The sequence below is a fragment of the Ictidomys tridecemlineatus genome, chromosome 2, assembly GCF_052094955.1.
Source record: "Ictidomys tridecemlineatus isolate mIctTri1 chromosome 2, mIctTri1.hap1, whole genome shotgun sequence".
In the NCBI taxonomy this organism is placed as follows: domain Eukaryota; kingdom Metazoa; phylum Chordata; class Mammalia; order Rodentia; family Sciuridae; genus Ictidomys; species Ictidomys tridecemlineatus.
The window spans coordinates 131,763,865-132,052,222 of NC_135478.1; the positions used below are offsets into that span (position 1 = coordinate 131,763,865).

General features: G+C 43.4%; 7 protein-coding genes, 1 long non-coding RNA gene and 3 other non-coding genes across 37 annotated transcripts in view; 9 read left to right on the top strand and 2 right to left on the bottom strand.

Annotated features, from left to right (window-relative positions):
* Positions 1-30,821: 30,821 nt before the first annotated feature.
* Ramp3 (receptor activity modifying protein 3) lies at positions 30,822-57,766 on the bottom strand. The gene is made up of 3 exons (XM_005319256.5): positions 57,611-57,766; positions 37,130-37,262; positions 30,822-35,038 (listed from the first exon to the last, which is right to left on the bottom strand). The coding sequence occupies exons 1-3, from the start codon at positions 57,663-57,665 to the stop codon at positions 34,783-34,785; spliced, it is 444 nt and encodes a 147-aa protein (XP_005319313.1). The 5' UTR covers positions 57,666-57,766; the 3' UTR covers positions 30,822-34,782.
* Positions 57,767-110,296: 52,530 nt separating this feature from the next.
* LOC101964071 (whey acidic protein) lies at positions 110,297-112,490 on the top strand. Of its 2 annotated transcripts, none has more exons than XM_013355959.4 (4): positions 110,297-110,506; positions 111,047-111,184; positions 111,584-111,739; positions 112,339-112,490. In XM_013355959.4, exons 1-4 carry the CDS (start codon positions 110,425-110,427, stop codon positions 112,353-112,355), a joined length of 393 nt encoding a protein of 130 aa, XP_013211413.3. In that variant the 5' UTR covers positions 110,297-110,424; the 3' UTR covers positions 112,356-112,490. The 2 variants fall into 2 exon arrangements, with proteins under 2 accessions (XP_013211413.3, XP_005319312.3); XM_005319255.5 differs by having other exon boundaries at positions 110,301-110,506; positions 112,315-112,490.
* Positions 112,491-115,501: 3,011 nt separating this feature from the next.
* On the top strand, positions 115,502-125,121 carry Tbrg4 (transforming growth factor beta regulator 4). 4 transcript variants are annotated; one of them, XR_005736606.2, is made up of 11 exons: positions 115,502-115,601; positions 117,422-117,886; positions 119,942-120,265; positions 120,944-121,115; positions 121,369-121,526; positions 122,127-122,237; positions 122,831-122,975; positions 123,271-123,452; positions 123,723-123,834; positions 123,957-124,071; positions 124,835-124,923. XR_005736606.2 is itself a non-coding variant. In XM_005319254.4 (11 exons), exons 2-11 carry the CDS (start codon positions 117,473-117,475, stop codon positions 124,934-124,936), a joined length of 1,899 nt encoding a protein of 632 aa, XP_005319311.2. In that variant the 5' UTR covers positions 115,502-115,601; positions 117,422-117,472; the 3' UTR covers positions 124,937-125,121. The 4 variants fall into 4 exon arrangements, 3 of the variants coding, with proteins under 3 accessions (XP_005319311.2, XP_013211437.2, XP_021578008.2); XM_005319254.4 differs by having other exon boundaries at positions 123,271-123,516; positions 124,835-125,121; XM_013355983.4 differs by having other exon boundaries at positions 115,531-115,622; positions 123,271-123,516; positions 124,835-125,121.
* On the top strand, positions 120,625-120,760 carry LOC120892104 (small nucleolar RNA SNORA5). Its single transcript, XR_005736764.1, has one exon. It is a non-coding gene; the product is annotated as a small nucleolar RNA SNORA5 (small nucleolar RNA).
* LOC120892103 (small nucleolar RNA SNORA5) lies at positions 121,150-121,283 on the top strand. The gene has a single exon (XR_005736763.1). It is a non-coding gene; the product is annotated as a small nucleolar RNA SNORA5 (small nucleolar RNA).
* Positions 125,122-137,355: 12,234 nt separating the features above from the next.
* Positions 137,356-147,292, top strand: Nacad (NAC alpha domain containing). The gene is made up of 8 exons (XM_078039780.1): positions 137,356-137,881; positions 140,581-145,638; positions 145,831-145,943; positions 146,026-146,097; positions 146,449-146,595; positions 146,704-146,853; positions 146,971-147,093; positions 147,203-147,292. Exons 1-8 carry the CDS (start codon positions 137,815-137,817, stop codon positions 147,215-147,217), a joined length of 5,745 nt encoding a protein of 1,914 aa, XP_077895906.1. The 5' UTR covers positions 137,356-137,814; the 3' UTR covers positions 147,218-147,292.
* Positions 147,293-148,925: 1,633 nt separating this feature from the next.
* Ccm2 (CCM2 scaffold protein) lies at positions 148,926-222,492 on the bottom strand. 17 transcript variants are annotated; one of them, XM_040291903.2, is made up of 13 exons: positions 210,391-210,451; positions 209,369-209,425; positions 209,037-209,174; positions 207,763-207,844; positions 183,392-183,565; positions 163,258-163,341; positions 162,713-162,896; positions 157,383-157,519; positions 156,302-156,437; positions 152,974-153,031; positions 152,103-152,241; positions 151,111-151,249; positions 148,926-149,591 (listed from the first exon to the last, which is right to left on the bottom strand). In XM_040291903.2, exons 1-13 carry the CDS (start codon positions 210,435-210,437, stop codon positions 149,311-149,313), a joined length of 1,656 nt encoding a protein of 551 aa, XP_040147837.2. In that variant the 5' UTR covers positions 210,438-210,451; the 3' UTR covers positions 148,926-149,310. The 17 variants fall into 17 exon arrangements, with proteins under 17 accessions (XP_040147837.2, XP_077895907.1, XP_040147844.1 ...); XM_078039781.1 differs by lacking the exons at positions 209,369-209,425; positions 210,391-210,451 and adding an exon at positions 211,294-211,599 and having other exon boundaries at positions 209,037-209,095; XM_040291910.2 differs by lacking the exons at positions 209,369-209,425; positions 210,391-210,451 and adding an exon at positions 211,050-211,201 and having other exon boundaries at positions 209,037-209,095.
* Positions 222,493-222,614: 122 nt separating this feature from the next.
* On the top strand, positions 222,615-225,137 carry LOC101963011 (uncharacterized). The gene is made up of 4 exons (XR_257682.5): positions 222,615-222,823; positions 222,912-222,993; positions 224,178-224,370; positions 224,802-225,137. It is a non-coding gene; the product is annotated as an uncharacterized LOC101963011 (long non-coding RNA).
* On the top strand, positions 223,468-223,599 carry LOC120892110 (small nucleolar RNA SNORA9). The gene has a single exon (XR_005736770.1). It is a non-coding gene; the product is annotated as a small nucleolar RNA SNORA9 (small nucleolar RNA).
* A 3,437-nt stretch (positions 225,138-228,574) lies between the features above and the next one.
* Positions 228,575-243,106, top strand: Myo1g (myosin IG). 7 transcript variants are annotated; one of them, XM_078039786.1, is made up of 22 exons: positions 228,575-228,787; positions 231,104-231,312; positions 231,461-231,554; positions 232,492-232,657; positions 232,859-232,912; positions 233,399-233,509; positions 233,822-233,938; positions 234,461-234,685; positions 234,780-234,925; positions 235,329-235,443; positions 235,587-235,757; positions 235,976-236,046; positions 237,088-237,162; positions 237,365-237,497; positions 238,123-238,289; positions 238,681-238,888; positions 239,705-239,928; positions 240,455-240,599; positions 241,253-241,357; positions 241,582-241,695; positions 242,576-242,730; positions 242,822-243,106. In XM_078039786.1, the coding sequence occupies exons 1-22, from the start codon at positions 228,693-228,695 to the stop codon at positions 242,976-242,978; spliced, it is 3,057 nt and encodes a 1,018-aa protein (XP_077895912.1). In that variant the 5' UTR covers positions 228,575-228,692; the 3' UTR covers positions 242,979-243,106. The 7 variants fall into 7 exon arrangements, with proteins under 7 accessions (XP_077895912.1, XP_040147832.2, XP_077895914.1 ...); XM_040291898.2 differs by having other exon boundaries at positions 233,399-233,494; XM_078039788.1 differs by lacking the exons at positions 228,575-228,787; positions 231,104-231,312 and having other exon boundaries at positions 232,864-232,912.
* A 40,651-nt stretch (positions 243,107-283,757) lies between these two features.
* Positions 283,758-288,358, top strand: part of Purb (purine rich element binding protein B) — an 8,512-nt gene continuing 3,911 nt past the window's right edge. The window contains exon 1 of the mRNA XM_040290900.2: positions 283,758-288,358. This exon is cut by the window's right edge and continues 3,911 nt beyond it. Within this exon, the coding sequence (XP_040146834.2) occupies positions 283,878-284,813 (936 nt within the window). The 5' untranslated portion in view covers positions 283,758-283,877 and the 3' untranslated portion in view covers positions 284,814-288,358.

Consider the following 288,358-nt stretch of genomic DNA (forward strand, 5'->3'; position numbering starts at 1 on the left):
CTGAGTAAGGGTCAAAGCTCTGGGCACTAGAACTAAAACTTAGGCTTGCATCTGAGAGAAAACCCAATCTGGGGGTTGAGCTGTGGACATCTACATCAAAACATAGAGGCAACTCCACTGGGCCAGTCATGACTGACCTCAGTGATGGGAGGGTCAATTCTCTTCCACTGCTACTCCCAAAACAATTCAGACTAGAAAAGAGAGTCAGCATTCCAGAAAAAAATTTGCCTCATGTTCACCCAACTTTCAATAGAAGACTCTCAAGCAAAAAAAAAAAAAAAAAGACTATAGGCTTACTACAGTTTTGATCCGGAATGTCCCCCAAAGGCCCATGTGTTACAGGCTTGGTCCCCAGCCCCATGGCACTATTGGGAAGCAGTGGAAAGAGGGCATATTCTCATCCCCTTTCTTCTTCACACCTGAGCCATGAGGTGAACAGACTTTACCACATGTGCCCACCATGACGGACCTGCCCATCGTGGGCCCAAAACATTCATAGTATGTATATGCACACATACATAGTACACTCACTCTCACTGTCACATGAGCACACACCCACCACACATGGGTGTAAACACATATATGTACACTCTCCACACATAATGACACACTGCCCCTGAAGACAAAGTTCCCCTGCAGAGGAAAAGGGATGACTGCATAGGTTGATGTCAAGGGGAAACTCAGAAGACAGAGACATAGAGGGAGGATAGCCTTACTCCTGCCCAAGGAGTGAATCTACCCCCATGGGTAAGGCCTGGACTGCAGGATACTGTAACCAGGATACTCCCACCAGGGAGCACAAACAGGCATGGACCCACAAGGCCTCTGCTGCCAGCTGACCTCTTTATCCAGTTCAGGGTTGACTAACCAGACTGAAACCTCCAAAACTCTAGGTAAAAATGAACCTTTTCTCTTTATATGCTGAGTATCTTAGATGTTTGTTATGGTAATGGAATACTAAAATCTTCAAGCAAGAAATAAAACCCTCTTGGACAGTATATTGGTTTCCCATTCCCAAAACATTACGTACAAGAGAGTGTCTATTGGAACTTCAAAACAAACACAAAACCTGAATAATAAAGCACATTTCAGAAAGAGGTCTGGATCCTTTATCTCAAGCTCAGATAAGCATGCCTGGTTTGCTCCACAAAGTCTCTGGGTGCTCTGCTGGGAGTAAACCCACAGAATGAGTAGGCTGAGGCTCAGAAGCACTTTCACACTGGGATGGAAGGAAATGATCATTCCCTGGTCCTGACGGGTTAAAGAGGACTTGCAGGTGACCTGATCTGGAATGTAAATCAGCACACTGCTCTCTTCACCAAAGAAAATCTTCCAGAAGGCATGCCAGCTGAGGTACAGGGTGCACTGAGCACTTGGTTGTTCCCACAGTGGGCAAGCTCTCTAGAGCACAGGCCTCCCTCCCTTCCTGCTCCAGTTCTATACCATTTCCCCATCCACCACAGAATCCATATCAGAACAAACATGATGAATGGAAAATTCCATAAACATGGAGTGGTTCTTATTATGCCAATATTTCAGCTTTTAAATTTTGGAAATTGACGAGACTCATTATTGGTAAATAGCATGAAAACAATATGAATTATGTATCACTAATGCACTAATAAAAACATTTTTAAATAATAAAACAAGTGCAGCTTTTGTATCTTCTTAAAGGTAGTTCTCAGTAAACCTTAACATCTTAAGTCAGAATCTGGCACAAGTCTTATAGGCATAAAAACAATATCTTCTTTTGCTCTATTAATTGATGTGGTTGGTTCTGATCACTCCTATTACCCAGGACTTGTCCTCCCCTAAGGGTTTCTACCTCACTGACCCACAAAAACACAGAGCACACTGAAGACAGTTCTAGGCTTCTTGTTTTCTAGCTTTGAGAAAAACAAGCCTTTGGGTAGCAAACCTAGAATTTTCTTTCTAAATGTCAAAAATCAAGGATTTGCAACACTCAGTCTTTCCTGCTCCCTGGGCCTATGGCAGCCAGGGAAGCTGAGAGCAGTGGCCTCATCTCCCTCCAGTGGAGCCAAAGAATGTACAACTTTTAGCCTCAAATGCAGATGAGACCTGACAGCACAATGTGTCCCATCAGGGCTGAGCCAGGCATCAGGTGAGAGAGGACACAGGATGGGAAGCAGCCTCCACAGTCTAGGGCAGGTAAGGACAAGGAATCTCCATCCATGCTGCATGGTGGGAGGCAAGCTCAGGAAGGACACCTGTACTCACACCATACACCCACACCACATGTACACACCACATGCACACACATAGCTTTCTTGTACACATGCATGTACACACACTCACACGGATGCACTCTCACAAACTCACGTGTGCACTTACACACATTCACTTATACACCATGTATGTGCACACACACAGTACACTCACTCTCACACATGAGCACACATGGTGTAAACACACATATGCACAATCTCCACACACAATGACACCCTGCTCCTGAACACAAAGGTCCCCCTGGGCAGAAGATAAAGGACATCAGCATAGGTTGATGTCAAGGGAGAAACTCAGAAGACATAGATGTGGAGAATAGTCTTATTCTTGCACAAGGGGTAAATCCACCCCTACATGTGAGGCCTGGCGTGTAGGACAGTGTGACCAGCTCTCCTGTCCCACTCTGCAGCATTAACCCACTAACAAAGCATGGACCTCCAAGGCCTCTGCTGCCAACTGGCCTCTTTCCCCAGCTATTTTCCTCTTGTACCTTTTCCAAGACGCCCCTTTCTCCTCAGATACCCTCCCTACCCCCTCCATCTTCCTGCCACAATCTCAAGAGGACTCCTGTCCTCTCAGCTCCTCTGTCCCCAGAAAGGCAGGGCATCCTCTACTACCATGTGCACATCTGTCCCTCTAGAGTGACACAGTAGGGTGGGGCCACTCAGTGCTCCCACTAATTCTGCCACTGGCAGGAGTGAAGATGGACACCATGAGACAGGGGTGTCAAAGAGGTAGAGAGGTGCTGCAAAAGCAGGCGACCGTGAGCAGCTGCTGGGTCGACCCTGAGCATTGACGAGGCCATATCCATGTGAAGCTGAGGCTCCCCATAGAGATGGGAGACTGGGGAGCTGAGGAGGCAGGGAGGAGACAGGCATTCCACTTAGGACGTTATTTTAGGGGACATTTGGGGGCCATGTCTAGGAGCAGTGGGCCCAGGATTGCAATGCTCAGGGTGGTGTCCAGCACTGAGCTTTGAGTTCATCTGGGCTTCTCCCTTCACCCCAAAGCCTGGCCTGATTGAATCCAAGGAACAGGACCCTGCCCTCTGGGGGGAAAGAGTTCTTCTGTGAGCACCTAGACACTCCTAAAAGCTGGGGAGAGCTTCAAGGTGGAGGAGGCAGGGCCCTTGGGGAGCCAGAGGTCACAACTGCCTGGGTAGGCTGAGCCCTGAGCAGAGGGAGAGCTGGGGTCAGGTGGACAACTCTTGGGAGACAGAAGCTCCCCAGACTCCTGTAGTAACAGGCTTAACCGATGGAGAAAGTGAGGCTCAGAAATGCTATGTGGCAAAGAAGGCCCACTGCTCCTCCATGATGTGGCAGCTCACACTTGCCTCCTCTCCAGCAATTTGGGAAGTGTCCTATTGCCCTGGGTCAGCAGCCGAGAAGGGCTGCACTCTGTGAGCCCCAAACTTTGATAAGTGAATCCAAAGCTTGAATGTGCAATGAGGCCCCCTCAGTATAGGAAAGCAGGACAGCCTGGGGTGAGATCTCTGTAAGAGTTGGGGGGCTTCTGGAGCCTTCCATCTCAAACAGTACTACAAAGACTGGCTGGACACAAAGCATCAGCTAGAGGAAAAGGATGCTCATCTCCTTGGTCTCCCAGACAGCCTGAGTGCTTGGCCATCTCTGCCTGGACTCTAGAGATGCCAAGCTATAACTTACTGGGGCAGGGGAAGCAGGAGAGTGCCTTGTGTGTGCCAATGTCCTTCCAGTTCCGGCTCCAGAGTCCACAACTCACACTCCCTGACTGGCCTGCACTGTGGGAGGCTCACTGTGGTCAGAAGGAGGATTCTCCTTCTGGACAGTCCCCAGGTGAGCTCAGACGTGCTGTCATCAAACTCCTCAAGTGGGGCAGGAGGTAGGGCTTTCTAGGGGACGAAGGGCTTACTGGAGCAAGATGAACGTGACCCATTTTTATCAGATTCATTTGCTCTTTGGGCCCTTTGGCTTCTCAGCAAATCAAGCAGGAAGCACACTCCCCAGCAGACACCTCCCCTGTGTGGTCCCTGCTGTGTGCCAGCTAGTGTGTGAGGCCATGCTGCAGCAGAGCATCATTCATTATTCAGCAAATTTAATGAGCACCAACCAGGAACCAGGCCCCATCCCAGGCTCTAGGATTATGTGGAAAACAGACGAATTCTCTGCCCTCCCAGAGATGACTTTCTAATGTACATTAAAATGTCTTTAAACATACAAGTAGGAATAGATGGCATGCTTTGGGTGTTAAGTGCTCTGAGAGAAAAAAAGGACAGAATTGTCAGAAAGTCCAGGAGTGGGAACAGATGCTATAAGAGACTCACCCAGGAGAGGCCTCACCTGTGTGTATGCCATACGAACAGAGACCAGAAGCTATTCAGGCAGAAGCCCACCAGGTCTCTGGAGCAAGAAACCGCAGCACATGCAAAGTCCCTGAGGCTGAAGCAGACCTGGCTTAATGATCAGCAGGCAAGCTGATGTGGCCAGAGCAAAGTGGGCCCAGGGAGAGCAGGTGAGGTCAGGGAGAGAACATGGGCTGAAGGCTTTTATTCAGAATGATTTGGGCCACCCCTGAAGAACGATGGAGACAGGGGTAAAGGACAGGTGGTCAGCATAGATAGTAAATGATCAGGTAGAAGAGTTCAGGGCTGATTGGCTGATTTAGAAAATGGTTTGCTAACACTTCAGAGGGAATCGCTCCTCCCAACACAAGGAATTGCTAACAATTCTCCCCCGAGCTGCTTTTCCTGCTCTCAGGCACGCAGGTAGGTGGGGAGGGAGAGGAAATCTGGAATCTATAAAAAGGCAAGACACATCCACTCCTGGGATACACAGCTCTGGGTCCCCTTCTCTCCAGAGAAGTCTCTCTCTGTCTCTCTCTTAAATAAAACTTGCTTTCCATGCCTGCCTCGGCGTTTCTCGGATGTTTACTCTTCAACACCAGGGGAGCGAGGACCTGACCCTGATTTCCAAGACTGTCACCATCAGACAGAACCAAGCAAGGCAGCCTGAGTCAGAGAGGTGGCTATGGAGGTGATAAGCTGCATTGGATTCTGGACACGTTTCAAAGGTAGAACCAACAGCCTTTGGTGAAAAAGGTGATACTCAGAAGAGGAAGACATCAAAGATGACTCCAAGACTCATGGCCAGAGCAACAGTAAGTACCTGCATCCCCTCACCCACCAGAGTTTGAGCTGAGCAAGGAGGCCTGGGGAGGAGCGCCCTGGAAATGAGGGACTCAGTTTGGGATGTGAGCTCCCCAAAAAGAAGCAAGAAGGCAGAAGGATAAAGGCCTGGAGCTGAGCAGCCAGGCTCCCTGGGTTCTCATCTCATCCCTCCTGCGAAGCTCAGGGCACAGGTTCACTGTTTTGCTCGTGAGTTAAAGAAAACTTTGACAACGACTCAGCCTAGGAACATGTTGTTTGGGAGCCTTAGAGATTCCACCGTGGATGGTGGCCCTGGCTCAGGCAGGTACAGACCCACAAGGAGGATCAGGGCTCCTGGCCCAGGAGGAGCCGGTTGCTGGGTTTGTAAAAGGAATCCCAGGGACTAGGGAGATGGACCCTCTCACTCCCAAAAGAAGGATCAATGCACCCACTTACAAATTTACCAGGCATCAACCACCCACCCAGGAGCAATGTACCCCGGGCCGAGGACCTCTCTGTGTTTTTTCATAGCAGGGGCTATTTGTGGAAGTCTCTGCATCCTGATTTCTTCACCGATCTGTGTGTTTTATGTGAGGAATCTTTTTTTTTTTTTCCCAAGAGACAACAGTGGGTGAAAATTGTCACCCTTTGAATCTGGGCCCTTAGCTGTCAGCCAGTCACAGAGACATACAAGAAGATTCAATTCAGAAAGATGGTCCACAACCCTTCGAGGGTCAATATGTCTCTCCATTTTTAAAGGCTCATCTGTTTTTATTGATTAGTAGATCCAATCTAAGAATGCTAAAAAGTGGGGGAAGCTTCCTAACGCTTTACATTTAAATATGCCTACTCTTTAAGAGCAATTCCAGCGCTCTCCATGGGAGGGATTCCATCTCAGACAGGAGCAAACGCAATTGGAACCACCACCGGCCAACCGTGAATTTAGAGGTTGTTGCTAAGCTACAGGAAAAGAAGTCAGGCGATGCGATTTCACACAGTCAGGAGTTAAAAGAAAAAGGCTCCAAGAAGCCCAAATATTAAAATCTTTAAACAAGACTTAAACATTGCTAATGGTACTCTAAAACCACAGGAGAATTTTACAAGGATTATAAAAATTAATTTGTCTTATATTATATATCACAGTTTATCCTTTGACAAATTTAACTGAATGAATGATTTTGACATAAAAAAATTATCCATCTTTTCCTTTAGTGTATCACAGTATGAAATAGGATACCCACAAAGTAAGCTTGTGGGGAATGTTCTCTTCATAAATCTAATTAATTTGAATTTCTTAAACTTCCTATTCTGAGTCACTTCAATTCTCACTAAATGTTTAGAATATAACCATGTTTTGAACTAGACTGAATTATGATAACTAATTTCTTTATCTTGTTTTAACTGGTTCTTGCAGCTGTCACACAGTGCACCATCACCCCTGCCCCTGAAGATGGTAATTCTGGAATGACTGTTATTGTCTGGGTTTCTTTTCTTCTCAACCCCCTTTCCATTTCCTCTGTCTGCTCTGTGGTTCTAGGTGAAAAGCATGTTAGGGGTTATATATGAGATGTCCCCCAAAAGCTCATATGAGACCATGCAAGAAAGTTTAGAAATGAAATGATTGGGCTGTAAGAGCTTTAACCTAATCAGTGCATTAATCCGCCGATTGGGATTGACAGGGCCGTAGCTGTAGGCAGGTGGGAAGTGGCTGGAAGAGATAGGTCACTGGGAAATGCCTTTGGGGTTTATATTTTATCCCAGTGAGTGAGATTCTCTTTGCTTCCTTATTGCCATGACCTGAGATGCTTTCCTCCTCCACTCCCTTCTGCCATAATGTTCTGCCCCATCTTGAGCCCAGAGCAATGGAGTAGGCTCTCCATGGACTGAGACCTCTGAAATCATGAGACCCGAAAGACTTTTCACAGTGATGAAAAAACTAACTAGACACTCCTTGAAACTTGGCTGATCCTGAGCCAAATGTGAATATTTAAAAAGAAAACATTAAAACATTGATTAAAGACTCCAAAGGAGAGGGCAAGACCTTGGTGCTGATATGACTCATGTAACGACAAGCAGATCCCCACACCCTCCCTGGAGAACCCAGGGGCTTTGTCCTCCAAGTTGGTCAATTTCTCCAGTCTCTGCCTGGAGGGGACAGAACATTCTAGAAGCTGTGTCTGGTAAGAAACCAGTCCTCACACTCCCACAAGACTCTCACTTCCACCCTTGGCAGGTCTTCTATAGCATCCAGGCCAGGGTCTCTGGGAGGGCAGAAAGTCTCACTGCTTACCCAATAGCCCACCTCATCTGTGTCCTCTTTCCTCTAGTTCCTGAGCCTCTCTGGGATCCTTGGGACCCCATACTTGTTTCCCATTGACCCACCCAGAATTGTGGGTCTCACTTTCCTCTGGTGAAGTCTACTTACTTTTCATCTACCTCCCAAAAAATTTCTGACCTCTCTCCTTGATTTTCATTCTCTTTGTTTTTTATGATACTTCTCTATAAGTCTGGTGCTTAGTAAATTAATGTTCCTCCACCATATTTAATTAAAAGTCATGTTCCCAAGTTTCTACCACCACCTGCAGGTTCTCTCCCAACTGGGAGGAAGGAAGAGAAGAACAAGAGCAAACGGGGCAATCCTGTAGGAACAAGCTTTGCTTAAGCCTTCTGTTGACATGTCCCCTCCCAAATATCATGCCCCCTGTCCTCATACCTCCAGCTGTCCGATGAAATGGGAGGTGTGGGCTTTAGACACCCCTGACCTCTCACCCTGAAGCCTGGCTTCCTGGACCCTTGCCTCACTAGAAACTCAAAGCCAAGCAATAGCTTTCTCATTCTACCCATTATCTGGCCACAGGACAATGTAATTTAGCAAGAAACAGAAATGCATTTGTTGCAATATTCTGATGAGCCACCATTCACCTTTCATGCCACAGCGGTCACATGCAAAAGGGGTCTCTGATCCTTTCAGGTTTTCTGGGGAGCTGGGGATTGCAGAGCTAAAGAACAGGAAGGGGTTAATTAGGCCAGGAATGAAAGGATAGGGAACAGAAGGTGCAGGTGGCACAGGACAGGTTGTCCTTCAACATCCCTGCTATACCACAGACCAGTCCTCAAGTCGAATGTGTCAAATATTGGGGCTTCTACTCAATCAGAATACAGAGAGTGACTGTCTCAGGGAGCAACAACAGGTATCCAGGACACACTTGCAAGACTTGATGTTTGAAGTTTGTGCTCAAAGTGGCTGCACCTCAGCTTCTAGGTACTACCACCCTTCAGGCCCTCAGCAGGGCAGGCTCCCTTCCTATGTCCAGGCCAGGAATCATGGGGTCATCATGCACAAAGGCACCAAGTCAGACCGTCATCTTTTCCCTCCAACCTGGTGCCCTTGCACTGACCTCAGCAGAGACCACACTGTAGTTGTATCATCAGTAGACATTCTTCTCAAACAGAAGGTCTCAAGGACACCTCAGAAGACAATAGAGGGAAACACATTCCCCAAGTGACCTTCCTCCACCATGTCCTACACAGTGACAGGCATGAGAGGGGCTTTCTGAATGATATCCTTTAGTCTTAGGGGAAAGCACATTCAGTGTGGTCCCATGGTCAGGCAAAGGAAATCCTGCTGGCTAATGTCTTGGTGTGTTTTTTTATTTCCTGTAGGTTTTTGGAAGTCCGATGTCAAATTGTAAGCTTAGAAGCAGCTGCACCTGACAATCACATTCTGTTCCAGAAACAGCAGGTTCCGACCCTCGGTCCTAGATAAAAATCCTATCATTTCTGATAGCCACTTTTCAACTCCGGTGCTTGAGAATGCAGCCACAAAATGCACCCAATGACCTCCAATCTGGATCTCTGGTCTAAATCTCTCTCCTGAGATCCATATTCCGATATGTACCTTTGGCATCCCAAACCTAACGTGGTTAGAGCTGCACTTATACCAGAAGGGGTTAAAGAGACTTCACAGATGAGAAAGTCTTTCGACTGGGGCCTTGGAGGAGAATAAGAGACAGAAATAGGAAAAAGGATGTAGAGAAAGTGGGAATACATATGAAATAAACTAAATGGTAGAGTCAGTAAGCCCTGAAGATGGGTTGAATATAGCAGTGGGGGGGGCGGATAATACAGGAAAATTCAAAAGGATCCAGACACATATTTAAAGTACTAACTATTTTTTGAATAAGTAATACACATAAGTATTCAAACCTCATGGTTCATTGAGTAAAATACTCATAAGAGTCTAACCTCAGTGGTGGCAGACAATTGGCCTTAGACTACTCTGGTCCAGCCTAGCAAACCTTAAAAGTAGAAATTCTTTTTGCTTCCTTATTTGCTTCAGTCCCATGAAGATAACCACAACCAAGAATAAGACTCAAGATTACTTATATGAATCCAAAAATATCCAGAACCAGAAAAATAACACTCACAATGCCTGGCATTTAGTCAAAAACACCAGGCATAGAAAGAGTATGGCTCATGAAGAAGAACAAGTCAACCAAAACTAACCCAGAACTGTCACAGATATTAAAATTAGTGACAGAAACATAAAGGCCTATAAACAGTTACTATAACTACGTTCAAAAACCAGAAGAAAAATTTAACACAAAAACAGAAGTAGAAACACAGAGTCATTTTTAAAAGGACCATGGAGAAAAAAAAACTTCTAGTGATGAAAACTATAATATCTGAGAGGAAAAATGGGTCACATGAGATTAACAAAAGGTTAGACACCAAAGTAGAAAAGAGAAAAGAATTTGAAGACATAGCAATAGAAAATACTCAAAATAAAATGCAGAAAATACTCAAAAAGTGAACAACACCATGAACCGGGAACAACTTCCAGTGACCTAAAAGATATCTGAGGCCCCAAATCAAGAGGATATTGAGATGTAGTGGCACCCCTCTTCCCCCAAAAAAATCTTAACTGGGCTTCTGCAGAAATCTTCACCATGGCTGATTTTAGGACTGTCATCAAAAGAATCTCTACAAAAGAGTTCAATGTAGATAAACTTCCTATTTTCATGTTGCCCTATTTTACTTAGCTGCTATCCTGCAAGAAATTGGGACTCCAGGTGCTGGACACCCCTTACTAGTTTTTCACAAACATTTATCCAGTATGGTTGTTTGTAGAAATATGCAAACAAGACCTCTGGCCTTGAATTGGATTTCACAGAGATGTCTACATTTCTAAGATAAGAGAAGTTACCAAATGGGCTCCATGGTAATAACTCACAGGGGGAGGAAAGAGAGAGGAGGAGAAGCTCTCCTTCTCAGGTGTTGTCCTTGAAGGGTTAACTTGCCCAGAACAGTGAAAGAATAAGCTGCTTTTATGTGAACTTCTGCAACTTCTGAGCCCCTCCCTTTACATGCTGGGCATAAAATTCCAAAACTACTTGAACTCGGGGTTCAGGGGATTGATTGACTACAGCAAAAGCTGTGCCCTCTGAACCTGGCTGCAGCCAAATAAAACTGTTTCCTGCTGTCCTGGGTAAGCCTTGCCTCATCTGCCCTACAACAGAAGGGGGTAGACAGAAAAAAAATGTTTGAAAAAACAATGACCAACTTTTTTCCAAAATTTAATAAGAACTATAAGCTCACAGATTCAAGAAACTCAACAACTTCCAAAAAACATTAATACACACAGGAATATTATAATCATAATTTTCACAACTAGAAAATCTTAAATATAGCCAGAGGAAAATGATATGAAACACAGAAAGAACACTCTCTGAACTTTGGAAAAAAGCTCAGAGGGACATAATCCCTATTCTGGGTAGTACAGGAAGATGATGAGTCTCCTTTTTCCCCCACTTCCCATCTAGGGCTACATTATTCCTTGCAAGGAACAGGTTATTGATATTTCTCATTCTCCTCACCCTAAATCTGTGTTAAAGAAGCTCTAACGCATGCAAATGTGGTTAAGTTCTCTAGGGATCTCTTATTCCACCACTCCCTGTTCATAGGGTAGAAGCTCTACCCAAGTGCAGCTGGCTGAGAATAGTGGACCCAGTTGTCCTCAACCCAGTTTGCTCTAGGACAGAAGTTCAATACCAGGAGAAGCAAACCAAGATGACCAGAGACTACTAATAGCCTAATGCCCATCACTCTAAACACAGAGAGAAATATTACTCAAAGAGCAATGAGCCAGTGTCCTGACTCTGGCATCAGAGCACTGGCACAGAGCTTCTTTTCAAAGACAGAGAAATAAGTAACAAAAACGGAGCTCTATAGTTCTCCCCAGTATAACCAACTTCATTGAGAATGTAGCATGGGAAAGTTTGAGCCTAAAGGCACTGTCAAAGACAGATTTGAGACAATTGAGATTCATGGAGAGTAATTAAGAGGAGGTTAAAAGCCATAGCATAATACCTTTATCAATATAGTAGACTATATTATCTATATTAATAGATTTGCTATAATATATTACCTAAAATGTCCAATATTTCACAAAAGAAGTAAAGAAACCGGAAATTGTGGTACACACCAGGGAGAGAATGAGCAAGCAAAAAAAACTACTCTTCCTTTGAGGGGTCCCAGATGTCAAAGTTAGCAAAGATATCAAAGAAACTATTGTAGATACATTGAAAAACCAAAGGAACCATATTTAAAGAATTAAAAGAAAATACCATCACAGTGACTTACTAAATACAGAATATTAATGAAGAGACAGATATTATAAATAATTGTTTAAGATAAAGAATCCAATGGACAATTATCAAGAATACAAGTAACAATAAATGGTGGTGAACATGTGTGGAAAATATACACTCGTAGATTGCTGGAGAGACTGCAAATTGGTGCAATCAGTCTGAAAAGCAGTATAAAGATTCCTCAGAAAACTTGGAATGGAACCACCATTTGACCCAGGTATATCACTACTCAGTAATTCCCAAAGGACTTAAAATCAGCATACTACAATGACGCAGCCACATCAATGTTTACTAGCAGCTCAATTTACAAGAGATAAGCTATGGAACCAACTTAGGTGCCCTTCAAAAGATGAATGGGTAAAGAAATGTGGTACTATATAGACAATGGAATATTACTCAGTCATAAAAAGAATGACTTTATGACTTCTGCCAGTAAATGGATGAAACTGGAGACTATCCAGTTTCCAGATTATCCAGACTATCCAGAAATAAGCCAATCCCAAAAAACTAAAGGCCAAATATACTCTCTGATATGCAGATGCTAACACACAATAAGGAGAGAAGAAGAAAAATTCAACGGATTAGACAAAAGGGAATGAAGGGAAGGGAGGGGAAATAGGAATAAGAAAGACAGTAGGATGAATGGGACATCACTTTCCTATGTTCATATGTGAATACATGAGCAGTGAAACTCCACATCATGTACAATCACAAGGATGAGATCCTAATTGGAATAAGTTATACTCCATGTATGTATAATGTCAATATATGCTCTACTGTCATGTATATCTAAATACAACAAATTTTTAAAAATAACGCAGTGGAAACTCTGGAATTGAAAATTACCATAACTAATGTTAGACACGTCACCCCAATTGGAGTAGGGGCAGAGCAGAGCCGCCTTCCGCGCCCAGAACAGGCCCAGCGACCCGCCGGCGTGGTAGACACATCACCCCAATTGGAGTAAGGGCAGAGCAGAGCCTCCGCCCACGCCTGCAAGGTAAGCAGACCTGCAACCGAACGGCAGAACAGGCCCAGGGGTCCGCGGGCGTGGTAGACACGTCACACCAATTGGAGGAGGGGCACAGCAGAGCTGCCACCCGCGCCTGCAAGGTAGGCAGACCTGCGACTGACCGGCAGAACAGACCCAGCGGCCCGTCAGCATGGTAGACAAATCACCCCAATTGGAGGAGGAGCAGCCGCCACCAGCCCCTGCAAGGGAGACTCTTCAACTATATAAGAGCAATATAAATATAAAGGGGGAAAATTTCAAAAACACAAGAGTTTCACCAAGCAGCAGTATGAAAAGACAAGGAAAGAAAGAACCACAAGCAACGCAGGTCAACTCAACATTAGAAGAGGTAATATCTGCAGCAGATGGAATGTCAGATAAAGAATTCAGGATATACATGCTTCAGATGATCTGGAGTCTCAAGGAAGATATTAGACAGCAAAATCAGACAATGAAAGATTACTTTGACAATGAATTACATAAACAAATCCAAGAAGCAAAAGATCAACTATACAGGGAGATAGAGGTTATAAAAAACAAACAAACAGAAATCCTAGAAATGCAGGAAGCAATAAACCAACTTAAAAACTCAATTGAGAATACCACCAGCAGAGTAGATCACTTAGAAGATAGAACATCAGACAATGAAGACAAAGTATTTCAACTTGAAAAGAACATAGATAGCTAAGCAAGACTGTTAAGAAACCATGAGCAGAACATCCAAAAAATATGGAATAACATAAAGAGACCAAACTTAAGAGTCATTGGGAGGGCTGGGGATGTAGCTCAAGTGGTAGCGCGCTCGCCTGGCATGCGTGCGGCCCGGGTTCGATCCTCAGCACCACATACAAACAAAGATGTTGTGCCCGCTGCTAACTAAAAAATAAATATTAAAGTTCTCTCTCTCTCTCTCTCTCTCTCTCTCTCTCTCTCTCTCTCTCCCTCGCTACCTCTCTCTTAAAAAAAAAAAAGAGTCATTGGGATACAGGAAGGTATAGAGGCCCAAACCAAAGGAATGAGCAATCTATTCAATGAAATAATAAGAGAAAACTTCCCATACTTGAAGAATGAGACAGAATCCCAAATCCCAGAAGCCTACAGGACAATGAATATGCAAAATCATAAGAGATCCACACCTAGACACATTATAATGAAGATTCCCAACAGAGAATAAGGAGAGAATTTTAAAAGCTACAAGAGAAAGGAAGCAGATTACATTTAGGGATAAACCAATCAGGAATAACAGCTGATCTTTCAACACAGACTCTGAAAGCTAGAAGATCCTGGAATAACATATTTCAAACACTGAAAGAAAATGGGTTCCAACCAAGAATTGTGTATCCAGCGAAATTAAGCTTCAGGATGGAAGATGAAATTAAAACCTTCCACGATAAACAAAAGTTAAAAGAATTTGCAGCTAGAAAACCATCTCTTCAAAACATCCTCGGCAAAACATGACAGGAAGAGGAAATGGAAAATAACAATGAAAACCAACAGTGGGAGGTAGTACAGTAAAGGGGGAAAAATAATCAAAGAGGAAAACAAACCATGTTTAGTAACATAAATAAACAAATATGGCTAGAAGAACAAAACATATCTCAATAATAACCCTAAATGTTAATGGCTTAAACTCACCAATTAAGAGACACAGGCTAGTAGAATGGATCACAAAACAAGACCCAACAATATGCTGCCTATAGGAGACTCATTTGATAGGAAAAGACATACATAGACTGAAGGTGAAAGGTTGGGAAAAATCATATCACTCATATGGACTTCGGAAACAAGCAGGAGTGTCCATACTCATATCAAATAAAACAGATTTCAAGCCAAAGTTAATCAAAAGGGATAAAGAGGGACACTACATACTGTTCAAGGGAACCATACACCAACAAGACATAACAATCATAAATATATATGCCCCAAACAATGGTGCAGCTATGTTCATCAAGCAAACTCTTCTCAAGTTCAAGAGTCTCATAGACCACCATACAATAATCATGGGAGACTTCAACACACCTCTCTCACCACTGGACAGATCTTCCAAACAAAAGTTGAATAAGGAAACTATAGAACTCAATAACACAATTAATAACCTAGACTTAATTGACATATATAGAATATACCACCCAACATCAAGCAGTTACACTTTTTTCTCAGCAGCACATGGATCCTTCTCAAAAATTGATCATATATTATGTCACAGGGCAACTCTTAGACAATATAAAGGAGTAGAGATAATAACATGCATCTTATCTGATCATAATGGAATGAAACTGAAAATCAACGATAAAAGAAGAAAGGAAAAATCATGCATCACTTGGAGAATGAACAATATGTTACTGAATGATCAATGGGTTATAGAAGACATCAAGGAGGAAATTAAAAAATTCTTAGAGATAAATGAAAACACAGACACAACATATCGGAATCTATGGGACACACTGAAAGCAGTTTTAATTCATTGCTTGGAGTTCATTCCTTAAAAAAAGAAAAAAACAACAAATAAATGATCTCATACTTCATCTCAAAATCCTAGAAAAAGAAGAGCAAAACAACAGCAAAAGAAGTAGAAGGCAAGAAATAATTAAAATCAGAGCTGAAATTAATGAAATCAAAACAAAAGAAACAATTGAAAAATTTGACAAAACTAAAAGTTGGTTCTTTGAAAAATTAATAAAATCGACAGACCCTTAGCCATGCTAACAAAGAGAAGAAGAGAGAACTCAAATTACTAGCATACGGGATGAAAAATGCAATATCACAACAGACACTTCAGAAATACAGAAGATAATCAGAAATTATTTTGAATCCTTATACTTCAATAAAATAGAAGATAGTGAAGGCATCGATAAATTTCTTAAGTCATATGATCTGCCCAGATTGAGTCAGGAGGATATAGACAACCTAAACAGACCAATATCAATTGAGGAAATAGAAGAAACCATCAAAAGACTACCAACTAAGCATAATCTGCTCTAGTGCCATCCATTTCCCTGCAAATTCTATGATTTTGTCATTTTTTATTGCTGCATAGTACTCCATTGTGTATAGATGCCACATTTTTTTTATCCATTCATCTATTGAAGGGCATCTAGGTTGGTTCCACAGTCTAGCTATTGTGAATTGTGCTGCTATGAACATCAATATGGCAGCATCCCTGTAGCATGCTCTTTTAAGGTCTTCAGGGAATAGTCCGAGAAGGGCAATAGCAGGGTCAAGTGGTGGTTCCATTCCCAGCTTTCCCAGGAATCTCCAAACTGCTTTCCAAATTGGCCGCACCAATTTGCAGTCCCACCAGCAATGTACAAGAGTACCCTTTTCTCCACATCCTCGCCAGCACTTGTTGTTGTTTGACTTCATAGAGGCTGCCATTCTTACTGGAGTGAGATGGTATCTTAGGGTGGTTTTGATTTGCATTTCTCTGACTGCTAGAGACGGTGAGCATTTTTTCATGTACTTGTTGATTGATTGTATATCCTCCTCTGAGAAGTGTCTGTTCAGATCCTTGGCCCATTTGTTGATTGGGTTATTTGTTATCTTATTGTCTAATTTTTTGAGTTCTTTGTATACTCTGGATATTAGGGCTCTATCTGAAGTGTGAGGAGTAAAAATTTGTTCCCAGGATGTAGGCTCCCTATTTACCTCTCTTATTGTTTCTCTTGCTGAGAAAAAACTTTTTAGTTTAAGTAAGTCCCATTTGTTGATTCTTGTTATTAACTCTTGTGCTATGGGTGTCCTATTAAGGAATTTGGAGCCCGACCCCACAATATGTAGATCGGAGCCAACTTTTTCTTCTATCAGACGCAGAGTCTCTGATTTGATATCAAGCTCCTTGATCCATTTAGAGTTAACTTTTGTGCATGGCGAGAGGAAGGGATTCAGTTTCATTTTTTTGCATATGGATTTCCAATTTTCCCAACACCATTTGTTGAAGATGCTATCCTTCCTCCATTGCATGCTTTTAGCCCCTTTATCAAGCTAGTCAATCCCTAAAAAACAAATACCAAATGTCTTCTTTGATATAATGAGAGCAACTATGAACAGAGCAAGGAGGAAGAGCAGGAAGAAAAGACTAACATTTAACAGAGTCATGAGATGGGAGGGAAAGGGAGAGAAAAGGGAAATTGCATGGAAATGAAGGGAGACCCTCATTGCTATACAAAATTACATATAAGAGGTTGTGAGGGGAATGGGAAAATAAACAAGGAGAGTAATGAATTACAGTAGATGGGGTAGAGAGAGAAGAAGGGAGGGGAGGGGAGGGGAGGGGGATAGTAGGGGATAGGAAAGGTAGCAGAATACAACAATTACTAATTGGGCATTATGTAAAATTGTGGATGTGTAACCGACGTGATTCTGCAATCTGCATTTGGGGTAAAATTGGGAGTTCATAACCCACTTCAATCTAATGTATGAAATATGATATGTCAAGAGCTTTGTAATGTTGTGAACAACCAATAAAAAAATAAAAAATAAAACCCTACCAACCAAAAAAAAAAAAAAGACTACCAACTAAGAAAAGCCCAGGACCGGATGGGTATACAGCAGAGTTTTACAAAACCTTTAAAAAGGAACTAATACCAATACTTTTCAAGCTATTCCAGGAAATAGAAAAAGAGGGAGAACTTCCAAATTCATTCTACGAGGCCAAAATAATCCTGATTTCTAAACCAGACAAAGACACTTCAAAGAAAGAAAACTAGAAACCAATATCTCTAATGATACAAAAATCCTCAATAAAATTCTGGCGAATCGGATACAAAAACATATCAAAAAAATTGTGCACCATGATCAAGTAGGATTCATCCCTGGGATGCAAGGCTGGTTCAATATACGGAAATCAATAAATGTTATTCACCACATCAATAGACTTAAAGATAAGAACCATATGATCATCTCAATGGACGCAGAGAAAGCATTCGACAAAGTACAGCATCCCTTTATGTTCAAAACTCTAGAAAAACTAGGGATAACAGGAACATACCTCAATATTGTAAAAGCAATCTATGCTAAGCCTCAGGCTAGCATCATTCTGAATGGAGAAAAATTGAAAGCATTCCCTCTAAAATCTGGAACAAGACAGGGATGCCCTCTCTCACCACTTCTGTTTAACATAGTTCTCGAAACACTGGCCAGAGCAATTAGACAGATGAAAGAAATTAAAGGCATAAAAATAGGAAAAGAAGAACTTAAATTATCACTATTTGCAGGTGACATGATTCTATACCTAGCAGACCCAAAAGAAACTGTTAGAGCTAATAAATGAATTCAGCAAAGTGGCAGGATATAAAATCAACACGCATAAATCAAAGACATTCCTGTATATCAGCGACAAATCCTCTGAAATGGAAATGAGGACAACCACTCCATTCACAATATCCTCAAAAAAAATAAAATACTTGGGAATCAACCTAACAAAAAAGGTGAAAGACTTATACAATGAAAACTACAGAACCCTAAAGAGAGAAATAGAAGAAGATCTCAGAAGATGGAAAAATATACCCTGTTCATGGATAGGCAGAACTAACATCATCAAAATGGTGATATTATCAAAAGTTCTCTATAGGTTTAATGCAATGCCAATCAAAATCCCAACGGCTTTTTCTGTAGAAATAGAGAAAGCAATCATGAAATTCATATGGAAAAATAAAAGACCCAGAATAGCAAAAACAATGCTAAGCAGGAAGTGTGAATCCGGTGGTATATCGATACCAGACTTCAAACTATACTACAGAGCAATAGTAACAAAAACAGCATGGTACTGGTTCCAAAACAGGCAGGTGGACCAATAGTACAGAATAGAGAACACAGAAACCAATCCACAAAACTACAACTATCTTATATTTGATAAAGGGGATAAAAGCATGCAATGGAGGAAGGATAGCATCTTCAACAAATGGTACTGGGAAAACTGGAAATCCATATGCAACAAAATGAAACTATATCCCTTTCTCTCGCCATGCACAAAAGTTAACTCAAAATGGATCAAGGAGCTTGATATCAAATCAGAGACACAGAGCAGATTGTGCTAAGTGAAGCTAGCCAATCCCTAAAAAACAAATGCCAAATGTCTTCTTTGATATAAGGAGAGTAACTAAGAACAGAGTAGGGACGAAGCATGAGAAAAAGATTAACATTAAACAGGGATGAGAGGTGGGAGGGAAAGGGAGAGAGAAGGGAAATTGCATGGAAATGGAAGGAGACCCTCAGGGTTATACAAAATTACATACAAGAGGAAGTGAGGAGAAAGGGAAAAATAATACAAGGGGGAGAAATGAATTAGAGTAGAGGGGGTAGAGAGAGAAGAGGGGAGTGGAGGGGAGGGGAGGGGGGATAGTAGAGGATAGGAAAGGCAGCAGAATACAACAGACATGAGTATGGCAATATGTAAATCAATGGAAGTGTAACTGATGTGATTCTGCAATCTGTATATGGGGTAAAAATGGGAGTTCATAACCCACTTGAATCAAAGTGTGAAATATGATATATCAAGAACTATGTAACGTTTTGAACAACCAACAATAAAAAAAATAAATTAAAAAAAAGAAAGAAATTACCATAACTAAAATGAGATTTTCTTTTTTTTTTAAAGAGAGAGTGAGAGAGAGAGAGAGAGAGAGAGAGAGAGAGAGAGAGAGAATTTTTTAATATTTATTTTCTAGTTCTCAGCGGACACAACATCTTCGTTTGTATGTGGTGCTGAGGATCGAACCCGGGCTGCACGCATGCCAGGCGAGCGCGCTACCGCTTAAGCCACATCCCCAGCCCAAAATGAGATTTTCAATAGAAATTTAGTAGCATAGTTGAATTGCCAGAGGAGAAATATCAGTGAGCTTGAAAATATATCAGTATAGTTTATGCAATCTGAAGAACATAAAGAAAAATGAAGAGAGCATCAGGAAAATGTGGGACACCATTAAATACATAAAAAAAACTTGGAATATCAGAAGGAAATGATGGAGGTGAAGTTACAAAAATAATTATTTGGAGAAATAATGACTAAAACTCCCCAGGTTTGATGAAAAACACTAATCTACACATACAAGAAGTTCAACAGACTTCACATGAAATAAAAGCTAAGAAAACCATACTTAGACACGTCATAAGCAAAATGTCAAAAAACAAAGAGAAAATATTGAAAGGAGCAAGTGAAAGAATGACTTGTTCTGGACAAGGGAATTCCCTACAAGATCAACAGTAGTGAGGTCTCATCAGAAACGATGGAGGTCAGAAGACTAGGGGATGACCTGTGCATAGTACGGGGGGAAACTGCTAATCAATTAAAACCATTTTTCAAAACTGAAGATGAGAAATAGACATTCTAAGATGAACAAAACCAAGTTAATTCATTGCGAGCAGACCCACCTTACAAAAAAATACATGCAGGAAGTTCTTCAGGCTAAAAGGAAGTGATAGCAGGAAATAATCTCAATACACAGAAAAAAATCAAAGAATTCCTGGCGAGGTACTCACAGAGGAAATGATGAAACACATCCTAAGTACTATTATATTTCTTCTCTTAGCTAATGAAAAAAATTGCAAAAATATCTATAAAATTGAATTGTCAGACCTGTAGCAAAAGGAATGTATAGTAGTTCCCCCTGCTTGGACACATAAGAGGATAAGACCACCAGGGAATACCTAAAACCAGCAATACTACCAAAGTCTATACATATATGATACTTTTTCTAAGTACCTATGATAAAGTTGAATCTATAAATTAGGTAAAGAAAGAGATTAACAATGATAACCAAAAATAGAATGATACACTGTAATAAAAATAGAACAATACACTGTAATAAAAGTAATGTGAATGTGGTCTTAAAATAACCTATTGTACTAGGCTCATGTTTTTTCTTCTGATGACGTGGGACAATACTTAAATGAAGAACTTTTTTACTTCTTTTCAGCATATCTGAATTGCCATTATCACTACTCCTGCACTGTGGGGCCACTAGGAAGTAAAATAAGGATTACTTGAACACAAGCATTGCAAAACCAGGACAATTGGTCTGATAACCTAAAGGACTACTATTATAGATTGGATCTGGAATGTCCCCCAGATGCTCACATGTTGAAGGCTTGGTTCTCCAGTGCAGCAATATTCAGAGGTGGGGCTTTGGGGAAGTGATTGGATCATAGGACTCTAACCACATCAATGGATTAGTCCACTGATGGGTTCATAGCTAAATGGGATACTGGGAGGTTGTGGAAACTGTATGAGGCAGGTCCTAATTAAAGAGAGTGGGTCCTTGGAGGCATGCCATTGAGGACTATTTATCTTGTCCCTGGTCCATGCATCAGTCTGTCCCTCTGCTTTCCAGCCGCCATGATACAAGCAGTTTTGCCCTGCCACACTCTCCCTACCATGATGTTCTGCCTCACCACAGACCCAGAATTAACAGAGCCACGTGACCATGGACTGAAATCTCTGAAATTATGAGCCAAAATAAATATTTCCTTCTTTAAGTTGTTTCCCTCATATATTTTTTCACAGCCATAGAAAGCTGACTAATACAACTACTGAGAGACTCATGGGCTGGTAGTGTATATAATATGGAGACGCTGTGCAAAGGGACGATTTGTGTCCCAGGCAGGAATGAGCAGGATAGCCCAAGATTTCATCACAATACTCAGAATGGTACCTAATTTAAAACTCATTAATGGTTTTCCTGGAATTTTCCATTTCATATTTTCAAACTGTGGTTGTCCACATGTAACTGCAATGAAGTATAAGAAGTGAAACCTCAAATGAGGGAGGACTACTGTAATATATTTGGCAATAACAATGTAAAGGAAGGGTGGAAATCAAACTATAGTGGTATAAGGAAATGAGAACAGATAATAACTCAAATCCTTGTGGGGAAATGAAAAGAACCAGAAGTAATACATAATAATATTACTATTTTTTAAAAAGCCTCTGTAAAAATATTGTGTTCCCCTTTCATATCGGTTATTGCAGGGATAGGGATTTTATAGGTTGGTTTACAAGAACCGTGACATCATTAAAGTGCTTTGCCCCAGCATTCCAAGGAACTTGGCCTATGCACAAGAAAGCAGTTTCTACAGATAACACAAGTTTCCTCTAGTTTCCAGTGCAGGAAAGAGAGACCGTCCGTGTTCTTCAAGATAATACTTACTCTGGACATTCTGTTCCAGGTCCACTTTCATCGTTTCCTTGACTTGGCTAGGTTCTTGTGAATAGAAAGAGGTGTTTCAGGGACAAGACGTTTTACTGTCATTCTTTTTTGGGGGTGATACCCATGTCGGTTGCTCTTCTGGCTCCCCCAGTTTCTTGAGTGTTTTCATTCCTACTTTTCTCTGCTATTTTGTTCCCACTCCATCAGCAACTGGTGTCTTCAGACAATTCTGAATGTTTACATCCACTTCTGCCTCAAGTTCTCTCTAGGACAGAACTCTGGTCCAGCCGTGCCTAAAAAAAAAGCTGTTCTGTGCCAATGCCCATCACAAAATGCTGAATATTCATACCCCGGGGGGGGGGTATATTTCATGATGGTAAGGGTCAAATTTCTACTTTGTGTTAGAGAAAAGTATGGTTTCCTTATGATTTTTCCATGTCTAGTTATTGCTTCGAAATCTAAAAATAACTTAGTTAAAAAGAGGAAGAGATGAACACATAAGTGGTCATCTGCATCACCTTCTGAAAGTCACTTTCCTGTATATCTCAGACACTCTGAATGTCCATGTGCCAGGCATGTGTCGGTCCTTCCAGGTTCAGAGATTATCAGACCCAGGCCCCACTGTGTTCCTTGCGGGAAGCTCATATCCCTGTCCAGCTGGAGCCTGGGGACGCTGGGGGAAAGTCTCTCCATGATGGGGGGGTTTTGCAGGCAGACCTGCCCAGAACGACTACAAGGGGAAGGGCCAATATGAAGAAGATTCAAGGAGGAAGAAAGCTGGGGTCTGCAGGGCCTGGATAGCCATAAGCACCAGGCAGGAGCAGGAACCAGGGCAAAATGCACAGAGCAGGAAGGTACAGATATCAGCACCTCACCAGGTTGGCACCAGAAATCCAGATCATCTAAGAAAGGAGTGTCCCAGTCACCCTATGACACGGGGGTGAGCTGGAAGCAGGGGACTGCTGAGGCAAGGGCACAAGAAAGGAGCCCAGCCAGGTCCTTCAGAGTCACAAATCTCCCTCCACCGCTGCTGCCACCTTCTCCTTCCCAGAAAAGGAAACGAGCGCTTACCGCACAGGATGTGTGTCTACTTCTCTGACCATGACCCCAGCACAGACCTACCATGAGCCAATATTCTGAACTCTCTTCGAGAACTAATTCAGACCATGCTTTCCCATCCCAGGCAGCGACTTTTCTAAAAGTATCATAATATATTTAAAGATGTGACAAGTTGGGCTGGGGAAGTGGCTCAAGTGGCCTGGCATGCGTGCGGCCCGGGTTCGATCCTCAGCACCACATACAAACAAAGATGTTGTGTCCGCCGAAAAACTAAAAATAAATATTAAAATTCTCTCTCTCTCTCTCTCTCTCTCTCTCTCTCTCTCTCTCTCTCTCTCTCTCTCTCTCTCTCTCTCGTCTCCTTCCATCTTAAGAGAGAGAGACTTGTCACATCTCTGGCCTACCCGAGGCCCCAGTTTCCACCTCCCCATCCACAGCTTATCCGGGCATTGAATCAACTATCCATCAGCAAAATGCCCTTCAGTCTCCAACAATCTTGTGTTCTTTCACCTTAAAATATTAGCAGCTGCTTGACAGATGGAGGTCAGCTCTGCCACTTCTCAGACAAGTTAGAAGATCTAGTTGGAAATGATGACTGAGGAGGAATAGCAGGCCCCCCAATAAGCCAGAGTGGCCAAGAGCATCCTACCTGATCCTACTTTGGAGCCTTTGTTCCCCTGGGATATAGGGTCCCTGCAGAAGTCACAGGTCCATCCACCATACTGGAGGGGAGCAGGCCCTCAAAGGGATCCCCAGACCAATCACGCCAACCCTTGATGTACAGTAATCAAGTCGTGACAACCAGCCCACACATACAGGTTCCCGAGCCAGGGAGCATCGGACTTATTTACATTGGTAAATGGAGCTGCTGGACAGCCTGGATATTCTGATCTCTGCCAGTACATTCTGACCCTTGAGGAAGGTCTAGAGGAAGCTGACACTGTTCTTCAAGTTGATTGTGGAGTCCAGGGAACAGGTAGGGCGGAGGCCATGTCCAGAATCCCTGAGTGCTTGCTGAGCCTCTCAGGGAGAGTCCTGCCAAGTAGACAGTGTCTGCTGGCTCACATAGTCTGGCTTGCCTGAGATCTTTTGCCTTGAAACCTAACAGAGACTACACTCTGCTTGATTCCCACAATGAGGACACACCCTTCTATTTCTCCTTTGCTTGGAGTTTTGTTTTCCACATCAACTTGAACGCTCTCTCCTTTAGCCTGTGAATGGGCTGATTTACAAGGATTGAATTTTTAATGTAAAACCAGCCATGCATTCTGAGAATCAAACCTACTTGTTAACCTGTATTCTCCTTCCTATTCGTTGCCAGATTCAATTTGCTAATACTTTATTAAAGACTTCTACATATATGTATATGACAATCGGTCTATAACTTCCTTGTAATTTCCTTGTCAGGTTTTGCTATTAGACTTATGGTGATCCCATAAAGTAGATTAGAAAGCATGTCTTCCTCGTCCATTGTATTAGTTTGTTTAATACTGGCATCATTTCTTCCTTAAATGTTTGACAGAATTTATCAGTGAAAGCCTCTAACTCAGAATCTTCTCTCTTGGAAGATTTTTTAATAAGAATTCAATTTATTTAATAGTTATTGGGCTATTATGATCTACTACTTCTTTGTCTATTTTGATAAACTGTTTTTCTTTTTTTTAATTAGTTGCTCAAGACAATAAAATTACATATCATACATTTGATTCAAATAGGGTATGAATTCTCATTTTTCCACATGTACAGATTGCAGGATCATATTGGTTATATAGCCATATGTACACATACAGCAATCCTAGTGTCAGTTGTATTCTGCTGCCCTCCCTATCCCCCCTCCCCTCCCCTCCCCTCCCATCACCTCTCTCTACCCATTCTACTGTGACACTTATCTCTCTCTTTTTTTTTTCCTTCCTTCCCCCTCACACCATTGTATATGTATTTTGTGTAACCATGAGGGTCTCCTTCCATCTTCCGTGCAACTCCCCTTCTCCCTCTCATTCCCTCCCACCTCTTTTCCTTGTTCCGTGGTAATCTTCTTCTCATGCTCTTCCTCCCTATCCCATTTTGAGTCACCCTCCTTATATCAGAGAAGACATTCGGCATTTGATTTTTAGGGATTGGCTGACTTCGCTTAGCATAATCTGCTCTAATGCCATCCATTTCCCTGCAAATGCCATGATTTTGTTATTTTTTAGTGCTAAGTAATATTCCATTGTGTATAAATGCCACATTTTTTTATCCATTCATCTGTTGAATGGATAAAACAGAAGGGCATCTAGGTTGGTTCCACAATCTAGCTATTGTGAATTGTGCTGCTATGGACATTGATGTGGCTGTGTCCCTGTGGTATGCTCTTTTTAGGTCTTTTGGGTATAGTCCGAGAAGGGGAATAGCTGGGTCAAATGGTGGTTCCATTCCCAGCTTTCCAATGAATTGCCATACTACCCTCCAAATTGGCTGCACCAATTTGCAGTCCCACGAGCAATGTACAAGTGTACGCTTTTCCCCACATCCTCGCCAGCACTTGTTGTTGTTTGACTTCATAATGGCTGCCAATCTTACTGGAATGAGATGGTATCTTAGAGTGGTTTTAATTTGCATTTCTCTGATTGCTAGAGATGGTGAGCATTTTTTCATGTACTTGTTGATTGATTGTATGTCCTCCTCTGTGAAGTGTCTGTTTAGATCCTTGGGCCATTTGTTGATAGGGTTATTTGTTTTTTATTGTTTGACTTTTTTAGTTCTTTGTATATTCTGGATATTAGGGCTCTATTTGAAGTGTGAGGGGTAAAAATTTGTTCCCAGGATGTAGGCTCCCTATTTACCTCACTTATTGTTTCTCTTGCTGAGAAAAAACTTTTTAGTTTGAATACATCCCATTTGTTGATTCTTTATTTTAACTCTTGTGCTATAGGTGTCCTATTAAGGAATTTGGAGCCCGACCCCACGAGATGGAGATTAGGGCCAACTTTTTCTTCTATTAGATGCAGAGTCTCTGGTTTGATTCCTAGATCCTTGATCCATTTTGAGTTAACTTTTGTGCATGGTAAGAGATAGGGATTCAATTTCATTTTTTTGCATATGGATTTCCAGTTCTCCCAACACCATTTGTTGAAGATGCTATCCTTTCTCCATTGTATGCTTTTAGCAACTTTGTCTAATATAAGGTAGTTGTATTTTTGTGGATTGGTCTCTTTGTTCTCTATTCTGTACCATTGGTCTACCCACCTGTTTTGGTACCAGTACCATGCTGTTTTTGTTACTATTTCTCTGTAGTATAGTTTAAAATCTGGTATCCCTATACCACCTGTTTCACTCTTCCTGCCTAGAATTGCTTTAGCTATTCTGGATCTTTTATTTCTCCAGATGAATTTTATGATTGCTTTTTCTAGGGTGGTAGCTCAGTGGTAGAGTGCTCACCTAGCATGCATGAGGCACTGGGTTAGATCCTCAGCACCACATAAAAATAAAAAATAAATAAATAAAATAAAGATATAAACTGTTTTTCAAGGAATTTGTCCATTGAATCTAGATTTTTTAATTAATTGGCACAAATTTATTCATAATATTGCTGTATTATCCTTCTAATGTCTGTGGGATCTATCATGATGTCTTTTTTAATTGATATTGTATATATTTATGAGGTAACATGATATTTTGAAATATGTATACATTGTGGAATAGCTAAATCATGTTAATTAACAGATCCATCACCTCACATACTTAAACATATATTTGAGGTGAGAGTACTTAAAATCTACTCATTTAGCAATTTTCAAGTATATAAGACGTTGTCATTAACTATTGTTACCATATTATACAACATATCTTTTGAGCTTATCCTTCCTATATAACTTAAATTTTATCTTTTCACTAATATCTCCTCCGTGTACCCTCCTCTACAGCCTCTGGTACCCACCATTTTACTTTCTGTTTTCTAAGAAATTCTATATATACATAAGATCATGTGGTGTTTGACTTTCTGAGCCTGGTTTATTTCCCTTAGCATAATGTCCTCCAAATTCATCCATGTTGTTATAAATGGCACAACTTACTTTTTATGACTGAATTTTCTTTATCTACTTGTCTGTTGATGGACACTTAGATTGATTCCATTTTTCTGGCTTTTGTGAATAATGTTTCAATGAACACAGGTATGCAGATCTCTCTCTGACATGCCAATTTCATTTCCTTTGGAGATATATATGTATATATACACACACATTGCTTTATTATCATATATATATGTACATTCTGTGATATATATATATATATATATGATTGCTGGATCATATAGTAGTTCTGTTTTTAACTTTTTGAGGAATTTCCATATGGTTTTCCATAACAGCTCTACTAATTTACATTCCTAACAATAGTAGAGCAGCGTTCCCCATGCTCCCTATGTTCACCACACTTGTTATCTCTTGTCTTCTTTATAATAGTCATTTGACATCTGTGAGACATCTCATTGTGGTTATAAATTTAATTTATCCAATCATTAATGATGTTGAGAATTTTTTTCATATACCTATTGGTCATTGGTCATTTGTATGTGTTTTTTTTTAAGATATGTTATTTGGGTTCTTTGTCCTCTTTTTGTTTTTTTGCTTTTTTTAATTACTTCTAATCAGTTATACATGACAGTAGAAAGCTCCTCAATTCATTGTACACAAATGGAGAAGAAATTTTTCACTTTTCTGATTGTACATGAAGTAGAGTCACCATTAGTGTAATCACACATGCACCTAAGGTAATGATGACCATCTCATTCCAACATCTTTCCTACCCCCTTGCCCTATGCCCACTCCCTGTTGTCCCATTCAAAGTTCTTCCACTCATCCATGCCCCCTCCATTATGGATTAGCATCCACTCTTCAGAGAAAACCTTCAATCTATTGTTTTTGGGGATTGTCTTCACCCATTTTTTAATCAAGATATTTCTTTTCTTGTTATTGAGTCATTTAAGTTCTTTGTTTACTTGGTATTCCTCTTGGCATCAATAACTTTTAGGGTTTGTTTATTTTTTTTCTTTTCATCAATCATACTAGGGTGTTGTCAATTTAATTAATCTTTCCAGACAGCCAGCTTTTAACTTTGTTGATTTTCTCTCTTTAAAATTTCCTTTCTTGGGCTGGGGCTGTAGCTCAGTGGCAGAGCACTTGCCTAGCACGTGTGAGGCACTGGGATCAATCCTCAGCATCACATAAAAAATAAATAAAATAAAGGCATACTTTCTAGCTATAACTACAAAAAATTAAATAACTAAAATAAAATTAAATTTCCTTTCTTCTACTTATTTTGGGCTTATTTTGGTTTTTTCCCCTAGCTTCTAAATGTGGAATCATCATTTATCAGAAATTGTACTTCTTTCTTAACATAAGCACTCAATACTACTAATTTTCACTAAAGACTTCTCTGCACATCACACAAATTCTAATATATTGTGGTTTCATTTTCATAAAATTGAGACTAAGAATTACCCTGTGGTTTTTCTTTGACTCATGGGTTATTAAAACATTTCTTCTCAATTTCTAAGCATTTGGGGGATTTTCTATGTATTTTACTATTATTGTTACTTTCATGTGGGCACTGTCTCACTCTAAATTTTTGAAATGTATTGAGTTTTTTTATTTATTTATTTTTAATATTTACTTATTTTTTCTTAGTTCTCGGCGGACACAACATCTTCGTTTGTATGTGGTGCTGAGGATCGAACCCGGGCCGCACGCACGCTAGGCGAGCGCGCTACCGCTTGAGCCACATCACCAGCCCAAGTTTTTTTATTGATTTAAAAAAATGACAGTGGAATTCATTACAATTCTTATTACACATATATACCCCAATTTTTCATATCTGTTTGTACATAAAGTATGTTGACACCCAATTTGCGTCTTCATACATGTAATTTGGATAATGATGTCTGAGATTTTTTTTTTTTATCCTCAGGAAGAAAGTCTTACCTTTATGAAGATGCCAAATGTCCTTGCAAATACATTTCTTCAGTTTCTGGGTATAGTGGTCTATAAATATCAATTAGGTCACCCTGATTGATGGTTAAGTTGAAATGTTCTATAGTTTTACTGATTCACTGGTCTAGTTGTTTGGGTCATAAATGAAAGAAGGGTGTTAAACTGCCAAACTACAGGACTCAAAATCTCTCCCCCAAACAATACAAAATAAGTTAACTTCATCTTGGCTGAGAATGTAGCTCAGTGATAGAATCCTTGCCTAGCATGTAGGAGGCCCTGGTTAGAACCTTAGTACCACCAAAAAACAATTAAGATGAAATTTATACAATACAATATAACTCTACTACAAAACATTTAGCAAATCTGTACCCTTTTTTATATTTATTACCTCAGATATTTTGTCATAAAGATGGAAACATAGGTATATAACATAGGTAAATAGGTGATAAATATTAGATGTTGTATCATTTGTTTACTGTTATGCAAAACCTGTATATTCCTACATTTTGTTTGTGTTTAGTTGATCTTGATTTCTGAGTAAGATCTGCTCAAATCTCCCTTAATTTTTATTAACTGGGTGATTTATCTTCATGTCTTGGCTCATTCCTGCTCTGCATCCTTTGAAGCTATGATGTCATATGCAGCTGCTTCTCTGCATATTCCAGTTGCACCCATCATCCAAGGGCTGGCTGAAATACCACTTCCTCTGTGGGCTCAAGAGCACAGAGCGAAACCTAAACCCGTCCTTCTGAACACCCTTTCTTCACTTACCTCTTTATGAATTGACCTCATTCTCTCTTTAAGCTGAGAAGGGATCCCTTAAGAAAAAAATGTGGTATCTTAGTGGAACCCTCTCCCTACAATTCCAGGCCCTGTTTTAAAAAAAAAAAAAAGTATTTACTTCCCAAATATCTTATTGCCATACCTATGTCTATTTGGTGCTGATCCCTTTATTGTGAATTCAGTCTTCCCATTGTAAAATTAAAACAATGCTCCTAGAGCAAAGTAAATCTCTGTAACAAAGAGGCTCCATGAATGTGCCATATTGTGAGCACAGCGCCCAAGTTCACTGTAAGAGCAACGATGTGCTTGTTGCATCCTGTCTTGATTGTTCCCCCATGAAGAACTGGTGCAGCTGTGGAACAGAGTCCCTTTCACAGCCTTCTGGAATGAAATACTTAGGGGAAAAAAAAAACACATGCAGTGTAAATGCTTAAGCTGAAAGAACAGCTTTATCTCCATTTGGATCCATCAACATTTACTAATGTTTGATTTGAAGCAAAACCACAGAGGGGTTGGTGGGTGGAAGGGGGAAGGGGGTGTTGGGAGAGGATTGGTGTCGAAATGGGCCCAGAGCTCAATCCAACACAATCCTAGCTTGAGTGCATTTAAGTTTACAAATGTGCATGAGGCTTCTTTGCAGGGGGCTGACTCAGGGTGGGGTTCAGCATATTTTGGTGGATTTTATTCCAGAATAGGACTAGGGGTATAGCTTGGTGGTAGAGCACTTGCCTAGCAGGCATGAGGCCCTGGGTTCAATCCCTAGCACCACAAAAATAAGTAAATAAATGTTTTAGCTTTGCACCAGTGTCACTGTGACCAAAATACCCCAAAAAACAATTAGAGGAGGAAAAATTTATTGGGGGCTTACAGTTTCAGAGTTCTCAGACCATAAATGGATGACTCCATTGCTCCAGACCCATGTGAGGCAGAACATCATGGTGGAAGGGAATAGTAGAGAAAAGTTGCTCAGCTCATGGCAGCTAAGAAGCAGAAAGAGGCAAGTGGGGAAGGAGCTATAGGGAAGATGAATCTCTTCAGGGCACCCCATCTCCTCTAACCACATCCCATCTGCCTAAAGTTACCACTCAGTCCCTTCAAATTAGGATGGACTTATTATGTTACAGTTCTCACAATCCAATCATTTAACCTCCAAACATCCCTCCATTAACACAGGAGGTTTGAGGGAACTACCTCATACCCAAACTACAAGAAATAAATCAGAAATATCCTATAATGGATATATGTTTCATTAATTGGGAGACCTAAAGGAATGTCCCAGGCAGCCTGGGGTTGACAGCACCACATGCCAGGTGCACAATCATGTTAGTGTGTTGAGGAAGACTGCCTTCGGTCAAGGGAGGAACAAGGACCAGGGCCCTCTTCTTATACTTGATTTTGTATTTCATGCCCTATCATAGACAAGGAAGAGAAAATCAAAATTAGAAAACCTAATTGTGGACAAGTATGACTTGTCTCAGGTGCCCATGATCTGCCTGGCAGCTCCTTACCATGTTCCTGACACCCACAGCCCCAAAGTCCCAAGGATCAGCTCTGTACGGGAGCATAGTTTGAGAGAGAGCTCCCAGATAAAGCAACCACTGAGGATTCCAACAGAAAGAGTGTGTGATCTGAAAGAGAAGAGCAAGAAGGGCCAGTTCCCAAAATCATTCAGGCCACCTCACCAATCCACGCTAAGACCTGATGCTGAAGCAGCCCAGTCCCCTGACCTCCCTAATGCAGGATCCCTTCAGGGGGTCAGGAGAGTCATCCACATAGCACCAGGACATACTTGGTGCCAGGGACATCAGAATCACCAAGACTGGCCTTTTTTTTTTGGTCTTTTCTTCCATCTTCCTGGACAGTTCCTTGATTAACACTGGAAACCTCCAGAAGACTTCTTGCTCTCTATGTTCATATCCAGATTTAGTACATTTTTCTTTAGTAAATGTTTCTTTGTTTTCCATGTAGCCTCAGGACAATTTTCAGAGTCGTTAAATGTTTGTTTGTTTGTTTGTTTGTTGTTTCTGATTTGCACCAATTATGGTTGTTGGTTCATGAAGCTTCTCACTTCCTTTTGGAAGATATGTTTCAATGTTAGTTTATGATCTATAGTTTTACTTCCTTTATACTGGAAGAAAACCCAGGACCTCTTAAAGTCCTGCTAACCCACTGGGCCTAGTCATAAAACTTCATTCAATTTTATCTATTGAAAAATTTAAAAATCAATTTAATCAATCACTGCGTCCCCATGATGAACAGGGACAGAGAGAGGAGTGTTCACTCTGGGAGAACGTCACTGACCATGTCCTCAGACAGGACCTCTGTTTGGACTTGAAGCTTGTTTCAGAGCATGCTGGGCCTCCAGAAGCAGGCCAGCAAGATATGCCTTTTCCTTCTCCATTCTGCACAATCACCCTTCAAGTGTGATACTGAGTCCTTGCTATCCTATCCACAATGCAGCTGCTCAGCCCACAAGCTGCCCAGTGTCCCTCAGGATATCCCCCAGGTGCCATAAGTGACTGCCAGAACTTGCAAGACTTGGGCCTGTCTGTTCTGGAGACCTCCCCTCTGGCCACGTGACTTCTGCAAACCCTTTCACAAGCCATTTCCTGGTCAGCCTCAAAAAGCTGGAGTCAGGCTGCTACCACAGGAACCTCAGCAACAGGACTTACAGTCCCTCCAGAAGACATCCAGGCCAACGATAAGGGTTGCCACCCTCTGGCAGCTGCCCTGTACTCCTAATCTGGTTTGCCAAGTGGTCAGGGGTGAGGTGGCCAGAGGAAAGTCTCACCTTCCATTGACAGTCCTTTCCAACCCCCGAAAGTACCTTTCCCAAGTCCACCGCAAAGATCTGGTGGCTGATTTTTCTCTCCCACCACCTCTGAGAATTTGCATTTCAATTTCATGCATAGAGCTTCATTTGGGAAGATGTGTTTTAATATTAGTTTATATTCTATATTTTTATTTCTTTGATAATGGAAAAAATTCCAGGGTCTCTTATTAGTTCTGCCAACCCACTGGGCTTAGTCATCAAATTTCATACAGCTGGGCATGGTGGCACACACCTGCAATCCCAGCAGCTCAGGAGGCTGAGGCAGGAGGATAGTGAGTTCAAAGCTAGTCTCAGCAAAAGCAAGGTGCTAAGCAACTCAGTGAGACCCTGTCTCTAAATAAAATACATAAAAGGGTTGGGGATGTGGCTCAAGGGTCGAGTACCCTTGAGTTCAATCCCAGTACAAAAAAAAAAAAAAACTTCATACAATTCTATCAATTGAAAAATTCAAAATTTATTTAATCAATCACTGCCTTCCCACTATGAGTAAGGTTATAAGGAGGAGTGGTCACCCTGGGAGAATGTTAGTGACCATGTTCTTAGACAGGACCTCTGTATGGACTTGAAGTCTGAACCAATTTGCAGAAAGGTTCTGAAATCAAAATGGGGCTAAAGAGGGGCAAACTACCCAACAGCCTCACAAAAGAGGCCACCCTTCAGTACCCTGAATAATGTAACTTTGCAAAGACTTCATCCCCTAACCACCCCTTCTCCCCTTTCTAGCTCCCTCCCTACTTCTCCTTTCATCCCCAAATCTGCTCACACAGCCCAGGCTCCAACCATGCCAAGTTCTTGTATGTCACTGGGCTTTCGCTCATGATGCTTTCAAAAGGGGAAACTACTCATTTTTAATGACCCTCTTCCAAAATCTCCTCCAGGAACCTTCTCCCAAATCCCCAGATGGACCCCACTCTCTCTGTGCACGCTGCATTCAGGGCTGGCGTATCTGCCTCCCCAACAAGTGAAGGGACTCTTGGGGGCTGGACTGTGCCTCATAGGTCTTGTTCTTCCCCCATGGCTCTAAACACAGCAGTGCAAAAACCTCGGCTGACTGAAGTTATTAAAGACACACCCAACCATAAAAAAAACTTTCAGACAAGACCTCAGAGATTTCAAAGATTTTTAGAGATTTTGGATATCAGTCCCAAGAAAGCCACTAACTCTTTAAATACCCTGAAATAAAGTCAGAAACGCCAAACTTAGGGAGACTCTTTACTCAAAAATAGCAGACAGCAGCAGACAGAGAACATTAGCATGTAGACTTCCCTCTCAGGGTTGCTTACTCTTCAGGGAGCCCCATGGGAAGAAAGCCCCCCCCAGCCCCAGCATAGAAGGAAGGCCCTGTCCCCACAGCCCCACTCTACCCACACCAGCTTCAGAACCAAAACAGAGAAACAGGCAGATCTGCAGGTTGCACGTGGCTCCTGGGGATCCCCAGTCTCTCTCACTCCTCAGTCTTTCTAGCAGTGGATCTGTCTGGGCTCCCCACCAGGAGGGACTCAGGGTTCCACAGCACATAACATCTGCCAAATGCTCTCACCTACCCTTTCTATATGGGTATGGTCGGGGGCCAGGGTTGGGCAGGAGATGGGGTCAGGGTCACAGCTGAAGAGGAGTTAGGTCCAGGGCTGAGGCTGACACAGGGAGAGAGTCTGAGAGGAAATGGCTAGAGACAAGGTGGCCTAGCACAGGAGAGTGAAGGGTTCAGCAGAGGATGATTCCCATGCCCAGCACACAAGTCCTGGGTTTGTCACTTTCTTTCACTGGCCCAAGGAAGAGTGAAGAGCTTGAGAGGGCAGCCTGAGTCCCAGTCAGGCAACAGGCCAGTCACCAGGGACTATCAGTCAGAATGGAGTGGGATGCAGCCATAGCAGACCAGACAGTAATGGCATCCATCCACCAGCTCTCGCAGCCCCAGGAACATTCTTCCAGCTTGTCTGACATGGTCTTCTGTCTAATGGGCTCTCACAGGAGCTGGTCAGTGCGTTTGCTGCGCCACACCACCAGGCCAGCCATGGCCACAGTCAACAGGACAGGCACCACGATCAGTGGGATGAGCACCTCATCTGGGGGGTCTTCCCAGTGGGTCCTGTCCACTGTGCAGTTGGAAAAGAACTGCCGGTGGATGCCAGTGATGAAGCCCTGGGCCAGTGGATTGGGCCAGTAGCAGCCCACAACGTTAGTCTCCACCTCAGTGCAGTTGGTGAAACTCTCGTAGTACCTGCAAAGGCAGAAAGTGAGATCACAATGCTCCCCAGGCCCCCCTCATGCCTGCCCTGACCCCAGGCCAATAGGAGAGGTGGGAAATGTTCCAGGCCCCGTCCTACTTGGACACCAACTCAAAGTGTGGCCTTGGAAGCCACTTCCATACTCCCAGCTACATGGGTCATCTATATCTAGTGCTGCTTTTCCAGGGCCAAAAGGTACCTGGGCCACAGCCACATGGACCTGCAAGGCCCTCATCATCCAGGGACACCCTGGGATCCAAAAGTAGGGTCTGTCTGAGGCCAGGGCCAGTAGCCTTCTAACCAAGTCAACCTGCTCTCATATACCAAGTGGCAACCGGGAGTATCAGACCTGTGAGACCCAGCCACCTGGGTCTCCTGCTGGGAAGCTGCCTCTCTCTGCCCCACCTGGCAGGAAACATGCATCTCCAGGGGGTTCCCTGTTCATGTGATCAAACATGGTGTTATGCTTTAAATGTGAGGTATTCCCCCAAAAAGCTCACATGTGAGACAATGCAAGAGGGTTCAGAGGGGATATAATTGGGTTGTGAGAGCCTTAACCCAATCAGGGAATTAATCACTTGATGGGATTACTTGAGTGAGAACTGAAGGCAGGTAGGGTATGGCTGGAGGAAGTGGGGCACTAGAGGGATATGCCTTTGGGGTATGTATTTGTATCTGCCGAGGGGAGTCTCTCTGCTTTCTGATTAACATGTGAGCTGCTTCCCTCTGCCACAGTCTTCTACTGTGATGTTCAGCCTCACCTGGAGCCCCAAGGAATGGAGCCGGACTTCTATGGACTGAGACCTCAAATAAACTTTTCTTCCTCTAAAATTGTTCTGACCAGGTCTTTGAGTCGCAGCAACGAAAAAGCTGACTAAAATACATGGGAACGGCTCTCAGCAAACCACCCATGATGAACCTTGCCTATCCAGTAGGCAGGTTCTAGTCAGTTCTTGAGGGTGACTAAGGACCATGGCTAACTGGACCTAGAGTTCAGCCTGGTGTATATAAGGATTTTCCAATAGCCACCTGACTTGGAATTTGGTAAGCAGCCTCTGAAGGTGGTGACCATCCTGCTGTTAGGATCTTCAGGGCTGACAATGGCAGCCATCCATTCAAGATGCTCTGGAGGAAGCTGGGTGGACACCTGCCAAGAGCCGGCAGCTCCCACACAGAGCAGCACTTTCCCACGCCTGTGCTGCAGATGCATGACAGACACAGGAGAAGGAGGGTCCTGGCTCAACTTTCCCAGGGGTTCAGGCAACAGGAGGCCCACCTCCTCCTTTCTGTACTGTTCCAAGAGGGAGTGGCTGACCTGTCCCATCAACAGGAAGGGGCCTCTTCCTGCAAGGAGCTTCCTGCACAGAACAACATCCGAGTCTGCATCTCACAAAGGTCCCTTCTGAGCTACTCTTTCTTAGGCAGTGTGGAGAAACCTGGGTTGAGTCACCCAACCAGACTCCTGACTGATTCCACCAGGCTCCTGACTCATCCCAGGCTGAGTTACAGCACCAAGGCTGAAACACAAGCCATACACTTGTGCCTTCCTAGGTAACCCTCTGGAGCCTCAGACATAATGCAGCCCCTGGATGTGCCCAGGCTCTAGGAGCACCTCAATAGCCAGGTCCATGGGCAAATCCTTTGACCCCCCAGAAGTCCCAATTTCCACTGCCCACCCACTCTGCTCCACCATGTGATTTGGGACAGGAAAATCATCTAACACTACTCTGAAAAATCCTTTCTCTCGAAAGTGCCTGGCATCCTGATGTGATGAGAACAACATTCTGTAACTCTCAGGACTCCAGATCTGTCCATGGAACTGCTGCCCAGAAATACTGCCAACGACAACTGCCCACAAACCTATGTGGCTAAGCCAGACAGACAGATCCTGGGAGCATCTGCGAACCAGGCCTGTGGGTGGGCAGGGCCCTGGGCAGCTAGTGGACAGAGTGTGTAGGTGGGTTTGTGGTGAGCTGTGGGTGGGGCAAAGGACAGAGCCATGGGAGGGACTGAGGGCCAGGGCAGGGTGTAGGTGGGGCCATGAGCAGTGTGGGTCAGGGTACCAGACCTCTCAGGGCACTCACACTATGAACTCAGACAGGTTGCACCACTTCCAGACGTCCACCTTTTGCATCATGTCTGCGAAGGCCTTCCCACACAGAGGCAGCCGTTCCAGCATCCGGGTCTCATTGCAGCCGCACACTCGGGCACACCCACCTGGGAAGAGGACAGCATGAGAATTCTACTGGCTAACATGGGGGGTGCCCCAGGGACTCTGGCAAGCACAACCTCTCGCAGCACCTCCTGATGTCCCCTCATAGGCGAGCAACTCTTCTCTCTGCCCTGACCTCCCCTCTCCCAAAAAGGAGACCCACCCAGGAGGCAAGTCTGCCTCTTCATCACTGCAGTGATGCAGGGAGCAAGCAGCAGTGAGAGTCCTCCCGAGGTGAGGAGGGGTCCTAGGCACATCAGTAATGGCCAGGAGGCTCCAGCTCCAACCTAGGGGTGGTGGATACCTGTGACAGTTCTGAGAAGGGATCTGAGATATGGGGACCACCCCATGGCCTGTAGAAGCAGCAGAGTTCTGAGCTGATAAGGACCACCCAACCCTGTACAAGCCCCACTCTGATTTAAGGAGACCTGAGTCTGAGGCAGCTCCTTACCCCAGGATTTTCCAGTTGGCCTTCCCAGCATCTTCCCACAAAATATCTCATCCCCTCCAACTTTGCAAATTCAACCCACACTTTCCCATCAGGAACATCCTCTTTTCCACTACACAGGGACCTCCTATCCCCCAGGACCCATCCCACATCATGGTCATCCCACTTCCTGGTGAAGGACCTACCAGCTCCTAAACTTCCTTCACCTTCACCCAACCCTTTCTTTGCACGTTATCATATAATCAAAGGAGAGTCCATGTGTATGTGCCCTGGAGTGTGTGTGTGTGTGTGTGTGTGTGTGTGTGTGTGTGTGTGTGTGGCCCTGCTGTCTGTGTCCTGGCAACCAGTGTTGGGTTATAGGAGAGACTGTGGAAGGGAGCAGGAAAGAGACTCCAGACTGGAATGGGATAGATCTACCTCACACAGCCTCACTGGTTAGGAGCTCTACCTCAGTTTCCCCATCTCTAAAGAGGGAAACAGGCCCATGAGGCTGTTGAGTTTGCTAAATTAAGTCCTGTGCCCACAGAAGACCCATCTTTTTGAAGCCTTTGTTACTGGTGGCTCTGTAAATTTCTCACTGCTTTCCCCTCCTTTAGCAAAAACCTGTCAGGGGAAGGAATGAATGTTACTTTCCCAGAAGGCAAGTACGTCAAGATCCTGTATTCTCTGTTTTGTAGCTCAACTGGGCACCAAAAGGGTGTTTGATAAATCACCTCTATATGGAAATGGGGGATACAGACCAGATCATATTCTGTACAGCAACCTACTCCATCAGACCACAGTACCCCAGCCACCACAAAGGAGGCCACAGCCCTCCCCATTTTCATGCCAGGGAAAGTTCTGGGACCCCCTAAGTTCTAGTACAAAGGCTTGGGACCACAGGTAGGGTTGAGGTGCTGGGCTCACAGACTTGAGGGAACTAGAGTGCTCACCTCACCTCCACCCACAAGAGGAAGATTGCACAGGGGTCATCGTGAGTGAAAAAGAACAGGCAGACAGGTACCAGTGGATATACCAGAGGGCCTGTGTGGGAATGCCCTTTCTGTCCATGGGAGCTTCCCTAACACCCACCACATCCCAAGACCCCAAGGAACCACAAGGTGGGGCAGGAGGGTATGCACACAGGCCTGGCTCAGCTGTGGGCCCCTGCCACCTAAAGGCAGACAGTGGGACAGAGACTGGCTGCATTTCCCCAGCACAGCTTTTTGGCTTAAGGCTCAGCATCCTCTCTCTTCCAGAACACACAGCATCTTGGCCCTCTGTGTTTTCTTGCATCTAGATGCCCATCATCCCCATGTTCACCTGTCCCACCAGCACATCTGCAGGCTCAGCTCATGTAACAGCCCACGACATCCCTATACCCCTTCTCTCCAGAAGGAAGGCCATCCTGCAACCTCTCACCTCACCCTGACCTCACACTCCTCCAGGAGCTGGATTTTACTACCCCTGTTGTCATGGCTCTGCCTCATGTGTCTGTGCCTATGTGTCTGGATGTATCTCTGTGTGTCTGTGTGTTTGGGTGTGTGAGTATGTCTATGTCTATATGTCTGTATCACTGTGTGTCTGTGTGTGCATGTGTGTTCCATGTGTACTGCATATCTGTGTGTCTATATGTATCTAAGTCTGTGTATTTTTGTGTATGTATGTGTCCATGTGTCTGTATGCATGTCTATCATCTGTGTTGGTGTGTCTGTGTGTCTTTGTGTTTGTGTGTTTGTGTGTCTGTATCTATGTGTTTATGTGTTTGTGTGTCTGTTTGTCTATGTGTCTGTGTGTGTGACTGTATGTCTGGTTTGTGAGTCTGTTTGTATCTATGTGTCTGTATGTTTGTATGTCCGTGTCTACATATCTGTGTGTTTGTGTATTTGTGTATGTCTGTGTGCCTGGTTTATGAGTCTGTGTGTATCTATGTGTCTGAATGTTTGTATGTCCATGTCTACATATCTGTGTGTTTGTGACTGTGTGTCTATGTGTGTCTATGTATCTGTGTTTGTGTGTCTGTGTATGTGTGTGTCTGCATAGGTCTGTGTGTATCTGTGTGTCCATGTGTTTGTGTCTATGTGTCTGTGTGTCTGAGCCCATGTGTATTTGTATATGTGTCTCTATGTGTCCATGTGTCTCTGTGTGTATCTATGTGTATGTCTGTGTGTCTTTGTGTGCATGTCTGTATGTGTATCTGTGACTACATGTCTGTGTGTGTGTGTGGCTGAGTGTGTATCTGTGTGCATGTCTGTTGTGTCTGTGTGTGTGTGTGTGTGTGCACATGCACTTGGTGTGTTTCTCCTCTATCCTCAGCTCAAGTGTGGCCCTGGGAGATTCCTGGAAGTGTTTACTCAGTAAATAAAAGGAGCCCAGGGCTGGGGTGTGGCTCAGTGGCAGAGAACTTGCCTTGCACATGTGAGGCACTGGGTTCAATCCTCAGCACTACATAAAAATAAATAAACAAAATAAAGACACTGTGTCCATCTATAACTAAAAAATTAAAAATATATTTTTAAAAAAGGAGCCCAGGATCCTAGTGGTCAAAGCGAAGTGAACTGTGGACAAAGTAACTGATGCCCAGCAGAGAAATCAGTGCCCTGGACAGTCAGTCCTGCCCCTTTTTTCCTCCCCACACTTCACTGGCAGGAGCTGATAGAGAATGGCTTTCCTCCACCCACCAGTGGTCAGTGAGGTCCACACTGAAGTCACAGGAGTATGACCCAGCTGGTGTCACACAGTCACCTCAAAGTGTGTGTATTTTTTTCCATAAAAACAAGATCAAAGAGGCCACATCATCCAACCAAAATCCTACACTTGTTACAGGCAGCCTGGATGACCCTGAGACCTGGCCATGACCCACAGCTTCTGCTGGATGCCATCTACAGCAGCAATATGGAATTGTTTAAAGCCTATCCAAGCCTCAACGTATCCTTATGTCCAGGTATATGGCAGCTCTCTAGACCCACTTCCTGCTGACAACAACCAAAAGCCCTGGATAAAATATAAATAGTATACTCATAAAATCATCAAAATGATGAGATGGGAAGAATTGTCAAGCCAAAGACTAGATGGAGTGGAACCCAGAACCATGGGATTGTTTTTGCCCTGAATGTGTCTGGCAAATCTATAAAATGGGACAGATGAAGCCCGAGATGGAGGTGTAATGGAAGGCCCCCAGTAACTGGCATCTAGCAGGAAATGAGCTAGAAATAACTTCACCTTCAGCCAACTTGGAAGAGTAGTACCTGGGCATGGGCAGAAAAGGAGGAACCCCCTCTGAAAAGATACAGCGCAGACCAACCTTCTTGTGGATTCACAGCCCACATTCACATGACCTGGATCTACCCAGGGAAAACCCAATTTACACGTCGGCTTAAACTAATCATGGACAGGATCCAGCAGAAGCAAATTCAGGCCCTTTCTAAAGGGAAGAACCATGACTGAAGTCCTCATAAAATCACAACCCAGGCTGGGGATGTGGCTCAAGCGGTAGCGCGCTCGCCTGGCATGCGGGGGGGGGGGGGGGGGGCTGGGTTCAATCCTCAGCACCACATAAAAATAAAATAAAGATGTTGTGTCCACCGAAAAAATAAAAAATAAATATTAAAAAATTCTCTCTCTCTCTCTCTCTCTCTCTCTCTCTCTCAAAAAAAAAAAAAAAATCACAACCCACCTTCCAAGAAAGATGGGTAGCTCACAACTAAGTATTGCCTCAATAAAAAGTGTCACCAGCAAGTGCAGTCTTCCCATATGTGGCATATATCAAATGGAGAACATTATTTAGGAAAACCTTTACATCTCAGAACAGTGAGCCTGTGATTTAAGCCACAACCTGCTCCCACCGATTCTCAGTTCCAGTTATAAAGGCTCTGCTCCAAGTGGGTACAAATATGGTGGAAGAGGATCCTCTCTATTCCAGCTCCAAGTCTAGGGCTAAAGTTTCACCCTACAAGGGGCAAATGCATATTCCCCTGAGCTCCATGTCATAGGAGGTCTCTTTATTTTGGCAGATGAGGCCAGGATGACAGGTACTCCCTTCCTATCCAGTGGAGGCTCTGCCCCAGGCATGGGAAGCCAATGATACTACCAGCTCACAGGTAGGGCACAGAGTTCGAAATGGGAAAGCAAGCCAAGGAGACCAGGAACTACAATCCAGTGCCTTCTCATAGAACAGAGATGCCACTCTGATAGAAACAGGTTACTGTCTCAACCCCAAGTTCAGTATGGTGGCACCAAGGTCTTGCCCAGAGGTTAAGGACAGATTATCTCCACATCTCTGGCATAAAGGACTAACTATATTTGGAACAGAACACCAGCATATGCCTAAGGTCATTGTCAAAAAACAAGGGAGTTTTAATAATAAGGCATTAAGAGAAGCTGGTGGATCCACTATACAAAAACAACAAACGAAATGGTAGACCAAGTGGAAGTTTAACAGAAAGAACCAGAAAAGAACCCTCCTGGAACACCACTCATCCCCACAGGTCTTAAGAGGTGTGCACTGCATGAGCTGCACCATGCAGGACCCAGCAAGGCAAGATGTGAGGAAGACAGGAAAGCACTCCCCAAGTTATGCTCAGATCCACTGGCTGAAGGTAGGGCCTTACTAACTCATGGGGTATAAGCACAACTTCTAACTAAGCACTAGCTGACCTATAAGCCACACTGCTCCAAGGCAGAATCCAAGGAAACCTGGAAGTTTTTTTAAATGCCATTCATTCCAGATAATCTGTCAGACTGTTCATATGCCCAAGGCTGCACCCCTCCAGAGAGACTGAAGAGGGAACTTCCCAAGGTTCTAGTCTTTGGCAAAACTTGGAGCAAAATTGTAAATTCATTAGACTGTCAACTAACTCTCTGCAAAGCCCAAGAAGTATAAATAGCAAAGTAAGAATAGTGAAGTATAAATAGCAAAGTAAAAAGCATAAATAGTAAAAATTTTGAAAGACATAAAAATATCTTGAGAACAGGAAAAAAGATTCATTCAAGGGAACCCCAACATGATTGACAGCTAGTTTCTTAGAAGAAACCATGGAGCCCAGAAGCAGTGGGGTGACATATTGTGCTTTAAAAAAACTGTCAATCAAGAATTTTAAATTCAGGGATCCTAATTAGAATAAGTTATACTCCATGTATGTATAATGTTAAAATACACTCTATTGTCACGTATATCTAAAAAGAACACATCTTTTTAAAGAAATAACAATAATAAATATGGGTAAATGGAAGAAAAATCAATAAAGAGAAGGGAGCAGGGGGAAGGTAAAGAGATAGGAAGGAGAGGTAATCAGATCTGAATTAGAATAAGATATGTTCCATGTGTGTATAATTATGTCAAAATGGATTCTATTATTGTGTACAACTAAAAAGAACCAATAAAATTTTTCAAAAAATTATATTCAGCTAAGTATCTTTCCAAAAATTAAAATGAAATAAAGATATTCTCAGAGAAACAAAAGCAATAGCATCAATAACAGATTAATGTTACAAGAAATGCTAAAGGAAGTTATAGTCCAGTATAGACTGCTTGCCTAATATGCATGAAGTCCTGGGTTCAATCCCCAGCACCCAATTAAAAAAAAAATACCAAAGGAATTTCTTTCAGACTGAAAGAGAGTGGCAACTGATAGAAATTTGAATGCAAATGAGGCAGAAAAACAGCACTGGTAAAGACTGGACCCTTATGAAACACGGGTTAAAGACCTAATTAATCTCTCTGCAGTAAAAGTAGAACAGAAAAAAAAAATGATGTGAAACTTCTTTTAAAAATATCTAATAAATTTTAAAATATTGAAATCATACAATGCCTCTGACCACAATAGAATTAAAATCAGAAATCACAAACAGAAAGAAGTTGGGGAAATTCGCAAAAATGTAGAAAATAAATAACACATTCCTAAATAACCAATAGATCAAAGAAGATTTCATAACAGGAACTAGGTAATACTTTGATATGAATAAAAATTAAGACACAATATACAAAAACTTAGAAGGATTCAGCTAAAGAAATATTTAGAGGAGAAAATGCAGCAGCAAACATCTATATTTTTTTTTAAAAAAAAAGACCTCAAATCAATTATCTGACCTTTTACCTTACCACACAGGAGAAAGAACAAACTAAGTCTAAAGAGAACAGAACAAAGGAGAGAAAATAAGATCAGAGAAGAAATTAATGAAGTAGAAAACAGAAAAATAATAAATGAAATCAACAAAAGGAAAGACTGGTTCTTTTAAAAGATCTCCAAATTGCCAGGCACAGTGGTGCACGCCTGTAATCCCAGTGGCTTGGGAGGCTAAGACAGGAGGATGATGAGTTCAAAGCCAGCCTCAACAAAAGTGATGCACTAAGCAAATCAGTGAGACCCTGTCTCTAATAAAATACAAAATAGGGCTAGAGATGTGGCTCAGCAGACAAGTACCTCTGAGTTCAACCCCTGGTACCAATAAACAAATAAACAAATAAGAAAGATCAGCAAATTGACAAAAACTTCAGCTAGAAAAAAAAGAAACGACAAATTACTAAATCAGGAATGAAAGTCAGATAACACCATATTAGCTACCTTCCAGAAACAACAACAACAAAAATAAAGAATTATAGGCAAATATTAATGAAAACCATATGTCAACAAACTGGGATACATGAAGTGGAAAATTTCCTAGTAAGACATTGTATTGGATCAAACTCTGTCCCCTGGGGGAAAAAAAAAAAGTTGAAGTCCTAACCTCCAGCACCTTAGAATGTGACCTTATTTGGAAATAAGTTCTTTGCAGAAATAATACAATTGAAATGAGGCCATTTAAGTAGGCCCTAATCCATACAACTCATATCTATGAAAAGGAGAAATATGAACACAGAGACAAACATGCACCAGGGGAAGATGATGTGAAGACACTCAGGAAGAAGATGGTGATGGGAAGATGGAGTCAGAGATCAGAGTAATGCAACAAATCAAGGAGTGCCTGGGGCCACCAGAAGCTAGGAATAGGCAAGGAAGGAGCACAGCATTGCAAGTCCCTTGAGTTTAGACTCCTAGCTGCCAGAACTCTAAGAAAAGAAATTATGTTATTTTAATCACCCAGTTTATAATGCTTAATGACAGCCCTAGGAAACTATTAAAGACATAAATTACTGAAATTAACTCAAGAATAAATAAAGTCTGAATAGATCTATAGCAAATAAAGAGGCTAAATCAGTAATTTTAAAACTTTCCACAAAGATAATCCCAGGCTCCTCCGATCACTTCACTAGTGAATTCTACCAAATATTTAAGGAAGAATTAGTATAAATCATTCACAAACTCTTCAGAAAATAGAATAGGCAACCTTACTTTTCCACATTTCAACTCATTCTACACTGCCAGTTTTATCCTGATGTCAAAGCCAAAGATATCACAAAAAAAGTAAAGCACAGGCCAATATCTCTTAGGGACACAGATGTAAAAATTTTCAATAAACACTAACAGTGAATTCTGCAACAGATAAAAAGCACAGTCCCTGTAATATGCTGCTTATAAGTCCAAGTATAGACTGAGGAGAGAGATAGCTGGGTCAAATGGTGGTTTCAATCCCAATTTTCCAAGAAATCTCAATACTGTTTTCCATATTGGCTGCACTGATTTGCAGCCTCACCAGCAATGTATGAATAAACCTTTTTCCCCACATCCTCACCAATACTTATTGTTGTTTGTATTCATAATAGCTGCCATTCTGAAAAAAAAAAAAAGAATAAGAAGGTTGCTGGACACAATGGCACATGCCTGTAATTCCAGTAGCTCGGGAGGCCGAGGCAGGAGGATCACGAGTTCTAAGCCAGCCTCAGCTCATCGGGTGCTAAGCAACTCAATGAGATCCTGTCTCTAAATGAAAATACAAAATAGGGCTGGGGATGTGGCTTAGTGGTTGAGTGCCCCTGAGTTCAATCCCCAACACCAAAAAAAAAAAAAAAAACGCAAATAAGAAGGTAATTCAACATAATGCAGCATATTAATAGATTGAAGGGGGAAAAAAACACATGATCATCTCAATTGAAGCATAAAAAGCATCTGATAAAAATCAAATGATTTTTCCTTATAAAAATAAAATACACAACAAATTAAGGAAAGAATAGAATGTCCTCAACATGATAAAGACCATATGAAAACCCCAGAGTTAACATCATACTCAGTGGTGAATTTTCCCCTAAAATCAAGAAAAGACAAGGATGTCTGTTTTCACCACTTCTATTAAACATAGTACTGGAAGTTCTATGCAGAGCAATTAGGCAAGAAAAGAAATAAAAGTCATCCAAATTGGAAAGGGAAGTGTAAAACTATCTCCATTCACAAATATCATGATTTTATTTGTAGAAAATGCTAAAGGATCCACACCAAATAAAACAGTTAGAAATAATAAACTAATTCAGCAAAGTTGCAGAATACAAAATCAATACACAAAATAAATTGTATTTATATACATTAACAATCCAAAAAGTAAATTTAAAAATAACTTTATTATAATACAATAAAAAATTAAATTATTGGTTATAAATTTAATTAAAAATGGCAAAATCTATACTTTGTAAACTGTAAAACATTGTAAAGAGAAATTAAATTAAGGAATAGGATTGTGGCTCAGCGGTAGAGCACTAGTCTAGCACATGCAAGGCCCTGGGTTCAATCCTCAGCATCACATAAAAATAAATAAATAAAATAAAGGTATTGTTTCCAACCACTTCCAAAAAATAAAAAATGTTAAAAAATTTTAAATAAGACCTAAATAAATGGAAAAATAGCCTATGTTCAAGGATTGGAACACTTAGTGTTATTAAGATGTCAATATTACCTAAAATAACCCACAAATTTAAAATCACAGCTAGCCCTCTGCAATAAATTGATAAATATGGAAATACCAGGGACCCAAAATACCCCAAAACAACCTTGAAAAAGAGGAATAAAGTTGTAGAACTTACAGGTACCAATTTCCCAAATTACAACAAAGCTATAGTAATCAACACAGTGTGGTACTGGCATAAGGCTACACCTATAGATCAATGAAATAGAATTGAGAGTCCAGTAATAATCCCATACATTATGACAAATCAATTTTCTACAAGATCACCAAGACAATTCATTATGGAAAGAACAATCTTTTCAACAATGGTCCTGAAACAACTGGATATATACATACAAAGGAATAAAAAGTTGGACACCTTCTTCACATCATATGCAAAAATTAACTCAAATGGACAACAGACCTATATGTAGAGCTAAACTATGAAAAATTTTAGAAGAAAATACAGGAGTCAGTCTCTGTGTTCTTATACAACACTGAGCTGTTTCGTGTATGACATCAAAAGAACAAGCAACAAAAGAAAAAAAAATAAAGGGGCTACATCAAAGTTTGAAAATGTTTTGCCTCAAAGGAAGCCATCAAACAGCGAAAAACAAATCACAAAATAGAGAAAAATGCATTAAAATCAAGTCTGATAGGAGACTTGTATATATAATAATATTTAAAGAACTTTTACTACTCCATGATATACAAATGGCCAAAAAGCACATGAAAAGATGATCTATATCATTATCACTAAGGAAATAGAAATCAAAACTACAATGAAATATCACTTTAGATATACAAAAATGAATATAATTTAAAAGACAATAACAAGTTGTTGGGTTAATCAGTAATGAGTACCTGAGAAAGCCTGCCATGAGATAAAAGGCCTCTAAAAAGAATATGGCCCCAATTTCCTTAATAAGACTCCTATAGTGCAAGAATTAAAACCAAGAATTAATAAATGGGATGGAATCAAACTAAAAAATTTCTTCTCAGCAAAAGAAACAATCTGTGAGGTGAACAGAGAGCCTACATCTTGGAAGCAAATTTTTACTCCTCTAGGGTATATAAAGAACTCAAAAAGCTAAGCACCAAAAAAACAATTAACCCAATCAACAAATGGGCCAAGGACCTGAACTGACACTTCTCAGAAGAGGAGATACAATCAATCAACAAATATATGAAAAAAATGTTCATCATCTCTAGCAATTAGAGAAATGCAAATCAAAACTACTCTAAGATATCATCTCACTCCAGTCAGAATGGCAGCTATTATGAAGACAAACAACAATAAGTGTTGGTGAGGATGTGGAGAAAAAGGTATACTCATATATTGCTGGTGGGACTGTAAATTGGTGTAGCCAATATGGAAAGCAGTATGGAGATTTCTTGGAAATCTGAGAATGGAACCACCATTTGACCCAGCTATCCCTCTCCTCGGACTGTACCCAAAGGAGTTAAAAACAGCATACTACAGGGACACAGCCACATCAATGTTCATAGCAGCAAGATTCACAATAGCTAAACTGTGGAGCCAACCTAGATGCCTTCACTGGATGAATGGATAAGAAAAAATGTGGCATATATACAAAATAGAATTTTACTCAGCAATAAAAGAGAATAAAATCTTGGCATTTGCAGGTAAATGGGTGGCGATGGAGGAGATAATGCTAAGTGAAGTTAGCGAATCCCAAAAAAACAAATGCCGAATGTTTTCTCTAATATAAGGAGGCTGACTCATAGTGGAGTAGGGAGGGAGAGCATGGGAGGATTAGATGAATTCTAGATAAGGAAGAGGGGAGGGAGGGAATGGGAGGAGGCAGGGGATTAGCAAGGATGGTGGAATGTGATGGACATCATTATCCAAAGTACATGTATGAAGACACAAATTATATACTTTATATACAGAGATATGAAAAATTGTGGTATATATGTGTAATAAGAATTGTAATGCATTTTGCTGTCATATTTTTTAATCAATAAAAAAGAGAATTTTTTTAAAAAAAGAATATGGTAATGAGGAAATGGATAGGGGGAGCTGGCCACTTCCCTTATATGCACTTCCTGGGAAAGAATATGAACAGAGTGACCTTGGTTGTAAAGTAAAAGAATGCACTCATAAAACATCTGAAGAAAGCCACCTGCACAGTGGGCATGCAACCCAGCCTACATTTTTCCCCTGTAGCCCTCCACTGTATCCTGGCTGGCCACTGCCAAGGAGTGATTAAGTAATAAAATGTCCAAAACCTCTCCACTGAGTCCTCCAAGTTCTCTCTTGGGGATTACTAAATAGGCGTGGATCCTTTACAGGCCTGGAGTTGAACACAAGTGTTGGTGAGAATGTGCAGAAATTGGAATCTTCATGTACTATTGATGAGAAAGCAAAATGATGCAACCATATTTAAAAATGGTCTAGCAGTTTCTCAAATGTAAACATAGAGTTACGGTGATCTTGCAATCTACTTCTAGATGTATAAACACACATGTTCACACAACAGTTTTTATATAAAGGTTTAAGCGGCATTGTTTGTAGGAGCCCAAAGTGAAAATAGTCCAATGTCCATCAACTAACAAATAAATAAAATGTGATATACGGACATAGATACAATATAGATAGAACTGAATAATATTATTTGTCCATGAAGTAATGGAAGTTTTTGTCCACAGAGAAAGAAGTACTGACGATGCTAAAACATGAATACCTTAAAAATATTAAGTGAGAGAAGTTAATCACAAAATACCATATACTGATTCCATTTATACGAAATGTAGAGAACAGGTTAATATACAGAGAAAGAAAAATAGTGATTGCTTAAGGAGAAGGAGGTTCAAATAAATGGCTGCAAATGAATGTGGGAATTATTTGGGGGGGTGATGAAAATGCCCTAAAATTTATTGTAGTGATGAATGCAAAATTCTATGAATGAACTAAGAAACATTGAATTGTATACTTTAAATGGGCAAATTGTATAGTATATTAATTACATCCCAATAAAGTTGAGGGTTTTTTTACAGTAAAATACAAAATTTTTTTCAAACATACAAAAGTTAAAAGAATAACAGTGCCGTGGACCACACCTGTAATCTCAGCAGCTCAGGAGACTGAGGCAAGAGGATCACAAGTTCAAAGCCAGCCTCAGCAATGGCAAGGCACTAAAAACTCAATAAGACCCTGTCTCTAAATAAAATACAAAATAGGGCTGGAGATGTGGCTCAGTGGTTGAGTGTCCCTGAGTTCAATCCCCGGTAAAAAAAAAAAAAAAAAAAAAAAAAGGTCAAAAGAAAACACCTAAACCACAAATAAGGTTTGGAGTGTTCTTCAAGGAGAAAAAAAAAACTATATAAGAAGCAAATATAGACATATTCCAAGGAAAGCAGAGCACCAGAAATTGTAACTATGTAATATATAAATTTTGTATCTCAATATTTAAATATATTTAAAAGCTGACTGTGAAAACAAAAATAATAATGTATTGTAGGATTTATGACTTAAGTATAAGGTATGATAGCAAGTGCTTCAAGTCACGGGGGAGACATGTCAGATTTTTAGGTTATATACAAATTGATATATGTCACTTAAAGACAGACTGTGATAAGTTAAAGATGCATACCATAAACTCTAAAGCAACCACTAGCCAGGCACAGTGGTGCACATCTATAATCTCAACTACTTGGGAGGCTAAGGAAGGATGATTTCAAGTTCAAGGCCAACCTCAGCAATTCAGTGAGATTCAGTCTCAAAATAAAATGGAAAGGGCTGGGAATGAAGCTCAGTAGATCACCCCCTGGATTCCATCCCAGTAACTACAAAAAAACAAACAAATAAATAAATAAAGGTAAATATAATAAATACAGTAACCGTTAAAGTAACAAAAAAGTTACAACCAATTTGCAATAAATAACTATACACCATAATTGTTAAAAACAATAAGCCCAAAAGAGAAAAGGAGAAAAAGACTTATAGCATAATGATAAATTTAAATTTAACTATATTGGGCTGGGGATATAGCTCAGTTGGTAGAGTGCTTGCCTTGCATGCATAAGGCCCTTGGTTCAATTCTCAGCACACACAAAAAAAAGGTAAGTTTAACTATGTTAATAATCAGTTTCAGAATAAGTTGTCTAAATAATTCACTTAAGAAGCAAAGATTGTCAGATAACATCAAAAAGCAACACTTAATTGTAGGCCACTTACAGGAATTCTATTTGAAATAAAGACTCAAATAGGTTCAAAGGGAGAAAGTAGGAAAAGATAGACTATGCCACCATAAATCAAAAGGAAGATGGAGCAGCCATACCAGTAGTGGACAAAGAATACTTTGGAGCAAACAATATTACCAGAGATAAAGAGGGTCTTTTCTGGAGCTGAGATTGTGGCTCAATGGTAGCGTGCTTGCCAAGCATGTATGTGGCACTGGTTGTGGCTCAATGGTAGCGTGCTTGCCAAGCATGTATGTGGCACTGGGTTCGATCTTCATTCAGCACCACATAAAAATAAAGACAGTAGGGCTGGGGTTGTGGCTCGAGTGGTAGCGCGCTCGCCTGGCATGCGTGGGGCACTGGGTTCGATCCTCAGCACCACATACAAAAAACAAAGATGTTGTGTCTACCAAAAACTAAAAAATAAATATTAAAATTCTTCTCTCTCTCTCTCTCTCTCTCTCTCTCTCTCTCTCTCTCTCTCTCTTAAAAAAAATAAAGATAATAAAGTCCATCAACAACTAAAAAAATTTTTTAAAAAAAGAGGGTCTTTTCATGACAAAAAAAGGGCTTATTTAACAAAAAGACAGCAATCTAAAACATTTATGTATTTAATAAAACAGCATTGCAATACACCAAAAAAAAAACAGAACTGTAAGGAGAATACCTAAATTCAAAATTATAGTTGGAGAATTCAATATTCTTCTCTCAATAATTTACAGAACAAATAGACAAAAAAAATCAGGAAGACTTTAGAAAACTTAAGCAGCACCAGAGCAGAGGTGCCCACAGCAACAGGGTGCACACTGTATAGAAGAGGTAAGGTGTGCACAGTTGTTTGGGTAAAAGGGAATGAGAAATGACTTTTAAAAGTGGACCTAAGGCCAGGAGCAGAATGGACAGGTCTTTGGAGTCTATTTAAAGCTTAACAGAAAGGCAGAGTGAGTTTTCATCCACAGCAATCTCCCACTGAGCCCAAACAAGCCTTCAGAGCCTTCACACCATGGAGTCCCAGTAAAGCACTGCCAAGTCCAGGGCTCGCATCCCTTCAAGAGAATCCTGTGTCATCTCTGCAGCAAGAGGGTTTGACAATCTTCTGAAGCTTGACCATCCCACCTACCATCTGCCCAGTCTGGCTGGAAAATAGAGGGCGAGACCTTGTCCACACTCGTCCTCAACTCACTGTGTGACTCTGGGCAGGTCCCTTCACCTTGCTAGCCTATTATCACCTCATTTTTAACAAAGAGTAATTCTGATTCTGGGTGTTTCCACTGGTTAATAATTGTGTACCTACAAAATCTCTGGCAAGACTTTACACCATCAGAATCCAGCTTTCTATTTCCACCACTGCTCCCCCAGCCTCCAGCTCTCCCCCACCCTCCCAGCGGTGCCTACCCTTCCTCCTCCATAAATCAGACAGCCTTTATTACAAACCCTTCCTGGGCTCCAGCAGCTGCCCTCTCTGTGCAGGTTGGTGACTCCGGGTTCTATTTTAACACAGCTTTGGACTCTGAAAAGCTTTGAAGTAAATGATTATCCTTCATTTTGAAAGTAGAATAAAGCTATTCCTCCCTGAGACAGATGGGGACCACATGCACAAGCCCATCCAGAAAGCTCTGAGGCTATGGGACCCAACTCCAGCACCTCTGCGCACTGCCATCTCTCTGCAAACACACAAGATAGAACAGAGATACCTACTAGGCTCCACACCAGATCCACTCAGGCCACAACTCAGGCCTGTTGTTTGAGAACCTCAGATAAGGACTCAAGAACTCACGTTTGTTAAGCTCCCCTCCAATTGACTCCCATGTTCCCAAACCAATAACGAGTGATGGAAAGCAACACATCTCCCATCACCTCCTTGGTGACCTCGTGCTGTACAGATTCTGCTCTAGCAGGCCCGGGGTAGGGCCAATGTGCTAATGTCAGAAAAGCTCCAGATGATGCCATGCCTGCAGGTCTGAGGACCACACTCTGAGCAGTAAGGGCAGAGAGGATGGAGAACAGCAGGCAGGAACCAGGCATCCTGAATGTTCACCTGGGCTCTGCCCTTCAGCCTTGACACACTCACTTCCATCTCTAAGCTTCCATGTCTCTACCTGGAAATGGAACCAGAGGCACCCAACTGGTAGCACCTTGTCCCATTTCCTTTCCCCTTCAGCTCTTGAGTCTCCACCTCCCTCAGCACTGACCAGTGTACCCCAGGGCCCTGTTCTAAGTGTGTTCCAACCCACCAACCTACAACAACCAGAAGGAACAGGTGCTTAAGACAGGAACAGTGACCTGCGCAGTAAGACATGGTAGGGATCAAGATTCAGAGCCACAATGACTTCCCAGAGTTACCTCCAGGTGGACTGTCATTCCTGGTCTGGGCTGACACCCTCACCCAACTCCCATCCTTGATTTGTCAAGCAAAGGTCTATCCCAGGCTTGCCTCCTTGCTCTGGGTGCTCCAAGCTCAATGGTACCTGCTCATCTTCCCCTATTTTCATTTCCTTTTCTTCTCTCCCAGTAGACATTTCAAGTACCTGTGAAGGCTGGGCTGTGTACCAAGTTTCAGGATCCAGATCAGCATCTATCCTGGGAAGAACCTTGGGGAAAAAAATATCTGGCCTCTGTTCCATCCCAGTTAAAAGTCGGGAAGACCGAAACCCAAAAGAAAAGCAACTTTCCCAGGACCAAATACAGAGTTAGCCTCTGAGCCAGAGAAGCCTTGAGCAAGTCTCTGCCCCCTGCTCAGCTGCATCTGCCAAGCCTGGTGGTGGGAAGGCAGCTCTGATCCAGGTTGGGGCATTAGTGACGGAGAAGCGCAGTTCCCAAGGACAACATGGAGGCCAACAATGGTGAAGGCAGCCTGTGCTCCTTTCTCCCTAAAGCCTCTTTGTTCCAAAAGCCTCCTTTCTCTGAAGGTCAAGGATGAGCTCCCCACCTCAGGCTTTGACAGTCCACAGGCTATTCCCCATAAGCAGCCCTTGTCCTCATTCCTGGCCTGGCTTCATTAGTCCCTGTTGGGATCCCTCTCAGCACCCTTGGGTCAATCTCCTGAGCTCCACCTGCCATCCTAATGGGCACTGGCCAGGCAAGTCCCACTTGTCACTCTCTGGTCCTACTCAATCTCCCTTTCCTCTCTCTCCCCTTCCCCTTCCTCCTCTTTATCCTGGAAGTCAGAATGAATCTGAATCCTTATAGGTATTTGCACAGCCAACCCAGATCATGGCTATATCTGGCAAACCATTTCTCCAACATAGGGCCATATCTGATCTTTGCATGAGCCATGATGCTCTGAAACTGATCTCTGGGACAAGGTACCATAAATACCAGTGACCCTTCAGTGACCATCACTCTCCCTGAGCTCTTGTTCTCCCCCTACCCCTAAGGGACTGATCAAAGACTGCACTGATTTTCCTCCACCCTCATGTCAGAACAGGTATTGCCCAGCACCTCCACCATGGACCTATAAACCTCAATCAAGCCAGTCTAGCTATCTAAGAAGATGAGGGATCTCTTACAATATGCCTGACTCAATTATTACCCTAAATCTTAATGTGCCCCAATTTTCCACGTGTCCCAGACCCTTCACGTGCTCCAGAATTTTGATGTGTTCCAAAACTTACACACCCCAGAACCTCCAAATACCCCCCAAATCTGCCTGTGCCCCAGAATCTTTGTGTACCCTAGGATTTCCTCAAACCCCAGAATCTCTCTGAGCCCCAGAACCTCTATATGCCCTATAACTTCTATATATCCCAGAATCATCATACAACCCAGAAGCTGTATGTATTCCAGGGCCTTTGCATTCCCTGGAATCTCTCTTCCTGAATCCCTGCATGTCGGCACAGCAAGAGCCAGGTCCAGGCAGTTGTGCATGTGCTACTAAGGACCATGTGCAGACAGGTATCTCAAGCAGATGTTCTGACATAACTTCCTTAACCAAGAGTGCTATGAAGATGCCCTAGGCCCACACAAGACAGGCACATGGGACATTTGTAGTACTCTCCACAGGGGCCCATTCTGACACCATATCTGATACACAACCCCACAACCTACCCAGTATAACAGTAACAGAGTAAAGACACAGGACCCTGAAACCCCATAAAACTGGGTCACTCCACTCAGGCTACTGGCTGTGTGCTGCTTACGGAACCAGTGAAGTTCTCAGGAACTGAATCAAAATAAAAATCCATTTTGGTTAGGTTCATAGGGAAACAAAGAACACAGAGGCCTGTGCATCTTTTGGTCTCAGGGACTTCCAGATGCTGAAGGATGATAAACAGCCAAACAGATACATTTCCAAGAGAAAAGCCTTTTGTGGTCAGTCATTTTGAAATGAGATCCAGGCGCTCTCATCCTCCTCCGCAGTAACCAGATGACAGCATCAAAGATGTCTGTGGTAGGCCTTGGACATTGGCCTTAGGAGGCTATGATATATATGATATATGGGAAATTCTGCCCCCAGTACCTTTGATCTGGGTAATTCCATCCTTACCCCTCCACTTCAGTTTCCTTATCTATAAAATGAAAAGTGGGACCAGACGATTTCCAAGACACCTCCAGTGCTAAAACAAATCGATAGCCAACCACCTCCTTGAAGACTTTTAAGTCCCCAAGGCTACTTGCTACCCAGAAGTGTCCTTGGATTGACTCAGCAGAAGTAACATGACCACAGATGACACAGTGATATCATTACTTTTTTTTTTTTAAGGTGTAGATGGACACAACACAATGCCTTTATTTTTATGTGGTGCTGAAGATGGAACCCAAGTCCTGCCCATACTAGGCAAGCGCTCTACTGCTGAGCCACAATCCCAGCCCATTACTTTTATTAATGACAAAAGGGATGGTACCAAAAAAATGATGGTAATATGTCCATACACAGGGACATATACACATACTAGGTGTCCTATGTTCTAGTGCTGAATGTGAGCCCTCATGAGGGACATATGCTAGGCACAGTCCCTTATTTAAGCATAAATCTTTTCTCTTCATAATCCCATGTCCAGCACAAGAGGATTGGGAAGAATTCAATCAAATCAAACTGATCATCACAGAGCCCTCTACAGGTTGCTATAGCTGCATCCACATTGTAGTCCAAGAAACTGAGGCTTAGGGCCAGTAAGTGTCTTATGATGTTGGAATTATGATGCAGGATTTTCACCCAGACCAAGAAAATCCGGGCAAGAGCTGGGCACCATAGCAGCTACCTGCTTAGTAGACACCTCCTAGACCCCCCATGACATGTGCAGTGCCAACAGCTTTCTGAATAATGCTTTATAATTCTTAAAGAAACACTGCAAGTCAGCACCCTCCCTGTTCAGAACTGGTCTTCATGACTGGCTGGTCAATAGGAACTATTTCTTCAGGCCCTAGTCCAGCGGTGGGCAGGCCCCCAAACTCCTACTCTGTGCAGCCTAAAGGCAGCTCAGGTCACCAATGTGTCAGGATCCAGAACACAGATGGTCACCATTCCTGGAAGTTGGGAAACTCAGCTCTTTCCTTCCAGAGGGCAGATTGAATTCTGGTCCCACCTCTGCAAATTACTTATGACCATGAATACATTTTGCCTCTCTCTGACTTTTGCTCAGGCCAGGATAATACCAGGCAGGTCTGTGAGAGGATGGACCTGGCCTCCACTAGGGAACCTGGCCCTTAGGTAAGGTGGACAGTGGGAACCACCAAAACAGGACAAAAAGGTAGACCTTGGAGACTGGGTCCATAAAAGACCCAGATATATTAAAGAGGAATATTTTCGTAGTTTCTTACTGCACTCCTTTTCAATTTCATGTTGGAGGTGGCCTGGAGAACCTCGGGTTCCCTCAGAATGAACTGGGGATTTTCCTTCCACCATGAAGATCAAGGCTGCAATCAGAGGGTCCTTGCATTGAAGGCCTGCTGAAATCCCAAATCGGTATACTGATTTCTGGAAGTAGTCACATGCCTTCACCCTTTTAACACAAAAATCCACCCCAGCCTGGCTCCAACTCTGGATCGTGAGATAAAGCCATTTTGAACAGAGACCTCTTCAATAGAAGGAAAGTCACCACTAACCCTGGTGCACCCTTTCCCACCTCACTTATTGAATCCCAGATTTTAAATGCTGGGGAAACAGGCCCACCTTTTCATTTTACAGCCAAGGAGGCTGCAGCCAGAAGAGAAAAGCAGAAAGAACCCAAGAGGCAACAGCCCTGGTGGATAGATCCTGAGTCACTGATACCCAAGCCAGGGCCCTCCCCATCACCAGCTTCCCTCTCGCTTGCCTAGAAGCTCCACCAAAGCCCTTAAATCAGACACACACACACACACACACACACACACACACACACACACACATATATATATATATATATATATATATATATATATACACACACACATTACACACGCATACGTGTAAACGCACCCTCTTATTCTTGGATAATTTCTTCAGTAAGCTTTTTCAAAACAAGTTTTTCATTTAATCGATTCCCATTTTGTAAGCAATGTTTCTCACTGAGTCTGCTTTCTCTCTGGAAAAGAACTTGGGTAGAAGCTGTCAGAAAGGCCAATGCTACCAAGGTCAGGAGTGCTCCAACCCACACACTCTCACAGTGTGCACCACTCATCAGGATGGGGAACTCACTACCTCCCCCTCAGGTAGGGAGATGGTACCCCAGGCCTGGGACGTCGCAGCAGCCCAACGGAAACCCCGCGCCTCCCCTGCTGCACAGGTCCTTAACCCTCAGATCCTCTGATGTCGGGAAGATCCAGGACCCTCCAGCAGAACCTGGGGGCTGCTCTGGGATCACCGCACGTCGCTTCTGAGCTCCAAGGAAGGGGAGGTGCGCAACCTAGGCGCAGCGGGGGAAGGCGAGAGTGTGCGCGGCCCCGCGGCCGTGAGAGGCTGGAGGGCCCCGGGGCCCAATTTCCCCTTACCACAGAGCAGCAGCAGCAGCGGGAAAAGATGCAGCCGCAGCGCTCGCTTCTCCATGACCAGCGGGACTCCGGACGGCTTGTCCGGGTCTGGGCTCAGTGGAGCGCAATGGGGTGCGGGGCGGGGCCGCGGGAGCCCACTCCCTCAGGCCACTCCCACAGTCGCGCCCCCAGTCTTCGCCCTGGCCACGCCCCGCTCACGCCTGAAGTAGGAGGTGCAGCCCAAAATGCGCAAAGCACCATCCCTCTGACTGAAGGGCGGGGGAAGGCGAGTGCTCTGGATTCTGGGCTGGAATCAGAACCAAAGTGAGAACGGGGTGTGGGATTGGACAGGGAAGGAGGGGGTGAAGAAAGGCTGCAATTCAGACCTGCAAAGTGGGAACAGACTTCGGGGACAGCCTGGGCAAAGGGTTGGGGTGAAGATGGGATGAGGATGGAGTGTGGACTGATGGAGAATTGGGGGACAGGCTGGTGGGGTCAGACTGGGAAACCACCAGGGGTAGACTGGGTGGTGGATAGACTTGGGAGGACCTGGAGTGCAGCCTGGCAAAGAGGAGGACAGAATCCTGGGTGGGAACTTGGTAGGGAAGAGCGTTTGTGCAGAGACAGATTGGGAAGTCAAGTCTCCAAGGAACAGGAAAGGGTATAAAGAAGGTTGCTATGCGACTGAGATTGGGGAGGGGGGAATGACACATGTGAGCTTTCGAGCCTGAGGCAGTGTGTGAATTTGTATGCACATGTGAGACTGTGTATAAGGGGGAGTGAGTGTGTGTGGCAGGAGCACACACAAATGGTTAAGCCAGGAATAAACTTGGGGGTATTTCAGCAACTGGCACCCACAAAGTCCTGGCCTCTCAAGAGCATCAGGGACCCTGAGGACGGGGAGGACCTTTTCCTCTAGCCACAGGTCATTTAGTCATAGGATGGGTCACCTCTGTTACCCTCAGCCCCTACTCTGCACTCTTTTTCCCATGTGGACTTGGGAATGGTCATCTCTCCCACACACAGCTGTGCTGGGTCAACTCTGCCTCCCCAGGCTAGGTGGGGCAGGGCCCCATTTCTGCCATGTTGTGTTCTTTAGGCTCCTCTCTAACCTATCATAATCCATAATTCTTTATACCAAAGTTCCTTATCCAAATGACTATGTGGTATCTCTCTTGATCAAACCGTAACTAATACACTATTGTATGTATTCTGAAATTCTTAAATTGTTTTAAACGAAGTTTTCATTGACAATCAAGTAGACTCTAAATGAGGACCTTGTGATCAAATAACATGGTACTTCTACCAAATGAGAGAAATGCATGGCATCTCAGCCTGTATTATTTCTGGATAATACACTTCTGCTGTATGCCCACTTGTCCCTACTGCAACAGCCAGTTGAGGTCTCCAACCTTTTGCTTATTCTGGGTATTAGAATTTAAGAGGATTTGGCTTGAGGTTGACTAGAGGAACTATTCCCAGATGCTTGGCTCCCTCTGCTGGAAAGACTTTTAAATGACAGTGCATCCTCTATCTCCATTATGAGGTGCCTGTGTCCCTCAGATGGTACACAGCAGAGGTCCTGTCTCCAAAGAAGGAGTGATAGGGGAAGATTTTGGGAGAAGTACTGTTGGCCCCCAGATGTTTCTCACTTGCTCCCAATTTAATACATAATTTTCCATCATATATATATATATATATGTGTGTGTGTGTGTGTGTGTGTGTGTGTGTGTGTGTGTGTACACACTTTTTTCCCCTCAGTACTGGGAATGAACCCAGGGCTTCCCACATACTAAGCAAGCACTCTACCACTGAACTACATTCCCATTCATTTTTTTAAATTTTTATTTTGAAACAGAGTCTCCACTGAGTTCCCCAGGCTAACCTTAAATTTGCCATCTTCTTGCCTCATTCTCCCAAAGAGCATGCACCACCATGCCCAGCTACATTTTAATTTTTAATTGACATATAGTAATTGTGCATGTTTATGGGGTACATTGTAGTATTTCAATACATGTATGTAATTTTCAGTAATCAAAGCATGGTAATTGGAGTCTCTGTCACCTAAGACATATATCATTTATTTGTGTTGGGAACATTCAAAACTCTCTTTACTAGTTGTTGTCAACCATAGTTATCCTCCTGTGCCAAAGAACATTAGAAGTTAGTTCTCCTATACAACTGCACCCCTATACTTGTTAACTCTCCTCTTTCAATCTCTTCCTGCCCCGTATCTTTCCCAGACTCTTGTAACCATTGCTCTTTTCTCTACTTTGAGGTCAACTTTTTAACTTCTACCTTTCTATGCCTAACATATTTCACTTAGCATAATGTCCTTCAGATCTATCCATTTTGCTACAAATGATAGAATTTTATGGTTAAATAATATTTCATTGTGTATGTATTCCACATTTTCTTTATACATTCATACATCCATGTACAATTAGATTGATTCCATATCTTGACTACTGCAAATAGTGCTGCAATAAACATTATGAGTATAGATGTCTCTTCAACACACTGATTTTAATTAATTCCTTTTGGACATATCCTCAGTAAAGGGATTGCTAGATCATACGGTAGTTCTATTTTTAGTTTTAGGGGACCTCCATTTTTTTTCATAATGCCTGTACTAATTTTCATTTTCATCAACAGTGCCCAAGAGTTCCCCTTTCTCTGCATCCTCACCAGGACTTTTTATTTTTCATCTTTTTGATTATAGTTATTCTGATTGGAGTGAGACAATATCTCATTGTGGTTTTGATCTACGTTTTACTGAAGATTAGTGGTGTTGAGCATTTTTTCACCTACTTATTGGCCGTTTGTATATCTTCTTTTGAGAAATGTGTATGTAGGTCATTAGCCTGCTTTTGACTGGATTTTGATTTTGATTTATTTAAGTACCTTAAATGTCTGGAAATTAATCCCTTATCAGATGAATAGTTTGCAAACATTTTTTTTTTCTATTCTGTAGGTTGTCTCTTCACTCTACTGAGTGTTTCCTTTGCTCTATGGAAGTTTTTTAGTTTGATGTAATCTATTTTTTTAATATTTTCCCTTTGTTGTTGATAGATATTTATTTTATTTATTTATACATGGTGCTGAGACTCAAACCCATCTCACACATGCAAGGCAAGTGCACTACCACTGAGCCACAGTCCCAGCCCTTGATATAATCTCTTCTGGTGCTTTTTGTTTCCTGTGCTTTTGGAGTCATAGCCAAAAAATAATTTGCCCAATGTCCAGAGCATTTTCCCCTATATTTGTTCTATATAGTTTCATAGTTTCAGTTCTTACATTTAAGTTTCCCATCTATTTTTAGTTGATTTTTATATATGAGAGATAAAGATCTAGTTTCTTTCTTCTGCATATAGAAATCTAGTTTTCCCAGCACTATTTACTTAAGAAGACTGACTTTTCTATAGTCTTGCTGCCTTTGTTGAAAATCAGTTGGCTGTAATTAAGCGGATTTATTTCTGGGTTCTCAATTCTATTCTATTGGTCTGTGTGTCTGTTTTTGTGCCAGTGCCTTGCTGTTTTGCTTACTACCACTTTGTTATATGTTTGAAAGTCGGGTATTGTAGTGCCTCCAACTTTGCATTTAGGGACTTTTGTAGTTTTTTACAAATATTAACAATGTTTTTCTATTTCTATAAAGAATGTTTTTGGTATTTAATAGGAATTGCATTGAGTTTGTAGACCACTTTTGTAGTATAGACATTTTTAAAATATTTCTTCCATTCCATGAACATTGAACATTTTGAGTGTGTGTGTCCTCTTCAATTCCTTTCATTCATGTTTTGTAATTGTCATTCATTTTCTTGGTTAAATTTATTCCCAGGTATTTTTTGGAGATATCATGAGTTGGTTTAATTTCATGATTTCTTTCTCAGAAAGTTTGTAATTGATATATAAAAATGTTTCTGATTTCTCTATATTAGTTTTGTATCCTGCAACCCTAATGAATTCATCTTAACATTTTTCTGTGCATAAATTCGTGTCATTTGCAAATAGGAATAATTTGACTTCCTCCTAAAGAGTAGTTTGACTACTCTTTATTTCTTTCTCTTGTCTCATTGCTCTGGCTAAAACTTCCAATATTATATTGAATAAGAGTGGTGAAAGTGGACAACCTTATCTTGTCCCTTATCTTAAAGAAAATTATTTCAAGGCTGGGGTTGTGGCTCAGAGGGAAAGTGCTCACCTGGCATGCGTGAGGCACTGGGTTCGATCCTCAGCACCACATAAAAATAAAATAAAATAAAGAAGGTATTGTGTCTACCTACAACTAAGAAATATTTTTTTAAAAAGAAAAGAAAATTATATCTTTCCATTCCGTGTGATATAGGCTATGAGTCATCAAATGTATCCCTTATTGTGTTGTGGTATATTTCTTCTATAACTAATTTCTCAAGGTTTTTTAGCATGAAGCAGTGTTGAATATTAGCAAATGCCTTTTCTGCATCTTTTGAAGTGATCCTATGGTTTTGATCTTTTGTTCTGTTGATGTGATATATGTATCTATATTCTACTTGATCCTGGTATATAATATTTTCAATGTGCTATTTAATTCAATATTTTAGTATCTTGTTAAGAATTTTTGCATCTACATTCATCAGGGATACTGGTCTGTAGTTTTGTGTGTGTGTGTAGTTGTTGTGCCTTTGTCTGGTTTTACTATCCAGGTAATACTGGCCTCATAAAATCATTTTAGAAAGGTTCTCTCCTTTTCAATATTTGGAAATAGTTTGAGAATAAAATGGTATTAGTTCTTCTTTAAAAGTATGGTAAAATTCAGCAGTGAAACCATCCAATCCTAGGCTCTGCTTTGTTAGGAGACTTTCTTCTACTGAGTCAATCTCATTACTTGTGATTGATTTGTCCAGGTTTCTGATATCATGCTTCAATTTTAGTAGATTAGATGGGTTCATAAATTTACCCACTTCTAGGTTTTCTAATTTGGTGTATGGCTGTTCATAGTAGTTCATAGTAGTCCCTAATGATCTTTGGTTTGGTTTGTTTGGTTTGTGGTACTGGGAATTGAACTCAGGGGCATTCTACCTCTGAGCTATGTTTCCAGCCCTTCTTTTTTAATTTTATTTTGAGAAAAGATCTCACAAAGTTACCCATACTGGCCTCTATCTTGCAATCCTCCCACCTCAGCCTCCCAAGCAGCCAAAATTACAGACATGCACTGCAGTATCTGTTGTAATGCCTCCTTTCTCATCTCTGATTTTATTTATTTGGGTCTTCCCTTTTTTCTTGTTAGTCTAACTAAAAATTTCTATATTTTGTTTATCTTTTTAAAAAATCAACTATGTTTCATTGATCTTTTGTATTTTTTAATCTCTATTTTGTTTTTGTTTTGTTTTCTGTTCTAATCTTTGTTATTCCTTTTCTTCTACTAATTTTGGTTTGGTTTGTTATTTCTTTTGTAGGTCCCTGAGTTACATCATTTGTCTCTTTATTTGTAATCCTTTTGTAAGTTTATAAACTTTCCTCTTAGTACTGCTTTTGTTGTATCTCATAAGTTGTGGCATGTTGTGTTTCATTTTATTTGTGCCAGCATTTTTTTTATTTTCCTTTTGATTTCTTCACCAATTCATTTGTTATTAAAAAGAAATTTTTAAATTTCCATGTATTTGTACAATTTCTAAAGTTCCTCTTGTTGATTTCTAGTTTTATTCTATTGTGATGGGAAAAAAATTCATCTTTAATTCATTGAGACTTATTTTATGCCATACTATATGTTCTATCCTAGAGAATATTACATATGCTGATGAGAAGAATGCATAGTCTGCAGCTGTTGGATGAAATGTTCTGTAAATTCCATTTGGTCTATAGTATAGTTTAACTCCAATGGTTCTTTGTTGTGTTGTTGTTTTGTATTGTTTTGTTTCGTTGGTCTGGATGATCTGTCCATTGACAAAAATGAGGCATTGAAGTCCCCAAATTTTACTATATTAAATTCTAGGTAAATGTAGTAGTGCACACCTGTAATCCCAGCCACTTGGAGGGCTGAGACAGGAAGATTGCACGTTTGAGATCAGCCTGAACAACTTAGTGAGACCCTGTCTCAAAATGAAATAAGAAGGGCTGGGGATGTGGCTCAAGCAGTAGCATGCTCGCCTGGCATGCATGCGGCCCGGGTTCGATCCTCAGCACCACATACAAAGAAAGATATTGTGTCCACCAAAAACTGAAAAATAAATATTAAAAAACTCTCTCTCTCTCCTCTCTCTCTCTCTCTCTCTCTCTCTCTCTCTCTCTCTCTCTCTCTCAAAAAAAATGAAATAAGAAGAACTGGGGATGTAGCTCAGTGGTAGAACACTTTCCCTGCAAATGCAAAGCCATGGGTTCAGTACCCAGTACCCCCAAAAAAAAATCTATTATTGTATTAAGTCCATCTCTCCTTTAACTGTAATAATGTTTGATTTATTTAATTGGTTGCTCTAGCATTGAGTGCAAGTTTTTTGCAACTATACAACTCTAGTTGAATTCATCCTTTAATCATTACAAAATAACCTTTTTGTCTCTTTTTGTGTCTTTTATTTATTTTATCTGGAGTAAATATAACTACCTCTGCTTGTATTCATTTTCTGTTGGCATGATCGTCTTTTTTCATTCTTTCACTTTCAGTTTATGCATACCTTTACTGGTGAAGGGAGATTCTTGAAGGCAGCATATCTCCAGGTCTAGTTTGTTTGTCCATTCAGCCAGTCTATATTTGTGTGCATGTATGTGTGTATATGTGCATTTCTCAAAATCAAACCAGGACTTCCTGCATACTAGGCGTGTGTTCTCACTGAGGTATCTCCCAGTCCTTCTCCTTTCTTATTTGCAGAAAGGGTCCCATTAAGTTACCCAGGCTGGCCTTGAACTTGCAATCCTTCTGCCTCAGTCTTCTGACTTAACTGGAATTACAGGTGTGTGCCACTATGCTCAATTCAATCTATGTCTTTTGACTGGGTATTTTAATCTCTTTGTATTTGGGGTTATTACTGTTAAGTAAAGACATACTCCTATCATTGTCATTTTTTAGTTGCCTTATACATCCTTTCTTTCTTCCTCTTTTATTCATCTTCATGGCATGATGGTTTTCTGAAAAAGTAAATTTTGATTCTCATTCTCTTTCATGCATCTTGCTGTTATTGAGTTGTATGCTTTCCTGTGTTTTCATGATGGTACTTATTTTCTTTTGCTTCTAGTATAGGACTCCCTTAATCATTTCTTGTAAGGCCAACCTGGTAGGGAATAATTCTCTCCATTTTTGTTTGTTTCGAGAAGTCTTCATTTCTTCTTAATTTCTGAAGGATCACTTCTGGTTATTGAATTCTTAGTTTGCAGGGGTTTTTATTTTTAAGGACATCCCATTCTCTCCTGGCCCTTAAAGTTTCTACTACCGAGGAGTCTGCTGTTAATTCAATGGATATTCCCTTATATTTGACTTGACCTTTTTCTCTTGTCATGGGACAGCATGCCTCGTAATGCAGGGGAGTGCCTATCGATGTCTGAAAGCTGTAGGAAGGTCAACCACAGCTGTGGGCCCAATGGAGCACCTATCAGTGTCCAAGGACAGTATGAATGACTGTATGGGACCTCCTGGGACTAACCTGAATAATAATCCATTGTACACATATGCCACATTCTGCTTATTCATTCCTTTTAAAGTGAACAAGGCAAGTTTACTTTCACTTGATTTAATTTTTATAAGATCTCAGAAAAATGTTTTGAGATGGATACACCAAAATGTCATCTGTGGCCCTTTATGGATCTGGAAATATATTTTTATTTGTCCTTTTTAATTATATATGCCAGTAGAATGTATTTTGACATATTATACAAACATAGAGTACAATTTCCCATTCTTCTGGTTGTACATGATGTGAAATTACATTGGCCATGTATTCATATATGCACATAGGAAAGTAATGTCCAATTCATTCTACTATCTTTCCTATTCCCATTCCCCCTCCCTTCCCTTCACTCCCCTTTGTCTAATCCAAAGTTTTTCTATTCTTCCCTTACCCCCCACACCTTATTGTGAGGTAGCATCTGCGTATCAGAGAGAACATTCAGCTTTGGTTTTTTGGAATTGGCTTATTTCACTTAGCATGATATTCTCCAGTTCCATTCATTTATTTGCCATAATTAGTTTCTCTTTATGTCTGAGTAATATTCCATTGCATGTACATACCACATTTTCTTTATCCATTTATCTGTTGAAGGGCATCTAAGCTGGTTCCATAGTTTAGCTATTGTAAATTGAACTGCTGTAAACGTTGGTGTGGCAGCATCACTAGAGTATGCTGATTTTAAGTCCTTTGGGTGTTGGATCTGGAAAGACTTAAGTTGATCTTTAACTTATGTTCTTTTTGCTGTTGTCATTTCTGTACGTGTGCGTGATAACAGTTTGAGTATGTGTGTTTTGTGTGTGTGCATACATGTGGGTGTTGTGTGGTTCTTACCTACATATATGTGATTTGTGTGCACATGTTAAAAGTCTATGACGTGCATGTATGGTGTATGGGTATGTGTGAATGAGTGGATGTTTGTATGTGTTTTATGTAGAGTGTGTGATTGTGATATGTGTGTAGTGAGAATGTCTATGAATGTGGTATGTCATGTGAGAGTACACATATATGAGGCATGTGTGACCACGTTCAGGCAGAAACTCATTGACCCTAGGTGGACAAAATTAGCACAGCTATTTCCCAGAGCATAACCTCGTTTTCCCTACATGCAACCTGACCCAAACCTTGCTGACCCTACTCCAACCAGGTGACATGTGTAAAGGGTTAGTAATAGCACCAAGGCCAGTTTGTGGCCCTAAACACACCCTTTATTTCTTAAATCTTTAATGAGGGTCGCTGCGGGCGTCGGCAGAGCCACTTTCCCTTCGTGCCTCGCCCCGGGATGCAGTCCCGCACTTGCTGACTTTGTTTTCAGGGTAATCCTGGCCTTATAAAATGAGTTAAGAAGTATTCCCGGAGATCCAACATGGCGGCGGGTGCGGAGAGATCAAGTCTCTGACCTCTTCAGCTGCGCAGGCACAGGGAGTCATAAACTGTCTAAATGCTGTTTGCTCAGGATCAGTAGGCAATGCTGAGCTGACGTGGATCTGGGGCAAACAGTTTGGGCCTCTCAGAACACACACCGAGCCCGGATCGGCTGCATTCAAGCTCCGGTTCGCCTGCTTCTCGTGACTCAGCACTAACGATCCCGCTGAAATAACTGGTTGGCCCTTCTGAATTTACAGAGGTAAAAGCCAACCGAGCCTTCATAGGCAGTGGCCACAGGATTGAAACGGGGCTTGGGAGAGACAGTCAGGACCCACCCGTTGCATTGGTCACCCGGCAAAGGGAACGAACAGTCACCATTTGGATGGCTGGGATACCACCATGGCAGAGAACTGACGTCACGGGCGGAGGAGATAACTTCATTGAAACCAGCAGCGACAGGTGTGTAACCCCCTAGCCATCCCTCTCCACACAGCGGGGAAACCTTAAAGGCCCCTCCCAGCTCTCCCGTGAGCGCGATAGCCAGACCGAGGGAATCAGGAGTGGCGCGGGACTCTCGGCGTGGAACTCCCGGCTACCGCTCCCACCAGTGCTGACAACTGAGGTCTCTTGCACCAGCTACCGGGGGCGTGGCTACCGGAGGGCAAGCAAATTCGCTGGGGGTTCTCAGCCCCAAGCTCTACAAACTTAGGGTCTGAGGGAGGCAAACAGGGAGAGTGTGCCCAGGCGTTCATGAAAACATGGCTCCCAGAAGCAGCAGACCTGGTGTGTAGCCAGTATTGTGGTGAGTGTCACAGGTGAGCGGAGCCTGTTGAGGAAACACAAGAGAAGGCCCTAGACACTCAGGATTGGAGACTTTCCCAGTCTGGGAGGAAGAGCTGCTCCACAGTGATTGGTTCTCACCTACTGAGAGGAGAAGCTTGGCCCTGTGGGCACAGCTCCAACTACTGGAAGAGAAGTTAATCGAACTCTATGACTGCATTTATTTTTCTTTTTTTTTAATTTGGGGTTTTTTTTCTTTCATTTTCATTTTTTGTTATTGTTGTTGTTCTATAACTTTTTTAATGTTTTTAATTTTTTTATTTTATTATTATTATTTTTTAATTTTCATTTTTTTATTATTATTATTTTTTTAAAAAATTTTTTCTTTCTTTATTTATTTTCTATTTTTTTCTCTTTTGTCTTTTCATTTCTTTTCAATTTTCTTATTCCCCCTTCCTTGAATTCTGCCTGCCTACTCTCATTCACTTTAGTGACTTCTTCCCTTCCCTTCTAATATCTTTCCTCCCAAGCATCAAATAAATTTATAAGAGTAAACAGTAACTCGAATTACAGTAGATGGGGTAGAGAGAAAAGATGTGAGGGAAGGGGAGGGGGGGTAGTAGGGGATAGGAAAAGTAGCAGAGTACAACAATTACTAATAGGGCATTATGTAAAATTGTGGATGTGTAACCGACGTGATTCTGCAATCTGCATTTGGGGTAAAATAGGGAGTTCATAACCCACTTCAATCTTATGTATGAAATATGATATGTCAAGAGCTTTGTAATGTTGTGAACAACCAATTAAAAAAAACATAAAAAAAAAGAAAGAACATGAAGACAGGCTGAAGCATGACGGAGAAGATAAGGATCGGAAAGAAACCATAGACAGATATCAAGACTTGATATGATCTTTCTGCTTATAAGATCTTCAAATAAAAAGGCATTTTAATGAGCCATTGCACTCTGGAACAGAAAACAATAGGTATTAATTAGTACATGGTCCCAGGGAGACCTAGAAACCACTTGTGCAGAAAAGGAAATATTCAGAGGAGGCAGAGGCATAGACTGGGATGGATGAGAAATCTGATTTCCAGAAAGTTATGGAAAACATTAAAGAATGATAGAAAGTTACAGTAGGAGGTGTAGGAAGGGACCTCATGTCATTGCTACTGTGGAAAAGTATTTCTCAAGGAGAGCTATGCCCCTACTCATATCCCACAAGGGTAGATTCCTTACACAGGCAAAATCATGCTCAATAGCACCACGTACAGAAACATGCACAGCAAATACCTCTTCAAGGTAACTCTTGATCTAGAGAAAAGTTAAAACGTGATCTTAACTTGGTAATTGATTGTAAAATTTTTACTAAAATTCAGAGGGAAAAAATAGTTTTTGTTATCTTCCTAAACTTTGCCCTTAAAAAAAGAAAAATTAGGTTTTGTAAAGAAAGAAAGAAAATAGGTTAACCTGAAGTTATTTATTTTTCATAAAGCAAAATTTCTGTCGTTGTTGAATAGTATACTCTAAAGCATTCTTTGTTCAAAAAGTCAAGCTAATTGGGCTGAAAAGCTCAACTGTTTCCCCTTGACTTTAGTTGACTCTTTTGTTTATGGCTCTTATGTATTCATTAGAGATGGAAAAAGTACTTCTTTTCTATTTTCCTTTTGGAGGCAATTTTAATAAATTGTTAGAAACAGAAAAAAAGAGTAAACAGTAACTCAGCAGTCAAACAGAACAAGAAGTAACATGAGCAGCATAAAAAAGCAAGGAAGAAAACGAGTACAAACAATGCAGGATAGCCTAAATATTCAGGAGGACCTAGAGTCATCAGAAAAATGGTTATATAAAGAACTCAAGGAATATCTTAGACAGATGGAATGGAACCTTAAAGAGGATACGAGACAGCAAATCCAAACAGTGAAAGAACACATTGAAAATGAATTACATAAAGAGATAAAAAAAGAAGTTAAGCATCTTTATCAGGAGATAGAGATTATAAAAAAAATCAAACAATAATTCTAGAAATGAAGGAAATGATAAACCAAATTAAAAACTCAATTGAGAGTATCACTAACAGAGTGGAGCAAGTAGAAGCCAGAATGTCAGATAATGAAGACAAAATATATCATCTTGAAAAGAGTCTAGCCAACTCAGAAAGGCTGGTAAAAAATCATGAGAAAAACATCCAAGAGATATGGGACAACATAAAAAAACAAACTTTACGAGTCATCGGGATAGAGGAAGGTACAGAGATTCAAACCAAGGGAATGAGTAACCTGCTGAATGAAATAATTACAGAAAACTTTCCAGAAATAAAAAAGGAAACGGATATACAAATTGTAGATGCATACAGGACACCGAGCACACAAAATCACAGTAGACCAACGCCAAGACACATTGTTATGAAGATATCCAATATACAGAACAAAGAGAAAATATTAAAAGCTACAAGAGAAAGGAGGCAGATTACATTCAGGGGTAAACCAATAAGGTTAACAACGGATTTTTCATCACAGATGCTGAAAGCGAGAAGATCCTGGAACAACGTATTTCAAACACTGAAAGACAATGGATGCCAACCAAGAATTCTGTATCCAGCAAAATTAAGCTTCAGGTATGACAACGAAATAAAAATCTCTCATGATAAACAAAAGCTAAAAGAATTTGCAGCCAGAAAACCAGCATTGCAGAGCGTCTTGAGCAAAAAATACACAAGGAAGAAATGAAAATCAATAACCAAAACCATCAGTGGGAAGTGCCTCGGTAAAGACAGAGGGCGGGGAGGAAAGCTAATCATGGAGAAACAAACTAAATTTAAAAAAAAAAGATAAATAATCAAACATGGCTGCAAGTACAAACCATATATCAATAGTAACTCTAAACATTAATGGCTTAAACTCTCCAATAAAGCGACATAGGCTGGTAACATGGATTAAAAAAACAAATCCAACAATATGCTGCCTCCAGGAGACACATCTGATTGGAAAAGACATACACAGGCTGAAGGTGAAAGGTTGGGAAAAAATATAACACGCACACGGTCCTCATAAGCAAGCAGAGGTGGCCATCCTCATATCAAATAAAATCGACTTCAAGACTAAGTTAAACAAAAGGGATAAGGAAGGACATTATATACTGTTAAAAGGAACCATTCACCAACAAGACATAACAATTATCAATATTTATGCACCAAATAATGGTGCTGCGACATTCATAAAACAAATTCTCCTCAAGTTCAAGAATCAAATGGACCACAACACAATAATTATGGGTGACTTCAACACACCTCTCTCACCATTGGACAGATCCTCCAAACAAAAGTTGAATAAAGAAACTATAGAACTCAATATCACAATCAATAACCTAGACTTAATTGACATATATAGAATATATCAACCATCATCAAGTGGATATACTTTTTTCTCAGCAGCACATGGATCCTTCTCAAAAATAGACCATATATTATGCCATAGGGCAACCCTCAGTAAATATAAAGGGGTGGAGATAATACCAGGCATTTTATCTGATCATAATGGAATGAAAGTGGAAATCAATGATAAAAGAAGGAAGGAAAAATCCTACATCACATGGAAAATGAACAATATATTACTGAATGATCAATGGGTTACAGAAGAAATAAAGGAGGAAATCAAAAAATTCTTAGAGATAAATGAAAATACAGACACAACATATGGGACACAATGAAAGCAGTTTTAAGAGGGAAATTCATCACCTGGAGGTCATTCCTCAAAAAAAGGAAAAACCAACAAATAAATGAGCTCACACTTCATCTCAAAGCCCTAGAAAAGGAAGAGCAAAACAACAGCAAATGTAGCAGAAGGCAAGAAATAATTAAAATCAGAGCGGAAATCAACAAAATTGAAACAAAAGAAACTATTGAAAAAATTAACAAAACTAAAAGTTGGTTCTTTGAAAAAATAAATAAAATTGACAGACCCTTAGCCATGCTAATGAAGAGAAGAAGAGAGAGAACTCAAATTACTAACATATGGGATGAAAAACCTATATTCCAATAAAATAGAAGATAGTGAAGACATCGATAAATTTCTTAAGTTATATGATTTGCCCAGACTGAGTCAGGAGGATACACACAATTTAGACAGACCAATATCAATGGATGAAATAGAAGAAGCAATCAAAAGACTACCAACCAAGAAAAGCCCAGGACCGGATGGGTATACAGCGGAGTTTTACAAAACCTTTAAAGAAGAATTAATACCAATACTTTTCAAGTTATTTCAGGAAATAGAAAAAGAGGGAGCTCTGCCAAATTCATTCTATGAGGCCAACATCCTCCTGATTCCAAAACCAGACAAAGACACCTCAAAGAAAGAAAACTACAGACCAATATCTCTGATGAACCTAGATGCAAAAATCCTCAATAAAATTCTGGCAAATCAGATACAAAGGCACATCAAAAAATTGTGCACCATGATCAAGTAGGATTCATCCCTGGGATGCAAGGATGGTTCCATATATGGAAATCAATAAATGTTATTCACCACATCAATAGACTTAAAGATAAGAACCAAATGATCATCTCGATAGACGCAGAAAAAGCATTCAACAAAGTACAGCATCCCTTTATGTTCAAAACATTAGAAAAACTAGGGATAACAGGAACTTTCCTCGACATTGTAAAAATTGAAGGCATTCCCTCTAAAATCTGGAACAAGATAGAGATGCCCTCTATCACCACTTCTATTCAATATAGTTCTCGAAACACTGTCCAGAGCAATTAGACAGTCGAAAGAAATTAAAGGCATAAAAATAGGAAAAGAACTTAAATAATCACTATTTTGCAGATGACATGATTCTATACCTAAAAGACCCAAAAGGGTCTACAAAAAAACTACTAGAACTAATAAATGAATTCAGCAAAGTGGCAGGATATAAAATCAACACGCATAAATCAAAGACATTCCTGTATATCAGTGACAAATATTCTGAAACGGAAATGAGGAAAAACACTCCATTCACAATATCCTCAAAGAAAATAAGATACTTGGGAATCAACCTAACAAAAGACATGAAAGATTTATACAATGAAAACTACAGAACCCTAAAGAGAGAGATAGAAGAAGATCTTAGAAGATGGAAAAATGTACCCTGTTCATGGATAGGCAGAACTAACATCATCAAAATGGCGATATTACCAAAAGTTCTCTACAGGTTTAATGTGATGCCAATCAAAATCCCAATGGCATTTCTTGTAGAAATAGATAAAGCAATTATGAAATTCATATGGAAAAACAAAAGACCCAGAATAGCAAAAGCAATTTTAAGCAGGAAGCGTGAATCAGGCGGTATAGCAATACCAGATTTCAAACTATATTACAGAGCAATAGTAACAAAAACATCATGGTACTGGTACCAAAACAGATGGGTGGACCAATGGTACAGAATAGAGGACACAGAGACTAATCCACAAAGCTACAACTATCTTATATTTGATAAAGGAGCTAAAAGCATGCAATGGAGCATCTTCAACAAATGGTGCTTTGAAAACTGGAAATCCATATGCAACAAAATGAAACTGAATCCCCTCCTCTCGCCATGCACAAAAGTTAACTCAAAGTGGATCAAGGAGCTAGATATCAAATCAGAGACTCTGCATCTGATAGAAGAAAAAGTTGGCTCTGATCTACATATTGTGGGGTCGGGCTCCAAATTCCTTAATAGGACACCCATAGCACAAGAGTTAATAACAAGAATCAACAAATGGGACTTACTTAAACTGAAAAGTTTTTTCTCAGCAAGAGAAACAATAAGAGAGATAAATAGGGAGCCTACATCATTGGAACAAATTTTTACTCCTCACACTTCAGATAGAGCCCTAATATCCAGAGTATACAAAGAACTCAAAAAATTAGACAATAAGACAACAAATAACCCAATCAACAAATGGGCCAAGGACCTGAACAGACACTTCTCAGAGGAGGATATACAATCAATCAACAAGTACATGAAAAAATGCTCACCATCTCTAGCAGTTAGAGAAATGCAAATCAAAACCACCCTAAGATACCATCTCACTCCAGTAAGATTGGCAGCCACTATGAAGTCAAACAACAACAAGTGCTGGCGAGGATGTGGAGAAAAGGGTACACTTGTACATTGCTGGTGGGACTGCAAATTGGTGCGGCCAATTTGGAAAGCAGTATGGAGATTCCTGGGAAAGCTGGGAATGGAACCACCATTTGACCCTGCTATTGCCCTTCTCGGACTATTCCCTGAAGACCTTAAAAGAGCATGCTACAGGGATATTGCCACTTCGATGTTCATAGCAGCACAATTCACAATTGCTAGACTGTGGAACCAACCCAGATGCCCTTAAGTAGATGAATGGATAAAAAAAATGTGGCATTTATACACCGTGGAGTATTACGCAGCACTAAAAAATGACAAAATCATGGCATTTGCAGGGAAATGGATGGCACTAGAGCAGATTATGCTTAGTGAAGCTAACCAATCCCTAAAAAACAAATACCAAATGTCTTCTTTGATATAATGAGAGCAACTAAGAACAGAGCAGGGAGGAAGAGCAGGAAGAAAAGATTAACATTAAAAGAGACATGCAGTGGGAGGGAAAGGGAGAGAAAAGGGAAATTGCATGGAAATGGAGGGAGACCCTCATTGTTATACAAAATTACATATAAGAGGTTGTGGGGGAATGGGAAAATAAACAAGGAGAGAAATGAATTACAGTAGATGGGGTAGAGAGAGAAGATGGGAGGGGAGGGGAGGGAGGATAGTAGAGGATAGGAAATGTAGCAGAATACAACAGTTACTAATAGGGCATTATGTAAAAATGTGGATGTGTAACCGATGTGATTCTGCAATCTGTATTTGGGGTACAAATGGGAGTTCATAACCCACTTGAATCTAATGTATGAAATATGATATGTCAAGAGCTTTGTAATGTTGTGAACAACCAATAAAAAAAAGAAAAAAAATTTTAATGAGGCCAAGTGCAACAATAAAAACACCTGCTATGTGGGGCATAGTGGCACATGCCTGTAATCCCAGCAACTCAGGAGGCTGAGGCAGGAGAATCTTGAGTTCAAAGCCAGCCTCGGCAAACTAGCAAGGCCCTAAGAACTCAGCAAGATTGTCTCTAATAAAATATAATAAAGGGCTGGGGATGTGGCTTGGTGGTTAAGAGCCCCTAGGTTCAATCCCTGGTATTTTGAAAACACACACAAACAAACAAACACACACACCTCTGCTATAAGTCTCTGGGGAGTGTGTGTTATATGCCTGAGTATGGCAATAAAGACATCATATGCCTGGCCCCACCCAGGTCTACAAAGAAAGATAAGAACTTTGCAACCTGATTAGCACAATGGAAGCTTGGGAGTGTCCTTTCAAGAAAGTGTTTTCCTTCTGCTGAAAGAAGACAGAGCACTTAGCTGAGAGACTAGTGGGGACTTAGGGAGGCAAGCAAGAAACCCCGTCCCACATGACATTGGAACAAAAAACTGTTTTATTAAGACTGTGAGGCTCCCAAGTGCTGTCTACATGCCCCAGAAAGACTATCTAAAGGAAGAGACATATGGAAACTTGAAACAGTGCTGTATTCACTGTGGGTTTTTTTATCACCAATGCTGAAGGAAAAGATGAACCTCTGGATTTTAATGAAAAAGAGGAAGAGAAAACCAGTGTGGGGAACAAAATAGTGGCCTCAAGGATATTCATACCTAATCCCTAGAGTCTGAAAATATCACCTTATATGGTAAGAGAATTTGTGCATGGGATAACTAATTACATGTGTCACCTTGGCTGTGTCACAATGTTCAGATATGTGGTCAAACATTACTGTGAATGCCTCTGTTAACCTTTTTTTTTAATTTCCTTGTTTTTTGGGGTGCTGAGTTTCAAATCCAGAGCCTCGTGCATGCTAGGCAAGCATGATATCACTAAACGGTCTCTAGATCTTAATCTTTCTACAGGAAGGTTTTGATATGAGATTAACACTTAAATTGCTGGACTGGGCTAGGGATGTGGCTCAGTGATAGAGCACTTGCCTAGCATGCATGAAACCCTGAGTTTTATTCCCAGCACCAAAAATAAATCAGTGGACTTTGAATAAAGCAAATTTCTTCCCATGACATGGGCAGACCTCACCCAATTAGTTGGAAGGCTGAATAGAACAAAAATTTGACTCTCACAAGAAGGAAAGAATCCTTCAGCACACAATCCTCAACCTTGAGCTGGAACATGGGCTCTTCCTGAGTCTCCAGCCTTCTGACACATCCCACAGACTTGGAACTTGCCAGTCTGTCAATGCATGAACTAATCTCTGGTTCTTTCTCTGCTGAAGAACTCATTTCAGGGTGACACTCAGAGGCAAAGAAATCCTCCAGAATACAATGTGCATTTTCCATGGTGCTGCGTATTGATATTTGATATTCACAGGTCTGAATATCAAAGGGGAACCAGGAGGTCCTTTTGCCATCATGCCCAAGGTCTTCCTGGGGAAGCTGTACTACTCATTCTCATGGCTTAGCTCTGTAGGCTGGATACTATGGTTTGGATCTGCAATGTCCACCAAAGGCCCATGTCCTAAAAGCTTGTTCCCCGATGTGGTGATATTGGGAGGTAGTCAAAACTTTTAAGAGGTGGGGCCTCTTAAAAGTGTCACATGCCAGTAATCCCAGTAATCCCAGCTACCTAGGAGCCTGAAGCAAGAGGATTTCAAGTTCTAGGCCAGCCTTAGCAACTTAGTGAGATGCTGTTTCAATCAATCAATCATCAATCAATCAATCAATGGGATTGGGGATGTAGCTCAGTGGTAGAACATCCCTGAGTTTAATCCCCAGTATAAAAAAAATGAAAGAAAGAGAGGAAGGAAGTAAAAGAAATAGAGACAACAGACTTGGAAAGAAGGCAGAACTAGAGACAGGGTATACAAGGACCAAGGATGTACAAACTCTGAGATTTCAAGAGGAGGGAGCCAGGGACAAGGGCACCTGAGTATTCTGGGGGCCAGGGACTTGGGAGGCTGGAAGTGGTGGAGCCAAGGAGCAGGGGCCTGGAGTTAGGCAGCTCTGGAGGGCCAGAGGCCAGCTCCAAGGCAAGAAATCACAGATACATCCCTACCCCTTTAATCCCTCCACCTGGCAGATAGGTAGATGTGCACCGACTCTGGCCAGTCTGCAGTCTCCTTGGGCATCTTCCGATTAATTTTTGGGGTGGGTGGAAGGAGGACTACTGGGGATTGAACTCAGGGTCACTCTCACACTGAGCCACAACCCCAATTCTATTTTGTATTTTGTTTAAAGACAGGTTCTCACTGAGTTGCTTAGTGCCTTGCAGTTGCTAAGTCTGGCTTTGAACGCGTGATCCTCCTGCCTCTACCTCCCAAGCCACTGGGATCACAGGCATGCACCACTACATCATCCAATTTTTTTAATTTGTTTTAATTAGTTATACATGACAGTAGAATGCATTTATGCACTTTGATGTATCATACATAGATGGGATATAATTTCTCATTTTTCTGTGTACATGTTGTAGAATCATATTGGTCATGCAATTACATATATACATAAAGTAATAATGTCTATTTCATTCTACTGTCTTTCCTATCCCCACATCCCGTCCCTTCCTCTCCCTTCACTTCCATCTACCTAACCCAAGGTAGCGCTATTCTTCTGTAGTGCCCTCCAACTTATTGTGAATTAGCATCCTCATATTAGAGAAAACATTTGGCCTTTGGTTTTGTGGGATTGGCTTATTTCGCTTAACATAATATTCACCAACTCCATCTATTTGCTGGCAAATACCATAATTTCATTCTTCTTTAAAGCTGAGTAATATTCCATTGAGTGTATTTACCACAGCTTCTTTATCCATTCATCTTTTGAGGGACACTTAGGTTGGTTCCATAGTCTAGCTATTGTGAATTGAGCTGCTGTAAACTCTGATGTGGCTGCATCACTAGAGTATGCTGATTTTTAGTCCTTTGGGTATAAACCAAGCAGTGGGATATCAAATAATGGTTTCATTCCCAGTTTTCTGAGGAATCTCCATACTGTTTTTCATAGTGGTTGCACCAATTTGCAGTCCCATCAGCAATGTAAGAGCATACCTTTTTCCCCACATCCTCGCCAACATTTATTGTTGCTTATATTCTTGATGATTGCCATTCTGACAGGAGTGAGATGAAATCTTAGTGTAGTTTTGATTTGCATTTCTCTAATTGCTAGAGATGTTGAGGCCTTTTTCATGTATTTGTTGATCGATTGTATTTCTTCTTCTGTGAAGTGTCTGTTCAATTCCTTAGCCCATTTATTGATTGGGTTATTTGGTTTTTTTGGTATTAAGTTTTTTGAGTTCTTTATATATCCTAGAGATTAATGCTTTATCAGAGGTGCATGTGGCAAAGGTTTTCTCCCAATATATAGGTTCTCTCCTCACATTATTGTTTGTTTCCTTTGCTGAGAACAAATTTTTTAATTTTAATCATTCCATTTATTGATTCTTGATTTTACTTTTAGGAGTCTTGTTAAGGAAGTCAAACGCTGGACCTACATGGTGAAGATTTGGGCCTACTTTTTTTTTTTTTTTTACTTCACTTATGATTATCATTTTACCACTTGGCAATCGTACAACTGTTTTTAAAAATTAAAGAAGTACATGGTGATGACAACAAAGAAGACTGAAATACACAAAGCTCTGCCACATAGCAATGTATAAAGTGAAACTCCATTTCTACTCCCCATTTCAGTCCCCTTAAGTTAGTCTCTGGTGGCTAAACCACATTCTTCTGTTCATATCACTGTGGGTTTCATGAGCCCCTGGGGTTAGATTTCCTATGTAACAAACAACAATGCAACTAACCCAGTGATATCCTGGCACAGTGCTGGAGGCTCAGTTCACATTCCTAGAACAAAATGGCTGCGGGCTGAAAAGCAGCCACGCACAGGCGGTTGGCTTATGTAGCCTTTGTGTTTCACAGTACAGCTGTCCCCAGACTTCTCCTAAACCATGGGTTCCCTTGACTCAAGTATCACCTAAAATAGCTCATGAATCACCTGTGCAGTGAGCAAGACAGACAAGACCCAAAAAATAGCCATGCTCAGGGCGGCAGGGAGGACAGATTAGTCAAGGAAGCCAAGGCACCCAGAGGGCGTGGGCTCACACTTGTATTCGTGGCTGTATTTCTAAGCATGTAAGGTATTCAAAGATGGGGCCCCTGTGCTCTCAGATCAAGAGTAGGGGGCCTGGAGGGTGGCAAGGTGCTGCCCATGCCTGTGACAGTGGCTACTCTGAGACTCTGGACTCTGGGTAAGAGGGCTGACTGGGACTTAGGGGAAACCTAGGTGGAACCACACTCTGGATGTTCTTGAATGGATGTTCTGTTCTGTAGTGAGCTTGTTTTCCAGGCACTTCATCACTTCAATACCTCTTTCAGGGTTGTTTTTGTTTTGTTTTTGTTTTTGTTTTGGACCAAGGATTGAACCTAGGTAGGGGTGCTTAACCACTGAGCTATCCCCAGCCCTTTTTTTTTTTTTTTTTTGAGACAGAATCTTGCTAAGTTGCTTATAGTCTCACTATATTGCTGAGACTGGCTTCGAACCTGCAATTCTCCTGCCTCAGCCTCCCCAGCCACTGGGATTACAGGCACGTGCCACCACACCTGGTTCATTCAGGGTCTTCCTAGTATGTCAGTTACTTAAAGTACTTGGTACCAACTAAATGACCACTGTCTTTACCACACCAGGTTGTCTGCTTTCCCTTGCATCCCATAGGAATGAGTTTCAGCTTCAGGGCTGTAGACAGAGTGTAGCAAAGCTTGTGATGACACCAGAAGGTGTCTCACCACATCCATAAGTCATACCCAAGCAGCCTGGCATCATCAGACCACTCAGAAGCAAGCCCTCAGCCTTCCTGGCCTCTTTGTTCCCCTCTGCACACACTCCAAGGGGTCACTACCTAGAGTAGGGTGATCCAGTAGAACCATGATGTTGGCCATTGTGTATATCATTGTCAATCCTATCGTCAACTAAAAAATAAATAAAATAAAGTGACACAGGTGGAATTTTAGGTTCCATTCTCTTTTGTGGTCCTGAGGATCAGACCTGGAGTCTCAAGCATGCCAAGCAAGGGTTATACCCCTGAAACACCCTCCCAGTCCTGAAATTTCAAATTTAACAAGATATCTAACCCATCATTCCTGAAGAATCATTTCAACACAAAATCAATACAATTATTAGAGTTATTTTACATTCTTCACCGTATTAAGCATTCTTAAAACTCACCTCAATTCAAATGGAAATCTGGGATCTATCTTTAGGTCTTTCAACATTTACAGTTGAAAAAGTAGACCCACATACCCAAGTTGTTCAAACATACTTAGGGGTTTTCTAATAATTGAATTAACATCTTTTTAATTTAAATTAATTTAAATGAAATATAATTAAAAGCTCCTCAGCTGCACTTCTCAATTGCTGGAGAACCACATGAGCTGGTGAAATAGTACTGAGCTGACAGCTCAAGAAATCAGATTGGGAAACAGAATCAGTTCCATGTGGACCATAGCCCAGCCACTCAAATTCCTCACCAGGCATGAAACTAGAACCACAGCTAACAACATTCAGAAGACACTGGAGCAAAAACTATTTGAAGGGTCCCTATCACGAACATTAACCACCATCTGCAGTCTATTAGAGGACCACTTATGTGGTCCAGATGTCCTGCCACCTATATGCCAATGGTTTGCTTCCTCTTGTCCCCGGTTACTCTGAACCGACCACACCTGAGGTCACTTTTCTATCTTGGTTCTCTGTCACCAGAGCAAGGCAAGGGGCTCATAGGCACGATTTTTATGATGTAATTTCAAGGTCCAAGGAATTGTGTCAGTCACAGTGTCCCTGAGTACTAGTGAAAGAGTAAAAGAAACTGAATTTAAAATGTAAAGGACCAGGTATTGTAAAGTTTCTAAGCTGAAAAGCCAGAGTTAAAATGTAAAGGACCAGGTATTGTTAAGTTTCTAAGCTACACTCAAAGCCTGAAATTCCTGTAGCTGTTAAGACAATTCCCGGGACTGCCCATTAGATATGTGTCGAAATCCCCCCTGACCACTTAGTTGCTTAACAACCTGGACCCAGTGCAGCTCAGCACATAGGCACCTCAGGGCCTAAACCAATCAGTTTGAATGTATACCCCGCTTTAGGACTGACCGATCACCCCCGCCCGACCTGTCCCCGCCAATGAATGTGCTAATCATGTTTGAGAGTTGTTGTTCAATTTTCCCACGCCTCATGATGATTTGCTCTGATGTATGCAAAGCCCCCGCCCTCCCCAAAAAGTGTACTTAAGCTCTGCTTGACCCCTGCTCAGGGCTCTGGGCTGCTTTCCCTCCTTGAGTGAGCACAGAGCCCCAGCGCGCTGCATCTTCAATAAACCCCCTTTTGCTGTTGCATGAGTCGGACTCTTGATGGTCTCTTCCTCCATCATTTGCGGGTCCCTTACACTAGTTGGTGGCATTGAGCCAATAGCAGGACTTTCTCAGAGCCAGCTGTCAGCCCTGGTTCCAGTCACACATACCTTGGAGACCACCAGGACTAGAATTAGTTCTGGCCTTGAGAGTAGCCCTCCTGCTCATAGGCTAGATGATCAAGTCCACCACCCATGTCAGCCTTTCTTGGAAACAAAGATGTTGAACCCTGGACAATAAGTAAAAGTGTTCCTCCTGAGGCAGGGAATGTGTCCCTCTACCCTGCATCCTTAGGTAGGCAAAAAAGCAACAAGCAACCTGTCATGTCAGAAAAGCAGTGAGAACACACAACTTGTGATAGGCACTGTCCTGGAGATGTTGGTTACAGGCAGCACTATCCACCTAACAGGGTCATAGGTGGACTCCAAAGACTCAATAGGATGTGTGAAGATGCGGTGGGTTGGGGAAGCTCCCAATACCCTTGCCTCTATACCCAGGCTCCTTCCCTGTGAGATGAATATGAAAGGAATCCCACATGGAGGCTGAGATGCTAGGCCCAAGAAAATGGGGCTCCAGAGATGGTCAATATAGAAAGGCCCTCCTCCTTCACCTCTGGACACGGGAGGCAGTTGCAGGTGTTTTAGTTATCTTTGCATCGCTGTAACAAACGCCTGATATGATCAACATATAAAGAAAAAAATGGTTATTTTGGCTCACAGTTTTAGAGGTTTCAGTCCGTAATCATTTGGCCCCATAGCCTTGGGCCTGTGGCAATACACTGTGGCAGGAGAGTGAAGTAGAGCCAATGGCCAGGAGAGGGAGAAAGAGGAGTTCAGGGTCCCACAACTCTTCTGAGGGCATCCCCCCCAATGACCCAAAGGCCTCCCACTAGGCCCCGTCCCTTAAAAGACCCCACCTCCCAACAGCACCAAACTGGAGAATTAGCCTCTAACACATGGCCTTTGGAGGACATTAAGATCTGAACTATAGCTGCAAGTTTGCATGTCCCCAAGGTCACCCAGTTGGCATGAGTGAGACCTGGGGAGGTGTGGGGGCTAGGCGCCCTAGCCCAGAGCCATCTTACTCTCCTTGGTCACCTCCACAAGTGGGACTGATCTCCCTGATGCAGACCATAATTATTGGCTTGTGTCCAGAAGAGAGCAACCCAACCAGGCCAAGAGGTCAGAAGATACAGATCTGCTGAGGCGGGGCAGGCAGAGAGGGCAAGGCATACCACAGGCCTTACTGGGGACAGCCTGGTCCCTGGTCCTATAGCGGAGAGCCACAGCACAAGGCTGTTCTGAAAGCTAGAGGATGCTTGCTTGGTAAAGGCTGCCATGATATGCGGAAGTGGTTGGCTCTCTCAGATCCTTAAATTGATTTCTTCTTCACCATTTTAATTGGAAATACAATACCCATACAGAAAAGTCCGTGAGACACAACCATGGTTCAGACATATTTATGATTTTACCCTCAGGGTAAACATAATGTTGTTTTGCTTGTTTATAAACACCATATTTCCTTTATTCTGCTTTCTTTTCTTTTGATAGCCTTTTTTTTCCTGGCATGGTAATTAACTTTTTTAATAATTTTTTATTTATTCTAATTAGTTATACATAACAGCATAATGCATTTTGACTGCTTTTTTGTTGTTATTGTTCTAGCTTCTCAGATGCATAGCTCTTTGCTATTCATTCTTTCTCTTTTCTTTTCTAATGTGTGTTTAAGACTATAAATTTCCCTCTAGTACCTGCTTTAACAGTAATCCACAAGTTTAATATGTGGTAATTTCATTCATTTTTAATTGAAATATTTTATGATTTGCCACAGTCTGGCTGGGCACAAAATAACCAAGCCGCCACACAGCCTTGTAGGTTCAAACAGCAACCTTTATTCCCGACTCTCACCGGCACTCTACACACACTTCCCGGGAACACTCCCGGAGCCACGTGGCTCCTCCAGGAACCACTAACCGGAAAGTCCCTCCTCCGGCACTTCCCCAACCAATGCGAACCCTCCAGGAATCCCAGCAAGAACTCCAAAGTAGGGTGGGAACTCCAAAGCAGCGGGCGCCCAAGGCAGCAAGAGCCACCCCATTGCCTGACAGTAAAGGTCAAATATACAATACAATCAATCCAGCATCACAGCAATTATATATAGCTTAAACTCAAATCATCATCTCAATGGCTCGCAGGTGTCACCTTTCAAACATTCCCTCTGCCAGGCGTCATTCTGACCAGCCGGAACTGGCTCTCAACAATAATTTACATTTTTATTTCTTCTTTTGCCCATGGTCCATTTGAAGTAGGAATATATTTCTTTAGCTGTTAAAACAGAAAATATAAGGCTGATGGTGTAGCTCAGTGATATTATTTGTCTAGCATGAATGAGGCTCTGGTTTCAATCCCAACACTGAAAAAAAAAAAGGAGGAGGAGGAGAAGGAGGAGGAGCAGGAGGAGGAGAGGGAAGAGTTATGGGAGGGAATTTTTAAGACATACTGTGTTAAGTGAAAAAAAATGTAAAACACAAGTGAATATCTATAAAATACTATCTTTCAGGATAGGAAAGAAAAAGATATGATAAAATATACATGTAACTGCTCATTTGTGCAAAAGAAATGCAGATAAACAAGAAGCTAAAGGGATCTGTCACATTAGTGCTTGTCAAAAGAACACAGAAATCAATTTTAAAGAACTCTCAGTGACCAAAACAAGAAATATTTGTTAATTTTTTTGTTATTCAGGTTTCTGTTACTGTATCAAATACCTGAGACAATTGTAAAGGTAAAAATTCTAAGCTGATTCCAAGCTGCAAGAGCTTGAGTTAAAGTGTAAGAGACTAGGGCATTGTAAAGCTTCTAGGTTACAAGGCCTGGGCTAAAAAGTAAAAGACAATTGTTACAATTATAAAAGTCTATTGTTACAATTCCTCTGCTATCCCCGGAACCTATAATCTCTGTAAAGTTGTTAGGACAATGCTGGAACTGCCTAGTAAATATCTCCATTGATGCCCTGGTTGTTTAATAGCTAAGAGCTCTAGATAGCAAAGCACGTAAGCATCTAGGCCCCAGAACCAATCAGTTTAAATGTGTACCCCGCTTAGGCATGACCAATCACCCCTGCCCTGATTGTTCCCGCCAATGTATGTACTAATCATGTTTCAGAATTGTTGTTCAATTTCCCCGCGCCTCATGATGATTTGTTCTGATGTATGCAAAGCCCACCGCCCTCTCCAAAAAGTGTACTTAAGCTCCATCTGACCTCCGTTCTGGGCTCTGAGCCACTCTCCCTTCTTGAGTGGGCACAGAGTCCCAGCGCGCTGGAACGGATCCCTAATAAATTTCCCCCCTGCGATTGCATGAAGTGAGTCTCGTGTGGTCTCTCCCCTCCGACGCTTCGCTGCACCCCAACACAATCAACCTATAGTTAAAAGAGTTATTTGGGGCTCACAATTTTTTGTTGTTGCTATTTTGTTTTTGGTTGGTCGGTTGATATTTTGTTGTTTGTTTTGGTTTGGTTTATGTGGTGTTAGTAAACTCAGGGCCTTGGGCATATCAGGCAAGCGCTGTACATCCCCAGCCTGGTTTTTGGAGGTTTTGGTCCACGATCAGTTGAGCCTCTCAAGGGCTCTACCATCTCCCAATGGCACCACCATTTGGGAACCAAGTCTCTAATACATGGGCCTTTAGAGAACATTCTAGATCCAGACTACAGCAATAACATAAAAAATGATGGGGGGTGGGCTGGGGATATAGCTCAGTTGGTAGAGTGCTTGTCTTGCATGCACAAAGCCCTGGGTTCCATCCCCAGCACCAAAAAAAAAAAAAAGAAAGAAAGAAAATGATGGGGAAAAGAACAGCTCTTCCTACAGAAGAATTTATGTCAATAAAAATAGAAGAAAAGAAATAGAAAAACATCAGTGAGCATACATTTGAGAACAAGGATATTTGTATAATCTCAACTACACCCCCAATATTTGTTAACCACAAAGGAAAAGATATTCAGTTTGTTGCAGAAATCAGACCTGTCAAGAAGCCACAAACAATACTCTGAGAGTGGAAGAACTCATTTTATTTTACACCAGCTAGCCCAAAGGTGATCAAACTCCAAATTCTGTACCCTCATCTCTAGTTTCTCACAACATTTATAGGCTATCTGGTGCCGTCAAATTTCTAGGCGGCATGGTGGCACACATCTGTAAATCTCATTGGCTCGGGAGGCTGAGGCAGGAGGATAGCAAATTCAAGCCAGATTCAGCAATGATGAGGCACTAAGCAACTCAGCCAGACCCTGTCTCTAAATAAAATACAAAATAGGGCTGGGAATGTAGCTCAGTGGTTGAGTGCCATTGAGTTCAATCCCTGATACTTAAAAAAAAAATCTAGTCTACACAATAGAAGGCTGTGCACAGGGGTTTCTACCAGGAAGCAGGTTTACAGAAACAGAGGGCAATAATGGGAAAAATTGACTCCTCTTACAAGACATTTGATAATCCCTAGTCTTGAGCCCAAAGTCTCAACAGGGGCCTTTACACTTCAAAGGGGAGTACTTAGTTTCCCAGAAGTAGTTATTTACAATCCAAAATGTAGGGGTCTGTGGTGTTAATTAGGTTTCCTAAAGAAGGGTTGAAAGGGGGGAGTAAATTTGACACCCCCCCCCCCCGCCACAGTGTTCTTATAGTTTATTTGCTTTAGCTATTCTGGGTCTTTTATTTTGCCAGATAAATTTCATGACTGCTTTTTCTATTTCTATAAGGAATGTTATTGGGATTTTGATTGGGATTGCATTGAATCTGAATAGTGCTTTTGGCAGTATGGTCATTTTGATAATATTAATTCTGCCTATCCAAAAGCAAGGTACATCTTTTCATCTTCTAAGGTCCTCTCTCTATCTTTCTTTAGGGTTCTGTAATTTTTATTATATAAATCTTTCACCTCTTTCCTTAAGTAGATTCCTAAGTATTTTAATTTTTTGAGGCTATTGTAAATGGGGTAGTTTTCTGCATTTCCCTTTCTGAGGATTTGTCACTGATATACTGAAAGACATTTGATTTATGGTTATTGATTTTATATCCTGGTACTTCGCTGAATTCATTTACTAGTTCTGTAAGTTTTCTGGTAGAACTTTTAGGGCCTTCCAGGTATAGAATTATATCATCAGCAAATAGTGCCAATTTAAGTTCTTTTCCTATAAGTATCTCTTTAAATTTTTTCATCTGTCTAATTGCTCTGGCCAGTGTCTCAAGAACTATGTTAAATAGAAGTGGTCAAAGAGGGCATCCCTGTCTTGTTCCAGTTTTTAAAAGAATGCCTTCAGTATTTCTCCATTTAGAATGATGTTGGCCTGAGGCTTAGCATAGATAGCCTTTATGACTTTGAGATATGTTCCTATTATCCCTAGTTTTTCATGTTTTGAACACGAAGTGGTGCTGTATTTTGTCAAACTCTTTTTCTGTGTCTATTGAGATGATCATATGATTCTTATCTTAAGTCTATTGATGTGATGAATTACATTTATTGATTTCCGTATGCAGCCCTGGGATGAATCCCTTGATCGTGGTGCATGGTCTTTTTGATATGTTGTTGTATTAAATTTTCCAGAATTTTATTGAGAATTTTTGCATGTATGTTCTTTAGAGATATTGGTCTGATGTGTCTTTTTGATGTGTTTTTGCCTGCTTTTGGAATCAGGGTGATATTGGGCCTCATAGAACGAGTTTGGAAGTGCTCCCTCTTTTTCTATTTTCTGAAATAAACTGAAGAGTATTGGTATTAGTTCTTACTTAAAGGTCTTGTAGAATTTGGCTGTGTATCCACCCGGTACTGGGCTTTTCTTGGTTAGTAGACTTCTGATGGCATCTTCTATTTTGTCTCTTGAAATTGATCTGTTTAAATTGTGTATATCATCTTCATTCAATTTGAGCAGATTATATGAATCTAGAAATTTGTTGATGCCTTCAATATTTTCTATTTTATTAGAGTACAAGTTTTCAAAATAATTTCTAATTATCTTCTGTATTTCTGTAGTGTCAGTTGTGATATTTCCTTTTTCATCACGTATGTTAGTAATTTGAGTTTTTCTCCTCTACATTAGCATGGCTAAGGGTCTATAAATTTTATTAATTTTTTAAAGAACCAACTTTTTGTTTTAACAATTTTTTCAATTTTTTTTGTTTCAATTTTTATTGATTTAAGCTCTGATTTTAATTATTTCCTGTCTTCTACTACTTTGGGTGTTTATTTGTTCTTCTTTTTCTAGGGCTTTGAGATGTAATGTTAAGTCATTTATTTGCTGACTTTTTCTTCCTTTAAGGAATGAACTCCATGCAATGAACTTTCCTGTAAGAACTGCTTTCATAGTGTCCCAGAGATTTTGATATGTTATATCTATATTTGTAAGGGTAAAATTTCTAAAAGCCTGAGTTAAAGTGTAAAAGACCGGGCATTATAAAGTTTCTAAGCTGCAAGGCCTGAGTTAAAAAGTAAAAGACCAGGTATTGTAAAAATTCCTCTGCTACCCCCAAAACCTGTAATCCCTGTAGCTGTTAGGACAATACTGGAACTGCCCAGTAAATATTCCCACTGACTCCCTGGTTGTCTAATAACCTGGGACTCTGTGTAGTTTGTCATGTAGTTATTTAGGCCCTAAAGCCAATCAGTTTAAATATGTACCCCGCTTAGGAGTGACCAATCACCCCCATCCAATCTGTTCCCGCCAATGAATGTACTAATCATGTCTAAGAGTTGTTGTTCAATTTTTCCACGCCTCATGATGATTTGTTCTGATGTATGCAAAGCCCCCCCATCCTCTCCAAAAAGTGTACTTAAGCATTGTTCAACCCCTGCTCTGGGCTCTGGGCTGTTTTCCCTTCCTGAGTGAGCCTAGAGCCTCAGTGCGCTGAATTAGGATCCTCTTCAATAAAAATCCCCTTATGCATGTTGCATGAAGCCGGTCTCTTGTGGTCTCTTCCTCCGACGTTTCGCCAGGCCCTTACATGTTCTCATTCACCTCTAAAATTTTTTTAGTCTCCTTGATGTCTTCTATAACTCATTGTTCATTTAGTAGCATATTATTTAGTCTCCAGGTGTTGAAGTAGCTTTAATTTCTTATTTTATGATTGATTTCTAATTTTATTCCATCATGATATGATAGAATACAGGGTAGTATCTCTTTTTTTAATATTTGCTAAGAGTTGCTTTGTGGCATAATATATGGTCTATTGTAGAGAAGGATCTGCACCCTGTAAGAAGAAAGTGTATTCTTTTGTGAAGTATAAAATATTCTATATATGTAAGTTAAGTCTGAGTTATTGATTGTATTATTTGTTCAGCTTTTGTTTGGAAGATCTACCTAGTGATGAAAGAGATGAATTAAAGTCACTCAAAATTATTGTGTTGTGGTGTATTTGACACTTGAACTTGAAAAGAATTTGTTTGATGAATGTAGATGCTCCATTGTTTTGGGACATATTTATTTATAATTGTTAAGTCTTGTTGGTGTATGGTTCCCTTGAACAGTTTGTCATGTTCTTCTTTATCTTTTTTGATTGATTTTAGCTTGAAGTCTATGTTATTTGATATGAGGATGGAAATCCCTGCTTGCTTCCGCAGTCCATGTGAGTGATATAATTTTTCCCACCTTTCATCTTCAGTCTGTGGATGTCTTTTGCTATGAGATGAGTCTCGTGGAGGCAGTATATTGTTGGGTCTTTTTTTTTATCCAATCTGCTAGTCTATGTCTTTTGATTAGTGATTTTAGGCTATTAACATTCAGGATTATTATTGTGACATGTTTTGTTTTCCCAGCAATTTTTGTTTATTTTTTGGTATTTAACATGACTTGGTTGCTCCTCTGATTAGATTTTCCTTTAGTGTAATACCACCCTCTGCTGATTTTCATCATTGTTTTTCATTTTCTCTTCTTAGAATATTTTGCTGAGGATGTTCTTTAGTACAGGCTTTCTAGTTGTAAATTCTTTTAGCTTTTGTTTATCATGGAAGGTTTTTATTTCATCATCAAATCTAAAGCTTGGTTTTGCTGGATATAAGATTCTTGGTTGGCATCCATTTTCTTTCAGAGTTTGGTATATGTTGTTCCATGATTTCCTGGCTTTGAAAGTCTGGGTTGAAAAATCTGCTGAGATACAAATTGGTCTCCCTCTATAAGTGATCTGATTCTTCTCTCTTGTGGCTTTTAAGATTCTATTCTTATTTTGTATGCTAGGCATTTTCATTAGAATGTGCCTTGGTGTAGATCTGTTGTAATTTTGTACAGTTGTTGTCCTGTAAGCCCCTTGTATTTGGTTTTCCAATTCGTTCTTCATGCTTGGGAAATTTTCTGATATTATCTCATAGGAGAGATTGTGCATTCCTTTGGTTTGAAACTCTATGCCTTCCTCTATCCCAATAACTCTTAGATTTGGTCTTTTGATGCTGTCCCATAAATCTTGGATGTTCATGGTTTCTTACTATCTTCACTATGTGATCAACTTTATTTTTCAGATATATATACTTTGACTTCATTTTCTGATGTTCTTTCTTCTAAGTGATCTAGTCTGTTGGTTATGCTTTATATTGAATTTTTATTTGAATTATTGTATCCTTCATTTCAAGGATTTCTGACTAGTTTTTTCTTCAGAGTCTCTATCTCTTTCTTAAAGTAATCTTTTTCTACCTGTGTTTGCTCTCTTATCTCTTGGTTGGAGTGAACAAATTTTGCCTGTATTTGCTCTCTTAGTTCATTCTTTAATTCACAGATCATTTTAATTATGAACCCTCTGATCTCATTCTCTTGTCATTTCATCAACTTCACTGTCCATGGGTTCTGTTATTAGAGTATCCTGATTTGTTTGGGACACATTCCTCTCTTGTTTTTTTATGTTGTCTATGTGTCTTCCTTTCTTGCATCATGGATCTGGGATATTACAGTTTCTACACTATATTCTTGTAGTACCCATGCAGATTGTCTGCACCTCATCTTGATATTGGGCTTCCACACCCTGCTGGTGACTCTCAGTGTATGCTACTGCATCTAAAAGTGGTGGCGGCAATAACCGAGGTAATTTGATTTAATAATTGAGGTGCCCCAAGATGGAAGCAAAGTCTTACAGAAATGGGGCTGAAAGGGTGGACCCCACACTCTCTTTGGGATGTCTGCTCTGAGATGCAGCTGACTCTAGGCCCTGTCTGTTGTCAAAAAGTTAGGGGATACCGCATGGGGAAGGCTATAGAGATGACTGCAGTGTTGCAAGATGGAAGTGGGTTAGGTTTAGGCTCCTAGGTGTGTGGTAGGGCAAACTTGGACCTATTCTGGATCTGGGTTCTGTGTAAGTTGGCATGGGTGAATCTGGGCCAGGCCTGGGCTTCCGCAGTAGTCTGCTGGTCTGAAGAGGTTGTCCTGTGCCAGAGATTGGGCTCCAGTGGGTGCCTGCCTCCAGTGGAGGGGTGGAGCTGGCCCTACTGTGAGCCTGGATTCCATGTAGCCGGTGTGGGTGTATCTGGGCCACCTAGCTTGACCTCCTATTGTAGTCTCTTCTTTTGTTCTTTGGCATACTGTAGTTTTCATTGTAGAGGTCTTTCACCTCTTTCAAGTTGATTCCCAAATTTTTGTTTTGTTTTGTTTTTTGCTTTTTGTTTTTTGTTTTTGAAGCTATTGTAAATGCGGTGGTTTTTCCTAGTTTCTCTTTCTGAGGATTTGTCACTGATGTACAGAAATAAATGCCTTTTATTTATGGTGTTGATTTTATATCTAGCTACTTTGCTGAATTTATGAGTTCTAGAAGATTTCTGTGGAATGTTTTGGGTTTTCTAGGTAAAGAATCATATCATCTGCAAATAGTGATAATTTGAGTTCTTTTTTTTCCTATCTGTATCCCTTTAAATTCTTTCATCTGTCTAAATGCTATGGCTAATTTCAAGGACTATGTTAAATAAAAGTAGTGAAAGAGGACATTCCTGTCTTGTTCCAGTTATTAGAGGGAATGCTTTCAATTTTTCTCCATTTAGAATGATGTTGGCCTGGGGCTTAGCATAGATAGTCTTTACAATGTTGGGTATGTTCCTGATATCCCTAGTTTTTCTAGCATTTTGAACATGAAGGGGTGCATTTTTTTCGAATGCTTTTTCTGTGTCTGTTGAGATGATCCTATTATTCTTATCTTGAAGTCTGCTGATGTGATTTATTGATTTCTGTATGTTGAACCAATCTTGCATTCCTGGGATAAACCTTGCTTGATCATGGTGCACTATCTTTTTGATATGTTTTTGTATTCAATTTGCAGAACTTTATTGAAAATTTTTGCATCTATGTTTATTAGAGATATTGGTCTGAAATTCTGTTTCTTTGCTGTGTCTTTGTCTGGCTTTGGAGCCAGGGTAATATTGGCCTCATAGAATGTGTTTGGAAGTGTTCCCTCTTTTTATATTTCATGAAATAGTTTGAGAAGCATTGGTGTTAGTTCTTCTTGAAATGTCTTGTAGAACTCAGCTAGGCATCCCTCCAATTCTGGGCTTTTCTTGGTTGGTAGGCTACTGATGGCATCCTCTATTTCCTTGCCTGAAATTAACATTTTTAAATTGTGTATGGAGGGGTTAAGTACAGGAGCATCTATGATGCCAACTGGGCATAGCTCAGGAAGCAGGTGAACATTTCTCATATGAACTACTATGGGAACTTCCTTTACAATGTACAGAAGAATGACTATATAAATAAGTTAGTTAAGAAAAGAGGTGATGCTGTTTCACACAGTGTCACCTATTAATTTTTTGGAAAACAAATTTTAACCATCAACATATCAAAACTTCAGTCTCCCAAATACATCAGAAATATTCAGTAATAACAGCAAAATTGACAATCAAATTGTGCTTTATTTGGAGCCAGACCTTTTTACATATTTGGACTAGTCTGTTTTCACCTTTTCTTGCTATGTAAATGTTTCTATTTCTGGATTCAGGATGGCAGGCCAGAGGGAGGCAGTATTCTGTGTTGCTCCGTGACCTGGGATGCAAGTAGTGAGAATACTGCTTCTCTGCAAGCAATCTTCCTGCCCCCCTGCACTCATCTAGGGCTCCAGGCCTCGGCATCAGAGTAGGTCTCCCAACTACTTGCTCACACAGGATTACTGGGTACCTCAGGGAGACCATCAGAGGTGGCAGCAGCACCCATGAAGAACTTTCAGCCACACACTCAAGCAGAAAGCATTGTTGCCGCTCCCATGGAGGACACCTGGCAGCTTCCCACGAGTAGGAACTCAGACCGCCACCCCCATGTGGACCCCCATCTATCTATGTGGGGCTCCCCTGGTCACTTCTGTCTTGGGACTCTGCAGCAGTGGACACAGCCTCCTATGTGCAGTAGCCTGCCTGCACCCAGGAATTTCACACAGCCTCTGAAGTCAGCCCACACCATCCAAAATCATCACCTGGCTCACCCTGGGCAACCCAACACCCCAACTATGAAAGCAGGAGCCTCCATCTTGGGTCACCTTCATCACCATACTCCACGTACCCAGTTTCTAACTCCCCCTCTCTCCAGCAGCCACTAACCTGGCACAGCAACACTCTAATTACCCTCACCATCTAATAACAGAGGACACCACCTATGGGATGAGAAGGGAAGCAGGAAAGATACCAATCGCCAAGAAAAACAAGCCCTGTGTCTTCATTCAAGATTTTTTTCCCTTTTTTCCCCCCCTCTCCCTCTCCTGTCACCTGCCCCCACATCCCCAACATGTGTCAAGCCAAGTACATTGCATGAATTAGGATATTGAGGACTGGGATGTCTGAATACTATATTTGAGTTGTGTTGTACATTCCTTTTATTCTTTTTTTATTTTTAATTTTTTTTCTTTCTCTTTTCTCCCACCAATTTCTGCTATTTTAACATTTTTTTTATTTTTCTTGATATATATGTGTGTTTGTTTTATATACTCCACTGTCTTCCCGCTTTCTTGTCTGATCTATATGGCCACTAGGTATTGTGTCTTCACTTTTTATTTTTGTAAATTAAGATAAAAGATGAATCAAAAGTTTCCAGCTCAAGTTATGTGAAATCGAAGAAGAGAAAAAAGTGGATTATATAGCAAATAGTTCTCTGACACTTGCAAGTTCTAAAACCATTGAGAACATTTTGTCAAAATTAATTTTACTAAAATTCGTATTAAATGATATAATGAATATTAAATAATTTGATTTCTATTAAATTTAAATTTTTAAACTAAATTCAATAAAATTTCAAATATAAATCATTAATTTTATTAAATTAATAAATAAAATCAATTAATAACATGAATTAATGAAATCAATTGAATTCATAATTAAATTAATAAAATAAATTAAATTAGTTAAATTAATTCAAAAAATTATGATTTACTTTAATTTATATTGAATTTTATTTGAATCAATTTTAATAAAAATGTTCTTAATGGTTTTACAAATTTCAGGTGTCAGAGAAGCATTTGCTACATAATCTGCTTTCTCACTTCTCTGATAATCACCTGACTTAAGCTAGAAACTTTTGATTTATTTTTTACCTTAATTTACCAAAATAAAAAAGGACTAAACTACTCCTTTGGTAACTTTTCCACCTTTCAAAACTTTGTAATGTTTTATTTCTCTACCCCACTTTTTTCCTTGATCAAATGTTTTTAAAAATGTGTTTATAAGCATTACTGAAGGGCCCAGCAAAGTATTTGAACAGTCCAGATATTTAATGATACATTCTTACAAATTAAAAAGGATGCATGTGATTATACTTTGGGTCTGACTGACAAATGTCATCTTCCTTCTGAACATACGTAACATCTAGAAAACGAAATGAACGTCAAGTGACTCTTTTATAGAATGAAGTAAAATGGATAGGAGTCATAGTATTTGGATTAAAGGAATCTTAGAATTTATCCACTAAACTTCATGTTCAGGCCCTCCCACTGTAATTTTCTTTTAGTAGTTATATAGTGTTTTCTTTTATGAACTAAAGAATTTACAACATTTTGCTACTTCATATTTTGTTTTCATCTAGCCCAAATTCTGAGGTATGTATCTTTTTCATATGGGTTTCATATGGGTTGGATTTTTTCTTCTATTCTGTCTGTTATATAAATGTATCATTTTTATCTTAATGTAATTAAATGTAACAAATATAATCCTAAAAAAGGGGGGTTGGAGCTATGGTTATTCTTGCTGTTGATTACCTGATAGCATCAGAACAAAATATCATATGAAAAAGAGGACTACGGTAAACAAAGAAAAATTTATTTTAAAACAGTGCTACAGCAAACAAACACACACTAAAAATGGGGAGGGGGAGACAAAATGCCTGGTACTTCTATGGGCCAACTTTTTTCTTTGTCCCTACAAATACACCGCTTCTTTCTGGAGCCACTTTTTAAAAAGAGCAAAATGTTTATTTCTTCTTTAAAGTGTTAACTCATCTCTGGCTTGAGAATCACTTTGAATTGCTTTCAAAGGTCCTTTAGTACAACCCTGGCGCTATGGTTCAGTGACACTGGCAATGGTGTAAAGGTGGGCATGAAGTCTGTGATGGGATTCAAAAGGAGATTCCCAGGTCCACCAGGTCCAAGTCCATCTAGGCTAATCAGTGGCACAGCCACAGAACACGGTGCCAAGAATGGATTCACAGCCTCTCTTTTACCAGCTCTGAATTCTGCTGTGTCTGTCACACTTCTTGGTATTTTTGCACGTCCCTTTCTCCTTCCTCTGGAGTCTAGACACTTCATGGCACGAGCAGAAAGTTTTGGTGATGGAATGGATGAATGAGATTCTGTTTTCAGAAATTGGACAAAAAGTTCTGAAAAAGAACTCTTCAGCCCAGGTTGCTCATTTGGTGTCAAAGGTGTGTTGGGGCCACATTGGGATCCTCCTGCAAGCCATCCTGTCATCCACTTAGAACACCACCATCATATCCATTCAACAACTGCTCTATTTCCTCCTTTTGAATGCCCAGGATGCTTCCCATTAACCTTAACACTTTGGGACGCTGATTTTTCGTTGTCTGCGAATGCCCAATGAACAGGTTTCTCATTAGGGCTTTGTCCACTTTTCCTTCTGTGCCGTTTTCTGAGTTCATCCATTTCTTTTGGGCATCGTCCAATATTTCTCGTGGGAGCTCACTTTGTTCAATCTGTTCTTCCTTTTGATGTAACTGTTGTGTAGATCTGGTTGCTGAATCCAACACAAAGTTGGCTTCATCCAAGCATTCCTGTAATAATAATGCCTCTCTTTCTAGATTTTCTGCCTTTTCCTTCCATTCGGTTGTATATTGTCTTTCCTTTTGTAATTCAGCGGAATACAGAGCTTTTTCTTCTTCTTGGGAACGCTCTAGAACCTTTTGCAGGTTAGTGAGTGACAGTGCATACTGCTTTCCTTGTTCCTGGTAGAGCAAAAGCTGCAGTGCATTCTCATCCCTCTCTTGGGAGAGTAAACGCACCTGTTTCTGCAGGGACTCTACCTGCACACTGGCTTGATGACTTGCATTAGAAAAGGAGAGCAGCTTTTCCTCCAATAGTGTGACTTTCTCTCTCAGGTTCCTCTCTCTCTTCTCTGCAGCCCCAATTTCCCAGCTGTAAGAATCTTCTGATTCTAGAAGATGACTCCTCAGTCTTTGTACCTCCTGCTTTAAGTGTAATTCTTTGTCACGTAAGTGTTGAACCTCTTGCTCTAAGATCCAGTTTGCCATCTGTTGGTGCTTTAGAGACAAGGTGACTTGGTCTCTCTCCTGCTGAAACAGGATGGTCTTCTCCTGTGTGGATTCAAGTGCTTTTAAAAGTGGACTTAAGTTCCCAGACTTGCCATCTTCTTTTTCCAGTAACAGCTGCTTAAAGGCAAGAGCTTGTCCTTCATGGACTGGCACTCGTACTCTTGTTCTAGCAGGATCACAGAGAACTTCAAGTTGGTCTCTTGTAATGCTTGATACTCCGTTTCCTTTTCTTGGGATGTTTCTGTCATTTTTTCATTTTCCCCTTTGAGTTGAGAAATGACCATTTCTAAAATTAATGTTCTCTCCTTTAGGTTGGTTATTGCTTGCCTCAACAACTCGTTTTCATTCACTTTGTCAGTTTTTCATTGGAAGAAAGAAACTGATCACTTTTGGCTTGGATGAAGAGGTCTTTTTCCTTCAGTAAAGTTTTTAACACATCTTGTTCTTCCTTGAGCTGTTGAATTTCGGAATCCATTTCTTCATGTTCTTTGTTTTCTCTGTCTGTGGCAGCAGCAATTGCATCACACAACCTGTGGTTATTTTCCTGGAGCATCCTAATGGTGGCCTCTTTTTCTTGTAGTGATTGTCTCAGCTCTTGGACTTCTGCTGACTGGGAGGTACATGATGATGCAGCCAAGGGCTGGGGTGGAATCATATCAAGTTTTCCTGAATAAGTTTCAGCCTGAAGAGCTTGTTGCGGGATAGCTTGAGTGAGTTGACCAACTTCATCTTCAGACAGCTGATCAATCTGGTTGGTTAAAAATCTACTCTTTTCATTTACAAGTTGAATTTCAAGTTCATGTTGGATTCCTTTCACTCCTTTTACAATTTCATGGTTACACAGGTCATGTTTTTCACTTCTGTTTTCTATATGAAGACTTTGAACTTTTGTTATTTGGAAACTATCAGAATTGTCTGCTGGAGTGTTGTGTGTGTGTTCCTGCAACTGGGCTTTTATTTGTTCACTGGTTTTCCTCACATTCCCAATTTCCTCCTCTTTCTGCTCCATCATCACAGAAGGCTGCAATTGACTACATTCCAGCTTCAAGGTTTCACACTGTTCCATGATTTCTTGCTTTTCCACACTGAGCTGCTCTTTTTCTCTCTTCAAGACCTCTTGTGTCATTTTGTGCCAAAGATAATTGTTCATTTATGTCTTTTAGTTGATCCTCAAGTTCTTCGATCTTCCTGGCAGCCTCTAGTTTTTCAGTTTGTAGAACCTGAATCATTTTTTGCAAGTCACAGGTTTTAGACTCATCAGTTACTGTTACTCCCGAGTCACCTTGCTGTAACTGATTTTCAAGTTTTTTAATTCTTTCTTCAGAGTCATTTAGTTCCTCTCGATATCGGCGACTCATCTCGGCCAGTTTCTGTTGATGTACATTCTGCAAAACTGCAATTTCACCTTGGTGATTATCAAGGTCTTGATTTCGGTTTTGTTCAAGTAGCTTAATAGTATTTTGTAGTTGGCAAATTTCACTTTGATCCGAATTATGTGTTGCCTGTGCCTGAGCAATAGCGCTCCGAAGGTCAACTTCAAATTCGAGTCTTGAAACTTCAATTGTCAGTCTGTTGATTTCTTGTTGTGCTGAAATGATGTCACTGAAGTCCATGTTATCACCGGGAAAAGCTGAACCATGACTGATGACATGACCGAATGAAGACGGGGCAGTGGTTGACGGTACACCACCAGCTCCTGAATGCAGTGGTTGGGCAGCTGACTTCAGTTGCAACAACTCATCCTCTAGTACAAACTGTCTTGCTTTCAGTTGCCTGATTTCGACTTCTTTCTGTGCCAGTTCATTTCAGTAATTTGCAGATTGATGTTGGATCCATAGCTCAGATGCTGCATACCTTTCTTCCAGGTCAGCACAATAGTTTTTAAGTCTTTCATTGTCATATCTGATCATCCATTTGGTGTCTTCAATGTTCTTTCTCCAATAACTAGGTAAACCTGCTTCTACATCCTCGAATTCTTCGAGAACCGCATCCTCGGTGACATTGGACGTTTGGCCAGTGAGGGAAGCCAAGCTGTCCCCCACCTGACCCAAGGAGTGGCCCAAGCTGGAGCCTAGGCCTCTAAACCAGGATGACATCTCCCCAATTTCAGTGAGCCATCAGACCCACTCTGAAAACCACCTCCGTCTCTATCCACCTCTGAAAACCACCTCCGTCTCTATCCACCTCTGAAAACCACCTCTGTCTCTATCCACCTCTGAAAACCACCTCTGTCTCTATCCACCTCTGCTCTGAAACTCCTGGAATGCTGGGAGGGTCAATTATGACCCAAACACTCAGAATTCTACGCAGGGTGGGACTCATAGCAACTGTTGTGTTCTGCCTAGAAATGCAGAGGCCTGGCCTGGGCTTGCATCAGAGACTCGCCACCAGTGGCCCAGTCACCCCCGTGGTGCCTGGACTCCTTCTCTCACTTTCCACCCTCAGGCTTGAGTGACTTCTAGCCGAGTGATAGCAACTTGCCACAGCTGGCTACCCCTGCTGCCTGGGCGCTGGCTGCCATATCACCCCTACCTCATTCTTAAAGATAAATACTTGAAACTTTCCCACTAAGATCAGGAACAATCAAGGGTATTCTCTCCTACTACTCCTTTTTAACATCTTACTGACTTCCTAGCTAATGCCTCTTGTGTACCAGGTGAGCGCCTTACCACTGAGCCCCAGCCCCAACCATAAAACTGATGTTTTTTTAATGAGTTGAGAGTTCATCTTGGGGGTAGAGCATTTGCCTATCAGTTATGCAGTCCTAGATTTCATCCCCAACACCAAACAAGATGATTTTTTTAGAAAGAAAGATTTCATCAAGATAGTATCAGCCATTATATATAGATTATACATAAATTATGAAATGTATTGGATACTATTAATCTAAACCACACTGAAGGCAAGAATGTGAATGCAGGTTCCCAATCAAGCCATCACCAATTACCAGGGGAAGGGCTCATTACTACTGGGCTGAGGAGAGTGAAACTGAAGATCAGAGACTCCTTTTCCACATGCATACCTTGTAAACATAATGTACTTTTGTGATTTGTATAATGAGATGTTCTTGCTCTAATATAGACTTATTTATAAGATTAGGACCTACATGACCCAGACTTATTTATGAGAGTGGGACTTCTAATTTTTTTCTTATAAATAAGTCCTAATCTTATTTATTTACTTACTCTTGAAGCATAGCTTTTAAGCTATAATTTTAAAGCAGTTGTATACAGGAAATGTTGCTTTCCTATTTTTTCTGAAATATCAGGCTGTCTGCTTTACCTGCTAACTTAGGAAAGTCAGTGGAGTGCTGATGCTCTCTTCTCTGTCCTGTGCATCCTGTGGTTACAGGCAGCATGTAGTGTGTGCTCTAGTGTCCAGTGGCATGGCACTGCCCTGGCATATAGAGCTGGTCCATCCAGAGTTGAAACCTAGGGGCAGCAAGTAATTTTTTTTTCCAAACATACCCTTCCTTGCTGGGCCTAGGTCCTCCTTACCTGGGTTCCCCTGGGTAGTACCTGAAGCCTGGGAAGGACAGCCTGGATCCTACTCAACTGCTCTAGTGAGTCAGGTCATGCATTTCTTCATACTGCAGCTTCATGGCAGCTTCTATTCAAATAACATTCTGTGCTAGGTTTGGGGTTTGAAAAGTAATATATGATTATTAATAACAAAGGAATGAAAGGAACAAGATGGGAGATAAAGAACCTGTTAGCCAGAGGACAGTGTACCAGCAGTAGTTCCTCCCAGTGACCTGCTTTCCAACAGCCATCAGGAGGAATTGCCTTGGTTTGTTCTCTCCATGGGTCTGGAGGGAAGCAAGCTCTCCATGGGACATAGTGTGTCTGGCTCTGATGCTCAACCCAGAGCTCCTAATCTCTGCTTCTCTCAGGAGCCCTGTCTTTCTCTGTTTTTTATTGCTACAATGGAAGACCACAGACTGGGTAATTTATAAAGAAGAGAATGGTTTTTTTAGTTGAATTTTTATTAATTCTATTCAGTTACACATGACAGTAGAAAGCTTTTTGATTCATTGTACACAAGTGGAACACAACTTTATGTTTTTCCTCTTGTACATGATATAAAGTCGCACCACATGTGCAGTCATACATGTACCTAGGGTAATGATGTCCATCCAATTCCACCATCTTTCCTACCTGCATCTCTTCTTCCCTTCTCTTCCTCCCCCTTTGCCCAATCAAAGTGCCTCCACTCTCACCCCTCCAACCCCCATTAGGGATCAGCATCCACTTATCAGAGAGAACATTTGGCCTTTGGTTTTTCAGGATTGGTTTACTTTGCTTAGCATGATATTCTCCAACTCTATCCATTTACCTGCAATTGCCATAATTTTATTCTCTTTTAATGCTGAGTAATATTCCAGTGTGTATATACACCACTGTGTCTTAATAGATGTCCATTCATCTATCAAAGGGCATCTGCATTGGTTCCACAGTTTAGTTATTGTGAATTGAGCTGCTATAAACATTGATCTGGCTGTGTCCCTGTAGTATGCTGATTTTAAGTCCTTTGGGTATTGATCGAGAAGTGGATAGCTGGGTCAAATGGTTGTTCCATTCCAAGTTTTCCAAGGAATTTCCATGCTGCTTTCCAGATTGGCTGCACCAATTTGCAGTCCCACTAGCAATGTAAGAGTGTGCCTTTCCCCCCACATCTTTGCCAACACTTATTGTTGTTTGTATTCTTGATAGCTGCCATTCTGACTGCAGTGAGATAAAGTCCTAGAGTAGTTTTGATTTGTATTTCTCTAATGTTGAACATTTTTTCATATATTGTTGGTTGATTATATATCCTCTTCTGAGAAGTGTCTGTTCAGTTCCTTAGCCTATTTATTGATTGGGTTATTTGATTTTTTGATATTAAGGTTTTTGAGGGCTTTATATATCCTACAGATTAGTGCTCTATCTGATGTGCTTATGGTAAAGATTTGCTTCCATTCTGTAGGCTCTCTATTCACCTCACTGATTGTTTCTTTTGCTGAGAAGAAGCCTTTGGGATTGAATCCATCTCATTTATTGATTCTTTTTTTTTTAATTCTTGTGCTATAGAAGCCTTATTAAGGAAGTTGGGGCCTAATCCTACATGATGGAGATTTGGGCCTACTGTTTTCTTCCATTAGGTGCAAAGTATCTGGTTTAATTCCTAGGTCCTTGATCCACTTTGAGTTGAGTTTTGTGCATGGTGAGAGATGTTTAATTTCATTTTGTTAGATATTGGTGCAATAATGGGAAAAACTGGCTCCTCTCACAAGGCCTTTGATAATCTCTAGTCTTGAGCCCAAAGTTTCAACAGGGGCCTTTACACTTCAAAGGGGAGTACTTAGTTTCCCAGAAGTTATTTACAATCCAAAATGTAGGGGTCTGCGCTGTTAATTAGTTTCCTAAAGAAGGGTTGAAAGGGGAGGGAAATTTGACCTTTCCCCTGGCACAGTGTTCTTATAGTTTATATTACATCCAGGCCTGGTTTTGTCATCATCCATCACAGCTTTGTCCAGGACCTCCAGGAGAGGGCAGCCAGAACACACTTGTGGCTGAAGAAGTTGAGTTGATAATGTATAGCAGTAGGGAGGGAGAAGATACCCTGGAGAAGCACAGGGTGCCTCGGGAAGAGAAATTAGAAAGGTTTCATAGGATGTGGCCTTGACTTGGGAGAGGATTTAAGAAAACAGAACTTTGCTGTAGATTGGGAATCTGTCAATCAGCAAGAGGAAAAAAAATCCTCTACTCTGCAAACTCCTGGTACTGAGGGTTGAACCCAAGGATATTCTACCACTGAGCTACACTCCCAGTCTCTCTCTCTCTCTCTCTCTCTCTCTCTCTCTCTCTCTCTCTCTATATATATATATATATATATATATATATATATATATATATATATTTAGTTGTAGATGTACCTTTATTTTATTTATTTATTTTCATATGGTGCTGAGGATCGAACCCAGTGCCTCACACTTACGAAGGAAGCGCTCTGCCACTGAGCCACAATCCCAGCCCACTCCCAGTCCTTTATAGGACAGAGTCTCACAGAGTTGCCCAGACTGAACTCGAACTTGAGACTCTCCTGCCTCAGTCTCCCAAGTAGCTGGAATTACAGTAATGTGCCACCACCCAGGCAGAGAGAGAGTAACTCTATGGATATCTAACCATTTTAGGTCCATAGCAGGAGGCTAGAGCTGTGATTGGTAGAGCGGTAATGACTCACATAAGCCAGGAGAGGGGGCTATGAGCCATTTTGTGGTTTGGATCATAGTTTTCTGACATGATGGTGAAGACATCCCCTCTGAGATCCAGATGTATGTTCAAAGGAACCCCCAAGGCTTGGCTCACATGTCAGGGTTGCTTGTCTCTTTCTCAGCAGTGGAGACAGAGACACCGGCAAAATCAAGGTTAATATCACCAGTAATGAGACATGTTACTAAAGAAAGCTGGCGTGGCTGTATGACAAGCTGAGGTGCCTTCCTCCCACATCTTGATGGGTTTTATTCTGCATCCCTCCTATGCAAGGAAGAGGTCAGAGGCATAGCACACCTTCAGGCTAAGTCCTTGGACCAGGAGATGCTATGGGGGCTTACCACTCTAGGTTCCTGTTGGCTTCCTGATCTTGCAAGATTTTCAGCTTCCTGAGTCATCCACAGGAGAAAAGTTACCAAGAGAAAAGCTTTATTTTGGCTCACAGTTTTTGGAGATTTCAGTCCACAATCAGTTGGTCCAATTGCATTTAGACCTGTAGTCTAGAGTGCATGGTAGAGCCACGTTCTCCCCTCCGAGCCAGACCAGAAAAAAAAAAAAAAGGAAGAGACAGGGGTCCCACAATCCCCCAAAGGCTCACTTCCCACCAACCATTGAAGGTCTGTCCTCTGATTATCAAAAGATCCAGGGAGAAACTATATGTCATACACAGGCAGCATCCAGACCACACACAAGAATAGATCTCTGAGCCGAAATCTGCAGCCACCAGCCCAAGATAGGAAGTCAGAAGATTCCCTCTAGCAGTGATCCAGGAAGCCAAACAACAAATAAGCCGAAACCACCAGAATTTGTTTGGTAACTGACAGCTTCCCTAGTTTTGATCCCACTTCTAATTTAGGACCAACCAGAGAAATCCAAATATATTCCCCTAACCAGTCACATAGGAGGCCCCACCTCTACCTTCCCCAGGTAGGGTTCACCAGAGTCTCCCTTTCCCCTTAGAAGCTGAACTGCTCCCCCGTCTGCCCAGGAACCTCAGCCACATGCAGTGATGGTGTCCAGCTTCTTTGCAGTAGCAGCTCAGGCTAAATAACCTGCCTATTCTCATGTGGCTAGTGTTTGTTGATTCCCACACCCAAACAGTAGGTTTCAATGGAAAATCTCCCAATTCTTGTAATGTCAGCAAATAAGATTTTTTTTTTGAGAATTTTTAATATTTATTTTTTAGTTCTCAGCGGACACAACATCGTTGTTTGTATGTGGTGCTGAGGATCGAACCCGGGCCACACGCATGCCAGTCGAGCGCGCTACTGCTTGAGCCACATCCCCAGCCCAGCAAATAAGATTTTAAAGTGTCATGGACAGTAACTTGACTAAAAATTGTACCATCTGTGGAGAATTAATGAGAGCCACTGAAATGTGTTTTTAGCAGGTTGTAACACCCAGCTTAATCTCTTCTAGAGATCAGATACCTCATCCTAGTGCCAGGGCTCTGTCAAAAGGTGAGCCCTGAATCTCTGACCCTCTGTGGCATGAGAGGTGTGGGGGGAAATTGTTTGGGCCCCTTTTCTAAGATGAGGCCTATCCCTGAGGATCTACAGGCCTGAGACCTTACCCCAGGTCTACCCCAATGACAGTGTGAAACTGGGCAAGTCCCTCCCCAATCTGAGAGGTCTCCCATGTTCCCTGGGATTGTTTAAAAGATACTCCTTTATAATTCACTAATTCTCTACCCAAGCCACAAAGACCCAGGGGCAGATTTCTGAAGGATGGGGCAGCAGCGTGGAATGGACTGTTTATGGAGACATCAGACTCCTTCCCCCGGTTTCCCCCAGCCCACACCTGCAGCCTGGACCCCCTGTCCCTTTGATCATCCTGATTCAGCCCCAGGAGACCCAGGCCCTGGCTGCCACATCTCTTCCTCCTAGGCCATCTCTGCCTCCCCTTTTTGCAGGAACAAGTTCCCTGAACAGTCTTCCTACGTATACCTCCCTACCTCCCTAGCAGCCCAAACCTCTCCTACTTCAATGTTGACTATTGACTCTCCCAAATACCCCAATTCTTTGTGCCTGGCAGCATGCACTTCTTGAGCCATCTGCATTCCTCAGTCCCTGTGCAGCCAGTTGTCTCTCTTGAATGTTCAAGGGAAACTTCCTCTTGGGAGATTTGCTGATGGTGAGGGGCTGCTGTGGGCTCATACCTGCGGTCTATACCTCATTCACCTATGCCCCCAACACAGACCAATGTTGGTCACTAAACCATAAGGGAACAAGCTGAAAGCATAGGGCTCCATTCGGCATCCTTTTCTGTGACCCAGAACAGACAGTGCTTGCCAGTGTGTCCAACCCACTCACAAAACACCCAAGGCCTGGGTGTTTTGTGGGCTGTTAGGCAGGAGAAGAGAAACAGAGGCCAAGGCAGGGTCTTTTCCAAGCTCTGGAGCAAGAAACGCAGTGCTGTGTACAGGGATATAATCAGTGAGATAGGGGATGTGGGGAGGGCCTCAAAGCAGACAGATGAGGGCTGAGGGTAGGACCTGCATGCTGGAGCTGTGATCTCAGTGACAAGGAAAGGCCCACACTCAGGATCATGACCCCAGAGACCACAGATGAGGGCAGATGTATACCCAGAGACCATAGTGGTCACATGACAGAGGGGAAAGCACGTAGACTTGCCTGGCTTCCTCCATCCCTGTCTCTCCTCTGAGTTTTGGAGGAAACTTCAGCCCAGCTGATGCCCCAGGACCTTTGTGCAGAGAGAGTGTTCCCAATGACTACAGTCCTGGGCCTCATTCTCCCCATTCAACCCAGATCCAGAGCTGACAATGGGTTAGAAAGAGCATTTACATCTTGGAAGAACAGAGACTGAATCGAACTTAATTCAGCCTCGAGGCAAGCCAGGGGCCAACAAACCTCCTCCCAATTACAATCCTGTGTTCCTTGCCCCTGGGCCTGGCGAGCCTAGAGGAGAACCTTCCGTTCCTGGAAACCTCTGGTGTCTCCACCTCAGCTGCAGGCTCTGAGGGCAGCTGAGTTTCTGCCCTGAACTCCTTGTACCACCAACACCTCTGGTCCCTCCCCCAACAGCCCCAGCCTCAGGGAACTTAGTCCTCTGGACTCTGGGGGCTTAGTTCCCTCCAACAGTTAGAACAGGCCTCCATTCTCCCCTCTTTTGAAACAGATCCCTGACCAGAGGAGTTCTGGGCAATGTCCCATTGTTAAAGCCTAAAATCAATTCTTAAAGAAGCTAAGGAAATGGTTAAAATGGCAGTGGTTTGCCCATGAACTAGCTGTTCCACGACTGCTAACAATGATGCTTTCCAGAAATCTCGATGGCACAAGAAGTGCTCAGAATATAACTTGACTCTAGCCAGGACTGCAGCCCAGCTCCACCTACAGCAGGTTGTCCAAGTGTGCACAGTGGGGCAGCCTGCACACAGGGGATCTACTCCATATATACAGTGTGTATATGTTAATACAGAAAGGAGTATATGGAAAGGAACCAAAATGTTACAAGATGTTTCTAGAATATGGATCATGGTGGGGTTTTTGTTCATTTGTTCTCCTCTTTATGCTTTTCTGAGTTGCCCAAGTTTTCATCAATGTGTATATGTTATTTTTCTAATTAGAAAAACTAGAATTTTTTTTTCTTTTGTGATGATAGGTATTGAACCCAGGGCCTCAATCATGCTAGACAAGTGTTTCACCACTGAGATATACACATCCAGCCCAGAGATTATCTTCTAAATAATAAAAAATGCAACCTAGGATCTAGCTCAGTTGGTAGAGTGCTTGCCTTGCATGCACAAAGCCCTGGTTTCAATCCCCAGCACCACACACACAAAAAAAATGCAACCTATAAGAAATAGTTTTAGATATGGAGACACCTTCATTATTCATCACCTGCCTCATTTAATCTTCATATCATCCCAGTGTGAGAAATGTCGTTGCTGCTTCTATTTTATAGGTGGAAGAACTGAGAGTACATGGAAGGAAATGGCTTATACAAGGTTAAGTGAGGACAAAACCTAATTCCCAAAGAAGGGCTCTTCCAGACTGCAGCTCACAGGGGACTAGTGAAGCCTGAGCCTTTAAATCCTAGACAAGTTTCAAGCCCAGCCAGTGCATTTGTATTGATCAAGGAAGTACTATCTGATAACCAGGCACAGCGGCCTATATCCCCAGCTCCTTAGGAGGCTAACACAGGAGGATCAATTGAGCTCAGGAGTCCAAGACCAGCCTGGGCTACATAGCAAGACACCATCTCAAAAAAAAAATAGAAAACAAAATTAATACATAAACAAACAGAAAACAAAACTTTCTGGAACTGTGTATGATAACACCCTCACCACCCCATAAATCCAAACCCGGACCATGGAGATACAAGAACAACATAATGGGTGCTAACATTCTGTGTACCAGGCACCAAGTGCTTGCATAAAGTATATCAATTAACCCTCATAACAGCTCAATCCAGTAGATTTTATTATCACCCCCCGTCTTACAGGTAAGGAAAAGGTAAGCTGCTCAACCTGCAGGGCCAGATAGGACTCAAACAGCTGTGGATCCAGACTCTTCCTCTGAGTCACTTTACCTATCCTCATGAGGGCATCAATGCCACACTCAGCTTTTGGACTCTGTCCCATAGGTTACAGGAAACCAAAAGAGCTTCAGAAGGGGGAGTGATGGGGTGGTGCTCCCATGGGGAAAATAATTCCAGACAGAACATAATCAGGCTTCCTTCACCCTGAATCTTCCCTTCTCCCTCTTTCCTCCCTCTCTGCCTCTATCTCTCCCATCTTTATTCCCCCTCCTCCCTTATTTTCTTGCCTCCTTGTTCCCATCATTCACTTCTTCCTCCCATTTTCTCTTCCTTTCATTCTTCCTTCCTGTTCCTCCATAACAAGTAAAAGGTAATGGCCCAGATGCTAGGGATGCATTGATCAGATTCTGAAGGAGTGGATGGAAAACAGGACAGAAAAGGATTGGCCAGGACAGCAGGATTTAGGGGAGCAGGGCATTTGCGGGAGAGACTACTATGGGGGCTGGGAGAGGGGGACGATGGCCAGTGTCTCATTAAGGGATTTTTCTTCCTGCTTAGGATAATCCTGCCAACCCTAAAACTTACAATCTCAAATAATTAGTAAATAACAGAGTACAAATACTCAGAAATGTATTTACAGAAAGCAAAGCCCCTGATAGACCTAGTTCCACATGGGTTCTGGAGCTAGACAAAGGAAAAATGGCTCCAGTGGTTTATTTAAGGAGGTACATCAAAGGCAAGGGTAAGTTTTCGAGGGCAGAGTCTTGCTCTGTGATGTCTTGCAACCAGCAGGTTGATTGACATCTTGGCAGGTCACACCCATCTCAGGTGCTGTGTGGGATCTTTGGCACAGCTTGAGGGGGAAGTTCACCTGAATCAGGCGGTCAATCCCTGTGGGGGGTGCCATGAGAAGTTCCCAGTGCCAGACTTATCCTCTCACGTGGCTACTATGTGCAACAGTCCACTCACAGCCCACAGACAGCTCATGACAGACTACACATTTTCCATGAAGGCCAGAGCCTCCATGGAAAATGTATAGTGAGGAGGCCAGGCCAACCCCATGCCTCATATATGAGCAAAGGCAGCAGCTCTGCAGCCATTTTACATTCAAGAGAATATACACAGGCAGCTGGGTTTTCCAACCTCACATGACATCTGAAAATATTTAGGAATGGAATGACATGATTTTGAGATTTAAAGAACTTCAACAGAAATGAAAAGAATGGTGAAGCAAATCTGGAAAGATGTTTACAATCATTATTATTCTAGGCAGTTGGTAAGTGGGTGCTTATTGGACTACTTTTTTATACCCTGCTGCATGTTTAAAATCGTCATAATAAAAAGTAAAAATGAGAACTCCATCACTAACTGTCAATCTATCAACCCAGAAGTCAGAATGAGAGTACTTGATTGGGAGGTTTGGGGGCTGATCCATTGTACCCAACTGTACCAGCAGGGATTGGGAATTGGGACAGACTCTTGGAAAACACATGTGAACAATAGCCAGATCTTTTGACCCACCAGTTCACCTCTCTTTGTATTTACATACTGCAGAGGTCCCCATCCATGTGCACAAACCCTGATCATCCATGACAGCAAAGAGTCAGGAACATATGTCCATTGATAGGAGACCAGCAAACACATGGACACATCCATGCTGGGGGGAACCAACCAGCCATCCAAATCACATCTGTGTGCCATTAGAGAAGGACGAGGGAAACAGCGTATCTGTAAGCTATATTTTTAAAGAGAACAGATGGGAACATCCATATTTAAACATGTCTTGATGATGTCTGAAAAGGATACAAAACAAACCTTTAGAAATGAAAACAATGGACATTTGTATCACACATGTGCTTGTTGCTGCTTTCTCCCACTATGTTCCATTGTCCCACCCAACTTCACTTACAAACACATGTTCTGAGATGAAATTCTTAGATTGGGGGTGTGGTTCAGTGTTAAAGAACTTGCTTAGTGTGTACAAGGCCCTGGGTTTAATCCCCAGCAACACCACACATTCGTATACACACACTCACACACACACACACACACACACAATGAAATTATTGAGAATTTCAAGATGGTAGAATCTTAAGTCCCCATGACTACATAAGTTCCTAGTTTCATGCCAGCAACAAACACATGTGTAACACAAATGTCCACTGGGTCTGGTTGCACTGTATGCACAGATCCCTAGGAGACACAGATGGAGCACAGTCTTGGCTGATATGAACTCCCATCAGATGTGAAGCACAGCAAGACACCATGGCTTTCTGAGAAACTCAAGCAGCCAAGGAGCCCTGGGAAGACCTTTCCTGATGACCCTTCTACAGTGCCAGAAAATGAAAATGACAGCAAAAATTGGAAGACAGAAAGAGGAAGAGGAGAAACTTCCTTACTTGACAGTGAGCCTTGGCAGAACGTGTGTGTGTGTGTGTGTGTGAGAGAGAGAGAGAGAGAGAGGAAGTAGAATAATGCATGCACTGTAGAATCTTCATGGTGGCCTAAAACTTGAAATGACCCCACGGTGATGGAGAATGGAAGAATAAAGTGTGTATGTAAATACCTGCTTTGGAATAGAATCAGCCCATAAATGGGAACAAAATAGTGACACCTGCTACAAGGTAGATGAACCTTGAAAACATCAGCTAGGTGAGAAGTCACACACAACAAGCCACATACTATATGATTTTATCCACATGAAATATCCAGAACCACCAGGCACGGTGGTGCATGCCTATAATCCCAGCCACTTGAGAGGCTAAGCAGAGGATCACCAGTTCAAAGCCAGCCTCAGCAAAGGTGAGATACTAAGCTACTCAGTGAGACGCTGTCTCTTAATAAAATACAAAATAGGGCTGGGGATGTGGCTCAGTGTTCGAGTACCCCTCAGTTCAATCTCCAGTACCCCCCAAAAAAATGTCCAGAACCTTCCTTGGAAGGTCAAACTGACAATGGGGAAGCATTTTGTAAACTTCAAGCCACAAGGAGGCATAGAGAGGTGGCAAGTCACCACAGCCAGTATCTCCAGACCTGGGGAACTTATGCTGGCCACCCCAAAGGGGCCTGGACTGAGCCCCAGAATTCTGTAGAGGAGATTCAAAGGCCATGACAAAGCCACACAAAGTCCTGGGCACATGGAAGAAGTGCAGTTCAACAAAGAATATTCTGATAGCACAGCCTGAGGTCACAGGCTGGCAGTTAAGGTCCCTGACCAGACCAAAGTCCAGCCTGGACCGGGGACAGGGCACTGGCCATCAATAAGCATATGCTCACTCTGGGGTCCCTTCATTCCCTGCCCAGTTCTCTAAACATGAAATCAAGGAAATGCCCTCAGGTTGGAGGGGGCATGTTACCCAGCAGCCCAACCTGTTCCTGCCTCTTGGCACCTGCTCACTTGGCACAGGAAAGGAGCTTCTAGGAAGAGGTCTACCTGGTATCCTCTGAACAGACAACCCCTCCTTTCTTTGGTTGTCCTACATTCTCTGCAAGGATCAAGTAGCTCGTTGTTATAGAAATTTCAGAAAACTACAAAAAAGCACCAACAGAGAAATAGCATGCTGGTAATTGCTGTCCACCTCCTGTTTTGTTTCCCATGTGTCTTTCTACAAATTTTAGACATGTCATTTTCATTGTTCCTATTTGACCCAAGAAGACACTGTGTCACATGTTATAGATGCTGTTTCTTCCTTCTTCAGCCCTTACAGTTTTCTTCATTCTCATAATAAATATTTTTACTTTTAAAGTGGAAAAAAAAGGTTAGGGATGTAGTTCAGTGGTAGAATACTTGCCTAATATGCACAAGGCCCTAGGTTCAATTCCCAGCATTGCAAAAGAAATAAAAAGAAAAAAATGATCAACCTTACAAAGGACTCTTTTTTAAGGCATGACCCCAATTGTGACATTTGTTTCCCCCCATCTGAGCCTGGCCTGTCCATGTGTCCAAAGAGGAAGTACCTCAGCCCAGCTGGGGCCATGCCAGGCTCCACCCACTTCGCTCCAGAGTCTTCTTCCTCCTGCTGGTCCTTTAAATGCACCCCAAACACTTAGGCCACCATCCGTCACCTGCGTTACCACTGGTCACCTACCTGCCACCAGTCACCTGCCTACTACCAACACCATGCGCTGTCTCATCAGCCTGGCCCTCGGCCTTCTCGCCCTGAAGGCAGTCCTTGCTCAGGACCCAACTTTCATCTCACCAGGTAGGCCTAAGCCACCACCCACCTTACTCCAGAATCTCTAATTCCAATATAAGCTAACACACTGGTAGCACTGGTGGTTTGATAAAGGGACAAGAAGGAGAGGAACAAAAAGGCAGAAAAACAGGGTTCTATCCCCCCATGGTGAAGGCCTCATACTCCAGGGCTGAGGCCATGGTCCCTAGATGAGAAGTGCCCAGCTGGGAGATGGGGTGATGGGAACGGAAAGTGGTTCTCAGGCCCTATCACTTCAGGTGAGGCCATTAGCTTTCCACCTCCCACAGTAGGCCTGCAGCTTTGTTTCCTGATTTTCACAGCTGACTTCTACTTTTCAGGAGAAGCTGTATCACAGTTTTGGTAGATTGGGGGGGGGGTTTTGTTTGTTTGTTTGTTTGTTTTCCCCTCTAAGAAATGGAATCTTGAGAGTTGGGGGCTGGGATCCTTGGTAGTTTCCATCTTTGTCTCCATCTTGCCTTCCCCCGAGGAACTTCAAGGGTGGGAAGAGGGTCTAGGCCCCCACTCACCTGCCTGTCTCCTGTGTAGTTCAGGTCATGTGCCCTGAGCGCAGCTCCTCCAAGGAGATGCCCTGTACCCCAGCCTGCCTCACCGATGAGGACTGTCTCGGCAACACCAAATGTTGTCCTAGTGCCTGTGGCCTCTCCTGCAGAACCCCAATCATCGGTAATGCCCTGCCTAGCCCTGGTGGGGAGGGAGGAACCAGCAATGGAAAGATTCTGCCTTGAGTGGGGCACCACAAACCTCTTTTAGAGCCCACACACCAGCCCTGTACCTGCAACCCATCTGTGAGTGCCTCTGCCCCACAAGCAGCCTTGTGATCTCCCACTAGTTTGGTTTCTAAGGTCTCCAAGCCACCAAGGGTGCTATGGGGGATCCTGCCCTGAGACAAACAAGATGGAGGCCCCTGGGACACATTTGACCTCAGGGTTCCACAGACATTAAATTTCCCTATTCATAAAATGGGGTTTTTCAGTTCAGGGGTGCAGTGAGATGGGCCCAGCAAGGAAGGCTGTGAGCATGAGAGCGCTTTGGGTGATAAAGGGCTGGCCCATCTCTCTCCAGAAGCTGCCCCAAAAGCTGGCAGTTGCCCCTGGGTGGACAACCAGATCTCCCAGCTGTGTCAGGAGGAGGACCACTGCTCCCATGACAGCGAGTGTGATGGCGACAAGAAATGCTGCATGAGCGATTGTGCTAGGAAGTGTCTGGACCCTGTCCAAGGTATGCAGCCTCAATATTGCCCCTTGGGTCCCTTTCTCCCTTGGCTTTCTCTGGTTAGCACCTCATCCTCAGGGGGCAAAGGGTGGGGGCAAATCAGAAACAGGCCAGGAGGTAGATCCCAAGCTCCACAGTGGTTCTCTTTGCCAACTCACTGTGCCACTGCAGGTTTCCTTGGGCACTTGATGTGCCACTCAGGTCAGGAGTGGCTATCATTAGAAAAGGGAGCTTAGAGAAACAGTCCAGAACTCAGATCAGGCAGCTGGTGGGACTTGGTCTTGGGGGGCCTGTGCCTTTGGCACTTAATCTGAAGGGGAGTAAAGAGCTTGAGGTTAGGAGCTTCAGTGAGACATGGGTTCAGAGCTAACTCTTCATACCTACCTGTGACCTCCACATCCTTCACTGAGGAGAATGGTGGCCTTACCTACCTGCCCAAAGGCAATATTGAGGGCAGGGGCGGTGGTGTGAGAGCTGTGCTTGCTCAGGAAAGGCACCTGTTCACCACATCCCTGAAAAAGTAGAGGTGAACAAGCTAGCACATGAACCACAGCATAGATGACCAAACCTCTTTTCCCTAGACCCCTATCCATTCTCCACTGTAGAGAGTCCTCTCCAGTAAGGAGCTCACCTGAATCCCCTGACTGCCAGGAGAGTCCATGTCCAGTCTGAACCCCAGCAAGAATCTTCTCTCTTGGATCCAGTGACCATATGTTGTCTCCTATCTGCTGCTAATAAAAACTCCATTTGGCTTTAAGTCTCTCTGTCTATCTGTCTGTCTGTTCTAGGCACCCAAAGAATGGACAAAGCAAACACACAACTTATCCCTGGGATCTCTGGGGTGGCTGTATGGGAGCAGGCAACTCCCCCCATGGGGATAAGTTTGTGGGAGAGAGCTGGGAGTTCAGTCAGGTTCACTGAGTTTGGGCTAACTCCAGAAAAACTATGGTGGATCTCTGGGCTGGGAAAGAAGTCATCCTACCCAGCCCTGGTGTTACCCAGCCAGTTACCCTGCATATGACCCCTTCTGAGATATGACCAGCAGGAGCTGAGACTGTGGAAGTCTTGGGGCCCAGAGGGTACTGGGGACCTGGACAGTCTTGGCAGCATGGAGAGAAAGCAAAAGCATAAAAGGAATCAGAGGGAAGATGGGGCATGTGTTGATACCACGCTAGGTCAGCCTTCTTTAAAGTCTCTAACAAAGTGTATCTAATCCTCTCCAACACCAGTTAGGCATCCTAAAACCCATGCCAATCCTGATACTGGCAGCCTGGGTTCACATCAGGTATCACAATTTAGGGGCTGAGTCCCATAAGCCTGCACCCACTCCACATGCCAGCCACAGTCCCAGGGCTTTCTTCACTTCCAACTGATAAGACTGAAAATTTGAAGGTTTCTGTGATCCCGTCAGCTTCAGTGGTTCACTAGGATAATGGCAGAAGTCACTAACTTTATTATTGTTCTTCTATCATAAAGAGGAGCCAAATAAAGGGACACACAGTGTGAGGTCAAGGGGTGGGAGGATGCAGGAGAGTCTTTCCCCATAGGATCTGGGTGTGCCACCTTCCCTGCACATCAGTGTGTTCACCAACCCACAAGCTAGCCTGAGCTTCGACATCCAGATCTTTTATGGAGGTTTCATTACATAGGCATGACTGATTCAATAACTGGCCATTGGTCATTGAAGTCAATCTCCAGCCATTCTCTCCCTGGAGGTCAGAGGTAGTGCTGGAATTTCCAACCTTCTTATCCTGTGGCTGGTCTTTCTAGAGACCATACCCTATCTAAAGCTAAAGAGGTGAGAATCACCTCTTTAGCAAAGACCCTACTACCATTAAAAATGTTATGGTGGAGACCACTATCTGGGATCCACCCTAAACTTCTGGCTCTCAAATTTGATTGCAAGTCTACAGAGCTGGAGGTTTTTCATGTACCCCACATGATTCAGTAATCCACCAGATTGGAAAGTCGAGGCTGCAGTGGCCTCCAGCTCTCTCAAAGAGCAGAGCAGGGGACTGAAATGGAGAGGTGCTCTGTGGACCGTAGGTGGCAAACACCAAGCCAGACACTGTGATATGATTACAAATATCCTCCAGTCTTTGTCCCTGGTGCATTTTTAAATAAATACACACACACACACACACACACACACACACACACAAGTTGTAGATGAACACAATACCTTTTTTTAAAATTTATATTTATGTGGTGCTGAGGATTGAACCCAATGCTTCACACATGCCAGGTGAGCGCTCTACCACTGAGCCATAAACCCAGTCCTGTCCCTGGTTCTTGACATGGAGCTTCTAAAACGGAGTACTCCCTAAACTCACTTAGCAATTGAGGTGGCCAGCTGGGTTTGTTAATTGGCTTTATTCATAGAGAAACAAATTTTTCAGATATCTAAAACAGAAAGCAATTTTGCATCTTGGGGTGAGACACACACACACACACACACACACACACACACACACACACACTTTCCACAGAGTTAAAGTTCCCATCCTCCCACAGAAACTAAGTGATAGGGGCACTGAATTTCTTGATGTATACATATCAAAGAAAGTACATACCATCACAAGATACATGCTCTGAAGAAAGAATGGAGGAACTCCCCCACCCCATTTTTTAAAATTTTTATTTTTTAGTTGTAGTTGAACACAATACCTTTATTTTATATTATTTATTTATTTTTATATGTGCAGAGGATCGAACCCAGAGCCTCCCACATGCTAGGCAAACGCTCTACAGCTGAGCCACAACCTCAGCCCTCTCCCCCATTTTCAACTGGAAAAATTTGCCTTTAATTTTCACACCCTCCCCCATGCTGGGGATGGAACCAAGGTCTCTCTCATGCATATTAGGTATGTGCTCTACCACTAAGCTACACCCCAAGCCCTTACCTATAATCTTTAACTCATTTTGCTTTACAGACTTGAGCCCAGCTCAAGCTCTACTTCAAGCAAACTAAGAACTGACTCAGTGTTTCTCTTCTGGATCTTGATCCCAAAGTAAGGCAAGAAGAATGAAGTTTCCCAAGCAAGGGATGAGTGCTAATGGGCAGCGACGCTTTAGTGGAACTTGCTGGAGACGGTCGGCCTCCTTTTGAAGTGGGGCCAAATCTGACCATTCCTGAGATGGAACGTGAGAGATGGGTTCAATCACTCTACATGGATCCATGGGAGATGGTCATAGCCCCACCAAGGCACTGAGCTCTGTGTCCTCTTTTAAAGGAGGATGTTAGAACTGAGGGGACCGAGCTGGTACCAAGCAGGAAGCTGGTGAGCCCACGGGAGCTTGGCATCTGACAGTTCCCTCTGGTTGCAGAGAACTGAAGCCAGGCGTAGGCGGTGGCCCGGCGGCTTCAAGGAACCTCAAGACCTAAGGGTGCTTCATCAGCCCAAGCCCTCGCGTCCACCTTCTCACACCGAGGAAACACGGTACGTGGTACGTTTTCCGTAAAAAGAAAACACGGTACGTGCGTCTGGTCTTTGGTTTGAGCCTGCATATCTTAAACCACTCTGCTCACATCCCCCGCCCTTTTTTTTTTTTTTTTTTTTTTGTGTGTGTGGTTCTGGAGATTGAACCCAGGGCCTTGTGCATGAAGGCAAACACTCTACCAACTGAGCTATATCCCCAGCCCTTCCCCTCCCCTTTTGTCTGCGTCTCCCATCACTACCTATCGCGCTATGTTGCGTGTATCCTCAGACACCACGAGCAAACCCGAAAAAGGCGGTAGGCGTGGCTCCTAGAGGGATGGCTTCCACTCGGGTGACTTCCGGTGAACCACATTTCCGGTGGCGCTCCTAATGACGTAATGAGCGCGTCTTCCTCATGGGCCTGGGGACAGTACGGGCGGCGGATGGAGGTCAGCAAGAGTGTTCGCGGAGTAGGTCCCGCGCCATCGGGGGTGGGGGGAAAGAGCTACTGGGCGTGGATACTGAAGGCTAGAATACCGAGGTGTGATGGGCCTGGAGTGGGTGGGGGCGGCGACCTCGGAGAGGGGGCCGGTAGGGGAGCTACACGCGGTCGATCCGGAGAAGGGCTCAACCTGGGTGTTGGGATCCTAGGGACCCGGAGGAGGAAGCCAGCGGGGACCCTGGACCGTGGGGGTGCGGGTGCTGGCGAAGGAGGCTGGCAGGGGGGCTGAACGCGGTGGGCTCGACGGCTGCCTGCTCGGTACAAGCTGGCGAGTGCGCATGCGCCCCTTCTGCCTGTGGCGTCCACGAGGCCGGGCCTGGAAGGTGCTTCCTTGCTGCGTTGACCCTTGGTGTCCCCAACGAGTCGATTTTCGTATGGCTATATTTGAGCAGCAGACTTCCGAGTTGATATTTGCCTAAGCCTAAGTGCGGCTTCTGGACTTATTTCCCTTCTCCAAACAGCTTTTAGAATTATCTTAAAAATTGGAAAGATTTTTCTAGCGCCTCCCCACAGTGCCTGGATTAAAAGTGGTAAATGTGGGGCTTGAGCAGACGTTCTTCTCTGTACCTGATATTTTTTTCCCTTATGTAGAGTTACGTTAAGCTTTTTACAGCTGCAATAATTGCTCGTATGAAAATATAATTTTACAGCCATATACTGACGTCCAGGAAGTAGAAGAAAATAAAAGGTGCTTTCTGTTTGGGCAGAAGCAAGGCTCCCGTTACGTATCTTAGCCAGGTTATTCAGTCACCTTAGGGAGCAAAACTGGCAGAATTGTTAAAAGTAACATCATAAGGATATGAAACAGGTTCTTGAAAGAAGTTGACATTTTGTGGAGCTTGGAAAAATGAAGTATTTTTTGATGGGCCCTCTGATGAGAAATAGCAAGCCTGCAGGGTAGAATGAAAGTGCAAAGCCTGGTTAGAATAAGGCCTTAGGTAATGGGGAGGTGAGATAAAGCTAGGAAGATAATTTGGGGCCATGTTAGGAATGATTTTTGTGATTCAGAAGTTTTGTTCTTAGAAATGAGGGAAGGGAACTCCAGTCTCCCTTGGTTTGGGGGAACTCACTCCCTTGTCTGGATTGTTAAAATATATCCACAAAAGCTTTAGGAAAGTGAGTTGAATAGCCTGAGTTTTCCAGGATCATTCTCTAAACCAGTAATTCTTAATCCTGGTAACCTTGTGGTGGGAGATGGGGGGATTAATGCTCTCTCAGCCTTACCTGTAGAGATTCCCAATCAGGAAGTATTGGGCAGGACCTAGTAGTCTGAATTGTTAACCGTGCAGGTGATTTTGAAACACAACCAGTACTGAAAACTTTACAGGCTTCTGAGTTTTGATATTTGATGACATTATGTACTGAAACAAAAGCCCTCTGAGGTGTTACTTCAGAAAGTACTGTCTCAGAGCTGGGCATTATGGCAAGTGCCTGTATTCCCAGCTACTTAGGAGGCTGAGGAAGGAGGATCACAAGTTAAAGAGCATCTTGGGCAAGTTAGCAAGTCAGCAAGTCCCTACCTCAAAATCCAAAAAAAAGTTTGAGAATTTAGCTCATGATAAAGTGCCCCTGGGTTCAATCCCCAGTGCTACAGAGAGAGAGAGAAAAAAAAAACTATCTCACACATGGATAGTCAAAAAGGAGAAAGATTAAGGCTAGTTTTAGGGAGAGGGTAAGTGTGATTTCATGTCGTTTGTCATGTTTTTCTCCTGAATTTGTGGGTCAGGATCTGCTACTCTAGAACCGTCTTCTCTTTTTTTTCCTCAGGGCTTTGGAATCATTTGCTAGGAGTCTTATCTCCTGTACTCCCAGGCCATAATGGCAGCCCGTCTAGTGAAACAATGCACATACCTCCTGAGAGAAGCCACTCGCGTATCCCCTGCTATGGCTCCAGTTAGTCGACTGAGACTTGCCAGGACAGCCCATAAGACTTTGACCTTCTCAGCCATCTCACACAGTTCCCACTCTCCAGGTTCCTTGACAGAGTTGGTAGAAAAGGATCAAGTGTTTACTCCCTACCCAGAGCGCCAAGAGATAGACCGGCTCATCGAGAAGGCCACCAGTCCACAGGAGCTCTTAGAGCTGGTTGGTGGTGATCAGAGCCTGCACCACAATCATGCGGCCCTCATACTTATCCGCCTTTCTCACCTGCTATCCGAGAAGCCAGAAGACAAGGCCTTGCTCATACAGGATATTCGCTTTCAGCAACTTCTTCATCTAGTCAGTAGTCAGGTGGGTGCAAACATGTTGTTTGAGGGCTTAGAGGAAGGGATAGTAGCCAGAGGCACCAGTGAAGGACATCACCCCCCCCCCAAGCATCTTGTGGTGGTTCTTTTTCTAAATTTCAAGTACTTTTATGTACTTTCTGCATTTATCCTTATAATAACCTTGGTAGGTATATATTTCTATCCTCATTTTATAGACAGGCAACCAAACACACAGTAACAAGTATAGTAAACAAGCCTGGTTCTTCTCATTTCCTTCAGTGCTTTCTCCCTTCACATATTGCCTTGATTTACATTCCCAATTCAATTCCCAGTGTCTGGGGTGCTGACTGGACACTACTGTTGAGGCTGGAGGAGATGCAGTATGACCAATGGATGGCCCCAAAGCTTAAGCTGGGCCTCAGTGTAACCTAGCCACATTCATACTTTGAAAGGATGAGCACAGAGAAGAGACAAGGCCCATTTATGTGACTCTCTGGAGTAGCACCTTATTTCAGAAAGCCAGTTTCTGCTCTATATAAGGAAAGGGCCCTTTACATAGTGCTTCCCTCAGCTCCATAGCAAAAAAAAAAAAAAAAAAGAAATATGATTCCTATCTTCTCCAAACTGGCCATACATAATCTGCTGAAAAGGAGGTACTCAGGCACTGAAACCGTGTACCCAGTTGTCATACATGATGAGGAAAGGGTTGTGCTGAATATTGAATATATCAAGCTGAAGGGTTTTAAATCATTGTAATGCAGTATAGCTGGTTTTCCCATGAATTAGGACAGTATGGAAAATACATAGTTTCTTAGCACTTTTGTTTATTAGTTAGGTACAATGTGCTTGCACTGTGTGTACTGAGTTCAGGTACAAGCACATAGTCATAAGATTAATTCCATAGGTCCTTTCTTGTTCTGTAGTTTTAATTGTTACTTATTGAATGTTTTTCACACACTTGATTTAAACAAATCTTTTAACAAAACTAAACATTGGGAAAATTGTAAGGCAGTAACAACATGGAAATAAAGTATTTGTACTGTAAATAGTAACAATGCTTGCTTCCAGAAAATTTTCCACAGGATACCAGAAAGATGCAGATACCTGGACCTTGTGTGATACTATAATGAAGTACTTTGTTCTTCTTCCCCAACCCTTCAGATTGCAGCTATTCTGTTCCTAGCTTACTTCATTTCATAGGTGGTTTATGTAACCCCTTCACAGGTAAAGAAATGAGCTAAGGAGTTGATGTGGAGACACTGAGCACAGGAAATGATAGACATGCTTGTTTTACCATCTCCCATGGGGATGAGGTCTGGACCTCATTGACCTTTTGACTCCTTAACTCTGTGAGACCTTGAGACACTCCTTGCATGGGGCAGAGTTGGTCTCTTCAGAAATGAGATGGGCAACAGAGGCAGAGGGAGCCCGCTTTCTGCTGGTGATGGGGTCAGCTTATCTTTCCTAGGATACCTCGACATTTGGGAGTTGTCAGGGCGTAGTGGTTACTGGGTTTGGGGGAGTTTGGTTTGTTGGTTTGTTTAACTCACCTGTCAAGACTTTCCTGTGAACCTTCATGTATCAGGGAATACCTGCCTCTGAGGTAATCAAGAGGCTCCCAGGCTTAAGTCACTCTACTGGAGGATATGGGGTAGTGATACACTTGAGCCCTATCCCTGTTGATTTTCAGGATGTCATTTCTTCCACTTATTACATTAATTAGAAACAAGTGATTGCTATGTTGAAGTGAAGTTTTAAGGGTTGAAGTTTGGCATTGTAAGTAAAAGTAATGAGTTGTGGACAAGACTGACATTAGAAAGTCTAAAATGCTGCCTTCTTTGCTATCAAGTCATACCATGCTATCAAGTTAGACCCATACACTACCTATCTTGAACAGAAACTCTTGATTTATTAGCTTCAGGAAGCAAGCCCATCAGGGATAGGTGCCAAGCCCTGTTAGAGCAGGACAGGTGCTGTTCTCTGAAGAGTTTTAGTAAATATTCCTGGAATGGCAGCTACGCCCCAGATGCAGAATATCTGGGGTGGCATATGTGATTGCCCTTTTCCTTTCTCTGTCCAGATAGGCACAGTCTGGCATGGGACTCTTGTGAAGCTGCTGCGGAGCTTATACATTTTGGCACTCCCCGGGACCTCTAAGGAACTGCAGTCAGTGGAGCAAGAGGTGCGCTGGCGCCTGCGGAGACTCAAATACAAGCACCTGGTCTTCCTGGCTGAGTCATGCGCTGCCTCCATGCAAGAGCAGCATTCCAAAGAGCTGCTGGCTGAGTTGCTGGTGCACCTAGAGAGGCGCTGGACAGAGATTGAAGATGGTCGCACAGTTGTGGCCATCATGATGAAGGCAGGGCACCTTTCAGAGTCATTGATGAATCGCCTGGAAGACAAGGTATGGGAATGAGAGCATGCTGCCCCTGGCCTGCCTCCCTGGGGACTTTGAATTTGTGCACTGGGACAGGAGCCCTAGAAACTTCTGTCTCAGTTGTCTCACAAGGAAGGACCAGAGGGCTCCAGAGAGCAGGTGGTTACTCTATGACATTAATTCAGCACCACCCACACACTACTCCTAATATAAACCACTTCTTTGATTGCATCTGTCTTTCTCCTATTTCACCCACCTACATGATGTTGAAAGGCATGAGAGATAGTTCCAGAAGTTAACACGGGTGTCTTGGGCCAGCCCTTGCACAATAGCCCAGCTTCTGGAAGAACTCTTCCAGAGGTGCTGTGTCCCCCACCCACTCTCCTTGCAGTCAAGTCAAATTCAGCTCCCATCTTCTCATGGTGGGGGCTGGCCCAGATGGCTGCTACAGCAAGTTACGCTGTTCATGGGCCCTGAGTCCCCTGCTCTGGGACACGGGGATAAGTTTGGCTGCGGACATGATACTCTGGGTCCACAAGTCCCTGAGGCAGGGGAGGAGGCAGGCCCTGCCTAGATGGGCCTGTGTTGAGTAGCTCAGGCCCAGTTGCTGTCTCACAGGGACTGCACTGGATGGGACCCCTGCCCCCAGCTCATCCCTGCCACCTCAGGCCATCAAGCTGACCCCTGCGCGACTGTGGTTGACAGTGCCTGGAGCTGGTGGAGCAGTTTGGCCCTGACGAATTGCGGAAGGTGCTAGTGACGCTGGCAGCTCAGAGCCGGCGGTCGGTGCCCTTGCTGCGGGCCATCTCCTACCACTTGGTACAGAAGCCCCTCCCGTTGACGAAAGGCATGCTTCTGGACCTGGCTTATGCCTACGGTGAGGAGGGTAGGAGCCCTGGCAAGGAGCCACCTGCAGCTTTGTCAAATTCAGTGCTTATTCTACCCATGATAGGCACTGGCCCAGAAGGCTGCCACAGAAACATTGTGACTCATGGGCCCTGTTCCCTTTGACTAGGCTCAGGGATAAATTTGGTCACAGACAACAAACCCCTAGACCTCAAGTGTGAGCAAAGTGGCAGAGTGGGTAGCTGCTGGTTTCCCCAGCTAAGCCTTGTGATCTGCAAATTCAGGCAAACTCAGCTTCCACCAGACACAAGTGTCCCAGCGCCTGGCTGCTGACCTCCTGTCACTCATGCCCAACCTGACATCTGGTGAGGTAGCCCGCTGCGCCAAGTCCTTCGCCTTCCTCAAGTGGCTCAACCTGCCTCTGTTTGAAGCCTTTGCCCAGGTGAGCTGGGGACGACTTCAGGGCCCAAAGTCTGACCCAATTTAGAAATTGGCTCCTTAGGCCTCTGTTGGGAGACATTGTTTTAATTAGTGAAACAAAGCTAATCCAAAACATTCATTTTTTAGGTGGTAAATTCAGATTTCTTACTTTTTAGCATATTTGGAACCAGGTGTATAGTGATAAAAAAAAAAGTATATATATATTTGAAAGCTGTTAACTGTGTTGTTGATTGTTGTGGTTGCATTCATTTTGAGGCAGCAGTAGCAAGGAAAGCAGAGGGTGAGGCTGAGAATCCTCAACTCTTTCTAGTTACTGACTGCCCCAGATGGAATTGCAGGGAAAGATGATGGCCTGCGCTTTCATTTCTATGCAGCCAGTCTAAACCAAGTGTTCTGATAGAGTATTTCTAAAGCCATCATCAGGGAGGTAGTTTCTAGAGATCCCTATCCTCTATGGACAGCTGCTGGTGGTTGGAGAAGGGTCTGGCCCTGTGTGAGTAGTGGGAGTTTGTTAGCCTGGGATAGGGTCCTCCAGCGCCTCTGGAGGATTAGTCTTCACTCAGACTTCATCCTGTCCTTCTGCTGTCTCTGCATGTTTCAGCACATCTTGGACAGAGCCCAGAATGTTACCCTGCCTCACCTGTGCAGCATGCTTCTGGCTTTTGCCCGTTTGAACTTCCACCCAGAAAAAGAGGATCAATTCTTCAACCTGGTATGGACTTCTACTCACTACCCATTAACCTCTCCCTGCCCTCTGCTAGCTATTGGTTCTAAACTACCACTGGGTAAAAGGGGAAGGACCATGACCCCTGACTGGGTGGGTTAGAAGAGGAATAGCATTCCAGGGACCTTTTGAAAATAGACACAAAATCTCATGTTGTCCTATGGTGACTCCCTCGCTTCTTTCTCAGTGTACCACCTTTCAACACATTGCTGCTGGTGCCCTCCGGGGCTTCAGTAGTCCTCTGCAGAGATTGTCTCAGAAGGCTTGGCATTGGAAAGTTGGGGGTGGGGAGTGTCCTATGTGGACTAAGTGCACCAGCTATTGGGCAAAGGACTTTTTAGAAAGACCTGAGACGTCACAGAAACCACCAGACCAAGTTTGACCCCAGGCTTCCTGGGACAGTACTGGGGACTGTCTGATAAGCTCTGGTACCTTTGGCCAGGGTCCAACTCTTGCTCCCAGTGGCCTTCCCTGGCTGCAGTGTTATAGGTCAAGACAAGGTCATTGGCTGCTGTCTGCCCTTGCATGTAGCAGTCCCTAGGCAAGGCCAACTTTCCTTGCCACACCCTGTCTTCATCCAGGTACATGAGAGGCTAGAATCTGCACTTGCAAGCCTGGAGCCAACCCTACAGGTGGACCTAGTGTGGGCGCTCTGTGTGCTGCAGCAGGTGCGGGAGGTGGAGCTACAAGCTGTTCTCCATCCTGGATTTCACACAAGATTTCTAGGTGAGATATTTCCCCACCCACACCCTATTGCACTGCTGCAGCTGGGAGGCTGCCTGATTTGCCTACCTAGAGCTAGGTAAGAAATTGCAGTAGTGATAGGAGGAAGCCAGAGCACACCTCCAGGGCTTCTCCATCATTCCCTGCAGGTGACCCACAGACCTTAACTCTGCTGGCCCCAACCCAGAACACTAGGTCCAAGGCTGGGTAGGGAGCCACTATCCTCCCATTTAGGTTCTCTCTCAACCTCCATATCTGTTTCTCCTGGCCCTCAACCTGCCTGCTTCTCATCCCCCAGAGGGCAAGTGTCTAAAGGACCAGAGCACCCTCCAGAAGCTGCTCCACATCAATGCCACCGCCCTGCTGGAGCACCCCGATTACAAGGGCCCCCTCTTGCCAGCTTCAGCCTTGGCCTCCAAGCCTTCTGCCCCTGACAAGAAGATGACCCCCTTACAAAAGGAACTACAGGAAACACTGAAGGTGCTGCTGGGAAGCTCTGAGCGGGGCTGCCTTGAGGTGGCCACTCGATACGGCTGGGTGCTGGGTAAGGGCTCTCTCAGCTGGCAAAGAGCCTGACTCTTCCCAACTGTTAGTAGTTAAAATTGTTCTAACCCTTCTCTGCTGCAAGGAGCAGCCCACAGAATTGCAGTGCCCCCTACTCCTGTTTCCACATTGTAGGGATGGTTTCTGAGGGGGTGGTCTCTGAGGAGGTGACAGTCCCAGCAGGCTCTCATCCACACTTCTTACCAGATGCTGAGGTACTATTGGATGCTGATGGCCAGTTTCTGCCCCTGAGGGACTTTGTTGCGCCTCACCTTGCCCAACCAGTTGGAAGCCAGCCACTGCCACAGGGGGCTAAAAGGTAGGTGGCCAGGAATCTCCAGTAAATACATCACAGCTCTTGAGCTATATACATGGACTGGTCTCTCTCTTTCCTCCAAGGAGTTGAGAGCAGCCCTTATCAGCCATCCTTCTTCCTGCCAGGGTTGCTTTCCTGCGCTGGGAATTTCCCAACTTCAATAGCCGAAGCAAGGATTTGCTGGGCCGCTTTGTCCTGGCTCGCCGCCACATGCTGGCTGCAGGCTTCCTGTTGGTGGATGTGAGTACTGATTGGGAGTGTGGTCCCTTCTGTACAAGGAGAAGAGCCAGCCTACAGCTGGAAGGATATGGACAGATGCCTAGGCCAACAACCTCTCTCCCCTATCCCTGCCAAGTCTTAGAAGCTAGAGCTTGGCCCCTAGGGTACATCTGGAATGCCATCAAGCCTCCCATTTTAGCTTTGGAGGTGGGTAGGGCTGGGCATCTCGTTTACAGATGAGGAAGGGAAGCTCAGGAGGCTACACAACTATTGAGAGAGAATCAGAGTGGGCACTGGAGCTGCTGTCTGCCTCTCTTGTCAGGGTTGGTTCTCAAAAAAGGTAAGGCCCGCAGACTTGTCCAATGCTGTTATTATGTGACTACATAGAGTTCCACTGCAGTCAGCAGGAAAACACAGGCCCAGGCCTGGATAGAGTACTGGAAAATCTTGACTGAAACCAGAAGATGCTGATAAAGGGCCAGAGAGTAAATGCGTGCTTTTGAGGACTGCCTACGGGTTCTATCATGTTTTCTTCTTTGGGCAGGTCATTTGGTTTTTCAAATAACCCTTTAAAATTCAGAAACTCATAGGGCTCTCTTCATTCACAACCTGTAGCTCCTTGGCCTCTTCCCTAAGGCCTTGGGGGCTGAGGAGTACATATGCAGAGATGTCATTCACCAACACTAACCCAAGGATAAGGGGTCAGTATGAAGGCAGCAGGTAGAACCAAGAAACATGAATGGTCCTCCAGCCCTTATGACCTGTTCCTTCTGCTTCCCTCCAGGTCCCATACTATGAATGGGTGGAACTCAAGTCTGAATGGCAGAAAGGTGCCTACCTCAAGGACAAGATGCGCAAAGCAGTAGCAGAGGAGCTGGCTAAGTGATCTGTCCCCATCAGTCTGGACACTACATGCACACAGGCTGACTGCCCACAGGCCCAGCAGTGAATGCTGGGTAGGCAAGAACTGGCACCATTGAGGATGAACTGTCTCAGTGTATGACTTTTGGGGAGTGGCCTGTAGCCACCAGGAATCTCATGGCTAATAAATTTTAAATTTGGTGTTCAGAACCAGGTGGTTTTCCAGGCTTTGACCTCTCCTCTCCTCCGCTACCTGCCTGCTTTGGAAGGCAAGAAATGGCTCTTCAGGGCTTGGCTTAGAGCCCAGCAAAGGAGAGTTGACTTGAAAGACAGAACACCTAGGGCTCAGATCTCAGATGTCTTTCCCTGCTGCCTGTCCCAGCTTCTTTTTGGGGACCCTTACTGTAGTGTGTGTGCATCCACATGTCCCTGCTTATTACTGCCTGAGGGCCTGTGACCAACCCCTGTGAACAGGTAGAGTCCTAGAATTAAGAATTTCCAGGGATAAGAAGCTTCCCAGGGGAAGTCAATTGAGTTTCTAGTGCATAGCTGGGCTTTGCACTAGCTGGCTTTGCTGGGAGGCTCCCTGTCACCCCTTGTGTGTACACTTAGGTAAGTGGAAGGTCCACTATGATGGCTTGTGGTGACTCGTGATATGAAGGCTGGGTAGATAGGTGGGAGGCCCTGACTGAAGCCTTATGCTACTGTTTTGGAAATCATCTGCCCACATGGGGTCCTGAGGCAGAGAAGCACTAGGGTGTGTACCTTTCAGCCACCATCAGAAACTCCCATTGGTAGAGCCAACCTGTGGGGGGTGTGGGTCTCCTCTAGCCATTAGGTGAACCTACTCACCACTTCTCCCCACCTCAACCCATTCCATCAAAGAAAATAAGTATTTGTCCTGTCCACCACTTGGGGCCACTGGTTTTTATTTTGAGGTAATTGGGGCACCATATAGTTATTAAGAAACACTCAGATGTTTTCCTCTAATAGAACTGGATGACAAGGGCCTACTGTAATACTGGCATAAGCAGAAGTCAGGCTAGCTGTTCTCATCATCACATTGGCCATAGAACAACTCTTTCCTCAAACATCTGCAACCATGAGCCTTTATTACTATTTTGTCATCCTAAGAACGCTACCCCTAGCCAGGTGAGGTGGCACACACCTCTAATCCCAATGGATTGGAGAGGCTGAGGCAGGAGGATCACAAGGCCATCCCCTAAAGGGGATCACACAATTTTGACTTAGATTTAGAGAAATGAATTCTCAAGATTTCATTCATATCATTGCATATGCTGATAACTCATTTCTTTGTGTTGCTTAGAGCTGTGCAGCTCTTGTGTGTGTGTGTGTGTGTGTGTGTGTGTGTGTGTGTTGAGCACAATACCTTTATTTTTATGTGGTGTTGAAGTTTGAACCCAGTGTCTCAACATGTGCTAGGCAAACACTCTTCCACTGACCACAACCCCAGCCCCAGAGCTGTGTAGCTCTATATCCCATGATATGGCTTGACCACAACATTTACTCACATACCCATATAGGTCTTGGAAACTTTTTCAGTTATTTTCCTAAGAGTGTTAATAGTTTATATTTTACTTTTAATTCCATGATCCGTTTTGAGGATGTACTGAAGTTTTCTCCAAATGGAGAAACTTAATTTGCATAATTTTTATGAGTTTTAAATTGTTTTGTTATCGTTTTCGTATCAGGGATGGAACTCGAGGGTCAGTCAACCACTAAGCCACATCCCCAGCCCTTTTTTGTATGTTATTTAGAGACAGGGTCTCACAAAGTTGCTTAGCGCCTCATTTTTGCAGAGGCTGTCTCGCAAACCTCGTAACTCAGCTCCCAAATTGAGAAGTTTTTGTTACCTCTTGATTTCCAACTGCTCAGGACTATTTGTTGAAAAAGCCATCTAGGCATGGTGGTATATACACTGTAATCACAGCAGCTGGGGGGGGGGGGGTTGAGGCAGGAGGATCACAAGTTTGAAGCTAATGTAGACAACTTGCAAGACCCTGTGTCAAAGTTTAGTGAAGGGCTGGGAATGTATGTAGCTCAGTTGTAGAGCACTTGCCTACCATGTGTAATCCCTGAGTTCAACCCCTAGTACCACAAAAAAAAAAAAAAAAAGCCTATCCTCTCCCATTGACATGTTTTTCCACTTCAAAAAGTCAGTTGGGGTGGTGGCTCAGTAGTAGAGTGCTTGCCTAGCATGTGTGAGGCACTGGGTTTGAGTCTCAGCACCACATTTAATAAGCAAAAATAAAGCTCTATCAGCACCTAAACAAAGTTTAATTTTTTTTAAAAAAGTCAAGCAAGGCGGGCAGTGAGTTCAAAGCCAGCCACAGCAAAAAACGAGGCACTAAGCAACTAAGACCTTATCTCTAAATAAAAAACAAAATAGGGCTAGGGATATGGCTCAGTGTTTGGGTGCCCCTGAGTTCAATCCCTGGTAACCCCCAAAAAAAGTCAACTGGGGGACACAGCTCTGGGGCCCCTTAGTTTTGGAGAAGTCCATCTCTGTTCTATCCTTTAAATAAATAAAACTCGCTTTCTACACTTGCCTCAGCATTTCTCAGGTGTTCAATCTTCCCATCAGGGAAATGGGATTTGGCCCTCATTCTCATCTCCAGTCCCACCAAGATCATCACTGAGAAGCACCCACCTCTCAGATGACTTTACAACCTGTTGCTTCCAAATAGGACTTGCTATGAACCTGTCTACTGATCCAAAGCATTCCTAAAAGGGTAACCCAAACTGCTTGCTCCACATCACCCCTTCTCAGCTCAAAGCAACCAAGGTAGTCATCGTCCATTTTCCCTTACCAGCAGTAAGGGTTCCCTTCTGTGGATGGGAGGACAGTCAGTGTACAGAATGAATGATTGGGTCAGAAAAGGGGGCGTTGCTGATTCAAGAGGTAATAAATTCCCTCCTGCAGCCTATTATGAAGGTTACCTGCCTTCAAGAAATTGTTCCTCCCTGCAAGGGATTGCTAAAGAATGCCCCCTAGGCTGCTCTTTTCCTGCGGGTACCCTCTGGGCGACTACATATTCCTGCCCTTAGATCACTCCACCTTTTGACCCACCTTTTGGTCACTAGTCAAGTAGGCAGGTTGGAGGGAGGAGAAAGTGTGAGAACAAAGGAAATCTAAAATGTGTAAAAAGGGCAGGATACCCCACTTCCTCAGACATACATTTCTGGGGCCCCTTAAGAGAAATCTATTTCTGTTCTATCCTTAAAATAAATCTTGCTTTCTATTTAAAAAAAAAAGTCAATTGGGACCAGGAATGTGGTGCACACCTGTAATATCAGCAACTAGAGAGGTTAAGGCAGGAGGATTGCAAGTTTGAGGCCAGCCTCAGCAACTTAGTCAGACTTTGTTTGAGGTAAAAAATGAGAGTGAAGGATGTAGTTCAGTGGTAGAATGCCCCTTGGCTCAATCCTTAGTACTGGGGGAAGGGGGGGAGTCAACTGGGCACATTTGTGTATGTTTATTGCTTAGTTTTTGTGCTTTTGATCGGTTACCTGCATCATCACGTGTTCTTGATTACTGTAACTGTAAAATAGGCCTTGATTGGGTAGAGTGAATGAGCCCTTTGATTACATTTTTAAAGCTTGTTTTAGCCCTACTAGATCCTAAGCCTTTCTATCAAGTTTTTGTTCTGTTTTACAGTGCTGGAGATCAAATCCAAGCCTTACACACGTGCTAGACAAGTACTCTGCCACCAAGCCACATCTCCAACCCTAGTCCTTCAAGTTTTTCAATAAGTTTGTCTATGTCCACAGAATAAATAAGTGAATAAAAAAGGCCAGGAATGGTGGCACATGTCTGTAATCTAAGTGGATTGGGAGGCTGAGGCAGGAGGATCAGGAGTTCAAAGCCAGCCTCAGCAAAAGCAAGGTACTAAGCAACTCAGTGAGACCCTGTCTCTAAATAAAATACAAATGGGCTGGCGATGTGGCTCAGTGGTGAAGTGCCTCTAAGTTCAATACCCAGTACCTCCCCCTGAAAAAAATACTGTACTGGGATTTTAATAGAAATTGCATTAAACCTATAGATCAATTTGGGAAGACTCAACATCTTGACTACTGAACATCTTGTGTCTCTTTATTTAAGTCTTTGATTCATTTTATCAATGTCATGCAGTTTTTGTTTTGTTAAATGTATACCTAAGCCTGGTATGTTGGGGCACGTCTATAATGCCTATGACAGGAGCCTATGGCAGGAGGATCCCAAGTTCAAAAAACAGTCTCAATAACTTAAATCTCAAGATAAAACATAGAAAGGGCTGAGGATATAGCTCTATAGTAAAGTACAATCCTGAATTCAATCCCCAGTACAAAAAAAAAAAAAAAGCATACTTAAGTACTGCATGTTTTTTAGAGTGATTGTAAATGCTATTGTGTTCTTGTTTATTTGTTCTTATGTTCACTATTAGTGTAGAAATTGGATTGATTTTCATGTGAACTTCCTGATTTTATAAATTTTTATTTTTGGTGCTGCAGATCTCAGGGCCTTGTATTTGGTAGGGAATTGCTCTACCTCTGAGCTATATTCCCAGTCCTGTGCATTTTTTATTTCCTTAGGAAGCCAGAATTAGACAGGCAGATAGGCAAGAGTCATCCAGAGAATAGAGAAATTGAAATGTTAATTCCTTCCTTGAGCCTTTCCTCCACCCTATCAAGATAACCTGCCCCTTGGGCTGGGGCTGGGGCTCAGTGTTAGAGCACTTGTCTCCCATGCAGTGAGGCTCTGGGTTTGATCCTCAGCACCACATAAATAAAATAAAGGTATTGTGCCCATCTACAACTAAAAAAAAAGATAAACTGCCCCTGCTACAATCTGTTGCTAAAGTAACCTGTCCCAGGAATTGTACCCTGTTACCTACCTCTTTTTAAATGAACCCTGCTTTATATGCTTCCCTAATGTTCAACATGTGAGGGAGCAGAATTCGTCACCAGTAAGCAGTGGTATCATTCATATTTCCTATATATAAAGTCATATCTTTGGCAAATAAGGATATTATATCTTCTATATACCTTTTATTTTAACAGCTTTATTAAATAATATTTGTTTTTTGCTAAATTATATAATAATAATGAATGTTAAATATTAGTGATTAATGTTCTCATTCACTTGCCTACTTCAAATGAATAATTCAATGTTTTTCAGTCTCTTCACAAATATGTACAACTCTCACCACAATCAATTTTTGAATATTTTTGTCACTTCATTAAGAAACTGTGTACCTTTTAACTTACTTCCCTATATGCTCACCTGCTACCCACAGCCTTAAGCCAACACTAATCTTTTTGACTCTAGATTTCCCTCTCCTGAACTTTAATATGAATGGAATCTTACAGGATGTGGCATTTTGTGACTGACTTCTTTCATTTAGCATAATGTTTATTTACATAGTTTGGTGTTTTAACATATAGCAGCATTCATTTCTTTTATAACCAAATAATAGTCCATTTGTAGTTTTTACACTTAGCTTTTTGTATCTGTGGTTCTGCATCTATAGATTCAACTAACCACAAAATGAATTAGAAAAGCATTGCATTTGTACTGCACATATATAGACTTTTTCTTGTCATTATATATTCGCCCAAAAACATATAACTATTTACATACATTAACTTTGTATTCGATGTTATAAGTGATCAAGAGATGATTTAAAGTATATGGGAAGCACAGGTTACATATGCAAATATTTCCATTTTAAGCAAGGGATACGAGCATTCAAAAATGTGGTATTCTCAGTCCTGTGTTGCCGAAAGCTTGGTCCTTGTTCCCAATGCCGATACAATAATGAGGACATGGTTTTGAGAAAAAGGAAAAAGAAGGCTTATTGCTTTCCCAGCAAAGGAGAAACACAGGGGACTCCGGTGCCAAAGACTGATTCTGCCCATCAGCAGGAAAAGAGGGTTTTTAAAGAGGTAATTCAAAGAAAATGAGATTAAGGAGGAGAGATCAGGAAAGAGAAGATCAGGAAGGAGTAGGTTATGGGAAAGAAGATCAAGGAGGAGGTCAGAGAGAAGGTTGAGAAAAAGAAAAAAAAAAACATGTACATTTCAAAGCCACAAGGGATATAGTCAAAGCATCAAGTGAACCCCTGTTACACTGAAACCAATCCCCTGATGCAGGGACAACTGTAAGACATTTTGCTTATCCATTCATCCACTGATGGACATTTGGGTTGTGTCCACCTGTTGGTGCTGTATTTGTGTGCAAGTTTGTGTGTGGATGTGTCTTCCTCTTTACTGCAGATACACTTAGGAGTGGAATTGTTGAGTTTATGGTAACTATGTTTAATCTTTTAAGAAAATGCCAATCTGTTCTCTGAAGGAGCAGCACCCATTTTACATTCCCACTAACAATGTATGAGATTCAAGTTTCTCCATAGTCGCAACACTGGTAACCTGACTTTATTCTAGCCATGTTCATTTTGATTTTTTTTTTTTTTTTTTTTTTACCAGGGGATTGAACCCAGGGCCTGGCACATGCTAGGTGAGTGCTCTACTGCTGAGCCACACCCCCAGGTCCCTGAGGTTGTCTTTGAACTCATGATTCTCCTGTTTCCGCTGGAATTACAGGCATGTACCACCACATCCGGCTTGCATATCTTTTTTAGAGAAATACCTATTCAGGTTATTTTCCCATTTTTAATGTTAGTTTGTCTTTTAGTTTTTTGTTGTTAAATTGTTTATCAAACATATGAATTCTGCTGGCTGCAGTAGCCACACCTGTAATCCCAGAAATTCTGGAGGCTAAGGTGGGAGGATTGCAAACTCAAGGCCAACCTTAGCAACTTAGCAAAGACCTAAACAACTTGGTGAGATTCTGTCTCAAATAATAAAAAATCTGGGAGCAGTGGCACATACCCATAATCTCAGCAGCTCAGGAGACTGAGGCAGGAAGATGGCATATTCAAAGCCAGCCTCAGCAATTTAATGAGGCCATAAGCAAGTTAGCGAGAACCTGTTTCAAAGTAAAAAAATAAAAAGGGTTTGGGATGTGGCTCAGTGGTAAAGCACTCCTGGGTTATGTCTCCAGTGCTTGTGTGTGTGTGTGTGTGTGTGTGTGTGTGCATGCATGCGCACTTGCGTGCATGTGTTAATCCATGTATATATACAAAAGAAAAAAATACATATATGAGTTCCAGATATTTTCTCCCATTCTTTGAGTTTATAATTTTCACTTTCTTGATGATACCCTTTGAGACTCAAAAGTTTTAAATTTTGTCATTGTTTTGGATTGTTTTCATTTGGTTGGGTGTTTGTTATTTTTGTTGTTTTTCTTGTTGTTGGGGCAGGGAGATTGGTGCCAAGACTGGAACCCAGAGCCTATGCATACTAGGCAAGTGCTCAGCCATATCATATCCCCAACCCCCAAAGTTTTGAATTTTGAAATAGTCCAACTTGTCTTTTTTCTTAGGCTGCTTGTACTTTGTCATTTTTAAGAATTTCTTAGTGAATCCAAAGTCACAAATACTTACCCTTGTGCTTTTTTTCTAAGAGTTTTATAATTTTCACTCTTATCTTTTGTTCCTTTATGATTTTGAGTTGATTTTATACATGATATAAAGTGTCAACTTCATTTTTTTGGATGAAATTACTTAGTTGTCCCAGAACCAGTGTTGTTATTCTTTCCCTTGCTAAATGGTCTTAGCATCCTTGTCAAAAATCAGTGATTTTTGACAATGGATATATATATATATATATATATATATATATATATATATATATATATATATATCATGGATATATAGGTTTATTTCTGGAATGTCAGTTTTCTTCCGTTGATCTATATATCCTCTTGCCAATGGTATATTGTCTTTTGATTACTACTGTTTCATAGTTATATTTTGAATTTTTCTCCATGGATTATTTTGGTTGGCTCTTCTGGGTCTCTTGCAATTCATGAGAACTTTAGAATGAGTTTGTCAGTTTGTACAAAGAAGTTAGTTGGAATTCTGATAAGGATTGTTCTGAATCTTTAGATCTTGGATATTGTTACCATCTTAACAATGTTAAATCTTCTGATTCATGAACATGGAATGTTTTCTCACTTATCTAGTCTTTAATTTTTCAACAGTATTTTAAAGTTTCCAGAATACACATTTTGAACTACTTTTAAATTTATTCCTAAGTATTTTATGATTTTTACCTTTTTGTTTTGGCTTGGTTTTTTGCATTGCTGGGGCTCAAACCCAGGACCTCATGCATTTGTTATTTTATAATGCTGTTGCAAATGGAATTGTTTTATTAATTTCAATTTTGGATTTCTAATTGCAAGTTTGTATACAGTATAATTGATTTTTGCATATTGGTCCTGAATCTTGCAACCCCAATGAATTTATTAGGTTGTGTCCGTTTTGTTTTGTTTTGTTTGGGGAGGTACTAAGGATTGAACTCAGGAGCACTCAATCACTGAGCCACATCCTCAGCCCTATTTTGTATTTTATTTGGAGACAGGGTCTCACTGAGTTGCTTAGCACCTAGCTTTTGCTGAGGCTGGTGTTGAACATGCAATCCTCCTACCTCAGCCTCCTGGGGCTACAGACGTGCACTACCCGGCCTGCCCAATTATTTTTAATTCTATCCCCACTCCCCCATACTTTAAGTCTCTGATACTCCTTCTCAGGGGAGTACAGCTTTATGTATGCCCACAGTCACCCTAGGATGACCAGTACTGGTAGGACTCTCTTCCTTTTTGTCTGACCACACCCAGCTATTAAACTCCACTAATTGCCACTGACATACACCACTGATTGCTTTAATGCTTTCAACAATCCTCTGAGGCCTAAGTTCCTCTACAAATTAATCCACACTGTCTTGTTAGATGGGATAATTTCTGAGGTCAGTGTTTGATATTTTCTCTAACCCCAGGGCACTCAGTTTTCTTATTCCTCAATTTTCTCCAGTGAATTGTCACCCTGTAGCCCAGGCTATTTTCAATGGATCCACAAATCACCTTTCAATGGTCTTTCACCCCAACCTCTGCCACTTTTGAGAGTGCTTCCCCATCCTCTGTTACAAGTGAAGTCAGTGCATTTGGGAAGAGATCAGAAGCTGTCATACAACCTGCTTCTCTTCCCCCAGAGAGAATCTTTAAGCTCAGTGGCAAGCTTCTGCATGACACCTACTCTAGGAGCTGAGTTCTCAGTGAAGGAGGCAGCAGTCTCTACTGGAATGTAACCACCACCCCACTAGCTGGGCTCCATCCCAGGGCCTTCTACATGCTAGGTAAACATTCTGTCATTGAACTACACTCCCATGTCCAATTTTTCTCATTTAACATATTGGTGTTATGAATTAACTTGATGGATTTTCAAGTGTTGAACCAGCCTTGCATACCTGGTATAAATTCTACTTGGTCATGGTGTATATTCTTTTTATTCATTGCTAAATTTGATTTGCTAGTAATCCATTGAGAATTTTTGTACCTAAAATTATGAGATTCTGGTCTAGAGTTTTTGAGGGGTATATGTCAGATACTGCTTGCCTTGTTTGTTTTTGGTACTGGGATTGAACCCAGGGGTGCTGTACCCCTGAGCTACATCCTCTTTTTTTTTTTAACAGCCCTTTTTAGTATATTTTGAGACTGGTTTTCTCTAAGTTGCCCAGGCTGGCTTTGAACTTAAAATTCTCCTGCCTTACCCTCCTGAACAGCTGGGATTATAGGCATGAATAATTATGCTGGGCTACTGTTTGCCTTAAAAAAATGAATTAGGAATTGTTTCCTCCTCTTCTGTTTTCTGAAAGAGATTGTTTAAATTGGTTTTAATTCTAATTTAAATTTTTGGTATAATTTTCTAGTGGAAACAACCTAGCTCCTCCGACCCAATCACAACCCTCCTTTTTTTTTTTTTTTTTTTTTCAGGGCAGGGGTTTGAACCCAGGGACTCATGCATGTTGATTTATTTTGAGGAGATTTGAAATTACAAATTCAATTATTTGATAGTTATGGGACATTAGCTACCTATCTCATCTATTTTGAGTTTTGGGAATTTGTGATTTTCAAATAATCAGTTCATTACTTACAAATTGTTGAATTTATATACATCAAATTGTAGCATTCCCCTTGGTATCCTTAAAATGTTTGTAGGTTTCATAGCACTAGCCCCATTTCACTCCTGATATTGGTCATTTGTGTCTTTATTTTTGTTTGTCTTGCAAGAGTTTTAACCAATTTTATAATTTTTCAAAGAACCATGTTTTTATTTCATTGATTCCTTTTATCATCTTCCTGTTTTATATTCATTGATTTCTGTCTTTATTTTACTATTTCCCTTCCTTCTGCTGTGTTGGTTTATTTTGCTCTTCTTTCCTATTTTCTTTTTTCTATTTTTTGTTTGGTTTGGGTTTTTTGGCAGTTTTGGAGATTGAACCCAAGGCCTTGTGCACACTAGACAATTGCATTACCACTGAGCTACATCCTTAGCCCCCCCCCTTTCCTGATTTATTGATATAGGAAATCAAATTGTTGGCATGAGACATTTCTTCTCTTATAATTGCTGCAAATATTCTTCCCTGCACTGCTTTGGCTACATAGTACATATTTTGATATTTTGTGGTTTTATTTTCATTTAGTTCCATGCCAAAAAAATTTTTTTCCTTGGATAATTCCTCTGGCCCATGAATTATTTAGAAGTGTGTTATTGAGTGGGCTAGGATTGTGGCTCAGTGGTAGAGCACTCACCTAGCATGTGCGAGGCCCTGGGTTCCATCCTCAGCACCACATAAAAACAGATATTTAAAACAAAGGTTGGGGCTGGGGATGTGGCTCAAGCGGTAGCGCGCTTGCCTGGCATGCGTGCAACCCGGTTCGATCCTCAGCACCACATACAAACAAAGATGTTGTGTCTGCCGAAAACTAAAAAATAAATATTAAAATTCTCTCTCTCTTAACAACAACAACAAAAAAGAAATGTGTTACTGAATTCTCAAGTGTTTAGGGATCTTCCTGTTGTCTTTCTCTTAGTTGATTTCAAGTTTGAGTTCACTGGTACAAGTATATGCTTCATTTTGTTTAGGTTGGGTTTTTGGTCTTTGCAAGTACTAAGGATACTCTACCACTGAGCTACATCCCTGGCCCTTTTATTGTTTTTATTTTGAGGCAGGGTCTGGCTAAATTTCTGAGGCTGGCCTTGAACTTGTGATCATCTGGCCTCAGTCTCTTGTATCACTGGGAATGTCCAGCACACCTAGTGATAGTTTCTTTTTGTTGTGGGATCTCCCTTACTAGTTCCCTACCCCCTCTCCCTGCGCCAGGAGCCTCTGGGTAGAGTTGGGGAGGAAAGCAGCATGTTTTCCAACATGCCTCCTTGCCATGCTCAGCTGGTGGTGTCAGCAGGCCTTCACTTCTGAATGGGAATAAAGAAATCTACCTGGCTCTCCTGTTGGTAGATTGAGGTAAGGAAATGCCAGGCCTAGGTCGCCTACTGGGAAGACGCTCTACTAGCTATGCTGTTCACCTGATCCCTCACCAGCTCCCCTTCATTTCATCTTTAAGGATTCTACTTTGGCTTTCTCTTTTATGCCCTGGATTTATAGTTTTCCAGGGCATTTATAGGGAATTTGATTTCTAAGAATCCATGATATTTTCATGATAGGCATGTGTCAGAGCAGCAAGCTTAGAATTCAGCTAAGAAAACAGGAGAGCATTCACAGGAGGAGGAGATGGAAATGAAGGTCCTTACGTAAAAGATGTAAAGGAAAGGCGGAAGAAAGTTGCACACCCGCGGGAAAAATGGATGGACTGACAGCAACTAAGAGGAAGGCAGGGTAGATGTGCAACGCTGGGCCTAGAGGCAGGTTCTGAGGAGTCAGGGATAGACCTGACTTCCTGAGCTTTGTGATAGAATCAGAAGAATGAGGAAGTTGGAGGCTCCCTCCCTGCTTGCCACAATGGCTGCTCTTGATTTTTTTTCTATCCCAGTTCAGAAATCACAATGTGTCATTCATCTGTCTCTCAGTGCCTGGCACCGTGCGGGGAAGTGGGGTGGTGAATCTAGGCGGTGCAGCGGCCTGAGTGGAAGCAATCGCGCATTTCAGAAAAACCAAGGGGCGGGGTGGGCTTCATCCTTGGAGGTGTGGCAGGGGCAGCTGCCAGGAACGGAAGGAGGAGCTTTTCTTTTCTTTTCCTCCCCATGCCTAGAGAACTGACGGGTGAAAGGGTGGGGGCAGATCATCACGCTGCCAGCATGGCCCAGGAGCTCGTCTGGATCCACCTTCCCCGCTGCGCTCTCTTAAGCTCCATCTCTGGTTGCCACAGAGACTGGAGGCGGTTGCCATGGAGACCGACGACTGCAAGGACCAACCAATCACTCCAAAGCTGCGGCTCCAACTCATCTTTTGGATACAGGCATCAAGTTGGGCGGGGTTCCCTCCCCACTCCGGGCCTCCTGTGCCCTTCGCCTAGTCAGAGAAGGGTAGGCTGTATCTCCCTGAGGCTCCTCCCCGGCCCCTGAAACCTTGGTTCTAGAGACGCCTCCGCCTATTCCCAGCTGAGGGGTGATGCCACCGGGGAGGTGTCCAGACCCCGAATGTCTTCGAATCCCTCCCTGGTAAAGGGAGGGGGATGCTGCGGGAAAGGCTGGGCGGGGCGCAGGCGCCCCACGCCTGCTCGGATTCGTACACCACAGGAGGAAGACCTCAACCGGTTGGGTAGGGAGGGTGCACCCCCCACCCGCGACATCGCGCTCCGCAGTGCCTGGCTCGCCCGCGCACGCTCACTCAGGCCGCTGGGCGGGCGGGGCTGCGCTGACGTCATCCACACTCCGCTCCCCCTCCCCGCCAGCTGAGGGGCGGTGGCCGCTCAGGCTACGCCGGGCGGCTGTACGGACAGACGGACCGAGGGACAGAGGGACCAGGCGGGCGCTCGTCGAGGCCATGCCCGGGGAGGCTGCCCGCGCCGAGTTACCGCTGCCTGAGGCTAGTGGGCCTGGGCCCCGCACAGGTGAGACCGCGGCTCCTCTCCTCTCTGGCCCAATTCTCTATCCGGCCTATTCCCTCCTTCATCCCTCTGCCTCGCTCGCCGGCCAGTCCTAGTCATTTCCAAGCTCTGCCCTTCCCTACACTCGAACCCTGACCCCCACTCAGGACTTAGGGCAAGAGCGGGATGGGACTCAGGGAGTGCTCCTGCGAGCCAGAAGCGACGTGGGGACCTGCGCCCTTGGCCTCTGACCCTGGGGTCTTTGGGCTCCCTGAGCTCCTGGTCCGCCGGGCTCCTCCCGCCTGTTCTGGCAGCCGCGCCCCGCTGGCGTTCCATTGTCCGTGCAGAGCTACCAGCCTCCGGGTCTGAAGGCTACGGGTTCGGGTTCGGAGGCGGGAGGCCTATGGGGTCCCTGCAGGCTGATCCGGCGCCCACCCAGACAGTCCTCAACTGCAGCCTGGGCTTCCAAGGGCCGGGGAGTGGCCAGGCACAGGAGAGAGGAGCAGAACTGGCTGGAGATATAGGAAGGCCAGAGGGAGAGCAACTTGGGGGAGAAACAGCAGATCTGGGTCTGGAAGGTGGGAGGCCCTGGGGAGGTGGCCTCACCAGCAACGCCCCATTGTGCAGACCACCGGATCCCTGGAAAGGCTGAGTCAACAAATGTTGGTTTAGACTTTAGGTCGGTCCACTTGGCCTAGGCAGTCAGAGCCTGGATGGTTTCTGCTGGGAGGTTGGCCATGTGTGGCTTGGGCAGGGCCAAGGGCACCTTGCTGTGAACAAGAAGTCACCTGGGCTGTCGACAGTGTAGGGTCAATGGCATGGCTATGAGGTGACACAGTTATCACCTCTGCTCTTGGGAAACAGGCAGTCCAGGATGAGACTCCACAGAAACAGGATCATGTGCTGGCTCTGTTCTGGCTTGTTTGGTGACCTTGAATGAGTCACAAAAAACTTTGGTCTTTTCTTTTCCTTCCATTCTAATCTTGGCCAATTCAGCCCTTCTCCTACCCTGGAGGCATATCAGGGGTCAGTGCAGTGCAGTTTTAGAGCACCCAATTATGCCCACCAGCCACACCCACTCCCACTGTTGGATATCAAGTGTGCCACAAGGGACCTGAAGGAGCTCCCTGTTCTCTCAGGACCCCCTGGCTTATCCAGCAGCTCAGCCCTCAGTTGATGAGCTCTCAATGCCCTGAGGCTGCTGAGAGCAAATCCGGCAGCCTGGCAACGAAGCTGCACCTTCTTAGACTTCACCACTAATCCTATTTGATCTCCACTTTGTAGGAGAGAAAGCCGAGGTGCAGGCAGTGTTGTCCTGTCACCAGTGAGCATGGTAGAGCAGTCATCCTTCCGCAAGCATCAGCCTTGGAGCCCAGCCCCTATAAGCAGCCCCTCCCCCTCTTGAGCAGGACTTGGCTTGGACTGGGGTGGGGGACTAGGAGGGCCTTCAGCAGATGCTTCAAATAGAAGCATCTTTGGCTTTGGTGGAGGTGAAAAAGGGAATGTTACAAGGCCATTAAAAAATGAGGCTTATGAGCACTTGGCACACATGGGAAAAATGCTTATGAGATAATATCTGGTGAAAACCGCAAGATTCAGAAGTGCATATGCAGTGTGACCTCAGTGATGATAAAATGCCAGTCAGCAAGAGACCAGGAGGTAACAAACTAGCAGAGTGTTGTGGTAAGGCTTGCCAGGGGTGTTCTTTCACTTTGCTGAGTGCCCTAAGTGCTTTCTGATTCATGTTACTTCATGGTGTATGTGTGAAGGGACTTTTCAGCTGGAGGTGTGTCAGCCCATGGAGGTTTCCTGAGCACTGTAGCCTCCTCATGGGGCTCCTTAGGACCCAGAGAAGGGCTACAGGGCAGGACCTAGCTCCCAGTCCCAAGGGAGAATTTGGCACTCATCATGGAATGGCTGCTACTCTGGGGAGCACTGGACCAGGGGCTCCACTAGCCCTCTTGTAGTTGTCCTGCTCCCACTGAGTTGCATGATCACCATTATTTCCCACCACTGCCTTTCTAGATGGATGCTCCAATTCAGTTTCTGTGGGAAACACCTGTCTCCATTCTTCAGAAACTTGACTGCATGTAGAGCCCCTGGTTTCCCTCCTCCCATATGCCACAGGGAGCAGCCCAGGCACAGGGCCCTGAGGGGACAGGTTGACCTCAAGTGTTGGCAGCAATATAGGAGAGAGATGGGCCAAAGAGGCAAAGCCCGTATTTTACAGTAGGCATATGTGAGACCTGTAATGTTCCAGAGCTGTGCGGTGTGGGAGGGCCCACACTCCTGCCATGGGAAGGCACTGTCCAGCAGATTCTGATTGCTATCCACTCCAGCTAAGCCCAGCTAAATCATACTGATTAACTAGAAAGGAATCAGCAATCTAGTCTCAAAAAAAAAAAAAAGATGGAAATGCTAGTTGCATCTTTGCTAAAGTGTCCCCAAGAAAATCCTGAGTTTATAACACACACAGCAACACTGCCTGCAAGCCCCCATTCTGCAAAGCTACTGTCAACAGTTCTGTTCTCTGTCAAAACCCCTGGAAATTTTTCCTTAAATGCAACCCACACCACCATTCTCTTCTCCCTCCTGTCTTCCCCAGCCAGCTCTCCACTGGGCCTCTTTCAATGGACATCTGTTTCCCATCCCATGCTCAGCTCTTCACCTCACTTGGTCTGGAGATGTGTCCGGGTGCTTCACGTTCTTCTCTGTCTCCACAGAGCTCTCCTGTGATGCAGCTGCTGCCACCATCCTGAGAGAGGACCGGCAGGAGCCCCATGCCCTGATCCCAGAGCCCAGCTCCCTGACCCTCACGTTCCTGCCCAGCAAGCCAGGTGCCCGGCCCCAGCCTGAGGGAGCCAGCTGGGATGCAGTGCCTGGTGGGGCCCCTTCAGCCTGGGCAGACCCAGCGGAAGGCAGCCCAAACCCAACACTCCTCTCTGAGGGCCCCCTCCCACAGGCTTTGCCTGATGAGGGTCAGCCCCCTGAGGCTCTGCTCACTAAGGGCCCTCTCCCTGTCACCCTGGAGCCCCGGATTGTGATGGGCGAGGAGACATGCCAGGCACCCCAGTCACCCAGGGCAGGCCTACCAGTGCTCAGGGATCAGGAGGGTGGGCTTACCAACCTGTACCCACCTCCTGAGTTGTATTCTCAGGGTGATCCTCCTGTGCCTTTCCCTCCCCCAGACCCTGATTCCTACTTCACCCCTCCCTCCACTCCCACCAAGACAACCTACATCCTGCTTCCCAGCCATGGGCCCCATAGGGACACCTGGGACCCAGAGGATGAGCTGCTGGATGAGCTGCTGGACTCCCCACCTGCCTCGCCCTCAGGCTCATACATCACGGCAGATGGGGACAGCTGGACCTCATCACCATCCTGTTCCCTCAGCCTGCTGGCCCCAGCTGAAGGGCTGGACTTCCCCTCAGACTGGGGCCTCTCCCCACAGGGCTCTGTTGCAGATGAACAAGAGCCCAATCCCACTGTGCCTCCCGAATCCCTATCTTCTGAGTCTAGTCTTTCTGCAGACAGTAGCTCTTCCTGGGACCAGGAGGGCCACTTCTTCGACCTGGACTTCCTAGCCAATGACCCAATGATCCCTGCAGCCCTCCTGCCCTTCCAGGGGAGCCTCATCTTCCAGGTGGAGGCAGTGGAGGTGACACCACTGCCCCCAGAAGAGGAGGAGGTGGCAGCTAATGTTCCTGCTCCAGATGGGGACCTGGCCGGAGAGGGTGAGGAGGATAGTACATCTTCCTCCTTCCTGCAGTCACTATCTGACCTGTCCATCATTGAAGGCATGGATGAGGCCTTTGCCTTCCGGGATGACACTTCTGCAGCCTCCTCTGACTCGGACTCAGCCTCCTATGCAGGGGCAGATGATGACAGGCTGTATAGTGGGGAACCCCATGCCCAGCCCAGTGCCCTGCTGCAGGACAGTGCCCAGAAGACAGAGCAGGAACATAGAAGGGGGACTGCTTTCTGGAGCCCAGAGGCCACAAGAACAGTAACCAACCCTCAGGTCTCAGAGGGAGAGGCTCATCTCGTCCACAGCCAGGAATCAACTTCAGAAATGGAAGAAGGCCTTGCTTTAAGCCAAGAGTCTGAAACTACTGTGACCCCTCATACTCTGCAGGCAGCCCTAGGCCTTCAGATGGAGGCGGCTTCCAGGGTGCCCCCTCAGGTTGGTGAAGAAGAAGCTGACTCTACCACTGGACAAGCACCTGCCACCAGGGCACTGCCTCAGCTTTCCAAGGAGGTGATGAGTGCTACCTTAGGTCAGGAGCCCATCATTGTAGAACCACAACCAGTTCTTCAAGAAGCAGCAAGTCCCACCTTGTACACAGAGCCTCCTGAGAACTCAAAGGAAGAGGACGGAGTTCTCCCCTCAGGCCTGGAGACTGTAGTTGCAGCCACACAGGGGCTCCAGCAGGCTGAAGGGGGTGTCATTCTACTCGAGGACTCTCCTGAGGCAGCACTTTCACCCCTTCAGGAAGCAGATCCCACCTCAGGCCTAGAGCCTATGGCTGGGGCCACACCAGAGCCCCAGCAGCCTGAAGAGATTGTCACCATACCCCAAACGCTTCCACCCCTGAAAGATGCAGATTCCACATGGGGCTTAGAAACCATGGCTGGGGCCATAACAGAGCCCCAGCAGGCTGAAGGGAGGGTCACCATACCCCAGGATCCCCCTGAGACAGAACTTCCACCACTGCAAGATGCAGATCCTACCTTGGGCCTAGAGCCTGTAGCGGCAGCCACACCAGGGCCTCAGCAGGCTGAAGAAAGTATCACTATACCCCAGGACTCCCCTGCAACAGAACTTCCACCCCTGCAACATGCAGAATCCACCTTAGGCCTGGAATCTGTGGCTGGGGCCATAATAGAGCCCCAACAGGCTGAAGAGTGTGTCACCGTACCCCAGAACTATACTGAGACAGAACTTCCACCTGGGCAAGATGCAGATGCCACCTCAGGCCTGGAATCTGTGGCTGGGGCCATAACAGAGCCCCAGCAGACTGAAGAGTGTGTCATGATACCCCAGGACTCCCCTGAGACAGAACTTCCATCCCTGCAAGATGCAGGTCCCACCTCGGGCCTAGAGCCTGTGGCTACAACCACACCAGGGCCCGAGCAGGCTGAAGAGAGTGTCACCATACTCCAGGACTCCCCTGAGACAGAACTTCCACCCCTGCAAGATACAGATCCCACCTTGGGCCTAGAACCTCTGGCTGAAGCCACACCAGGGCTTCAGCAGGCTGAAGAGTGTGTCACCATACTCCAGGACTCCCCTGAGACAGAACTTCCACCCCTGCAACATGCAGGTCCCACCTCAGGACTGGAGTCTGTGGCTGGGGCCATAACAGAGCCCCAGCAGGTTGAAGAGAGTGTCATCGTACCCCAGGACTCCCCTGAGACAGCATTTTCACCCCTGCAAGATACAGATCCCGCCTTGGGCCTAGAACCTCTGGCTGAAGCCACACAAGGGCTTCAGCAGGCTGAAGAGTGTGTCACCATACTCCAGGACTCCCCTGAGACAGAACTTCCACCCCTGCAAGATGCAGATCCCACCTCAGGCTTAGAACCTCTGGCTGAAGCCACACCAGGGCCCCAGCAGGCTGAAGAGTGTCTCACCATACTCCAGGACTCCCCTGAGACAGAACTTCCACCCCTGCAAGATGCAGGTCCCACCTCGGGCCTAGAGCCTGTGGCTACAGCCACACCAGGGCCCCAGCAGGCTGAAGAGTGTGTCACCATACTCCAGGACTCCCCTGAGACAGAACTTCCACCCCTGCAAGATGCAGGTCCCACCTCAGGCCTAGAGCCTGTGGCTATAGCCACACCAGGGCCCCAGCAGGCTGAAAAGAGTGTCACCATATTCCAGGACTCCCCTGAGACAGAACTTCCACCCCTGCAAGATGCAGATCCCACCTCAGGCTTAGAACCTCTGGCTGAAGCCACACCAGGGCCCCAGCAGGCTGAAGAGAGTGTTACCATATCCCAGGACTCTTCTGAGACAGAACTTCCACCCCTGCAAGATGCAGATCCCACCTCAGGCCTAGAGCTTGTGGCTACAGCCACACCAGGGCCCCAGCAGGCTGAAGAGTGTGTTACCATATCCCAGGACTCTTCTGAGACAGAACTTCCACCCCTGCAAGATGCAGGTCCCACCTCAGGCCTAGAGCCTGTGGCTACAGCCACACCAGGGCCCCAGCAGGCTGAAGAGAGTGTCACCATACCCCAGGACTCCCCTGAGACAAAATTTCCACCCCTGCAAGATGCAGGTCCCACCTCAAGCCTAGAGCTTGAGGCTGCAGCCACACCAGGGCCTCAGCAAGCTGAAGAGAATGTCACCATACCCCAGGACTCCCCTGAGACAGAACTTCCACCTGGGCAAGATGCAGATCCCACCTCAGGTCTGGAGCTTATGGCTGGGGCCAAACCAGAGCCCCAACAGGCTGAAGAGAGTGTCACCATACCACAGAGCTCCCCTGAGAGAACACTTCCACCCTTGCAAGATGCAGGACTCACCTTAGCCTCGGAGCCCATGGCTGGAGACACCCATGGGGCCCCAGGGAATAAGCTAATGGCTTCTGTGACCCAGCAGGAATTAGGTCTGGCCTTAGAACTAAGGCCAGAGCCTGGGGAGCATGATGCAGGCCCTGATGGAGACCCAGAGCCTTCAGCCTTGAACCAGACCCAAAAGGATGGCCCAGAACCAACTGCAAAGACTGGAACTCCTTGGGCCCCAAGGGAAGAGGCAGGTCCCACCTTAGGCATGGAGGCTCCTGGTCCCCCTGAACCTGCCTCTGGCACTGGAAAAGAAGTAGCTGTGGACCTTTCAGCACCTGAGGGGGAAATATGTCTTGAAGCCTGTGTATACGTGGGTGATGGGGCCAAGACCCATTCGCCTCCAAAGGAGGCCCTGGGGGCTAAGAACAAGAGGAGTGTAGGCCCCAAGCCACCAGCACAGGAAGGTGGGCCTGCATCAGTGCCCCAAGGTGTGAGAGAGGCTCCCAAGGCATGTCCTACTGCCTGCCCTGAGGTCACACAGGCACAGATCCTGAGCCCAGCCAAGAAAGGAAGGGGTCTGAGCAGCAAGGCCACCCTGGAACCCAGACTTCCCTTAGCTGGGGCCAAAGAGGCCAGGCTAAGTTCAGGCCCAAAGTTCCCAGCAAAGGCTGCATCCAGCCTGGACAGGGACTTCCCTAAAGAGCTTACCCCTTCTGTATCACCTTCCCAGTGGTTGGAGCCTTCGCTAGGCCTGGGCAATGGAAAGCAGCCTCAGAGAACACCTGGTATGCTCAAATCCTCCCCACTACAACTCCCAGAAAACCCTGCCAGGGGCCGGCCTCGTACACCTCAAAACAGGCTATCAGACCCTGACCCCTCTGATCCTGGTGTTCTTGCTGAGGAAGCCCCACTGGCCCTGGGACCCCCTAACTCTCGCTTGTGCCAGAACCCACAGGAAGACTCTGTGGAGAGTGAGGAGCCACCAGCCTCTCGGGGCCTTCACGTGTCTCGGGCAGTAGCCCAGGGGGCCACTGCTGCTGCTGCTGCCTCAGGAAACACCCAGCCTCTGGGGACAGGGCAGCAGATCAGCCTCTCCCGCCACCACCCACTCCTCATCCCCAAGGCGGCCCCCACGGATGCCAAAGACCTGGCCTCTCAGATCTCGCCACCCAGCCAAGTGCCTCCTCCCTCTGGGACCCAGAGCCTATCGAGCCCTCAAGGGCTCCCAGCCCTAGAACAGCAAGAGGACGAGGACAGCCTGGAAGAAGGTAAGGGGGAATGTAGGGGTGGGGGCCCCAGGCTTGGGCAGCTAGTCCTCTCCAGGGTAAGCACTGCCGTCCTAGGCTAGAGGATCTCTGCAGTGGTGTGATGTGTCAAGACCCTCAGCTCCAATTCATGATGAAGTAGAGCCAGGGGCCCATCATGGGGAGACATTCTCACACCTCTCTTCCCTTCCCCAGACTCACCTCGGGCCCTGGGCTCAGGCCAGCACTCGGATAGTCACGGGGAGTCGTCAGTGGAGTTGGACGAGCAGGACATCTCAGCGCCTCAGATGGTGCAGTGCCCATCCCAGGTGCCCAGTCTGGGGGAGAGGTTGGCCCTTAGGTGGGCCCTACACTCCCACCCACGGGTGCTCAGCCCTCACCTTTCCACAGGCCCCAACAGGCAGCAGTGAGGAGACCATCGCCAAAGCCAAGCAGAGTCGCAGTGAAAAGAAGGCTCGAAAAGTAGGCTGGGAGCTCCCCTTCTGACCTCAGTACTAGCACCATCTGCACAGGGGGACATCTTTACCAAGATGGGTCATACCCCATAACTAATGAAATAGTATCCATAGGGAAGACCTGTGGGTCAAATCTAATAACCCATGCACCTTCCCCTAAACAGTTTGGGCTGGAATGGCATGGTGGTCATATGGATGAAGGTCAGCCTCCTCCAAAGGCTAGTACACACAGGGAAGGACTGGTCACTCAGGGTCATGGGGAAGTTGGGGTGAGGTGTTTGCCTGCCAGGCACTGTGCTACCTGCCTTTTCTGGTTGGGCCTACAGCAGGTCTGAACTATGTCTACCCTTTGCCTCAGGCAATGTCGAAACTGGGCTTGCGGCAGATTCAGGGAGTCACCAGGATCACTATCCAGAAGTCCAAGAACATCCTCTTTGTCATCGCCAAGCCTGATGTCTTCAAGAGCCCCGCCTCAGACACCTATGTGGTCTTTGGCGAGGCCAAGGTTTGTCCTAGCCGTGGCTGTGGCAGTGGTGATGACCAGGGAAACAGGGATGAGGCAGATGGACAGGGAGTGTGCAGGCCCTACTGACATAGCTGTCCCATGCTACAGATTGAGGACCTATCCCAGCAAGTGCACAAAGCTGCAGCAGAGAAATTCAAGGTGCCCTCGGAGTCCTCAGCCCTGGTCCCTGAGTCGGCACCTGGACCCCGGGTGAGGCCAGAGTGTGAGGAAGAGGAAGAGGAGGAGGACGAGGAGGAGGTGAGGCTAAGGCGCTCCAAGACTCCGTGTGGAGGGCTTCTGCCTAAGGCCTGTGTCAGGAGAACCCTCGCCCAGAGGCCTCAAGCGGCTTATCATCTCCCTACTTCACCCCACCAGGTGGACGAGGCAGGCTTAGAGCTGCGTGACATTGAGCTGGTGATGGCCCAGGCCAATGTGTCCAGGGCCAAGGCTGTGCGGGCCCTAAGGGACAACCACAGTGACATCGTCAATGCCATCATGGTGAGTAAGCATTGGCCCCACCCCCACCTCCCAGCTGTCCCTGGAGGCCTCGGATGAGGTCCTGATTTGGCTCTACATCATGACCCTCTCCTTCCACATTTTTCCACAGGAACTGACAATGTAGCTGCTGGCCAGAAGCTGGGTACATCCTGCTCCATCCCCCAGCTCTGCTGTCCAATAAATTGGTGTCCCATCATCACCCTCTGGTGTCCCCTCAATACCCTCTGGCAACTTCTCAATATCCTCTAAAGTCCCCACATTACCCTGCCATCTCATCATCCTTTGATGTCACCTGATCACCATGCCACCTCACTGTCCTCTAGTGTCCTCAGAAGACCCTCTGGTGTCCTATCATTATGGAATCCCCTCAGTGCCCCAACTGCCCTCTGAAATCCTCTCAAACCCTGGCATCACCTAACCGCCCTCTGGGACTTCCTCAGTGTTCTCTAGTGTAGTCTCAATACCCTCTGGCATTCCATCAATACCCTCTGGTAACCCCCAATGCTCTCTGGCATCACCTAAATGTCCCTCAGCATCCTTTCATCACTCTCATATCCCCTCACTGTCCTTTGGCATCCCCTCAGATCCAGCTAGGGGTAAGAGTGGCCATCTGCTCCACATTCTCCACTCTCTGCTAAGAGATCAGTGACTCAGCCAGTGTTGGCCATTTCTGGAATGTGTGCCCTGGAGAGGCAAGCATGTGGTTCTTGTGACTCCACATCAAAGATTCTGCAAGGCCATTCTCTATGTGTACATGGGGGACACTGAGACTCACTGGGGCACAGGGTGGGCTGTGGAAGGCAGATAGGAGCTAGAGGACAAAGTCTGCGTTTTCAGCCTCCCCTCATTATTCCAGAGCAGGATTATTTGTATTCAAAGCTAGAGACAGCTCCAATACCCTCTGGTTTTCCCAGCCTGGACTGTGGTCCCATGACCAGCTCTGGAACAGCCATGGTAGAGGGAAAATTCTCCCTATAAAACACTATCCAGGGTTGTTCTCTCCTGAAGAGACAATACCACATGGACCTGTCTGCCTTACTCCGGAAGGCACCTATAAGACCCTCCAGACCCTCTGGCTAGGCCTGGACACAAGTGTGATATCCATGGAGCTCCATTTATGGATACCTCAGAGGCCTGGTATGCAACCCTTCTGCCCAGCAGGGCACACCACTCCCTACAGTGGGCAGTGGGGGAATATCACATCTCCTTATCCTAGGAACTTTCTGGATGTGTCCTGAGGGTTCTCAGCAGAATCGAGGCTTTGATGGAGGGAGAGACCCAGAACAACCTGACTTCACGTCACCTCTCTCCCCTCCCTGGATTCTAAGGAAGGTTTGAAGTGACGTAAAGGGCAGAGGTCAGACTAATGCCAATACAAACTGGGAGAAGATCACACTGGGGATGGACATGATGAACATGGAGAGGGTACGTGGATAAAGGGCCCATGATAGCTTATCTGAAGCTCCCAGCACTCCCAGATAGCACTTCTGATCAGCAAGGTGCCAGGGCAAGCAGCCAGAGAAGTCAGTTCCTTGAGGAATCTATGCAAGTGATGAAAAGATCAAAGCACCTTTGCTGATCATACAATGCACATTGCTTCTGCTGCCCATGGTCACTGCCCCTGACACCCATAAGAGAACCCAGTAGATCTTCTGGCCTCACACCCACAACACAAAACCCAAATCACAAGTGCCTGCTGCCTCCACTGCCTCAGCCCTGACACTACTGTGCCCATCTCTGGGTATTATGGGAAGACATGGGCAAAGGGACAGAGGCCAGAATGGACCCCCCTCCTAGCAACATGGTTTTCACCCAACTGGATCAGAAACATGTTTGGTAACCAGAGATTAAATTATTCACATTGCAGTAAACATTTTTTAAGGTCTGAGAGTTAACAACAGGAACATCATGTGCAAAATTGACAGCTGTCCAGGGCCAGGCTATCAGGACTGGCTCTCCTTGCCAGCTTGGCCTGGCCCTCCCAGAGCAGGAGGTGCAGGGTATGGCTGAGCCCCAGAGGATGAGGCACAGAGCCTTCCGCCCTGGATCAGGGCACGTCCTGCGGCAGCTCTGTGCTCTTTCACAGTAGAGGACCTGGCCGCCCAGGGCCACCTGTGCCTGCAGCCGCTCTCCAGCTCCTAGCCAGCAGGAAGGGCTAATACTCAGGTCAACTCCTGGGGCGGCCTGGGATGGTAGGGATGGGTGCTCCACTGCCCATCACACTGAATCCTGGTCCATGCTGCAGCCCAACGCCTCGATGTCACTACTGATGTCTGAGATCATGCGGTCCCATTCATCCCCCTCTGAGGGTGCTGACCGGTCATCGGGACTGCCTGTGGCCCTGTTCCCATTGGTGGTAGAGGTGGATGTGGTGCTCAGGGCCCGCCGGTGCCTGCCAAAGCTGTCAGTGATGATGCCACGGCCGTCTTTCACACCAATGGTCTCTAGGAAGTTCTCGAAGTGCTGGCTGTCCTTCTCTGGGATGAAGGGCCTCAGACCTGCCAACACATAACCCCAACACCACACCCACAGTAAGGCTCAGGGTCCAAACAGGAACACAGCTGCCCCTCGTCCATGGCCTGAGGACCCTGATACCACACAAACTGTTCCCTGGATCCAGATGGTTTGGCTAAAATCCCACTTCTGAAAGGCACCCCAGCTGTAGAAACTTGCCATCTGTCACATCTGCCCTCCCTGGCCTTGAGGAACAGCACAGGCCAGGGGCCCACGACCTCCTCTCATTCTCTATGGGTTCTCAGAGCCCTCATTTCACAAGTAAGAAAATGAAACCCAGAGTAGTCAGTCTTCTGCTCTGCTGGCACTGGCAACAGAGGCCAAAACCATGATGTTAAAGCCAAAGGCCCAGCCCAAGGTGACTGCCCCAACTCAGCAGTCTGTCTTCCTAATCAAGAATCCCCTGAACTCCTCTGTTGTGAGTAGGCTGGGCCCATCCAGAGAGGACAAGAGTCCCATGCACACAGGGGTAAGGTGCTGCTGCACCAGCTTGTCATACAGACAGCTGCCACCCCCACCTTCCAGAGCTGGAGCTCCTAGAGCTCTAACTACTGTGCTGTGAAGGCCCTATAATTAAGGCTTCCCAAAGAAGGCAAGTGAGGTGTCAGAGGGGAGGCCTGGAGGATGGGAAATTGCCCTCCCAGTGGGCTCCAAGCAGCATGCCACCATGGCTCAGCTCCTCTCTAATCCATTTGAAAAGAGGTGCCTACCTAAGGGCAGCCTCTAAAGGAACATCCTGAGTTACACATGGGCCCATCTGAGCCCTGCTGGGGAACCCAGGGAGGCCTCAGCAGGAAGCAGGAGCTCAGACTAGATTCCAGCGGGCCCAGTCTCCCATAAGCAGGGAGCCCTGGGGGGATGTCGGCCAGGCTGGTATAAAGGGAAATAAATCTACCTCCTTAGTTTACTGGGAGCACAGGTCCAGGACTTAGTAGCCCTTAACAAGCAACCACTGACTGTGTTCAGAGTGTTGGCAGAGCGAAAACCACAGCTGAATCATTGATCCCTCAAGGTCTGCGCCTCAGGTATCCAAGGTAGGCCTGACTACCAAGCCTGCCAGTCACTCAGATCTAACATGCTGAACTTTTCAGAGTCTTGTAAAAGGGTGATCTTCACCTGGGATGGCATCTTCACCTCTTTACTTGGCAAACTCCCACACACCCATCAATTACTCAAGTGTCACCTCCTTGAAGAACAACCCTGACTCTTCTCTTGAACTGTAGAGTTCCATTCAGTACTAGTCCCAGTCCCAGGGCAACCTCTCCTGCTTCCTGGCAGGGCCCACTCAGCTCAGCTCAGCTCAGGGTTCTCAGGAGATGGAGAGCTGTTGGTGGGCCCCCAGAAAGCTCTAGAAAGAGATCTTCCAACTAATTGTGGCAGATCCTGAGACCTAAGGGTGCTATTTTGCCAACCGTCATTGTTAATGGAAACTGCACCTTTACTTCAAGGTATAGGTATACATTTCCAGAGGGAACCGGGCGCCCTCTGGGGCTCCCCACTCACCAAGCAGCAGGAACTTGCGACTGTCTCCATAGAGCTGCCGTAGGCTAATACAAAACTCATGAATGGAGGCTCCATTGCGGTACTCATGTAGCAGCGCAGCAAACTGCTGGATCTCCTGCGACGACAGCTTAGTGCGCAGCTGTAGGAACACAGAAGAACAGGTGTGAGAACAGATATGGGTGGGTAGGAGGGCATGGCAGCTGAGCCCTCACCCTGTCACAGCCATGGACTTGGGTGGATCACCTGCAGCAGACAGGGCTGGGAACCTGGGGGCCAGGCCCATGCTGAGGACCAGTCACGTCTAGGTTCACATCTTCACCCCTGTGGGGTCAGAATGCCCACAGTGAATCCCTATCCCATCATCCCAGGCATGGTAGCCTCCAGAGGAAAATGAGGTGCCCTGGCAGCTCCACTTTCCTGAACCTGAGTACCCTCAGTGGGGCAAGGAGGGAGGGCAGTGCCAGTTCTTCATACAGCATCAATGAAACAAATCAACAGGGAAGGGCTGGGGTTCTGGCTCAGCAGTAGAGCGCTCAGCTAGCACGTGTGAGGCCATGGGTTCGATCCTTAGCATTACATAAAAATAAATAAAATAAAGGTATTGGAAAATAAATGTTTTTTTAAAAAATCAACAGGGTAGGACAGGAAGCTGGCACCTGTCAGGATCAGGGCTGATGCCCTCAGGGCACAAATGCATGCAATGAGGAAGTCTTGAGTTTTTAGTGACAAAACTATGAGAGATGTAGAGGGAAGGCATCTAGCTCCAAGCCCTGTAGGAGCCACTATTTCCTCTCAGGACTTGGTACCAGCATAGTCCAGTCCTTATGGCTCAGACCCACCAACACAGGGTCCCATAGTGTCCCTGGGAAAAGGCAGCAATGTCAGCAAAAATGATGAGGCAAGTGTACACAAGGTGCCCACTCACATGCCTATGCTCTACGAGGGAAGAAAGCCTGGCCCCTCTCAGGCACTCCCTTACAGGTATGGCCTACCGTCTGCATGTAATCCTGTAGCAGCTCTGTGGCACTGGTGCTCAACTCACTCTCACTGACAGTCTTGCCGTGGGGTGATGCCTGCATGCAGAAGGACAAGGGCGGCAGGCCACTAGCATCCACAGAGTCAGAGAAGCAGCTGCAAAGGAACATGGTGTGTGGGCAAGCAGCTTGCCACCCCTGCATCCTACACATTTCAGGGACCCAGTCAGGATGAAGTGTGCACCAGTCCCCATCCTTGAGCAGAAGTGTATGCAAATGATAGTAACAGGGATGATGGATGACAATGACAAGAAGAAAGTTGGCTGAGCATGGCCACGTGCACCAACCAGCAGAGGTAGTCAGCTTGGCCTGGTCCTGAGGCTCCTCAGAGGTGTGGCTCTTGATGGCCTCTGAGCAAAGGGAGGGAATTCATGGGACCAGTAAATGGACAGTGTCGTGGAGGGAAAAGAGGCTAATAGGAAAACCCGGGGGACAGTCTCCTCAGGCAGTGCCCAAAGTTGAGGGGGCACAGAAGGAGAGGTATAGATGGGGGTGAGCATTAGGACAGCAGAACATGTGGACTGAGCTGCCACAGAAGCTGCAGGTGGTGGCAGGGAGAGGCTGAAAAGTACAGAAGAACAAGAGCACCCAATGTGCCTTTTAAAGGTTACTCTCTGGAGGTCACAGAGTTGGCAGGGCAGGAGAGACCAGAGGGAGGTAAGGACTCTAAAAGCAGACATGGGGGATGCAGTATAGACAATGGGTCTGGAGTTTTGGGATCGGTGAGGCTGTGATGAGCTGGAGGTGGTGGGTGTCTAGCTGGAGCCCAGATGATGTTGGGCAATGTCCGAAGCTTGTCTATTCCAGGGTTTGGGGCACGTTCACTCACAAGGTGCTGGCTTCTGCATCGTAGGTCTCCTTAATATCCACTTTTGTGGAAGAGTCATCTGTAGGAAGATATTAAAAAAAAATACAGGGCTGGGGATATAGCTCAGTTGATAGAGTGTTTGCCATACATACACAAAGTCCTGGGTTTAATCCCTAGCACTACCAATAAATAAATAAATAAATAAATAAATAAATAAATAAATAAATAAATAATAAAATAAACAAACAAAAAACCACAACTTTCAGGTCCAGCCTGCCCAGCTATGTTTTACAAGAGACAGTGGCTGCCCTGCCCTTTTCGGAACCCTAAAGTCCTTCATCACGTAACCACCATGCCCCAGAATGTGCTGTGTGCCAAGGGTAGGACTCCTAGACTTGAGTCCACAGCCCTCCATTCCATCCAATGCACATCCTGCTGCAGGTTGGGAGGGAGTCTACAGAGGACTCAACTTACCCACAGCCAAGGTCATGACAGCTGTCTTTGGGGATGACAACTATGTGTTAAACTAAATGAAAGAAATTATGCTATTTGTCCCAGGTCACATAGCAGAAGCCAAAGAGCTGGGTATTCCAACCCCTGCCTAGACAAAGCCGGGCCTCAGAATCCCTGAGACCCTCATCTCTGCAAATACTCTGCATATAGCAACTGCCTGGATAATGCTCAACAAATGACAGCTTGTGACAAAGATTATATAGTTGGCTGTTCCAAATGTAAGGAAAGGAGCATTCTAATATTGAGCCAAGCAGCAAGTAAAAGCTTTATGAGCAGGCAAGTCTTTAAATGGGAGCAAAGAAGAGGAAGGCAGGAAAAGGGACTTTTTTTGTGTGTGCGTGTACTGGGGATTGAACCAGGGGCACTCAACCACTGAGCTACATCTTCAGCCCTATTTTGTATTTTGTTTAGAGACAAGGTCTCACTGAGTTGCTTAGCGCCTTGCTTTTTGCTGAGGTTGACTTTGAACTCATGATCCTCCTGCCTCAGCCTCCTAAATCACTGGGATTACAGGAATGTGCCAATACACCTGGCAAAAGGGGATATTTCTGGTCGCAGGTGAGGATGGAGGGCAGAATAATGGCCCCAAAGAATCCACACCCCCAATCCCAGGACTACAAATATTCCGTTCCACAGCAAAGGGGAGTTAAGGTTGCTAATCAGCTGACCTTAGGATAAGGAAATGACCCTGGATTATGTGAATGGGCTCAATGAGACCACAAGGGTTCCAAACACAGCCAGAGAAAGGAACAGAGATGCCATCAAGATGGAGGAAAGGGTTATGTTCCAAGACACACAGAAGTCTCTAGGAGCTGGGAAGGGCAAGGAAATGGTCTTCTGGAGGTTTCAGAGTAACCAGCACAGCTGACACCTTAACTTTAGCCCTGTGAGGCCTATGATAGAATCTTAAGCCCCTTAAGAGGATGCATTTGTGCTGTTAAGCTGCTAAGCTTTGATGATCTGTCCTGGCAGGGGAGAATGAACATAGCACGCAAGGCGCTGAAGCAGAAATAAGCAGTGGATGCATGCACGTGTGTTTGTATGTGTGTGTGCGCATCCCAGAGGTAGGTTCCAAAAGGCTGGCAGGGGATAAAACCCACTTAGCCTGATAGTAGTGCTGTATGCAAGCTTGCTTTGGGAAAACTCATTCAGATGTACACTTAGGGTCTGTGCACTTTTCAATTAAAAATTTATTAAGACTGGGTGTGGTGGAGCACACCCATAATCCCAGATACTCAGGAAGCTGAGGCTGGACAATTGTAAATTTGAGGATAGTTTTGACAACTTAGTGAGACCCTGTCTCAAAAAAATAAAAAGGGATGGGGACATAGCTCAATGCTATAATGCCCCTGGGTTCAATCCCCAGTACCACAAAAATGAATGAATGAATGTATAAGTTAATGAATAAATAAAGCAAGCAAGTCCCTATTGGGAATTTTAATGCACAGGTCTGAACCAATCACAATCAAACTGAACTGTTCCTCATGCAGTTACTTTGAACAAGCTGTTGACTTCCAAGCCTCAATTCCCCATCTCTAAGACAGGGCTAAATGATGTTCCTACCTCATTTGGCTTTGGAGGACTAAATAAGATGCAGCATGTGCCTCAGTGTTCATCACTACAAGCAGCAGTGAGGCCCACATTGGGAAAAAGGGGCTTTAGCACCAGCAATAAGAAAGAGACCACATCATTATGTATATATACCACATTTTCTTTATCCATTCATCTGTTGAAGGGCACCCAGGGGGTGCCATAGAAGAATAGAAGTTTAGTGGATTAGACAAAGGGGAATGAAGGAAAGGGTGGGGGGATAGGAATAGGAAAGACAATGGAATTAATCTAACATGAACTGCTTATGTACATATATGAATAAAGCACAATGAATCTCCACATTATGTACATCCACAAGACTGGGATCCTAATTAGAGTAAGACATACTTCGTGTTTGTATAAATATTTCAAAATATATTCTTACTGTCATGTATTAAAAAAAAATCTAATTCAACAGCAGATGTAAAGTGATTGCAGTCCAAGTTCTTCTCACAGCTCCTCCCCTCATTAATGTACTCCTCTACCCATTATATTCAAGACACATTTACTTTGAACTGCATTCATTGAACAACTGACTTGAAACAAACAAAAAAGAAATAGACCATACCATGATAGACCCTTAAAATGAGGTATACACCTGTTCAAAGAATTCCCTCCCAGCTTTGTGAACACATAGGGCTCTCCCCACTTGTGAATTACTAGGGATAGGATAGGGGGCTGAGACTCATCACCATAAAAAGAAAAAACTGCAGGCAACAAACAGCACTGTTTCCAGAATCTATGCTTTTTATGCCTCTGATTTATATAAACCATTAATCTTTTACAAATGATAAATCTGAAAATTAATGCTGTTGGTGTTCAGGAGACTTAGCTCTAGTGAGCTTGTACATAAAGGAAGTATCTAGTATGGACTAACAAGAAGCCTGAACGTGCTCTGCAACTGGTCTTGGTGGAATGTGCAGAGATGCTAACTCCCATATGTTGGTCCAGCGACGAAGCCTTTTAGGTACCTTTGGTTCTTCCCACCACCAACAACCCATCTCCAAGCCTTGGCTTCAGGAGAAGCCTGAGCTTCACCTGAACACATATGGCATTGTCCCGGAATGAGCCATCATACTGAGAGCTGCCTACGCTTGGTCATACTAAAAGGGTTATTCCCCAGACCCATGATCAGCCCTGAGATCCACACTCAGCCCCCAGATCCACAGCATGCCTCTACTGGAAGCCTGTGGTTCCAGAAATGTTCATGGCCCCCATATTCTCTGCCTGCTTTTACTCAACGTACCGCTGTGCAGGGATAAGTGGTGGGTGGGTGTAGAGGCCCCATCAAATATTGCTCGGTCCAGAAAGTCGATGGTGGACTCCGTGTAAACAATCTGGAAGACCTGACCAAGCAGGGAGCATAGCTCTTCAGCGGCAACCTGCAGTGGGAACAGAGCAGCAGCTGATGCAGCCAGTGCCCAAGAAGCTTCCAGGGTACCTGGAGGCCTCAGACACCTCATAAATATGAACCAAAAGTAGACACCAGAATAACTAAGGGCCCCTACACCTTTCACAGCCCACAAGGTGCCAAAGCAGAGAAGCTGAGGACCACCTCAGGATTCTTTCTGAACAGACTGTGGCCCAGGTGTGCCTTGAAGGTATCTGGGGACTGTGCTGAGAAATACTATCTAGAAGATATTTAAGGTAGGCAGTAGCTATTATCTATTTTACAGATGCAGAAATTAAACAGAAAGGTCTCCCCAAGGCCCTGTGGGTGTTGGGTGGCTATGAGCCCAAAGCCAAACCCACAACCACAAATAGATTTCTATGGAATCTGCAAGCACAGTCCTTAGCACCAGGCAGGTCTGGGGTGCAAGTCACTGCATGCCCATCAATAAGGGATGCAGGGGTAGTGGACTAGTAGAGGAAGCAGGAGAATATCTTTGAATAAAAACCTAGCTGGCCATGTCAGAGAAGGACTGGAGGAGGGGTAAAAAGGCCAGGTCAGGTAAGGGCAGGAGGGTAAGGCCAGACTAGGCAGAAATGGGTGGGGATGGGGGTGGTCAGCGTAGGGTACAGGAGTCTGGGGTCAGGGTTTTGGGCAGGGCCTTAAGAAACTGAACATGAGACATGTTCAGGGTAGGCAGAAGGGTTAGGGTTGGGTGGGGTCAGGCAGGGAAAGAGGAGGGGCTGAGCCCTAGGTAGAGTTGTGGGTAAAACCTGGTCATTAAGTAGGGCTGGGCTGTGGGTAGGGCCATGGAATGACTAGTCATGGGTTGGATCAGGCTATGGAAGAGCCGGAGGTACAAGAGGCCATTGGCAAGGCCTAGTTATAAGTTGGGCTGAGGGAAAGGCCTGGGCTATGAATAGGATAGAGATCTCACCTTGCTCTCTGCAGCCAGGATGACCAGGCAGCATGCTTCCACTGGCCCCACTGCACTCTCCGACAGGGAGCCTGAACTGTGGCCTCTGGAACTTTCCGCACACAGACTCTGGCTTGGGGAGATACCCGGATCCTGGGCTAATAAATGAACACCCTATCAGGTTAGCTCAGTGGAAAGAGGGCAGGCCTGAGAGCAGTCAGGGCACGAGTTGGGCTACTCTTAAAATATGGTTCAGGAGCTCTTTACTTGGCTCAGGTGTCCACCAAATGACCTGAGTGACTAGCCTATGCCATGTGTACTCTCTGGGAAAGTTCCCTCTTCTAGCCTCCTCCTAACAAGTATGGGAACAGATGAGCCCTGAGCTCCAGGGTACCAGAGCACACAGCTCCCCCACCCCCGCCATCTTCATACTTCACTACATGTCATCACTGAGAATGGACACTCCACATGCATATCACCCCACATGACCTCCTAGCATCCTTGCTAAAGATGGAGGAGACATGTGATATCCCATATTCAATGCTTTTGATACACACAAAAGATGATAATTTCACAAGGTTCAAGTTATCATATGATAGATTCTGAACACAATCCTGAAAGAAGTTTACCTCCAGAAAAGTTTATGGCCCAATAAACTCTCTTTATACAGAAGGGTAAACTAAAGCACAAGGGCAAAGGGCTGGGACTGAAAGTATGTAAATAGCAGAGTCCAGGTGCCAGTCTAGAAAGTCACATCTCAGTGCCATGTTTTTAATACTACACACCACCTCCCCCAACATCTTATGTGATTTCCAGGACCACCCAGGAGCCAGGCTCTAACAGCAGGAACATCCAACAGACCAAATTGGAATGACTGGAAACAAATCCTATACATCCCCTGGTGCCTAAGTATTAGAAGGCAAGCTCACTTAGGAAGGAGGGAAGATAAAAATGGGAAAACCTAAGGCTCAAACACAGTCTGGTAGAGAAAGATGGGGAGAGGCCCAGGTCACATGCAGGAGAAGTATGTGCAGACAAAGGCTATAAGGCATAAATCCCTCAGTGAGACTAAAGGCCTGCACTATATCCCCAGAGCAGTCACCACAGAACTACTGAGTATGTGGACCATGATGAGTCCATGCCAAGATGTAATAAGTGTAAAACATACACACAGGGCTCCAGAGTTGATACAAATAGTATACTAACTAGCTCAATAATTTTTATATTGATTATATGCTGTTATGATAATACTTTGTATACAGAGAGCTAAATAAAATATACTATTAAAACTAATTTCACTTGTATCCTTCTTTACAGTATTGGGGATTGGACCCAGGGGTGCTCTACCACTGAGCTACATCCCCAGCCTTTTTATTTTTTGAGGCAGGGTCTTGCTAAATTGCTGAGATTGGCCTTGAACTTGTGATCTTCCTGTCTTAACTCCAAGAGGTTAGAATTACAGGCATGTGCCACAGCACGTGTTGTCTCTCTCTTTTTTTTGTACCAGGAATTGAACCCATGGGTGCTTAACCACTGAGCCACATCTCCAGCCCTTCTCATTTTTTATTTTGAGACAGAGTCTTGTTAAATTTCTTAGGATGTCACTAAATTACTGAGGCTGGCTTTGAACCTACAATCCTTCTGCCTTAGCCTTCTGAACCACTGGGATTAGGGGTGTGAACAATCATTCCCAGCTGTCTTTACTTTTTTAATATTTTTAATTGGCTGCCTGGCTGTGCCTGGGATGGTTCTTGAGCAGGGTAGGCAGCTGGGAAGTTCAGATAGCATTCATGTGCTATCTCTAAGGACTCTACATCTACCCTCCTGTTAATAGATGCAGCCTGTAAGCCCTACTTCAAAACTACAATTTGCCTCTTTCCTGCATCACACACAAACTGCTTAAGCAGATACACAGATGACCATGTATTTATCTAGCCTTAGCTAAAGTCACCCTCTGAGCAGATGTGGCTCCCTAGTTCCCTCATACTATACTGTCCCAAATACCAGTGACCCTTGCCCTGAAAGATGCATTCAGCTAAACCACACACAGTAGACACACAGAGCAGACTTTAGATACCAGTCTACCAGGCTCTGTATGGGGCACTTTGCATCACAATTCTGATGAATGGAAACTATCCTGCTGAGAACAGTCCCTGGGACACAGGGATTTATTCCCTTCCTGTGAATCATAAGTTCTCTCAAAGATGAGTCCTGCTGCTTATGTTTTTATAAAAAAGTTTCTCCTATGGAATGTGTTTTCTCTCTCAAAAAAATCTATTATTTGCTGGGTGTGGTGGCGCATGTCTATAATCCCAGTAGCACAGGAGGCTGAGACAGGAGTTTTGCGGGTTCAAAGCCACCCTTAACAACAGCAAGGCGCTAAGCAACTCAGTGAGACCCTGTCCCTAAATAAAATACAAAATAGAACTGAGGATGTGGCTCAGTAGTTGAGTGTCTCTGTGTTCAATCCCCAGTACAAAACTATTATCTACCTTCTTTTCTTTTTTTTAAAGTGATAAAAGTTATTTTCTATTATTTCTTTGTTTTGTTTTGTTGTTGTTATTTCAAAAATTTTCCATTATCCAAATTGTTTTAATGATTAAAGCTAAGAAATTATCTTGCCGCATAAGGAACAGAAATGGGAGGACCTTCCCTCCCCACCTGCAAGGACCGGGTCAGGAGCTGGTCTCCTCACTCCTGTCCCCTAAAGGATACCTCCTGTGGATACAAGTCAGAGGAAACAGAGGGTTACCATGGTGCTGGACAGAGTGCTTAGAAGTAGCCACAGAACCTTCTAAGGCCAGAAGGAACAGTTTAACCCTTCTTAACCAAATGTCCCATCTTTACCAAATGCATGATCTTCATGACAGTACTTAAACTCCCTTCAGTCCATCTGTAAGATGGGAATCAATGAAATCTTCCTTAAAGATTTATTGTAGGGGCTGGGGTTGTGGCTCAAGTGGTAGCGCACTTGCCTGTGGCATGCATGAGGCACTGGGTTCGATCCCTAGCACCACATAAAAATAAAGATATCGTGTCCACCTAAAATTTTTTAAAAAAGATTTATTATAGAGGGCTGGGGTTGTGGCTCAGTGGTAGAGTGCTTGCCTAGCATATGTGAGGCATTGGGTTAGATCCCAGCACCACATAAAAATAAATAAATAAAATAAAGGTATTGTGTCCATCTATTACTAGGAAAAAAAAGATTTATTATAGAGGTTAAATGAGATAATCATATCAAATGTTTTGTACTAATATGAGTCACATTAAATTACTACTTTTACTGATTAAAATGTTTAAATACGGACAGTTTCATATTATTCAACTTAGTTCAATGCCTGGCATTAATAGTCAATACTCATTCATCACTGTGAAGGAAAATAAGCACCATGGCTTGAATATTAAATATTCTCCAAAGGCTGATGTATGGAAGGCGTGGTCCCCAGGGGGGCACTGTTGGAAGGTGGCAGAAGCTTTAGGAGACAGGATGATCTTATGTCATTGAGGTGTGCCCTCAAACAGGATTATGGAACCCCAGTCCTTTTTTCTTCCTTTGTTTTGCTTCCTGGACATGAGATAAACAGTTTGGTCTACTACACATTCCCTGCAATTACCACCCTGGCATTACAGGCCTACAAGCAATGGGTCGACTAATCATGGACCGGAACCTCTAAAACCATAAGTGTTGGGGCTGGGGTTGTGGCTCAGTGGTAGAGTGCTTGCGTCACATGTGTGAGGCGCTGGGTTCAATTCTCAGCACCATATATAAATAAGTGAATAAAATAAAGGTCCTTCAACACTAAAAAATATTTTAAAAAATAAAAATAAAACCATAAATGAAAATAAACCTTTTCCCTTGGGTAAGTTAATGATCTCAGGCATTTTGTTATAGCAATGAAAAATTGACTAACACATTCACAGAAAAGCAAATAGGAAGAGACCTTGCTAAGACATGCTTGGTAATAGTACAGAAGGGATATGCATGTGTGTGTGTCTAAGTGTACGAGTGTATGTATGTGTCTGTGTGACAAAGGCAGCTGTGTGCATGTGAGTGAATGTGTGTGTGTGTTTGTGTGTTTTGTGTACAAGTCCACATATGTAATGTGTGTCATTTCATGTCCATGTGATATGTAAGTATGCTGGGGAGGGCATGAGCTACTACTACACAGACAAGGTAAAACAGCTGTGACTCCCAGCAATCACCTTCCTAACCTTTCCATTACTTGAGTAGGTTTGTGACCAAAGGAATGCAGACCAGATTCCTAAGCCAGAACTTCCTGTGGCCTGTTTTTGAGAGTTTACTCAAACATGTAACTTCACAATTCTGAGACAATAAGACTGCTTCCTAGATTCCCAGGTACTGCTGACCTCAAGTGGACTGAGATTTCCCTCTTTACTACCTAAATAGTGTTTGTTCCAGGCAGAACCACTCCAATCCCTCATGCCTTGTCACTACTCCTCTGGAAATGAAGGACTTCAGGGTAACCAAGATGCCTACAGTGGCCCAATGAGATCAAACCAGTGTTTTTGTGGCAATGCCAGCCTCAGAGGTCACAATAAATATGGAGGATGAACCAAAATTTCTCCCTCATTTCTTAATGACTTGAATGCAGAATGGAGACCTCCAGAAGCTGACAGGTAGCTCCTACCCCAGCATCCAGGAGGGCAGGCACTGCGTAGAGCAATAGGTTAAGAGAGTGAGCAGAAAATGACATTCTTCACAAATTCCACCTGCATGTAAAAGCAGTGACAAGAGCCCCTGGACAGAGTCTCCTTTTTGTTGTCCCAGCTTTGGGAACATTGTGGGGAGCTCAAAATGTGGGCTGGAGCTTGTATGGTACTGCATGTCTGTAATCCCAGCAACTTGGGATGCTGAAGCAGGAGGATCACAAGTTTGAGACAGTCTCAGCAACTCAGCAAGACACTGTCTCAAAATACAAAATAAAACGTTGGGGATATTGCTCAAATTACCCCTGGGTTCAATCCCCAGCACAAACAAAAACAAAAAAAAAATATATATATATATGGAAGTTGGGCTGAGGGGAGATTCCCACCATAGCCTTCATTACTGCCCGTATAGGGGAGGCTGAGCCCCACCAGGAAGAGGGATAGGACACTGCTTCTTTGGATACTGGTCCCCAAGGCTCTGATTTGACAGGGACTCCAGGGTCACAGCAGCTGACTACTAGCCCTCCTCTGGCTGACCTCTGGGATAGGAGGTCCAATTCTTAGCCACAACAGATAAGAGTGCCCAACACAGAGCTGCAGAAGCTGTCTCTAGAGTTTCATGAAAGTCACGAACACTCCTCAGGACAAGGATCCTTCTGACCCCAAGTCATCCAGGTCCATACCTGTCTTTAAGACCACCAGGTGTGCGGCATCATCTCGGACATAGGAGACAGCAGCAATGTCGTGGATGGGCACCCTGAGGATGATGTCCTCCCCGTCCCTCCAGGCCAGCTTGACATTGTAGGCAGACAGGCTGAGCACAGCATCATGTTCCTGGGTCAGGTGTCCAGGAAGCAGGTGGGCTCGCTGGAAAGAACCACAGGGCATCAGAAATGCCAGGTGTGCTAAGGCCTGTCCTGAGCTCTTCTCCAGGAGCACTGTACTGGCTGATAATCACACATGAGAACAGTGTGCCTTTAGATTCAAAATTATGGTATATAATTGAGATATTTTGAAATTACAAATTGTGGAAAATAGCCCAAAACCACATAAAGCAAATCTGGAGAATGAAGTTAATGTTCAGACTGAGGAATAGTCTTTATGGCCAAGAACCAAGTGCACCCATAACGTAATGAAACTAGGTCATCCCTCTTGGCCATGATATCAAAAGTGAATGGATTAAGGGCTGGTGTTGGCCAAGGGCCAACAGATGAGAGGATGGGGTTACCTTTGCATTGTCTATGAAATGCAGGATTTCAGTCCTACTGGAGGGATTCAGGTATCCTGGTATAGATGTTAACTGACCTAAATACTGAAAGAAAGTAAAGAAAAACAGTCATGAGAAATGGGAATTGGGAAATGAGCCAACACCACCATAGCAAGATCAACTGAGCACAGTTCTAGTGTCTCATACTCAGGCCACCAATTCTACGAGGTGAGTACTGAATTCTCACACCAGTTTCTTAGCTCAGGACAACCCTCCCACATTTCCTATATTTAAGATCATCATCAAAAGTCCTACAAAAGGCATTTTAAAACTAGGTTTCGTAGCTAACCAGTGATGGCAGGTGTTTCCTTGCACTTCTGGAAGAACTGAAAACAAGGGCACCATGCAATAGCCCGCACTAAAAATAAACCCTAAGTTGCAAAGAAAAATGAACACAAATAGAGAAATGAAGTACCATGGTTTAAATGTGTCCCTCAAAGTTCATGTGTTGGAAACGTAACTCCCTGATGCAACCATGTAGAGGTGCAACTTTTAGGAGGTAATTCGGTCTTAAAGGCTCTACCCTCAGGAATGGGTTAATAATGCTGTTATGGCAGGAATAGGTTCATCCTTAGGAGTAGGGTCCTTATTAGTTCAACTCCCTTTTTGCTCTCTCACTTTCTTCTCCTTCCACATACTGCCATGGGATGACACAAGAAGGTTCTCACTAGATGCCAGCCCCTTTATCTTGGATTTCTCAGTTTCTAGAACCATGCAATATACATTCTATTATTTATAAAATTATCCAGTCTGTGGCATTCTTTTTTATCTTTATTTTTTGCAGTGATGTGAATCAAACTAGGACCTTGTACATGCTAAGCAAGTGCTCTACTGCTGAACTACATCCCCAGTCCCCAGTCTGTGGCATTCTATTAAAGCAACACAAAACAGATAAAGATATGATGTAAATAAGTTATTTTGTAACATGTGGCAATGAGGTACTTGGCTCAGCAAAGTACCATGATGAAGAACATCGGAGCATGGAGGCTCTGAATGGCAGTTCTGAGTCTGCTGTGTTCGTGTCTGGGTCTTATGAACTAACACAATATTTTTAATGGTTTGTTTTTCTAAATGGATCACTGATTTCTTCCCAAGAAGAGACAACTTCTTCTTTTCGCTATTATAATTTTTATATATTTTTTATTTGTTCTTTTTAGATATACATAATAGAATGTATTTTGACATATTATATATACATAGAGTATAACTTAATTCTAATTAGGATAAGAACAGACTTCTTGTACTCAACATTTCTCTTAATTCATCAACTCATAATTTTGGTTTTATATTTAAAAAGGATTAAGTGGGACCTCCAGTCCAGAGCTTGGAAGCTGGCACTTCCATACTTACAACAAGAACACTGACTGAAAATCAACAACTGTTCTTAGATTTATCAAATAACTAAGGTCCCAGGGAAAACCACTACCCCCTAAACTGGAGAGACAGACTGATGGATGATGAGAATCACAGCTTACCAGGAGGAGAAACCCTGGAGCTTGCACTGGTAGAAGTAGAAGGGGGTGATGACAAGTACTGAAGACTAAGCATGGACCAGCTTGGGGGCTCAATCACAAGGGACTCTACCATTGAGCTACATCTCCATCCCTTTCTAAATTTTTGTTTTGTGAAGAGGGTCTCTAAGTTGCCCAAGCTGGCCTCAAACTTGAAGCCCTCCTGCCTCATTCACCCGAATAGCTGGAATTATAAGTGTGTGCCACCATAACAGTCAAAGAAACAATTTTAAAATACAACCAGAGAATTCTATTATCCCTTACTGTGTCTAAAAACAGAGTATCTGGGGCTGGGGGTGTGGCTCAAGCGGTAGAGTGCTCACCTGGCATGCACAGGGCACTGGGTTCGATCCTCAGCACCACATAAAAATAGAGATGTTGTGTCCACTGAAAACTAACAAATAAATATTTAAAAAATTCTTTCTCTTTCTCTCTCTTATCTCTCTCTCAAATAAATAAACAAATAAATAAATAAAAACAGAGTATCAAAATATGAGGCAAAAAAGGCTGGGGCTCAGCAGTAGTGCACTTGCCTTGCATGTGTGAAGTATTGAGTTCGATTCCCAGCACCTCAAACAAATAAATAAATAATAAAGGTCTATCAACAACTAAAAAATATTTAAAAAACAAACCTTAAAAAAAATGAGGCAAAAACAGATGGATCAGTAGGGCACAGTGGTGCACACCTGTAATTCCAGTGACTCAGGGATCATAAGTTTGAGACCAGCCTCACCAACTAAATGAATCCCTAAGCAACTTAACAACATCCTGCCTCAAAATAAATGATTCAAAGTGCTGGGGATTTAGCTCAGTGATAAATTGCTCCAGTAATCCTAGCTACGTAGAAGACTGAGGCAGGAGGATCACAAGTTTGAGAACAGCCTGGGAAACAGTGAGATGCTGTCTCAAAATTAAAATAATAATAATAATAAAAATGGTTGAGAGTATAGTTCAGTGTTATAACAGCCTGGGGTTCAATCCCCAGAGCAGCAAAAAAGAGGAGGAGGAGAAGAAAGGGAGGGAGGAGGAATAAGAGAAGGAGGGGGAGGAAAGCAGGGGTAATAAGGGAGAAGGGGAGAGGAAGGGGAGGAGAAGGGGAGAGGAAGAGGAGAAGGAGGAGGACAAGGAAAGAAGGAAGGAAGGATGGACAGATGGACATAGCGGAACTCAATAGCACCAAAATACTTTTTGTTTTTTAGTACTGGGTTGCTCACATGCAACATTCACCAACATAGACCACTTCCGTAAACATACCTTATATTTAATTTTATTTTTTTAAACCTTCAGTGTATCCTTATTTTTTGTTTTCGGGAGTTTTTTTTCTAGTTATAGTTGAACACTTTTATTTTTATTTATTTATTTATTTATTTATATGTGGTGCTGAGGATTGAACCCAAGGCCTCCCATGTGCTAGGCAAGCACTCTACTGCTAAGCTACAATCCCAGCCCCATACTTACATTTTAAAAAAATAGAAACCATATGATGTCTGCTCTCAGACCACAGGGGAACACCTTGAAAGGTGTTCTACCAAAATTCTATCAAAATTCCCAGAAGGGGAAACAGGCAATGTGAATGGTCCTATGATCTATTAAAGAAACCAAATCATCTATGAATAGCCTTCCAAAAAAAGAAAGCACAAGGCCCAGATGGGCTCACTGATAAATTCTACCAAACATTTAAGGAAAAAAAATTACACCAATTCTCTACAATCTTCTCCAGAAAATAGGAACAGGGAAAACATTTCAGAACCTATTCTATGAGGCCAGCATTACCATTTTATTAAAAAAAAAAAAAAAAAAAACAAGACAAAGACATTAAAAAAAAGAAAAAAAAACCATATAGACCAACATTTCTCATCAATATCCATGTAAAAGTTCTAAACAAAATATCAGAAAATTGAGCTGAACCACATATAAAAAGAATTATGTACCATGACCAAGTGGGATTTATCCCACATGGTTCAACATTTGAAACTCAATTAATGTAATCCATCTCATCAACAGGCTAAAGAAAGAATCATATCAACAGTTAGAGCAAAAGCTTCTGACAAAATCTAAACCCTACTCACGACAAAAACACATGACATGGTGGTGCGTACCTGTAATCACAGATACTTGGGAGGCTGGCAAATTGGAGACCAGCCTATGCAAACTCAGTGACAATCTGTCTCAAAATAAAAAGGGCTGGGGATGTAGCTCAGTGGTGATTACTTACCTAGCATGAGTGAGGCTCACAATTCAATCAACAGTAATTCGAAAAAAAAAAAAAAATACAACTCACATCATACTTAAGGGTAAGAAACTAGATACTTTTCCCCTAAGATGAGAACAAGGCAAGGATGTCCTCTTTCATCATTCTTTTTTTCCCCATATTTTTAAAAAGTATTTATTTTTTTTAATTGTAGGTGAACACAATACCTTTATTTTATTTTTGTGTGGTGCTGAAGATAGAACCTAGGACCTCATGTATGCGAGGCAAATGCCCTACCACTGAGCTACAACCCTATCCCCTCCATATTTTTTATTGGCACATTATAATTATACATAACGGTGGGATTCACTGTTACATTTGTTCATACACATTCTCATCACTATTATTTAACTTCTGACTAGATGTCCTAGCTAATGCAATGCGAAAAGAATAAGAAACAAAGGAAACACAGGTTGGGAAGGAAAAAATAAAATTGTGTTTGTTCACAGATGACCTCTGAACCAGAGAACCATGCAGGGAGGTTGCTCTGGAAATCCAAAGAGAGAAAATATGACACAAAACCAATCAATCTAATGCTGCACAATGCAGCCTGCTCACTAGACAGAAAAGGAAACAGAGAAAAGAATAACTGGCTAAAGCACATTCAGGGCACTCCAAAAATACAAGTTTGGACTTAGAGTGCTCGCCTCCCATATGCAAGACCCTGAGTTCAATCCTCAGCACGACATAAAAATAAATATATTGTGTCTAACTACACCTAAAAAATAAATATTAAAAAAAGAACTGCTGTAAGTCAACAATAACAACAAAAAAAAACCTAATTTTAAAAAGGGGAAACAACTTGAATAGACATTTTTTCTAAAAAAGATATACACATGACTAATAAGCACATGAAAGATCTTCAATATCACTAATTATTAGGGAAATGAAAATCAAAACTTCAATGAGATACTAACTCACAGCCACGAAGATGGCTATTATTAAAATATAAAAATTGGAGGGATAACACCTTTCAGTGAAATTATGAAGAAACTGGAACCTTTATACACTGCTGGTGGCAATGTAAAACGGAGCAGCTGCTGTGGAAAACAATATTGTGGTTCCGCAAAAAATTAAACCAAGAATTAGCATATGATCCAACAATTCCACTTCTGGGTGAATATACATTTTTTAAAAAATCAAAGCAGAGACTTTAAATACATTGACATTTACAATCAACAAACGGTAGAAACAACCCAAATGTTCACTATTGAATAAAGTGTGCTATATCCATACAGTGGAAGAATTTCCTCAAAGAGGAAGAAAATTTTGTCACCTGCCATGATACTGATGAACCTTGAAGATGTTGTCCTAAGTGAAATTAAACAGTCATAGACGCACAAATACTGTATTATTCCACTTATACAAGGTGCCTAGAGTAGTCATATTCACAAAGACAGAAGAATGGTGGTGGCCAGGGGCTGCAGAGAAAGGGAATGGGCAGTCATTGTTAATAACGATGATTTCGGTTTCAGGCTGGGGTTGTGGCTCAGTGGTAGAGCACTTGCCTAGCATGTGTGAGGCACTGGGTTCGATCCCCAGTACCAAATTAAATAAATAAATAGACAAACAAACAAAATGAAGCTATTGTGTCCATCTAGAACTAATAAATAAAAATTAAAAATAGCAACAATTTCAATATGGGCCGACGAAACATTCTGGACATGGATGGTGGTGATGGTTATACAACAGAGTACTTAACGCTACTGAACTGTATACTTGAAAATAGTTGAGAAGGCAATATGCAGGGTGTGAGCTGTATTATAGATTGAACCCAGGGCCTTGCACATGCTAGGCAAGCCCTCTACCACTGAGCTACATCCCCAGCACTCCCGCTTTTTTCTTGAAACAGTGTTATGGTTTAGATATTCTGTGTCCCCCAAAAGCTCATGCATAAGACAATCCAAGAAAATTTAGAGGTGAGGACTGAGGTTGTGGCTCAGTGGTAGAGTGCTTGCCTAGCATGTATGAGGCACTGGGTTTGAGTCTCAGCACTGCATATAAATAAATAGTCTATTGACAACTGAAAAAAAAGTAAGTTCAGAGGTGATTGGGTTTTGAGAGTCTTAATCTAATCAGTGTGTTGATTCACACTGATTAACTGATGATTACCTGGGTAGTAACTATAGGCAGGTAGGGTATGGCTGGAGGAGGTAGGTCACTGAGGGTATGTCTTTGGGGCTTAAAATGTGTTCTTGTTGAGGAGAGCTCTCTCTCTGTCTCTGCTTCCTGGTGGCCATGTCCTGAGCTGCTTTTTTCCTTCATACCTTTACACCATGATGTTCTTGCCTTACCTGGGGCTCAAAGTACCCAAGTCAGTCATCTATGGACTGAGACCTCTAAAACCATGAGCCCTAAATAAACTTTTCCTCCTCTAAAATTGTTCCTGTTGAATCTTTTGGTCACAGCAGTGAAAAGCCAACTAACACAGACAGGATCTGGCTAAGTTGCTTAGGCTGGCCTCAAACTGGTGATCCTCCTGCCTCAGGCTCTCAAGTTGCTGGGATTACATGCGTATACCACCATGCCCAGCAAAGATGGCAAACTTTATAGTCTATTGACAACTAATATATGTTATGTATATTTTACAACAATAAAAACTTTATCTTATTAGTTTTATTCAAAAATTTATTTTGCAACCAGGCATGGTAACACACACTTGTAATCCCAGAGGCTCGAGAGGCTGAGGCAGGAGGAATGCAAGTTCAAAGCCAGCCTCAGCAATTTAGTAAGGCCCAAAGCAACTAAGCAAGACCCTGTCCCAAACAAAACATAAAAAGGACTTGGAATGTGACAAATTGTAAAACAACCCTGGATCAATCCCTGGTACAAAAAAAAAAAAAATTTTTTAATTTTATTAAAAACTTTTTCAATTATCAAGGCTACACTGTACATTAGCTATCATTTCTAGCTTTGTATCATCCAAAAATATTATTTTGTGTTTTCACTCAAATGAGTAAAAAAATATTGATGATGGCACACACCTATAATCCTAGTAACTTGGGAAGCTGAGGAAGGAGGCCAGCCTCAGCAACTCAGTGAGGCCCTTAGCAATTTAGAAACTTTCTCAAATTTTTAAAAAGGGCTCAGTGGGTAAAGCACCCTTAGGTTCAATCCCCAGTAGCAAAACACACACACTAAGATTGGGTCATATATGAAGTGCTTCACTAAAACAAAAGTACCCTGATACCATGTCTACACAATTGAATAAGAACTCCCCCCAAGACTGTCCAAGGCCTGCATGACACCATGCCATAATACCATCTTCCTTTTCTCACATGTCAATCAAACTCTGGCTACCATGCTTCCAGCTCAGTCCACAGGTCTCTACAGGAAATAGATTTCCTTTACTCACTTGAGAAAATTTTGTCCTAAAAGATTTGTTTTTGGTATCAGAGATTGAACTCAGGGGCACTTGACCACTGAGCCATATTCCTGGCCCTATTTTGTATTTTATTTAGAGACAGAGTCTCACTCAGTTGCGCAGCACCTTGCTTTTGCTGAGGATGGCTTCGAACTCACAATCCTCCTGCCTCAGGCTCCTGAGCCACTGGGATTACAGGCATGTGCCACCGCAACCTGTGGCCCATCCCCTTTTGGTGGAAGACAACAGTTCCTCAACGCCCTTGCTAGAAAACAATGCACAATCCTCCAATGAGCTTGTAACTGCCTCTCTTGGCTCCAGGACTTGCTTATCATGTGCTGGTAGGCACTGAAAAGCAGGCGATGCATGGTGCTAGGTCCTGGTAAGTAGAATATTAAGCTGGATAAGTTTGTCCCCACTAAGGCACACATCATGCCACAGCATTTAATAACCTGACAAGGTTCAGGGGTCATTTTAACTTACAGTTGAGGTTCTTAGGAGCTCAGTCCAAGTAAAAGCTGATACTGACCAAAGTAGAGATCACAGAGGTGCTATGGAAGACTATGGGTCTCAGTACTGGGAATCTCAGCATTTGAAGGCTCAAGGAAGGAGGTATGCTGGGATAGACCCATAAAATGACAGGAAATCCCACCAGAGCCCATCCACCATGGTACTACAAAGTAGATGGAGAAGAAGCATGAGCTGGCCAGCTTTTGCAGAAGCAGCTAATGGTGAGATATGCTCTCACAGAACTGGGATCCCCAGAAGCAAGAGGGCAACAGGGTCCTGGAACAGCAAAAGCCAGGTAGTAGCACTTAACCAACAGGGGAAGGGAGGCCTGAATTAATAACAGGGAATAAATTCAAAATGGTGATGGGGCACCTGTTGATATGGCTCATAGAACACAGCGTTCCTAGAGGCAAGACTGCTCAATATATACAAAGAAGGAGATCAAAACAATAGACAACAGCTGGACATGGTGGCACACACCTGTAATCCCAGGGGCTCAGGAGGCTGAGGCACAAGGATCTCGAGTTCAAGGCCATCCTCAGCAACTGTGAAGCACTAAGCAACTCAGTGAGATCCTATCTCTAAATAAAATACAAAATAGGGCTGGGAATGTGGCTCAGTGAGTACCCCTGTGTTAAAAAAAGGGGCGGGGGGCAGAAAGTTGAGGTAAGCTTCTGTATCTAACCCTGACTCAGTTTCCAGACCTGAAGCAGCTCTTAGACCCAAACACTGTTGGAAGGAGAGGACACATCTGTGTGGGAAGGAACTTAACACCAAGGCAAGTATGCCCCATGGTGATTTTACCAGTATTAAATCTCCAAAGAGAGTTAAATGGCCCAGGTACAAGGTTCCTGGGAACTGGAAATCTGTGAAAGTTTTTGGAGGTTTAAAGGTGATGCCACTACTTGGGAACCCACACTGCCAACAAACCCTGAATGGGGTGGGGCTATAAGGTAATCAGTGGATTCCAGGTCTATATCTAAGTGTCCACTGGGTCAAGTCTCAGCTGGTAGTCACCTGCCATTTCCTGAATAATATATATAATATATAAAAGGAGAAGACACACTTAGTAGGGTGCAGAATCCTCATGATGATCCTTGGACCTATAGACAAAAGAGCTACTGAAATAGAAAAGACCATCTCAAACTGATTCCAGCCTCCTACTCTGAGCCAAAGTGGTAAGTCAAAAACAGGCTCAGACCTGTGGACCTGATGATGTGTCATCCCTCCAGGAGACCAACTAATCAGTAGGTACATCGGGACTCCTTCAACCCTACAATAGGAATCCTTTCCTAGCAAGAATGAGCGCATAACGCAGTTATAGTTCTGCCTCTCCTGCCTGTGGCATCAGTCAGCTCCATTCTCCCAGAGCTCATAGAATACCTGATTTCTGATGTGGGACAGCATGTGACATTACCTTGGACTAGGGGATTTACTTTGTACTAAAGAGATATAAAAGTAGGCACAAGACTGTGGTAATCAATGTTCCTATATAATGCCTGATTGTCCAAAATTGTCAAAACTGTCCAAAGGAGTTGTGGAATGGTCTCTTGAGGGTATAGCTGAAGGGCCACCTGTATGACATCCCAAAAGAATGCTTTCTCTCCTTTCAGAGGCATTATGCATCTAAACCATAGTCACTACATGGTACTAGGTCTCCAGTGGGAAAAATGCAAGGGTCTAGGATCCAAGGTATGGAAGCAGGAGTGGCTTTTTTTTTTTTTAAAGTGGGATCAATGAAATAGATGGACAGATGGACACAGATTTATTTTATTTTTTTATTTTAATATTTATTTTTTAGTTTTCGGCGGACACAACATCTTTGTTTGTATGTGGTGCTGAAGATCGAACCCAGGCCGCACGCATGCCAGGCAAGCGCGCTACCGCTTGAGCCACATCCCCAGCCCCAGGAGTGGCTCTAATCACCATCAACTCAAGTGACTGCTTGGGGAAACTGGTACTTGCTGACCTCTTCACTTTAGGCTCTGCAGGTTTTGAGGGTCTAGATCCCAGGGACAAAATACTTCTATCAGGAGACATAGGGGCTGGGATTGTGGCTCAGCGGTAGAGCGCTTGCCTAGCTCGGGTGTGACCGGGTTCAATCCTCAGCACCACATAAAAATAAAGGCATTGTGTTGTGTCCATCTTCACCTTAAAAATAAATATTAAAAAAAAGAGGAGACACAGCAAGAAATAGTGGCTAGCTGGTCACTTTGGGTTCCTCATGTTCATGCATATGCAAGCAAAGAAAATAACAACTGTTCTACAGGGGAGGTGACCCAGATCACCATGAGGAAGTGGGGACATACCATAAGGAAGTGGGGAAAGTCCAGAGTACGCCTTAAATATCTCTGGATATTCCCCCACCCATCAGCAGGCAAATTGGCAACCATGACCTATAGAATAGAAGCTACTGAAGTAGAAAACACTATTTGGAAAAGGCCACCTGGTAAGGATAGGATGATTAGTTATAGTTCATAGGTATTGAAATTTATCCAATATGTATCTAGACCCTGGGGCAAACAACTGAGACTAGCAGAATCACCAGGCAGGCGAGGAAACTCTAATTGCACAGGCAGTAGAGGAGGATAACAAGGTGTGCTCAGAGTCATTGATGCAGTGGGGACTGCACTTCATGGGGGAAAGGTTTCCAGCAAATAAGACCAATTGATGCTGGAGAAGCAGGGTCTGGATGGAGTGAACTTAGTGAGAAACACAATATCAACAAGCAGAAGGCAGAAAGCAGCACATGGGGTAGACATCCCACCCAGGGTCCCCACCATTCTGAATGTTGATAAAACTCCCTGATTCCATCCCCTGCATCCCTCCCATCAACAAAGGTGGCAGAACTGGGATCGAACACACAATTTTCACATACTTTTTCCTCCACCCTCCCCAGCCTCCCCTCCTCCCCAACAGGCCCCTAACAGTTCAACTGAACATAATCTCATTTCAGATTCTGCTGCTGGAGAATCATTGGAAACAAATACAAAGACGAATGATAAACCAGCAAGAGACATTTGCCATTAATTTTACAGCAAAGGGCTAAGTTATCTGACATACCGACAGCTACTGAAAATACAAAGAAAATAGGCACAAATAACCAAAGGAAAAAAGGGGCAGTGGATCTAGAAAGACAGTATGAAAGAAATTTGACTTTTAACCATTTGAAAAGACACTCAACCTCACTTGTAAGTAAAACTATAATGAGGAAACATTATAGTTACTTCTATTGATTAGCAAATATCAAAAAGGTTGCATACACACTGTGTTGTTCCTCAGAGGGTGGAGACAGGAACTCTCAAAGACTGTTGAAGGCATGCACAGGCTTAACTTCTCTATGAAGAGCAATCTGGAATTCTCTGTCAAATTAAAAAGTAACCTAGACTTACAGATCCAGAAATTCCATTTCTGAAATTTATCCAATATGTATCTAGAGTAAAATGTGTATAATTGTAGATAACAAATTAAATATGCATTAATAGGTCACTGGTTAAATAAAATATGGTATAGCAATATAAAGGAACACTATGCAGTCATTAAAACAAGTGAAGCAGCTTTACATGTCAGTGTGACATTCTGATATATAAAGAAATATATAGTGGAGTACAAAAAACAAGGTACAGGCAATGATTTTTTAAATAAACCCCCACAGCAGAGGTAACAAAAGCAAAAACAGACAAATGGGATTATATCAAATTAAAGAGTTTCTGTACAGCAAAAGAAATAACCAAGAGAATAAAGAGATAATCTGCAGAACAGTAGGAAATATTTGCAAATTCTATCCACTAAGGGGTTAATATCCAGAATATCTGAGGAACTAAAAAAAAAATTCAATAGGAAAAAAAAAAGGCCTGTTAACAAATGGACAAATAATCTCAAACAACATTTCTCAAAAGAAGATACACAAATGGTCAACAAGTCTATGAAAAAAAGGTTCAACATTGCTAATCATTAGGGAAATGCAAACTGAAGTCAAATCCACAATTAGAGATCATCTTACCCCAGTTAGAATGGCTAATTATCAGACAGTTAAAAGATGACAAATGCTGCTGGCAAGGATATGAAGAAAAAGGAACACTTATACACTCCTGGGAGGAATATAATTTAGCACAGTAATTTTCCACATTTATGGAAAGCAGTATGGAGGTTCCTTGAGAAACTAAAAGTAGAACTACCTTATGATTCAGCGATCCCATTATTAAGTATATATATCTAAAGAAAATGACATTAGTATGTTAAAGAGATGCCTGCACTATTATGCTTACTGCAGCACTACTCACAATAGCCAAGATATCAACCTAAGTAGCCATCAACGGATAATTGCATAAAGAAGATGTGACCCAAGAGTGATGGCACACGCCTGTAATCCCAGAGACTCAGGAAACTAAGCCAGGAAGCTTCCAAGTTCAAGGTCGGCCTTGGCAATTTAGAGGGACTTGTTCAAAATAAAAAATAAAAAGGCTAGAGCCAGGTAGAGTGGAAAACAACTGTAATCTCCGTAACTTGGGAGGCTGAGCAGGAGGCTCAATTGCAAGACAGAGACCAGACTTGACAACTTAGTGAGATCATGTCTCAAAATAAAACAAAAAAGGGCCAGGGATAGAGCTCAGTGGTAGGGTACCTCTAGGTTCATTCCCCAGTATGGCAAAAGGAAAAAGAAAATGTGATGTGTATACACAATAAAATATTTTTCTATAAAAAAAGAACGATATCTTGCCATTTGCTCACAGAAAGACACCACACATCTCACTGATATGTGGAAGTAAGTCAGAAGTACAGAATAGAATAGGGGTTATCAGAGGATAGAAACGAAAGAGAGAATAGGGAAGACAGAAGATGGTTATTGGGTACAAAAATACAGTTAGATGGTTAAAAATAGTTAATAATTTATTGTATATTGCAAAGCAACTGTAAGAAAGGATTTTTGGATGTTTCCAATACGAAGAAATGATAAATGTTCAAGATGACAGATTTTTAACTGCCCTGACTTAATCATTATACACTGCAAACATGTACTGAAATATCACATTAGATCCATAAGTATATACAATTATTACATCAAGTAAAATAATTTTAAAACTTTTTTTTGGGGGGGGCACCAGAGATTGAACCTAGGAGTGTTTAACCACTGAGCCACTTACCTAGCACCCCCCCCCCACTTTTAATTATGGTGCTGGGGATTGAACCCAGGGCCTTGTGTATGCAAGGCAAGCACTCTATCAACTGAGCTATATCCCCAGCACCTCCAGCCCCTTTTTGATATTTTGAGACAGGGTCTCACTAAGCTGCTGAGAGCTTCACTAAATTGCTTAGGACCTCACTTAATTGCTGCATCTAGCTTTCATCTTGCCATCCTCCTGCCTCAGCCTCCTAAACCACTGGGATTATAGGCATGCGCACCCAGCTTTACACATTTTTAAGCTGAGTGTGGTGGAACACACCTATAATCCCAGCTACTCTGGAGGCTAACATGGGAGAATTACAAGTTCAGGTCAGTCCAGGCAATTTAGTAAGACTCTGCCTCAAAAATAAAAAACAAGAGCCATATGCTTGCCTGTAATTGTAGCTCAAGAGGCTGAGATAGGAGGATCTTAAGTTCAAAGCTAGCCTTAGCATTTTAGCAAGGTCCTAAAGCAACTCAGTGAGACCCTGTCTCTAAATAAAATATACAAAAAAGGGCTGTGGATGTGACTCAGTGGTTAAGCACCCCTGAGTTCAACCTCTAGTACCAAAAAAATAAGATAAATAAAAAATAAAGAGCTAAGGATAAAATTCAATGGTAAGTGTCTCTGGATTCAATCTCCAGCACCACACACACAACACACATAAAACCCAAAACAACCTTTTTTTTTTTTTTTTTTTTTAAATAAAGTTCAGGGGTGTGCATGTAGCTCAGTGGTAGAGTGCTTGCCCAGCATGCACAAGGCCCTGGGTCCAATCCCCAGCACCACAAAATGAATGCGCAGCTGGCTGACTGACCAAATGAATGAATGAAAAGTTGGGAGCTAGGGATGTTGCTCAGTGGTGGAGAACTTGCATAGCATGAGAAAGACCCTGGGTTCAATCCCCAGTACCACACACACATAGAAAAATGTTTTTTTTTAATTGAAATTTTAAAACAGAAGATGCAGTATACACCATGTAATCATTTCAGAAACAAATGCATACATGTTTATATAGAGATATCTAAATTATGTGTGTAAGGATTCAAGAAAATGGAGTCAGGGTTCCTTCCAAAGGTTACATATTCAATAAATAATTTTTTTAATTAAAAAAATAAATCTAACCAAGAAGTTTCTTGGGTTTGATATCACAGAAGTAATTACCTACGGTCTCTCCCAGAATGAAGACACAGTAGGCCTGGTGTGTGTTACCTCACTCAGTCACCAGGCTTCAAGCTAACATAGCATTGAGCATACTGGGGCAAATGCCAGCATGTGATGAAAAATAAGGAGAATGTTTCAACTTTTCAAAGGTTTTGTGAGGATTAATGAATGTAAAAAGTTAAACAGTACTGCTGCACATAGTAAGCATTCCAAAAATAGGAACCATTATCAAGTTTCTGTCAACTTTATTTTTAATGCTCATTCTAAACACAAAATACTTTCCATAAAGAACCACATTGGAATATGTGGGAATAAATGTTTCCTTGCCACTTGAAGATTTATCACTATTTTTATTTTATCAAAGTAATAAAAGTATACATTTTAAAAAGTCAGATAGTTCAAAGAAACATATAATAAAAAATGAAAATCTCTAGTCCCAACCAGGAAAATCCTATAAACCACTTTCAAGAGATAGCCGTGCTAGGATCTGTTTCTTCAGGCATCTAGAGTCATTTTTCTAAATGATGGGTTTATATTGCTATTGTTTGGTTTCTTGTTTTAAGATATTATATCTCAACTTCCAATTAAATCACTATTCTCCCGGGCTGGAGCTATGGCTCAGCGGTAGCGCACTTGCCTGGCATGTGTGAGGCACTGGGTTTGATTCTCAGCACCACATATAAAGAAATAAATAAAGGTCTAACAACTTAAAAAAAAAAAATATATATATATATATATATGTATATATATATATAAATCACTACTCCTACTTACCCTTTCTTTTTTCTTAGAATATGATTTTTTACTTAATCATTAACTTACTGCTTATATCACTTTGTCTCATATATTCCACCTCACTTCTATGCAAAGTCATAAAACTACAATCTTTTGAGTTTGCTGGAGGAGGTTCAGGTTGGAGGGGTGTTCCCCAGGCTGACCTTGAACTCCTAGGCTCAAGAGATCCTCCTACCTCAGCCTCCTGAGCAGTTCCAACTACAGGAACATGCCACTGCACCTGGCTATGCACAATCTTTTATCTCTTAATAATTAAAAGTTTAAGATAATTTTAAATTTACATAGTACTGCAAGAAATAATAGAGGGAGGTCTATTGCGCCTTTTCATCCATTCATCCTGGTGGTGACATCTTACAGAAGTACACCAAAAAAAGTACATAGGAAACAGACAATGACATTAAAGATTCAAAACATCATCACCTTAAGGTCCCCTCCTGTTACCTTTTCTTGGGGGTTACTAGGGATTGAAACCAGGGCACTTTTCCACTGAGCTACGTCTCAGCCCTTTTTATTTTGAGAAAGGATTTCCCTAAGTTGCTGAGGGTCTTGCTAAATTGCTGAGGCGGGTTCTGAACTTGCAATCCTCCTACCTCACTCAGCCTCACTAGTTGCTGAAATTAGAGGGGTACACTCCTGACACCAGTCCTTTTTTTTTTTTTTTTTTTGAGACACTAAAATTGCTAAGGCTGGCTTCAAACTTGTGATCCTCCTGAGTCTCTGGGATTATGGATGTATGCCACCATGCCCAGTTCCCTCCTACTACCTTTTGATAGGCTTAACTATTTTCCCCATCTGTACCACAGCAAATCCTACTGTGTTCTCCATATCAGTAACTGCATTGTTTTAAGAATGTTATATAAAGGGAATCATTTGTGGGATGGCTTGTTCCACTTAGCAGTAACTTTGACAATCCACCCAGGTTATTATATGTATTAGCAGTTCATCCCTTTTTAGTGCTGAGAAGTCTTGCATGGTATGAAGAAACCTCAACTTGTTTTACCATTTACCTACCAAAGGACACTGGGGTTGTTCCCAGTTTAGGGCTATTATAAATAAAACTGCTTTGAATATGCATACACAGGTTTTCATGTGAACACAAATTTTCACTTCCCTAGAATAAAGTGCCTATGAGCACAATTGCAAGATCATATAGTAGTTGCATGGTGAGTTTTTAAGAAACTATCAAACCGTTATCCAGAGCAGCAGCACCATTTTACATTCTACCAGCAGTGTGCAAGGACCCAGCTCCTTGCATGCTCACCAGCACTGGATGTTGCCACTATTTCTTTACTTTAGGTATTCTGTTAGGTATATAGTGATAACTATTGTGGTTTTAATTTGCCTTTCCCTGATGGCTAGTGGTGTTGAGCATCTTCTCATATATTTATATTGTCACCTATATATCCTCTTTAGTGAAATGTCTTGTCTCTTGCCCAAATTCTACTTGTATTGTTTGCTTTTTCTCCTGTTGAGAGTTTTGAGAGTTCTTTATATTTTCTAGATACTAACCCTCCATCATATATGTGGTTTGCAAATACTTCCTCTCTATCTGCAGAGTGTCTTTCTTTCTTTCTTTCTTCTTAATACTTAATTTTATTAATTTATTTTATGTAGTACTAAGGATCGAACCCAGGGCTTCGCACATGTTAGGCAAGCGCTCAACCGCTGAGCCACAACCCCGGTCCTGTATTGTGTCTTTTCATCCTCTTTTGCAGAGAAAAATTTTTATACTTTGGTGAAGTCTAGCTTATCAGTTTTTCCTTTTATTGATTGTTTTTGGTGTCACATCTAAGACCTCTTTGCCTAGCCCTACATCATGATGACTTTCTGAGATTTTTCCCAGAAGTTTTACATTTAAGCCCATGATCTATTTTGAATTAATTTTTGTATTAAGTGAAGTTTAGGATGAGATTCACTATTAGCCTATGGCATCCAATTTTCTATCCAATTTGCTGAACAGATTCTGTACCTCTGACAACAATCAGTGTGTAGGTCTGCTCCAAGGTTCACAATTTTATAGCAATCAGATACTTTTTGAGATCTAATTCTCCTTATTTCATATTTCCACATTTGTTTTAGCTAATTCTACTTCTTTTTCCTCCCCATATAGATCAGAATATCTTATTTGTATCTACAAAAAATATCTTGCTGGGATTTTGACAAAAAATTGTATAATTCACTTCTAATAGTTATAAAGTTGTTTGAATTACCTACTTCAGGGCTCAGTATATAGTTCAGTTGCAGAGCACTTTTCTAGTGTGTGTGAGGCCGTAAGTCTGATTCCCAGTACCATAAAAAGAAAAAAATAATATTGATTACATATTGGGTACCCTGTGGTAGTTTCTGATTTCAAAGCACTGGTCCATTTATATGAATTTGGGAGAACTGACAGTTAACATACCAGTCTACAAACATGTCTCTTCATTTAGGCCTCTGATTTATTTCAAATTTCTCCACTAAATTTAGTGCTTCTCTGATCTTTTTAGTTTTTAGCATACAAATGCTATACATGTTTTGTAAGATTTATACTTAAGTGTTTCATTATTTTAAGCAGTTGTAAATGATTCTGTATTTTTAGTTTGGTATCTATACATTCATTGCTCACATTCATAATCTTGTTTTCTGAGTTTTTATTAAGAATGGGTGTTGGATTTTGTCAATTTCTGCACTGACTGATAAGATGAATTACATTTTCAAATACAAAGCCAATCTTGCAACCTTTGAATAAACCTCACTTGATCATGGTATATAATTTTTTTTACATATGCTGAATTCAATTAGTTAATATTTTGCTTAGAAGTTTTGTGGCTATGTATCTTTTGTTCTGTTTTTGTCCGATTTTGGTATCAGACAACACTACCCTCCCAGAATGAGAAAGTGTCCCTCCCCTTCCATTTCTCTAGAAGAGACTGTAGAACTGGTGTTAATTCTTCAAATGGTTGGTAGAAATCTCCAGTGAAACCATCAGAGACTGAAGACTTCTTTTATAAAAAAAAAAAAAGTTGGAAAATTAGATATTGAATTTCTTTAATAATTACAAAACATTTCCAATTATTTATTTCAGAGGATGTGCAGTAGTTTGCACATTTCAAGGAATTGGTCCGTCCTGTCTTTTGATCTACTGTTTCTGCAGTAGAGTTGCTTGTTGTATTCTTTCCTTATCCTTTTGATTCTGCAGGGTCTCTGGGCCCTTGAAGAATGCTGGGCCACTTTCTCCTGGTCCCCATGTTTCTGACGAGTAATCTGCTGTTTTAACTGCTCTCTAAGTTTGTCTTTTGCCAATTGGAGCTGCTTTAGCCATTATATCTGTTATGGTTTGGATGTAAGGTATCCCCTGAAAAAGTCCAGTGTCAATGCAAAAATGGTCAGAGGTAGAGTTATTGGATTGAGAGCTGTAATCTAACCAGTCCATCCTGGTGTGAATGACTTGGTGGTAACTGTGAGCAGGTAGAATACTGCTGGAGGAGATAGATCACTAGGAACACACCCTGAAAGGGTGCATCTTCTCTGTGTCCACCTCCTTGCTTCCTGACCTTGCTGTGAGCTGAGCAGTGTTCCTCTGCTGGACCCTTCCGCTATGATGCGCTGCCTTACCTTGGGTCCTAAGCAATGAGGTTAGTCATCTATAGAATAAGACCTCTGAAACCATGAGCCCCAAATAAACTTAACCTCCTCTAAATTGTTCTTGTCTGGTATTTTGGTCACAATGATGCAAAAGCTGTCTAAAACATTATCTTTGAAAAGTTCTTCATCCCTGCCCTTTATCCTCTCTCCAGAACTCCAGTGACACATCTCTTAGAAATCTGCTCTGGTCCCCAGAGAAGAAGGAAATAACACCTTTCTATCATTAGGCAGAGTGGAATGTCACATTCTCTACCTGGCCTCCCTGGGTGGGGGGAGATGCTCTTCTTAGAGCTGGGCCTCGTGGCAGTTCTGGCTTCCCATGTGGCCCTCAATGATATTTCCCTGGCTGGGGGAGTGACTGCCTCCCACATGATTTCTACTGACACCCAGAACCATTCAAGGTTCTTTAAGAAGTTGTTACTGCTCAGCAGAGATAAAGTTCCCTGTTCCCTGCTTGGCCAGCTCTGGGGGAAAGGTGGCCCCTACTTGGCCTTTGCTGGTGGAATAGAAGTTAGGGACACAGTTGTTTCTGTCACGTTTGGCTGGAGCTGAGCAGTACTTCTCTGAACATGCTGCCTTGTGAGGCTGCCCTTTTCCTGGTCCTCTGGCAGAGGGGAGCAGATTCTACCCTTGCTGGTGTTTCAGGTTGCCAGCTTCTTAACACTCATGGTCAGTATGGGGCTGCTCAGCTTCTTTCCATGAATCCTCTGATGGAAAAGATCTGGTTACAGGCATTCTAGATGCTTGATAGAGAAAGGGGCTGGCGATTCTCACCATCCATAGCAGGCTTTGACCTGGGTCTCTCCCACCCTCCCTTGTGCCAGATATCTGCAGGTCCAAAGTCCCATCTCCCAGTGGGGAAGGGAGAAGCTAATCCCCTGGCTGGGCCAGGTGAAGGCAGGAATCCCTCTCACAGGCATCCAGACAGGTCCCTTCTAAGCACCTGGATTCTTTCTTCTGTGGGTGCTCAGGTCCAGCAGCATAACCTCTGACCCCAAAATCTCACCTCATTAGCTTCCTTCTCCTATTTATGGGCCCCCTCAACCTGTTGTCTCCTTCTCTTTCTCTCTGACCTTGTGGCTTAATACCTTTTTATTCATTTACTTTCATGTTAGGGGACATCACATGGCTTAGAAACAGTCTGTTGAGCACAGGCCTTTGAGACACAGTGATGGGCTCAAGCACATGATTAGAGTGCCTTCCCCACCCACCTTTATTTGCAGTAATGGGGATTAACCCCTGGGCCTCCAGCATGCTAGACTATCCCTAGCCCCTTCCCCTCTTTTTAAATTTTGAGGCAGGATCTCACTAAATTGCCCATTTGGGCCTCAAACTTGCAATCCTCCTGCCTCAGCCTCACAAGTAGCTGGGATTACAGGTATATGCCACCATGTCCAGCACTCAATCAAATAATTCTTGTCATCTGCAAACTAGAGGAGATGTGGAATTTCTCCCAGCTCTTCAACCCTCTTCTGGTGGAGCAGGTCAAGCTGCCCATATGGCTGGGCCTTCAAGAGACAGGATATATCATACTACTGCATAAAAAAACAAACTTTGGTCAGGGACAAGAATTTGGGTTTTGGGTTTTCTTATTAGACACATCAGCACAGGAAGGGCAGTGAGTGGGGTATGGGCTAAGGCACTATGTAGAGGTAGACGCCTCATCATCTCAGTGTTTGGCAGGTGCTCCCTGTGGCCCATGGCGACTTACCTTTACCTCCTTCTCAATATAGTCGCTCAGCAGTCTGTCTGGCTCGACGCGCTCGGGTAATGACAGCACCACAGTGTGCAGAGGGCGCCTCTCTGTCACCTTCTCATGGGCTTTCTTATCTCTACTCTTTTCACCTTTTAGGAATACTCGTTTAAATGGCGACACAATTCCAGGCTGCAGGCAGAAATGGCAATGATTGGAGTTCATTATTCACAAATGCTTTGTGTTGTACCTGTGGCTAACAAACAGAAGTAGCCAAAACCATTACCACTATCCCCATGCAAACAGGGGTTGATGATGGCCAGGCTAGTGAGAAAGGACAAAGAATACACAGCCTGAGGGATTGGGCTCTGTGGCCAACTCACAGGCCCAGGTGGGCCAAGAAGCCACATGGGCTGCGTGGAAGGCTCTGTTCACTACAATACACAGAAGGCGAGTAACCTTGGCTGTTGGGAAGAAGAGACAGAGGGAAGAGTTTCCCCAGAAGACAAAACATACATGGCTCCAACTCCTCCAAACTCTGCTGAGCAACTTCATGTTAGAGAACTCTGTGTAGGCAAGTAGGAAGAATGGCCAGGTGTGAGCAACAAGGAACCATCTCAGCAGCCAAGGTGGAGCAGTCTACAGAAGTTCATTTCTTTCATGGTGCTGGGACTGAACCCAGGAGCACTCTACCACCGAATTACATGTCCAGCTCTTTTTTTTTCCCAGATAGGATCTCAGTAAGTTGCTAAGGGTCTCACTAAATTGCTGAGACTGGCCTTGAACTTGTGATCCTCCTATCTCAGTTTCCCAAGTTGCCAGGATTATAGGCATGCACAACCACACCCAGCTGAAGCTCATTTTTTAATGCAGCATGTGCTGCTTCTGCAATCCCTTCCCTCTGGCAGGGCCTCCAGGCTTCAGGGGCAGACAACTAGACACCTGATCATTCTAGTTGGTCCCTCACTAAGCAACCTCACACCCTTTTAGGCACCTCATGAAAGTTCTGAAAAATAATCCTATAATCAAAGTGAACTGAGAGAGAGAGTGAAAGAGGATGAAAGCAAACCTAGCCTAAGAAACGCCAGGATAGGGCCTGGCACCTCCTGATCATTGACACCATGAGGAAGCAATCCCAAGTTCTGCTAAGAGATGGCGCTGCAGTCCCTGAACATAAACCCAGAGAAAATAAGACACTGAGTGCTACCTCAGCAGCAAAATGTCACAAATGCAGGCACAGACACCAAGTGACCTTTGCAAGAGACAATGACATCACTGCCTTTTTCTCAGTGATCTGACAGACATCTTATCGAGGAGATTCAGCTGCTTCTACAGCTCGCCTACCCAGATGGGGTGACAGTGCTCAGACAGCAGCTGGGTCCACACAGCAGGCCCAACTTAGACCTTCTCTTATTCCCCAATACAGTAACAAACAAAATATATGAGTTATCAGATACTTTAAAAGCTTTCACTTCTCTCCCCTGCAATATGGGAAATCCAGCCACACACAAAACCCAACACAGAGTGGTGTCACAGAACCTGTGGTCCCAGAGAGCACCTTGTCAACTACCAATTTCATAGACAATCACAGCTGAGGGTAGAATTCTGTGATCACTTCCAACAAAGGCAAAATTTTATGGTCCAGCAGCTTCCTGCAGTTACCCCCATAGTCAGGCTGGGGTCAGACCCTACCTGGCATGGACCCTCCCCACCTCCTACCAACACACTCTGCTCTCTAGCATTAGGGGAAAAAAAAAAAAATCAATAAACAAGCAAAGTCCACCCATCCTCACATAATAGGCCCAAAAATCTTCCCTGATTCTGCTGCCTTCTGACAGTGGAGACAGCTTTTCCTGTCCCTCACCTTTACTGCTGACCCTTCAAATCCATGGCCTTTTGATGTTGGGTTTTATTACATTCATTGAAACAGAAATCAGAAATCCTGTTCAACAAAAATAAAACAATGGGGGCTGGGGTTGTGGCTCAGTGGTAGAGTGCTTGCCTGGCATGCTTGAGGCACTGAGTTCGATCTTTAGCACCACATAAATGTAAAATAAAGATATTGGCTTGGGTTGTCGCTCAGAGGTAGAGTGCTTGTGTGAGACACTGGGTTTGATTCTCAGCACCACATAAAAATAAAGGTACTGTGTCCACCTACAACTAAAAAATAATCATTAAGAAAATAAAGATATTGTGTCCACTTAAGACTAAAAAATAAATATTTAAAAATAAATAAATAAATAAAACGATGGGAGAAGAGTTGGCGCTGGAGCTGTCCACTCACTCTGCTATCATGCCTATCCTCACCCCACCCCAAGGTTTCCTACATCTCAAGGACCCTTTGCTACCAGTAGATAGACAAGTTCCTCAGGCTGGAGGCTTGACCTCCACTCTGGCATGATGGTCTTGACTGCATAGTTTCCTAAGCAAACTGATTATCTGAACTCTCACCATCTCTAAAACGAGTTTATGATCCTCAGTCTGTGAGCAGACTATGAAATAATTTACAAAATCCGCTGAGCACACATCTGATACACTGTGAACAAGCAAAATATATGTCAAGTTATGACTGTTTTTACTCTTGACAATATATTATAAATTCATCTCACAGGTACAGTGGTACACACCTATCCCAGAGATTTGGGAGGCTAAGGCAGAAGGATCACAAGTTTGAGGCCAGCCTAAGCAACTCAGTGAAGCCCTATCTCAAAATTAAAAAATTAAAAGGGCTGGTATGTAGCTTGGTGAAAAAGCATCACTGTATTCAATGCCCAGTACCATTCAAATATATACCTTCATGAATACATAAATTCATCTCTTTTTCAACATCTATCATTATAAAAATAGTGCCAAAGCCTCAGACTGTCTTCTACACCTCATGACCAGACTAGAAAATAAAACTGGGCCTGGCACCCACCTGAGTGCTTTATCCACTCTCCCCATGGGACAAGACTCTGATGCAGGTTCAGAGCCCTCTGATCCACTAAAATACTTCCTCTGGTGTCAGCTTCCTCTCCACTCAGCATCTGCCTCTTTGACCTGGAATAGTCAATTGTTGACCTTGACACCCTTTCTTGACCAGTAACTCCCCCAGAGGTAGCCCCTTAAAATTTCTTGCTGGCACTGGGGAGAAGGTAGAGTAAGATAACTGAAGGTTCCCAGCGCCGAGACCAGTGGCACATGCCTGTAATCCCAGAGACTTACTGAGGCAAGAGGATTGTAACTTTGAAACCAGCCCTAGCAACTCAGGGAAGCCCTAAGCAACTTAGTGAGACCCTGTCTCAAAATTTATTTATTTATTTTTAATTAAAAGGGTTCAGAATATAGCTCAGTGGTAAAACACCCCTGGATTCAATTCCTAGTACCAGAAAAAGAAAGAAGGTCCCCACAGCAGGTAACAGCTGGGGCTGGATGATGTGTGTACAGAGCTCTATTTTCTATGCTCTGTACTGTTTTCACCTTTGAAATATTTATATTTGAAAAGGATGAATATGAATTCCTGCCTCTCACTGTTTATACGTAAACTGGAACAAGATATAAAAGCATATAAAGTTAAAAGAACCAATATCCTTAGAAGACAACCCTCTCTAAGACAAATAACAGAACAGATGGAAAAGGGTTCTGGAAAAGCTGGCAGGATGCTAGTTCTGAGCTGCCACATTCACACTCTACGACAGCTGCCCCTGGGGTACCTTTCAGGCTTTTCTCTTCAGACTCTTCACAAGCTTGTACTTTGAGCCTCAGGAGGAGTTTTGATAAGTGGTGGATGGGAGCAGGTGGCATTTGGACCAGGCAGTCTCAATGTGGGGTTCTCAAGGGAGAAGGGTGATTTGTCAAATCAGATTTTTACTGAGGGTAAACTGTAAGCTGAATATGACCCCCCACATTTGGTGATGTAATTTTAGCAATGCAAAAATCATGTTTCATCAGCCCCACCAAAAACAACTGTGATTTCCTCACTACTGACACCATCCTCGGTGACCAGATGGCACATGAATTACTCTTCACATGTGTTACACTTAACCACTAGTTTCTCCTTCTAGTTCTTATGATGTACATAGCCTAGCCCTGAGGTTTACGGATATACAAAGGCATGTGGCCCATAAACCTGTGTCTCTATAGAGTTCATGGTCTCACACTGGCCAGTGGAAAATAGGTATTCCTAAGACATTTCCTCCTGTGACCCCACAGAATTCCCTCCTCTTAGTAGCTTACCATGGCTGAGCACTGGCTCCAGCAGGCAAGCAGATCAGCTTGGTGGGCCTGTCCTCCAGAAGCTGCCTGCTATCAAACTCACTACTAATCCACACATGGGAACAAGAGGAACCCATTCTAAGATCAAGACTTGCTAAGATAGCCCTCTAACCAAGAAGCCCTCACCACACCTTACAGGTTCTCAAACCACGGGCAACTTATACTGTTATCATAAAAGTAATATACAGTTCATAAAATTAGAATCTACATAAAGAATTAATCTACACTAGGAAGGACCCCAGGGCCCGGTCCTGCAGTCCCAACACTAAAGAAAGACCCTCTGCAATTAGGAAGTGATACAACCATTGGGAGCATCTTTCAGAACCCCTGCAGGACAAGAAAACCATGTACAACCCCTGTAGATACCCTCTATGGATACCCCCATGAATGACTTACTGCCCAGGGGTCTGTTCTTCCCTAGTTGAGCCCAGCTCTGTCACCACTGCCCCTGGCACTTTCATCTCTGCCCCAGAGCCTACATAGGACTGGAGAACAATAAATGCTGGTGGTGACCCTTCATTTATACCAGGCTAGGCAACCAGGGAGGCACCACAGATGGAAGAGGGATAGTTCCTACCCTCAAGGGTATCACAGTTAGGCAGGAGAAATATTACCAAAACAGAGTAACAGAATTTAAATCCATGACAAAAATAGCCAGTAAATGCTGAAGACACACAGCAGGCCCCCAATATGTGCCATAATGCTAAACCACCCTGTTTTTGTGTTTTACTGGATAGATGAGTCTTCCTAGATTGTGGACTGTTGAAACTATTTAGTAATGAAACACACCAAGCACATCTGCCACAACTTTACTGTCTTTAGCACAGAATGAAGGGTAGCTGCTGCTCTGGTGGAAGAGAATTAGCACTTTTGCATTGGCCCAGTTCTCTCTCAGCCATGGGGAACCGGCAAGAGGAACAAGAAGCACTGTAAGGGAGTACTCTGCTATTTCAGCAACAAACAGAACAAGACGGCATCTCAGATTTTTTAACTAAAGCTGCTTTTGAACATGAAAATTGTGGTTAAAAATTAAACTGATAAATAATTTAGAATATTCTAATGTACAGAATCAAGATTCCAATAACCTATCATGGGTTCCCCCCCCCTTTTTTTTTTTTTTTTTGGTACAGGGGATTGAACCAGGGGCATTTTACCAGTGAGCCACATCCCCCAGGCCTTTTTTAATTTTGTATTTTGAGACAGGGACAGGGCCCTGCTAAGTTGCTAAAGGCCTCGCTAAATTCTGAGGCTGGCCTCAAACTTTCAATCTTCCTTCCTCAGCCTCCAAAGTCACTGGGATTACATTCACCTTCTCACTGAAATGTTCTACAGATCCAAAGTTTTAAAAGTCTAGCAACCATCAATCTTCATTCAACAAATGTTTTATTGAGTGTACATGTTCATCACCACCAAAATGATCTATCATCTTTGACCTCAAGAAATCAAAAGACCCAACTGCCCCCCAGAAGAGCAGGGGGTTGAGTGAGTGTCTCTTCCATGAGTGGAGTCCTAACACAGGATGACACTATTGGCCTAAGTCTTTTCTGAAGAAACAGAGGCTACAGGGTTGAAAGGGCCGCCAGAGCCCAAGGTACAGAACAGGGAGGAGTGAACCTAGCTCTGAGTTTCTGTGCAGCATCGTATAGACATCCATGTGGAATATACACTACCTCAGATAACTGTGGAACTTTCTAGACTCACTCTGAAAAGGCCCCAGATCCTTGCAATATTGTACTATTTGCCATGTTAAACTTAAAACAGCTCTTAAAGTTGGAAATCTTGGAGCTGGGGAATACTCTACTACTCAGTGGTAGAGTATTTTCCTGGTAAGTGCAAGACCCTGTTTTTGATCCCCAGCAACACACACAAAGTTGGAAACCCAAAGTATATTTCTTAGTTTAAATGTTCTACAGATTCCAAACTAGGGCTGGGGTTGTGGCTCGGCCTTAGAGCGCTCGCCTAGCACATGCGAGGCCCTGGGTTCTATCCTCAGCACCACATAAAAATAAATAAGTAAAATTTTAAAAAAATAATAAAAATAAAAACCAAAACTAAAACTCCCTCTGGCCTGTATAGAACATTACATAATGAACATGCTCTCTCATGACGCCCAGGATTGGATTCTGAGCAAGGCCGGCCTGTGTCCACTACGGGTCTTGAGTTTCATCAAGTAGGAAGATCAATCTAATGGTCCACTTGGGTGAACAGATTCTGAAGGACTGAGGTTATCACACAATTTCTCAGATATTAACTTCTAAATCAGAGCATCTGTTTATTCATGTACAATAAAAAATATATCCTGTAAAAGAACCAGCAAAAACCAGGTGTGATGTCACACACATCAGTAATCTCAGTGACTCCACAGGCTGAGGCAAGAAAATTACAAGTTCTGGGCTAGCCTCAGCAACTTAGCAAGACACTAAGCAACTCAGCAAGACCCTGACTCAAAATAAAAAATAAAGGGGGCTGGAGATATGGCTCAGTCGTAGAGCACCCCTGGGTTCAATCCCCTGTACTGATCAATTAATGAATGAACGAAAGAATTAGCATACCTAGACTTATGGGACAGTGGCCTCTGCTCTGGGAACAAAGTAAACAGTACAGCCATACATGCTACCTGCATCCCCAGTACAAAACGTAAGCTCAGCAAGTAATTCTGGGAAAAGTGCTAACAAATATAAGAAGGAAGAAAGTAAGAAAACCAAGATGCATGGGGTACCTCATACATTTTCACATGTGTATCTGATTTAATCCTCACAATAAACTATAAGGTAGGTCTTACCTTGCTAATAAAACAAGACTGACTCTGAACAAAGACACTTATTATTAAAATAAAAGACCTAGCATCTGCTAGAGTCCAACCTTAAGCAGAGTCTCACGATGGTTTGCCACACACCAGACACTGCTATTAACAGTGAAGGAGCCATCATTCCTTTCCCCAGAATGCCCCCAGTCTAAGAGGCAGACAAACTCCAACTACCCAGTAATGACCAGGCCTGGCAAGGATGAGGGAGAGTGACTAGAAGAGGCACCAACCTCAGTGTGTAGGGTCAGAAAACTGCTCAGGGTACCCCTGCTTCAACAGAAACCAGAAGCACAATTATGTCCAGCTGAACAATGAGAGGCTATGTCCCTATACATCCAAGCCTGCACTTCTCATATATCATACACTGCCCTAGGTCTATGTGTATTGGAGGCTATGACAAATTTTCTTTTGCAAACTCTGTAACAGAGAGCTCCCTCTGCCAATCCTGCCCTGCAAAACTGCCTATCTAAGCTGGAAACAACTCCCAGCACTCACTGTAGTGCCCCTAGATAGGTTCAATTTCTTTTAAGAAAATTTGAGTAGTCCGATGCCTGATGGAAAAAGGACCTTTCCCTGGTACTACACATGTCTAATAATGAGCACAACATTGCCTGTATGTGTCCCCATCTCAGGATTTGGCCAAGTTTAGAGAATCAGATCTCTGCCCACTGCTGCCAGTTTGCTCTGGTGGCAAATGCATACGCACCTTAATGCCCATAGACTGCCATAGCCAATGGACTGAAATCCACACTATGGTCCCACTATGGGCCTATGGACAAAATTCCAGGCACGAGTCTCTCCAGGTTTGGATGCTATCAATTTCTTGACCTTTTTCCTTTACCATTGTTCAACTCAGATCTTGGGACTCAACTGACTACAAATCCACAGGAAAATTACTTTTCCCTCAAAGACAGAAAAACCATGGCCTCATTCCTAAGTAAAAATGAATGAGTGTAACAACCTCTACTCTCCAGTTGGATGGGATGGCTCCTCATTTCCAGGCACACACACTGTTGACTGCCCTCCAGACAAAGAAGCTGATAAATGAACCCTCCACCCCAATGTCCCAGAGTAGAGGTCAGAGGACAGGACATCCTGAACAAGCCTTGAGAAATGGCATAAATGCCACCCAAAAGGGCCTCACACAATTGTTCTAGGCGGCTCCTTCCACACTGGATTTGAACCTACCTCATTCTCCACAGAATACCCCGTTGGAGACTCAGTTTGAGGAGCAATTTCTTTGGAGGAATTCTGGTTCCTCACCTTCTGGTGCATTCTCTACTCTCTCTTGAACTTGTAGAAAAATATGGTCAGATGTTAGCCCTCCCTCTGAAAAAAAACATGAGCAAGCAGGAAGACCAGAAACCACAGCTTCCTTCTGCAAAGCCCACTGCACTTGTTTACAGTTTTTAAAAAGCGGGCAGCATCCAGAATGTTGATAAAATTCAAGAGGGCTACATGAACAAAAAGACACAAAATGAACAAATAAATATTTTCCCACTACTCACAGCACGCAAATCCCACAAGCAGCACCCCCTGCATTTCTGTAGGATCCCATGCAGTCAACTAAGGGATGCTATTTTGGACGTCTGACCTTTCAGAAGTTCTGATGCTAAAGTTAAAAATCAGAGAGAAAACACTGCTAGGCTTGTATGCTGTTGGTGAAAACCCAGGGCCCTAAACTCATGGAAGGGTAGAGACATGGACAAGGCTGTCTCAGACATGCTTTTTTTCACCACTTGCTCTAAGGCAAGCAAGACCTTTCTGGGGAAAGGTGCATTTCCAAGTGGGGCTTGCGCAAGGCACATGTGGCTAGAAGGCACTCAGCCTGCAAATGACTCTACCTGCCTCCAGGATTAGCAAGTTGAGTCACCAATTTGAAACTAAGTAGTGTGTGTCCACTAGCAACTTTGCCTTCAGTTCTTTAAATTTCCTAATATAGAAAAGGAGAAGTTGGACTTATTGGTGTTGAGGTTCCTTATGGAATATTTCAGAATGACTTGCAAATAGAAAAACTACTTAATTAATCTTCTGGTTAATTAGAGTGACTACAGATAACTCACAGATCAACATATAAACCAAATAATTAAAATACAGATGCTCCTCCCAACAAGTTTCCAATAAACACATCACAAATTGAAAATACCATAAGTGAAAATGCATTTAATACACCTATCCTGATAAACATCCTAGCTTAGCCTAGCCTACCTTAAACGTGCTTAGAACATTCAAATCAGCCAAGCAAAGTGGCTCACACCTAAAATTCCAACTACACAGGAGGCTGAAGCAGGAGGATCTGCATTTCCTCTACTTAGATAGACACTGTCTCAAAAATAAAATTTTTAAAAGTCTGGGGATGTAGCTCAGGAGTAAATCATTAGCCTAACATGTGTGAGGCCCTGGATTCAGTCTTTACACATCAAAAACAGAACACTTGGGCTGGGGTTGTGACTCAGTGGTAGAGTGTTTGCCTCACATGTGTGAAGCATTGGGTTCAATTCTCAGCACCGCATATAAATAAATCAACTAAAAAAAAAAAAAAAACCCAGAACACTTAACTCAGCCTAGAATAGGTAAAATTATCTAACCCAAAACCTATTTTATATACTATAGGGACACAGCCACATCAATGTTTATAGCAGCACAATTCACAACAGCTAAACTGTGGAACCAACCTATATACCCTTCAGTAAATGAATGGATAAAGAAAATGTGGTATATATACCCAATGGAATATTACTCAGCAATAAAAGAGAATAAAATCATGGCATTCGCAAGTAAATGGATGCAGCTGAAGAATATAATGCTAAGTGAAGTTAGCCAATCCCAAAAAAACAAATGCTGAATGTTTTCTCCAATATAAGGAGGCTGATTCATAGTGGGGTTGGGAGGGTTGGACGAACTCTAGATAGGGAAAAGGAATGGGAGAAGAAGGGAGAGGGCACAGGGGTAGGAAAGATGGAGGAATGAGATGGACATTATTACCCTAAGTACATGTATGAGGATACAAATGGTGTGAATACACTTTATATACAACCAAAGATTTGAAAAATTGTGCTGTATATGTGTAATATGAATTGTAATGCATTCTGCTATCATATATAACAAATTAGAATTTTTAAAAAACCCTATTTTATAATAAAGTGGTGAACATCTCATCCTAGGCAAATAGTCCCACCGCTGACCTACATCTCCAGCTCCCTTCATCTAATTTTTAATAACTATCCTTTTCATTTTTAATTTTAAATTTCTAATTATATAAAACCATCACAAGGTTTCAAAGTAAAAATACATACAAATATGCACTCAGGCTGGGGTTGTGGCTCAGTGGTAAAGCGCTTGCCTAGCATGTATGAGGCGCTAGGTTCGATCCTCAGCACCACATAAAAATAAGTAAAATAAAGGTTTTATTTTTTTAAAAAAAGAATGTTTTTAAAAAATATGCATTCACAGATGTTTCTCTTCCATCCCTATTCCTTTTCTATACTCTCTCAATATTAACCATTTTAATTAGTATCACAGATATTTCTCTTCCATCCCTATTCCTTTTCTATACCCTCTCAATATTAACCATTTTAATTAGTATCTCTTTATCTTTTCATCATTTCCTTTTGGGCATATAAGTAAATATGTATATTACATATATATGTATTCAAGTTTTCTTTTTTATGCACAACACAGTCTAATAATAACACCGATATCAACATACAGAGATTTTCCTCATTCTTTTTCTATCTGCATAATACACAATTATATTATAATAATCAATTTCCATGGTTATGGAGGTTGAAAAGTCCCATCACCTGCCATTTGCAAGTTGGAGATCCAGGAAAGCTGGTAGTATAATTTAGTCTACACCCAAAAGCCTTAAGAAACCAGTTGTCTGGGCTGGAGTTGTGGCTCAGCGGTAGAGCACTTGCCTAGCACAGGCGAGGCCCTGGGTTTGATCCTCAGCACGACATATAAATAAATAAAATAAAGGTATTGTGCCCAGCTACAACTAAAAAATATTAAAAAAAAAAAAAAAGAAACCAGTTGTCATGCCCTCAGAGGCTATCACGTGTATGCCTTTTTTTTTTCCCATTCCTTCCTTCCTCACCTTTTTTTTTTTTTTTAATCTCCCCCTGCTGGGAGTTGAACCCAGGGCTTTGCACATGCTAGGCAACACTCTACCACTGAGCTATATCCCCAACCCAATGGCTGAACCTTCCCTTCCCTCCCACTTCCCTTTTCCCTTCCTTTCCTTCCTCTCACGTAATTTATTGAATACTATACTGAAAGTAAAAAACAGAATGGTTATATAGGTACAACTGTGCACCATTATAAAGTAAAAAACTCATTGAGTCAAACCACTGTAGTTAGGGACCATCAGTACAATTTAATTATACTAAATCAAAATGCTGGCTTTCAACAGTGTTTTACTTATAAAAACAGCAAGTTCACATGGTTCAACTTTATTAACTTGTAACAATAAAGTTTATTATTTCTTGGTTCCAAAAAGACTGGTTGCCTGGCAATATTACCCAAAGTTCTCTATAGGTTTAACGCAATGCCAATCAAAATCCCAACGGCATTTCTTGTAGAAATAGATAAAGTAATTATGAAATTCATATGGAAAAACAAAAGACCCAGAATAGCAAAAGCAATTCTAAGCAGGAAGTGTGAGTCAGGCGGTATAGTGATACCAGATTTTGAACTACACTACAGAGCAATAGTAACAAAAACAGCATGGTACTGGTACCAAAACAGGCGGGTGGACCAATGGTACAGAATAGAGGACACAGAGACCAATCCACAAAATTACAACTATCTTATATTTGATAAAGGGGCTAAAAGCATGCAATGGAGAAAGGATAGCATCTTCAACAAATGGTGATGGGAAAACTGGAAATCCATACGCAACAAAATGAAACTGAATCCCTTTCTCTCGCCATGCACAAAAGTTAACTCAAAATGGATCAAGGAGCTTGATATCAAATCAGAGACATGGCGTCCGATAGAAGAAAAAGTTGGCTCCAATCTACATATTGTTGGGTCAGGCTCCAAATTCCTTAATAGGACACCCATAGCACAAGAGTTAATAACTAGAATCAAAAAATGGGACTTACTCAAACTAAAAAGTTTTTTCTCAGCAAGAGAGGTAAATAAAATAAAAAAGAGAGGTAAATAGGGAGCCTACATCCTGGGAACAAATTTTTACTCCTCACACTTCAGATAGAGCCCTAATATCCAGAGTATACAAAGAACTCAAAAAATTAAACAATAAGAAAACAAATAACCCAATCAACAAATGGGCCAAAGACCTGAACAGACACTTCTCAGAGGAGGACATACAGTCAATCAACAAGTACATGAAAAAATGCTCACCATCTCTTGCAGTCAGAGAAATGCAAATCAAAACCACCCTAAGATACCATCTCACTCCAGTAAGATTGGCAGCCATTTTGAAGTCAAACAACAACAAGAGTTGGCGAGGATGTGGGGAAAAGGGTACTCTTATACATTGCTGGTGGGACTGCAAATTGATGCGGCCAATTTGGAAAGCTGTATGTAGATTCCTGGGAAAGCTGGGAATGGAACCACCATTTGACCCAGCTATTGCCCTTCTCGGACTATTCCCTGAAGACCTTAAAAGAGCATACTACAGGGATACTGCCACATCGATGTTCACAGCAGCACAATTCACAATAGCTAGACTGTGGAACCAACCCAGATGCCCTTCAATAGATGAATGGATAAAAATAAATGTGGCATTTATACACAATGGAGTATTACGCAGCACTAAAAAATGACAAAATCATGGAATTTGCAGGAAAATGAATGGCATTAGAGCAGATTATGCTAAGTGAAGCTAGCCAATCCCTAAAAAACAAATGCCAAATGTCTTCTTTGATATAAAGAGAGCAACTAAGAACAGAGCAGGGAGGAAGAGCAGGAGGAAAAGACTAACATTAAACAGAGACATGAGGTGGGAGGGAAAGGGAGAGAAAAGGGAAATTGCATGGAAATGGAAGGAGACCCTCATTGTTACACAAAATTACATATAAGTGGTTGTGAGAGGAATGAGGAAAAAACAAAGAGAGAAATGAATTGTAGTAGATGGGGTAGAGAGAGAAGATGGGAGGGGAAGGGAGGGGGGATAGTAGAGGATAGGAAAGGTAGCAGAATACAGCAGTCACTAATATGTCATCAGGTAAAAATGTGGATGTGTAACCGATGTGATTCTGCAATCTGTAATTGGGGTAAAAATGGGAGTTCATAACCCACTTGAATCTACTGTATGAAATATGATATGTCAAGAGGTTTGTAATGTTTTGAACAACCAATAAAAAAAAAAAAGACTGGTTGCCTCAGAATAATTCTGTTCTTCAGTTACTATCACATATCACATATGCCACAAATGTAGAAAGCAGTGTAAAATGGGAAAAATAGTCCTAAAGTGAGATTTGTAAGAATAGATACATGGTATTAACTCCCTGTCAGTTTACCTTTTTTTTTAATGCCATTATTTTATTTATTTATTTTTATGTGGTGCTGAGAATCGAACCCAGCACCTTGTACATGCTAGGCAAGCATTCTACCACTGAGCCACAACCCCAGCCCCATCATTTTTATCTTTTTAAAACCCAGAGTAGAGTCACAGGATCAGGTTCCTCCTTTCTAAAAGCTGCTTCTACAGAGTAGAACCAGGTGACCTGAACCCAGGCAAGAAAGGAAACACAGACACTACTAGGCCCAGTAATCCCACCCCACTGTGGCTACTACAGGGGGCCCCTCCCGGAGAAACAGATACAACTAAAAAGGAAATACATGCTGAGAGCATTCCTTCACTAATAGACATCATCCATCCTTCAGACACAAATGATTTCCATGATCATCATAAAAGAGAAAGGCCAAAGAGTGAATAGGGAGAGACAGGGCAGGGAAAGACATCTGAGAAGAATCCCCATCCATAAAACAAGAATAGGCCAGCTAAAAAAAGAAAGAACAAGTTATCTTAGAAATTACAAATATAATGGCAAAATTAAAAGTTAATTAGAATAATAAAATGGGTGTAACTAATTGGCTAACCCATTAGTGATGAATTTGAGAAAGAGTTCTAACTTTGAACCTTAATTAAGCAAAATGTTAGGACCCCAAAAGAATTCCTGGGGCTGGGGCTCAGCATTAGCACACTTGCCTGGCCTGTACTATAACTTTACCACAACAAATTATACTTAATTTTATTATATTCTAAATTCAATAAAAACATTGTGGAAATTTGTTGCCTTAAATCTAAGTACCTAACTTAATGACACTGATTTTGCCTCATGGCCCAAAAAGCCTAAAATATTTTCTCTCTGACTTTTTAAACAAGTTTTACCGATCCTATCCTAGAACATAAAGCAAAAATAAAAAAAAAAAATTGAAAGTATGAGAAAAAGTAAGGAACACAGAAGAGTTGAGTCAAGAGTAAGTCTAGCATTCATCTAGGGAGAAAACAAGAGCAAAGACAAAACAAGAATACAAATGTCAGAAGAAACAAATGAGGCACCATTCTGTGGACAGAAAAAGCCCAATAAGAGGTAGGTTAATGTAAAAGATAAATCCTAGATACTTAGACTAGTTCTCAGAAAATTATAGAACATCAAGATGCAGATGTAGCTCAGTGACAGAGCTCGTATCTGCAAAGCCCTAGGTTCAATCCCCAGCACACCAATGGAGAAAAAAGCCTACAGAATTAAGAGAACTTGGTGGTTGGGCTGGGGATGTGGCTCAAGCGGTAGCGCTCGCCTGGCATGCGTGCGGCCGGGTTCTATCCTCAGCACCACATACAAACAAGGATGTTGTGTCCACCAAAAACTAAAAAATAAATATTAAAAAAATTATCTCTCTCTTTAAAAAAGAGAGAGAGAGAACTTGGTGGTCGCAGTGGAGCTTGCCTATAATTCCAGCAGCTTGGGAGGCTGAGCCCTTAAGCAACTCAGTGAGACCCTGTCTCTAAATAAAAGGGCTGGGGATGTGGCTCAGTGGTTAAGTGCCCTAGGTTCAATCCTGGTATTTAAAAAAAAAAAAAAAAAAGAATTAAGAGATCTCAAAGTTTCCAGTAAGAAAAATGAAAAGATTACCTATAATGGAAGAACACTACAGCATTAGATGGGTCATGGTAGAAGGAAATGTGGTAATTCCCTTAAAATTCTGAGGGGAAATTACAGTTATATACTATTCAATTATTTCAATTAATGACAGACCATATATGGGAAAGTGGTCCCAGGAGATTATATAACCTAGTGACATTTAGCCATCTTAGTTTGTGTAAGTACAACACTCTATGATGGTCACACAATAAAATCACTTCACAACACATTGCTCAGAATAATTCCCATTGTTAAGTGATACATGACTTAAACTCAGAATTTTTTTTTTCCAGTACAGGGCATTGAACCCAGAGCCTCACACATGTCAAAAAAGCACCCTTGGGGCTGGGCCTGGGGCTCAGCAATAGCATACTTGCCTGGCCTGTGTGAGGCACTGGGTTTGATTCTCAGCACCATGTATGAATAAATAAAATAAAGGTCTATCAAAAACTACAAAAAATAAAAAAATAAAAAGCAGTCATTAATACTGAGCAACACCCCTAACTATAGAAATTTAACGTAAAGGTAATGTGTCATCCAAGTTGAATACAAAATAGTTATTTTCCTACCTGCAGTGCTTTGGGATCTTAACACCCTAAAAACTTTTAAAAAAATACACTATGGGCGGTGGGGGTGGTGGTGCTGGGGTTGTGGCTCAGCGGTAAAGCACTCACCTAGCACATGCGAGGCCCTGGGTTCAATCCTCAGCACCACATAAAATAAATAAATAAATAAATAAAAATAAAGATTAAAAAAATACACTATGGGCTGGGGTTGTGGCTAAGTGATAGAGCACTTGCCTAGTATGTGTGAGGCACTGGGTTCAATTCCCAGCACCACATACAAATATATGACTAAAATAAAAGTCCATCAATGTCTAAACAATTTTTAAAAAAATACACTAGAAGCCGGATGCTGTGGTGCACACCTGTAATCCCAGTCTTGGGAGGTTGAGACAGGAGGATCACAAATTCAAAGCCACCTTCAGCAATGGCGAGGCACTTAACAACTCAGTGAGACCCTGTCTCTAAATAAAATTCAAAATAGGGCTGGGGATGTGGCTCAGTGGTTGAGTGCCTCTGAATTCAATCCCCATTACCAAAAACACACACAAAAAAAAAAAAAAAAAAAAAAAGGAAGAGAGAAAAATTCACTAGATGGTATATTCCCAAAGAAAAAGGATATAAGAGACAAAAAAGGTACTTATTCCAACCCAGGAGGCAGAGAAAAGAAATCCCAGTGATAATGACAGTTGTATAACATGCCAATAAAAGAAAATCTTAAAGAAGATCCCATTATATAAACTACATGATTAAGAGCCCACAAGTTCTTTTATCTCTTTTGGAAAAAAAAAAAAAGCAATTTATTAGAAACTCTATGGGAAAAAGTTCGTTTTTAATTAAAAAAAAAAAATCACAATCCCCATGTGAAACATACAATGTGGCCCAATTCTGAACACCAGACAGCACAGACCAACACTCTCCAGTCCTCTACCCATATCTTTTTACCTACATGGTTGATTTCCAGCCCTACTAATGAGCCATGACCTACAGTTTAAAAAACTGCCCAAAGATGTGGCTTCAGCTGGTGCTCTTCAGTGACCTGCACAACCACTATGCATGATGACCAAAGGAGAAACCACCCTTCCTTCTTTTCTTTCCCTCCTCTACTGCTCTTCCTCCTCAGTTTCCTCCCCCTGCTCCTCAACCCTCAGCTCACCCATTCTGCAACCCAAGCTTGTAAAGACCTATGGAACAGAAAAAAAAGATGCCTAAGTGCACCGCATAAGCCTACATGACCCATTTCCCTCTGACACAGCACTTAGTGCTCTCAGTCTCATGGGCACTAAGAGCCCAAGACAGTGAGGAGATCCAAGAAGGCAGCAACAGCTCCCCCAAAAAATTCTTCAAGCAGTGGGTACTAAGCAAGCCTTTGTAACCAATGATACCCAAGTAAGGAGGTCATATATGTAGCTAGGAGCAATGGCACACACTTAATAAAATCCCAGCTACCCCTAGGTTGACACAGGAAGGTCAGAGGGTTCAAGTCCAGCCTGGGTAACCTAGTGAGACCCTGTCTCAAAATTAAAAAAAAAAAAAAAAAAAAGGTTGGGGATATAGCTCAGTTTTAGAGAACCCCTGGGTTCAATTCTCAGTACTATGCATACATACACACAAAAAGATCATATATGCAAACACATGAACACAATCTAAAAGGCTCTTAATAATACTTGTTTCTAGTGGGTAAGATTTTTTCATTGAATATATTTTGCTATTCTTCTGAGATATAGATGTATTCTTTTGTACAAAAAAATAATTTTAAGTCCACTTTGGAAAATATTCAAAAATTTTAGTAAAAACCATTTCACCCATCATGTTGGGAAACATTTAAAGGTTTGGTAATGTGCTACACAGGCAAAGATATGTGAAGGAAAAAAAAACACACACTCAATATAAATTGCTTTTAATAAAAATCAGGGGCCAGGGTTGTGATCAGTGGTAAAGCACTTACCTAGCATGTGTGAGGCACTGGGTTCTAGTCTCAGCACCACATAAAAATAAAGGTGTTGAAAAAAAAAACTCAGTCCTCTAATAGACAACAATTTGTTAATATCTCTATTGAAAACATACGCTTTCCCAACAATTACATTTTTGGGAATTAGCCTTATAGATACACTACACATACAGAAAAGTCTGGTAGAAAGTTAATTGTTTCATTATTTGTTAGAGCAAAATGACTACTTAAAAGTTCATAAAACAGCTGCAATTTAAATAAATTATAGTAATCCACAGATAAACGGGGCTGAGGCTGTAGCTCAGTGTCAGAGTGCTTGCCTAGCATGTGTGAGGCACTGGGTTCGATCCTCGGCATCAAATAAAAATAAATAAAAGTATTGTGTCCATTTACAACTTAAAAATAATTTTTAAAAAAAGAAAGCTCTCCCAAATATACCATCAAGAAAAATAACCAAAAGAGGTCCCTATTCCTATAATAGAGGAGTAGGCTGTATCAGAATAACCTTCTCACAGAGTGATATTACAGATCCTAGATGAAATATGGAAAACAACCTTCTGAAAGCACTGGAGATAAAATTAAAAAGAAAACTTGACCCTTGAAAGAAGAAAATATCCTTGAGCAAGACCCTTTACACTGTTTCACCTATGAAGGTGCTCCCTGGTCAAGAGGTTCAGGGAATTTTAAACAAACAAACAAAAGAGCTGCAATTTTATTGTCCTGAGGGATTAAGGGAGGATTGGAGACTGCTCAAAAAGCAAGAAATCTAGGAAAGGAGAGAACCACAGAAAGAGGAGATCCCAGTTTGAATATAAAGCTCCCCTCAAATCTTTGGCTAAACTCTGAACTGTTCAAATAGGGGTGGGATACCAAAGAGTCCAGAAAGAACATAAGAGCTTGGAGGCTGATAAAGCTAAGCAGAGATTTTAGCTGCCCCCACCAACAGGGTAGACAGAGTTGAGTTCGTATCCTGCCAAATCAGACAAACTTGATAAATACCTCAAACTATCCATCTCAAACTCCAAAAGAGTCACTGAACTAAAAAAGTACATCAAGGACTAAGATATTTATCCTAGGAAAAATATATCAACTATCAAAACTAATGTATTAAGCCAGGCATGGTAGTACACGCCTGTCATTCCAGCTATTTGGGAGGCTAAGGGAGGACTGCTAGTTCCAGGCCAGCCTGAGTAACACAGTAAGACCTTATCACAAAAATAAAAATAAAAAGTGGGGAGCAAAGAGTTTCCATGCTGGATTCCATCCCTAGCATCACTAAAAATAGGAGGAGGGAGTATGCTGGGGATATACCTCAGTGGTTAAGCACTGGCCTACTATACTCCAGGTCCTGGGTTCAATCCTCAGAACAACAACAAAAAAGCTGATGTAACAAAGCACTATAAAACCGTACCTCCAAACAACAAAACAGCCCACCACTAATTTAACTTCCTAGTAAACATTTCAACACTATTCAGAAGTCAGAATCCTTACAATCTATCATCCACAATGTCCAACACATTGTAAAAAAAAAATCACTACAGCTGGGCGTGGTGGTGCATGTCTGTAATCCCAGAGGCTCAGGAGGCCAAGGCAGAAGGATCACAGATTCATAGCCAGCCTCAGCAACTTTGCAAAGCTCTAAGCAAATTAGCGAAACCCTGTCTCAAAAAATAAGGGCTGGGGATATAGCTCAGTTGGTAGAGTGCTTGCCTTACATGCATAAGGCCCTGGGTTGGATCCCCAACACCACAAAAAATAAAAATAAAAAATAAGGGTTGGGGATGTGGCTCAGTAGTACCAAGCATCCTTGGGTTCAACCCCTGTGCCAGCCTCCTCCCACCCCCAAAAAAGCTGTTATATGAAGAAACACAAAATTTTGTCCAAAATTCAAGAGAAAAAAAAAATGAGTCAGCAAGAGATTCACAAATGTCCCAGATGCTGAAATTATGTGACAAGAACTTTAAAAATAATTTTGATAAATTTGTTAAAGAAACTATAGAAAGTCAGCATGAGGGCACTCACCTATAGTCCCAACTACTTGTGAGACTGAATAAAGGATTGCTTGAGACCAGGAGTTTGAGGGCAACCTAGACAACACAACAAGATTCCATCTCTGGGGTGAAAAAATGTCTATAAAAAAAGACAGAAGACACAAGGAATTTCAAGAGAGATGTGGAAACTTTAAAAACATACACACAGAAAGTGTGGTATTACAACAGGCGTACACACCTATAATCTTAACAACTTGGGAAGATGAGGCAGAAGGATCCCAAGTTCAAGGCCACCATGGGCAACACAGTAAGACCCTGTCTTAAAATAAAAAGAGACAGAGGTCTAGCTCAGAGGTATAACATTCCTGGTTCAATCCTCAGTACCACAAGAAAACACAAAAAGAAGAATTAAATATAAATCTAAGAATGGTAAATAAATTTGTCAAGTTTTGAATTCACAATTGAGATTGACTGATTACATATAACATAAAAAAGAACCAGTGAGCCAGGCACAATTGCAACACACCTGTAATCCCGGCAGCTTCAGAGGCTGAGGCAGGAGGATCACAAGTTCAAGGCTAAATTCAGCAATTTAGCAAGACCCTAAGAAACTTAGTGAGATCCTATCTCAAAATAAAACAAATTAAATAAATAAACAAGGGATGGAGATATAGCTCAATGGTAAACTGCCCCTTGGTTAAATTCCTAATACCCACTGACTCCCACCCCCCCCAAAAAAAAAGGAAAAGAAAGAACATGAAGACAGAGCAATGCATATAACCTAAAAGGAATTACACTGACAAAACACTTAAATAACCAGCAGAGGGATTTAGCTCAGTGAGAGTTGGCCTAGCAGGCGCAAGACCCTGGATTCCATCCCTAGCACTGCCAAAAAACAAAAACAAAAAGCCCATTAAATAACAAGCAGACCTTCAATAACAAGTGGAACCATGCTGAGCACAGTGGCACATGCCTGTAATCCCAGCAACTCAGAAGGCTGAGCCCTAAGCAATTTAACAAAACTCTTTCTCAAAATTTAAAAACTTTTAAAAAGATTTTTTTTTTTTTGGTACTTAGGATTGAACTCAGGGGACTCAACCAAACTAAGCCACAGCCCCAGCCATATTGGGAGGCTTGGTGTACTATGCAACTTTTATTTACATAAAATACTTGATATACCATAAAATATTTCAGCCAGGCACAGTGGTACATGCTGTAATCCCAGTGGCTCAGAAGGCTGAGGCAGGAAGATCACAAGTGCAAAGCCAGCCTAGAACAACTCAGTGAGAATTCAACTCAGTGAGAACCCTGTCCCTGAATAAAATACAAAAAAGGCTGGGGATAGTGGTTGAGTGTCCTTGGGTTCAATCTCCAGTACCAAATATATATATTTCAAAAGTCAATCATTTAAATAAAAATAACAATGTACTGTTGGATTTATAATGTTTTCGGAAGTAAAATAAATGTCAGAAATTTCACAAAGAACAGAAGAGAGTATAAACAGAATGATACTAATTATAGGTTCTTTCATTGTACAAGAAAGAAAAGACATAACGTTTAATTTATGGCATTCTATGATTTTATGCATGAATATTCTAAACCCTAAAAGAGATACACCTAAAAAGCCAATACCAACGATGCTGGTCACAGTGTTGCACATGTTATCCTATCTCCTTTGAGGGCTGAGGCATGAGGATGGTAAGTTCAAAGCCAGCTAGGGCAACTTAACAAGACTGTCTCAAAATAAAAAAGGGCCAAGGGTGTAGCTAACTGGTAGAGTGTCACTGAGTTAAATCCCCAGTACCACCAAAAAAAAAAAAAAAAAGAGAGAGAGAGAGAGAGAAAAGAAAGAATAAAACAGTAACACCACAGGCTTAGGCCGACTAGTTTGCTCACTTTTAGAATTCAACTATTATTTACACCTTCCTGGGTTACAAGATTATACCACCTTAAGCTGCAAACCAAAGCCAAATTCCAACTTCCTACTGTGCTTATTAAACAGGATTATTTTCATTGCACAAATCCAATGCCTGCCATCAAACGCCCTAATTCTTAGTACAATCCAAGCAGAAAACTGTTACCAACCAAGCACACTTGGGAGGAAAAAAGAAAAAGTGTCACATTTTTGGCTCACTGCTAGGAAAAAGTTTCCTGCTTATACCCCCCAAAAAGTAATTTAAATTTAAATTAAAAAGAAAAAAGAAAAATCTGTGCTGGGGGTATAGCTCAGTGGTAGAGCATTTGCCTAGCATGCATGAGATCCTCAACACCAAAAAAAAACAGTATAACCAAATATCTATTGGTTCAACTGACAAATCCAAATGCATACTCCCTGCATTTGCATTATCATTTGAAGAAATGCTATTGCTCTCAATCTGAGGGATAAGAAAGTCAAGCAGTAGAAAGTACACTGACATAGATCCACCTTCATGACAATGATGTGGTGTCTGTGCAGAAGGCACAGCTGGGCCCACTCCTCCACCACAGATCCCTGAAGACAAAGCCTGTCCTTCACAGTGCCTAGACCCAAAATGCCCTAGGAGCTTTCCTGACCACAAAGAGTAAGCTGCAATTTATGGTCCACATGGAATGTGGTATGGCCTTATCTAGGGCAACAACCCAGATCTAGTTCTCCAAACCTGCCCAGGACATTCCTATTTACAAAGTGATCTCAAGAGTTTGCCTCAAAACTTTCTAGGATTGGGTGTGGTGGTACACACCTGTAATCCCAGATACTCAAGAGGCTGAGGCAGGAAGATCAAAAGTTCAAGACCAGCCTCAGCAACTTAGCAAGACCTTGCCTCAAAATAAAACTTTTTATAAAAAGCAAATTTAGAAAATGTTGCTCAGTGGTAAAGTGCCCCTGGATTCAATCCCCAGTACCAAAAACAACAACAATAAACAATAAAACCTGCTAGAGCTGTCAGGATGAAGTACCACAAACCCAGGACTTTAGTCACAGAGTCACAGAAACTTATTCTCACAGGCCTAAAGACTAGAATCCCAAGATCAAGCTATAGGCATAGGTGGTTTCTCTTGAAGCCTCTCTTTGGCTTGCAGATGGCATCTTCTATGTCCTCACACAATTGTCCTCCTGTGTATGTATATGTATTGATTACCACTTCTTAAAATGATACCAGTCAGATTGGATCAGGGCCCATTCTCATGACCTCATTTAAATGTAAGCACATCTTTAAAGATAAGTCCCCCTCTCCAAATACAGTTATCTCCTGAGGTCCTGGAGGTTGAAGCTTTAGCCCATACAGGCAGAGAGCAGGGATGAGGAGAAAGTGTACATAAAACAGACTATACACACATCCACACTATTACTAGTTGGGCATGGGGACTTCATTTGTACTGGAAGTTTTCATAACAAAAAAAGTTTTCCTTGCTGGGCATGGTGACACACACTTGTAATCCCGGGGCTCGGGAGGCTGAGGTAGGACCATCACAAGTTCAAAGCCAGCCTCAGCAAGATCCTGTCTCTAAATAAAAATAAAAAATGGGATTTGGCTCAGTGGTTAAGCATCCTGGGGCTCAATCCCTGGTACCAAAAAAAGTTTTCCTGATCACTTATATCAAAGTCTGCTTCTTCCATTTGTTCTTGGCTCAGCTTCATGCTCTGAAGCGGCAGGCTGGTCCCATGCATGTTGGTTTCCCCAGTGTCTCTACCTGGCACCAACACTCATCTGATAGGTAAAAGAGTGAATAGGTGGATGCCAGACACCTCCAGTGGCAACAAGTGCACATGGACCCAACACCAAAACTCCCCCAATCTCAGTACTTAAAGGCTGTCTCCACCCCTTCTTTGCTTCTGAACTTCATTCCCTGGTCCCCATCTGGAACTGGCTGATGCTTATTCCATGTCTTTCCTAAAACACTGTAGCATCTGTTCTCTCATGATCTCTAATTTTAGGACTAAGTGGCTAGCCTTTCAAAGTGCAATGTTACTAACCTTCTTCTCACAATACTAAGTGTGCCATAGGTACTCAAGTAAATAAAGATGACTAAAATGCTGACAGATTTATGAGATTTAATCTTAGCTGTTTAATCATACTGTCAAGTGACAAAGAGGGGGCACTGCTGACAAAAATGCAGTTACCATAAGCTGGGTGCAGTGGCGCATACCCGTAATCCCAGCAGTTCGGGATGCTGAAAAGTAAATTCAGGGGCTAACTGTGTAGCTCAGTTGTATAGCACTTGTCTAGTACATGGAAGGGTTCAATGCCCAGCACTGGGCGGGAGGAGGAGTGGTCGTCAAGTTCAGGCTGAGGGAGTAGCTCAGCAGTAGAGTATGTACTTAGCATGTGTGAGGTCCTGTGTTCCATCTCCAGCACCAAAATCAAAAGATGAGTGAGTTCAGGCTGAGGGAGTAGCTAAGCAGTAGAGTAATTACTTAGCATGAACAAGGTCCTGGGTTCTATCCCCCAGACCAAAAAAAAAAAAGTGACTCAGTAGTTAAGCACCCCTGGGTTCAATCCCTGGTACCAAACAAATCAACAAAAGGAAGGTCCTCACCAAATATCAACCCCTTGCTCTTAGACCTACCTCCCAGACTCTAGAACTGTCAGAAATCTATTCTTTATGAAATTACCCAGTACCAATATTGTTATAGAAACCCAAAACAGACTAAGACACAAAGCATGTAGCTATTCCCTCTTTTTAAATTCTGGTTTAAATGAAGCAAATTCAAAAAGTAATTATTACCTCATCTATAAAATCCTTGGGCTGGGGATATGGCTCAAGCAGTAGTGCGCTTGCCTGGCATGCACGGGGCGCTGGGTTCGATCTTCAGCACCACATAAAAAAATAAAATAAAGATGTTGTATCCACCAAAAACTAAAAAATAAATATTAAAAAATTCTCTTTAAAAAAAATACCTCAATATGTCTGTCAAATCAGAACTTAATAAAGCATAATACAAACTTTGGGCAAAGGGGAAGAGATGAGGGGATGGTGTATGGGGGCAAGAAAGATGGTGGAATGAGATGGCCATCATTATCCTAGGTACATGTATGAGTGCACATATGGTGTGACAACACATGGCACATCTTGTACAACCAGAGAAAAGTTGTGCTGCAATTGTGTACAATGAATCAAAATATATGCCTAATTAAAATATATTAACTAATAAAAAAAATGCAAAAATCACACCCAACCAAATGAGCAATAATCCCCTATCATCATTTACTAGCCAGTCCTACAATTCTACTTTTTTTTTTTTTATGGTGGTGCCAAGGATTGAACCCAAGGCCTTGTGCATGCAAGGCAATACTCTACCAACTGAGCTACATTCCCAGACCCCCAGTCTCACATTTCTAAGAAACTCTTTTTAAATTTAAACAAGAGAAATAAATTCAATCAACACAAAAATATCTAATTTTGTTCAGTTAGAAATCACGACCATTGGGTTGTGAGTCCCAAGGCCAGAGGCAGCAGAAGCTAGGACTAGCAATAGGGTTAAGGCCAAATGGCAATTTTGGGGGGCTGTGAGCCTCATCTGAATTGAATATAGAAACACACATCCCAATTCAAGTATACATCTAAGTTTTTTTTTGCAAAAAAGAATCACATGTTGATAGTACAGTACCACAATGCAGACTTGACTTCATTGTGTAAATACGGGACTTATGTTCCAAGCCCCATTATTGGGAATTTCAGTATGAAAAGTACTAGTCACTCTGCAGACACCAAAACAGGAGAGTAGCTTCCAAGTGGTCACTTCAACTTCAGGGCCCCTACAACTTTAGCACCCAGTGTGTTTCTCTGCCAATCCACTCATTCTTCCATATGCACCCCAAACTGATCCAACTCTCCGCAAGCTCCTCCAGGTCTCCTCTTGTACATCCTCATCACCCAGAGGCTTCATAGGACAAAACAGGGATCAACAAATGTTTATTGAATGAACTATAACTGGCTGGTGGTATACAGTTACCATGACCACATGTACAGGAATAGCTTGAAGAAAGGCAGGGCTATACCTGGGGCCACTTCCATGAAATCCACTTGGTCCATCAGTTCTCTGGCAGCTCACTGATTCCTGTATCCCAAGAAGAATGGGTATGGTAGAGCAAGCCTCTATCACTGCTTGACAAGACATCAAGACAAGTATCTGAGACCTGGAAAAAGCCCGCCAATCCACATTTTTAAAGGTTTAAATCTGCAATTTTTTTTTAATGAACTAACTTAAAAAAAGAACTTAAAGCATCCAAACATTAAGTAAAACTAATTAAATTTAAATTGTGAAAAACAAATTAAAACAGGTTTTATTTCTGATTTAAGTTCTTAAGTTCATAAGTTGTAATGACCTCACATTGAATGAAGCAGTAGAAAAGGAAGGTTCTGCCAGCTTGAGATTAGTAGAGAACATCTGGTAAATTGTGTTAAGTCATGGCCTGGATAGGAATCAATGCCCCAAACCTCAATGTCTCACCTGCCTACAAAAAGTGTCAGAACAGAGAGAAAACATACAACTCCTGACTTGGGTAACATTAACAAATGATTATCCCCTCTAATAGAGACAATAAAATTAATCACTAACCCTGTCTATGCCTAAGATTTTTCAACTGTAAAATTCTTGATAGTTTTCCATTCCCATTCCAAAAGTTCAGGAATATCTTACTGCTTCTGTCTCTCTCAATGTTGCTGAAGGTTTAATGTTTCCACCCAAACTGGTAGAGGCTCCAAAGGAAACAGAACCATCCTTGCCTGTCACAGACACAGTAGGTGGGCCAGGTGCCCCTGTAAGTGGTGCACATTAAAGAGGTAACTGTCAGTCAGGTCCCCCAGCATGCTCAACCAACTGCTGTCATTCCACAGGATAACTGGTTCAGTTCCAGCAAAGAGCAACATCCACACTGGACATCCTGGTATCTATCTAGGCAGTCACTGGGTTAACACCTCTCTTTTCTGGCTAAATCCTTTTATGCTGCTCCTGCTTTTCTGTAGTCTAACACTTGCAGGCCAAATCACTGTTTCAAGGTATTTTCCAACCTTAAACAACTTTTGCAGATAACTGTAATTGATATTGCATCTAAATTAGACACACACGACCCTAACATAAAACAATGAGAAAGTGAAGATGCAGCACCACAGGGCTCCCTGAAGGCCACTGCCTACATCCACTTCAAATAAAGACTTTTTTAAAATGGGGCACCTCTAAAAACAAAGTGATGAGTATACGGTCAATTAAAGGACACTGCAGAATGCCAGGTAGTAACATAGGACATCAGGATCTGTTTTAAACTTGTCCATAAAAGTGAACACACACGTTTATCAAAATGAAAATGAAAGGCAAGACATGAAGATTATAAGGCATTTATTTGAAAAGGATACATTTTATTAAAACCCATTTTCCACTTTAATGGTGGTTTATCCCACATTGTTTTTCCAGTCTCCTTAAAATGTTCTTTATCAACTACTCAAGCCTGTAATTAAAGCCACATTTTTAAACTACATAAACTAAAGAGCCTCTTGAACTATGTCCTAAATCCCACGCCAAATATAACGTCACTAAAATCACTCAATGATATTAGGTACAAAAGACATTCAGCTAGTAATTGAGCCCCATCTTCGCTTTTACCGGACATCCAAAGACGAAGCCAAGTGGGCAGTAAAAGTCTCCACGTTAACCGCACAGCCCACTGGCCCGAGTTCCAGCCCTGGACACTTCTGTCCCCTCGCTGGGCCCACTTCCTTTGCGGCCCTAGCCCCTACGCCGGGGGGAGGCCCACCCTCAGGCCGTCTGCCCAGGGTTAGGGCGAGTCGCAAACGGGACCCCGGGAAAGGTGCGGCGTTTACTGCTCGAGAACGCTGGCCCACCTGACCACTGCCCGGGGTTCGTTAGTCCGGTCCTACCCTGCCCTGCCCCGGTCGCCCGGACTTCACCGCCGGCCACTCCCGCCCAGCCCCGAGGGACCCCCCACCCTTCTCGGCCCCCAGGACCCGAGCCGCGCCCACCGACCTCCGTGGGGGACGCGCTGGTGAACGCTCACCTTCTTGCCCTTCTTGCCCTCCTCTTCCATGTCGCCGCGTGCGGCCCCCGCGGCCCGCCCCGGGAGCCCCGCCACCAGCGGCCGCTACATGCTAGCCCCGGGACCGCCACCCCCGCGCTCCCGGCACCGCCCGCCAGCCCGCAGTCTCCGCCCCGGCCGCGCCCCGCACCCGCACTTCCGGGCCGGAGGAAACCTGGTCCGCCCACAAGGGCCCCGCCCCCGATGAGGTTCCGCCCACAGCTACCCTGCACCCTGACTTCCGGGCCCGAAGGAGCTGGCAGGTTCTGTCATCAGATCCCTTCGCCTCAGGGAAGGCCCCGCTCAATGTCTGCAGGCGGCAGAGAACATCCCACTGGAGGGCCGGGATCGCTCCACCACCCCTGCCCCGCTCCCACGGCCGTAGAAACGCGCCTGCCCAATCTGCAGCACGCCCCGCCCCCCGCTCGTCCAGCGCACGCCCCGCGCCCTCAGGTCCGCGGGAGCACGCACGGGAGTGCGCACGGGAGTGTTTCCAATTTTTCAATCCTGCCGCCATCTTTAGGGCGGCCAACTTCCCAGCGTTCCTCGCGTTCAAAGAAGGGGTGGGGCTGGCAGGAAGGGAGGGGAGGGATAGGGCGGAGCGTCCAGCGGAGAATCCGGGTGCAGTGTTATTTCCTTTTTCTCCCTGGCCTCTCCTTCATTCTCTGGGCGAGCGTGAAAGCTTTTACTAAAGTTTTCTCTGTTTTAATGCCTACCTTAGACAAACACATCAGGAAACAACAACAAGGACTCTAAGGCTTTCCAGGATAAAACCAGAGAGCTGGGTGCGGTGGTGCACGCCTGTAATCGGGCGACGTGACAGGTTAAGGCCAGCCTCAGCAATTTAGTGAGACCCTCAGCAACTTAGCAAGCCCTGATTCAAAAAATAAAAAGGACTGGTGATGTGACTTAGTGGTAAAGTACCTCTGGGTTCAATATCCAGTACTACCAAAACAGAAGAAGAAAACCGAAGAACTTTAGCAGTTATCTAATATAATTGCCACTTTTCAAGTAATCAAGGGAATTAGGTGATTTATCCAAAAGCACACTGCAAAGTCAGCAGACCTTTCTTTTACCATTAAATCAAGCTCCATTAAGTGCCTTACAATACAGCTGAAGGTAAACTGATACCAAAGGAAAGCAATATTTAAAGTATGTCATTCTGTGCCAGTTTTTCTGTCTCAGATCTACATTCACTTCTCATTTCCTGCCCAGAGAACCTGAAGCTGGCCCTTAAGCATTCTTCCTTTGCTGGAGGCAAGACTAAGCAATGTCAGAAGAAGGAACTTTGTCGTCAGTTGAGCCGCTCTTGGTAGTGCCTACGGGATGAGAAATACCCCAGCACCAGGCTTCCACACTGAGAGCCTCTTCCTACAGTTTCAGGTTCTCCGCAGCTCGTCACCTTCCCAGAGCCAGGCTTTTGCAGTGCCAGGATGTCAGCAACAGCCAGCAGTTTCCTCCAGCATTTTCCTTGGCAAGTTTTATATCCAAGTACTTCAATGAGACACCTGTCAGGGAACAGTCTCTTCTGGCATCCTAGAGGGTGAATTTGCAGCGAATTCTGCTAGTACTTCCTTGCCATTTGGTGAGCTGTGGCCTTTCCCTTCCAACAAGATCAAGGTTCACCTTGGGGTAGGGTCTTCCTTAGGAGCTTTATCTCAGCCCTCAGGATGGCCCATGTGCCTTGTATCTACTATTCTCATGATCTTTAATCCCTAGTTACCCTAATCGGGTTTTTTTGTTTGTTTGTTTTGGTACGAGGGATTGAACCCAGAGGTACTTTACCATTGAGCGACAACTCCTGCCCTTTAAATTTTTTTTTTTAATTTTGAGACAGGGTTTTGCTAAATTGCCCTGGCTGTTTGCCAGCCTCTTGCCTCAGCCTCCTGAGTCGTGGGATTCCCCAGCCCCAATCTTCTCATATTTAAGCCTTTCTTGTATTGTTAGATTTTGTTTGTTGCGATACTGTAGATAGAACCCAGGGTCTTTACACCTAAGCAAGTGCTTTTAGCCCTAGCCACACCCCCAGCCCTCCTGTATTGTGTTTCTGTCTCCTGATTGGTCTCTGATATTAATATCAAAGAAATAGTTGATTTCTTGCATTCCCCAAAGGCAGGTACTCCAGTCCTTTTGGCAGATAAAGAAGAGGTGTGGGAAACATCCTTTCAATTGGCCTTCTGCCATAATCCACATTCACAGACAAAAATGAGGCAGTGCATTTGGTTGTCATTATTCTCCTACCATTCAAGAATAGATACCTGGGGAAGGGAAGGACGGTATGAAGTGACAGACATTGTCACTCTATACACATGTATGATTACACTACTAGAGCTACTCTGAACCATGTACGGCCAGAGGAATGAGAAGTTGTGCTCCATTTGTGTATTATATGTCAAAATGCATTCTACTGTTAAATAAATAAATAAATAAATAGAAGAGATACCTGCCACTGTAGTGGCTTATGCCTATAATCTGGGCAACTTGGGAAGCTGAGGCAAAAGGATCATAAATTCAAGGCCAGCCTCAGCAGTTTAGTGAGGCCCTAAGCAATTTAGAGAGACCCTGTCTGAAAATTAAAAATAAAAAGGGCTGGGATGTGGCTCAGTGATTAAGTACCCCTGAGTTCAATCCCTAAAACAAAACAAACAGGTGCCTGGGCAAGGCATAGTGGTGGATGCCTTTAATCCCAGCAGTGTGAGAAGCTGAGGCAGGAGGATGGCAAGTTCAAGGCCAGCCTCAGCAATTTAGCAGGCCCTAAGCTACTTAGGTACCAAAAAAAGAGAGAGAAAGAAAGAGATTTGATATTGTTTAAGATCTTCCACAGTCTTCTATTAATGTATATCACTTTGTAATGCAGAAAAATAGCACTACCAGAGTCTCTCTTAGCCTGATCCCTTAGGCTCCCCTACCCCTTAGAATGCCTCTGCCTCATCTCTTCATACACAAAAACATCCTTCAAGAAAAAAATCCATCTGCTATTCTTCAGATAGTGATAACTGCAAAAATAAATGAAGACAACCAAATAAGAAAAGCAGAGTCTATTTTTATAGAGCATGCTATAACAAAGGGAGTCAACCACCATCACTGCATGAGCAGAGTCAAGGGCAGGCAGAGTGAAAAAATCTTACAGTGAAAAAAAAACAAACTTCAGGAATGTCCTGGTTAGAGGCTATGAACGTGGAGAAGAAGGGAGGATTCCAGGTGTTTGTTAGGGGAGCATATTTGTCTTCTCTGGTTGGTCTTAAATTGGAAGCCAGAACAAAAATTATGGAAGCTGCCAATTATTAGTCAAGTTGGGACTGTTACAGAAAGTTATTGTTTGACTTCCTGTATTATCACTAGTGATAGTACCTCACTTCCTACAAGTCTAACTTAACAGCAGGATAGCTTCCTGGGCTAGTTACTATAGACGAGGGGTTGGTTTCCCTGCAAGTAGCTGCAGGTGTGGGTCAGAGTCCAAGGTGTATAAATGGTCTCATTGAGAGATTAATGTCTTTCATAACAGACAACAGTGGTACCAGCTACAATAATAACAGTGTTTTTCCTGAGGCTTCACTGTAAAATGTCCTTTTGAGTGATTACCATTTTCTTACCAATAACTTCCCTAGCCTGATTTTTGGCTCTCATCTCTTGAACAAAAATGAGAGATACTTGGAAATGTAGGTCAGTGGTAGAGTGCTTGCCTAGTGTATATGAGGCCCCCGAGTTCAATTTTTTTTTTAAAGAGAGAGGAGAGAGAGAGAGAGAGAGAGAGAGAGAGAGAGAGAGAGAGAGAGAATTTTTAATATTTATTTTTTAGTTCTCATCAGATACAACATCTCCGAGTTCAATTTTTACATAGCAAAAAATAAAAAATAAATGAGATACCCAATTACTAAACTGCCCATACCCCATGGAAACAACATTCTAGAGCTGATTCTTTCTTTCTTTTCCTCAGAATTATTCAGGGTCAGCCCAAACCTTACAAAACTCTCCCTCTTATCCCTCCATAATGAGAGTCAGTCTGTCTGTCTGTGGGGTGCTTTTCCTAGTTGTAGCACATTAATAGAAACAACTTTGTTGGGGTCCTGCTAAATTTGGTTATTAGACTTTGCCACCCAGCTCAAGTAGTATCCCCTTTTCCACTAAATCTTTGGATGCTATTTTTATCTCCTCCACCTCTCAAGAACTTTTTTTTCTTTTTCTTTTCTTTCTTTCTTTTTATGGAGTGCTATATCACTGAACTACACCACCAGCCTTCAGCCTTCCTAGTTTCTGATATTACAGATGTGTACCACCACACCAAGCTAAATGAATCCTTTGGATATTCACAAAGGACATTCAGTTTTTCAATGTCCTATTCCACACCTCCTGGAGAGACACCTAGAAGCCTCTAGTTTCCATCTTAAGCTCAGGCAGGGACAGTGATACATGCCTGTAATCTGAGAGGCTCCAGAGGCTGTGGCAGGAGGATCTCGAGTTCAAAGCCAGCCTCAGCAATGGCCAGGCGCTAAGCAACTCAGTGAGCCCCTGTCTCTAAATAAAATACAAAATAGGGCTGGGGATGTGGCTCAGTGGTCAAGTGACCTTGAGTTCAATTCCCAGTACCAACCAAACAAACCTTAAACCTGCTGTAGAGGTGCACACCTATAGTCCCACCTACTCATATTTTTTATTTAAACCCAGCCCTTTTTTATTTTGAGACAAGGTCTCACTAAATTTCTTAGGGCCTCACTAAACTGTTGAGGCTGGCTTTGAACTTGCAATCCTCCTGCTTCAGGCTCCCAAGTCACTGGGATAACAGGCATGCACCACAGCACCCAGCTAGTCCCACCTACTTAGGAAGCTGATTTGGAAGGATGGCTTGAGTCTAGGAGTTCAACACTAGCCTGGGCAAAATAGTGCAAATTCATCAAAAATCTTGATGTAATCCAGGAATGGAGACATAGACCCATAATCCCATATATTTGGGAGGCTGAGGCAATAGCCAAGATCTCAAATTTTAAGGCCAGCTTCAGCAATTTAGCCACACTCTGTCTCTAAATAAAAAAATTAAAATGACTGAGAATGTAACTCAGTGGTAAAGTGCTACTGGGTTCAATCCCAAGTATGGTGGTGGTGGGGGATGTCTCTTCTCAACCCAGAAAACCTATTCATAAAGGTAGAAAAGGATTTTGTGATTGAATAAACATTAAACCATAATGTGCCTGGTACAAAACAAAACTGTTATGTGCATCACAAGCAACCTGCTAAAGGATCACAAGGTGGAAACATTCTATTGTACAACCTATCATGTTTGATAGGTCTTACAATTTGGAGTCAAGTGACAAGTTAGTCTTTCATCCTCTCAGGAAACTGAAAAGTTGGGCATTGAGTCCCTTTATATCATAGAATTAGTACCTGTGTGTGGTACTAAGGATTGAACCCATGCCTTGTGCATGCAAGGCAAGCACTCTACCAACTGAACTATGTTCCCAGCCCTAGTACTTGCTTTTGCTAAAAACACTGACTTTTCACTTGGGCCTAAACTTTTCACTTAATGGCTATAAGCTGGACAAAGCTTCTATCTGCCTTCATTTTGTATCTGACTCCTTTATTACCTTAAACTTTGGGTCAGGTCCTTGCTTTATTCTGCACATGGGCATGTTTATCACTCAAGGAGTGTAATACAAGGCTTACTGAGGCTTAGTAACCCTAAATTTATCTTATCTATATCATCCTAAAAGACTGAGGACACCAAGATAAGAGAGATAAAGGTATTTTCAAGATTTGCAGGGACATTCAGTTTTTCAGTGTCCTGTTCCACTCCTCCTGGAGAGACACTAGAAGTTTCCGGTCATTGCCCTAAACCTGCAGTCAGCTTGGATTCTAGGAACAGCAGGACCTGGCACACAGATCACCTCATGATGAGATCATAATACCCTCCTCCCCCGACCAATGCCTACCCAAAGCAGGAGAAACCATCTCATGGGAACCAGATGGCCCCTTCAAGTTTATCACTTTCAGTTACCCAGTGTATCCACTGGGCATCTGCAGGCCCAGGAGAAATCAGTGCTTTCTTTTTTTCTTTTTTTAACCAAAGCAGCCTCTCTAAGTTCCTGTTACAATTGGGGGTCTGGGGTATACCACCACTGAGCTATATCCCTAGCCCTTTTTATTTTTTTATTTCAAGACAAGATCTTAACTACATTGCTAAGGCTGGTCTCGAGGTTCTAGTATTATAGGTGTGTACCACCATGCCTGGTTGGGAGGAGACTTGTTTTTAATTATATTGCATCACATAAGCAGAGGAAAACACCCTGGAAACTTCTGAGACTGGAAGGTTGTGATTTGTTCAAGATATAGCTAAGTATTACAGGACTGTAGTGTTCTGAAGGGGTTAGATGAGGAGAGAGAAAAAGACTACATGGGTATTGCATATCAGACTCCAGAGGTGAGAACTTGGTTCTGCAAGTAAAAGCAGAGTAATACAACTCATGTTTTACATGTAGCATTTAGTAAATACACCCAATCATTTTACAGTATACAAATCCCTTTTCTCAGAATGTCAAAATCCTAAGAGACAGAGTAGGTTAATTCCAGAACACACCTATAGACCCTGGTACTCAGGAGGTTGAGGTAGGAAAGAATTCAAGACTAGACTGAATAGCATAGTGAGGCTCAGTCTCAAAGGGAGGAGTGGGGAGAAATTCCAGATTACTAACATGAAAACTAACACCCACCCAAAGAGGTTAAGTGCTTTGTTTAAGATATCCTAGAACCAGGGGCTGGGGTTGTGGCTCAGAGGTTGAGTACTAGCCTAGCAGGTGTGAGGCCTTGGGTTTTTTTTAAAAAGGTACAATACCTTTGTGTCCAACTAAATTAAAAAGTAAATATAAAAAAAAAAGATATCCTAGGACCACTGGGTCTTGACGTAGCTTGTCCTAACTCAGGGCTCTCTGCTATGAAATGAAGGAAGAGAACCAGGAAGGTAAGTAACTATGGAGTGTCAGAGTATATTTGTGACCCCAAAATTGGGTTCTCTTGATGGACTGAGCTTTCAAATAAAATGATAACCAAAAAATTCATTAGAGAAGGGAAGATGCTTGTTTTATTATCCAACTAATAAGAAGCAGTGCCAACTTCACACAGAAGACATAAAAATGGCAATATGTATGAAAAAAAATATTCAACATCTCAAGCAATTAGAGAAAGGCAAATTAAAATTACAATGAGATTCTCTCTCACTCCAGTGAGAATGGCAATTATCAAGAATATAAGCAACAGTAAGTGATGGCAAGGATGTGGGGGGAAAAGGTACATCACACATTGCTGGGACTATAAATTGATAACACTATGGAAAGCAGTATGGAGATTGCTCAGAAAACTTGGACTGGAACCATCATTTGACCCAGTTATCCCACTCCTCATTTTATACCCAAAGGGCTTAAAACCAGTATACTATAGTGATGCAACCACATCAATGTTTATAACAGTTTAATTCACAATTGCTAAGCTATGGAACCAACTTAGATACCCTTTAAAAGATAAATGGATAAAGTAAATGTTGCATATATACATAATGGAATATTACTCAGCCTTAAAGAAGAATGAAGTTATGGCATTTGCTGGTAAATGGGTGGAACTGGAAACTATCATGTTAAGTGAAATAAGCAAATTCCAAAAAAACCAAAGGCCAAATGTTCTCTCTGATATGCAATGCTAACAAACAATAAGGAGAGAAGGGAAGAATAGAAGTTTATTGGATTAGACAAAGGGGAATTAAGGGAACGGAGGAGACATGGGAATAGGAAAAACAGTAGAATGAATCAGACACAACCAGTGTAACTCCACATCATGTTCAACCACAAGAATGGGATCCTAATTAGAAAAAGTTATACTCCATGTATGTATAATAGGTCAAAATACATCCTAAGGGCTGGGGATGTGACTCAGTAGTCTAGTGCCCCTGAGTTCAATCCCTGATACCCATCCTTCAATACATTTGACTGTCATGAATATCTAAAAAGAACAAAAAATAAAATATTTGTTGGATACGTTAAAAAAAGAAGAAACAGTACCAAAACATAAAGCTCACATAATCAAAGATCAGTTGCAGTATTGCAGTTCTCTTTTCTATTTTGCTGTGCTGAGGATGGAAACTAGGGCCTTGTACATGTTAAGTACTCATCTTTTGACTATAGTCATACTGAGAAACTACATGAACTTGCTTCCTACCTACATCAGCAGTATTTTAACTACTTATTGGAACACTTAAAAAAAAAAAAAAAACTTCCTCCAAAATCACAAAATGAGCTATTCCATTGTTCTTTTAAGCCAAGTGGCATGTGTAGGGGAGGAAAAATAATTGTCCTAAATTTCCATTAAAGCAAAATTAATGAGAGAAAAACAAACATGTATTATACATCATGTAGACTTCATATACGAGAGAAATATCCCCCCAAAACTGGTAGTCTCTAAAAGGTAGCTTAGAATTCAGGATTAAAAACCATCTACAGCTAAAAACAAACAAGAGTATGTATGTGTCAAGGCGGGGGGGGGGGGGGGGGGAGGGTGTCAGTTATGGGAAGGTAACCAGGAAAAACACAGTAAAAGAGACAACTAGGTGTGGTGGTACATGCCTGTAATCCTAGCAACTTGAGAGGCTGAGGCAGGAGGATCACAAGTTCAAGGCCAGCCTTAGCAAAATAAATAGCAAGGCCCTAAGCAATTTGATGAAACTGTGTTTCAAAATAAATAAAAAGGGCTGGGAAATGTGGCTTAGTGGTAAGGTGCCCTGGGGTTCAATCCCCAGTACCACAAAAAAGAGAGAAACACACACACACACACACACAAAAAAAAAAAAAAAAAAAAGTTTTGTTACACAGAATTAGTGGGCACTTTTTTCTTTTTTTGGTACTGGGCACTGAAGCCAGATGTGCTTCATCACTGAGCTATAAAACTAGAACTTTTTATTTTTGAGATAGGGCCTTGCTAAATTGCTGAGGCTGACCTCAAACTCGTAGTTCTCCTGCCTCAGTCTCCCAAATGTGATTATAGGCATTTACCACCACACCTAATTGTTACACAGATTTAAATCTGTCCCTGCTCCATTAATAACAACCTCTACTGACTTAGTCATCCTCTTCCTGGTGCAGAGTGGAAGACACCCTTTCAAATGGAGATTTATAAATGCAAATTTCCCTTCCAAAAGAGTAGCTTATGCTGTTTTCATAGCTTATGCTGTTTCTTAAAATAATCCTTACATCAATGAGGCATATTTTGGGATGGCATATTCTGGTATCCTACAGATGGATGCCTGCAAAGAAAATTAGTAACTTGGCTCTAGATACAAAACAGTTATAGCCAAAAAGATGTTATGAGGTTTGCAAGGTTGCTTCCATTACGGGGGTCCACACAGGATGACTGTACTTCTGAGGATGTTTGTTATCCAGTGGAGGGTTTGGTCCTTCATAATTTTAAGGTCCAGAAACTAGATACTATAAATTAATTGAGACTTCACTCTAAAATTTACATAACATGGACTGGGGATATGGCTCAGTGATAGAGCATCTGCCTGATATGATATACAGGAAGACCTGGGATCAATTCCAGCACTGCAAAAGAAAAAAAAAAAAAAGGGTTTACATATCTTGACTCTCTTTTAAGACTAAGGTTACCAAGGTAAGAGCATTGAAAGTCTTTTCAAGATTTGCTGGGACACTTAGGATTTGTTTTAGTTTTTTATTTTACAGTATTGTGGATTGAACCCAGGGCCAATCTACCAATAGGCAACATCCCCAGCCCTTTCTATTATTTATTTATTATAAATATATATTATTATTTATTTCTATTATTTATTTATTTGTTTATATTACTAGGGATTGAAGCCAGGGGCTCTCTACCATAGAGCTACATCCCCATCACTTTTTATTCTTTGAGACAGGGTCTTCCTAAGTTGCAGAAGCTGGCCTCAAACTTGAAATCCACCCCCTCAGCCTCCCTAGTCACTAGAAATATAGATTGATGCTACTGACGGGGGACATTCAGTTTTCACCATGTCCTGTTCCATACCTCTTGGAATACCACCTAGAAGTCTTCAGTCATTGTCATAAACCTACAGTCATCTTGAATTCCAGGAAAGGCAGAGCCTGGCAGACAGGCCACACCATGGTGAGATCACCTCCTGGCCCCACAAGCAGAAGCAATCATTTCATGGGAATTTAATTGCTCCCTCAAGGAATAAGGACTTCTCTGAAGCCTCCTAGCTGAACCAATCCTCAGATAGTGATCAACCAGACCAATGGCCTGACCAAGGTAAACTCCTCTGCTAGTTATGCCACCGCCCCAACCACACAGGACCCAACTCTTGCCTTTCTTCCTCTTTTTTTTTTCTTTTAATATTTATTTTTTAGTTTTCGGAGGACACAACATCTTTTTTTTGTATGTGGTGCTGAGGATCGAACCCGGGCTGCAAGCATGCCAGGCGAGCGCTACCGCTTGAGCCACATCCAGAGCCCTTTTCCTCTTTTCTATAAAACCTCAGAGTTTCTGACGTCTCTTGAAGATAACTCTTTGGTTGTACCCCTATACCTGTTCTTCACAGCGTGGCCATGCTGATTAAAACTCCCTTCATGCCCTTTATCATTGCTGGTCTCTTTGATTGGCATAATGAGAAGGGTGGATTGCCAGGTCTTTTGGGAAATACCTGACCCTACCACCCGCAAGCCATGGGCCTTTACCCAAGAGCTCCAGGACACTTTTAAGAGATGGCTCCTAGGTAATATTCCTTCCTTAAGAGTAGCCATAAGGTTATTCAGCCATTAAAAAGACTTGCATAAACTTGAAAAGGAGAGAGAATGAATCCTGAAAGGGGAGATGTGATGGGAATTTTCCTTCCCTTATTTTCCCATATGAGACAATGAGGAAATTAAATCACTAAGTCGAATTCGAATTTGCCTTTCCATCTGCACCACTCTCCCACGAGTTGGTCCACAGGCAGGCTCCTGTCCATTCCCAAGTCCCTGCGTTCAAGTCCCCCTCTTCCACAGTCACCCGACTGAGCGCCCCGGGGGGAAGGCCCACCACTGGGGCTCAAGTCGGCCAGAATTCTGCCCTGCCCATTTCTTTGGCTACAGGACCCTTCTCAGACGACGCAGCTCCAGCCTACTGCTATTAACAGGGCACGCAGGGCAGGGGAGACGCCACCAAGCGGAAACGCAGAGACCTTAACTAGCTTGGAGTCTTCCAACCTCCGTTCCACGATCGCGCTCCGCCAGAGTCCAAGGCTTCGCCCACATCCCTCTGACGCATCTTCCCGGAAATCACGTAGCGCACGCGCACGGCGTCTGGGGCTACGTAAGGACGTCAAGGCGCGTGGTGGCGTGCACGGCAGTATTTGTGCCTGGTGATCCGGTTTCTTGGTCTTTGCGATCCCTTCCTCGGTCCCTTCAGTATCCGCTGCCATCGAAGACCCCAGGCAGCTTGCGCTCTTTGATGAGGCCGGGTTAAGAGTCTTGGGGTCGCTGTTCAGCGGTAGGAGGCCGGGCCCTACCCACAAGTGCTGGTCCCTCGCGAGGGCCCTGGAGGAGACTCCTGTACTGCGGGGCGACTTGTGCCTTTCTTCTGCTGGTCTCGCTCCTGAAGAAAAACGGGGTTTCTTCTGTGTAACCTAGAGGGCACCGCTAAGCGGGATGGAACCTGTGACCTCTAGGGACCTCACTGGGGATGGGGCCTATGACCTTCAAGCCCACCCCTGGGTTGGGACCTGTGACCTCGTGGGAGACCCACTTCAAAAGGTGCTGTAGAGAGGGTTCAGGCATTTGGGGATTACAGCTGTATGGTGGCCTAAAGGCGCAAACTGAAACTTCATTTGTCCACATCTAGGCAGGAGTCGTGATCAGATGACCGATCCCACAAAGTGGGAAAAGAGCTTACATCCACAGCAGCTCTTCAGGAAGATGTCATGGTAAGTCATGTTGTGAATAGCCCAGCTTCGCCAAGGCTCACATTTCTCTGAGTAATTAAGTGTTCCTGAGGTGTCTTAGGCTATATCCTAACTCAGAAATGTTTTCCAAGATATTAAATATGTGTTGAATATATATATAGGGGTGGGGAAAACCTGTTTTTCTAGAATTAGGTGATACGTGGGTTATTTCTGTGGTCATGATTTTAAGAAGCACCACCCTAGATAGAGAATAATGTAAAAACTACTGCTGGTGTATTAATTAACATTACCTTTTCCAAGATGCATTAATTCCTTAGCCATAAAAGAACATTCGCTAGAGTTATCTGTAGCCATAGACTTTTGGAGCCAAGCTCAGTGTACCTAATTCGACTCGATAGTCTGTTCTGTTCTCTACCTTTGAAAGGGATTTGGGTGCTCAGGAGAGTGTCCTAAGGGACACTTGGGGAGTGGAGGATGTGGGCCAGCGAATGTGAGTAGCAAGCCTCCAGCGTGCTTGGGTCTGCAGTGACCCTATTGCATTCCTACAGTGCTTGCCAGAATACTTGAAATGGTTTGAGGCCTTGCCCTGCCCTATCCAGAGCAAGGTTATAGAAATTTCAGACAACTGACTGCACCTTTCCAGATAATGGTATGCTATGCTGAGCATTGTATAGATCTTCATAGTCTAATGTTGCAGCCACTTGACATATACACATATAGTTAAAGTAAATAAGATGTAAAATCCACTTTCTAGTTTAGACTAGTATGGCAGGTGACTGTTGGACTACAGATTAGAGAACATTTTTGTCTTTATGGGAGTTTGGGAGAGGGTGGCAAAAGATAGTGAAGTCATTGAATATTTAAAGTTGAAAATGCAAGTTCAGGGGTAATAAAGGTAGGAGTTAAACCAGAATAGCAAAGAGTAACAGAAGAATCCTGCCTTGAGAGATTAGTGGAAGACAAAGCCAAGAAAACCAAGGACTCAGCTCAGCAAAGGTACTGAGTGCCAGGGAGTTGTTGGAGGGTTAAAAGAGTGTGTATCAATCCTAAAGGAAGGCCTCATAGAACATGTATGTACAGGTACCTTCTGACTGCCCTTTTGTGTCATGTAGGGACTGGGGCTTGGGAGGTGGTGGTGTCTGCTACTTTTGCTGTGAATCAACTGTCCTTTGTCCTTAGGGAGTTTTTATGTTTTAAACTGGCAGGCTACCTTGTTAGCTGCAAGGAGGAGCATCATAGACGTTCCAGTTCCTAACAACTACTACTTCCTGTGTCTCTGGCCCAGCATGTAGCAGAAGGCTATCTGCTGTTCCTTGGTGTTTCAGCAGCAGTGATCCCAGGATGCCAGAGCTGAATCCCTTCTGTAGCTACTAGGCTAGTCTGTGGCGCCTGTGCAGTGTAAGTACACTATCAACTCTGACCTTCTTGTTACAAGTCAGATGTTTGAGTCCCAGATAGGTTAATTGTCTTTTATTTCACAGGACTGGGGACAACTGTCTAATGTCTGACTTGTGGAGCTTTGGTTCTTAGGGATGTTTTTTGACTGTCTTTTGTGGTTTGAATTCAACCTGTGTTCAGTCAGTTGTGTGCTTGGAAAGGGCATGCGTGGGCTGCTGCACATGTGCGCCACAGAAATGTCTCAGATCACTGTGAAAGCGGGGTTGGGAGTTGGGAACTAGGATTCAGCTTTGTTACTGCCACTTGTGACAATAGGAGATGGTTGGTTGCGATTGTCCTGGGGAGCTGAAGGCATTTATAAAAGTTCCCACTTATGTGTTAACATCACTTAATAATACACCTCCATGGCATTTCTAATTTCATTTTTACAGATGACATGGATACTGAAAATGAGAAGTAAGGCCTGGCTGACCTGACCATGTTGACACCTAGTGAGAAGTGAAGCAGAATTTGTACCTTAATTGAGCAGATTTGAAGCCTCGTGTACTTCTATTTTTTTTTTTTTTCCTCATGTACTTCTAAAAGGAATCAGCAGTATCTTGTTCTTGGCCTGGGCTATGTGTCTGAGAGAGTTTTCTGGGTCCAGGTTTGGGCCCCATTTTTTTCTGCCTCCAGAATAAGCCTGGCTGAAGGGCTTCAGGCCCTTCTGGCATCTCCCAAATGAAAAATGAGATATTTAATAAACATGGTTTTAAATGTGTGATTCACCCCAGCCTCTATTTGTTCTTTCCATGGCCAAATGCAAAGGTAAGAAAGACTTGCCCCTCAAAGGAGTTGTTCATTTCAAGGGGGCCCCTAGTGTCTCATCTTGTTCTATACTTGTACCTTGTAAATGATCACTTTGTGTGCATGTGCCACCTGTTACACCTGATGGGGCATGCTGGGTAGTGTTCACAAAACAAGTGTCAGAATCTAAGTATACCTGGGCATGGTTGTGCAGGCCTATAATCCCAGTGACTTGGGAGGCTGAGGCAGGGATATTGCAAGTTCAAGGCCAACCTGGGCAGCTTGGCAAGACCTTCAATATTTAAAAGAAAAAAAGACGGGATTGGGATGTAGCTCAGTGGTAGAGCACCCATGGGTGCTCTAAGAACCAAAGCTCCAGCACTATAAAAGAAAAAGTCTGAAATCCTTAGTATGACACAGATTATAAGTAACTGATCACAGTCCACACATAGGTTGTGCCCATGGGGGTAGGTTATCCAGCTTGATCTCCATCTCAATCTCCATCTCGGCCAAGGCCTGACATTTAGCCAGTGACCTTAGTGCCCAAGGTCAGCTCTCAAGGTCCCTGACCCATACATGAAAAGATGACACCAAAACAAAAAAGCCTATACCTTGAGGTGTAAGTTTTCTCACTGAGGAACAGATTTAGACCCCCTGAGCTGTTTATGGGGTCAGGAAGCCTCATACAGGAGACACAAGCAGCTCCTGGGTAGCCTTCCAGGAAATGGAGATGGTATCACTTCCAGGAGGCTCTGGGTTTGGGTAAGCTTTGTGGCTTATTTGGTTACATGTAGGGTTTCCTGGCAGCTGGGAATCATTCCCCTACTACTGACAACCATATCTATATTCTCATATGAGGTAAAAATCAATTTCAGTTAAAATCCTAAATTGTGAACTGAGAAAGGATGCTTTTCTGGCATTAGGGATTGCTGCAAAGTAAGGAGCAGTCCTATATAGGGATTCAAGAGCAAGGGGGTCACAGCTGTGGCAATACGGGCTCTTGCAAAGAAAGATGTCTATAGAAACTGATCTAGGTCAGATAATTAATAAAACTGCTGCCAAGGCTAGAGCCTCAATCCCAGCAGGCTTGAGTAGGTGGCAGCCTACTAACCGTAAAGTGGCTACCACTTACCCTGCCTGCTGAGGACCAAAGACTGACTGCCCAATCCTTGAAGTCAGAATAGGTAGGAGTCATTGAATTCAGTGCTGGAAAGGCCCAGGGGGAACTTCCTTCATGTGATGCCATCTCTGGACATTGGCTTCAGTAGACATGAAATGAGAATAACAGTAGCATGGGTCCTGGGAATCAAAAAAGGCAACAAGAGGCATATGGTTGTGCAAACCTTCAGGGTGGAAGAGACACAGTCATGACTGTGGTTACGCCCTGGGTCATTCAAAGTGTTTAAGCTCCACCCATAGCCAATCTGTGAGCTCAACATGGTCTTGACATTTTCAAATAGGGGAAGAAAAAAACCTCAAAGTATATTTTTTGTGACAGGTGAAAAATTTGTGTAGTTCAGACTTCAGTGTCTAGGGTTTTACTAAAACTCAATTACATCAATTAAAATCATTAATACAAACCCAGGTCTGCTTGATTCTTTGGGGGTTGCAGAAGTGAAACTGAAAAGGGACTGAGACTAAGAATTTCCCCACACTGGAGCTTAGGTTTCTGAAACCCTTCAAAAATACCTGCCAATGTGAAGTCAGAACCCCATTTCTGGATATGGGGATCCCCTACTCTGGGTACTGGGGATGGAACCCAGGGGTACTCTACCACTGAACTAAATCTATAGCCCTTCTATTGAAATTTTTATTTTGAGGTTTGTTTTTTTTTTTTTTTTTTTTTTTTTTTTTTTTTTTGGTACTGGGGACTAAATCCAGGGGCATTTAACCACTGAGCCACATCCCCAGCCCTTTTTAATATTTTATTTAGAGATTGTCTTCCTGAGTTAGGGCCTTGCTAAGTTGCTGAGGCTGGCTTTGAACTTGAGATCCTCCTGCCTCAATCTTCAGAGCCACTGAGATTACAAGCATGTGCCAACGTACCCATCAATTCTACTGCCTCTTGACTAGCTGGGATTATAGACCTGCTGATCACCATGCCTGGCTGGAGCAGGGGATTTTGGGGGACCAGTGACTCCTTATCACTAATGGTACCTAGTTTTACCAGGTATTTGGATAAACACTTAAAATTTTATTAAATATGCTTTCATTTTAAGGCATTTTATAGAGATAAGAAATAACTTGCATTAACAAACAATTTAAAGCCTAAAAAGTGAAAAGATTGAGAAAAAACTGTTAAGTGTTGGAATATAACAAATCTCAAGATGGTACACAAATGACTCCAGTTTGAGAATACTGGAGTCTTCCTGCTTGAGGGAGGATTGAAAGAGAACTTCCCTGTGTGCTTGCAAGCAGACCCCTCAGTCAGTAGTACTGTTGAAGACAAATCTGAGCCATGACCAACTGGGCCATTATCCAAATGTGCGGTTGTATCCACATATCTTGATGACCAGGGGCTGAGATCTGTGAGTGCTGAGATGAGACCTGAGGGCTCCAGGCCTGTATGACCTCATCTACCATCCATGAAGGCTGGATGGAAGCAAAAGACATGGACATAAGTCTTATTGCAACTGGCCTCCACAGAGAACTTCATAGGGGCCTGTGTCCCTCCCTGGTTAATAAAGTGGGAAATTTCAGCAACTTGAGTCCCCACCACTGGAATCTCTATAAGGTAGACAGGAAGACTTTGTATCTTATACCCTGTTGTGGCTAGCAGGCACTTTAAAGAATGCTATTGTTTGGTCCTCTACCCCAGGGTCTCAGGTATCAGTATCCTTTTTCACTTTTGTGTTAAGATACAATGTATATGCAGTAAATTTCACCTCTATTGAATTCTTTTGTAGGGGTGGGGTGAGGGACTATGAATTGAACCCAGGAGCGCTTTACTACTGAGTACTGAGCTATATCCCCAATCCTTTTAAATTTTTCATTTTGAGAAAGGGTCTTGGTAAATTGCTGAGTCTGGCCTCAAATTTGTGATCCTCCAGGTCAGGCTCAGTCTCTAGAGTTACTAGGATTAAGGCGTGCACCACCATGCTGGGCTCATTTAGTTTTCAGTTCTGTGTTGACAAATATGTGTGGCTGGGTGACCATGACCATGTCAAAAAATTTTTCTTTAAAGTCCCACAGCAAACCCTAACATGCAGCCAGGACTGGAAACCAACCCACAGAGTCTCTTCCGCTTGGGGGTTAAATAGGAGCTTTTGAGAAGGACAGCAAGGACCCCTCCAGAGTAGGGAGAACCCATTAGACACAGGCTTTCCTGCTCTGGTAGCAGGAAGCAGCTCAAGCACCCCTGGGGAGGGAGCAGCAAATGGGCAGGGCCGCCCTCTGAGGGCCAGAACCCACTTCCTACTTTACCACAATGCTGTAGGAGTCTAGCAGGGGGCTGGGCCTCTCCAGGCTTCCCCTCCTGTCTACATCTTGCACAGAAAGGTCAGAGTATCCTGGCCTGAGTGTTTCCATCAGGCAGAATGGAAGATGAGGAGGGTCCTGAGTATGGCAAACCTGACTTTGTGCTCTTGGACCAAGTATCCATGGAGGACTTCATGAAGAACCTGCAGCTCAGGTAAATGTGGGGCAAGGGTCCTGGCTTTCCTTCCTCCCCCGTCCCAACCTCTTCCCGTAGAAGAAGGAAACAGGGAAGGAATATGGGTCCTCATCATCAAGGAAGGGGTCAGCGGCACACACACACACACACACACACACACACACACACACACACACACCACACAAGCTGAAATGAGTGCCTGAAAGCATGCCTTAAAGAGATAGTGGCTGCCCAGAAAGTGACTGTCCTTAAGGGCTGGAGCTGTTCCGACCCTGCTTCCCATATAGCCCAGGTACCTGTCACCTCTTCCTTCCTGTGATTGGGCCATAGCATGATCCTCCTGGGACAGACAGGCAAAGGCATCAGGATCAGGGCTGTGCCCCCTTCCAAACCCTCCTCCCGCTGAAGCTCCCACGTTTCATCTCACATAGGGGTGGCCTGAGCACTGGGGACACTGAGATGAAGTGGGCAGTCCCCACCCTTGGGTCCAAACAATCTCAATGAGTTGAGATGATGCTCTGGGGCTTGTGGGGTGTCTTAGGACACAACTAGCAGAAGTGACATTGGAGCTCACATTGTCAGTAAGGGAAGCAGAGAGAAGACAGAAATGAGCTGGGGATCTAGGGGTATGGCATGCTAGATGGTCTTGCATATAGCAGGGCTTCATGCCTGCCTCCCAGGGGAGGACTGCTGTGTGCCAGGAAGCTCCCCAGGAAAGGTAGGGGACCAGGAGCCCCACTAAGCACAGGAGTCAAGAGGCTGTGATCCTGACCGAAGGAGAGGATAAGGTAGGAAATGAGCTCAGCATTTTGTGCTCATTATCATTATTCTACCTCATTCTCATAAAAATGAGTTCATGAGAGAGGCAGTATCCTCTCCATTTTAAGGATGAGAACATTGATCCTGGAGAGGACAGTGACTTACTGCCGGCCACATGGCCTGTAGGAGTATTATAGCTGAGCAGAGGGCACTCTTGTGAGAGGCAGCGGAGGAAGAGGAACCCAGACAGGGCTTCTTGGGGAAGGGCAGGTCCCACATACTAAGGGATTCTGTGGCCAAGGAGCAGGCAGGTCAGTTCTCCTCCCATGGGCAGAAGGCAGAGAGGTACTGACAGGCTCTCCACAGTGACTTGGTTTGTAAACAGAAAGATAGAGAAGACTGAGGATGTCTTGGGAGAGGATCATTGGCCATTGGCCACAGGCTGGGGCACAAAGACTGTGTGTGCAGGCACATTGCTCCAACCCCTCCCTGTGGTCTGGGTGGGGCAGGGCGGGTCTCCTTCCGGCTCTAGTTCCCGCCCAGGCCCTAACACAGGAAACAACTAAGTCTCCTCCCTCCCCTCCAGCCAAGCACCTTTCTTGCAACCCCATCACCTACCCACCCTGAAGGATTCACCCAGGAATCAGCCATGACCCTGTTGGGGTATTGCACAAGTAGATTCCCTTTGTAGAATAGGTGGGCCTGATTCCTGGGACTTCAGGACACCCCATAGAAAGTAGTGTGTGCTGGGGGCAGTCACACATGCCTGTAATCCCAGCAGCTCTGGAGGCTGAGACAGGAGGATAGCAAGTTCAAAGCCAGCCTCAGCAAAAAGCAAGGTGCTAAGCAACTCAGTGAGACCCTAAATAAAATACAAAAATATAGCTGGGGATGTGGCTCAGTGGTCAAGTGCCTCTGAGTTCAATTTTTATTTTTGGTACCTCCAAAATATAAATAAATAAATAAATAAATAAATAAATAAATAAATAAAGCTGGGTGTGGTGGTGCATGCCTGTAATCCCAGCAATTTGGGAGACTGAGGCAGGAGGACCATGAGTTCAAAGCCAGCCTCCACAATTTAGCAAGGCCCTAAGCAACTCAATGAGACCCTGTCTTTAAATAAAATACAATAAAAGGCTGGGAATGTGGCTCAGTGGTTAAGCACCTGGTACCAGGTAAATTCAATCCCTGGTACCAAAAAAAAAAAAAAGAAAGAAAGAAAGAAAGAAAGAAGGGAAGGGTACGGGGAGAGGGAGAGAGGAAAGGAGAGAGAGAGAGACTGAGAAAGAAAGATAAAGAAAGAGAGTAAGGAAGGAAAGAAAGAAGGAAAGAAGAAAGAAGGCTGGCTTTGAACTTGCTATCCTCCTGTCTCAGCCTCTAGAGCTGATGCATACCCTACATGGTAGGGACGACTAAAAGGTTCAACTCACCCAGGATGGTACCAGGGAAACTTGAATGGGCACCATCCCCTTTTGCCTTCTCTATGCTCAGGCTTTACTGGTGGGGCTGACTGGAACCCTCCCCATATGGGTTGTGCAAAGTGGTGAATGCTGAGGCCTTGCCCATTGTACCCAGGTTTGAAAAAGGCCGCATCTACACCTACATCGGTGAGGTACTGGTGTCCGTGAATCCCTACCAGGAGCTGCCTCTATATGGGCCTGAGGCCATTGCCAGGTACCAGGGCCGAGAGCTCTACGAGCGACCACCTCACCTCTATGCTGTAGCCAATGCTGCCTACAAGGCGATGAAGCGCAGGTCCAGGGATACCTGCATCGTCATCTCAGGTACCTGCCCTGCAATCCTTGCCTCATTTGTAAATAGCAAATGAAAGTGCTTAGATATCTCCTGCATCCTGGAGGTGCAGGCAGGGACAGGGAGCTGAGGTAAGGGTCACGGCTTCACTGAATTTTCCATCTCCCATCTTCCCGGCAGGGGAGAGTGGGGCAGGAAAGACAGAAGCCAGCAAGCACATCATGCAGTACATCGCTGCTGTCACCAATCCAAGCCAGAGAGCTGAGGTGGAGAGGTAAGTGACTGTGGACCATGAATCTGTTGGGAAAGGACCTGGCACCAGAAGGCAAAAGACAGGAGCTAGAGCCTATCTTAATCTATGCCCAGTAAGGAGGGTTCTTGGGTCACTTCCTATACCTAGAGGTAAGTTATGGCTGAGCGGCTGGAGTTGTGACTCAGTGGTAGAGCACTTGCCTGGCATGTGTGAGGCCCTGGATTCAATTCTCAGTACCACATATAAATAAATAAAACAAAAGAGCTATAAAAAAAATAAAAACATATGGCTGAGCTACACTAAGGATCTCTCAGATAATGAGGGGTGAAACCCAGCTAAGGCACACAGGCCATTGGTTAGAGAGGAGGTATCACTGACAGGTGGATATGGAGGGGTATAGAAGATTCTAGATATGGCTCAGAACAGGGCAGGGGGTGCCCCCAGGGAGGTCCATAGAAACCTGGAAAAGTTAGTAGTCTGGTCAAGATGGCGGAGCATGCCAGGCAGGCATGTAGGTTCTACACAGACGGTCCTGAGGCCCTGATCCAGGAAACCAGGGATGGCCTGCCCACTGCTCCCCCTTGAGGCCTTGCAGAAGCACCTTCCTGTGTCTGAGCCAGACCAGATCAGACCAGTTCCACCTCCTCGGGCTATAGAAGAGATCAGGGGAAAGAGTAGCCACAAGAAACTAAGAATAGCATTTGCTGAGCACCTGTCCTGAGCTCAGAGCTGCAGACTACACAGCACGAGCAAGTCCACAAAGTGCCTTCCTGAGTCTGAGGAAGAATGATTATCACACAACTCTGAGGAAGCACCAGGCAAGGCAGGGCCTTTTCTCCCTCTCAGTCAGTTCCCTGACTCATCTGAGGTGCTATAATTTCTGTGAAGACAACTCAGGCAGAGACACTGTTCTCTAGACAGGCATCTTTGCCTTGAGCCCTGATCTCTCTATCCACAGGGTTAAAGATGTACTGCTCAAATCCACCTGTGTGCTAGAGGCCTTTGGCAATGCCCGCACCAACCGCAATCACAACTCCAGCCGCTTTGGCAAGTACATGGATATTAACTTTGACTTCAAGGGAGATCCTGTTGGAGGACACATCCACAGTTACCTGCTGGAAAAGGTGAGTATGTGGGCTGAGGAGACCCACATGGGGGACCCTAGCTGAAATCTTTCCCAGGACTGGGGGCCCCAGGAACTGGGAACACACTGACCCTGATGTTGCAGGTTAGGAAAACTGGCTCTGTCAGTGACCTTTCTCTGAGACTCACTGTCCCTGGGGCAGCCCATCATCAGGCTGGGGTCCAACTTCCCTTCTCTTCAGTCCAGGGTCCTCAAACAACATGTGGGCGAAAGGAACTTCCATGCATTCTACCAGGTGAGCCTCTGTATATGGGGAGGGATTGTGGGGAGAAAACAAACAGTGGGAGGAGGAAAAGAATAAAACAGGCTGGACCCACTTTCCACCTCCCTCATTACCCCAACTTCCCCACCCTACTCCATTCCATCTGTTCCTAGACATTGTCCTTATTCCCCACCGTAGCTATCCCAACCCCACATACAAGAGGGCGAGAGCTCATTGGGTATGGAGGCAGGGTATCCTTAACATTTGAGACCCCCAAAATATAAGATCTCCCTGGGACACAGGCAGTGTCTTCACAGGCTCTGAGGTCTACACTGAGGTGGAGCTCCTTGGCACATGGGAAGTGTCCACATCATCTTTGAACTACCCCTGTGTTTGTTGGTTCAAGGCTGGAGGGAAGAATGTGTTCATGTGTTATCCTGCATCTGTGAGGGTTAGGTGGGGATATAGGAGGGTCCTTGGAGCTTAGTGGCCTAACTAAGTTGCATCTGCATCCTTCAGTTGCTTAGGGGCTGTGAGGACCAAGAGCTACAAGGACTGTACCTGGAGAGAAACCCTGCTGTGTATAATTTTACACGCCAGGGAGCCGGGCTCAACGTGGGTGTGCACAATGCGAGTATAAGGGGCATGGGTCTCAATCAGACTTAGGTTCAGGGTCCTGGGAGTGGGGGCAGGGAATGGGCAGCAATTGGATCAAACTAGAGTGGTGTGAACAACTTGGGTAAATGTATGTGGTGGAGGGGTGAAAGGAAAACAGCCTGGGGAGGAGACAGAGGACAGGGTAAGCAGGTACCGGATATGGAGGAATTGGGGTCTATGGACGGGACGGGATGTGGGGTAAGCAGGTGCCTGGGACACAGGGGTTCAGGGAGTGCAGGGGGCCTGGGCTGTGTTCACTTGGGTGGTGAGTTTCTTCTCCCTTAGGGCTTGGACAGTGATGAGAGGAGCCACCAGGCAGTAACTGAGGCCATGAGGGTCATTGGCTTCAGTCCTGAGGAGGTGGCATCAGTACACCGCATCCTGGCTGCCATATTGCACCTGGTGAGCCTGGCTGAGAGGGTCTGGGAGTGTCTGAGAGGTCATTTCCCCACAGAGATGACCTTTTAGGAACCACTCAGGGGCCAGGATTGGACTCACTTGAATTATTCCAGTGAAGCTGAGTTGACTGCCTCCCTTGCTGAGGTTGATTTGCTAGTGATGAGCTCAGTGGGTGTCCAATAGAGCTTGCTCTCAGGAGTCCAGACTGCAGGCTGTGACAACCAAGCATTTTGCATCTCACATTGAGCAGACTGCCTCTTGGTTAAGTTGTTCCTCAGAACCTCTCATTCAGCCTCAGAGCTCTGAGAGCCATGAGGAGTAAGTTGTTGGGAGTCCTTAGCAAAGGCTCCTGCTCCCCATCTTGGCTGTGTCCATGGCTTACAATGACCAGCTAACCATGCTGTCTGTACAGGGCAAGGTCCCCTACATCCATACCCCCTGCTTCCTTTCCTTTTTCCCATTCAAAGGTGTCTAGGCTCCTTGGAGATGAGGAGCCTGGACTGTTCATGGTACCCCCATCACCAGGGAAACATCGAGTTCATGGAGAGAGAAGAAGATGGGCCACAGAAAGGGGGCCTAGCAGTGGCTGAAGAGGCATTGGTGGACCATGTGGCTGAGCTGACTGCTACCCCCAGGGACCTGGTGCTCCGCTCCCTGCTGGCTCGCACTGTGGCTTCTGGAGGCCGGGAACTCATAGAGAAAGGCCATACTGTGGCGGAGGCCAGCTACGCCCGGGATGCCTGTGCCAAGGTACTCCCAGGGTGGTTAAAAGGGGGAAACCCAGGAGGCCTTTGTAGGGGATGCCAGGATGGCAGCAGCAAGAAGTGGCATGCTCTGCCCCCAGGCAGTCTACCAGCGGCTGTTTGAGTGGGTGGTGGACAGGATCAATGGTATCATGGAAGCCCGGGGCCGTGACCCTCGTCGTGATGGCAAGGACACAGTCATTGGTGTGCTGGACATCTACGGCTTTGAGGTGTTCCCTGTCAACAGGTAAGCAATCCAGCCAACCATGTCCCCAGTTCTGACTCCCCAAATGCTGTGGACACCAAGGTCCTGGAAAGCTCAGCTGGGACTGGGAGGTAGGAATGTCTGGATTTTCTCACTGGTCCTGAACCCCAGGTCTCCTACCCTTCCAGCCTACCTTGGCTGAGTCCCTGACCATCCCTGATGAAAGCTAATATTTTGGGGCTCACTTCTGGCCGTGAATTCCAAGTCTACTCCAATATGTGCACATGGTGGGTAGGGTTACAATGGAGGGTAAGCAGGGATGTATAAACTGCAGTAAAGCCTCATGGGGTCCTGGCACTATCAGGGGAAATGTGGGGGGAGGGGAAGCCATTTTACTGTACCCATGAGGAGGGAGAGACCCTCTGAAGGCCCTGCTTACCTCCAGCTTTGAGCAGTTCTGCATCAACTACTGCAATGAGAAGCTGCAGCAGCTCTTCATCCGGCTCATCCTGAAGCAGGAGCAGGAAGAGTATGAGCGTGAGGGCATCACCTGGCAGACTGTGAGTACCCTTCACATGAAGGAGGATGGTGTTGGGAACCTCCTGCAGCCTTGTGGGCATTGAGCAGGTGACGAGTGAGATGAGGTTAACAGGTAGGTGTCTAGATGGCTTCAGGAGTCTCCTGGCTGGCTGCTTTCACCCAGGTCGAATACTTCAACAATGCCACCATCGTGGAGCTGGTGGAGCGGCCCCATCGAGGCATCCTGGCTGTGCTGGATGAGGCTTGCAGCACTGCGGGACCCATTACCGACCGAATCTTCCTGCAGACCCTGGACACACACCATCGCCACCATCCACACTACTCCAGCCGCCAGGTGCTTCAACTGTTCCTTGGGCACAGAGGGCTGATGGGACTTGCCAAGAGGCACTGCAATACCTGTGCCTTGGGGGCCTTGGAGGGACCCAGCTTGGTGCCATTCAAATCACTGTGACAGTTTCCTCTGCTCAGGCAGGGTGGCTGTGGGACTGTCCACTTATGCAGGCCAAAGACCTGCCCCCACCTTCTATGTTTTGACCTTGGCCTGTCCTATAGCTTTGCCCCACTGACAAGACAATGGAGTTTGGCCGAGATTTCCGGATCAAGCATTATGCAGGAGATGTCACGTAAGTGTCCTCTGCTTCCACCTGCATCCTGGTTCCTGCATGAGGCACTACTGCACATGTCACATTCTTGGAGAATGGCAAGGACCCTGCCCTATAAACACATAGAAAACATGCCCTTCACCTAGAAGCATAGGTGTAAGACAGGACATGAGGTTTTGAGGATAGTAGTTCTCAACTCAGGCTCATTCATTTGGAGAGTTTATAAAAAATACCCCAGTCCAGCCTATTGGTGGGGGAGGTGCAAGTTGGGTAGTGGGGCAAGGGGGCAAAGATCCTGCATTTCTAACAAGGTACCAGGTGAGGTCTCACTTCAGTCCTCATGCAGACTCTGAGCATCAAGGCTCAGGGTGTCCTTCAGGGATTGTCATGATGATTATTAATTTACTTGTGTCTCACCCAATCCTAAAGAGGATTCAAGGTGACTCAAAGAGAGGTGCAAGTGTCTAACATGATTTTCCCAAGGAGACTAACTAGTAGATGATGAAGACAAAGAAGCCAGATGTCAGATCTATTTACAATAATCCACACCCTGCACAGGGACTGCAGATGGAGCTACGATTTGACACAGCTTTCTGGGGGTCCAAGAAGAACATGATTCTAAGGTTCTCATGTCACAAGACTAAAATAGACCTAAGATTCAGGAGTTTCTGGTCATAATTGCAGTCACTAATACTTATGAGGACTCACTGTGCAAGCATTTGATGTACATTGAAGCAGAGGGTTTGAATGACCTGTCTGAGGTCACACAGCATGTTTGTGTGGAGCTGGGATTCAGTATAGGGATGTTTGGCTTCAAAGCTAGGTGCTAATCCACTTGATTCATCTTCCAGGAGAGAAATTTCTCTTCAGGGAGTGAGTCTTAGGTGATGAAAGAGAATGCAGATGTGAGGGAGAAGGAAAAGAGAAAGGGCAGCAAAGAGGGAGAGAGACCGACCTCCAAAAACAGAGGCAGGTTGGGGGAATTTCAGTGTTTGTCAGCATTTGAGAGGCCTGGCAGTCTAGTCCTTCCCTGATCACCTCACTGACCCTGGACTTGGGCAGGTACTCTGTGGAGGGCTTCATTGACAAGAACAGAGACTCCCTCTTCCAGGACTTCAAGCGGCTGTTCTACAATAGGTAAGTATGTAAGTATGTCTTGCTAGTTGTACTGGTGCCAGAGGCCCAGGGCTGGTGGTCTTCAGGGACTCTGGCACCTGACCCACTTGACAAGAGGACAGGCTACAGCTCAAGGCTAAAGCCATGCAGCAACGAAGGGCCACACTGGGACAGGTGGGGCTGCTCCTAAGAGGGCAGTTGAGTATGCAATCTGTGTCTGCAGCTCAGATCCCACATTGCGGGCTATGTGGCCAGATGGACAGCAGGACATCACAGAGGTAACCAAGCGCCCCCTGACAGCTGGCACACTATTCAAGAACTCCATGGTGGCCCTAGTGGAGAACCTGGCCTCCAAGGTACTCCTGCCCTACCCTGACTTTCCAGATCCTTCTTTCTGTGTCCTGGGTGCCTATCACGGAGGGTTGGCATTCTTGTACGGTCTGCTTGAACCATGTCTTACCCAAGTAGGGAACACACCCACTGCAGAAATTAGATGTGGGGGCTCAGGGACCAGACTTGATCAGTCACTGAGCATACAGTAGGATTCATGTACCCTCCCTTTGCCCCACTGCCTCTTGGGCAGGGGGCCCTGATGGGGTTGACCCCGCCCAGCCCCCACTGAGAGCTGGGATTCTTCTGGTGGCTGGGGCAATAGGGAAAAGAAACTGGCACTATCTTTCTTGTGGTGTTTGGGTCCAAAGTCAAAGGGGCAATTGGTGTGGGGTTCGCAGCTGGTGGGTTTAACAACATAATATTCAGTGGAGGAGACCTGATCCTGCTCTCTTGGGCTAGAACCTGGCTTTGGCCAGACTTCCTCATGAGTCCTGCCCCATGCTCTGAGCCTCTGCACTTGTGCTATGATTTCCCACTGCCTGACTCTCCTCTTAACCTGAGCCTTTGGGGGTTCAAGAAATCCCTTTTCAAGTTAGTGCAAATAGTGGCCACTGGCTCAGATGTCTAACCCCCACTCTGTCCCTATAGGAACCCTTCTATGTCCGCTGCATCAAACCCAATGAGGACAAGGTGGCTGGAAGGCTGGATGAGGACCACTGCCGCCACCAGGTCGCATACCTGGGGCTGCTGGAGAATGTGAGAGTCCGCAGGGCTGGCTTTGCTTCCCGCCAGCCATACTCTCGATTTCTCCTCAGGTATAGGCACCCAACTCTATCAATCTAGGCTATAAATCTTGTGTAGAGTCCAAGGGGTAGGAGAGTCCCTAAACATTTTGTACACATTGGCACAAGTGAGAGCCAGCATGCTGCTGGCTTCAAGGCACCAAAATGTCTGTTGAGGACATGTGGGAAGACATGTACATGGACATGTGTACAAGGGCACATGTGAAAGGTACGGGAAGGCATGTGGTAGGGGCACATGTGTAGGACACATATACATACAGGTATCACAGCTGCTCTAGGATCATGCCAGGAAAATTTTGGCTCTGGGACTCCCAGAGTGGAGTATCTCCTCAAGTGTGGGCAGGGCAGGTTCCATGCCCTATTCCTGGAGCCAGATCCCCATTGCTCTGTCCTATGCTGACAGGTACAAGATGACCTGTGAGTACACATGGCCCAACCACCTGCTGGGCTCTGACAAGGCGGCTGTGAGCGCCCTCCTGGAGCAGCACAGGCTGCAAGGGGATGTGGCCTTTGGCCACGGCAAGCTGTTCATCCGCTCACCCAGGACGCTGGTCACACTGGAGCAGAGCCGAGCCCGCCTCATCCCCATCATTGTGCTGCTGCTACAGAAGGTGTGGGGAGTAGGGAGCTGCCCACCACAGCGGGAATGGGTGTCCTCCTGAATCCCACAATGGATATGTTATCCAATCAGCTCCTGATGGTGTTCCTGGTCTGTTGAAGTCAGGGTCCTTACACTGTGTGGTCAATGGTTTGTTGCTCAAGTCTGTCTTAATCTGTGAGTCCCTAGGCTGCTTGCCTTGTAGGGTATCCAGTTTAGGTTCTTACAGTCACCATCTAGTGGTGGCCCTCTGTCTCAGGGTCTCCCAGAAGTTGTCAGATACCCTCGTAGATGAGCAAGCACCTCCATCTGCTCCCACCTTTCTTCTTACATGAGCTTTCTCCTGAGAATCTGGAGATCCCTACAATGCCAGGTCCCAGCTTAAAAATCCTAGCATAATTGAGCATGGTAGCACATACCTGTAATCCCAGTGGCTTGGGAGGCTGAGGCAGGAGGATCTAGAGTTCAAAGCCAGTCTCAGCAACTTAGCAAGGCCCTAAGAAACTCTGCGAGACTCTGGTGCCTCAGTGGTTGAGTGCCCCTGCCCCTCAGTTCAATCCTTTGTACAGAAAAAAAAAAAGCCTAGCACAGGCAAATACTCTTTTCTGAGAGTCTTCAGAGCCTTAGACAGTACTCTTCCAGCCTAGCTGGCTACATGCTCAAGCTGGAACCAACCTCTGGCTGGACCTGGTTTCTGGGAGCAGGGGGTTGAGTCGGTTTCCCTAGAAATAAGCAGGGGGTGATCAGGAAAGATTCAGGGACACAGCTGGGGTTAGGAGGTCAGGTCTGCCTGGGCCTGACACCATATCCATCCCATCTGACCCCTCAGGCATGGAGAGGTACCCTGGCTAGATGGCGCTGCAGGCGGCTGCGAGCCATCTACACTATCATGCGCTGGTTCCGGAGGCATAAGGTGCGTGCTCACTTGGCAGAGCTGCAGCGGAGGTTTCAGGCTGCACGGCAGCCCCCACTCTATGGCCGGGACATTGAGTGGCCGCTGCCCCCTGCTGTGCTGCAGCCCTTCCAGGACACCTGCCACATGCTCTTCTGCAGGTACTGCCTTAAGTCCTCCTCATTTCCCATGTAGCCAGCATCCTCTGAACACTGAAACTGTCATCTTAGTACCTGGCTGGAGATATACCAGCCAAAGCAAAAGATAAGAGTGGGCCACATTAGCTGACTGTCACATCCCAGTTGGTGGCAGATCCCTGACTATCCCAGTAGGGTGCTGAACATTCCAGGTCCAGGGCCACGGTCTTTGGGAGGGGAGGAGAGTTAGTCAGGGCTGGGGTTTGGGGGACTCTGCACCCGAATGGGGCCTTGAAGGCTGAGTAGAAGCTCTCCAGGAGGGGCACAGAGTAGGTGTGCTTAGAATGGGAGTGTGCTGTGTGGTCAGAGATCTTGGACCATCTTCCAGAGACAAGTGTTGAATGTGAGAAGCCAAGACCGGAGAAGCTAACAGAAGTTGGGACTCAAAGGGCAATTAGCACCAGTCTGATGACTGGCTCTCTCCTGTAGAAGGGGTTGGGGAGGGCATAAATACACAGGCTGGTGTCTTCTGACTACTTCCCTCTTCCAGGTGGCGGGCCCGGCAGCTGGTAAAGAACATTCCACCTTCAGATATGGCTCAGATCAAGGCCAAAGTGGCTGCCATGGGGGCCCTGCAGGGTCTACGTCAGGACTGGGGCTGCCAGAGAGCCTGGGCTCAAGACTACCTGTCCTCTGTGAGTGCCAGGCGAGCATGGAGCTGTGTATGGTGGGGAAGCTCGCTGCTGACAATGTGCCTGTCTCACCATGCATCCTTGCCAACCAGTGCTGACTTGTTGACCGTGCTCTTGGCCCCTGTCTTTCCCTCTTAAGATTTCATCCCTGAGGTTTAAGGGTTTTCATCTGGCTCCCCTGCCTGGGCTCTCCCTGGAACCTTGGGAATCCCATGTTCTCAGGTATAGCTGAGTGTACCTCCCACCCTACACTATCATGTTCTCAGGTACAGCACCCCTAGTCAGGCAGGCTTGCACATACCCACTCCCCCTGCATGGCTTCCTCAGTCCTCTCCTGGCTGCTATGAGTTTGCTGTCCTTATACCTGGTCTTCAGGGAATGGCAGTCTGGAGATAGGAGGCCCATCCAGGTGGACAGTTCCTGTGCCCAGGATCTAGGTTCTTGCCTGCCGATGGGCATCTCTCCAGAGAATACAGGCCTGGGCTTGAGCAACAGCTGCCTGTTGGGTGGGTGTGGAGGGCAGTGAGGGTGGGGCACAGACATGGCCTACAATATCAGCATTTCCTGAGGTGAAGGACAACTGTGGTGATTTGCCATTAGTGAGTGTGATCCCAAGACTCCATCCCAAACATCCCCTCCCCACCATCTATTCTCAGGGCACTGACAACCCCACAGCCGCAGGCCTGTTTGCTCAGCAACTGAAGACCCTTCGAGAGAAGGATGGCTTTGGGGCTGTGCTCTTTTCTAGCCATGTCCGTAAGGTCAGTACCTTGTCTGGAGGTTTGGGGGCATGGGTTGGGGGTGCCCAGGAGAGACCCTTGAGACATATCCAGCTCAGGCACAGCTGCTTCTGAAACTCTGGAATTTGTCAGGACAGCTCAGTCAGTGAGAAGAGCCAGGGAAGGGAGGAAGGAGGGATAGCTGGGGCCTGAGGCCACGAGTGGGGCAGTTGGCACCAGCCTAGGTTCAGCCACCCCTCCTGCAGGTGAACCGCTTCCGCAAGTGCCGGGACCGGGCCCTTCTGCTTACAGACCGGCACCTCTACAAACTGGAGCCTGGCCGTCAGTACCGGGTAATGCGGGCTGTGCCCCTGGATGCGGTGAGTACCATGGGCTGCATATGGAGCATCTGTGTGGGGCTCTACAGGGCCCCTGGGCTGGAAGCCTTGCCTAAGTCTCCTTCCCACTATCTGTGATGGCTTGGAGCATTCTGACACTCAGGCAATGGCAACCCCTACTGAAAACCCTGAAGTGGCTTCCTATGGCTCATGTGGTGGAAGGTCTGACTCTGCCAGCTCTGCTGGCCCAACCACCTTGTCCCCCTGACTCATGCTCTTACATCTGGTCAAGCCAAATGGCTCCTCTCCCCACCTAGGCCTCTCTGGGTGGTTCCTACCTAGGCATGCTAGAACACACTCAAGTGCTTGCTACAGTGCTCAACTACCTCCTGCAGGACCCTGTCCCTACCTTCTGCCTGGCTCTGTAGCCTACCTGCTCCCTTGCATGGCAGCTCTTTGTTCCCATGAATTATCTCATAAGACAAGGAGCAGTCTAGGCAGGGAATCAATGTTGGATCTGGGTCTCCCATGAGTTTGGGGGTTCTGTGACTGTCCTGTTATCATAATGCTGTCTGATGTGGTTGCCATGTGCCAGTGTGGTTATTTAAATGTAACCAAAATGAGGTAAAACTAAAAACTCAGCTTTTCAATCACAGTAATGCATTCAAGTGTTCAGTAGGGGCAGGTGCTAATCTATCAGCAAAGATCTAGAATATTTCATAATGACAGAAATTCCTATGGCATGATGCCCTGCTGAACCCTCCTCTTTGCCAGCAGGTACCAGAGAGGGAAGGAAGTGGCAGTGGAGGGGTGGCCGAGGGCTGGAGTGAACACTCAGCCAAAGGCAGGGCTTCTCATTAGGTCTCAGGAGGGGCTTCCTAAGGAGGGCTGCTGTATCCCTGACCCCGAGTTTCCTGCTCAGGTGACAGGGGTGAGTGTGACCAGTGGACGGGACCAGCTGGTGGTACTGCATGCCCGGGGCCATGATGACCTCGTGGTATGTCTGCACCGCTCCCAGCCACCTCTGGACAATCGTATCGGGGAGCTGGTAGGTGTACTGGCTGCACACTGCCAGAGGTGAGTCTGGGGCCAATTGGGGATGTGGGCATGTGGAGCCTCACTGCCCTGGCCCTCTGCCTGCCCTGACCCCCTGTTCCTTCTGTTCCAGGGAGGGAAGAAACCTAGAGGTCCGTGTCTCTGACTGCATTTCACTGAGCCAGCGTGGGGCCCAACGCCTTGTTTCCGTGGAGTCCAGGCCAGAGCAACCAGAACCAGATTTCTGCTGTAGCCGTGGCAACTTTACCCTCCTCTGGCCAAACTGCTGATTCAGCCTGAGCTGGCCTGTCCTAGTCTCCATGCAGTTTCTCACACTTGGCCCTGGCCACACTGAAGGCCAGGACTCACCTACCCCTGTAAAGAGCACAATATAATAAAGATCCTGTATCTGTGTCCAGCCTGGCTGTGCCTGGGTAGATAGACAGTGGTCACTCTCACCCTATCTGGGTGGAATACTGGGCTACCCAGGCAAGTTCTGCCTGCTCCCATAGCTAATGTCCACGCTGTGTCCGCGGCTCACCCACTGCAGGATCACCCAAACTGGAGGTGGAACTCTGGGGGCCTAGTATAGGGTAGAACAGCAAGACTTAGTCCTCAGGGTCTCAGTCCAGGGACAGGCTGAATGTGGATTCCATGGTCTGAGAGAAAGGGTTCTACCTAGGGACACTTCCTGGATGCCCCAAGCTGCTCTCATGGGCTCAAGACGTCCCCATACCAAACGTAGACCTCGGTCCCTTTCCTTCCCTACCCACAGGGCTCCTGGTCTAGGGAAGGCTTGGGCCCCAATGTCAACTTGGAGAAGTACTGGGGGGGGGGCGCACAGAACAGCCACCTTGAGGGCTGTCAGGGGATGTGCTAATAGGCAGCTTGGCCCGGGGCTGATATGGTCTTGGCCACTAGCTGTCCAAGTTGGGAACTGGATGTAGGTGTCTGAGGCTGTGGGACCTTCTTCTGCAATGAGATATCAACAAGAAATGGGGCCAAGCAGCCAGAACTACCAGTATTGGGAAACAGGGCTATCTGTGTTCAATGTTATAGGACAGCCACACAAGGGAGGCCAGGGTAGGCACCCACCTCCATGCCTCTGGTGAGTTAAGCACTTCTATAACACTTACCCTCTTACTAGGCCCACACTCCTCTGAATCCCTCAACCTATATATAACTCTTCTGCCCTCATTCCCCTCAGCCTCTTCCCTCCTCAGCTCCTTAGTCCCCAACCCTTCAGTTACTCAGCCCATCAGTGCTCCCTCAGTACTTCAGCTCTTAAGCCCATCATACCCAAGCCCCCATCAACCCCTCAGCTTTTTAATTCTTCATATCCTCAGCCTCCATCAGCAGCCTCAGCCCCCTGCTCTCTTCTTCCATAGGTGTTTCCTTTGTCCTCACTGCTGCTTACTCTCTTGAGACATAAATTTAGCAGACATCCTTGCCTGTTTGTGCCATTTTGTTATGGAGGTCAACATCTGTCACCATGGCTTTTGATTATGGCATGAGGGTTTAGGAGCATCCAGAGCTCTTGACCCACTAAGGCTTCCCTGTTCATATGGTCAAGCATCTGTAGGTCTCAACAGTCAGGGTTACTTCCTGCGTGCCCTGGGAATCCTCATACAGAGGCAAACCCCAGAATTTCTGGCAGCTTCTGGCCAGGCGGGACACTTCCCTCACAGAGTAATCAGATGAGAAGGGCCTCGTTCAATCATGGGAACCTAAACACTCCTAGATATAGGTGTGCTTCCTGCCCTCTGTATATCACTTCATCAGAAAGCTGTATAGCATCAGCTAGCTGCTGTCCAAATTCCCCTCCCTTACACCTTGGAAGGGGCTAGAGAATACCATCCACCCTTGTCAAAATTTTCCTAGATCTTTAGGAAGCTTTACTTACAGACTGCAGGTAAGTCCCAGTGAACAGGTAAAAACTTCAGGGAAGCCCCAGAATGGGGAGTGGAACATTTGAGGTCTAGCCTTCCAGAGCCACTTCATGCCTAGCCTAGAGCCTTGAGGGGGAAAGATCACAACTACCAGGTGGTACCCAGGCCCTGAAACCCAGTCCAAGAGGTAGGCAATATGCTAGGGAGGGAAAGGCCACAAAAGCCTCTTCTAGTGAACTCTGACCCCAAAGAGGCAGTTCACATATACCATCCATCTCTTTGACAAACACTCTAGGGCTTTGCAAATATCCCTCACTAGATACCTTTGAGGTCAGCGTTACCATCATTACCCCAATTCTAGGTGATGGAACAGTTTCCATGACTTGCCTGAAGCCCTCATGCCCTGAGGAGCAGAACCAGGACTCCCAAAGCCAGTGGGCCCAGGAGTAGTCACACACCTCATGTCATACAAATACAGGTGGCTCAAACAGAGCATCACTTTGCAGATAGTGCAGAGCATCACTTTGCAGATGGGGAGTCATATCTGAACGTGGGGATGTGGTCACTGGCTGTTGAGAGACAGCCCATCCCCATTTCCTATCAAAGAATGAATTTACTAGAACTGTCCCCTCAAGTTGTTATGAGGACTGCACAAAGTTTTTTTTTGTTTTTTGTTTTTTTTTGCCATGTACACAGAGGTAATCCTTATTTTATTTTGGAATGTTAGGAGAGGAAAATCACATACATGGGCTCAGGGGTGGGTTTCCTCACTTCAGTGCCTGGTCCCCCAGCAGACCTGAGAGCAGAAATAGCCATCTTAATTTTGCAAATAAGGAAACAGAACTATAAAAGTGGCCTTTTAAAAAATATTTTTATTTTATTTTTATGTGGTGCTGAGGATTGAACCTCATGCATGGTAGGCGAGCACTCTACCTCTGAGCCACAACCTCAACCCAAGATGGCCTTTTTTAATTGAAGTTAAATTGGTCTCCCCTCAACAAATGCTTAATTATTTTAATTATCTTTGCATATGCTCCTGCCATTATTTTATTGAAATATAATTCATATACCATAAAATTTGCCATTTGAAGACACAATTCAGTAATTTTTAGTAAGTATACTCATAAAGTTGTACCACCAACCATCATCACTATCTAAATTTATTAGAACATTTTCATCAACCAAAAAGGAAACCTATACTTATTAGTAGTTATTTTCCATTACCTACCTTCACTTCCAGCCCTTAAAACCACTAATCTATGTTCTGTCTCTACAGATATACCAATTCTGGATATTTTATTTTATGTTATTTTATTTTACATAAGTATACTTGGTGTGTTACTGGGGATTAAACCCAGGGGCACTGTACCAGTGAGCTATATCCACAATCTTTTTTTTTTGTTTTTCTTTATTTTTAATTTTATTTATTATTGTTGTTGTTGTTAATTTTTTTTGAGAGAGAGGGTCTCTATTTAAAGTTTCCAAGGCTGATCTCAATCTTGAAATCCTCTTGCTTCAACCTCCCAAATAGATGGGATTATAGGTGTGCATAACCATGCTCAGCTTGGATATTTCATATATGTGGAATCATGTGGCCTCTTTCATCTGGCTTTTTTTTTTATTTAGCATAATGTTTTCTGGCTTCAACTATATTATATCATATATCAGTATTACATAGGCAAAGGATATTCTATTGTGTAGATCTAAAATATCTACACAATAGATTCTATTGTGTAGATCTACGAGAGTTTGTTTATGTACTTATTAGTCAATAGTTTCTGGAGTTTTTTGTTCGTTTGTTTCTTTTGATAGCTATCCTAGAGAATGTGAAATAATATCCCATTGTGGTTGGTTGGTTGTTGTTTCCGTACTAGGGATTGAACCCAGGAGCACTTTACCATCAAGCTACATTCCCAGTACTTTTTTTTTTTTTGTAGTGTTGGGGATTGAACCCAAAGCCTTGTGCATGCAAGGTAAGCACTCTACCAACTGAGCTATATCTCCAGACCTATTCCCAGTACTTTTTACTTTTTATTTTGAGACAGGGTCTTACTAAGTTGCTGAGGCTGGCCTCAAACTCCTGGGCTCAAGTGATCCTCGTTTTTTTAATTTTTAATTTTGGTACTAAGGATTGAGCCCAAGGGCACTTAACCACTGAGTCACATCCTCAACCCTTTTTAATATTTTATTTTAAGATAGAGTCTCATTAAGTTACTTAGAGCCTTGCTAAATTTCTGAGGCTGGTTTTGAACTCATGATCCTCTTGCCTCAGCCTCCTGAGAGGCTGCCCTTCTTTATTTTATTTTATTTTTTTCCTGAGGTGCTGGAGATCAAATCCAGGGCTTATACATTTTTTTTAATATTTAGTTTTTAGTATTTGGCGGACACAACATCTTTGTTTGTATGTGGTGCTGAGGATCAAACCCAGGCCGCACGCATGCCAGGCGATCGGGCTACCGCTTGAGCCACATCCCCAGCCCCAGGGCTTATACATGCTGAGCAAAAGCTCTGCAACTGAGCTATTGGGCTGGGGATATAGCTCAGTTGGTAGAGTGCTTGCATCACACGCATAAGACCCTGGGTTCAACCCCCTAACTGCCAATTAAAAAAAAAAAGTCAGTGAGCTAAACCCCCAGATGTGCCATTTTCTTTCTTGTTTTACAGTCCTGGAGATTAAACCAGTGGTGCTCTACCATTGAGCTATATCCCCAGCCATTTTTAATTTTTTATTTTGGGACCAGGTCTCACTAGTTGCCCAGGCTAGCTTGAACTCAAGATCCTCATGCTTCAGCTTACTAAGTTATACAGGGGTATATCACTGCACCTGGCCACACCACTTTCTTATAAATGAAAATTTAAGAATTGCTTTTTTTTTTTTGTACTGGGGTTGAACCCAGAGGCACTTTACCACTAAGCCACACCCCAGACCTTTTAAATTTTGATTCAAGGTATCACTTAGTTGCTTAGGGTCTAAGTTGCTGAGGATGATTTTGAACCTGTGATCCTTCTGCCTCAGCTGCCCAAGTTGCTGGGATTATAGGCATGCTTCACCACTCCTGGCTAAGGCTGGTTTTTATATTGCTCATACTATGAAATCAAAGTCACACTGAATATTGGGGTCAGACCATCAATGTGTGTTTGAAACAGGAGGAAATAATCCATCTCTCAGCCCAAAGCCAACATCCTGACTGCAGATGAAAGTCTAATCCAGGTGTTTCCCTCTTGGCTTGTGAGAAGAGGTTGCCTAGGAGAGGAGTTTGACTTACAAAAACATCATTTATCTCAGACAAATTGTGCATGCAAGGCAATTCACGGGATATTGGCTATTCTTTGGCAGCCACCAGAGTTTTCCTTGTCCAAGCAGGGATCAGCTGGTTGTATCCTCTGCTCACTGAGACCCCTTCCCACCCAGTAGTGTGAGAATGGAGGGGAAATGCTGCAGCTTCCAAGGTCATGTGCGCATATTTGTCTCAGAGGTAGACATGGAGGAACTCCCTGTCCTCCCCCAAATCCCCTCTTAAACCCCGGAAGGGATGAAAGTTTGCTCACACTGAAAGTACATCCTCCCCTAGAAGACAGCAGTTTTCTGGAAACTCTATCACAGCTGCTGGTGATGCTCAGCCCTGAGGGCAACTGAAGAGTGTAATAGAGCAGGGTCCTTTGGTCTAATATCCCTACACTGCAGGTCCACAAGCCATTCAGAAACAGAGGCTATCACAAGCACTGTCCCATATGGTGCCTCCCAGAAGTGTTCTTCTGCTTTGGTGAGTGAAAAGCATGTAGGGACACTGCAGTGGGTGCCTGAAGAAAGGTGGTGTAGGTCAGGGATGATCATAAACAAAATGCCACAGGGAATCCAAGTACCACAAGAATGCATTTTGTCTGCTTATACAGAAAACAGATGGAAGGAAATACCATAACGCCTGGCTGGCAGGATTACAGCTATCCTATTTTTGCAGGTGTTTTTCTATTTTATCTCCAAATTCCCATAGTGAAAATTACCACGCTGTTTGGGTCTATGGGTGGGAGGGTGTAATGCAAACTGCATGCAGTCAAGGCCATGAAGTTAGGGGCCTGTGGACAGGCCCCCATCCTGACCCACATTCTGAGTTTTCAAGGGTGGGGCAGCTTCCTGTTCACCCACAGTGGGCCCCTGGGCTCACTAGCCATAACCGTTGTTTCCATTTGTATCTGGCAGTAGGCAGACAGTGCTTTTTTGAGTCTGGGCTTGAAAAATTCAACTTCCTGTGGCCAGTGTGCACACAACATGTAGGAATCAATCTCATCTGTGATCTAAGGGGCAGGAATTAGGAGGGGCTTTCTCCTGGCAGGGAACCTCACAGCCACCATCTTCTACAGAGCAGAGGCAGGGAGGGGTCCTGAGACTCTAGACATGCACAGTCCACCTCAGTAAACACCTACTACAACCAAGGTGCACTGATTTTACTTTGGCTTAGAGGAGAAAAGGTTAGAATATTCCAGAAACTATATCTGAACAAGCATGACCATCTGTTCAGTTTAAATCCTCATTGAGCTGAACAGACAGGAGAATAATCCTACAGCCAGAGAAAAAGCATAAATCACAGGCTCCTGACATAGCACTGTGGGATTAGCTTCCCCAATTCCTCTATCCATACACCACCCACAACGTTTCTGTTTATCAGGAATGAAAACGTGCCATGAAGTAGTCTATACAGATTCTAAGTGATCAAGACAGAAACTCCACAACATTACAGTTCTTCTTCCACTATAAGTCAGACTGTGGTGTTCCTCCACAGAGCAGGACTGACCCCACCCACTGCCATGGCTCCAGGTTGAGCAGAGGTAGTCATAAGTGGAGATGGGGAGGGACTTGACCATAGATGCTGCAAGTCAGGTTGGGAATGGAGGTGACAGCATGCATAGGTTCAATAGCAGCTGTGGGAGGTAAAAACCCAAGAGAATTAATTACTCTTGGGAATTAAACTGGTGACAAACAACATGGACAAACAGGACAGGAGTGAGTTTGGAGCAAGAGTGGGGATTCCAGAGAGTGGCTGGAAGTTTGGAAGGCCAGGACAGTCCAGGTGATGGTGATCAAGCAGCTGTCTAGGACTTGTCTGGAAAAATAAATGTGTTGCTAGGAAAGGAATGATGCCATGGTTTAGATGTGTCACCTCCAAAATTCATGTGTAGGGTTTGGGGTATAGATCAGTGGTAGAGCTCATGCTTAGTATGCAATACGTCCAACACCAAAACCCAAAATATGGAAAATGCAAAACCAAAAATTCAGGTATTGCCAATGTAATGGTATTAAGAAGTGTGGTCTTGCTGGGTGTAGTGGTGAACACCATAATCCCAGTTATTCAGAAGTCTGAGGGAGGAGGATCCCAAGTTTGAGATCAGCCTCAGTAACCTACCAAGAACCTGCTTCAAAATAAAATATAAAAAGATCTGGGGATGTAGATCAGTGGTAAAGTGCCTCTGGATTCAATCCCTAAAAAAAAAAAAATTAGGCCACAAGGGCTCCTTCCTCATTAAAAGAATTACAGTCTTAAAAAGAGGCTTCACACAGGTTTCGGCTAGCTTGTGCTCTTACCCTGTTGCCTTTTACCATGTGAGGATGCAGCAGAAAGCCCTCACCAGATGCTGATGCTTTGATCTTAAGACTTCCCAGCCTCCAGAACAGTGAGAAACACATTTCTGTTTTTTGGTTTTTTGTTTTTAATAAATTACCTAGTTTGTGGCATTTTGTTATAACAGCACAAACAGATGAAGACAGAATGTCTGCACAGATCTTCAAAAGAGGAGTTTTAAAAAATTTGGCAGTAGCCAGATGAAAAATAGTATGTCAGTTCCTTGAAAAAAAAATTAAAAATGTATCCATGATCCAGCAATATGATCCCACAATTCCATTTCTGAGTATATGCACAAGATAATTGAAGCAGGATTACTCCCCACCCCTGAATTAGTGATTGAACCCAGGGGTGTTCTACCACTAAGCTTTGGATATCAGTTACCCAGCCCTGCTCTCACTAAATTGTCCAGGCTGGCCTTGAATTTATGAACTCCTACCGAAGCCTCCCCAGTAGCTGGATTAAAGGCATACACCACCACAACCAACTGAAAGTAGAATCTGAAAGAGATATTTGTACATCCATGTTTATAACAGCCTTATTCACAATAGTATTAAAACATGGAAGCAATCCAAGTATTTATTGATGGATGAATGAAAGGAAGCCAAGTGTGGTGAGGGATGACAGGTCATCCCAATGACTTGAGAGGCTGAGGTGGGAGGATTGCTTGAGGCCTTGAGTTTGAGACCAACCTGGGTAGCCTAATGAGATCCCCTTCCTTTGTGAAGGGGATAGGAATTCTGACACATGCTACCACATGGATGAACTCTGAGGACATTAGGTTGAGTGGAATAAGCCAGTCACAAAAAAAGACAAATATACTATGATTCCAAGCATAGGAGGTTCCTAGAGTTATCAAATTCACAGAGAGTAGAATGTTGATTGTTAGGGACTGGAGAGCTATTGCTTTTTTTTTTTTTTTTTTTTTTTTAGTATTAGGGATTGAACTCAGGGGTGCTTAACCATTGAGCCACATCCTCAGCCCTGTTTTATATTTTATTTTGAGACAAGTTCTCATTAAGTTGCTCAGGGCCTCACTAAGTTGCTAAGGCTGACTTTGAACTTGAGATCCTCTTTCCTCAGCTTCCCAAGCTGCTGGGATTACAGACATGCACCATCTATGGATTTTTAAAAACAAATAACTTATTTTTTAAAAAAGAATTTGACACCTTAACCCATGAAACTATTGAACATTCCCTTCCCTCAGGCAGGGAAGTGTGCTCAATACCTCATCTGAGGTCAGCCTTCCTTTGCTGTGATCTTCTCACCAAGTGGCTTCGATGCTCTAGCTACAGGTTGCAGAGAGCCTCACTTACATTCTCTCTGGCCAGGTGGACACACTAAGCCAGAGTGCACTGTGAGAGTTACTCCAACCAGCATCCAAGGGACTTTTTGCTAAAATGCCTTAGCTCTACAGATACAGGCTGGTGTTATATGTGACTTCAAGTATCACATCCTAATGTGGTTGCATCCAAAGGAGGTCCCTCTTGCTGCAGCCCCTTTTTATTTTTGAGACCAGGTTTCACTGTGTTGCCCAGGTTGATCTAGAACTCTAGGGCTCAAGTGGGTCCTCCCACCTAAGCCTACTCAGCCAATGATGAACTGTCTTTAAAAAAAAAATTATATATATATATATATATATATATTAGTTGTAGTTGGACATAATATCTTTATTTATTTATTTATTTATTTTTATGTGTTGCTGAGGATCAAACCCAGTGCCTCGCACATGCTAGGCGAGCGCTCTACCACTGAGCTACAGCCCCAGCCCCCTATCTGTCTTTTATTATTGTGCATACAATGAGCATTTATTCACTAATCCAAAGTAAAAAGAAAAAAGAAATGGGGGATGTTTTTCAATGTCTTTTCTTCATGGTGTCTTCAGATAGCCACCTTCTGTGTCAATGCCCAGACCAGGACCTGGGATTTCATGCATCTCTCCCAGGAAGCCCCAGTCCAGGTCAGAGTTTATGCCTGAGCCTAAGCCCATCACCAGCAGGGAAAACTATATGTGCACCATCAGTGTGGAAATAAAAAAATAAGAAAAGCAGAGGCTGTTTATCCAGAGCTGCTACAGCAAGGGGGCCAGCCACGTTACCACATGTTGCTGAGACTCCCAGTCAGGCAGAGGGGCAGGACAGCTTCACAGGGGAAAGGAAGCTCCCAGTGAGTCCTCCTGGAGGCTGCCAACCTGACAACCTGTTGGGCTTTCTAAGAGGTCATCCACCCTGATTGGTTAGGGGAGTGTGTTTGGCTTTCCCTGGCTGGTCCTCAGCTGAAAGTGGAGATGAAAATTCAGGAAACTGACAGTTAACAATCAAACCCTGGCCATTTGGGATAGCTATAGAAGCTATTGTTTAGCTTCCTTGAATGTTACTTGAGGTAGCACCTAGCTTTCTGTGAGTAATGACAGCATGCTGACTTTCTGGGCTTATAGATAAGGGTTTGGTGTCCTAGGCAGGTAGTGTCTAGTGGGCTTAACATTCTAGCTATCTAAATGGTCTGATTGCTTGTATATTCAGTCTCTCATTGGTTTTGTGCCTGTTTGGGTGGGGAGTGGCTTTCCTGTGCACAGGGATCAACCTGAGTACAAGCATGGGAAGGGAGACCATGGTCACAGGGATCAACCATCTCACAACACTCCTGGATCTCATGAATTACAAGCAAGACTATTCCAACCACTAGAAAACGTGGGTCTTGACAAAAGGTCACCTAGTTAATAAATTGTACCTTTGCCTATTAGATTTGGTTAGAATGAAGCAGTTCCAAAAGCCTGGCCAGCTTTAATGATCCAGCAAAGACAAGAATGAGACCAGAATTTGGGAATAAAGCCAAAGTCTCAGAGAAGGGATCTTCCTGGAATGAGGACCAGTTCCTCTAAAATCCATCATATGACATCAGAATTTCAACATTTACAGTGGATGAGGGGGAAATTCCTTTCAGATGACTCAATTACTTTATTTTTATTCTTGGCAGTGCTGTAGATTGAACTAAAGAACCAAGAGTCTTGCACATGCCAGGCAGATGCTCTACCACAGAACTACATCCCCAGCTCCATGATACTTCTAAACTATAACAGATTTCAGTAAAATCAATTAATAATTGATTTAAAATTATAAAGTACTAATAGTTTTACATTTTTGAAAAATATAGCTATAGACATGTGTATAAGAGGGAAAAAGGACAGGAAAGGCTTCAGCTGTTACTGGTGGCTGTCCTTTTGTGCAATGACATTTGTATTTCTTTTTTTCTCTTTTTGTAGTTGTAAGTGAACAGAATACCTTTATTTGTTTATTTTTATGTGATGTTGAGGATTGAACCTAGTGCCTCACAAATGCTAGGCAAGTGCTCTGCCACTGAGTAGAGCCCCTCATTTGTGTTTCTTTACCTCTTTTTGCTCTTCATCTTCTGAAGTTTCTACTCTGCAACATATTTTATGTTGCAAAATACTTATGTTCCAATAAGAGAAATGATTGGGGAATGGGAGTGTAGCTCAGTGGTAGGACACATACTTAGCAAGCATGAGGCTCTGGATTTGATCCTTAGCATAGGAATGAAGAACAGAAGGAAAAATTTGAAACTGTATCCTACCCTTCACCAGAGCTGCTGGGAAATGCCATCTGCATTTTCTCTGTACAATGGGGAGAGCACCTGTTTCATGGATGCTCTAAAAATGACATAGACCAGCGATGAACTGTCTTAAAATATATATATATATATTAGTTGTAGTTGGATACAATATCTTTATTTTATTTTATTTTATTTTATTTTTGTGGTGCTGAGGATAGAACCCAGAGCCTCACACCTGCTAGACAAGTGCTCTACCTCTGAGCTTCAGCCCCAGCCCCCTTCTGACTTTTATTATTGTGCATACAATGAACATGTATTAGTTGATCCAAAGTAAAAAGAAAAAAGAACTGGGGATGTTTTTCAATGTCTTTTCTTCGTGGTGTCTTCAGATAGCCACCTTCTATGTTCAATGCCCTATCTGCTTTCTGGGTAGGACTGAAGTCATAGTATAAGCTTTAAATTTGTGAAAAGGGAGGAACATTTGGCCCTATATGGCCTCATTGGTCCATTTCAGCTTGATGCCTTTCATGGGAACTTTGTTTTTTCAAAATCTGCCTTCCTGGAAGGCTATGTCTAAACACTAGTTCAAGTTTTGTGGTGTGTGTGTGTGTGTGTGTGTGTGTGTGTGTGTATGTGTGTGTGGTGCTGGGGATTGAACCTATAGCCTTGAACATCTAAGCAAGCACTCTAGCACTAAGATAAACTCAGCCTTTTGTAAAAAAGAAATTCTTTTTGAGATAAGGTCTTGCTATGTTACAAAGACTGGCCTGAAAATTGCAATGATCCTGTCTCACCTTACCAGTTGATGGGATTTCAGGCATGGGCCACTGTAGCAAGTGTTAGTCCAGTCTTTTAGTCCAAGCCCAGAACCTTCTGCATGCTAGGCAAGCACTCTACCTCTGAGTTACATCCCCAGCCCTACTTCTTGCTTTGTTCTGTGAAATAGATCTGCTCATGGAAAACAATCCTTTTCTTATCACAGTGGGAGCAGGCCTGGAGTGGGTGGGTCTTCACTCTGTTACTCAGACATTCAAATATGTGACCTTGTTTGACATCCATTCCAGCCCTCTGAGGTGGGGCCTGGTATCCCTACTCTCTTATAGACCAGGAAACAGACACTGAGTGATTTAATTCTATCTAGTTGCCTTGAATGATCATTTGGAACAAATCCTGCTACTGCTTAGTGGATGGAGATTTTTATTTGCACAAGCAAAAAATAGAGTCCTCTTCTGATGCAGTGTTATCGTTTTTTAGAGTTATTAGTCATAGCAGGTGGCATTTTCCTAACTAATGCACTGCAGGTAACTAAGGAACAGCTAAGATAAGTAAAATAGTCTCCAGGTGAAATTGTGGAGGAATAATGCTTGTTTTCTTTCTGTTTGAAATGAACAAATAGATGTTTTGTGATGGCAAGAATGTGGGGAAGAGGGCTTTCCGAGGCATAGATGGTATGAGCATAAATTGATTTAGTCTAAAGGTAACTGATAATATCCATAAAAATTAAGAATTTCTATAGCCTGATTCATATATAGATATAGTAGCACATGCCTGTAATCTGAGCAACTCAGGAGACTGAGGCAGGAAGATCATAAATTTGAATCTAGCCTTGGTAACTTAGCAAGTCTGTGTCACAAAGTAAAAACTAAAAAGGACTTGGGATATATCAGTGGTAAAGCATCCCTAGGTATAATCCCTAGTACCAAAAAATAAAATAAAATAAAGACATGAATAAAGGTGTTCATCATCATATTAATGATGAAAGTCCATAATTTAGATAAAGTCATCTTATATGTGGTGTTTAGCAGTAGTTGTCCTGTTTTTGTAACTCTGTAGTATTCCATTGCATGATTATTTTATTCCATTTTTCTCCTATTGATGACACTTGGCTGTGTCTGGTCTCTGGTTCTGACAAATATTATTATTCTTAGGTGTGGAGTGGTTAAGTCCTGGAATGTGTGAATATTTATCTACTAAACATCTATAAACACCCTACAAAGCTATGTCAGCCCTTTTCTTTTCTTTTTTTGGTACTGGGAATTGAACCCAGGGGCTCTTAAACTCTGAGCCACATTCCCAGCTCTTTTTATATTTTATTTTGAGACTGGGTCTCACTAAATTGCTTAGGTCTTTGCTAAATTGCTGAGACTGAATTTGAACTCAGGATTCTCCAGCCTCCTGAGCTGCTGGGATTATAGGTGGGTGCCACTGCAGCTGGCTATTTTGTTTTATTTTTAAAACAGTGTTGAGGATTGACTCAAGGGCCTTGTACATGCCAGGAAAGTGCTCTCCCACAAAGTACATCCCCAGCCACGCTGAACTTTTTCATGTGGTAGGTCCATAGTGGTATCTTAAAAAAAAAAGTAAAAAAAAAAAAATATATATATATATATATATATATATATATTTTTATATATATATATATATATATATATATATATATATATTAGTTGTAGTTGGACACAATACACCTATTTTATATGTGGTACTGAGGATCGAACCCAGGGCCTCACACATGCTAGGCAAACACTCTACTGCGGGAGCCACAACCCCAGCCCCCATAGTGGTATCTTTTTGTGGTTTTAATTTGCCTCTTCCTGGTTACTAAGGAGATGGAGTACCTTTATGCATGCTCCTTGGCTGTCTGGTAGTCTGCTTATAGTGTGTATGGCTGAAGGAAGGCCTAGTTATTGATCTAAATCCATCTTGACTTCATCTTGCCTCTCTGACTTATTTTTTTAATTTTCTCCTTCTGAGTTCTCCTGAGCCATTCTCTTTTGCAGTCTTCTTGGTTTCCAGAAACAGCAGATCTGGTGGATAAACATCTGTGACAAGAGTTAACATTATGCTAAGGCAACAGCAACTTTCTTATCATGACAAAACCTACTTGACCAATCTTGAGATAATGATGGACCAAACCACGCCAGACCAAGATCAATCTGCTTTGGCAGGTGTGCAAAACGAGGCTGAGGAAGGAAGATCATAAATTTGTTGTGCAAAGCCTTGGCTATGCAAACCCCCAATCCTTGTCCTCATTCCCCTCTTTATAAAACCATAGTCATTATAGGCCTCTTGAAGACAGGGCTAAAAATACAGGTCTCTTGTCTTCCCACTGTAGCTACACTGATTAAAACTTCTCTTTTGCTTTTCATCCTTACTTTTTCCATTTGGTTTTTGGAGTGAGTGGCTGAACCTGATTTGTTGGGACCCCCAGAGCTGAGCCTCTGGCTTGGGACTCCAGCAACATAACCTTAACATCCTTCATGACCTCTAAATTCAGTTGCTTTCCCTGAATCTCATGAATAACAACATTCAGGGGTGAGAAGATAATGGTAAAGTACCTGCCACCATCTTCAGTGACCTGCCCCCTCACCTAGCCTGTAGCCATAGCTTCCAATTCAGTTCCTGGCAGGCAGCAGGGACACAGCCTGTATCAACATTGGGCAGTCCCAAGGGTGATTACAAGCCCAGAAGGTCATAACCAAGAATGTGGTGCATTTATGGAAGGTACTTAAGAGAATTCACCCTGTACTCGGAAATGCTATAAGTGCTCAATGACCTGTAGAAAATGGAAATAGGCAAGTTTTTCCTTAAGCTCTGTGTTCTGACCATGGCTTCCTGCATTCTGGTATTAAGGTTGTCCTCTCGGGCTGGGGTTGTAGCTCAGTGGTAGAGTGCTTGCCTTACATATGTCAGGCCCTGTGTTCCATCCTCAGCACCACATAAAAATAAATAAATAAAAATAAAGATATTGTGTCCATCTACAACTAAAAAAAATTAAGAAAAAAGACTGTCATCTCTTTCTCATAAGATGAGAGCAATACTTTAAAAAAAAACCATTATTTAACCAAGTAGAAAGTTGGTAGTTGAAACTTGGGGGACTTTTGCTTGTCCTTAAAATCCAAATGTATGGGAACTGATGGTCAAGAATAGTGCTAGCTATGGGGTTGGGTCGTGGCTCAGCTATAGAGCGCTTGCCTAGCATGTGCAAGACCCTGGGTTCAATCCTTATCACCACATAAAAACAAATAAATTAAATAAAGGTATTGTGTCCAACTACAAATTTTAAAAAAGTAAAAAAATAGTGCTAGCTAATAGAAATAGAAATCATCCACATATGGAATTTCAAGCTTTTTAGCAGCCACATTAGAAAAGAAAGAAGAAACAAGAGAGATAGATTTGAATCATATTTTACTTGGCATTACTTATCCAGCCATGTGTAATTAAAATTTAGAATGATTAATACTTTATTTTAGATTTTTATACTAAGTCTCTGACACCCAATATGTGTTACATTTACTGCACATCTCAATCTGCACTCTCTACACTTCAAGTGCTCAGAAACTGCATGGCTGTGGTAGTGGACAGTACAGCTCCAGAACTCTAGAGGTCCACTGGTACTCAGCATGTATTACAGAAAAGAATGAATGAACCCATGAAGGCTGCTTTGCCACAGAGTTCCAACAGGAAGGATGGTTCCTATGCCTGCCTCATCAGTGAAGGCCACCAGGGGGCGCAAGAGTGCTGGTGGACAGACGTCTTGTGACTGGAGCCCTGGGCCAGGGAGGGGTGTTGTGTGGAGCCCCTCAGCAGCAGGACTCACAGGATCCAGCCATCTAGGACCCTGGGATTGGGTCCCCAGGGCCCTCATCTGATGTGGGCATCTCTCCTTTTCTTTGCTTCAGCCATTTTCTGGGATGGAGAGGAAGGAGGGTCAGTCCTGGCCAGGAAGGTGATGGAGAGAGGGTCTCTGAAAAGGGCCACTCTGACTACAAAGGAAGATACAAACCCCCTAGGCTCAACAAACCTGAGGGCTAGTTTCCACTGAGCCAGACAGAACAGCTGAGACCATAGCGAAGTCCACCTTCCTCATGGCTCTGGCTCTGACAGTGGGAGAGACACTCTCTTCCCAGGGCAGATCTCCTAAAGCAGTCCACCTCTGCTGCCCCCTGAACAACTAGGCTCTCAGCTAGCCTGCAAGCCTCATTTCTCTTCCATCCCTCAATCCTCCAGAACACTCACTTAGTTGGTGAGAACACCCTACTTAACCCTGCCCTACATGATGTCTTCTGCTTTTCCTGAGTGTTCCCCAACCCTGGGGTGCTTACCTCAGGTACTCTTCCCATAAAAGGCATCGGTGATTTTTACTCTATGGAATCTTGGGAAACTCTCCTAATTGCTTCTGGTTTTCTATTTTTGTATTTGTTTGTTTTCCTTTTAGTTTTTGTTTTGCAGTGCTGGAGATGGAACCTAAGGCCTTCTGCACATTAAGCAAGCACTCTACCACTGAACTACACCCCAGTTCAATTTCTCTTTTTTATTCAGCTTTGCATGTTAGTGTTAGACTATTCTTTCTAAACTGAAGCTCTTAAGGAGAGCTGGTAGCAGGGATGGTGATGGGGGTGGGGATCTTTCATGCAAATCCTTAAAATTCTTTCAGGAGCATCTCCATCCACAGGAAACCCAGACATCTAGAAGTGGCCTGCTTTTGGAAATCCTGGATGCAAGTGAACTTGTCTGTCTTCCTCACTAAGGGTCAGTTCACCTTTCCAAAAGGCTACACTTAGCAGGTGGTCAATAAATATTCATGAGCTAACATAATGCCACACCTAGTGCGAGACCAGACACATGGGATGAATGAATGATTTCTTCCACACCTGAGTATTTGAACTCAAGTGCAGAGCTTGTCCAACACTAAATTTAAGGATGATTCCACACATTTTCCAAGCATTATCACACACAATTCAGTTCACCTTCACGACTAGCCTTCAAGATTTAGGTGGTAAAGTCTCATCTCTCAATGGAGGGAGTCTAGGTCTGAGATGCTAAAGGAAGGGGCTTGTTTTTGTCAGTTTTTGGATCGCTGTGACCAAAATACCCAACAAGAACAATTTAGAGGAGGAAAAGTTTTGGGGGGGCTCCCAGTTTCAGAGGTCTCAGTCCAAGGATGGCTGACTCCATTGCTCTGGGCCTAAGGTAAGTCATGGTGGAAGGGTCCATCAGAGAAAAATTGCTCAGCTCATTGTGTGGTCAGGAAGCAGAGAGAGGAAGGGGGAATAAGTCATGGGGAAGTTTCACCCCTCCAGGGTATGCCCCTGGTAACCTACCTCCTTTAGCCTTGCCCTACCTATCTACAGTTACCACCCAGTCAGTGCATTCGAACTAGGATGAACAGAGTAGGTTACAGTGCTCCTAATCTAATCATTTCACCTCTCACTAACATTAACAGGAGCTGGTGGGGGACACCGTATATCCAAACTATAACAGGGATCCAGTTCTTCCCACCCAACCCAGTGTCCCCAGGTCTGAGACCCTGGGGACACCTGAGATCCTCATAAGAAGGATCTTGTTTATATATAGTTTAGATATAGTTCTAGTTTAAATATAGTTTAGACTTGGGCTGGGGATGTGGCTTAAGCGGTAGCGCACTCGCCTGGCATGCCTGCGGCCTGGGTTCGATCCTCAGCACCACATACAAACAAAGGTTGTGTCTGCCGAAAACTAAACAATTAATATTAAAATTCTCTCTCTCTCTCTTAAAAAAAAATATATATATATAGTTTAGACCTTAAATGGGTGAATCATTTTTTTCCAATTAAGTCTTTAACGTTGCATTTGTACATTAACTATTGCCAAAAATAGAATAACAGAGTTTTTATAATTTTTTAAAATATCTATTACATTAGTCATGGGAGAGTTTATATTATCTGATGGGAGGGTACTAGAGATTAGACTTGGGTCCTTGAATATGCTAGGTAAATGTCATACTGTTGAGTTATCTTCTTAGCCCTTTTATTTTTTATTTTGAGACAGAGTTTGCTAACTTGTCCAGGCTGCCCTCAAATTTGTGATTTTCCTGCTTCAATCTGCGGAGTCAAGTGGGATTATAGGCATGCATCACTGTACCTGGCTACTATATTGCCTGATTTAAAAAAAATCAAACTACTCTGCCAGGTTCAATGGCACATGCCTGTAATCCCAATGACTTGGGAGTTTGAGACAGAAGGATCACAAGTTAGAGGCCAGCCTCCGTGATTTAGTGAGATCCTGTCTGAAAAAAATGCTGAGGATGTAGGATGTAGCTCAGTAGTAAAGTGACCCTGAGTTAGATCCGCAGTACTGCAAAAAAAAAAAAAAAAAAAGAAAGAAAGAAAGAAAGAAAAGAAAGTCAAATTACCCTATCAGATTTAGATTTATCCAAATCCCTTTATTAGACTTCTATCTGGCACAGAATGTGGCTGTGAAAGCACTGAGCCTGCGAGGCAGAAAAAAAGATTAGAGAGGGCCAGCACATTGGTGCAAATCATAATCCTAGTTTCTTGGGTGGCTAAGGCAGAAGAATGGAAATTCAAGTCCAGCCTGGGCAATTTTACCAAACTCTGTCTCAAACTTTAAAAATTTTATAACCAGCTGTGGTGGTAAACACCAGTAATCCTGACTTGGGAGGCAAAAACAGGAGAATCACAAGTTTGAGGCCAGTCTGGGCAACTTAACAAGACCTGTCTAAAAATGAAAAAGAAAAAGGGCTGGGGATGTAGCTCAGTGATAAAGTGCTACTGGATTCAGTTCCCAGGCCCTTAATAAAATTAAAAAATTTAAAAGGGCTGATGATGTAGTTCAATGGTAGAGTGCTTGCCTAGCATGTGCAAGGTTCTAGGTTCAATTCTAGGAAAGGAAGGATAGATTGGAAGTCAGCCTTCACCATTATATAGACTGTGTTTCTATGATTCAAGACTTTTCTATACAGCATAGCGAGCCACAAATGTCTATTTTACAGGTTACTTCTCCCAAACAAAATCACACACATGCAACCTAAGCTGGGTGCAGATACTAAGGAGCACACTTCCTAGGAGGGCCCCAAATGGGTGCTCGCGTGCATTTGAGGACTGAAATGTGGGCCAGGAAGAAACCACATCCACAGCACAGAGACACAGCTGCAGCATTTCTGATGAAGGCCTGTTTTCACTCAACCTCATATCCATAAGTCTTTGAAACATTCGTTCACCAGAAGAGTCAAAATATGAGATGTTCAGATGATTGGATTTGAATATATTGAAGCTAGAGATCTAAACTGAAATTAAAGTAAAAAGGAATTACAATTGTTTTCAGTTTCTTTTTTCTTTTTTTTTTTTTAAAGCATAAAAGTCATGCGTACTCATAAAAGGGCCCTGCTCAGGACCAGCTTAAGACATTCACTAATGATTGCGTTGAAGTGGAAATGACTAACGAATGACATAGGTCATCGAAGGCCAGATGGCTCTGCCTGGCTCTCCTCCTGCTATGTTCACCCTTGGAGGCTGCCATCATCTTAGAAAGAAGTACAGCCCCCCTGGAGAGGCCACAGATGTATTTGGCCAGTAGTCCCAACTGGGGGGGTCTCACTGTGGTTGGCATGTAAGAGACACATTAAATGGCTCCAGCTCCAGCATTAGCTGTCCTGGCTGACGCTGAGCAGAACCAAAGAGCTATCTCAGCTGAGCCCCCATAAACTGCAGATTTGTAAGCAAAATCAATGTGGTATTGCTTTTAAATGATAAGTTTTGGGAGGCTCTGGGGCCATGGAGTAAGTGATGTCAAAGGGTAGATATTGAAGACACCAGAGAAAGAGGGAAAACAGGGTTTGAGGATACCACAGCAGGTGCAAAGCCTGAGACGGGGGCATAAGCGGGGATCGTCAGGGCTTTTGAACCAGGCTTGAATGCCTGGAGGAGCTGAAAATACAATTTTAATGTTGCTGTTTGAGCGTACTTGGTCAGAAAACAATATTATGAATACAAACTGAGTTACCTTGCTGGCCACAGCCTGCTAAGATGACTAGACACAGTAAGACAAGGTAGACACTGCCTGTATACCTTGATTGCATTCAGGTTTTACTAACCCAGAACCCAGGTAACAGTAGGTGCTCAATGACTGTAGGTGATTTCTGAGTGGTTCTATATCTGAGTGCCCCCGCAACTGATGGCAACAGCTGGTGTTCGTGTCCCAAAGTGTGCATCAAGCAAGTCTCTCTAATGGCCTGTGTATTAAAGCCTTACTGCCTAGGAGAGCCCTACAGTGAGTCCAGGTGGGAGCCAAAAGTCAATGACTTCTCAACAGGAAAAGGGCTTTATGTGGACAGCTGAACTGAAGATGGGGCTAGGCCTGCAGAGGAAGAGGCCTAAGAAAATCCAGAACCTGGATTCCCCCTACCGTCAGAAACTCTCTCATCTGGGGGCCTCCAATTTATTCTTTTTTCCTGAAAGCAGGTATGTGTCTTCTGGTATCCAGATCTGATGGGTGGGACGACACCAGCACACAAGTAGAGAGACTTTTCACCATGCCTGTTTCTCAGCTACAAGGAACGAGCTGTCCAAGTAAGACGCCAGATAAATGCAGGCTGACTTGTTCATTTGCATTTCAGATGAGCCTTGCCTAATGTGAACTTGTGATACTTCAGTTTGCTGAATCTGGCAAACCTGTGTTGAAGGTCACATGGCTGGTGGAAAGCAGAGACTGAGATCTCTAGAAATGGGGCTGGTGTTGACTGCCCCAGTACCCTAAGTGTGGAGCCCTGCCTCCTACAATTGCACCCCAACAGCATCAGAAACAAGGCAAGACCCTGGCTCTCTAAATTTTATTTTATAATTGAGATTTTATTTTTAAAGGTTTATTATTATTTTTTATTTTGTTTTGTTTGTGATTCTTGAAATTAAACCCAGGAGCACTTTGCCTCTGAGCTACATTTTTATTTTTCTTTCGAGGCAGTATCGTGCTAAATTGTTGAGGATGGCCTTGAACTTGTGAACCTCCTTTCTCAGTCTCCCAAGTCACTGGGATGACAGGCATGTGCCACCATGCCTGGATTTTTAAAAAAATATTATTTATAGTAGATGGACAAAATACCTTAATTTTATTTTATGCCTGGCGGGGCTTTTTTTTTTTTAACATTATTCATAGTAGATGGACACAATACCTTTATTTTATTTTTAAGTGGTGCTGAGCATGGAACCCAGTGCCTCACACATGCTAGGCAAGTGCTCTACCAACTGAGCTATAACCCTAGCCCGCCTGGCTATTTTTAAAGAATTGCCACCAGGCCCAGCTATTTTTAGAGTATCTTTTTAAAAAGTATTTAAAATGTGTGTGTGTGTGTGTGTGTGTGTGTTTTTAAATAAACAGTAATCCCAGCAGCTTGGGAGGGTGAGGCAGGAGAATTTCAAGTTCAAAGCCAGCTTTAGCAACTTAGCAAGGCCCTAAGCAACTTAGAAAGACCCTGTCTTGAAATAAAACATTAAAAGGTGAGTTCAATCCCTGGTATCAAAAAAAAAATTTTTTTTTTTCCAGTGTAGCTCTGCTATACATAATACTTGAGAGGTGCTAACATCCTGGGTCCAATGCAGAGTTGACACTGTGCTCTCTGGGCATGCAAGCTTGACAGCATGCATAATATGGAGGATAGGAAACAGGGCTTTGGGGACTTAGGACAAGTCTCTGGGAATCACTATTTCCTGAAGTTCCAAAGAGCTGAGTTGACACAACTTGAGACTAGCAAAGTCATAGGAAGAAATTCCCAGAATTGGGAAGGGTATTTCCAGGATTCATGGGAAGACCATGGAACTGGGTCATGAGTCATTGAGTGGAAGGCCTGGTTGCCGTGGCAGGCAGGGCCCCTTCCTGGCAAGGCCCTACAAGGGTTCAGTCTCTGCTGGTCCTCCTACCCTTCTGCCCTCAGACCCAAGACCACCCACCAAACCACTGGCCAGAGATCAGGAGCAACTCACAGACAGCCATGACAATCACCTCAGGCTAAGGTCCCCACACAGAGTTTGAGCTTCAACCTCTCTCTGTCCCTTGGAGGGGCCACCTTGCCCCTTGGCCTTGTAGCTTCTCTGCCAGGACTAAGTTCGACCCTATCTCTGACCCCTGTGCTTCTGCCAGCATTTAAGATCAAGTCATGAGTATTTCTCAGATTAAACTGTCACTATCTAAATGAGCCCCCTAGCTTCCTTGTAATATACTTTTTTATTTTTATTTTTATATTTTTTGTACCAGATTTTGAAACCAGAGGTACTTAACCACTGAGCCACATCCTCAGCCCTTTTTTATATTTTATTTGGAGACAGGATCTCGCTGAGTTACTTAGCAACTTGCTAAATTGCTGAGGCTGGCTTTTCACAATCCTCCTGCCTCAGCCTCCCAAGACACTGGAATCACAGGCGTGCACCATAGTGCCCAGCTTACTTTTTTAATTGGAGAATGATACATACTCCAAGTATTCTATCAGTGATCCACATGGAATCAGGTTTGTCACTTTCATATGCTGTTTGTCACTTTCATATACTGTTTGTCACTTACATATTTATTTTGGAGAAATGTCTATTCAGGTCCTCTGCCATTTTTGTATTCTCTTTTTTTTATTGAGTCTCAGTTCTATAATTTATAATTATTCTGTTCCATTCTTGGAGTTATCTTTTCACTTTCTTTGGTGCACAAAAGTTTTTAATTTTGATGGCATGACCCAGCATTTCTCTTCTTTTATTGCCAACTTGGACTCTCATCTTCCCAATATGGTTCACGTGTCCGTCTTATAGTGGTAGCACCTAAGGCCCAGTTTGTCCCTTTTCCACCACACACACTAGGATTGTGAGCCCTTACCCTTTTACACTTTCTTCTTCTTCCCCTTCTTTTCCCCTTTTCATCTTCTCTCTCTCTCTCTCTCTCTCTCTCTCTCTCTCTCTCTCTCTCTCTCTCTCTTTTTGAGACCCTGGGGACTGCAACCAGGGCTTCACAAAATGCTAAGTAAGTGTTCTATCACTAAGCTACGTCTCTAGTCCCACATGTGCCTTCCTTTGAGCTGCTCAGTCAAGCCTTGTTTGTTTTAAAGGATTATTTTATTCTTAGTATATGCAGTGTATCTATACTGGGAAATATCTAAGGGAATTTTAAATAAAAGGAAAAAATCACTAACACTTTTACCATGCCTACCAGCAATATTGTTCCCTCTCTGTCCTGCCTTTGAAACTCTGTCTACATCCACAGATAAAGTTTAACAATCATTGTGGGGTGCTCTGCCTCATACAGAAGTCTTTACCTTGATGGTCTCTTGTGGTCTTTTCAAATCCTGATTTATTTTTTCATGTCAGCTGTTCTAGCTCAGTTTAGCTCATCAGCATATTTTATAATCATGCTTTTTTCAAGTTTTGTCTAGAGGTGCTAAGTGGAACTGATCAGGTAGAGAGAGTGCCAGGGACCTTGAGCTAGAGCAGGACTGGACAGTGGCCCTGGGCCTCATGGGAGGCAATTCCCACAACACAGCATGTGTTGGGGAACAGGCCCTTGAGAGCTAACATTGCATATTCTCCATCCTATTTGCATTTCAATTTTCTCCTCAAGTTTTCCAATGATATTATTTGGCAATCTCTTAAAACATATATATATAGGGGAAAGTAATCAAACTACAGTTTTGGGGAAGCGAATTCAGAGATCTATGGAGCCAGGTAAGTGGTATGTGCCTGTAGTCCCAACTACTTGAAAGGCTGAAGCAGAAGGATCTGTTTATCCAGGAGTTTGAGACCAGCCTATGTGACACAGTGGACCCTGTCTTAAAAAACAAAAAACAGAGATCTACAATGTGTGATGTAGAATGTGTGTGAAACTGTGGTGGAGAGACAGGTTTCCACTACACTTTATACCTGCTGGTCAGCCCTGCAGAATTACTGAATTAAAAACAGTTGCTTGGGGCTGAGGTTGTGGCTCAATGGTTGAGTGCTTGCCCTGCATGTGTGAGGCACTGGGTTCAATCCTCAGCACCACATAAAAATAAATTAACAAAATAAAGGTATTGTGTCCATTTACAACAACAACAACAACAACAACAACAAAAACAGTTGCTCACCAGGTGCTATGACACACACCAGTAATCACAGAGGCTTGGGAGGCTGAGGCAGAAGGATTGCAAGTTCACTGCAATTTACCAAGGCCCTAAGCAACTTAGCAAGACCATGTCTCAAAAAAATAAAAACATCTGGGGATATGTATCAATGGTTAAGTGCCCCTGGGTTCAATCCCTGGCACCAAAAACCAAAATAAAACAAAACCAAAATCCCCCCAGCTGCTCATGTAAATATTCTTACAAAAAACCAAAAACTGGAAATGATCTAAATTTCCAATCCACAGAACATGTAGTTTCATAAATTTCACAAAGCTCATTTAAATTGGTGATCACTAAGACAACAGAAAAACACAGCAACATATTTATTCAATAATGTATGGTCAGAGGGAAGGAAAGAATTATTTTATTTTCAATCTCCTACATATAACATACTATATAATTACAATGCAGAAATAGACGTGTTGGTAGAAAGTAGAAGCGAAGTGAGAGAATGATGGGAAACAAGTGCATTGGGGTGACAGGACTGTGTGAATTTTCATTTTAAGTTTCCTCTAATATTTTAGGAAGTTTTACATAAGTATACTTTTAAAAATTTTTTAGTTGTAGATGAACACAATACCTTTATTTTATTTATTTATTTTTATGTGGTGCTGAGGATCCAACCCAGTGCCTCACACATGTGAGACAAGCGCTCAACTACTGAGCTACAACCCCAGCCCTAAAGCACACTTAAAAAAAAAAAAAATTTTTTTTTTTAGTTGTTGATGGACCTTTATTTATTTCTATGTGGTGCTGAGGATCGAACCCAGTGCCTCACACATGCTAGGCAAGCAGTCTACCACTGGGCTCCCCAGCCCCCTAAAGTATACTTTTAAAATATTTTTACTGCCTGAATTAAAACTTGAGTTAAGTGAAAAATTCACTCAACCAGAGGAGGACAAAAAAAGGTGAAGGATATCATGGTTTATCTCATCCAGCAGGCAGGAAAATACTCCTCTGTTAATTTATCAAAAAGGAGAGAGTATCAACTCTCCCTGAAGGAGAGTGGACCATTTCCTACTCTGAAAACAGGAGAGAGCAGCCACACTTTGAAAATAAGAATTTGGTGGATAGACTGCTCTGAGGTGGCAGCTCCATTTCGGATCCTGGCTAAATCCAGACAAGCTGGCGCTGGAGAGCAGATGGCTGGACAGCCCTCCGACGTGGGGACAACTAGCCTGGCTGGAGGGAGCCGGCAACTGGCCTCAAGCACAAGGATTGGAGATGGAGGCGACGTGTCCCGCGCAGGCAAAGCAAGCAGGAGTCCAACAGCGACAGAAAGACAGGGCTGGCCATCTGGAAACAGCCCCACCGCAAAGCAATTAAAGCTCAAAGAACTCATCAAATGTCCAAGGACAAGCATGAAGGGCCGCTGGCCGCCTAAAGAGTGGCAGACAGGAGGCGATGGAGCAGGCACACAGGTGGTGTGGGTTCAGGAACAGCTCTGCCAAAACCCCAAGTGGGGAGAGCCCAGGTGTTGGTCAGCAGAAAGGTGGTGCCTCTGGGAGCGCATGGTGTGTGGGGTAGATGGATGTCAAAAACACTGTCCCTGCTCCTGCTCTGTTGGGTCTTTCTCAGCAAGGAAGCATCCATATACTGCTTGTTTAATTGAAAAGATGACAATTGCACCTCAGTCTGGAGCGGAGGGAGAGGAACAAATGACACACCATAAGACTGTTCCTACACCAAAGGGCCCAAGCACAGGGCCCAGTGTGTGTGTGAGCCAATGGTTCTCAGTTTCCAGTTGATTTAAATGCTAGAGGATTCCTCAAGTGTATCCTATACCCATTCCCTTCTGGAACTGCCTGAGGGCTGTCTTAATAAATACACATTTTCCTAATTTTCTACTGGAGCTAATAGTTTCTTAGCCACAGGAAGTGCTTCACGGCCCTCCAATCCAGGCACAGGTTAGGACCAACTGGAGATTTCTGCAACAACCCAATGGCCAGGCCTCACCCTAAACCAACTAAATCAGGATATCACACCCTCCCTGGGTGATTCTGATATGAGAACCAGGGATCCTATGGGATACTCTTCGTTGTTTGAGATATATTGGTAAAAGCTGTCATTAGGAGTCTCATGTAATCCTGAAGAGTCTCATGTAACTTCTACAGGACGGTATGAAGTTTCCTCAAAAAAATTAAAACTAGAACTACCATACGATCCAGCAAGCCCCACTGCTGGGTATTTATCCAAAAAAAAAATGAAAACAGCATTTTTATTTTTTTGTACCAAAAGGATTGCACCCAGAGGTACTTAACCACGGAGCCACATTCCCCATCCTTTTATTTATTTATTTTTATTTTGAGACAGGGTCTCACTAAATTGCTGAGGCTGCCTTTGAATTTGTGATCCTCCTGCCTCAGCCTCCAAAATCACTGGGGTTACAGCTTGCGCCACTGAGATCAGTGAAATCAGTATCTTGAAGTGACACACTCACTCCATGTTCACAGCAGTATTATTCACAACAACCCAGTTATGGAAACAATCTAAATATCCCTAGATGGATGAATGGATAAAGAAAATGTGTTATACTATGTCAATAAGCCTTAGAAAGAAAGGAAATTTCACAATATACAGCAACATAATGAACCTTGAGGACATTATGTAAAGAAAACAAATGAGTCACAAAAAGGCAAATACTGCATGATACCACGTACATAAGGAATCCAAAGCAGTCAAACTCATAGAAACCAAGAGTGAAATAATGTTTGCCAGGGACTGAGGGGTTGGGGGAGGGAGAGTTGCTAATCAGTGGGTATTAAGTTTAAGTTAATATGCTTACAACATTGCCCCATGGTTAATAATTCAGTATTATGTACTAAAAAGTCTGTTAAGAGAGTAGATCTCATGTTAAGTGTTCTGACCACAATTAAATAATATTTTAAGAAATATTTTTTAAAAAGGATACTCTTAAGGAAGTGAAACACAAACTATCAGTGGGAGAAGACATAATCAGTAAATGACTGTGTTAAGGGGATGTACAGAACTCCTAGCCCAGTAGAAAAAACAGGCAAAAGACATGGGTATTTTACTAAAGAGGAAACACATACAGCCACCAAACACTCAAAGAGATGCTTGACCTCCTCAGAATCAGGGAGACAAACCAAGGCAGCAAGAGATAGTACTTAACATTCCAGTGGCAAAAATTAAGAATTTGACAATAGAAAGAGGGGACATAGATCAAAGAGAGCTCTTACTTACATAAATTTGCAGGGACTGAAACACGTATAAGACTTGGGAAAATTTGACATCTCTTTATCAACTCAGTCAGATGCCCAACAACTCAATAGACACTACTACTAGGTATCTACCTAAGACAAGCCCCACATATCTTCCCAAGGAGACAAGCTCCAATAGGTTCAACAATCTGTTTGTGAGAATATTCATGCCCTAAGGACTATGGGCAGAAAATGGATATTTGGTGGTGATATTTGTCTACAATAAAATATTATGAAGCAGTGAATATGAATTAACTCCAACTAAACACAAAACACTCCATAATGTGGAGTGAGAAAAATCAAGTTCAGGAGGCTATGTGCTGGATAATTTTATGTGTCAACTTGGCTGGACCATGATACCCAGTTTTTGGTCAAATACTAGTCTTGTTGCCATAAGGGTATTGTTTTAGATGAGATTAAGATTTAGCCAAGCATGGTTGCACATACTGTAATCCAGAAATTTGGAAGTTTTGAGGCAAGAGTGCCACAAATTTGAGGCCAGCCTCAGAACTTAATAAGACCCTGTCTCAAAATAAAATAGAATATTCCTGGGTTTGATTCCAGTGCTTGGGGGTGGGGGCGGAGATTCAAGTCAGTAGTATTTTGTGTAAATGACCTTTCATAGTGTGGGTGGGTCTTATCCAAATAGTTGAAGGCCATAAAAAGAAAAACAAAAAACTGAGGTCCTCCTGTGGTAATTATGCCTTCAGACAGCCTTCAGATTCCAGCCACAACATCAACTCCCTGGGCTTCCAGCCTGTGGCCTGCCTGAAGATTTCAGACTTCCCAGCTCTCACAATAGTGTGAGCCAATTCCTTATGATAAATCTGTCAGATAAATGGATAGATCTAATTCTGTGCACAAAATAAAAATTGAACATTATATATCAGCATGCATAATAGGACCTTTGTTTTGTAACACAAATGTGTATTATATGCACACTTACATGTAAAATTGCATTTAAATTTTTACATAGGAATAAGAAGGATAGGCAGTAAATCTTTGGTTGGCAAATGGCAATCTGAATCATTTACATTTTCCTATTTTTTTCTTTTCTTAATTTTCCAAATTCTCTACAATAAAAACTTAATTTAAAAAAGAGAACACTATGCTAGGATTTGAACCCAGAGGCCCACACATGCTCTGAAAGTGTTCTACCACTGAACTACATACATCCTCAATCTTTTTCTTTTTTTAAATATTTATTTTTTAGCTGTAGTTGGATACCATACCTTTATTTTATTTATTTATTTTTATGTGGTGATGAGGATTGAACCCAGGGCCTCACACATGTTAGGTGACTGTTCTACCGCTGAGCCACAACCCCAGCCCTATCCTCAACCTGTTTCAAAATCTTATTTTTGAGAAAGTGTCTTACTAAGTCACCCAGACTAGCTTCAAACTTAGGATCCTCATGCCTTAGCCTCCCAATTACAGGAGCTGGGATTATAGACATGCCACCTCCCTAAAACAAGAAAATATTTTTTAATAGGAGGAAAAATAGTGACACATTGGGATGACCAGTTGTAACTCAGTTATGATTGTTTAATGTGTGTTCTGTTTTCGTACTTAATAAATGACTCCCCCAAAGAAAAGGAAATTAAAAACTGCACACTTCTTGAATTCTATTCAATTCCACCAAGTATTTACTGTTTTACTATAAAAGAAACACAAAAACAAGGTATAGTCCCTGACCCAAAGGAGTTTGCAGGTATGTATGTAGAAAAAGAAGATTCAGAAGTAGCTGCTCTCCAGTGCAGAGCACAGAAAGTACTTAAAAGCATCCCAGATAATAATGTGAGAAGACAGCCTACAGACTGGGAAAAAATCTTTGCCACATGCACCTCCAGTAAAGCATTAATCTCTAGGATATACAAAATACTCAAAAATTTTAACACCAAAAGAAACAAATAATCCAGAACTGGGGTTGTGGCTCAGAAGTAGAATGCTTACTTAGCATGGGCGAGGCTTTGGGTTCAATCCTCAGCACCACATAAAAATAAACAAATAATTAAAGATATTGTGTCCAACTACAACTAAAAAATAAAATATTTAAAAAACCAAATAACCCAATCAATTAATGGGCCAAGGAACTGAACAGACACTTCACAGAAGAAGAAATACAATTGATCAACAAATATATGAAAAAGTGGTTCAACATCTCTAGCAATTACAGAAATGCAAATCAAAACTACACTAAGAGTTCATCTCACTCCTGTCAGAATGGCAATCATCAAGAATACAAGCAACAAAAAATGTTGGTGAGGATATGGGGAAAAGGTATGCTCATACATTGATGCTGGGACTGCAGATTGGTGCAACCAATATGAAAAGCAGTATGGAGATTCCTCAGAAAACTGGGAATGGAATCACCATTTGAACCAGCTATCCCACTTCTTGATTTATACCTAAAGGACTTAAAATCAGCATACTACAGTGATGCAGCCACATCAATGTTTATAGCAGCTCAATTCACAGTAGCTAGATTATGAAACCAACCTAGGTATCTCTCAATAGATGAATGGATAAAGAAAATGTGGTATATATACTCAATGGAATATTACTCAGTTTTAAAGAAGAGTGAAATTACAGCATTTTCCAGTAAATGGTTGGAGTTGGAGAATATCATGCTAAGCAAAATAAGCCAATCCCAAAAAACCAAAGGCCAAATATTTTCTCTAATATGTGGATGCTAATTCGCAATAAGATGGGGCACTAGGGAAGAATACCGTTACCTTAGATTAGGTAGAGGGAAGTTATGGGAGGGGAGGGGAGAGGATGTGGGGATAGGAAATAAAGTAGAAAAAAAAAAACAGACATTCTTACTGTATGTATATATGTGACTACATGACCAATATGATTCTGCAACATGTACACTCAGAAAAATAAAATTATATTCCATATATGTATGCTATATCAAAGTGCATAGATGCATTCTACTGTCATTGTAACTAATTAAAACAAATAAAAAAAAATTAAAAAGCATCCCAGAGAGCCAGGCTCCATGGCTCATGCCTGTAATCCCAGCAGCTTGGGAGGCTAAGGCAGGAGGATCATGAGTTCAAAGCCAGCTTCAGTGGCTTAGCAAGGCACTAGGCAACTTAGCAAGATCCTGTTTCAAAATAAGGTAAAAAGGGCTGGGGATGTTGCTGAATGGCTAAGCTCCCTGAGTTCAATCCTCAGTACAAAGATAAATAAATAAAAACACATCCCAGAGGGCTGTGTCTCTGCCCAGGAAGAATTTGCTTCCACTCAGAGGCACTTGGAAAATCTTCACAAAGATTCTAGATGTGTGACAAAGTGCAAGTTTCAAAGATTGAATGCTAAACTAGACAGTGAAAATGAATAGGATACAATGGGGAAAAGAACACTAATTAAACTTATTCTGAACCATTTTTAAAACATTTCAATAAGTTGAAGTTTTTTATTTTTACATTTTTTAAATGTAATTTCAAACTTACAGAAAAGTTGTAAGAATAGTACAAAAAATTACTGCATACCCTTATCAAAACAAAAACTTTAGTGGGGCACAGTGGTGCATACCTGTAATCCCAGTTACTCAGGAGAAAGAGGAAGGAGGATTACTAGCTCTAGGCCAGACTTGACAACTTAGTGAGCCCCTGTCTCAAAGCAAAATCAAAAGGGCTGGGGATGTGTAGCTCAATGGTTGAGTACTTGCCTAGAATATGTAAAGCTCTGAGTTCAATCTCCAGTACCACAAAAAGAGAAAAAAAGGAAAACTTCAAATACAATCAATTTAACATTGTATCAGCAAAGAATGATTCATGAATCAGGCAGCACTCAGAACCAGAGGAAGTTCAGAGAGGTCCACTCAGCAGCATGAGCATGGAGTTTTTATAGGTGGAACATGAAGAAAAAGCAGAGAAATCACCTGATTGATTGCCTTCTGGGCACAGTGTGATAAGTTGGCTGCCTGTAATTGGATGAAGCTCACTTGTTTGTGATTGACTGAAACCTACCTATTTTTTACAAACAACACATAAAAAAAACTCCTCATCAGATTTTAGTTTGCAGGGCTTTTTGTTTTGATTTGTTTTGTTTTTGGCATCTGTGATTGAACCTAAGGGCTCTCAGCCATGTCCCCAATACTTTTTATTTTTTATTTTGAGACAGGGTCTCATTAAGTTGCTTAGGGTCTCACTAAGTTGCTTAGGGTTTGGGAGGTTGCTAAAGCTGCCTTTGAATTTATGATCCTCATGTTTCCATCTCCAGAGCTGCTGGGATTATGCCTGGCTTACATTTTTCTTATTTATTTATTTATTCTAATTAGGTATATATGACAGCAGAATGCTAATTAGAATAAATAATAAAATATACAAATAAATATATAATATAAATAAAACATATAAATAATAAAATTAATAAATAATAAAATATATAAATATATAATATATAAATAAAATATATAAATAATAAAATAATAAAATTTTTAAAATAAACTTTTTTTTAAAATTTTTTAGTTGTGGGTGGACATAATACCTTTATTTTATTTTTATGTGGTGCTGAGGTTTGAACCCAGTGCCTCATGCATACTAGGCAAGTGTTCTACCTCTGAGTCACAACCCCAACCAGAATGCATTTTGATTCACTGTACACGATTGCAGCACAACTTTTTATTTCTCTGGTTGTACATGATGTAGCATTGCACCATGTGTGCAGCCATACATGTACCTAGAGTAATGATGTCCAACTCATTCCACCATCTTTCCTATTCCCATACCCTCTCCCATCCTTGCCCTCCCCTTTGCCCCATCACAGTTCCTCCATTTTGGCTTGCATTAAAAAAACATATAAATATATATTTAGTTGTAGTTGGACATAATACCTTTATTTATTTATTTATTATATGGTGCTGAGGATCAAACCCAGCACTTAGCCTTGCCGGTGCTAGGCGAACACTCTACTGCTGACCCAACCCCAGCCCCTTGGCTTGTATTTTTTATAGGAATACTACAGACCTGAGGCTGATTCTTTCTCCATATTATATCAGGCACCTCATGATGTCCATTGTCCCACTTTTGCTAATGTTAACTGTGTAAGTATTTACTGGGAGATACTTTGAAACTATGTACACATCCACTTTACTCAGCAAACTTCCACCCACTGGTTTCAAATTCCATCACTCTTTCTATATTTATCACTGTGTTTCACTATAAGGAAGAGCCTTTCTGACTCTCATTTATTATACCTGCATGCATACAAGGATTCTTATTCTGTGGTTGATAATCTGTTACTATCACCATTTATTTAATTATTAAATTGTCTCATATTTAGTTAATATGAGTATCCTTCTAACATGTCCATTTTTTGAGTGCTTACTTTCTGAAATACAATAGTCCAAGTTTAACTTGTACTTTCTTCTCTTCCAGTCCTGTAATCAACCATTTCTCCAATGAGGTTTGGCTCCTTTCAATAGAGAACAGTATTAAGAAACAAAGATCAGGGTTCTGGTTGTGCTCATTTCCATTGGGCATCATGCTTCTAGGAAATATATATCTACACATACACACACATTCACTGGGAATATTTGTGCACACCAATAATTCCAGCAACTTAGGAGGCTGAGGCAGGAGGATTACAAAACTCAACGAGACCCTGCATTAAAAATAAAAAATAAAAAGTGCTTGGAATGTAGCTCAGTGGTACAGCATCCCTGGATTTAATATCCAGTACAGGAAAAAATATGCTCATATCTATGCCCATCTGTGTTTATTTCTAAATTTATCTGCAGGTATATATGTATATTTCTTTATCTGCAGGTGCACATATTATTTATTTTGATATCTATCTACCAGCATTTGTGTGAATTTGTATTTTTACATCTATCTGCATTTGTGTATATATGTATATGAATTTCTATATCTGTGTATATATATATATGTCACTAAGTATGTGAATATATATTTCATATATCTGCATGTGTATGAATATGAACATATGTGTGTTTCAATATTATCTGCATGTGTGTGTACATGCATGTAATACAATCACAAGTTCATACCAACATCTCTGATTTCAATCCACAGGGTTTGTCTAACTTTCCTCTTTCTATATTTGTAACTTTATTTAGATAAAGATATTTTAAAGGCTGTGAATATTGTTGGAGCCATTAACAGCCCACAGAAATATCCTCCTTCATCACATGGCCTTGCTTTGTGCTCAGTGCAGACTTGGGCATCATCCAGCCTATGTGAGACCCTTGCTCTAATCAAGCAGAAGGGCAGACGGAGTAACCAGGCAGGGGCCGGTTCTGAGCCAGAAGGCCCTTCTGGAAGGTTCAGGGGAGGCAGAAATAGAATCCCTGGGAAGTAGGGGGAGGGTGCTGGTGGGTGTGGGGGAGTACTGGGATTTTCTGGGTGAGTGAGAAACCAGAACAGATGGGTTCTTGGCTGGCTCCACAGAAAGACCACAAGTGACCTATGGGGCGCTTTGAAAGGGCAAACCTGTTCCCCACAGCAGCTGGGGCAAGAGTCCTAACTGGAGGCTTTGTTGGCACAACAGCTGGCTCCAGCTGGGGCTGGGCAGCTGGAGTCTAGGAGGAGGCTCTGCACACTCAGCTGTTGGCTGAGGGATCCCACGAGAGGAAAGGTCACCCTATGAGAGGTCCTGTGTGTCAATCTTTTCCCTCCTGTTTCAGGGTATAATTTTCGAGGGGGAGTTCAAACCCCAAAGACCCTAGTTTTGACCTTTTCCTGTCTAATATTCTGATATTCTCTTCAAATTTGGAAGTTTCAACTCTCTTGTACAAAAAAATACTTCCCACAGAATGACAAAAGTACATCAGTGTTTTATCTGTATGTTCTTGTAACTCAACATTAGCTGAAGTTAGTAGGATCTTTCTAGAATATGGAGTCAGCCAGGAGATTTGTGGAGGTTTTCAGCCACTTTTATGAATAATATCAACAATAACAGCAATGTCTCTGAGTACAGATCCACATCCACCAAGCCATTTGCATATGTATTCCCAGCAGTTCAGAGGAGCTCTGTGAGGTGCATGTGAGCATCTTCAATTTACAGGTGAGAAGGGGGTGTGATCCACAGACATGAGTTAATTCAATCCCAGGGGCCTAGGCAACAGAGGGTCAGGTACATTCCAAGATTCTGGTTCTGTAACATGTACATTCTCCAAGGGAATAGTTCAGGTTGAACAGGGCATTATATTCATACTTAAAATGGCCTTTCCACCTCTGACGTGCTCAGAGAAGAATTGCAAATTGTGGGTTGGGGGTGACAGAGTGTGACTGTAAGCCTTGAGGCTGAGAAACAGTTCTCTCCAGAACCTAACAGTCATGCAAGGAATTGATTTTCCACCTCACAGAAGACAAAAATTCCCCAAATAAACAGCAGGTGCAGCCTTCCGCCCAGAGCCAAGATGAGGCAATCTCTTAAGACTGTGGAAGAAGCACAAACTTGCTTTCAGCCATACAAATCTAAGATGTCATTGGAGTCCTCAATGGGATATTTGGTCCAGAAGTGTGAAGTTGCCATGCATGTGTAGTGTGGTGGGGCTGGTCTGGGAGTCTCAAGCAACTCTGCCAGACTGGTGGCCTGCCACACTGGTTCCCTGGAAGCTGTCACCTTCCTAATTCCCTCCAGTCTGGTTTCATCCTGAATGGGAAAGAACAGAAAAGACCATAAAACCCACAGCTTCCAAAACAGGACAACTCAAAACAGGAGGGCCTGGAGTAGATGTAGTTTTCACTGTTTGGTCATGAAACCCTTTTGCAGTCCCCAGGCCCCTTTGCCAGCCCCTGACTCTGAAACTTCAAAAACCATCTATCCCCTTCTTCCCCTGGCTTCAGGCACAGGCTGGGTTGGCATATGGGCAGCCCTTGCTTGTGGTGGGGGGACTGGAACATCTAGAGTGGCAGATAGTTCCAGAGGGCTGTCAAGAAGCATCTCCAGATCCAGAGAGGTGATCTACAAAATACCAGTCTTCACTCTTCCAAATGTGACTGATGCATATGAACAGAGCCCCAGGGTTGATTCCAAAGCAGAGAGAAGGGAACGCAGCAGCTAATGCTGTGGGATTCTTCCAGGTTGCAGAGGATGCAGTCAGGACACTTAGGCACAAAATGAACAAAGTACACAGATTAGATAACAGCGCACTGCCTGTGCTACTTTCTTGATTTTGATAATGCTGCTCCAGTTCAGTAAGAGAAGGTCCTTGTTTTGGGAAATAGATACCAAAGTGTTTAAGGGCAAAGAAGTGTCATAGTCTTCAGTTTACTCTCAAATGGTTCAGAAGGAAATATAATTATAGACAGAGACAGAGACATTGAGCCAGAGATGGAGAGAGACACAGGAAGGGAAAATCAGATGGCATAGGCAGACACAAAGAAAGGCAAGAGAGACAGAATGCTAAAGCAAATAAGGTGACATGTTAACATTTGGGAGAATTTTGGGAAAGTTTTTTATTTCTTTATTTTTTGAACCAGGAATTGAATCCAGGGATGTTCTATGTTCTACCACTGAACTATATCCTCAATCCTTTTTGAATTTTTAATTTTGAGACAGGGCCTTACTAATTTGCCCAGGATGGCCTTGCTTAAGCAGAGGATGCTCCCAAGTAGCTGGGATAAGAGGCATGTGTCACTGTGCCTGGCTTGAAGAGGCCTACTCTTGCAACTGTTCTTTAAATTTAAATTTCAAGTTTAAGAGGCAAAAAATGCAAAATGCATGCCTTTCCCACAATATGTGAACCTTCCCCCTCATTCTCCTGGTTCAGCTCCCTCCAATGCCACAGCATGGCCCTGCCAAGGCTGGTCATCTAAGGTCATCAACCCCAGGCCCTGGCATCCCCTGCCCCCTTACCATCTCTCAGCCCTGGCAAGATCCACTTCCATCTGCTGTCCTAAGCCCAGCCTCTACACTCCTCATGGTGTGTGAATCAAGGACACCCTGCTTCTACCCCAGACTTGGCTTGCTAGGGTTGCTCAGCAGGGCTCCTAGTCCAGTCCAGCCTCAGGTTTTGGGTCTTTCTTGCTTCCTCCTCAGAAGGAAGGCCCGCATGTGTAGTGGGGGGGGGGGCTGGTCTGGGAGTCTTTAAGTATGGCTGTAATGCCCTGTTCAACCTGAACTATTCCCTTAGAGGATGTATATGTTACAGAACCAGAACCTTGCTGCCCAGTCCTCTGGGACTGAATTACCTCACCTGTAAATTGGAGATGCTCACATGCTGGCCTCACTCTTGGGCTCTTTCGGAATCAACTGCTCCAATTTCCCTCCCTTCCACCAGAGGCTCTTGGGTCTCTTCTTCTGTTCCTGGTCTCAGAAGGAAGATAATGCTTCTTCTTTTCAGGCCTCCATCCCTTTCCCATGTGCCCATTTCCTGCACCTGCTCCAGGCCTCACTTAAAGGCTCTGTCAAGACCCATACCTCCTCAGTCCGGGAGTAACTTCACTCTCTTTGGAATAGAACAGCTTCCATCTTGCTTTCCTTCACACATTCCCATCCTTTTCTGGCCTATCACAGGATGGTTCCTCCATCCACACTTCCTGCTCACACATTCGCTTGTGAGTGCTTTGCCATTTGGCTTCAACCACCTCCCCGATTCCCAAAGTGGAAGCATCAAGAACACAATATTTGGAAGGGGGAACTTGAGTTTCAGTCTATGATCTATCTCCTAAGAGCTGTGTGATTTGTGATGGGTTTCCAAGACATGCAGGAAGCCCATGTGTGCAGCTCAGAATGAACTAACACATGTGACCTCCAGTTATTCTTTCTCTCTCCTCATCCAGTTCACCTGTCCCTAAATTTTCTACACAACCTCCAAAAGCCTGATATACAATACACCTATCTAGTGACAGCACCTCAATCTGCATCTCTATCACACACCCCTGTACTGGACTCTACCTGAGTCCCAAAGTTATAAGGACTTCTTCCCACAGTTGGCCAGTCAGCCTCTTGAGTTTAACTAAATAAGTAAATTTATTCAATTTACTCATTCTCACTCATGATCAATTTATTAAAAAACAGGAGCTTACAGCTGTCAAGAAGGAATAAAATGAAGAAAGAAATTTGACATTCCAAAGATGCATCAAAGCAGCACATTCTATTGTCCTCCATTATTGTGAATTATACTGAGAAGTACCTAACATCTGTAGCATTGGGAGCCTATAGAAGTCTCAGCTTAGCACTGGATATAACCTTTATCCAAAGAACTCTTTTTTTTAGAGAGAGAGAATTTTTAATATTTATTTTTTAGTTCTCAGCAGACACAACATCTTTGTTGGTATGTGGTGCTGAGGATCGAACCCAGGCCGCACGCATGCCAGGAGAGCGCACTTCTGCTTGAGCCACATCCCCAGCCCGAACTCCTTGCTCTTGAACATCATTGTCTGCTAAGGTAAGCCCCTGTCTCTACTCACTCAAGAATTTGTCTCAGAATTTTCCTCCACTCCTCTCTGGTGGCCCCATGTTGTTTTTCAGTCCTGACCCTCCTGCTCAGCTATGGCTAGTCCTTGCTAGCCTGGTTCATAACAGTCATTTCCTCTTAACCATGGGCCCATCCTTCGTCCCACTCCTTCCCACTCATGTTATTTTCTACCATGCATCATGTCCCCAAAGCACATACCCGAATGTACCATGCTCCTATTTATATAGTTATGGTGTGTCTCCCCCACCCAGTCACTCTTAACCAAGCCCAAACTCCCTGCTTGCAAAGTCAAGGGCCTCTATCAGCCCAGGTCCAGCTACCTCCAGTTCCATTGTTCACCATGCATTCCTCACAGACCCTAGGCTCCAGCCAAATCATATTCTCACCATCTGGGGACATATGTTCCCTCTGCCCAAAATAGCATACCCCTATCTCCACCTGTTGAAATCCATCCTTGAAGGATTATTCAATAAATAGTACTAGGACAATTGGTTACTCATTTGAAGGAATTTTTTTAGATTCTTCACTTCTGCTACACATCAAAATGTATCCCAGATGAACTGGAGTTAAATATAAAACTATAATTACATATATTCAAAATAAAATCATAGAAAGTCTCAAAAATGTGGGACTGGGGCTGTAGCTCAGCAATTGAGTGCTTGCCTCACACATGCGAGGCACTGAGTTTGATCATCAGCACCACATTAAAAAAATAAATATATTTTTAAAAAGTCTCTTAGTGGCTGGGGTGTGGCTCAGCGGTAAAATGCTTGCCTCCGAGGTGTGAGGTACTGGGTTTGATTCTCAGCACCACATAAAAGTAAATCAACAAAATAAAGATACTGTGTCCATATACAATTAAAAATATATATATTTTAAAAAGTCTCAAAATGTGATTATTAAATATCTGAAAGGGGAGAAAATGCTAGGCTTTTATCAAAGAATAAAATTTCAAAAAAAACAGATCTGACTCACTAAATAGAACTTGACTCATTAAAACCAAACTGATAGGCTGGGGTTGTGGCTCAGTTGTAGAGTGCTTGCCTAGCATGTGTGAAGCATTGGGTTCGATTCTCAGCACCACATATAAATAAATAAAATAAAGGTCCATTAACAATTTAAAAAATATTTTAAAAAACCAAACTGATAAAAAATGAACAGAAAGGTAGAGTCATTTGCTTGAACTGAATGTTGGGGTCTCTGATGCAGGGAAATCAGAAATCAGAAAGTGGTTTGGTTAGCAAGTTATAGGAGTTGGGTGCGTATCTTTCATGAATGTCCAGTGATACTTGACATTGCATTCCTTCCCTAAGAATTTGAAATGTTAAAATCCTCTCCAAGGGTAGATATGTCCAAGACCCAAATTTGACTCTTCTTCTTCTAGAAGCTTGACATTAAACCCACCCTGTCTGCTGAAGGATCTCAATCTGATCTCCATACTTACCCTTTTCTGAACTCACTCTTGGGTCCACTTATTAAGTACTCAATATAATTTAGGTATTATGCTAAACATTTTCAAGGATTATGTCTGACAATCCTACAAGGTATTTTCTTAAATGTAGATCTCCTGAATATCCTCTTTAATTTTTTCTTTTCCAAAACCAGTAATTACTTTATAGACGTATAATCTAAAATAAGCTGTATATATCTGTGACTTTGTGTGTGTGTGTGTGTGTGTGTGTGTGTGTACATATTCTTATATAAGGCTTCCAAGAAGAAATAAACTGGAGAAAGAAATTTGACATTCCAAAGATGCATCAAAGCAGCACATTTTAGCAGAGCAGTCTAGCAGAGCAGCTTCAGAATCTCAGACCAGCCCACCCCCACTAGGTGTGTGTGTGTGTATATATATGTTTATACATTATTTTCTAATTTTTAAAAGTCATACAGTATGTTTTCTATGGATACACTTTTATTTTCCCTGGGTAAATACTTGGCAGTGGAACAATTAGGCCTTATGGTAAGTATGTTCATAATTAACTGCCTAAACAATGTATCCAAGTATCAAAACATCACATGGTACCCTATACATAGGACTATTACTATGTGCTAGTTAAAATTATTAAAAAACAACCTACTAAACTGTTTTCCAAAATGTCACTTTACATTCCCACCAGCAGTGTGAGAATTCCAGTTTCTCCACATCTTTGCCAACATTTGATTGTCAGTCTTTTTAAATTTTAGCCACTCTATCGTGTGTTTAGCGATATTTAATTATGATTTTAATTTACATTTCCCTAAGGATTAGTGATGCCAAGCATTGTTTCATTGTTCTTATCAACTACTGTATATCTTCAGTGGCAAAATGTCTGTTAAAATATTTTGCCTATGTTTTTATATTGTGTCGTCTTGTTCATAAGTTCTAAATGTTCTTTATATCTTCTGGTCACAGTCCTTTGTCGGTTATTATTTGTTAATAACTACATTTAAGGATGAGGAAATTCTGGCTTGGGAAAATTAATAACTGGTCAATGTCACCTAGATTCAAATCCGGACAGTGAGACTGCAATGCTTATTTTTCTTTGCCTACACTTCTTTGACACTATTTAAATGGAGCCTCTTTTTATTCTTTTTTGCACCTTAAAGCAAAAGGTCGCATCAAAGTTATTCACATCTATTGATAATGAAATTAAAGCCTAGCAAGGTTGATTTCCTTAACCCTTTAAAATGACTAGTAAGTGCATGGACAAGAAGAGCTTGTTTATTTAACTATGGATTAAAAAATCTCACGTCATTCAACTACCTTCTATATTTTACCCACAATCTTTCCAAATTGTGAATCTGATCACATATGAGATCTCTAGGCTTGGGTGTGCACTACAGAGGGCCTTCCTTGAGCTATCATAACCTCCAATGTCACCTACGGTCACTCCACAGACCCAAACTCCCCCCACCCCAGCTGTCCTCAGCTCCCAGCGCTGACTCTGTGTCCCTATGTACTCCTTCCCGTCTGCTAGGTAAGCTCTTCTCCAACCCCCGGGCCACTACAGCTTGTCCTTCAGTCTCGTGTCCTGACTCCTCTTAAGACTCACAGACCCATCAGCCCCCACTTCTGGCTGCTTCAAAGTACGTTTCAGCCCGGCTGCCGTAGAGCTCCAAAAACAGGGCTGCGTCCCGTCCACAGTGCAGCGGGACGTGGGGGCGGGAGCTGAAGGTGCCGGTAGGGCGAAGGGATAAGGACTTTATTCAGGTGTAACAAGAGAACGCGCCACAAGCACTAGGGCACAGAGGTAACTGGCCATTTACTCAGAGGCCAGCAAGGCCCACCCTCACCGAGCCTCCCGCCTGGCGCAGCACGTGACGTCACACCTGCGCCGCGCCGCCGTGGCGCGCGGCGCTTCCGGCCGAGAGGCGGTGGCGGGCGGGCGGAGTGACGTCACGGGAAACCGCGCGCCGGAAGCTGGCCGTGCTGCGCGGAAGCCGCGGGGGCGGGGCGCGGAGGCGATGGGGGGCGGCGGCGGCCGGCGATGAGCGGCGGGCGCGCGTGAGGAGCCGCGGGCGAGGCTGGGGGGCCCCCGGAGCGCGAGCCGCAGGGCGGAGGGCGGGGGCGCGAGCGCGGCGGGAGGCGGCGAGGCGGCGGCCGAGAAGATGGCGGACGGCGACAGCGGCAGCGAGCGCGGCGGCGGCGGGCCCGGCGGCTTCCAGCCCGCGCCTCGCGGCGGCGGCGAACAGGAGACGCAGGAGCTGGCCTCGAAACGGCTGGACATCCAGAACAAACGCTTCTACCTGGATGTGAAGCAGAACGCCAAAGGCCGCTTCCTCAAGATCGCTGAGGTGGGCGCGGGCGGCTCCAAGAGCCGTCTCACGCTGTCCATGGCGGTGGCCGCCGAGTTCCGTGACTCGCTGGGAGACTTCATCGAGCACTACGCGCAGCTGGGCCCCAGCAGCCCCGAGCAGCTGGCAGCGGGCGCCGAGGAGGGCGGCGGGCCGCGGCGCGCGCTCAAGAGCGAGTTCCTGGTGCGCGAGAACCGCAAGTACTACCTGGACCTGAAGGAGAACCAGCGCGGCCGCTTCCTGCGCATCCGCCAGACGGTCAACCGCGGCGGCGGCGGCTTCGGCGCGGGGCCCGGGCCCGGCGGCCTACAGAGCGGTCAGACCATCGCGCTCCCCGCGCAGGGCCTCATCGAGTTCCGCGACGCGCTGGCCAAGCTCATCGACGACTACGGCGGCGAGGAGGACGAGCTGACCGGAGGTCCGGGGGGCGGCGTCGGCGGCCCCGGGGGCGGCCTATACGGGGAGCTCCCGGAGGGCACCTCCATCACGGTGGACTCCAAGCGCTTCTTCTTCGACGTGGGCTGCAACAAGTACGGGGTGTTTCTGCGTGTGAGCGAGGTGAAGCCGTCTTACCGCAACGCCATCACCGTGCCCTTCAAGGCCTGGGGCAAGTTCGGAGGCGCCTTTTGCCGGTATGCGGATGAGATGAAAGAAATCCAGGAGCGTCAGAGGGATAAGCTTTATGAGCGCCGTGGTGGTGGCAGCGGCGGCGGCGACGAGTCCGAGGGTGAGGAGGTGGATGAGGATTGAAATGGGCAGCTTCCCCTACTGGCCTCCCCTACCCCACCACCATCCCCTTGGTTAGAAAGTTCCCTTTTCTGCTCACCTCCAGTGAGTTAGTGCGGAAGGGAACAAGGGAGGCTGCAAAGGGAGAAAGCAAAATAAAAAATAATATAGTTAAGAGAAATAACCGTAAAAGAACAGTCACGGACAATTAGAGAAAAGCAGTAAAGTTCCAAGGAACTGACAGCAACCTGCAAAGAGAGGACAACAGCGTCTCCTCACCCGCGCGAAAGTCTCAGCTTCTGTTGTTTCCCAACCGAGGTTCCTAAACCCATCTGGATAACCCTGGAAGGGATAGATCTTCAAACGTCTGGGCCCAAAACACGTCTGAGTCACCCAGACCCACCCATTGATAACAGTTAAGTTTGTGTTGTACCTGGGTAATCTAAAGATCTCTCCAGGCCTCACTATTGCAGTGTCTATCCCTTCACATCCATTGAAATCAGCGTATTGGATCTAGATCTTCATGGAATCCTTGAGAAGAAAGGCCTTTGCATTTACCCAGTTCTGAGGGTACAGGTTTATGAAAAGGAATGCAACTTCACATAATCATGGACAGGGCAAAAGAATTAAAGAAGCCATTGGAGAATATAGAAACAAATTGGATCCATTTTTTAAAAAATGGTTTTGCATGGAACCTGGACCAAGGCCCATGTCTTTTCTTTGCAGAATTGTTTTCCGGGATGCAGATAAATTCTGATATCAACGCTTGAACTAGAATCCATTACTAAAATAGTTTAAAAGTTTGCAAATTTTTTAAAAATAAAAATTTTACATTGGGGATTGCTGAGGTAGGCACAAGAAGTCAGGCATAAAGCACAAGGCAAACTGTTTGAGTGGACTGGTTGCTGCTCACTAAAGTTCTTCCCTTGATCTCTAAATATGGAGGTCATTATCAAGAAATGGCTTAGGTATGAATGAGAGCCAGATCCCTATGGCTCCCATATGAGCCAGTGAATTATGGCTAATTCGGCTGTTACAGCTACTGGTTGGCTGCATTTTAAACCGTAAAACTTGACAAATACCTGTTAAAGGAACAGTGTGGCTACAAGCCTGAGCTTTAATGGAATATACATCCTCACAGAAAAGTTGGAAATAACCAAAACTGAAGTCTTAATTTACCTTCAGTTTAATCTGTGGATTTGTTCGATACTAAAGATCCTCAGGTCCAGAATTCCAGCATCATTTATTTTAAAATAAAATTTTAAGAACTTGATCCATTGTATCAGTACCTCACAATCAAAGTTGGCAAATGATGGATGAATGATTCAAGCAGTGCTCCCGGTGGAAGCTGAAATCCATCTGTGAATGGAACTGAAGTGAACGTGAATAAGCTGACTTTATCCTGGAAGCATTTTTATACCATCTTGAAATTTCAACAAACTGGCTTTTGCCAGTTTATCCAGCTGTCTTTCAAGAATAAAAGTTGGGGTTTTCAAGGATCGCCTCTTCTATATTTTAAAAGGATTTTCAGTAGAAATGATTTTTACTAATCAAGTTAATCCCAACCCCATCAAAAGGTATTCCTAAAAGTGTCATAGACCTAGGTAACTTTGAATTGAATGGGAGCTAATGTTCTTTCCAAAGTTTTCAGGTATTCTTTGTGTGACACCTTCTCAACCAGGAGGCAAGTAACCCCACCTCCACAATCTTAGTATTTTTTTTAACTGCATGCCTGCCCTTTATTTGAGCTGCCTTTTTAATTTATTGCATATCCTTTTTATTATCTTATTTTGGTATTATTCAATCTATACAATCTTTTTGTATTTATTGGGAAATAAGTAATATACAAAAAGGTCGTTTCATGTATTTGTGGCTGAGAGGGAGGGAAATAATTGTGTATATAAAATTAGGCTTTTTTAAAACATAGACTATGATTCAGAATATTGTTGATCTTAGATTTAAAAAAAAAAAAAGTGGAAGAGCCACAAACATTGGTGCCCTTTTCAGACTATTTCTCTACTCTCATCATCCACAGTAGAATTTTTAAACAGATTTTTTTAAAGCTTTTCTTTTAAATTTTTCTCCGTTGCAAAGAATGTTTCCTAAATTGTATGGGAGCAATAGTATTTTTGATGTTTTAATGACATCCGTATACTTGTACTGTATTTTGTACTACAAGGCAGCTGTTTTCAATAATGTCCTGCTGTATTTACCTATGTGTTTTGAGTGTTCATTTCTTTGCTTCGGAGAACAAATTCCTAGTTTTAGTAAAGGAGCTAAGAAGCTAGCATTAGGTTTGCAGAAACTTAAGTTTCAACTCTGAGGCAGCAATGAAAATTAAGGTTGCAGCTATTAGTTGATTGCTGTAACTTTTTCCTTTTCAAACCATGTACAATTCCTGTATAGACCAACTTGTTTTCTTGCTTCAGTGGTGGTTCTGTTGCTCAGCTGCAGTGAGCCAGTTCAATTTTGCAAAGGTGCAGTACCTCTCCTTTTCAAGGGGTTGGTTTATTTTTTCTTTTCTTTTTGTTTGGCTGAATTGCAGTAACTAGCCTTGCCTTTCTATTCTGTAGAAATGACAGGGTCTTCACAATCCTTCACCAGTGGCTACTAAGCTATAATTAGCTGAATAGAAAGAATGTGGAAGTGGTCTGAGGCATATAGAGTATATGCCAAGAACACTACCATATATGGCATCAGCTTTGGTTACCAGAGAAATTTTCTTAGTCATTAGACCATATAACAGTAATATATCATATGTAAATCTTTAGATATCAATTTGAGAATCCTCCAAAAAAAGGAGCAAAGAATGCATAAGCTATGTGTTGGCAAAAGTAATTTATATTAAAATTTTGACCTGCCTATGTAAGATTAAGTGATAAATGTCATAGTGGTGGGTTTTTAAGTCTTAACCAATCTCTAAGGTTTATTTCTCCTGCAGGGGGTGGTTCATGGCCTCTCTTCCCACTGTAGGAAGATTGCAGAAGGATGTGGATTAATTGTAGCATTTCACTGATCCTTATTCCAGTGACTAGGGGCAATAGAAATCAGCAAAGTATAGAGATTCATTCATAAATATTAGCTTATTGAGAGAAATGGTCTTTGTTGGTTTCACTCAAATAATGGCATTGTATAAACTATGGGAAACAACCAACTTTTTTGTTTTGTTATTCAACTGCTATTATGAACTATTTAGAAGTTGTGTTTTAATCTGGCAAACATCCCAGATAATCAAAATAGTATATTCCTGAAAAGCAGGGAACTAAAACTCCTTTTAAAATAATTGGTGGAAGGTTTGTTTCTCAAACTACCATTGCTACAGAGATGAGAATTCAACTTTTAGGAACAGAATCAAGAGTAAAAATCTGTGAAGAGATCTTATTACTCCTTTCTGGTTTCTATTGTCCTTACCCATCATTTTAGCAAGTGGAACAGCAGTTCTAGTCAGCAAGTTTTTCAGTGCATATGCTGCACAAATCAAAATATAAATCTATATGGCACCAAAAATCTTAAGTGAAAACCAAACCAAAAACCCAGACACCCTATGTAACTGTTGGAGGCATGTAGGT

Excerpts from the sequence above, each read along its gene's own strand:
- Ccm2 (XM_078039781.1), bottom strand. The coding sequence starts at position 211,584 with ATGGCGGCAGGATTGAAAAATTGGAAACACTCCCGTGCGCACTCCCGT. Across the intron at positions 183,566-207,762 it reads CCAAGGATTTTATAGATGAG|CCTGGAATTGTGTCGCCATT; the intron begins GTAATAATTACT and ends TTCTGCCTGCAG. Across the intron at positions 151,250-152,102 it reads TACAGGATTACATGCAGACG|CTGCGCACTAAGCTGTCGTC; the intron begins GTAGGCCATACC and ends GTGTTCCTACAG.
- Ramp3 (XM_005319256.5), bottom strand. The coding sequence starts at position 57,665 with ATGGAGAAGCGAGCGCTGCGGCTGCATCTTTTCCCGCTGCTGCTGCTG. Across the intron at positions 37,263-57,610 it reads GCTGCTGCTGCTGCTCTGTG|GTGGGTGTGCCCGAGTGTGC; the intron begins GTAAGGGGAAAT and ends TCCTCTTCCCAG. Across the intron at positions 35,039-37,129 it reads AACCTGTCTGAGTTCATAGT|GTACTACGAGAGTTTCACCA; the intron begins GTGAGTGCCCTG and ends CTGCCTTTGCAG.
- Tbrg4 (XM_005319254.4), top strand. The coding sequence starts at position 117,473 with ATGGCAGCCCGTCTAGTGAAACAATGCACATACCTCCTGAGAGAAGCC. Across the intron at positions 120,266-120,943 it reads TGAATCGCCTGGAAGACAAG|TGCCTGGAGCTGGTGGAGCA; the intron begins GTATGGGAATGA and ends TGTGGTTGACAG. Across the intron at positions 121,116-121,368 it reads GGACCTGGCTTATGCCTACG|GCAAACTCAGCTTCCACCAG; the intron begins GTGAGGAGGGTA and ends CTGCAAATTCAG.
- Nacad (XM_078039780.1), top strand. The coding sequence starts at position 137,815 with ATGCCCGGGGAGGCTGCCCGCGCCGAGTTACCGCTGCCTGAGGCTAGT. Across the intron at positions 146,098-146,448 it reads GTGAAAAGAAGGCTCGAAAA|GCAATGTCGAAACTGGGCTT; the intron begins GTAGGCTGGGAG and ends CCTTTGCCTCAG. Across the intron at positions 146,854-146,970 it reads AGGAGGAGGACGAGGAGGAG|GTGGACGAGGCAGGCTTAGA; the intron begins GTGAGGCTAAGG and ends TCACCCCACCAG.
- LOC101964071 (XM_005319255.5), top strand. The coding sequence starts at position 110,425 with ATGCGCTGTCTCATCAGCCTGGCCCTCGGCCTTCTCGCCCTGAAGGCA. Across the intron at positions 111,185-111,583 it reads CTGCAGAACCCCAATCATCG|AAGCTGCCCCAAAAGCTGGC; the intron begins GTAATGCCCTGC and ends ATCTCTCTCCAG. Across the intron at positions 111,740-112,314 it reads GTGTCTGGACCCTGTCCAAG|ACCCCTATCCATTCTCCACT; the intron begins GTATGCAGCCTC and ends TCTTTTCCCTAG.
- Myo1g (XM_078039786.1), top strand. The coding sequence starts at position 228,693 with ATGGAAGATGAGGAGGGTCCTGAGTATGGCAAACCTGACTTTGTGCTC. Across the intron at positions 234,926-235,328 it reads GAGGTGTTCCCTGTCAACAG|CTTTGAGCAGTTCTGCATCA; the intron begins GTAAGCAATCCA and ends GCTTACCTCCAG. Across the intron at positions 242,731-242,821 it reads CTGGCTGCACACTGCCAGAG|GGAGGGAAGAAACCTAGAGG; the intron begins GTGAGTCTGGGG and ends CTTCTGTTCCAG.